The sequence below is a fragment of the Astatotilapia calliptera genome, chromosome 6 (assembly GCF_964374335.1).
Source record: "Astatotilapia calliptera chromosome 6, fAstCal68.1, whole genome shotgun sequence".
NCBI classification, from domain to species: domain Eukaryota; kingdom Metazoa; phylum Chordata; class Actinopteri; order Cichliformes; family Cichlidae; genus Astatotilapia; species Astatotilapia calliptera.
This window is the reverse complement of record NC_137427.1, coordinates 9,960,681-10,247,342: the sequence shown is the minus strand read 5'-3', so window position 1 is coordinate 10,247,342 and position 286,662 is coordinate 9,960,681. Positions and strand designations below refer to the sequence as shown.

Here is a 286,662-nt window from a genome sequence, read left to right as displayed (position 1 = left end):
CTGTATTCCGTTACAGTAACCTTTTAAAAGGGTGGTATTCAGAATACAGTTACTTTTTTAAAAAAAAAATGGATTACACGGTGGTCTTTTCCTGTTTCACATGTTAGGCTATGACATCTCTATTTTTGGTAATTCCACGCCAGGGAAACCCAAACAAAACACGCATTAAGAGGCTCTAATGTCTGCATCTCAATCTCGCGGCCCATGTCACCCCTACTTGCGGCCGCATAATCACGTGAATAAATATTTTTAAAAAGTTATTCACAAAAATGATTTAATATGAAGGCAATAGGCAGAGTGTTACAGGCATAGCCCTAAATAATGTAGCCTGATGGGCAGTGTAGTGCGTGCTGCAGGGAGAATGGACTGCCATACCCGTGCGTGTGTGAGCGCGAGGAAGGGAGAGAAAAACTGAAGTGGAAAGTCAGAGTTGTCACCGAGCAGAATCGGGAGATGGAAGCATGTAAATATAATAATAACCACTGCAGCCAAAAAGAGTGCCTGACGAGCCCAGTTGTAAGTAAGCTGTTAAGACTCGACTGTACACTGTGTTCTGTTTTCCTTCGAAGCAACCTTTCAACGCCTCTCTCTGTCTCGCTAGCAAAGTTGACCCAGACAAGTTAAGGGTAGCTAGTTTTCGGCTACAAGCCTGCCAGAAGTCTCTTTACGACGGCTCGGAGCCGCAAACCTGTTTTATATACACGTGAATAGTTTTCAGAGATCGCTGCAAAAAGTGCAGCCTTACCTAATGTCCACCCTGTTACTCATTTTATATTAAGATTTAAAAATCTAGTTGGTATTGGTATGGTGAGTAACCTTCAGTAATAGTAATAAATCACACAGCAATAGTACATTCATGTAGTTGTAAAAAGCATGATAATATATTAAGTAATCCAAAGTATTCAGAATACATTATACCCTTTGGCTCTGGTCCTGACAACCAGTAGCGGTTTTTAATACGGGCGGTTGCCCGGGGCGGCATCGTTACATACAGCATACATACCGCTACATACAGTCCAGTATATAGAGAGACGAGACGACGAGACTCCAGTTACAGCAGTGCAAGTAAACAAACAATAAATATAAGAAGAGTAAAAAAGTAAATATACACTTTACAACTAGGGATAAAGGGACCAATAACAATTTAAAATTTATAGTTTGATGATTTAAAGTCTCACACACAACCTGTCGAAAGGGCAGGCGGCCGGCTGCTTCCAGAGCACATTTCATTCATAATGTTGTCAGTCCAAGCCCATTATGTATTCATGATTTGAATCCTGGGTTGTGCGAAATCCCAGACATAAACCCTAGACAAAGTGAATCTGTGAACTAAGGTGTAGGTCTATTAGGTTATGTTGTGGTGATGCTCGGGTTGGGGAATGGGTGTTCGTACTGGAGTGCAAAATTAAAACCAAGATGGACAAGAAAAGTTCAAAGCCATCAAGTCCTCAGCTTAGAAAAAATAGAAAAGAAGAGGAGGAGAAACAAGCAAAAGATACAGGTAAGCAGATGTGTCATTGGATAATGGCAGGACATGTAGCCTGAAACTATCAGAATCAGAATACTTTATTAACCCCTAAGGAAATGATGTGGGTTACAGTTGCTCCAAGAAGAAATGGTAAAAAAAAAAAAGCAACAGTAACAGACTAAACTCCAAACATACATCTGTCATGACTTTAAAAAATAAAAACTGGATGTACAAGTTTTCATTTTTTTATATCACCAATAATATTTGGCTCAGTGCTAAGTGCCTTAGCAAGATGCACCTCAACCAAACACTTTTGGTAGCCATCAACAAGCTTCTAGTACAATTATTGTTGGATATTTGACCACTCTTCTTGGCAGAATTGGAGTTCATTTAAACTGGTTGGTTTCCTGGCACAGATCCATTTTCAACAGTGTTGAGAACTTTGGGAAGGCCATTCAAGGAGCTTTAGAATAGAATAGATTTTTATTGTCACTGCTACAAGAACAATGACACACAGTTTGGCATCTTTCCATTGTGTGAAATACACAATAACGTAACATTTACACAAGAAAGATATGTATAAGTTATACATACAAATGCATACATACGGATACACCCACCCATACATACATACACACACACACACACACACACACACACACACACACACACACACACACACACACACACACACACACACAAAAATATATTATATATATAACATCCATGAGTCTTGTCAGTGCAGTTAACCTTCAATCAGGTTGGAGGTAGGGCATGTTTGACAGCCTGTGGGTAGAAGCTTCTGTTGAGTCTATTTTTTGCCTTTATGTTTATTGCCTGCTTTATCCATTCCTGCACCAGTTTCGATGTGTGTTTGGGATCAGTGTCCAGTTGAAACACCCAACTGTGTCCAAGTTTGAACTGTGTAGCTATTGATCTGAGTGAAACTGAAGAATTTGGAGGTTTTCCTCTTTCTTCATTATTATCAACTGTTCCCAATTGAACAGTCTTGACTATTAGAAGAACTAAATTATATACGGTAAGGGCCACAATTCTGATTTTAAAAAAAATCCTCATATTGTATTGCAAATTAAGAAAAATCTGACAATTTCAAAGATTTGGAAACATTTAAAAACTCACTCTTCACTGGCGTTCAACAGCTTCTAGACTGCAATGAAGTGCTCTCCTGGATAACCGCAGGAAATTATTTGGAAATTCACAAAATAATTACTTCTCATAGGAAACGGTAAGTACAAACCCCACAAACAATTTTTCATTCATTAAATTTGAATTTAATTGCATAATTGCTGTATGTCAGGTAAAAATAACAAGGTGGGGTTTACTAGGAGTGTTCTTAAAGTCTGACTTTCATCTTTTAACACACTGTCACCAAATACAAGGAGCATTCAATAAACACAAATTACAAAGTTTATTTAGTTCACTGCTTTCATTTTATTTCTCATTGATACATATTTTGATATTGAGAAAAAATGTTCACTTGCATTAAATACTATTATTGTTTCATGATACAGACAAAGATAAGTCTTAGTATAGTGTTTATGAAAATACTGTACATGGCACTGGCCCATGTGGTAAGAAAGCATTCAAATACCTCTCTGCATAAGAACAGTGACATTACCCATAAGCATTTAGCCAAAGAAGTTATCTGAAACAATCTGTGCTCCTTGATATGGCTTTGGCAGTTCATCTTCTGTAAAACATAAAGTCTTTGGGTGTGCTTTATTCAGTTGTAACTCTTCTAGAAAATGCATGGCAGAGTGCCTCTTCAGTAGTTTTTTTTTTCAATACCTATTGCTTTGCTTTACTAATTGTGGCCCTTTTAAGTCAGGAGTGTACCTCCACCCTACATATTCCACATGTACAAGGACTGATCCCCCAAGCTCAGTTACTGTGTATACTGTTTAAGACATCACCTGTGGTGTACACACAATGGTTGGCAATACTGCAGTGTAGGTGCAATGTGTGCAGGGCTTTTTACTAACTTGATTTCCATGGAGTCCAGAAAACATGAGTATGGTGGCGGGGTGCGGTTTGTGGCGCAGCGGCAGGGGAGGGGTGGGGCAGAGGGTTCCGGGGCAGTGCCAGGGGAGCCTGACTGGCACTGTTGCCAGTCATCAGCTAATCGTGACCTCCCTTATTTACATAGTAGGACGTTGGGACCGGCAGTGTGAAGCAGAGAGAGAAATCAGAGGGACGCAGACGGAGGAAAGGGCACTGTAAAGTGTGACCACTAAATCACTAATTGTGAGAATAAACAGGGTTTGCACAGTTGAAACTGAGAGACTGGAGTTGTGTGGTGTGTTTCCCGTGACCACTGTGTTACAGTTTGTTCAACTTGCATTGAGTGTTTGTGTCTATTGTTTGTGTAATTGTGATTAGCAGAAGTTTCCACTTGCTGGTAAGAAAAGATGTGAAGACAGGTCTGTCTGTCCAAAGGATTGTACAACCGGCTTTGTTCAAGTCAAATGGAACCTTGATGTTACCGCAGGCTCAAGAGGAAGTGTTAACGATGCACCCACAAGGCTGTGAAGAATGTATCCTAAAGACACCACAGGCTACACCAGCCCAGCCAGTTTCAGAGGACTCAGGTGATGTGAGCTTTGTGTCGCTGGGTTGTGTTTTCGGTCAGCTATCTGCACAGTGGCACATCCGTGGCCTTAGGGGCCTTCTATTTGACCTGCATCCCTTTACCCGCCTCTGTATCGTCCTGCAAAGAGTTTAGGTTGAGTGACCCTCATCATTGTGGTCATCAGGTCTGTATCTTAGCAACATTTATCATCTCCTTTCACAGAGGCTGAGGCTTTAGGCCTGGCCTCTGAGTTTCCAGCCACAGCGTTGCCGAAGGCTCTTGGTCAAACAGGGTGGTGTGTTCGTATGACTACATAGTAGTTCAAGCAAAGTTGAAACAGAGAGTTCAATGTGAGACAGGTGGATTCCCTCATCTGCACAGCCCCTGACATTCTCCAGTTTCTACAAGTCCCTGTTAGCTTTGAGGGGACTGATTGCAGCCATGAAAACAACCTTTGCTGGTCGTCATAAACTAGCACCTGTATTGCCTGGTTGCCAAAAGTGCTCGTAGTGTTATGCTGTGCTGTCCTGCCATGGGATTTGGAGGTAATGGTTTTGTGTGCATGCTGGTTGTGGTGTCAGCTGTGAGAACGTCAGACCTTTCAGCACACAGGTAGTGTTGCAGCTGGCTGCCAGATTATGCAGGCGGTGCTTTACACAAAACCTCCATTTCACTTTAAGGCCTTGTTTTCAAGATGTATCTTTTTCAGACTTGTGCTCAGAGATCAGTAGGTGAACTACTCGTTGGTAATAGACCAGACTGCCTGGGAAAACCTGTCACTGGATTGTGGAGGTGACCTACTATTCATTTAAATGGGCAGTCCAGGACCTGCAGAATGCATGTCTTCCCTTTAGGAGTTCTCCCACCTCATGTGCTTTATTGCAGGATGTGTTTCTCACAGAAATTTTTTACAGGAGCCTTTTGGACGAACTTGTCCACTTTTACCAGATTTGACTGCTAAAAGTGACTTAATTGAAAAACACATGCTAGATTCTGTAGCACATGGCTCACATATGGTTGAGAATGATGTTGTTTTTTCACTGTAGCCAAGTGGCTTTCCTTACATTTGCAAGTAGGCGTAGTGCTTGGGAGAGGCAGCTAACCTTTGGTAGCATCTTGGATCAAAACCATGAGCATATGCTTATGTGTAGAAGAACTCTACAATCACACTAGTACTCAGCTGCCATTTTGTGCTACATTTGCTTCGTTTCCTAACTGTGTTTGTTACAGAGTCCTCATATACATGGAAAATGGGTGGAGAGAGAGCCTTGATACATAAGAGAACAGTTAGTTACTTTGTAACCTAGGTTCTCTGACTCTGTAGCCAATCAGTGATGTCTCTTAAAGAGTATCCCCATGGAGATCAGACCCCTTACATGTAAATTATGTGGGACTGGGAGACCCTGTAAGTCTCTCTACTTAGAGAGAATTGAGGAAATTGGATCAGCCCTCCATCTTCTCTAAGTACCACCTGGAAGAAAAAAAATAATGTTGTAGCAATATAATATGGTTTTCAAGATCGACTATACCTTTTACCTGTTCTCAGTCAAGTTCATGCAAATCCTCATATGTCCAGGTCACTCCAGCAGCAAAATGTCAGTCTGTTAGCTTTCACACATCTGCTGACATGCATTGCAAAGCAATTACAGATCACATGTCACCTACATGTCAGAATTTCAAACAGATTACTGTATATATAACATACAGTATATATGTCGATTTCTCTCATCCTTATCTTCAAAATTCAAGACTTACATTCTCTTGTATCATTTAAAAGCCTGTCGACCCATGCACTTCCAACAGCTTGCAGGTAAAAAGCACCACAGTTTCTCCTTTTGCTACCCCTTTCCTTTTCCTACCCTCCTACCCTCTATATCCACTCCAAGGAATATCCTTGTGTATTCATAGACGACATAGGACACGCTCACAGCGGGGATGACTTTGAGCATGTTGGGAGAAATTCCTCGATAAAGTCCAGTGATGCCCTCCTGGCTCAAAATGGTTTGAAGCAATGTCAGCATGGAGACTTTAGGGGCTCCCTTCACTGAAGCTGTTGGGAAAGTAAAGAGATGAGCCACATCAAGATCATTTTAACACAAGGGGCACAATATGGTCTTCATCTGATGGAGCTGAACATGTCAATCCTACATATTTCTGAACTTGTTATAAACACTAAGCAAACTCTGTTGAAAGAAAACTGAGCTAAAGACTCTGGAAAAAAGTTAAGAAATATACCTTGGACTAAGATGTTCTTTGTTTCCTTTTTTTGGTCTACTGTTTAAAAGCCCTCTGGTGGCTCGACATCTTGCTAACAGGCAGTTTATGATTCTGTTTTAAATTTATGTTTTACATTTATGCCATAAGTACACTGTAACCTGATTTGTATCTCCCTGGAAATCTAATGACATAGATGCATAGATGCAACCTGCGACTATTGTGATTGGCCTTTTCAGTACTGTTAATTTTTCCTGTGGATTTCCAAACAAATGGAAATAATTTGTTTCCCTATGACCAGAACAAATAGAAGGGACACAGGACACAGGAAAAAGGACCCAACACTTTATTTCTTTCTATTATGGCCGGGGCAACATATAACTAACTAACCCATAAAAACCCCCACGAAAGCATGAATTCTGCTAAAGAATTCGGCCACTTACGTAGGTTGCATCGTAGGCTTTACATAGATTTACAGCAGAAGGCTAAATTAGCCGTAAGACAGTTATTCGACTAGTGCACAACCCCTCAGAACCGTAATTGTCAATAACCAAAGCATATGACAATATTTCTTCGAGACGGCATCAGCTTATATTGTAGTACTTGTCCATTTCAGCTGTATTAGCACAATAAAAACAGTTGCCCTCATTACTTTATGCGATTATGTGCAGTTGATGCTTTGAATGATGCTTTACCATATGTATCGCCTGGAGAGTCACATCAAATCTTATAAATATAAAATTCATATATGAAGGAATTTCTTTGCACACCAGCATGTGTTGAAATTCCTCTCACTTGTCACTTATTTGTAACTGTGAGTACAAGCACGCGTATCCTCACCTTGCGCTTGCATTCGGGTACGGATCAGCGCCAAAGGGTAACTTGCCAGTTGTCCACAAGTGCTGGACACGGCACCACATCCAACCAGCACCGTGACCCCTGGGTCCACTAAACCTCTGTTCCTGTTCAGCCAAGAAAACTTCAGAGTCTGTTGAATAAAAGACATGAAAAGAAGATCAAGACTAAGGAAAACACAGCGGGAGCTGTAGGTTTTCATGTCTCTCTGACCTCGTAGACAGCCAGATCGATGCCAGCATAAGGGATAATACCCAGCAAGTTAGGTATATAGCCCTTGTAGAAGGCTGCGACGCCTTCTCTCTGTAGGATCTGTTTGGCACAGTCTGCTATTCCTGAGTATTGACCTGTTTTTCTCAGTGTGAGACGGGTCTTTAACACCTGAGGGGAAGAAGAGAGAAGGAAAAGAAACAGAAGCAGACAAAAGGAGAGAACTTGTTCATTTTCATTAAGTCTATAAAATGTGTTTTCTCAATAATATAAAAATATTCTTTATGTCTGTTACCTCCATTGGATAGATGGCTGTCTGAGCTGTTGCTCCAGCCAAAGAACCGGCAACGAATCTCTCATGTACTTTTAAAGTCCTAGATTCATTACTGCCACGCATCATTTTCTTGATCTGTGCAGAAATACATAATTTTTAAGTTAATAATATGAAATGGTTGTACAATCAGAGAAGAAAGACAAATTATTTTGGCAATTATTGTTAATGTATCGTTAAAAAGTAAACTGAACAATAAGAATAACATGACTGTCAGCTTTTAGATCTGTTCCATGCAAGCTTTGCTTTTAAGATGTCACCAAGCACAAAATGTCCAAGAAATTCAAGCCTTGAGTTGTGAAATTTAAAAAAAAGATGACTGGTAGCTATCAGCAGCTTTCCTCAATATTGGATGCTAGAACAACTAAAACACTTGTAGAAAATCTACCTGGTAAAAAAGCAAAAAACAAAAACTGAAGGCCTGGTAATGGAAACAGCAAGGAAAGAGAGTAATAGAATCGAGAAATAGCACAAAGTGAGCCTCAGATTGGGTCAGTGGTGAGCACTCCAGGATTTGGAGGGTTTGTGGTTCTCAGAATTTCTAGTAGATCAGTAGGTAACGGAAGCTGAATGCCTGTTAGTCTAATACTGGAGTCCCATTGTTTTAGATCAGGTGCAACATTTACAGACCAGTAAAGCCACTGCATAACACCCCGTAAAAACACTTCCTTTCTTTTGAGGCAAAGAAAAAAAATCTTTGCCTTCATAAACAAAAGCAATAATTTTAAATTTAAAATGCAAGAGAATTTCACAAAATCAAATGTTTATTTATTCATATAATTAATGATTAAGGACAGTATAAACAGTATATTTACATCGCAGTTATGAAACAAAATTAGACGTAAAGTTTACACGCAAAACTGGTGCACGAGCGAGGGGAAAGCGTTTATTGTGTATAATAATACACAATGAGGAAGTCAACATTTTGGGTGACATCCTTAATGAGGAAACAACACTGTCATGTTTTAGAATTTAATGAGCATTTTCAGGAAAGCACCTCTCATTAGTTAAATCTTTTTTTTTTATTTGTACCACAGAAGGTTAAAAACATTGTGACTTTCTGCAGTCTTGTTGCCATGCAACCAGAATACAGTGAAGGAAATAATAGCCTGAGAAGTCCTGCATCTGTTTCTCACTTCCGCGATATCTCGACCAAACTAGCTGCTGCTGGTTTGGATTCATATTCGATACAGAGAGAATAAATAAGAGAATATGTTTATTTTTCACAATGATCTAAATAGATCATTTAGAACGATTTAAATATTTGGACAAAGGAAAATAATAATAATAATAAGAGAATGATGAATCACGGTAAAGCCTTGAAAGAGTTAGGAGTGTAAGGTGAAAAATTGAATGTGTGTTCATAGTTTTCTCCACCTGTTCGTAAGCTGCAAACTTGATAGCAGTCTCCGGGGCAATTTTTAGGACATTGATTCCATTTCCCCTCCACAGAGACCAGATTCCTCCCTCTTTCACCATCGTCTGAAAATTGCTTAGCACATTCCCTTTAAAATCAGAGGAGCCGTGTACCTGGCAGAGTAAAGCAAGAAAGTCAATATTAAAGCATCAGAGCTCAAAAAAGACTTTTTATACATAAACAGTAACACATGGATGAATTCAGAGTGATCAGAGAGATAAGGCAGTAAGTGCACCAGTCTGACCTGTCGGAAGACTTTGAGCCTGTCTAAAGGGGCCGTTCCAGTCCGGGATACAGATCCGGCTATGGCTCCAGCCATCAGCTGCCGCCAGACAAACCCAGACTTCTTTTCCTCTTCTGAAAATTCATCTGGGACTGTCAGCTGCTCACCGATGTCCACCATCTACTGAAGCCATGCAGGTCAGAAGATGTATAAAAAAAAAAGTAACAAGGAGTGGGGAATAAAAAAATATTTTGAATTCTTAACAGTGGTGTCAAACACACTGCATACTGTATGATAAATTTTGTTTCCGACTTTACCAATGAGCGTTTCCAATGGCACGCCACTTCCTCCATGTTAGTGATAGGGTTAAACAGGAAGTGGTCCCGCCACTCATTCCAGTTAATGGTCATTGTACCATCCTTATCTATACTGTGGAAACACATATAAATAAATATTAAAAAATAGATAAAAAGGTCATAAAATTCATATAAAGAAAAACACCAGAGACTGTACAACAAAGATGGACACAGCCACAGTGACATCACCCTCTGGTTAGAATGTCTGCAGGGTTCAGACACCTTACGTCTGAAACCACAGTAAGTTCATGTAAATCGATAAAAGTTCATCTTATTATTAACTACTACTACTACTATTAGTAGTTCAGCGGCTGCACTTCCTCTATGTCCTGAGGAAGAATAACCTGGACCAGAACCTGCTGCTGGCATTCTACCGCTCCTCAGTGAAGAGTGTGCTCTAGTACTGCCTGGGCGTTTGGTATGCAGGGGTCACAGCTGAGAACAGGAAGGCTGCGCAGAGGGTAATTAACACTGCCCAAAAAATCATTGGCTGCCCTCTGCCACCCCTTGAGGCCATCGCCAGCTCCTCCTGTCTCAGGAAAACCAGGCCCATCACAGGTGACCCCTTGCACCCAACCCAGAGGGCAGCTGTTTGACCTGCTGCCCTCTGGCCAGCGCCTCAGGTCAATCAGGTCTCACACCTCCAGACTCACAAGCAGCTTCCTCCCCTGGGCAATTCAGACTGTCAACAAACACTATACACCCTGCCCACCAATCCTGCCTCCCTAGTCTGAGCCATGGTCGGAGTAACCTTCATCACTATGGACTCTTTTCAGACCAAGTCTTTTCTTTGCACTACTACTGAGCACTTTGCAACTATTTTGTTGTCCAATGTTTCAATCGTTCTCTTATTTTTGTATATTTTTCTCTTGTTTTCTATTTATTCCTGCTGTCTACTATTTATATTTTATCCCAGCAGGACAGTTGGTGTAGAGCACCTACAATTTTGTTGTAAATGTACAATTACAATAAAGGGCTATTCTAATCCATTCTAAAGACTCAGTTTCATTAGTGTGGAGATCTCTTCATATTCATGTTTTCAACTCTCTGAATGTTCTTCAGATCATGTTTTCAATATCCCCTTAAAATAATCCACTGATTCAATCAGTTTAGTTTTTTTAAAATATGAGGCTAAAATCAAGGTTTTATGGATAAAAGACAGCTTTTGTAAATACTACAAATCTCCCTCCTCTCCATCACTGGGCCAGAGTGAGGATTGACTCCAGCAAAAATTGACATTATATCTTCCACAAAACTAAATCTCTAGGTTAGAGAGTAACTAACAAACCTGTAACAATGGGTCACTGTGACTGAGGTGATTGAACAGCTTCTAAAGATTCTCCCCAGTTTGGTTATAGAGCATAGTCAGTGGCTTAATATTGAAAGTGTCACGCTGCTCAACCTATTAGAAATGGTGGCAGGTAGTATTTTTGATGATAGACAGGGATCGTAGGAATTATTAATGCAATATGGATTACTGATTGATAACATACCTTAACAAAATCCTGTTGGCATCCTCCAAGCTAATATTCACACCAATGTTGCGAAGACAGACCTGAATCTCTGTTGCATCTATGCGACCTGCAGATATCCACAAGTCACAGGGGTTGAGTGAGAGACGAGTGAGATAATTACAAAAACTATCATGTTGTGATCTGATACAGACCATCGTTGTTATTGTCCAGGCTGCGAAACATGTCTTTAAGCTGCTTTTCATGGCTACGAAGATACTGAGTGAACTCTTCTAAGTCCAGGACTCCATCACGGTTGGTGTCTCCGGCCTCCACGATCTGACAGCAAGGACGTGATGTAAAACAACATTTGGTCAAGAACAAAAAACAGGTCTTTAAACAAGTGTAATTACACAGTGCTGCTTGGTCCTTAAAAGTATACTTTTACTTTTACTTGAAAGTATCCGGACCAAAAATGGACTTTAGCCTGTCTACACATTACTACAAAGACAGTGTGTTTGTAGTTCTCCACAACAGCATAAGGTTGCTTCAGCTTATCAGAGCACACAGAGCTGAGGTGACCTTGACAGCAAAGAAATATCTCCTCACAAAAGTCCAGCAGCCTCTGGGCTTTACATAAACTTTGCAATCTGTTGGGAAAATATGGCTGATAGGTGTTGTGCAGTCAAGGAAATATGTGTTAAATGAAATGCTTTTCTCCCAAGAAGGATCGGTTCATCTGTTTTAAAAAGTCAAAAAGGCTGTTTTATAAACTAAAACTATTAATTGAACTTTACACATCCAGCTAATAGTTAATTTAAGCTGTGAACAGAATTATTTTTAAGGTATTCACCATACTCGAAGATTTAATGGGCCACTTCAATGTTTATTTCTATTAGTGTAGCTTGCATGATTCACAGTTTACATTTTTTTTTCCATTAGAAGCACATGTAAAGGGTCCAAAAGACGTACACTGAGAATCCCAGCTGCACAAAAACAGCCAAGCAATGACGCGATCAAGACCATTCGGATTTTCCAATATTTCCAGTGTTTGTTAACTTCACTGTCTACTAATATCTCTCGAAACTGTGTCCAAAATTTAGTTTAATAAACAGTTTCTAATGAATGAACTGCAGATAAACAACGCACTGATTTTCCCTTAAATCTGTTAGTGGATATTACCTCCTTAGTGATGCCGGCAACTTTTTCATCTTTAGCCTGTGGCGATGACACCATGTGGATTGTAATCAATCAACGGTTTCATGTAAATGTAAAGGAGTTTTTATCTGAATTTTAATTGATTATAAACAATCATTTATCTGCTGAGTATTTACGTTTGTCAGAACTGACACAGTTTCATATCTTATCAAGTTAAAAAATGATAGACAAATTTGTTGTTTGCAATCTAGAAGTTTTGAAATTTTAGAAAACATAAAAAGAAAAAAGAATGTTTGGACTTTTTCACATACTGTATGACATTTATCTGTGTGCAGCTCCTCAGTCTATAACAAGCCATTTCATTCTGATTGGCTGCCCCTCATGAAGAGAAAACAATAGTCTCTTATGTGTTCACTGTAAGAGCTGTATGACTTACAGTGAACACATTTATGTATGCTGACTTTACCATGACGTTATCATTTGAAATTTTGGCCATGTGTGTTATGAATGTCCACAAAAGGTTTGGATGACTAGTATGCCACTCTGCAACCCTTACTCTCCTTACAGTTACAGCTACACCCCATTTTTCCAAAACTTTGGTGTCCATCTCTGTTTTATGTAGTGGCTCAAATAACAATAAGAATCCCTGTCTAGTTACCTAAAAAGTAACTCTGTCGCAGAAATATTCTTGGAAAAACAGGGGCCAAAACACACTGAAAGTAGAGAGTGAATTACACAGAAGCAGTGATAAATGTTACAGGAGAAAAAGAAACTGGACAATTATCCATGTGTAGAGAGATCAAGCATATGACAGAGCAAAAGGTTACTAATCTCAGCTTACAAAGTCCTGCTCCTTCGACCAAAATAGCATCCCGCTGCCCTTTACATGTGTGCAAAGACAGACACTCACACATTAAATCTTACCCTAACATAAGCCTCAAACTCTGAAATAAACCATATTATGCTTGCAGCCCTCTTAATTCACAAAGAGGAGCAAGGCTCAGCTTACAGTTTTCACACAGTCCAGGCGAGAGAAGAAGCAGAACTAGAAGAACTGATGAGTTCTCTTGGTGACCCAGACACTTTTTACCAAAACAAACACTCAAAGAGAGAAGAGAGACACCGTGTGTGCTTTCTCAATACAAATCCATGCTGTTTATGTTCTCTGCTGCTGCTGCTGCTGCTGCTGCATAAATAGTAAGGATGCAGATAAGATGGAACTAGAAGGTAAAGGGAGAAGGGCAGAGATTTTGCCTTTCCTGGTTGTTTAATGTAAAGAGAAGAGGAAAGATGAACGGGTGCTATTCTTAATGAATAGAAAGTGTGCAGGAAGGTGAAATTTAGACACAGTTTCTCCTTCCCACAAAAACCCATGCATAAGCAGGTTAAACCACTGAGTTAAACAATGACCTTCCAACAGTAGAGCAACAAGTAATGGCAAAAAAGCACTGAAAAGCTGAATTACTGAGGTTTTATCTGAAACCAGCATCTGGTTTAAAAATCTTTCTTTACAACTAAACTGACTTGATGTGACCTTTAATGTGAAGTGGCTGCTGGTACTACAGAGTGCCCTCTACTTATGTTTGCCATTTACAGAGACCAGCCCTCATGAGTCCTCTAATGCACCTTGACTTCAATATACAAAAATGGCAAATGGCAAAGCCCAAAAGTAGAAGCCTGCTGGAGGATTTTGGTGGATATATTCTCTCTCGAGTGTGATCTGTTGTAGAGACAGTAGGCCACCTGGGGACCAAAGTTATCATCTAAAACTAAAATTAGATGTGGAAAAACCAAAGAAATAACAAAAGCATAATTGCAGGCTTACAAAACTATCTAAAATAAAAGAAATACAAAGCTGAAATGTCTTCACTTTCATTCTTATCTACTTGTTTAAAATCTTCGCTATAACCACCCTGAATAAATGTATTGCACGCTCAGTCATAAAGGTAAGGAAAGTTGAGTTCCCAGAACGTTGATCCTGTTTACCTGGACATTGCATTTCTCAACGTCCGGGTAAACAGAATCAACTTTCTGGGAACTCAACTTTCCTTTTTCCAGGATTCAGCTGGGTGGAAATGTGTAATGAGACTGGGAAGACAATAGGACTCTCCCACTCTGCTAGGAACCATTTTGAGCTTAAATTATGCTTCAGCGGGAAATCTGCTTCATAATTTATGATGTAACTGGAAACTCCTTTTAACCCTACGGTGTAACATTCCACGTAATCTGATGTGCACCTCCCAAGAAATGTAGCTACATTTAGGGTCAACGCAGCTCGCAAAGACTGAATGACGTGGAAGGTTGAAGTGTAGAGTCGTTTATCAAAATGGCCCACTATTTGTGTGCATGTTAGGTAACAAGATTTTTAAAGAGCATAGAGCAGATAAGGAATGATTTATTGACTGTTTAATGGTAAAACTGTGTCAGATGGTAAATGACTGGTTCTTATATAGTGCTTTTCTGTTTTATCTGAGCACTCAAAGCACTTTAGACAACTTGCACATTCACACAAGCACTTTTTTCTAAGCGCTTACTATCTAACATTCACAGAAATTCATACTCCCATGGATGCATCGAAGAGCAACATGGGGTTAACGTCTTGCTCAAGGATATTTGGCTTGCAGACTGGAGCAGACTGGGATCAAACCGCAAACCTTCCAGTTAGTAGGTGACCTGCTCTACCACCTGAGCTACAGCCACCCAGACGGCTAGCTCCTAAAGACCAAAACAGTCTGATCACTGACATTGGGAGGTGTCTAATGTGAACTGGCAAATATCTGTAGAAAATGAACCCATTTGTAATGCACAGTATCACTGTATGCTGCTGTATTACCTTCTCTACTGAGCCTTTGGAAAGCCCCTGGTCTGCCAGCCCTCTCCGCAGTTCAAGGATGTCAATGTGTCCATCTTTGTTGATGTCCAGCTGTTCAAAGAGTTCAGCCCAGCGCTGCTCCCGCTCCTCGTCTGGACTAGAGGATTCACTCTCCTGGCAGTGCACCCAGGGGAACCAAGTCCGCTGGGGTCCCATGACTGGTCACCAGTCAGAGTTAGCTGATAAGATACAGGGGCACCAGTTCAGTATCCACAGCCTGACACAGAACAGTATGTCTGTTTATCTGTGAATACCTCAAACTTTCATTTGTACAACAAACTATTCAGTTATCAAAATTAAGTTTTGTTAATGAGAGCATTGCAACCCATTAGGGTCAGTAAACTGAAGCTTATGGGCTGCAAAGAAAGAGACCAAAAACAATCGAGAAAATTATTAAAACTGACTGCAAACAGTTGTTATCTGGTTGGCGGGTTTTGCAGAGGCAGCAAATGTAATATTAAGCAGAAACAGGGGCACAGCGCAGGACCCTGGACCCCAATCATAACCAGTTTCTGTGGGCCCCCTTTCTTTCTTGATCTGTATCTTTCAGTGTAGCTAATAATTAACTGTTCATATTCTGCATTTGATTAAAAAAAACAAAAAACAAAACTATGATATGTCCAATAGTCTGCCCACCTTAAAATCTCCCCATGTTTGGATCCTCATCTCATAACATACTGTAGCCTGTATAAGCCTCTTAACCTTCTTACAGCCTAACACTGTTTTCAGCCTGTTTAGTGCTAAGGTACATTAGAGGTCTACCCAGATCACTGAGACACACTAGAAGTTGTAACAATGTGAGTATCCTGATAATTGTGAAAGTTTAAATAAGTCTCCCAGCTTCCGCTAAGGAGCTCTTTTGGAAGAAAGCGAAAATACCTTGTGTGGGGCCAGTGACTGTAATAAAGGGGGGCCTCATGTCCTTGCAGTGATTGGTCTGTTGAATAGACGTGGTAGTGGTGGAGCTTCTGTGATTAGTCACACCAGAGGGCGTTTCCACATAGTGAGAAATAACTACAATTACAGTCCTTTGGTTGTGTAGGCTGAATAACAGAATAATGAAATCCATTCAATTTAATGATATATGTGATAAAATAATATATAACAGCCACTTTCTGTTGGTATTTATTTCACGTTTAAAGCAGAAGTTAAATATATCATATAAGGAAGTCTACTGTTTTTGCAGATATATATCGGGTGGTTTTGGAACATATGACAATCTTTGTGGGTGTACAAAGAGGTGCTGGTGTACAGCAAACAGCAAAAGCTGAATAAACGCACCCATAAAAGTGTCTACATAATTTTCTTTTTTAAATAAGAAGCAGTGTCACTGTGGTATTTTAAAAATGCTGTTTCATCAGCCTGAAAATCTCACTGTCTAATTGCTGAGAGTCACTGGTCCAGCATATCACGAAGACACTTGGCATTAGTGTGGCTAAGCTTTCAGTTGAAACTATTCTGGATAGAAATGATTGTTTGGAATAACTCTGAGTTGCCGTGATGTGACCTCAGTTTGTGTTACATTTTGCAGATCATTTGGAGAGGGGCCTGGGGCTGCTTCACTCACTCTGACTGTTTCTGAAATGAAAGGCCATGTGTTTCATACTGTTGGTTGTAAGTTGTACTGGGTCATTTTGGTAGATGTCACATCTGAAACTGGCTCACTGTCTTTAACAATTGCTAAACCATCCTAAGCCTGTTATCTGTGCTCTGCTAACCTTTGTTAACAGCTGACTCCCCTCACTTTGCCTTCCCTCCTTTGTTGATTCATGCCATTAGCTGTCACTTAGATACAATAAATTAGTGGTGTAAAAGCAAGGCCAAGGAGGTCAGCTTCATTTGTATAAGGTGAATGTAGCACCTCTACACCTCTAGTAGAGCCTCCACTATTTTTGAGAAATCAAAATTCAGTCACCAAGCTGATGCATTCAGGCAATTTAACTATGACTAATTTACTTACGGATGAAACACAGCAAAGGAAAAACAAACATTTCATTCCAAGCTAGAAAAGGCTCCTCCTGCCACCGAAGAGCTTTAACCCAAAACTAGATGCCCCTGAGCAGAGATAACATGAGGAGGAAGCTTCAGATGTAAACTCACTATTTTGCAGTTTTAAACCTCAAATTTATTTATTTTTTTTGTGTGTGTGTGTGTGTGCATTGTATCTGTTGATAACAGGCAGCCGTCACAGTTTTGTTTACAAAGCCTTGATGATAGGTAGAGATTACATCTGGCAGGGTTAAACTGGGTGTACTGTAGCTGTTACATAGTGTTCCTGTTATAAAACACCATTTGAAATGAATAGAGTTGAACGCTATTATTCATAGTGGATGTGTAGTCGATTCAGTCGAGTCGAGTGTGTATTGTAGTTGAGTTTGCAGCACAGGACGTAGTGTGAGTTGTGTAAGGCGCTGTTACTGTGCCCACCCTGTTAATCTGATAGGCTACGATTAGCCTATTTTGAAAAATGAATGCAAGCAGCAGGGCATGTGGGCATCGAGTGGAACGTTTACTAAATTTGTAACCTAATACTGATGTGTTCGAACACTCTCCAGTAACTGAGTTACTGGTTATTACCGGTAAACTGGGAATGCCATGAAATACCCCGGCTCACATGTTCATCCACATACACAACAGCATTTTATCCTTTAAATACATGACAACACCTTTCACTTGATCCTCACAGCGTTACGCACGCTGTTACGGTCTAATTATAACATCTACGAGACCATTTTGAGGCGCACTCACAGTGTGTTTATCTGCAGACCGACTCGCCGCCCATGCTCGGGCGGATGCGGAGGATCAGGACGCAGGAGAAACCGGCAGGTCCGCTCAATCCTAAAACAGCACTGGAAACCACACAAGCGGGCTCCCCTTGGCTTCAGCGGGTCTCCGTGTTCTGCGGCGCTTGGCGCTGCGTCTTGCAGATTTCTCGGACACTCTTGTTGAGGAAGCAGGAAGCGACCGAAACACGCAGTCGTCCTCCTGCTGCTGCTGCTGAAGCCTTCTGGTGGAGAAGTGTCCGATCCGTGTGTGTCCGCAGTGTACTCAGAGTGTGAAGCCGGCAATTTATTTTGCGTCAATAAAAAGAATTATTAATTGTTTACGACAAGGACTTCTCACATGACATCAGCTAGAGCCCCTGGGCCAGATTCTAAATAAATACTAAGATCATCAGTCCATGGTTCCCTAATGCTTATAACAGGCTAATACATTTAGGTCCATAAGTATTTGGACAGTGACAGTGTTCTTAGTTTTGCCTCTGTTCACCACCACAGTGGCCTTTCAAACAGCCATGCTGTAATTAAAGTACAAATTCCTTATATTTAAAGTTATGTTAATTTGTCCCTTTACTATTGAGCAATATGATTAAAAATGGCGGCACTTCCTAAACAGTTAATGCAGTACTTTTGTGAAATCCCTTGACTTAAAGCTGAAAGCCTGCACAGAATTGTATATCACTGAAAAACATTCTGCTAAATGAGCCTTCAATGTACTTTGCGAACGGTTTTTAAAGGCTGGACACTTTCGTGCATGCTGGATTTTAACTATACTAGTTTGACTTTTTAAAAATACTTTGAGTATTCACGTGCATAACCACTCTCTGTTTATTTTAACACAGTATATTACCTAAAATTATTCAAGGTATTTCAACAATTCCGCTGTTGGGCACAAGGTGTCCCCTTCTTCGTTATTTTCAGTGTGTTTGGAGGTTTCAAGTTTCCAAATCACACGTGACTGGCTTCCACACTAGTTATGTCACAAAATTCCTGCTTCTTCCCTGCAGCTCTTGAAGATGAGCACGGAGATTTTATAACCTATCACAGCTGGCAAAAGCATAAGGTCGAAGGAAAAAAAGGAATCACTAACATGTAGAGAGGATATTCATGCATGTTCAAGTCATTAATTTAAACAGTGAAGATAACCGAATGCACTGATATGTATTCATAAATGATATTTCTCTCCAGGTGAGACAGGAACATCAATGAACAAGAACACAGCTGGGGATCTTTCTGAGTATCTCAGATAATTTGGGATTTTCCTCACAGCGTCTAATGAAACACCAGTATTTAAAAATTAGTTGACTCATGTGTGCAAATGTTTAACCAACCAGTGTCATCTTTTCATTCAGGAGGAGCACGACATAATCTGCAGGCCTCCCATACGTCACATTATTCAAACAATGGAAGTTATGATTCAACAGAAGCATTTTTGTCTCTATGTGTCTCTGATTTGATTTTTACAAATTTACAGTAATATGGAGTCGATCAGAATTTGGCACAAAGTTTTAGCTCTCTTTTTAACATTATTTGCAGTGACATACAGATGAGCACTGTCTGCAGAGAGCCACATAAGAGGGTTATAAAACAGCCAACTAACAAATTAGAAATGGAGAAGAAAAGCTGAACCTTATTTAATGATTTTGCCAGATGTTCCTCTAATTTTGTCCACCAGCTTGTCCATCATCATCTCCGGCCTGCAGATCTCAGACATTCTCCAGCGATGAGTGGTTGTGCCTGTCCACCTGCTCCTCCCTCATCACTTTATTCTTCTGTGATATAACTCTGCAGCCCACTCTGTGTTTCGTTTATGACACACTTTTAAGATGACAGGTGTACCCTGACCACTCATGTACACTCACACATGTGATTTTCCTACTATTATATTATATATTGACTGTGTTTGTATCTCTTGTTGACAGGACTACATGGCCTTTGAGCACGTATACAGCCTCTCATTCAACGGTTTTAATCTCTATTCACTTCCCATCTCCACACCTGCTGTTCTAATCGAAGCAGATTGACAGATCAGATAGCACACGGGCGGACTGCTGTATATAAGAGCAGCACGCTTTAGTCCAGGAGACTGGCTCAGAATAATTCTTCAAATACAGCTCGGTTAATTTTCCCTTTGCAGATCATTTAATACTAGCAGCTTCAATGTGTAGGGGGCTCTCCTACCTGCCTTCCTCATGTCTGGAGAAGTACGTGTTTATTTTTGATATTATGTTTTACATTAATAAATGAAACCCTGAGTTTGTTTTACATCTTCTTTTGTCTGTGTTTCAGGGCAAAAGAGATGCGGGTGAAGCTAAGCCACCTGGCTGAGACCCACCACAAGAACAAGTAAGTTCACTGAAACCCGTATTTTGAATAAGGAGTAAATCAGAGGAGCTGAAGCTACATTTCTGACTCCCTGTGCCCCTTTTATCAGGACTCAGGACGGAAGAATTCTGCAAGACTTGGAAACGCTGCTGAACAGCAAAAGTAAGATTCACTTTATTTTGCTTCTGAAGTCAGTCACCACTTTAATATTCAAACATGAAAAACAGCTCAATGTTACTGGAGGGTGAGGAGATGTGACCTTTTTCTGGTTAATTCTAGCACATCTTTACTGAGAAAGGTTAATCAGTCGTTTGCACAGGCAGCAAAGTGCTTTTATTTTGTACATAAGAACGCACACTGATATTTCAGCTAAAAATCTGAAGACATTAGGCATTATTATCACTAACATATAGTGTTCTTCCTTTTTAAAAATGTGACATGGTAATGTTTATTCAGGGTGCATCCTAACTGAACTGCTTTTTACTTTTTACTGAGTTAATTCTTATAATTAATTAATTGTAAAGTAAAAGTACCTTTACTTTTATACATCTATATCTCCTGTATTCTTAATACTCTAGATAGATAGTGAAAACCATCATATTACTGTTGGCTAATTTATTTTTTAGTGTTGCTAATGCTAACTTACTATTTAAAACAGTATGTATCAAAGGAAAGGCAGTCAGCTGTGTTTGACAACTGCATATTTTGTACTATTTAAGCCTCAATAAGGAGAATTAAGGTGAAATAACTGTTACGGATTCAAATATTGGGGATGGATACAAGAGGAAAAACCACAATAACCACACTGGTCCGGCCGGGTTGAGTCAAACGATGATTTTAATGATCACACGCGTGGGAGATGGACAAATGGTGGAGCATTGATCAAACTCTTATAGCCTCTAGTGGCCCCCACCTAATCATAAAAGCCTAAACATTCACATGCTTTCTCTCACACGGCGCCTAAGCTATGACCTTGGCTCCCTGTTTATCTGCTCCTGCTGAGATGGGGCAGAAAACTCCAGCATGTTCCGTTCTCTTCTAATCAGACAAATAAGGCGATGACTTTCTGCGAACAGTATTTCTTATAACTCAGCAGTATAATGCATCATAAAACAATATCATTCATTCACAATAAATCAGCAGTCTAATGTAATGCAAATCAGTTTAACAAATGCAATAGTTATCACCTTCTTCTAATTCAGGAGAATAATGCAAACTAAAACTACATAATAATTCACAATCTTTAATTAGGGGTATAACATGGCATAAAATAATATTATAATCTCACATAACTCAATGTTAATTCCAGTGGAACAGTTTATCATAGGAACTGTGTAAAAATGGCTTTTAGAACAGTATTTTTGAATTTTTGTAACCAAGTAAAAACATGAAAAGCTCAGATGTTTAGCTGAAATTTGTGTCAAACCTGAACCGTTCTTCTAGCTCTTCTTTTCTTCTTCCTCTCAGGTGGTTTGCAGGCCTTTCGGGCGTTCCTGCGCTCCGAGTTCAGTGAGGAGAACCTTCAGTTCTGGCTGGCTTGCGAGGATTACAGGGTTTCCCCTTCAAACCTGCAGAAGAACAAGGCCTGCAGCATCTACAGCCAGTTTATCAACCCTGACGCTCCACAGGAGGTTGGTAGAGAGGAGCACACATCACTAAACATCAAATGATGAAGAACAAAACTTATTTAAATAACTTTTCCCTCGTTAGGTAAACCTGGATGCTGAGACCCGGGAGGCTCTGCTGAGTGTGATGGACTCTCCATGTCCCAACACATTCAACAAAGCACAGCAGAGGATCTACAGTCTGATGGCCAAGGACTCCTTCCCTCGTTTCCTGCGCTCACATCACTGCATGGAGGCCGTTAAGGCTTTTTAAACATGCTCAGATTAGTACTAGACCTGCTTTAGAAATAAGTGCTGGTGAATCTGTACTGCTTCAATTGTTGATTGTATTTTAGCAATTAATCTAACATATGTGATCATGTTAACCATAAGGTAGTGCTGTCCTTATATGCACAGTATACTATCAGTAAGCTTTAAGTCTGACGTTGTAACCTCATAATTATCAAACTTAAATGTAGATGTTGCACCTCTGCATGGCTACAAATTAAATCCAGCAAAAGGATTTAAATAAATACCTCATAACAGAGAACTCTTGTACCTTCTCTGCGGTCTTCCTCAGCATCCTTTGTCCATCCCTCCTCTGCACACGTCTAAACCATTTCAGCCTTGCCTGTCTAACTTTGTCTCCAATCACTACAACGCATGTGCTTACGTTAGAAAAGCACCAGTAAACTTGCAACCATGTCCGATCATGCAGCTATTGTCAGCATGGCTGGAGTCTGACTGAGCCGAGGCATTTAAAAATGATTTTGCTGCTTTTATTTAACCTGTTTATATTTTCACTGTGATTTGGAAAAGGGTGTGGGGACCTGCCAATCATATTTAGTTGTCAGCGTGAGCAGGGCAGATTCTGTTATCCTTGTAAAATTCTTATACTCCTTACAAAGCATGGACCAAGTACCATCAAAGGAAAGAAAACAAGTGACACCCAAAAAATTTTCATATTTAAAAATAAATTATATATATATATATATATATATATATATATATATATATATATATATATATATATAGTTTCATAGTTATTGACAGTGCAGTGTGTAAACATTCTCACAACAGATTAGAGAGAGACAGTGAACTGATCATCTTTAGTTTTAAAAAGCAAGCTGACAAAACACTTTATCAACACAAAAGATTAAATAAATCAAGCCCATTTATACATTTTACAATACAATTTTTCTGTACAGTGATAACTACAGAATAATCTGACAGAGTACCAAAAATCTGTCTCCTTTGTCGATTTTATCTTTGCAGGAAAAGATAAAATCCTGTGACAGCCTGATGTAACCTGTCCAGTGAGTGTAATCGCTAAATGTTTTGGATTAACTTCTTAAAAACATGGAAGTCAGCTTGCAGTCAAAAAAACAAAACAAAGCAGGACATGTAACATTTGATATTAATTGCAACCCATTCAAACTTCATTTTAATCAATTTGTAATATAAAACCAGAAGACTCAGGTCTCGAGCGAGCTGGTTTTATTTGGAGCTGGTTCCAGGACGGGCTGCTCCAGGGTTTCCTTTAGCCTCGGGAGTTTTAATCACACTCAGCGGCTTGTGGAGGGAGGAGCTGGCCTTCTGGGTCACCTCCTGCTCAATCTTGTTCCTGATGGCAACCTCTAGACCCTTCAGCAGAGTTGGAGACAAGTTAAAGCGGGTCAAGCTCAGACCTGTACTCACTGTTAAATTCCTCTGATTTCCTGTCACTTGTCCTACTCACCTTCTTCAGCTTCTGCTGCTGAACCACTTGAGCCTTCTTCGGTGCTATGATCCTCCCTTTGTAACAGAAAGTGTCACAAACATCAACTTTCCTTTTTCAGATACTCTGAAGGTTTGTCCATCAGATGGAGCTCAAGCGCTTTTTGGTATACCCTGCAAAAACTACAGTCTGTATATGAAAGATGGATGTAGCCACCATGACATCACAGCGGTTAATGAATTTAGTGAATTTTGAGCTGAATGTTTGTTATCACCATCTTTTGAAATCATTTGTGACATGTGTTCACTCACGTGTCATTCAAAAGGCCGGCAAGCTTACAGCATACTGTGTTTTATCTTCATTTGTGACTCTAATTGAGGTCATATTTTAAAATGTTCATTATGTATTAGTTAAGACTTTAATAAAGACACGTCAGAAAACAGCTTAAGCATTCCTCAGAAAGTTCACTTTAAGTTGCTCCCCATGGCTTACAGTTTTCCTTGATATCAAATTTAAGTCTGTAAGTTTACACTTCTCTCGCTCCCAAGTGCTGACATTTTGTCACATTTTCATAAAAAAACAGGAAACTTGGGAGACTTTTTTTTAACAATATTAATTCTGATTAGATCACATCCAAACTTGTCCCGCCTTTCTGCACAAGTTCATCAGTTCTGAGTTTCTGTGACAACTAAATACTCCTTAAGACACACATATTTCCGAGTTATGCCTTCCTGCAGCCGTTTCTTTTATATATATGTATATAAATATATATGTGTGTGCGTGCGTATATCTATCTATCGATATCTATCTATCGATATCTATCTATCGATATCTATCTATCGATATCTATCTATCGAGATAGATATGTTAATGTGATGTGCACTACTCTCTTTTTTCACTGTTCTATAACATTTTAGCCACTGTTCTATATATCAGTACTTGCACTGTGTACTTTGCACCTGTGGCATTTTAACTATGCTGTTTATTTATTGTAGACTGTACTATTTCTATTCTTTATTCTGCTGCTGTAACACAATCATTTCCCTTGTGGCATCAATACCGTATCCATCTGTCACTAGCTTGCTTACAAAGGCATGAAGCTAATTTGATGTTTCTGTTTTACTCTCGACCCCCTTATTTTTTTTATTTGTACTTATTTATTTTTTGTGTGCTTTCGAAAGGCTTTAGTGGGTTACTGGTTTCATTGCTGTTTAAATATCCGTGCTGGACAGACTGTCCACATGTTTGAGGTAAATAATCTGAAACGTGCTCAGCTGTTTACAGGCGGGGCACATGGTGGAGCTGCTGACCGACTAAAAATACTTCACACGTTATTGTTAATATTTTTAATCATCGGGCTTCATAAGGGAAAGAAATCAGAGCCATACCTCCTTTCTTCGGGCCTTTCTGTTTGCTCTGTTGTTGTTTTTTGGATCCTGGACGCTGAGCTTTAAACTTCTGCGAACCCTGAGCCATTTTTGCTTCCTCCGTTTTTTTCTTCTTTGCATAAAAAGGTGCTTTATAGCCTTCTTTTTGTCATTAGCGCCACCTGCTGGTTAATCAGCTTACAGCTGTTTAGTACAGCCTTGGAAATGAAGTTCAGCGCTGCATTAGAATCACACGAACACTTTCATAAACTTAAGTCTAAACCTACTTTGTCCCTTTTAAACTTAATTTACTTGATATTCAAGTATCTTCTTGCAAATAAGATAAGTATAACTTTGTTTATCCCGAGGGAAATTCTTTTGTCATATGATATGCTCAAAGCAGCAGGAGAGACAGAGGAACAGATGAATAAGATATACAATAAGAATAGCAGTATACAGTATTATACAGTAGGATAGTGCAAAATATAGTATCAAATAACTCTAACAAAGTAACAATATAACTATATCCTGGAGAATAAATAACTTAACTATCAGTGCAGGCGATTCTAGAAGGTGACATAGTGTTGTGCAATTGAATAAAGGGAGTAGCAGCGTATGATGGGGAGATGAAACAAATATTCAATAAGGTACTGTTGGGTGATATTGCACGGTCTGAAAAGGAACAGAATAACATTGGTATTAGTCTTAGGAAAATCACCTACAGAGTGAGGAAGAGCTGTACAGTCTTATTGCCACCGGTACAAAGGATTTACTGTGGCAATCAGTTCTGCATTTCGGGGCGATGAGTCTTTTGCTGCATTTTGCAAATGACTGCACAGTCTGTGCTGTCCGGCTCGCAGTGACAAAGCTGTAGAGCAACTTAAACCTTGATTCAGGTGGATTTCTATGTAATAATGTGATATTTTCATTGTAACCTTTAACAACGCTTTAATTCAGCTTTTAGAAAATATGTGGCCATTTGTGCTTACCTTAATTTAAGCAATTCCATGACCAACCATTTCTTCTTTTTAAATCACTCCTTAGTGGTTTTGTGTCATTAGCATTGTTATCCTTTTTAAAGGTCCAGTACTTTAGGGACAGGTGGAACCAGTCTTATTTCACACCTCTGACATCTGCTATCGCTATTCCAAGTTCAAAAGAGTCCTTGAAGCCATAAACGGTAGTGGATGAATAAACCTAGCACAAAAACTAAGGATATTTGTGTTTTGTTGATGATTTCTTTGTTGAGGCAGAAGGGACCAACACAACCACAGTGACTGACTTGTGACAAATGCTGGTTGAACAGCGTGTGGCTCATCCACTTATTCCATTTCAAGGTTGTGGTGGAGATGGAGCTTATCCCAGGTGACACTGTGAGGGGAAAAAAAGGTAGCACATACTGGACAGGTTGCCAGGCCCTCACAGCTAACACAAAGAAAAGAGAGCCATAGTCTGTTCAGTCCACATCTACAGACTGTTTAGAATCACCAGTTAACTTAAACACTTGAAGGAAGCGTTTAAGTTAACTTGAGTTTGAACATAGACGTCTTGCTGTGAGGTGGAATTGTTAACTCCTGTCCCTCTAGGACTGCCATCCCAGCAATTTTATCCCATGTCCCCCAGTCTGCCAAATTTCACAGAACAATCTGCAGAACAATCCTGCAGCCACTGGTTACACATTTGACCTGCATGGGAGGCCTGCTAACAAAAAGGCTTCAGTTTCCCAGTGAACATATGACAAAGACCAAGTATTTGGGAATGAAATGCTCTGGAGAGAGAAATCAAACCCACACATGTTCAAAACAGGAACCTTGTTGTGAGGTGATAGTAGCCCGCTCATCGGCACCTCTGAGGCCAAAGACTTGGTTACTTTTTATGTCATCTGTCATGTATTCACAATTTTGCTCAATAAATGACAAAAAGGCAAATTCTACTTGTGCATTTTTGCTGTGGTTTTACTTCTTTCCTTTATTGATGTGAAAGAGAAATCTCTTAATTTATGACTGCACTTTACAGCATTATATTCATATACGTAAATATATAAAAAAAAATAAAACCCAGTTCAGAACACTTTCCACATGTTACAAAATCAAACCCAGACCAGGTGATTATCAAGAACAACAACAACAACAACAACATACTTGCACTTAAAGAGGCCATCTGAACAACACTCCTTCCATGGTAAATGCAGACTGCACCAATCGCTTTATAATGCATACACATCTGCTATGATTAATCGAATCAACTTGGAAAGTACGAGACAGGCGGCGCTGGATTTTGGCACCTCATTATTATCCATGTTTTGGCCTTTTTGGAAGGAGAGGACTGCGTTATCTCTTTTTAAAATACGACATTATATTGCTGCTGCTTAAAAAGCATTAATCCATAATACAGAAATACAGTACTGTGCAAAAGTCACCCCTCATTTCTTTATATCTTGCTAAGAAATTGGAAATAACTGCACCAATTTATGAAAACATGGTAACAAATATGTAAGTATATAAGACAAAAAACACTTTCTGCTGTAGACACTTCTACGGACCGGCCTTTTCTTCTTTTGTCCACTTTCCTCAAATTTTTTAAGAACTCAGAGCACTCCATGCTGAGATATGCCAAATTTTTGGCTAATAGCTATTCGGGAATCACATTGCTGGGGCAAATATACCATTTTACTATTTTATGTAGCAGCCAATGTCCCAAGAAGAACTTTGAAAGACCTTTAGAAAGCCTACAGAACTATTACTCAAGACCACTTAAAATAAAATAAAAAAAATAACAAGAAAATGTGACTTATTAGAAGTGAAATATAAAGAAATGAGGGAGAACTCGAGACATCTGCAAGGTATTGTAATTCAACTGCAACCTAAAATAACAGACGAGCCTGAATCTAGGCTACTTTGGCAAACTAAAAGCACCGCCACAAATTAATTGTCACTTAGCGTTCAAGATACAAACGAGTGAAAATTGTAATCCATATTTCTTTTCATCAACCTTGTCAATCTGCTCTGCTGCAGGCTGGCGCATTAAGTGCTTGTGTTCATGCATTTCAGTGTTCGAGTCCGTGCAGGCAGACGGAGAGGTAGTGCGTATGGTTGAGGAGGCCTCCCCAGTGTGGTGGTCTAATGGCCTAGTCACTAGGAATCACAATGAAATCATGAAATAAACCAACAAACCACAGCAGAACAGTTATAATCATGACCTACAGACAAACAAAAATCTTGTACCTCTTAAACAGAAATGACAGGCGGCGCATCTAACGGGCCATAAAATTGCTACATATGTCAGGAAAATTGTCTAAAATCCCCCCCTCCCCCAAAAAAGCATGAAGTCTTTAACTTTACAAAACGAAAGAAATTTTTTAACACTTGCGTGTGACCTACCAGCATCTTTGTGAGTTGAGGTTTGATGGGTGAGAGAGGTGATGATTGATGAGGAAGAAAGTGAAGAAATGAGCTTACATTACAGCATATCTTAAGATATAGACAATAGACACTGTCGTAATTATTGATGTTAAGCTTTTTGTTTTGTTTTTTAAAATGATGTTTTCTCAGAACCTCCCTGTGGTCCTGTAGAGTAGAGAAGTTGTGTAGTAGACAGTCAATGTGTGAGGTGGTGGTGCCTGTGGCCAGACCTCTGACATCTCTCTAATCGAGTCAGTAAATGCATTTACATGCACATTACCATGCTGGTCTAGAGCACTGCTTTTCAACCTTGATGTTAGTCATAACCCTGCGTAATTACAGTATCGCGTTTCCGCTCATTTATGCATCAGCTGAGCCATCTCCGCAGTTTCCGGCCATTTACACTGATACTGACTGACGCACATAGGAGTACAATCACGTTTCATGTGTGTTTATATGCACACATTTCACCATTATGAGTGTGCAGGTAAATCCACTCACTCACAAAAGAGTGGTGACACTGTGTGTAGGAGTGGGATAGCATTTTCTGACACAGAGCACAAAAATCAAAACGCTGTCTGTGTTTTTAGGGCGTCTTTAACAAGGTTTTGTTCTTTCTGCACGAGGCAAAAATGTTTGAATAGGCATAAAACACGCCGCCAACAGGCAAGTCTGAGATTTCAACATGCCATCGGGCTTTGTATTTTCAAATGAAACAAAAACGTTACCATTCAATTGCTATGGCCGAGTTTCAGGTAATATACAAGGAAAACCACAAAACAAAAAACCAGACTGCGACGCAGTGCAAGCTGTGAATTTTGAAAATCATATTTTCCTTCAGGAATTTCTGCTACTTTTCACAATCTGAAGTATGTGCAAAGGACTCCTCTGCACATCTGCAGAGGAGCCATTAGGCCTGTGATTGAACAAAGACGTAGGCTAGATCTAATAAAGCCTGAAAACAGAGTGAAGAGATGGTTCAGAGGTCTGGTTTCCTCTGAGAGCACTTGAATTACAATATGCTGAAAGGTTATTAAAGGATTTTTTGTCTAATAACCACAAAAAAATATTACTGCCTACCTCAGCCTTTAAGCACTCTGGCAACACGATATGAACTCTGTTGAAGGACGGAGCGAGGGGACTACTGCCTTACATCAGTAAGCTACAATCAGGCTGCACCTGTAAGGCAGCAAACAGTGTGGACCTGGTGACTTTGGGTAAATGATTAGGTGTCAGCACGCAGATAAGAGACGTCTGGGATGTTTCTACGAAGCCTCTCGCAACGACAAATGCACCGTAAGCTTGCAGGCCAGGTGGCAAAAATTCAGTGCATTCAAATCACGATACAAGACCTCAAACACAGGCTTGCATCAATCAGTCTGCCTAACGATGCTGGATTTATCAGTTAGTAAGTTGGCAACTAACTTGAAGGACGGTCCAAATATTGGGTGTAAAATTTCAACTAGTATTTTGTGTGAAAATGCTTTATTTTCTGTTATAAATGCACACATATTGTTACAATGCTGGATGCTCATAAAGGGATTTCTTAAAGGTCTTCCATGGACAGGAGCTAAAATGGCTTGTTTCAGATGGCATATGAACTGGAGGATAAATAAAATAAACAAGAACTATTTTTAACTGTGAATCATTCAAATCTACTCTACTAGAGCCCAAGAATAAAAATATGGAAAAAAGCATAATAGGTTCCCTTTAAACAACTGCTATATTGTTAGGATATTCATTCTTTTCCTGTACAAATAGTTTCAGCACTAGACGAGTTTGGCATTTCCTACTATTATGAAATTCATTTTTCCTTTATAGTCCTGTTCTTTCATCAGGATAGAGAAAAGAAACTCAGGGGCCAGAAATGTCAAACAATAACTTCTGAGAAAAAAAACAAAACCTTTGTGTACTTCTTGATATCGACCTGCTTTCAGTCGCTCGCGGCACAGATTTCGGTGAGTCGCGAGCATGTCTGGGAGTTTATGAGGAGGGATTAGTCCAAGCGGTCGAAACACATTCGAAGGTGAGCGCAAAGGCAAGAAGTGGCTGAGTGTCTGACGTCCGGCCCCAAACGAAAACAACATTTATACGACTTAAATGTTACATTCTCATTGGTGGTGGCGTAAAAGTACATAACGCAGAAGATGCCCTCCATCATAAAGGAGTAGTTCATGCCCCCACAAAAAGAGACAGTCAGCTCCTACTCACCCCCACATTAAATTTGTGAGTCTCTCAGGTTTGTATGGCCCAACTAGTTAGTCTGAAATCTAAGACTTCACCTTTAGACCAAGTTTTGTGTCTCTGACACTTTGAAACGCCATCACGATGTCAATACTGGAGGGCTTTAAAACTGCATTGATTTGTTTTCCACACTTTAGTGGCAAAACAAACTAACAACACACAAAATAACAGAGATATTAAAAGAGTATTTTGGTATTTATTTGGCAGTTAAGAGCAGCTTGACATAAAGGCAGAGATGTGGGTGTATGACACGCAACAAAGGACTGAACACTGGAGATTTCACTCACATGGTTTGGAATATAATCATTAGGCTGCTTAACCCAATGTTAAAACAAGCCATCAAGGCGGATGTGTTAGCAAAGCGGTTTGTTATGATGACACTGTGGTCACAGAGCAACCTAACCATTAGCTTGGAGTCAAATCAAAGCAACTATCTCTTTCTTCTACTTGTCAGCTGTGTCCGTCTGCTGCGTCACGCAGAGCAGGAAGTGTGAGAGTAAAAATCCTTTTTTGTGCAGCTTTTCGTGTGTTGAGGCTGATGTAGTTAAACGCACCATCTGGAGAGAGATTCGTTTCTAAGCAGGAAAGCTGACATCGAAAAATTATTTTAAAGTCTTGACTGATGTGCACACAAGCCAACAACTAAACCTTAATTTTGAGGCAAACTACTCCTTTAACTCCTATTTTTTTTTAATGATTCTTCCTTACAGAGAAGGGTAACAGGCAGCCCAAAGTGCTGACCAGCCTCCAAACTCCCCGGGTCTAAATCTGATCGAGCGGCCGCGGGATGCATCAGAAAGAGACCGATCTGGACCCGTTTCTGCAGGTGGTTTTAATGCTGTGGCTGATCAGTTTATACAAGTCTATTACGAGAGTACATGTGTGGTATGATACAGTATAACTGGGAAGAGCAAAACGCAAATAAGGAGTGAGGTATAAAAGTAGCCATGTGACGTTAAAGGCTTCAGCTGACTAGCGTGACCGATCGTTCAATTATTTTGACACACAAAATTCTTCCATATTAAGACTATGAGCTAAAAATGTGAATTTGTCTATTACAAAAAAGTTCCTACACTGAGCAAAAGAAATGAAATGTTAATATAACATTTTTAGATGCGAAATGTATTTTTTACATAACCGCTTATTTGGATGAAAAAGCGGCGCGTTTCACGAGCGGGGGTTAGTTTCTACATATGTACACACTACCAGCAAGGATATATATATTTACAAGTAGGTAGCAGCATTTTAGAAACCACGACTTGTTTCAAATTAAAGAACCAGTCGTGCTATTTAGGCTTTCGTTTTATTCTTTAAGTTGTTACAATGTGACTTTCGTAAGGTCGCATTTAGGTTTGTTTGCCAAATTGAATTTCTGGGTTCGAGTCCAGCTGAGCTTCTTTTTTTTTTTTTGTTGGTACAGAAGCCATTTGGAAAGAGAGGCTGAAAGAGACAATGACAGATGCAATGGAAAGCTTTGGAGGTGAAAGGTAAAGACAGAACAGGGATTTAAAAGAAAGGGGAGACCGCACGTGTGTGGCTACTCGACTCCCTGCAGTGAGACTCTATGTAGCTGTGTATGTGGAAAAGTGACAAACAGGATTTTTTTTTTCCTGTGTGCACCACTGAATGCAACAGTGACTGTGTATTGAACAAAATTCAATTAGAAATACAACTGTGCGGCGTCTGTGATGATGAGAAAGTGTCTCTTAGTGTGACGTAAACGTGCAGTGGTGCGCACGGACCAGCAGGAGGAGCCGAGTGGCTCTAGAGGGCAGTGAGGCGGCCGGTGAGCGCCGCCTGGAGCTCAGAGGGGAGGAAGACTCCCAGCTCTGTGATGATGCCCCCTGTGATGAGCTGGTGAGGGGTCACGTCGAAGGCCGGGTTCCACACTTCGATACCTGCAGGAAGCGGCCGGGAATGAGGTGTTAGTCACACAACACAATTCACAGGTTATTATAATGCAAGTGCACTAACGTGTAAGCTAGCTGTACTGAACACAATATTGAGAATTAAAACCCAGTTGAACGGTCTGACACTGAGCCCAACGTGCTCCTTGTCAGTTGTTTAAACATTGATTTAAACAACAAGATGAAGATTGATTTAAAAAATAAAAATCTATCATCAATATGAATAATCATGTGTCGCAATCTGTTGCTGTGATGAAAAAAGTCTCGTCATATTGAAGATGTGAAGATTCCTGAGTCAAAAAGAGGCTTGAATAACTTTAAGACTATGTCTGAAATAATGTGCCTTAATGTGAGTTTTCGAACACTGTCTGCACACTTAGGATTAAATTATCATTAAATACTGCCAAGCAAAACAGACGCCCAAAAAGCTTAAAGTTTGACATCTTTTCCACTCGAAAAGACCCGAATCAGTCTTACTTATGTACAAAAACTACAAGTAGGTCATAATAAAACATACTCTTATTTACAGTTGCTGTTACTGCATTTTTGTCCCGGTCAGAAGCAGAATCATTTTAAAAATGTACGTTTGTGTTAGGTTTTCCGTCTTTTCCTGTTAATACAAACTGAAAGTGGGTAAGCGATGACTGAGTGGACGCTGAGTGGACTGCCCTCTTGTTTTTAAACTAAACATCATGGTTTTAAGTGAAACGTGTTCATATTTCTCAGTACACTGGATTAAAATGGAGGCTGTGCTCTATATTTACCTGTCGCCGGGGTAAATCATAGTATCGGAGCTCCACTGATGATAGCTTTCTTTCCCTAATCGCGCTACAATCAGGGTGAACATACTCAGAGTTGATTTAACTAAGTCTGATGAGCCTTTCTGGATATTCAGAGTCTCCCACAGTTAGACTCAGAGTTTGTTGACCCTGCTTTCTGTCTCGGGTTTATTATTCCTTCAAACAGCAGCAGGACTACACCCCACACTGCTCGTTACGCATTTCTTTACTGTGGTAAAGGAATGTTTAACGACTGCAACAGTGTGGTTCTAGTACACCAAAACCTTAACTAAAGGTTAATTCATAATTATTAAAGTCTGTGGGGAAAGTTAAAGAGTGGAAAAAACGAATGTGCAAGCACACATCCTCGTCCCCGGGGGCCTGTGTACTCATTAATTCAGCACAATTACTGTGATGTCACTGGGTACCTAGAGATTAAATGACTCAACTAAACTCTCACAAACTCAACTAAAATACATTTTCAAGGTTTGATCCGACAGACTCAGGCTCAGGTCCAAAGGGCTGCAAGTCAGACTCAAACCTGGGCTTCAGCCGTAAGGTATATGGGCACTTGAGCTCAGTAGGGCTGCTCTGAGCACTCCAAAGTGCATAGCATTAATATATTTACTGATAATCCAGGCTTTAGTTTGCCCTCACACATTTCCACTGTGTTTCTGTCCAAGCACAGGCCATTTCCACACATGAACTTTGGCCAGCTTTGCACAGTTGTTCTTTCTGTAATGCAGCGCAGAGCAGTAAACAGTCTGCTTCAGATGCATGCGGTTCAGCTGAAAGGAGCTCCCCATGTAGAGGCAGCTAGACACATGACACCCACTCACTAGCACTGAATACGCCGGACTGTTAGCTCCATAATTTGTTCAGCAGCACATGACATCACACAGACTTTGTACTGGAGAGCTGAGAGGTTAAAAACCAGTTAAAGTCCCACCTGAATGCGTCTGACATTTGCGGTGTCACGTACACCTCTGTGGGCGGTGGTGCATGTGTGAAAATGACTCTGTTCTCTTATCTCTATCATGCCACTGACTACTAAAGACGCATAAATGGCCTGCAAGAAAGTTCAAGAAAGAAAACCCGGCGAGAAAATAAAAAGGACGATGACAGAAGAACTTTGTGTGCACATTAGTGGCCACAGGGCGCCTCTGTGCAGGACATATGAGCTAACAGCCTCCTTCACTCTGGCACTTACGTTTCATGTGATGCCAATTTAACTCTGAGTGTGTTCGGTGCTTAAGCCTCTGGGCTGACTTTGGAACTGGGCCAAGCTCATCTCCTCTCCAACCTTGATGCTTTGCTGTCGATACTCTACCGAGCTCGCGCTTATTTAAGTGCTCTCTCTGCACAGACATCCCTCACGCCTTACCTGGGGCAGCGATGGGAACCCCGTTTATAGAAGTGAGTTCCTCGGGGGGGCGCACTTCGATGATGATGTCCCTCCCGCTCTCCAGACTCAGGTCACACGACGTGCTGGGTGCCGCCACATAGAAAGGTATCCCATGGTGCTTAGCGGCGATGGCCAGCTGGTACGTGCCGACCTTGTTGGCTGTGTCACCGTTAGCAACCACCCTGTCTGCACCCACCACCACAGCTGAGGGAGAAAACAGCAGAAAGGAAGTCTTAAGAAAAAAAAAACGTGAGGTTTTAGTGAAGTGAAGGAGACGTGATGGGACACAAACACACACCTGTGATGTCCATCTCCCTCATGGTGAGAGCTGCCATGCTGTCTGTTATAAGCGTGGCAGGGATTCCCTCCGCTACAGCCTCGTACGCCGTCAGTCTGGACCCCTGGTTGTACGGCCTCGTCTCTGTGCAGTACACGCGCTTCAGCCTGCCCAGCGCGTGGAGGCTTCTCACCACGCCTACACACAGACTCATATCAGTTACAGTGCTCTAAATATTTCAACAACCACCTTCTTTTCTCATTCAGAGCCAGCGCTCCAGTCTCACCCAGCGCCGTCCCGTATCCAGCTGTGGCCAGCGAGCCGGTGTTGCAGTGTGTGAGGATGGTCACCGAGTCCCTGGGGACGCCAGAAAGGATGTGCTGAGCGCCATAGTTACCGATCTTCCTGTTGTCATTGACGTCACGCTCCAGCATGTCTTCGATCCAGGCAATTACACTGCAGGAGGGGGGCCACAAGAGGTGGGAATTGAGAAGAGGATATATGTCTGCCACTGTGGGCTCAATGTGTCCATCATATCTGCAGGAGCAATACGGCTTTGTGTTTCTGTTTGTCATGACTTTGCTTTCTCCGCTTTTCTCATACACAATCTTTTTCTTCATGCTGTTCCTTCTCTTTTTCTGCCATAGCTGTGCCACATCTCCCTCATTTTCTCTCACTTTCTTACATTATTCTTGCTGCACAGTCTCGATTCTTACCTTGCAGACACGCATTATCAAGTAAACACTTGCACAAGTGTTTTTGGAGACTGGCCCACAATTCAAACCACACCAAGTTTAAAGTAACATAAATCTTCCATGGTTACCTGCTTGGTCTTTCACTCCACCACTACAGTGTTTCTCTTTAGCCCAACTTATTCTCAGATGAATGGACGGGTTCTTATATAGAGCTTTTCTACTATACACCTTATACAAATATGCCTCATTCACCCAGTCACACAATCACTTTTCTATGCTTAAGTGCTTTGTATCTAACATTCACACTCAGAGAGTAACTTGGGGTTAGTACCTTGCCTAAGGATATGTGGCATGCAGGGATCAAACTACTATCCTCTCCATTAGTGGGTGACCTGCTCTACCTGACCAGGTCTCTGAGCTACAGTCACCCCATGCAATGTGACTCACTGCTTTGTAATGGAAATCTAACTTATTTATTTACACGTGGGAAGGGAGCTAGTCACCTTTTCAGTTTCCACAGTCTTTAAAGGGACACTTTGTTTGGACAGGGCTCGAATGACTCGTAAGTCAGTGTTCCAAGTGGCTTAACGAACAAACCTCTGAAAATGTTCAGCTAAAAAGTGCAAAAGGAGTGAAAAAGCAGCCAACGTCCAAAGAGACCTTTTGACTCCTTGAAAGCAAATTATAACGAGCGTGCTGCACAATACCAGCTTAAAGGTCAATTAAAATACCTGTTAAAAAAGTGCTTATTTTCAACAAATTCCTTTGAGTGGATGCTAACGACTGACATGGCGTTACTTTGATCCCTGACCTAAAAACGGTGACGAAGACGAGGGCCCCCTTATGTTCAGCCCACTGACACGAAAGTCAGGAAAACATTCAATCACTGATAAGCATAGAGGCCAGTGACTGATGAACTGAAACACTTGCTTCTTAACTGGAACAGTTACCATGAAATGCATGTATTGGTGCAACCGCAGTAAATATTGATTCATGCTTTGGCACCAGCATTTTCTTCTTTTAACTCTACGTAGCTTTCTGCACAAAATTAAGTGAATCGCTGCCTTGAGGCCGGGGTTACTGTAAAGTAGATCACTCCCTTCTGTCAAAAACAAGCTGCATCATCTGCCCCTGACAGACATTATCCACCTAGACTGAACGTTTTCCGTCACCAAGAAACACCAATGTCTTTCACACGTGTTCTTTTCCACTTGTCTGAAAATAAAAACGAATCAAATTGCTATTCAATCACTATTTAACAAGTGAACCCTGTAAAAATTACCACTTGATAATTTGGTTTTAACACTAATAAGCTGCAAAAATGTATACTATTGATGCTTTCCAATTTTCACTTCACAACTGATCCGATAGCTTCTGCAACTTCTTCAGCAAGACACCTGCAGCTGGTGTTAAATGAGGAAGTGTTACAGCAGCAACTAACTCGGGAGACACCATTCAGGAGGAAAACTGAAGAGCCGAGATGATTTCATGTAACAGAACAAGTTCATACAGAGCAAACAACTGAAAAGCTGACAGTAGAGCCTGACCGATATATCGGTGTGGCTGACACTAGCTTTACTTTTTCATTTATTTTTTGTATTCTCATTTAACCCTTCTGAGGTAAAAGAGAAAACTATTTGCTAGGGCTGTGCGATATGACCTAAATCTCATATCCCGATATAAAACATCTATCGTCCGATAACGATATAAATCACAAAAAATTTAATATTTTCTGTAAATTCTGTGAATCTCAGGTAGGTGAAGTGTTTCCAGCTGGGCGTCATGTAGCTGGAGTCGAGTGTTTTAACCGATGCATGAAACTATACATTTTTAGACATAAGTTGTAACGGCCGCCGTTTTCTTTGTGAGTATTTATTACACGGCGTGCTGTGGGGAAAGCCTGTTCTAACGTTTGAGTCTAAAGTTTATTTTTTAGCACCTGACGACTCTTTTTTTTTTTTTTTTGCTTCTCATCCGTCAATACTCGGCATACTTTTTCACGTGATTCCGTTTATTTTGAAAATTCTCAACAGGATCTTGAGCTTTATTGTGAAAGTTTTATGTGGAAAATAAACAAGCGGACATGCGATGGTGTTACCGTCGTTGTTGCTAATGACAACCCATAAAAACAGGCGCTTGTCCGTCTGTAGTGTGGTTATATTAAATATAAGAGAAAGAGAGAACTTTAAGAAATTAATATAGCTACTACAGTGACCATCAAAACAATAAAAAAAATATTGCCGTGAACAGTTTATTTTGCGACACCACGAAACAAACGATAGCGTAAAATGAAACGATAGACGTTTTTCTATCGTCATCCGACATATATCGTTATATCGAACAGCCCTACTATTTGCGGATATGCTCGTATCGACGTTTATGATGGCCAATAAATGAAAATGGAAAAAGTAAAGAACAGACAAAAAAAACGCCATTCAATCATGTTATGAGCATATTAATGCTGCATAGTTTATCTACCAGAGGAAACTCTTTGATCCGAGCAGTCGGGCTGAGTGTAAACGAGTAATTCATGATTTGCTGAATTAAATAATAATCTTTTTTTTTGCTGAAAAAAAAAGATTATTGCTGAACAGCACCGATATATTAAGACTCACAAATAAGTACACATAAAAAAAAGTGAAGTGTGTTTGTTACGCATGTCTGAATTAAGAAAATCTCACCTGATGTCAGATATCGCCAAATATTAATATCAGTCAATATCAGTTGGCAATTTTGCCTCTGCATTCAACAGCATAAAGTCTGTGAATCCTTTAGATAAATGAACGTTTTTAAAATGCAAATGTTTTTTTGTTCCTGATGAAACTTTTACAAAGCCAGCTATTCACAGTTTGAACCATTCTTTAGCAGATGTGCAAATCACAGAGTGAAGGCATGTGTCCACATAGCTCTGCATTTCCAGCAAGTTACCCACTACTTTATGCAAAACAAGGAAATCTGCAAATCTTTGAATCATTGTTAGGACCCAAAGACCACGTGGCTTATTTCCCACCTCAAATGTTGGAAAGAAGGTAACTGGATGTCTTTAGGAGTTTTTTTGTCTTTGTTTTGTTGAAGACGTTTTAGAACTGAAGAAACGTCTTGGATAAGAGGCGTAACTTTCAGAGAGTCCCAGGTCATAAACCCCTAGTGGGGTCTGTCCTGTTTGGAGGCGTTTCTAGGAGCCGTTAACCCAATCTTGGTCACACGAGTCATTGCATGAGCCAAGGTGGTTTGGGTAATTACCATCACCGTGGCCGACGACTAAAACCTCTGAGATATTGCCCCACCCCGCCATTGTGCGAGCTATTGAGGTCACATATGGCGAGGTGTGGGTGCGAGTTCAAAATACCTGGGATTTCAGGAATCCACTGTATGTCATGAAAGCCTACACAGACACATCCATCAATCCATTTTCTGCAACTTTTCCCAGACCCGAAGACAGCACTCCACCTTTTTTAGGGTTTGGCGGTGCCAATTCTCATTCTTTGCTTGTCACTCTCAGCTGGAAAATGCCCCAGTGTAAGCTGGAGGTCATCATTTAATGAAAGCAGAAGACCCACAAGAATGAAAATTTTCTCCATAAAAGTTAAATGGCACCTCTAGCAGTGTCCAACTCGAACCAAGACCGACTTACTGCGAACAACATGAACCAAGCTCTCACTGTGTGCCTAACAGCAGGCCACAAACCCCAAACCGGTCTGGTGGAAACTACTGAAAATCTGTAAAACTAGTCAATGTCCATCTCAAATAAAGATAACTTCAACAACTGCATGGAGTATTTGTGATACCAAATGATTTCAAAACATACATTTGTCCATTATGAGAACGTTTTCAGTTAAGCTGCCATGTTGATTTGGGTTTGAAATCATAAACCAGACCACACAAAGCGTTTCTCCGATCAGGTGAACTCTTTATAAGCCTGTAGAAGATCTAGAACATCTGTCAGTCATCGACTATCTAACTGATTGTCCATCACGTGGCCAATGCCGGGGAACGGAGTAATCTCTCGCATGACATAACACCAGTCCAAGGGAAGTACCAGAACTCACGATACGATCATGGTATGTTGCAGACAAGAATAATATTAACACAATCCATTGATTCTGTAATACAATCCAAGCAAGATGTCCAAGATACAATTAAAACAAATATCCTTAAAAAGGGAAAAGGCTGGAATGTCTTTTTTTCCATAGCATTTTTGTGCTTCTGTGTGTGGCTAACAGGGACATGGTTAACTTGTTATTCCACCTCCATAATGCAAACACCGTGATCCAAAAAAATCCAGAAGTGAGCTACCAGTGCTGGTAAGACAGAAACCCTGGGAGTTTATTTTTCACTTAAAGCATGAAGACAAAGGCCGGCGTGAGAGCCGTTTGCGTAAACAATGAAGAATGATCTATCCAGCTGTAATTAGGGACTAAAAGTGGATTTACATCAGCTGAACAGATACTGAGAAGATTCACCTGATTATTTACATTTTTTTTTGGTTCAACCAGTTTTTTTAGTCCGTTTTTGAGTGTAAAAAAGCTCCCCTGCGTGTCCTCCACTTGTCTTTTACTCGCAAATGCACACACCGTGAAACAAAAAGTTCAGGAGATGAGACGAGCGAGAGTCTCTGCAAACGTGTTTACATTAAGTTCTAATTTAAAAATCAAACACGCAAAGTCAACAGACAAACACCGCCCGACGTTTCACTGTAGCTGCTCCTCACATTCATTTTAAATAGCACAGAAGGTATGTGCATCTCATATGTCAGCCACATGTGGAGACTCTGACATCAAAGGGAATAATAATAACAGTGCTGCTTTAATGCATTAGCGAAGAAAACATGCTTTAAAAAATAAAATTAATTTAAAATCACTCTAACCACCAGCAACCCACGAGATCACTGCCCATTGGTCCAACACCTCAAAGAGAGAGGGAACTCCTTAAGAGCCCCTGCAAACCTTCAAAGAAACAATGCAGTACCGGTATATACTGCTATACAGACATCATCCCCCACTCCTGTTGTGCACTTCATCCTGCTCATCTTTACTGGCACACTGCTGCGTTTTCTGACCCCAAACCACCATCAGTAGACCAGGAAGTAATGTGAAACTATCATCAAAAATGTGGATCAGCAGCATGCATGTGAATCGCTGATCATAACAGCAGAAATGTATCAATTACTCCACAGAGAGGTTTTTTTAAGGTAGATTAGAAGTTGAGAAACCAGCCAAAGATTTTGGTTGGGATTGATCAGTGTAAGGTGGCCTACAGGTCCCGGAGTAACAGACGTGCAGGACCCGAAGAAGAATACTGTCTGTTATCCGATTAATTAAATGTGACTCCACTCAAACATATCAAACATAACCAATAAACCGCAAATTGCTGTCTACCTTTCTCTGAGCTGCTCAGAGTTCTTCTCCATACTCTCATTCTCTGCAAACTCCATCAGCTCGCGGGCGGCGCGGCCCATGTTGACGGCGGTGGGCCTCGCTGAGGTCAGGTGACACAGAGACTCCCTGATGAAGGTCACAGGGTCGTCACCTCCGGCGCCTGCCCGCAGCTCCACGGCCAAGCTGAGACAGCCAACGATGGCGATGGCCGGAGCCCCGCGCACCTGGAGGAGAAAAGGAAGAGGACAGTAGTCATCATCATCACCATCAGTTTTAAAGAGGACGATCAATGTTTTTCCAGCACAAAGCTGGAAGTGGGTGAACACAGAGCCAAAAGTTGTCACGACAGCTTTGATTAAAATGATCTCATCTCCGTTACTGGAGACATTTCTCTCACTACCATTAGACTTTATTAACATGACATCACCCCTCTGCTTATGGCACATTCCTTCACTCTGACACACACACACACACACAACACACACACACACACACACACACACACACACACACACACACACACACACACACACACACACACAAAGGATCAAACAAACAGCTAGTGAGTGTGTGTGCAACTCGAAAGACAAAAGGTCTAGTGTCTTCTTGGCTCTTATAATAACAACAATAATAATGATAATAATAAACACCTTAAAATGCTCCAGCTGTTACAGAACTTGAGCGTCTTACATGTATGTGAACACTCAGGTATTTCAGGATTTCAGGTGTGGAGACAAACTGGAGCTGGAGGTGTCACCGAGTGCAGCACAAAACCAAAAAACGCGAACAAAAAAAAAAACCCTGGCAAAGGTCATTAATAATTCATCAATAATCTCTCCCAAAGAAAGGAGGAGGAGGAAGAGAGGGGGGAAGGCATATTTCATGGCTGGGTGGCTCAGTGAGCGCAGACACCCAGTTTTATCGCGCTTACACATGATGTGAAAACTATAAATAACGGATGGTTTAAAGGTAGGTGAGACGATGCTGCAGGTAGGTCCAAAAACAAAAATACAGGCCGACGGCTGCGAGCACATGTATGTGTGCCTGCATGCATGCAGCGGTGAGAGCACAAAAGACCCGACACATACAAAACACAACACAAAAAACCCCACACATGCATGACGGGACTGAATGCACATGCGGCAGGCGTGCAGGGCAGGCTGGGGGAGCGGGTGAAAGGAGAAGGTTTGGAGAAAGGGGAGAAGAAGAACCCCGTACCTTCATGGACTTGATGGCCTCGTAAGCGTCCTGCACCGAGCGGATGTCATCGTAAACGGTCTGGTGTGGCAGCAGCAGCTGGTTGAGGATCTGCAGAGACCCGGTCCGGTAGCGGATCGCTTCTAGCGTCATGACCAAGCAACGAGGCAGGATAGCGGGAAGGGGGTGAGAGGGAATAACGCGGATGGACCGGTTGCCGGCGGGTGCGCGCACACGCACTCACTCACACTTACACACACACACACACACACACACACACACATATATACACACACTCACACACACACTCGTTCTCCCTCTCTGAGCTGATCCACGCTGAAGTGACCGCGGCCTGGCTGTCGGCAGTCCCGTCGCAAAGAGGAGGAAAGTGTAGCGGGAGGATGAGGAGGTGCGAGTGGGACGGAGGAAGGAGAGGAGAAGGTGGTGTGCTGTCTGCTGTATGGGAGGATGAAAGGGAGAGGAGTGAGAGAAGGGCTGGAAACCTTCACACACACACTGACAGACGAGCAGGAAGGCAGACACGGAACCACGTGTTCATCCGAGCAGGAAGCCCTAGCCTCGGTGTCCACGCCCACTAAAGTCTCGCGGGGTTGTCCAATTTCTTTAAGGCTCCCCTCTTATGCCTCTGTGCGCCATCCCTTCCCCCAACATTTTCCTCTTATTTTTTTCTTTCCCCCCATCTTTTGTCTCGGGAAATTTCACACTCACGCACGTTATTAGCATAACACCAAAGAACCACGAGCTTCCCCCAACAACAGCAGACTCCTTCTGCAAAGACAAGTCTATTTTTGTCCCAAGATTTTATTGTTTCTGTCTTCTGGCGACACCTCCTCCCACCAAGCACCGCATGCTCTGTGTGCAGTAATCACTGCAAAAACCAATCCAATATGTTACCGGAGTAGATTTCAATGGGGGATCCTCTCAACGGGACTGTGGGGGCGATGCCTGTTAAACACAGTGCAGATATATATATAATCAAGATTATTATAAATGGAAAAACAAAAACCGGTTAACTGAAATAAAAATATAAACTGGACTTTTGCTTAAAAGGGAAAACCAACAAAAGTGACTTGTGAAGTTTGATTAAAATAAGCACTGCAAAAAATGTATAGGAAATGTCTTGAGTCCAACATTCTCAAGTACTGAGTCACAGTATTCGTTTTTATTGTACCTGTTTCAACTTCTAAATATAACCGTAAAATCTAAAAAAATTGCCAAAATACAAAGTACAGTTTACTTAATATAGCTAAGTTAGTGCACAGTACTTAGAATAACCTCATTTTTCTTTTTGCAACGGATTCATGTAGTATATATGCCAGTGCCGTACCGTGCACTCACAATTAACAAGTTGCTCTAACTTAGCTGCCTTAAGTAAATTGTACAACTAAATTACGATGAAAGCAAAAGCTGGGCTGACACGGAAAGTAATAAAATCTCAACTGAAACTAAACTTTTTTTAATGTAATAAAAGTAAAGATGTGAAAATTTCATAAAATCCAAAAGTAATAAAATTACAAAACTGTTTTATTTTTCCATTTTAAGTATTTTACAATACATTTTTGTTTCTGCTGGTTTACAGAGCAGGTTTATTCATTTATTTATTTATAATGTTTATTTTCAGCTTACTTTGTGTTTCAGTTCTTAACTATTACTATAATTTGGGAGGTATTTGGGAGGCGATTTAAGATTAAGTTTAAAAAGTTTATCACTATTATTATATTGTAGCAGTATATTATTATTATTATTATTTTATTTATTATTATAAACCTAAAAGATGTTTTACATGGTTTTTTTTTCAAGTTTTTGTCTGAAGTCTAGTTTTTGTTTTCAATCCAGTTACTATTTTTCCCCACACCTAGTGTTTTGTTTTAGTTAAAATTAAAATCATGTTACCAACCACAGCACAGACTCATAAATGATTTGCATTAACGAGTAAAGAGCACAGTAGACCTCAGTGCTTCATATACAAGTCTGTGACTCTCACATTATCTGAAATGAGAGTCACACAAGCGGATAACAGAGGAAAAACAAGAAGCATTTGAACCTGTTCTACCCTTTGGCATTGAGTAAAAGCCACTAAAGACTCTGCTGTTTGCAGAGAGATAAAGTGTGCTTGCTAAGGAGTGAAAGCATAAGTGAAATATTCCACTACGTGTTGAATCGTCAACGGGTGCCTGATTTTTGTGTTTTTCTTTACATAAATACATTTGCATCCTCTTCTGATGCAGAGAAAATTCAAATTAATTAAACCAAGTCTTCCATGTGGAAGGGCAAACTGACCCCTGCTTAATTTATTCTCAATACTCAAATGTGGTTTCAAACATGTGTTTCTTAATTGTTCTTTCGTTTTTGTTCAGCTGGTTTCTGGGATGTTTTTCTTCTCATTCTTTCAGTGTAGTTGTCATCATTTGACATTTCTTAGGTTTAGTTTTTATACAAACCCTCAGAGTTAAGTAGACATCCTTACCAAACACATGCATCAACACTCCCTCGGGCTGGGTGTTCTTGACAAAACAAAAACTGCATTTATATTTTATTTTAGTTAGCTTTATTACATTTCATGTGTTTTAGTGTTATACTTACCTATAGTAGACTTAATAATGACACAAACTCACTGCGGTTTCACCACTTTATTCGTGTCAACACCAACCTCATACATAAGATAATAAAGCCTCAAGAATCAGGCCGTCATACATTCCCATTTTAAACTGCATCAATCATCAAGACATTCACTTAAAAAAAAAGAGACAGAGCATATTATGCCATATTTACCAAATATAAATATTACATTTATAATGATTGCCCTTACGTGACTTAGCAAATTTTTTAAAAGATGTCAGCTTCAACAATAAATGGATACATTTACCCAACTCATCGGGAAGAAAGTAGTAAAAACAAAAAAATAACAAAACTTAGACCAAACTTTTTTAAATGAAATCAATAACAGGATAAAGACAGACAGCCAAACAATCGTATGAAAAGAGAGTGAGCAGGAGTGTGTGTGTTGTGGTGTGTTGTATATGCAGAAACGGAGTGTGAGTCACCAGCAGGACAAACTAACAATATGTCCCTCCACCCGGGTCCTGACCATCCACCTACCACACTGAATGCTGATGAGCTCGTTGCTACGACAACAGGTCAGCCTCAGAGGCCGCAAGGTTATTTGGGGAGTGGGGTGATGTGGCAGGAGTGCGTTTGTGTGTTTGGGGTGACGTGGGGTTACAGCTCTGGATTTAAAAGAAAAGGAAAAAAGTGGGTGTGGTCTAGGCGGGGATGGGGGTGGCGGTGTGCAGTTGCACTTTTTGTGCAGGCTCAAACATGCAGCTGCTACACGGTCACACTCAGATGTTTTTCTTTTAATCGGAACGACATCTTTGTGTTGTTGTTGTTTTAGTCCAACTCACTATTTTCCATTAGAGCTGGTCTTTCTGTGAACCCCACTCCTGGGACAGATGTTCTGTTTTCAAATAATTCATTCAGCTTTGCGTTTCATCCACAGGAAAAACAAAACAGAACACGGGAACATTAAAATTAAATACTAGTCCCTTTGTTTTAAAGTTATAAGCAGTAATTGGGGGCTTCTTTCCTTTCTGTGTGTGTTGCTAACATGAGGCCATTACTTCCGGCGACCCAGAAACTGATCTCCAAATATTGGTCATTCAGTTTCATGATTAACTTATACAAGGAAGTATAGAGGTCCACCATAAGGACTTTAAGAATTTTGTTTTTTTATGTAACCCTCTGCTGATTGTCAAAGAAAATGGTTCTGCTGAAACAAACAGGCACATGTTTACTCCAGTTTTACATGCATAGCCCCTCTAACAGATTTACAGCTGAGTGTAAGGTCCGGACAGAGAGGTGGTTCAGACTTTCAGCTGTGTTCACCCCTTGGCTCTGCCCTGCGTACAGTATGAAAACCATTAGCAGAACCTTCAAATTTGCTCAAGTTGAGTAATCCGCTGATTCACTATTTAAATCTTTCTTAATGCCCAAAGCTTTACAAATAAATTTGTACTTAAACTACACTGCTGCATAAATGCATCATTGACATTAATCCAGACCTGCTTGGCTCGAGCTCGAGTTTTAGGAGCGTTCAAGATTATAGTCTGTGCCGTACAAAGATTTAAATAAGACACAAACGATCACCTAGAAGGAAAGGGAGCACGTTTAAAGATTTGAAGCCATGTTTAATACTCCAATCTGATGTTCTAATGCTACGATCTATCTACAAAATAATATGAGATGATCAAAATCAGCATAACATTTACAAAGAGTCAAAAGATGTCCTCTGTTGATTAAAAAAAAAAAGAAAAAGTGGGGCAACGGGTGTTACATAAGGGTCACCACACAGTGGAAGGCCAACTTTAACCGGGATTATTTGCTAATGGAGTGAAGCAGTGAGTGGATTAGCGTGAACACATGATTATCTGACGTGTCACATGACCAAAAAACTATTAACTGGAGTTACCAGACATCGTTAATATTGAGGATTCAAACACAAAACGCACAATAAGGCTCACTTAAAGTAGTCTGCTACATCCCGGCTGGATGCAATCAACGTGCAACAGGAGCTATTGTCAGATTAGCACACCAAACATCTGCCCACATGGCAGCCCACATTTGTCGGATTTTTTTTTTTTTGTACATCTTGTGGTGTTGTGGCAAATCATTCTGATCATTGCAATCTGCCCACCTCAACTTTGTCAGCGTGTCAAAGTTTAAGTGGTTTTATCTGTATTTTGTCCGCTTGACTTTATTCTCCAAAAAGAAGGGAAGGCAGAGAGGAAGATGATGATGACATAGGTGTCTGTGGGAGAACTGAGACAGAAATGAGCAATTACCCAGCCATACTGACACTTATAGGGCCGCCTTCCTGTGGTTAGATTTTTCAGTATCCACTGTGCTGCCACTGGAGAGCTCAATGGGACAAATTCTGTTTTTGCATCCACCACAATCTGTGGGGGAAAAAAGCACTCTGACGCAGCAGCTCTAAACTGTTTTAAACTAAGTGACAGCACAGCGGGCTTCATATTGTTTAAGAGTTTAAATAGATTATGAGTAGGGCAGCCTATTAATCAAGAATAATCTTGAAAGGAATGGGTGCGAGGAAAATAAGATGACGAAGACGACAAAGAAGAAACAGCTGATGAAGACGCAGCAATCTCTTAGCGAGGCTAAGCTTCTACCACATTCATGGCAGGCTGTTAAAACCCCTCTTCCCAGCCCCCAGAGGCGACTCTACGTCTGATGTAGTCGCCTCTTTGGTGACATAAACACTAATCCCTTATCATGGGATGTAGGCTGCTGCACCCCGAAGCCCCATTTTTTTTGTTGTTTTTTTTTTTTCTTTTATTCCCGTATCACAGCACTCCAAACGGAGCAGATTACTGTAATCTGTGAACACTGGAGCAGACAGATTAGATTAAGCTCATTACACACATAAAATACAGGGAAAAAGGTAAAAAAAACCCCTCTAGTTCACTGGTTAAACACACCTAAGAGTGCGTGGACAAACACACACACGCACCTTCACACACACATATTTTTGGTCATCTGTAGACACCAAAAGCCGGTGCCGAATGTAAAACGTCAAGTCTTCTGGCAGATTACTTCATCAAGAATTGTCACAGGAACGTTGGGAAAAAAACAAAAAAAACCCAAAACAAAATAGAATACCAGCAAAGTCTGTAAAGCCATTCTTTAGAAGCAGTTTCCTGTAGTGTTTGTCTTGTTTAAGTGCAAATGCATCTCCCTCTTTACACATTTGGATGTGTTTTTAATTGCCGTCTGCTTGGCGGCTGCAGCCGTTTGTTAGGTTATTGTGGCAGGTAACTAACCACATATGACACAAGCTAAAGGAACAACTGACTGAATTAGCAGTTTAGCTCATGCAGTTGTTTTGCAGCACTGAATCATGCTAAAGGTACTTATTGTACCCACTGTAGCGTTTGGTATATGAGTGTGTATGAGAGAAAGAGAGAGAGAGAGAGAAAACAGTACTCCAGCCAAGGCTCCACTCCTTATTCTGCTCTCATCCAGTGCGTTTCCTCTTCAGCGATTCCAGCTGGAGCAGAGAGAAGGTGTAAACACACTGAACAAACTGCTTTTATATACACATGACAATTACACAACAGCAAGCCTTACCTCATTCTCAACCATCTTCAACCTGCCCAGTGCATCCTTGGCAGCGTCCTATATAAGGAGAATAAAAAAAAATTTTCACACTAAAACACACACACACACACACACACACACACACACACACACACACACACACACACACACACACACACACACACACACACACACACACACACACCTGTCCATACCCTGACCCTGCACTCACCCGGTTTCCTTGGCTGGAGTATTTTTTCACAGACTCAGAAAGTCCTTGAACGAAGCGTTGCAGCACGTTTTCATATTCTGCACATGTGGTGAAGGAAAAAGTGAGTTACATGATTCGTTATCATCATCATCTTAAACAGAATGAATTTTTTGCGAGAAAACAGAAAGAAGTGATGGGGAAACGGTTCATCCCGACCTGGGATTTAGGCTCAGTTTTTGCCATCATACTGATTTTTAGATTTTTTTTCAAATCCCATATTGAGAAATAGTTATGCTGCATTTGTTATTTATGCATTCTTTGTTGTTTTTTTTTTAACATTGTATAGTATTTTGTTCATAAGCTTTTCTGTGAGCAGTGAGTCTGTTCTTCAGCTACAACTGCAAGCCAGTAAGGAAGCACTGCCACCTATGTACTCTTGAGATGGACAGTTATACGGAGACGTCTCGTTACTCAAAGCTAATTCTCTTTTCATCTTCAGCCAGTGAGTCCTGTGTTTGCTTTCCTCAGTAGATTTAGAACAAATAAACCAGTAACCATAAAACAGCTCGTTTCTGCCTGTGCTTTGGGTAAAGTTGCACGCAAGGGCCACTCATGGCCCCTCGATGCAGCAGCCTCCACCACAGGATCTGTGGAGTGGCAGCACAATCACACACATCAAGAGACTGACACAGCAGCAGCAAGGACAGCAAAGCCCACAACTAACCAACTAACCGACCAACCAACCACTCTGAGGGACACTGCCAAATGCAGGTAGAGTTTCTCTGAGATGCAGAGACAGTGACAGCAGCAGGAAACCTTAAATAATCCTTAATAATAAAACAACTTTTACTTTCTCCGCAGAGGGGATCCTCAATTTATGACTTGAGTGCCAATTTGATGCATCTATCAGACTGAATTACTGCAAAAATTAAAGCTGCCACAAAACCTGCCTGACAAAAAAGAAGATGCAGAGATGTTGTTGCATCCATAACCCGATGTTCATCAATGTAATAATTTAAAAGTTAGATTTGGAGTTTTGCAAGATCAATTCTGAAGTGCACAGGGTGCTGCTCAGATTCAGCCAAATGCTGCAAAACTGATCCGACTTCACTTCACAGTGCAAACGAATAATGAAACGCAAGGCAAAAAAAATAATGGGACAGTCTAACCTAAAGGAGCTTTTCAGTTATTAAATAGTTTGTGAATGCAAAGACTCACAAAAAAGCAGCAACTGAATCTGAATCTAATATCTAATATTGTGGTATACAGAGCAGAAATGACAAAAACTGTTCCATTTAGCTGAAACAATTCTAGGCTGTAGTGGTGATCCCAGTGATGGACTTGTGATGGAGCTGTGTGCTGCTATCAGCCAGTACTTTGAGGACCTGGACTGCTCTACATAGATGCTGTTGACGAAAGACTTTCCTGTCTCGGTCAAGTTGTTCCAAAACGGAGTCAGGCTAAGATTTTAGGGAGGGGTAAAAGCACATGTTCAAAAGTAAGAGATGTGTGTGTTACCTGTGAGCATGGCAGGAGAGGCTCGTTCCAGCTGTGCTTTCTGCCACTGCAGTCGGTGTGTGACCTCTTGGTGCTGATGGATGAGGTCAGACGGGGTTTCCCGCTTGTTCTTTCTGTACTCTGTAATCTGAGAGACAAGCGTAATGAGTGACGAGACCTTGGCGCCTTCGGGCCATTGTAAGCATCAGTGAAGTGCACGTTGTGGGTCGACTCGGGCCGCATGAACACGCAGTACTACCTTCCTCTCCAGCCGCTCCTTGTCGTAGTTGAGGAGGCTGAAGCTGTGGAGTTTGTACTGTGGAGGGGAGCTGCTGGAGTGACCGCTCCTGCTGCTCGCCTCGTGTTTCGGTTTAGACCGAGGAGATGCAGGCTGATCAGAGCTGCTTCTGCCGTTTCCTCCATGTCTCGGTTTGGACTGAGGAGATGGAGCCTAAACAAGCAGACCAGAGCATTTCTTAGATTTCTTGGGCAACTGACTCATTTTCACCCAGGTTTATGAAAATCAGGTTATTTGACTTGTGCATTGCTAGTTTTTGTAATGCCTACCTTTATTTACCCGTAATCTGACTAGCAGGCTGGTTTACACACAACAAGTTTGCAGTCCAAACACATCTAAAAGGTACTGGCCGCACTTAATGTGAGTGAAAAGCCTGCAGTCTGCTACGATGTGAGCAATGCTTTTTGCTTCTTCTGGCTACTGACAGTGGGAAAGACTAAAAGCTGGTACAGCTACTGGACTGACGATTTGCTTTCCAGCACGCTCAGAGTGTTTAAATTCAAATCTTTGTCACTATTCTGTTTCAACTTTGTTTGTAATTGTTCGTGAAATAGATTGCAGTTTAAACCATGGGTAAGAATATATGTGTAGATGCAAAACATCAATAAATAAGCATCATTTATTTAAAACTGCTTTTCACAGATAAGTGGTAGCAAGGCAGTGTACTCAAATAAAATAGAATAAACATTAATTGTCCTAAAAAAAAAATAAAAAAACGATACAGAATGAATTAAAATCAGTAAAGAAGCCTGGCTGACTAAAAAAAAGTCAGTAAGCATCAGTAAGACACCCAAACACGAAGAAGGAAAAAAGATGCCTAAAGCCGAGAGTTTGAGTGAGTTTTAAAGCAAGGCTGTTTGTCATTTCTATTTAAATGCAGCATATACTTTACAAAAAGCACACGAATGTATTAACACTCAAGTCAGGCCTCATTGAATCATCGCAGCAGAAGATGACACAATGAGCTAATGTAATTACAACAGCGCCAGTCGCACCTCAAACAACCTGGTTGAAAAAAATTACGCAAGTAAAACAACTAATAACAAAAAGCAATAATTTGAGGAAAGTACATGCTTCTTGTTTGTTTTCCTTCTTTTGTGGAGCCATGTTTAATAAACTACTTCCATCACAGCCATTTTTTCCCTATTTTGTGCTTTTCAAATATATTTCTTGCATTTCCACTCCATGTATCTGCTGCATTTATGTGATCATGCATCCTGGCTTCTGTAATTCTACCCAGGCAGCTCTATGACTTGAACTGCATAGAACGGTCTATATTTTGAAAGAATCCAATTTTCTGTTTTTTTTTTCCATGTGAGAAAGTAAAACTGTGATTCTTTTGAAACTGTCTGAAATTCACGTGTGAAAACTGTTTCTCAGAAAGCAGCGAAACACGACAATTGTTCAGATAAAGATATCGCTGTAGTCTCCATTTTTCCTGAAAGGCTATAACGGTGTTTCCACTCATTGACTAAACATTATGCAGCAGTATGGATTCAAGAGTTTGCCAGTTTCTCCTGTGCCAAAGAACCACTAGCACTTGAGTTCATAAAGTAATTGCGTGAAGAATAAAGAGAACTCGCGAAGACGCTAAAATCTTGTACACTCTAAGACTTAAAATCGCTGCGTGAAGTGGGATGTTACTGGTAGATCACCAGTTTTAAAATAGATGTGGTTTCAGACACTATTTGATCAGCCACCAAACACTTTGTTTATACTGGCTGACTTCACACTTCTGCTCTGACAGATATGAACATCCAGTTTGTGAGGCAGCACTTTGGCTCAGTGTTTTGCACAGTTTGCATCACACATAGAAGTCTTGTGTACGTCCCTGCTTGAGCTGGACGTGTTTCAGTCCAAAGACAAAGGCGGGTCAGTTTAATTGATAACACTACTCACCCGTTCCTTTTGTTTCTCTGTCGGCGTGGAGACTGGTTCGAGAGTCAGCCACTTCTCCTTCACTGGATGCAACTCGACGCCTGACAGAGGCTCTCTGATCTTCACCCTCACCTCCAGCTTTCCGCCTGTAGTTTTACGTCCATCCATCACCTACAAAAAACAAACGCGCGCAGTTAAACCGCCTCTGAACATGTGTGGGTGCGCGCACGCGTAATCAACACTCACCTCTAAGATCTCTCTGATTTCACAGTGATTTTCTAGACCTTCTAGCTTCAGCTGAGCAGTTCCCAGTACTTTGTCATTCTTAAACAGGCCTCTGTAAACACAGCAGAGAATACAATTTACAGAAGCTACAACGAGGGGAAAAAAAACAAACAAAACACACCGATATGGAAGCATATTCTCTTTTTTTCTACTGAAGCTGCTGCGTTTTACCCCTTGTGGATGATTTCAAACTTGATTCCCTTGGATTGTATGACTCGTTTAAAGGCCCTGTGGCCGCGGTTGATGTTGAGTCTGAAAGTCTCTTTAAACTCTGGACTGCTGGTGTTCTTTACTGTGTTGGTTTTGTCCCTCTGAGCCTCCTCCTACACACACACAGAATTCATTAACGCACATATGTAAATACACGGACTGAAACGTCCACAGCGAGTGAATGTGAAAGATTCTCACCGCGCTGGGAAAAGGAAACTCAAATTTTACACTGGCATCCAGATCATTAGCAGAGACACCTGTGGAGAGAGAGAAGCTAGGTGTCAGTGCACAGCGATCTGACAGATTACTGCCTGGTAATTTCAAAGATGGGGATGACTTCAATACCAGAGGGAGCTGGGAGGTTGATGCCTCGGGTGACGTACAGTATCAGGTCATTGAGTGTCAGGTTGGGGTTGATCCTGCGGAGCAAAACAACAACAACAAACAAACAAACATAAAAAACACCATTCAGAAACAGCTTCAAAAGTCAGCATCAGTCAGCATCACGGAGAGGCAAACAATTAACTGATGAATGAGTCACCGCCACAGTCGCTTAGCTGTTAGCTCCGTATGACACTGGAGCAGAGGCAGAGTGAGTCACAATGAGTCACTCTGAGTCATCCATCAATCCAGTCAGGAAAAGCACTACCTTTAATGTTCAATCATTTGCTTTCAAAATTAAACAGCTCATGTACGAGTAGAAAATTAAATATAAAGGACAATCCTCATAGAGTCAAAACATCTTGATTATAACGTTTTAAAAAATACACAATAAAAGTGACAGTTTGATGAACCGCGGCTTAATTGACTGACTGACAGATTTTCCTTTTTCTGCAGGCACTGACATAATGCCACAAGATGAGTAACAAAAAGTTATACAGATGATTAGTAGTCTTTATCATAGGCGTCCTCTGGATGGATGAATTACATTAATTAACATCATGTTGGCCATTATACTGCAGGCTGATTTGTATTAGGTTTTTAAGGCAGATGTATTTGTCATTTGTCAAATACATCTGCCTTAAAAATTAATTAAAAACATGGCTTAAATCAACCATTTAAAAAAAATAACCAAAACACAAATTATATAATCTAACGAATCTAATCCGACTACAGAGCTGGTTAGTTTTTTCTTTTCTAATTTTGATAACGCTGTTGAAGTGACTTGATCTCCAGTCAGGATGTTACTAAGATATAAACTGATCTGAAAATTTGATAGTTAAGTAAAATAAGGATAATGTTGACAGAGCGCAGCAGAACTATGACTAGAAGAAAAATCAGGTAACGTTTGGCCGGAGGAGACCACGAAAGATTTACAGAAATCCTTCTGGACCAAAGTGATGGACCAACAGACAAACTGAGCGACTTGCGATGGTGTTTATTATGAATGAATCTGTATTCTGAATGTTTGCTACTGACTTGATAGAGTTGAAGGTTCTCTCCTCGGTGCGGCACTTGGGGACTGGATGACCCTTTGTGTAGGCGCTCTTTAGAATCTCTATGTACTTCATGGTCTCCTCAAGTAACTTCTCAGACCTGGGTGAGAGACAGAGTCATGATTTTTAGATCTGTGTGACAAAAAACATTTTTCTTTTAGTTTGATTTTGTCATTTTTATGCATTTTCGTGTCTACACGTCTACACACATCTTGGTCTCGCCTGGTACTGAAATACAACAAGTTTAATAACTGCTAGAGATGGCACGATACCACTTTTTTATGTCCGATACCGATACCGATATCATAAATTTGGATATCTGCCGATACCGATATGAATCCGATATAGTGTTTTTTAATCAACAAAACTGTTTTTTAAAATATCTTGCTGCATTTTGCAAGTCTGCAAGTTCATACTCAAGTTTAAAACAACTACACTAAAGCTATTCTGTTATACCTGTATACAAAAAAAATATTTCATAGTTCAGCAATACTGATCAATCTAATAAACTTAGACTTACACCATCCTCCCTATTCTGGTATTTTAAAGAGTACTTAGCGTAAATATTAAGCAACCTAACTAATAGGGTTCCAACTCCCAGCAACAACAAAAATAAATAAATAAAAAATAGGGAACCACCCCTCACGCTCCACCTCATGATGCTTAATCGACGTAATCAACCTTAATTTGATGCAGTGTGAAAAAAATGCACAGAAATCAATTATTTTTCAAGAAATATTAAATAGATTCAACATCTTTCTTCAACAAAATTGCAGACTGCACAGATGGTACCTTCCCAAAGTAAAAAGTACTATAGCTTACTAGGGTATATATATTAGACTTAATAGTCACTATGTACAGTAATTGACTTCTATTCATTTTACATCAAATTAAAACTTTGGGTGTCAGATAATTATTTATTAAAAGCTAGACATTTTAAATGAGAATAAGAAAGAAAAGTATGTCTTTGTGCCCCCTTTTCCCAGTTAATGCCCTATCGGCCCCCCTGGCTAAACTTTGCTAGATCCGCCCCTGCACAGTTACCAGCCGTCAGCTACGTAGAAAAAGATCCTGGTGTAGAAAGTAATATTAAATAAATTCTAACAACAGCTTATCAAGCTTAAACGTGCTGCTGTTGTTCAGCCGCTGGTTTGCTCTTTCTGGCGCAAAGTGGACCAAAAACAAACGACTCGCGACAGAAAAGCCGATCAGCTGATTTAAGCAGTTTCATGATTGAAGTAGCAGCCGGAGAGCGAGAGGCAGTCGCTTGTTAAGCTTAACGGAATGCTTTACAAACATTCAGCGATGGACTTACACACTTGCTTTACTTCTCTCGGGGATAACTTTGTCGGAGATGAAACGCCAGGTTGCTAGCGAAGCTCCACATGCAATCCAGACCACTGACAGGTCCTGCATGCCACAGCTGCTCTATCACGTGATGCATACGTTCTGAGGTGAGTTACGGCGTGTTGCAAGTTCCCTTTCAGTCGATTCACTCGGTACAACACATAAGTATGGGATATCACGCCCTCGCGTGTCCTGGCTGAAGAAACCTTTATTCACGCCTTTACGGCAGATGACGTGTGATGACACGCGCAAGGCCCCGCCCGCACATATAGCCGCTGCCATCACCGTCATCCCTCAGTTCTTACGCTCTTCACCTCGCTGAGAACACCTCTGCTGAGTTGGGCTAGCTAGCTACTGCTAGTTAGCTCCGTTGTCTGCCAACTTGAACCTAGCTTAACTGCCCCTGTTGGTGTTAGCCTCCACCGCCCAGCTGGTGCGTAGGCTGCCCGCGGAGCGCTATTTTCAAGTTTTTCTTGTGCAGCGTTTCGCTTTGCGTTTTGGGAATGGACTCCAAACCGAAGCGAGCAAAGCAGAAATCTTCTGTTCGCCCCTGTCCTCAGGGATGTGGTTTCTCTTTGCACGACAGCGACCAGCACGATGCCTGCCCTGTCTGCCTGGGGATCGTCCACGCTAGGAGAGCGTTGACGGAGCCCGAAGCTTGTGCATTTTGTCGCCAGCTCCGACGCTCGACCCTGGAAAGACGGGTGACGTTTGTGGAAAGAGTGCTGGGACGCTCGGCTGTCGCACGGCATGACCCTCTTCTTTCCGAGTCTGGAGCCCCGGCTTCGTCCGAGTCCGAAGACGAAAATTTTCAGGTCGATGTCCCCGCGATTAGCTGGGCTGACCACATGGAATACGTTGACGGGTTAGCCGATGACGGACCGGAACCATGCAGGAGCGCTGACGGGCTTCAGCCTGGGTTGAAGCCCGCCAGCGCTCCCCAGGAAGACGATGACGTGCTGGACATCGGCCTGGACATCCATGGTTTGTCGGAGGATGAGCAGGAGAGCTCATTGTCGACCCAATATGCCGCCGCTGCTGCGCCGGTCGGCCACGATGACACCTCTCTTTTCTCCCTGTTTCGCCGTGCCGCTGAGAAGCTGCAGGTGGACTGGCCCTCTCCTCCACCAGCTCGGAAGCCGTCGCGGTTTGCGGGTTTTTTCCTTCCACCGGAGCCCGCAACGGCCAAAAACTGCCTCCCCATGTTCCCAGACTTTCTCTGCGAGCTAACAGCGTCATGGGACAAACCTCTGTCTACCCGCGTCACTGTGCCCGGCTATGGACAGTACATGGAATTGGACGGCGCCGAGGGAGCTGGTTTAGCTAACCCACCCCCTATGGAGCCGTCTCTGGCTGCTTATCTGGCCCCGTCCCATAACCATGGTGTCGGTGGCCCCGCAACTCTGCCGTCCAAGCACTGCAGATTCTCGGCCTCGCAGCTGGAGAAGATTTATCGGGCTCAGGCCGGCACCGCTCGAGCCATGAGCTCCGTCACCATGCTCCAGACGTACCAAGCAATGTGCCTGGCGGAGCTTGGATCGCTGGTTCCGGAGGACAGCCCGCTGTCACCTCTTCTTAACGAGGTTAGAGTCACCACGGATTACATCCTCCGTGCGTCTCGCTGTGCAGCGCTCTCCCTGGGCAGAGGGATGGCTTCGACAGTGGTGGCGCAGAGGCACCTGTGGCTGACCCTCTCCGACGTCCCTGATAGAGACAGAGCTGTGTATCTGGACGCACCAGTGTCTGCGGCTGGGTTATTCGGACATTCACTTGAAGCCATTCAGGCTAGATTCGATCTGAGGAAGAAGCAGACGGAAGCTCTGCGCGACATCATCCCCAGACGCCAGCCCCAGCCCACTGCTAGCTCTCACAGGCCCGCCGCTCCTCTGACAGCTGGCAAGAGACCGGCGCCCACTGCTGGAGTGGGAGGGCCGCCGGCGAGAGCACGTACTCCGGCCCGAGCTCCACGCCAGTCGGCCTGGGGCAAAGGCCCTCCCCCGGGCCCCCGACGGGACCCGACGCCCAGGAGGAAGAAGCCTCAGCCCTCCTAGCTGTGATTGCGAGTGGGGAAGGGATCCGGCAGCAGGGAGACGCTGCTCTTACCCCTCTGTTGCCGCACAAGAGGTGCCGCTTAAGTTCTGTTCAGGTTGTCAGCCCCAGAAGGCGCTGCACTTCCCTATCGCGGTCTCCCAAGCACATAACCCCTGCACACGGTTCAGATGTGTTGAATGTTCAAGCGACCACATCGAGTGTTCCCGCTGTTTTTCATTGTTATGCCCCGGAAAAGGTGCACCCAACAAAATGTATAAATGTACATGTTCCCATGTTGCAATCAATAAAGAGTGTTGTTTACTCTCAAACAATCTCAAATGCTCAACCTGCAGGCGAAATGAGCCAGGTCAGGCAGGGGATGCAGTCCCCTGCAGACACACTGGGGGGCGACGGCGCCCCGCCGTCAGTGCTGCAGGCCAGTCGGCTGGCTGCTCACTTCCCTCAGTGGCGCGCTTGCGCCCCCTCTCCGTGGGTGCTGCAAACCGTTGCCATGGGTTACCGGTTGCAGTTCCGGGTCAAGCCGCCTCGTTTCCAAAGAGTCGTGAACACGATTGTCAACCCCGAGGCAGCCTTGGTACTCAGAGAGGAAATACAGGCGCTATTACAGAAGAGAGCAATACGGGTGGTCCCCGCTTCGGAGACGGACAAAGGTTGGTACAGCCGTTATTTTGTCATTCCGAAGAAAGGGGGAGGGCTTCGTCCCATCCTCGACCTGCGAGTCTTGAACACGTACCTGCGAACGTACAGGTTCAAGATGCTAACGCTCAGACAGCTCCTGAGTGCAGTCGGCCCGGGAGATTGGTTTGCGACAATCGATCTAACAGATGCTTATTTTCATGTCGCTATACACCCGAAACACAGGCAGTTTCTGAGGTTTGCATTCGAGGGCGTAGCCTACGAATACCTAGTGCTGCCGTTCGGGCTGTCGCTCGCTCCCCGCACCTTTACGAAATGTGCCGAGGCAGCGCTAGCGCCCCTCAGGAAGAGGGGCATCCGCATCTTGGCCTACCTGGACGACTGGGCTCTCGTGGCTTGCTCCAGAGAACAGGCGGAGACGCAGCTGTCGCGGGTTCTGTCACACATTCAGACACTGGGGTTCTCTGTGAACTTTCAGAAGAGCTCGCTAATCCCAGGTCAACAGATCGCTTTTCTCGGTCTGGAAATATGCTCTCTTTCCAGCCGCGCACGGTTGTCAGAGCACAGAGTGGCCGCGTTTCATCGCTGCCTCGCTCAATTTCAGCGGGGACGCAGACTGCGTTTCCAGACGATATTGCGCTTGTTGGGCATGATGGCATCTATGATCGCCGTAGTGCCGCTTGGGCTGTTGAAAATGAGAGCGTTTCAACGCTGGACTCTCTCTCACCGTTTGTGTGCTTCACGTCACCTCCGGAGGAGGCTGCCGGTAACTGCGTCTTGCATGCTAGCTCTCCGTCCTTGGAGGGAGCCCGGGCTACTGCACCAGGGCTCTCGGATTGGGAGGGTGTTGTTTCGCAAGGTGGTGTCCACAGATGCTTCCCTAAGTGGGTGGGGAGCGCTGTGCGAGGGTGCGTCGGTGAGAGGGATCTGGTCCGCGGCTCAGCGCCAGCTGCACATCAACCACTTAGAGCTGTTAGCAGTGTTCTTAGCTCTAAAGCGTTTCCGTCCAGTCCTGCAGGGCCAGCATGTCTTAGTCAGGACGGACAATTCAACAGTGGTGTCTTATATAAACAGGCAGGGAGGAACACGCTCTCTTCCCCTGTTGCAGCTGTCTCGCTCTCTGCTGTTATGGTGCAGTGTTCATTTTCTGACTCTAAGAGCCACCCATGTCCCGGGCCACCTGAACCTGGGGCCGGACCTTCTCTCCAGGGAGGGTCCTCTGGTGAGAGAATGGAGGTTACACCCTTCAATGGTGGCTCAGATTTGGGATCTATTTGGCGAGGCGCAAATGGATCTTTTTGCTTCCAGGGTGAATGCTCACTGCCCCCTGTACTTCTCCATAATCGACCACGATGCACCCTTGGGCTTGGACGCGCTAGCGCACCAATGGCCAGACGTGCTCCTGTATGCATTTCCCCCAGTGGAAATGATATCTCCAATTCTGGAGAGGGTGCGTCGGCATTCCCTCTCTCTGATCCTGGTGGCCCCTTGGTGGCCCGCGAAGTCGTGGTATGCAGAAATAATCAGCCTGCTTGCAGCAAGTCCTTGGCAGCTTCCTCTCCGCAGGGATCTCCTCTCTCAGGCGGGGGGGGAAGTGTTTCATCCGCGCCCGGATCTGTGGCACCTTCATGCTTACCTGCTGAGAGGTTAAACTTGGTTGCTAAGGGTCTGCCGCCTAGTGTGGTAGCGACGATTCAGAGCGCCAGGGCCTCGTCTACTAGAGGCTTGTACGCTTACAAATGGCGAGCCTTCGAGCGATGGTGCCAGGACCGCCACACTCTCCCATTTCAGTGCTCTATTGTGGATGTTTTGACATTCCTGCAGGAGCTGTTGGATAAAGGCCTTTCGTTTTCGACGATCAAGGTTTATTTAGCGGCTATATCTGCTTGTCATATCGGTTTTGACGGGGTGACACCAGGTGCGCATCCCCTCGCCGTGCGTTTTCTGAAAGGGGTTCGCCGGCTGAGGCCCGTGCTTAAGTCCAGTGTCCCGGCTTGGGACTTGTCTTTGGTGCTGGAGGCCCTTTGTGGCCCTCCGTTTGAACCCGTTGAGTCGGTAGATATGAAACTTCTTTCGTATAAGACCGCATTACTTCTCGCTTTGGCCTCGGCGAAGCGAGTGGGGGACCTTCATGCGCTGTCTGTGCATCCTGCCTGCACACAGTTTTCTCCTGATGGCCGCAAGGTCGTATTGCGTCCGAATGCCGCCTATCTTCCCAAGGTCATGCCTGCGTCTTATAGTTCAATGGAGTTTGAGTTGCTGAGCTTTTGCTCCCCTCCTTTTGAATCTGAGGAGCAGAGGAGGGTGCATTCTCTTTGTCCGGTGCGTGCGCTACGCACCTACATTGAGCGCACTCGGGATGTGCGTTTGTGTGACCAGTTGTTTGTCTGCTTCGCTAATCCAAATAGAGGTAGAGCTCTGTCCAGACAGAGGCTGTCCCACTGGATTGTAGAGGCTATCTCGCTGGCATACAGCACCGGAGGTTTTGCGTTGCCCCACGGGGTGGGAGCTCATTCCACCAGGGGGATGGCGACCTCATGGGCTCTTTTTAGAGGGGTGCCTGTGGCTGATATTTGTGCAGCGGCTAATTGGGCGTCGCCGCACACTTTTGTGCGGTTTTATCGGTTGGACGTTACAGCCCCTTCGGTGGCTCATGCTGTCCTTTCTGCTGGGTCTACCACTCACTAAGGATGTGGTGGTCCCGTTCCGGTTCGGTGGCTGCTCTGCGGGGCGTGTATATAGGTCCCGTGCTTATGTGTTGTACCGAGTGAATCGACTGAAAGGGAACGATTAGTTATGTCTATAACTTCTGTTCCCTGAAGGAGAGGAACGAGGTACAACACAGGGTGGCCCCACTGAGCAGTTGGCTCGGTGAAGAGCGGCTATCGAACTGAGGGATGACGGTGATGGCAGCGGCTATATGTGCGGGCGGGGCCTTGCGCGTGTCATCACACGTCATCTGCCGTAAAGGCGTGAATAAAGGTTTCTTCAGCCAGGACACGCGAGGGCGTGATATCCCATACTTATGTGTTGTACCTCGTTCCTCTCCTTCAGGGAACAGAAGTTATAGACATAACTAATCGTTTTGCGAGGTGCTTTCGTGATATTTAATGGATCGGATTACATTTTTTATTTTTCTCCGATATCCGATCCAGTAATTTAGGTCAGTATCGGACCGATACCGATACGTAATATCGGATCGGTCCATCTCTAATAACTGCACAGCTGAACAGCTCTATTTCCTGAGACAAACACATATATCACTGCATTTGAAAATCCGCGATTACAAAACACTCTGTGCATCATCTGTAAAAATAAATCCTAATTTTCTAGGACAGGACAAGATTTTTCAAACCATGCCAGAAAAATGAGGAAGCAGGACAAACCCTCTGAAGATAAGAAAAAGTTTTAAAGTACAATTCTCAAAGGTTAAATGTCAAAATATTTGAAGAAAACTACAAATATTATAAAGAGGTACATCATATATAAAGATAGCTAAAATCACTGTGTGCATGCTGACAATATAATTAAGAATTACAGAAGTTCTCAGTTAGATTTATTACAGACATTCATTAAAATGAAAAAAAAAACTACATTAATCTGAGTCATAAAACCCTTTCTCTGTATTTCAGATTTTATTGAAATTTTGTGAAAAGGTGAATTTATACTTAATGTGATCACAACCAGATCTGTTCTAGAAGTTGGTGTTGATGCCTTTGATGTAAACAGTGATCTTTTCAATGTTAAGCTCCAACATGACTGCAAAAAAAAAAATCCCACGGTTATAAAACTAAAACAAAAAAAAGTTTCTTACTTTAAAGCCTCGGCCACGTTTCCCGTGTTTGTGAATTGCTGGGAGAGGCCCAGACATTTCTGTTCATGGAGAGAGAACAAAAGAGGGCGTGTTGTGTGTGTGAGAGAGAGAACATACCGTAGGCGAGGACAACAAAATAAAGAACAACTGTTATTTGTCTGTTTAAGAATCACAATCACAATATGTATGAACATTTCGTAACTAATAACCGTAACTAACACATGACATTAACATCAGTATGTAAGGTGGACGTCAAGAAGGTGCTTTTTCAGATAAAATGTAGCATAAAGATGAGGGAAAGGTGCATCTTAACCTCGTACTGCTTTTTCAAGTGATCCATGAGGTTATGGTACTGCTCACTCGTGGTACGAGAAGAAGGAGAGGTACGGGAACGAGCCAGGGTGTAGTCTTCTTCACTTACTGGAAGACTGGGAATCTGTTGTAAAGGAGAAATAGAAACAAACAAATAATAATAAAGACAATTAGAAAGTTACCAGGACCCATTCAAATACAAATGTAACTGATTTAATACAAATATTCTGTTATGAGTTACAACACAGCTTTGAAAACCGCATGTCCAACTTGGATCGAACTCTAATCAGCTGTTACTTCGTTTCCTCTCTGTCTGTTTTTACACTTGTGTGACAAACAAACAGAAGCACAAGCATAATATTCTTGGTTAACACATGAGGGGACACACTGAGAAATAAATAAGTTATAGTGAGTTATATGCAGAGAAGTCAAATAAAAGTGAGGCAAAAATAAATCAAAATCTTATGGGACAACTGGCACAGATATGAAATATGAATAGTGTAATGATGCTGAAAATATGCGTGCGCGCACACACACACAGAGGCGTGCGCGCACACACACACACACACACACACACACACACACACACACACACACACACACAGGCGTGCGCGCACACACAGGCGTGCGCACACACACACACACACACACACACACACACAGGAGGTGAGACCAGGTGTTTTGATTTCACCCCGTGTTTCCTTCCTATCATCTTCTATTTCCGTCACATTGTGTTAACACACCTCACACATTCAGCTCCTGCTGCCGTGACAACCTGTATAGCAGCAAACACACACACACACACACACACACACACACACACACACACACAACTCGTTTAATATAAATTATTTTAGCATGATACAACCAGTCTGTGTATTATTTCAGGTTTTTAGTAAATTTTTCCTGTTTACTTGTAGCTGAGGTATGCACAGTGACGCGCCCAGTGGACATGCCAAACTAAAAAGGGAAGAGCACCTGCAAGCTAACCAACCAGCAAACAAAGAAGCGCACACAAAGCCAACTTTAACAGAGGTGTGAGACAGAGTTTCTTCATCAAGTGTTAAGACAGGCCTGCGTTTCCATTCACTGTGAGATAATTGGTGTTTTTAAAGAATATAAATGTGCAGTATTTTCTTTCCCAGCAGAGACATGGAACCACAAGCTGGGTATGGAGGCAAAATGTTGGCGAGTTGAAAAGACGCATGTAACTACAGGCAAAAACTGACTTTTCAAGCTATGTGATTAGTGTGTGCTTAGTCAAGTTCACGCCAGAAGGTTATGCTGTAGGGCAGCGGTCCCCAACCCCCGGGCCTCGGACTGGTACCGGTCCATGAGTCATTTGGTACCAGGCCGCGAGAGTTGAGGCTCAGGTGTGAAATGTATAGTTTTCAGGGTTTTTATCGGTTTTCAGCGTTATTTTGTTATTGTTTTTATCGTTAACTCGATTTTCCTGGGTCTTTTCACGTGTGTTATGAATAAATCTTATTTTTTCGGTACCGGTACTAGTTTTATTTTGTTGTATTTATCCGCGACACCTTAAAGGCCGGTCCATGAAAATATTGTCGGGCATAAACCGGTCCGTGGCGCAAAAACGGTTGGGGACCGCTGCTGTAGGGTACAGGTAAACCACATGAACAAAAAAATGTTTTAAATTAAAAAAGAATAAATTAAAAAACATTTTCCCCCAATGCTGCCACTATATTGTCACATCCCAGCCAGTAAAATGAGCTATGAGAGCCTTTTCCAAATACGTGTAAATATGCCATTTATTGTGAGTGCCCATCATATTCAAGCTTATGAAACAGGTTGTTATGAGTCATCTGCTTGTTGTAAAACTAATCAGAATGGCTGTGCAGCTTTTTGTGTTGACTAGTTGAGAGTTTCTGTGAGGTTTGATGAGGCTATGTGGTATATGCAGGTTACATGACCATCAAAGCCTGACAAACTACAGATGTCTCACAGTCAACATGACTCTTATTTCCCAGTGTGGCTCTAGTGAAACTAAATTTGACACCCTTGATCAAGATTATCCTGAGTATTACCGATCCACCTCCTATTCAGGGTCGTGGGGGTGCTAGAACCTATCCTAGCTACCGTAGGGCAAGCAGTGATTACTAATATATTGAAAATGTATTTATAACCTTGGTGATGTCAACTGGCAGGCCAGACTTTGCAGCAGTGATCATGGCGTCCAGTCCTTTGGCATGTCTGAGGTGCTGTGCTGCTCCTGTCATGTCCTACAAACGCAGCAACAGATGCATCAATGAAAAATACAACAAAGGTTTGGAATTCCAATAACATCAAAGGCAGCTGTGCTAAAAACATCTGCATAACTGTAAAGATGGCACTGTATGCATCTAAAACAAAAACAAAGAAAAGCTGGGAAGTCAAAAGATTACCTTCATATTTTTGGAGCGCAGTGCCGCACGCATGAAAGCTTGTCGCCTTAGCAACAGGAAATCCAATTGCTGCTGGGCTACAAGGATAATTAAGACAAAAATAAGCGAAACTTACTGTATACCACGTTCACACCGTTAGAAAAAGTTTATTTCAGCTTATCTGTGACTCACTTCTTGACCACACATTGTTTATGTCACATATTGGGTTGAACAGTGTGTGGTGCTGAATCAGATACAGGTCTGATTCTCTTCGCAGTCTGAACAGTAAAAATTGATTCATCACTTGCTTGAAATAAGTGTCATTTTTACATCCTGAACTTTTTGGATGAAATTTGTTTTACTGAAGCCATTTGCATCACGATCCACTCCTGGCTCCAGCTGCATACACCTCTGTAAAGACTTAGCAGCCACTGCAGTACAAAAAACCAAAAGTGAAGTGTTGTCTCGCTTTACCCTCGTCTTCTTTGTCCAGTCGCAAGTTTGCTGACTTCTACTGCACACAGACAAAAGTGTAAACACTGACTCAGGTGTCCTCCATGTTTACTGCTTGGCAACAGCAAAATTAGTGCCCTCGTCTTCTTTTGCACATGCAGGTAAGTTCAGGACTGAGACCAGGTCACAATGAAATCTAATATTGCTCAGTCACTTTTTTCATATAGCGCCTTTTGTGAGAGCGAGAACGGTGAGCATAAATGGGCCATAAGGTTTGCAGTATGACAACACTTCAGTGTTGTGTAACACTCAAACATCGCGCATGACACATGCACATGCCCCTCTTACACACACCCACATTTGAAACTCACCTTTAGCTCCCAGTTTCGGAGTTGAGGAGCCTGCAGGAGCCTGAGGAGCTGGAGACTTTGCTTTCTGGACAGGTGGACGCACCACAGCCTGCAGAGGTTAGGATCAATAGCAAATGAAATGAACACAAGAACAGATTTCAAGGTCACAAAATACAGCTTAATACATCTGTGAGTTTGTGTGTGAATAAACTGATTTACCTTAAAGCGTTTGTGTAAATTATTACGGCTATTAATAAACTTGTTAACAAGCCCAAAAATGATGCAATAGGCAGAAGGTGCAGTTGAGAAAACAATGACTGAATAATCTGCCATAGAAGTTGCAGAAGCTATTATGGGAGACAATAAAGCTTTTTTTTTTGGCTTGGTGCAAAAACAATCAGATTTCTTGGCTGCAAAAAACACAATTTGGCCATTTGGCAGTCCCTGAATTTGTTTTTTCCCCCCATTCTTCTTTTTACCTTGGCAGCTTCTTCGTGCCCATCCTCTTCCTCATCTTCTGCGTCTGCATCCTGGTTTGCTATTTTCATTGCTGTTTCCAGGACACCCATGAAGTTCTGCTGACCACCCTCTGTGCCCTGAAGCGGTGGACAACCTGGAGCAAATAACAAAAATCACGCACACACACACACACACACACACACACACACACGAAGAAGCCTTACACATCAACTCAAGACATCAAAATCTCAAGACACACATGAACTCAAAACTTACCTGGTGGCACGGGTAGATCAGATAAGTTAACAGGTCGGCCAGCTTTGTGAGCTTTGATGGCGTCCTGATATTGCTGTTAAGAGTGAACATTAAGTAATTAATATTACTCAATATTAGGTATTTTAGTACCATGGTAGCATTTACTGGATATTGTTTTATAGTGACATTATGCAGGAAAACTCTGTCATTCAATAAGGCCCCTTTGTTTTAGTTATTTTTCTCTTTGACCCAAGAATTGATGTGTGAGAATCACAGGCTGGTACAAGGTTGAAATACCACAGAGATCACTCCCTCAGCTACATTAGTTTCTTAATCTTTTAGACGCCTGTTGAAGGCCAAATGGTTTGTTTCAGATTTCACTAATGAAAGAACTCTTCGTTTTGTGCCTTGAAAATATGTCGCTGAGATAATCACAATTGTAGCTGAACTAATAAACTACACAAAGGATGCTTCTTCACCCAAGGGCAGGAAGACGCTCCCTTATCTTGGTCTGTACTGGTTTAAACTGATAAATCTGCTGTCTCATGAATTTTACCCTCTATATAAACTGTTGTACTTGTGAATAAAGTTGAGTCACTTTGGGAAGACAATCTAAAGCAGTCTCTGTTTTCTTGTTCTCCCAAGCTGCTCCCGAGCTCGTACTAACACGCTGAATGGCATGCTTGAATATTGCTTGAGAATATATTTGACTGTGTTACAGACTAAGGGACATTCTCTGCTGATAGGTGAAGGTACATTCTCTGCTGATAGACGTCCACGCCTCGAAGGAAGTCGATCCACGGATTAGGCCCTGGAAACCGTTTCCTTCACTCAAGTTTTGCAAGACATAGACATATATATATATATATATATATATATATATATATATATATATATATATATATATATATATATATATATATATATATATATATATATATATATATATATATATATATATATATATTGAAATCTAACATATGAAAGCACACAAAACCATTTCCATTCCAATCCAAGCACAAAATCGAGGAATTAGTTTTTAAAAAAAAGAAGCTGTAACAGCTAAAAATGTTTTAATATCTTGTTTCTTTTAGTTTCACTGAGCATAGAGTTTATTTGGAAAAAACAAGCAAACACATGTGCCACAATATTTGTGTTGTGTACCTTCATAATGCGCTGATGCATCCGGGCCTTGCGATCGTCCCCTTTGCTCTTAGCTCCCTCTGCTGCTGACTTGTATATATCCAACCTCTGCTGCAGGGCTTCAGCCAAACTTTTGGGAGCAGGCAGATCTTCAGAAGGCACAAACACACAGTAACGTACATTATTATTTTAACATGACTTTTTTTTATTTAAAATCACTTCATCACACTTTTTGGTTAAAGTGAAGGACTGGGACTCCTGGAATCTTACCCGCAGTGGCCACCTGGGAGGGCGCAGGAGCAGCAGGAGCAGCAGGGGGGTCAGGTTTAGAAGAAGACTGAGGAGGCGCACTTTGCTCTGTTATTACGTCTCCTGCAGACGGTGGAGAAGTGGACACAGGTTATGATTGTAACTAATTATGAAGTACACATTAAACCCCGTTTGAACATGATTATCAAATCCAAGACCGTTTTTTGGTACAATATAGAGGCCGTGGCCGAGAAGTTTCTGGACCAAAAAATATACGATTGAACTTTATCCAAAGACTTGATGATGTAACTCTTGCTCTCAAGTATTACAGTGAAACAGATTTTTTTAATATACAGTCCTTAATCATCAGAGTTGTTTTTATAGTTTTTGTTGTGAATTAGTCTCTGAAACTCTTTTACATCTCCATTACTTGGAAAGCACTTTGCAGCTGAATAAATATAAAAATGTTTTAAATGATGCTTGTGTGATTGGCGCTAATGTTCTTACAGTTTCTCAATTTTTACTGTGCCTCAACAAGACCAGCCAGAGAACAAGCAACATCTGAGTGAGACTCTGGCACATGTGCAGAAACAAATATGTGACATGAACATACATAACATAACTCAATTAAGTACAGATGACGTGTGTTAGAGTGGAGCTTATAAACTGGACGTTTTTTAAGCAAAATTATTTTATTTAAATGGGCATTAATTTAATTTTATTAAAGGAAACTGTTAGCACTATAGTGAGTGCATGAATGAGCATTTAAAACTAACATTCTCCTTTAACCACTGACCAGGTGGAGGAGGCAGTGAGCTCAGGTCTACTGGTTCGCCCCGGTCCAGTGCCTCCAGTATCACATCGAAGTTCTGCATAAATCAAGAGCAGCGTTGTTAAAACAAACTATGAAAAATCCTCACACTACAACCACACACACACTCTTACTCCAAAGCCCTGGCTGACATCAGCTGTGTTACCTTGGCAGTGAGGTAGTGCTGTTTGGCCTGGTCAATGTTGCCGCTCTGTTTGGCGTGTATGGCAGCCATCTTATAATCCCTCTGTCTGGTCAACACTGCCTGTTTCGCCTCTGCGTGAAGAAGACATAGTCATGTGAGGGCGAGCATTACAGTAACATTTAGTTAGCAGACACGCTACTTGTCAGAGCAGCATAAATTATAATGTATGTTGTCAGTTAAGCGTCCATCGATCTCTTTAACCGCTTATCAAAATAAGGGTCATGGAAGAGCTAAAACCTATCCCAGCTGCTACAGGACTGAGAGGTAGAGTGGTGCACTCACAGGGCTAACTCGAAGAGATAGACAACACACTGTCATCCACACCTACAGCCAGTTTAGAGTCACTCATTAACTAAGCATGTACTGTATGTCTGACGGTGTTAGCAAGGAGACAAAAGCATTCATGCAAACTGCGCGCAGAAAAGCCACTGACCAGGGGATCTGAACCAAGAACCGTTTTGCTGTGAGATCACATTGTGAGGCATTTATTAAAAAGGTGTCGTCGATAACAGAAGCTAGAGAAAATGTACTGTCTGATCAGAAGTGAAAAAAATCCCACATGTATTTTAATCTTAATAAAGGAAAGAAAGCTTCTCTCAAACTGAAACAGAAGTAAAGATCTGCAGAAGGAAAGAAAAACAACGCAAATTAATCTTTTATGCAATGTTGTTTAGTGCAGTTATTTAAATGACCAAATATTATTCAATTCTTTTGAGTACGATGCTAATCTGATTAACTTGCACTATGACCGTGTATTTACTTTTATACTCTTCTAATAAACAGTATAATTCACATAATGTGTTTACCTGAGTGATGAGCATTAGGCTGGCTGGGTGTGAGGGGAGAGATGGCAGGTGTTTCCGGAGTCATGGCAGCAGCTTGCTTTTGGGGAGGGATCAAACGCGTTGGCTTAGTGTTCAGAGGTGTCGGGTCAGCTTCCCTCAGAGGTTTCTGATTGGTGGGAGGGGGAGGGACCAGCACAGGCTTGGGCACCTCTCGTTCTTTAACCACTTCAGGCTGGGCTGGGGAATCCGACTTTCCGCCGAGAGCAACAGGTGGAGGCATCTCTTCTTCATTGACTGGTTTTCCTTTCTTGGCAGATGTTAGCATGGACTGTAGAGTCTAAGGTGGAAGAAAAAAACCCATAAACATAAAGCTTGATCTGAGCAGTAAATGAAAACTTGAAGACTCTAAATAAAGACAAAAGTATGTACACAAGACTTCACATCCTATAAGATGCGTTTCTGCCTATTTGCTTTACCTTCAGCCCGCGTTCATATCTTCGAACTTTGCTAGTCTCGCCTGCAGCCTTGGCGTTGGAAATGGCAGTCTGATACATTTCAATACGCTCGAGGAGCCGTGACTCCAACCCAGTTGCACCACTGGGAGCAGCAGGAGGTGAGGGGTGTGAGGCGACACTAGTTTTAGGAGCTGTTGGTGTAGCGGCAGGTGGAGTTGGAGCAGGAGTATGCTCCTCATCATCCTCCAAAACATCATTCAGTTCTGCCTATGTGCAGAAAGGAAAATGTCAGTTAACTGTTTAGTCCCTGAAACGCTTACGTTTGTGTCTGTTTGTGTCCATTACCAACAGATCTTCATCATCCAAATCATCGTCCCCCATGTCGTCATCATCTATATCTTTCATACACAGAGCTGCCATTCGCTCAATTTCAGCCATGGGAACAGGAGCTGAACAGAAGAGGCAAACATATGAACATAATGTCAACTGCTCTTTGTGATATAAGGAAAAGGTCAGTTTAAACATTAGCACATGAATGAGAAAGAAAGAAGGCTTAATGTGCCAGAAGTGTGTCATCCTCACCTCTCCCATCACCTTTCTTCCCTTGTGCTCTTCCTTCCTTCCTTCCTCCCACCAGATTGAGCAACTCTGCCTCCAGCTCATCATCATTTCCCTCATCATCCATGCCGCCATCCGGAGACAGGTCAAGGAGCAGCCCCATCTGTGACACAGACAGACAGATAGGAGAAACGGCTTCAGAGTCCTGCCTGCTTGCCACACGTAAAGTTTACAGTTATCAGACAGGGAGGGTAATTACCTGTTTGGCTCGGGCCGCCCCTTGACCCCGAGGAGGTGGGTTGCGACTGCGACTCATTGACTTTTAATACCTAAAAGTGAACGCACAAACAGGATGACAGTAAATTACCCCAAAAGGGAAACCAATAGATATAGAATAAAGTTAAAACAAGTACAACTCTGACTCCTTGGAGTAAAATATACATAAATAATGATTACTTAGTACACCTGAGTCGGTACACTTCACTATCAGCCTCAAGGGCAATGTGGCGTAATAAATCAAACAACTTCTATGATCTAATATGCAGTTAGCTTCTATATTTATGCCAGCTAATAGCTAGACCCACAGCTTCACACGGGCTGTTTACCTGCTTAGATTAACGGAGTTAAACGTTAGCGTTACAGCCACACGGGTCGACGGTTAAAATCGGATCCAAATGAGGAACAGCAGACCAGATCTACCGTGACAGATATATTTCTGCCTTCTTTTCGAGTTCCCAAAACAAGATTCGCAGACAGTGGAATTTACTTCCTATATTGCGTCTCCAATAGCAACGAGCATTGCACTTTACGGCTAGACCAGAGCCGTTGAATGGAGAGTCACGTCTCACGTGATTCATGCAGGGCAAATCGATCCCGGAAGTGCTTAGGGAGTGTGATTGCAGAGCGAAAAAGTGTTTTTGTGTTTGTTGTTGTTGTTTTTTGTAATTAGGCATCAAGAAATGCATCATTATGTAATAGTGTGTATACCTCGATGAGGTACATCCATTAACATCTTTGTATATTTATTTATAACTCAAATATTCTAGGATTCATTTGAACTGGAAGCCTTATTTGCTTACTCAACATATTTTAAAACTGTTGAATTGTTGTTCATGTGTTGTTTAACAGCATGCTAATCAGAAAGAGTCTAAACCAAATATATTACTATATGTTGATGGAACAAAATAAATATTTAAAAGTTAATTATTTCCTACCTGCCACGTTTTCTTCATTGTCCTTTCAGAATTTATCATAAATTTATGTTATTTAAGAAAAGGTTATGAAGGATGACATTATAACAATTCACTGCACTAGCATGAGCGTTAGTCTGCTTTCTTTGTAAATACATAGCACACTTGATAATAATAATAATAATATACTGCTATTTGTTCTTTTGCATGACATAGGCAGAAACCTTTCTGTTGTGTATGTAAAAACAATCTGCTACTAAATTAGAACATCAATACTGGGAAGGTTACATTAAAACAAGTTACTGTGTATCATGTATCCCTGTATACATCCTTGTGCTGCTCACTCAGAGATCAGATTATAAATTACATCTACAGTCATCCCAGTGGCATCCTACTATCTTTCTTATTGCTGCTTACAAGTATTTCTTTTTTCAAGCTAATGTTTAAAAGTGAATATGTGATTATTTATGTATGTATTTTGGTAATAACTCTTAATTCTTATCATTGTAGTTTTTATGGCTATATTTGGATAGCTTTATCTAACTTGTTATCTTTATGTACGTCAGAGCTGATTCACTGATGGAGGAGTTTTGTGGAACAAGAGCAGAGTAACACCAGCAGCAAACTGTCTACCACAGATAGAGATGAGTCACTTTAACCTGAGAAATTAGATAGGGAGAAAACATAGCATCAAAGAACCACTGATATTATTGTAATGGTCCTCTAACCTCAAAGTGCCTATCAACAGCCAAAATGGGAAGCATATGAGCCAATCAGAGAAGAGCTTTCGGACAGTTTGAGCTGCGTGTTGGTATACATGTACTCAATATTGTTTCTCTTGCATCCATGAGGGGAATTAGCATGATGTTTGCTCAACACTTTGTGGGAGGAGCTAGATGTTAACCACGTTGATGCTCTGGCTAAAACCGTAAATGAAGCCGTAAATGATATTTCAAATTATTATTTGCATCAGGACATCTTGTTATTTTTAATTAGAAAGTATTATTAAAGTTAATGAAATGTTACAACTGAAAAAAAATAGGAAATATTTCAAATCAAATATGTTCTCAGATTGTTGTTACTCTGTCCATCTCTTTTTGCTCAATAGAACCAGACATGCAACATCCCCGACAAACATCCTGATGAGAGTGGGGTGGATTTTACTCAAGGACAGCTGGATCAGCTCAGCTCAGCTGAAGATAAACCACACGTCTGTGACCAGCGTTGGAAGCTTCAGTCATTTATGCAATTTTAATATTCATCTGTATAGCCTGAGTGAAGAAAAACGCGACTCTTGTGATGAGTGTGAAAAGAGTTTTACCCAGTCAACAAATCTGAAGACACGGCATACCCACACAAGAGAGAAACCATGCATCTGTCAGTGTGGGAGGCTTTCAGTGACCCATTAAATTTATGACATAATAAGAATTCCTATCAACGTTGTCCCCGAAGCTACATCAGCATTTCCACAAGGACCACAATCTGAAAATTTCAGAAGCATATATGAAGTCTATGAAGCAATAAAAAGCACTTTGTAAGAATGCTCAGTAGTTCTGATTCACTTTTTCTAATGATAGCATTAAACTCAGGTGGAGTTATGGATTTAAAAAAGAAAAATAACTACTACTCTGTGGGATGCTGGGATGCCACCTGGATAGATTTTTACTATCTTTGAGTTTTTGGTGCTGAGGAGTGAGAGCAGGGGTGAGGCATGCCCCTCACAAAATGGTATGGTCACATCAGTGGAGCTGTGGGCAGAAACTACGGGAGGATAAGCAGGTTCTGATCTTATTTTACTCTTATTTTACTCTCATAAGTACATCACTGACAATATAGTAATATTAAATGAATATTAAATTAAGCAGTACTTCCAAAAAAAAGGGAAAAAAAGTTTACTCCCTACTTTACTTGTACAGTTTCATCACCTGTGAGCCCAACATCAAAAGAGTTTTTTGCTCCTTCATCTAGAGATATTAAACTTTTATGTCAAATCTACTGAGTAGTTCTTAGTAGTATATATTATTAAATGTTATCTTCAAGCACAAACTAGTAACTGTTTTGTTCATCTATGTTTTTGCCACCATCTATTGGTCAATTAGATTTCCTGCAAACCAATTCATATTTTAGAGAAAATCACATATAAGCATTGGTTTAATGTTCAGATGATCAGATTTATTTTGAAATTAGTAGCCAAATCAGGTGGGTGATTTAGAATTTTCAGTCAGGTGCATATTTTTGGATATTGGAAAAAATTTGGAATACCCGGAGAAAAATCCAAAAGAACATAGAGAGAATATTCAAACTCCTCACGGGAAGAAAGAGGATATTAAGAGTGCAGCAGATTGATAAGCAAAAGAGCAGGAAAGGTGAAGAAGAGGTGAGCTTCCAAAATACAAGACAGACGTGAGAGTTAAAAAACAGTAAAAGGGACCATTATGGCACAATGGAAGTAGAAGGCCAGTACTGGTCTTTGTCTCAGAGCTTCTACTTTAAACTGACTTTAAAAACTGAACTAAACATTTTTACTTTTTTTCTTAAGGTTTTACTTCTGTTGCTTAAAAAAATAATTGTGAGACTTTAAGCTTTAGGAAGAAAGTGTTTGACATTTAGTATTCAGTTTACTATAAAATGTATAAATTAAATTTTAAAAGGTGCTATTATTGTGCTGTTATCTGTTAGATTGAAAGTCCAGTGTTTTAAGATTCTGGGAACACCACCGCTAACAAAAGCCCTTTACTTCAGGCCTTATTTGAATCCAGATGGATAAGTTATATTAAAAAAATACTTCAATGCAACTTTTGTGAAATGGGGAAAGTGCCACGAAACGTTTTTGTACCAGGCTGGAAACATCTGCGTGTCTTTGAGAACTGAGTTGCTTTTGAAATCAGCTTCAAGTGTTGACGAAACACGTCCATCACTGACGTAAAACGTAAGCACACGGTCCGTGCATCTGGTGGGTGGATGTATGTCCCCGTGGGAAGAAAAAGTCAGCTGAAAAAAGTCGTCACTTTGTCACAGGAGTTATTTAATCCCCATATTTTTATTACTTAATGTAAGCAGACACATTTAATCGGTGCTCCGATTATCTGTACGTTTTCTCATTGAGTAAGCAAAGTTTACGTTTGTTAGCTAGCTAATACATTTGTTTCGAGAAAAATGTCTTTAACAGTTAGCTGACTCTTTTGCATAACCTTAAGTTAGCTGGCTTATCAGCTGATATATCTTTGATATTTTCACGTCTTTATCTTTCTCGTAGGAGGAGATGGCGAAAGGCAAAATGAAGATCAAGAGCAGTGGTAACAGGAGATGCTACTGACACAGATATTTGCTAATTTAGCCGCCGAATATAAATAATTATAAGATTAATTATGGTTTAAAATAAGTTGATTTTGAAAAAAGTTACGAATTTGATTTCAGTCCATTTAAAGGAGTGTGTTGTGTTGTGCTGTGTCCTGTGACTCCTGTCTTGTGCCAGAGAGTGATTACCAGTATTTAAACTGTTGTAAATGACTTGTTGGCCTATAATCTACCAAACATATCTCAACATATCTCTGATGAATGATAAAAAAAAGTCATTTTTGTCCAGAAAGAACATTTCTGCCACAAAGTAGCAATCAGCTTTTGGCAAAGTGACTTTTATATTTATATTTTATATATATACTTTATTTATTATTATTTATAGACAAAACTCTCATTGACATTAATTTTTTTTTCAAGAGATTCTGGCTAAGAGGGAAGCAGGAAATATAACATCATCTATAATGATATTTTATGTGGAGTAAAAGGACTGGATCGATTATTACTGATTAGGTACAATAATGCAGAGTCACAAAACAACAAGCCATTTCTTTGGATAACTATTTTGTAACTCCTGTTACAGAAGGCTAACACAAGATAAATAGTAATAAAGGAAAAACATTTTGGAATAATCCTACTAATAATACATAAATATATATAAGGTATTATATAGTAATTTTACTTGTCTGGCCTACTTGAGATTAAACTTGCTGTACGTGACTTAAGAACTAAAAAGGGTTTGACTCTCCTCTTTGACATAGCCCCAACTAAATGTTAATGGTGAGTATATGTAGTGATTCTTCTCCACAGTATTTGATTAATTGAACGGATTGCTTTGTTTTAAGAAGACTTAGCTCCACCCCAGGCTCGGTCACTCAGGTCTAGAAAGAGGGAATGTCCAAGTGATGACATTTCTCTAACCGATGATGTTCAGGCTCCACATCAACAGGTACTTTAGGTGATTGAAACAGAACCTACATTCACATATCATTAAGACAAGCTGCTTGATTCTCTTTGTCTTTTCTTTAACTTCAGGATGCTGAAGAGTATAACTCAGCAGTAGTTTCCACACCACCACGGTGTCCTCAGTCTCTTGCTCAGGAATGTGCTAAGACTACAAATCAGCAGGAAGCAGATCAAGCCTGTGCCACAAAACAGGAAGAAGATGCAGGCTGCTTTACAAATGTGGAACTTCAAGAGCAAGATGCTAACAATCCCAAAAATGATTCTCAGCTGGAAGACCTTCAAGTACTTTCTGAAAATTTCACCAACAAGAGTGGAACAAATGAGGAGGAAATGGATTTAGATGAATGTAACAGATCATTGTATGACACACGCACAGATCAGCTCAAGGTCTTCTTGCCTATCACCAAAGAACATGTCCAGTCCTGCCCGGTTGCTTTGAATGGAAAGGAGAACTCTGATGTGGAGAGCAATCAACACACTGGCCCAGAAGAACCTACCAACGTGTGCTTGGGTGATGTCACAAAGGGGTCGGTAGCAGGATTGCCAGCCAAGAAAAAGCGAAGGATGGGCATGTGTGGCCTGACAGAGAAGGAGCGGAGTCATTTTTTAATGACACAAAAGCGTGAAAACGGGCAAAACAGAGAGGGTAAAGTGGAGAAACCTATTTGCGAGAACACAGCTGAACCTGTGACTGTGGAAGAAAACACATCTTCACTCCCGTTACCATCCTCACCTCCATCCATCCCAGCAGACGGGCAGAACGGGGAGCCGAGAGAGGAAGAGATAAAGCTTCAGCCTAGTCACTGTAAAGGAGATGAAAGGTAAGTGTAATATTACATTTATTACATTTATTACATTTTTCAGAGTTTTACACTGTTTTAGCAACCAGCAGTGTTGGAAAGGAACATTAACACAACTACTGTTACATTAGTTATATTTTACCTAAAAGAGGTTTCACGTAACAGTTTTGCTCATTTAAAATTTAAACACCATGAACTTCAGTTAATGATTAGTTTTAAATACCTTAATTATCAAAATGGAGTTCAGTTTAGACAGTTTTATTTTCCAGAATTGAAAATCACAGGACAAAGAGAAAAATTAAGATTGCAAAGTGCTGTTTTCATTGCGAGTCAAGATGTTAAATAACCGTTTCAGAAGAGGTTTATAAAAATTCAAATGACTTTTTAAAACTGACTTGTATATGTAAAATACAAGAGATACTAATTTGTCATTTCTTTCTTTGAGAACACACAGAGCAGAAAGTGAAGCCTGTGCTGCTGTCAGTCCTTCAGATGGCTCCACCGCTGGTTTCGATTCCGGCTGCTCAGAGGGAAAAGGTAGTGAGCGTGAAGATGGCATAGTTACTGATTCAGAGCAAGCCGGTGACTTAGATCACATTGCAGAAAAAGAAGCAGGGGAGGATTTGGGCAGCCAAAAACTCCAAGAACTCAAAGTTTGTACCAATGAAATTATGGCTGAAGTACCTAAAAATCAAGAGGAAGCTGGCTTAGCAGAAGCAAACTGCAGCTCTGCCATGTCTTTCTGCACAAGTCAAGATGAGAAGACTGTCCACCTGCAGGCTCTCCTTCTGCAGGTGGACAGTGTTACTGGAACAAGAGATGAGAAGGAGGAAGAGATCAGCGGGAATGTGTTCAGTGGTGATGGAGCTGATAAAAATGTCTCCTGTTCACACACCCAAATGGGAGGATTAAACTGTGGCTCTGTGGAAATCTGTGAGAGCGCAGCTACACCCAGTGTCTCAGAGAGGAAAGACAGTGTAAGTAGTGGCGCTAAAACCTAAAACGGAGGGAAGGAACAGACTGTTATGCAACAGAGTATTATTTTGAGAATAATGTCAAAATGTGGCGATTACAGTTGTTGTTTCAAGTCAAACAACTTCCACAGCTCGTATAAGCTCTACAAAATGCCCTGTGTAGATGAGCTAGGGAAACAGCTTGATCAGCTGCCATTGTTTCCCCTCTGTACTGCATGAGGGCGTAGCCATCCATATCGATATACTGTCCATTGCCAGCTATTTAATTTTGCAAGTATGATTTCACTAACTCATCAGCACAAACCATTTTTTAGAGGTTGTAGCAGCCGTGGCACGTCTATGACCTGAAACAACAATTTTAATCTCCACATTTCAACTTTATTCTTCTTCTATTTTAAGGACTAAAGGACTAAATCTTTCTTCTTATTTTGCCCTTTTGTTCCCCTTAATGATTCATTAATGTAGTTTATAATGTCATCACAGTCTTTCACACTTATGCACCACCAGTAAACGCACTGGGCATTAGTGCTGAAACTCTTAATCAGTTATTGATTAAACTGTCTGTAAAATTATAAGTCATTTATGTTAAAAATATCAAGAACAAATGTTTCAATCTTGTGTGTTTCTAGTATATTTATCTGTGTTGATTTACAGTCAGTTTTCCTTATGTTCTCTTTACTTGTGATGTTAATTTGACAAATTAATTATTTTAATATTTAAAAAACTAAACTATGAAATTAATTAACTGAAAATAAGCCCAACATAAAATAGCTACTTAATTAATATCATGTGGAAAGAGCATTTATTGTTTTTGTTTCTTTGTGTTTATAAATACAGTGTGATCCTGATGAACCTGCTGCTGGTCCGTCAGCTGTTCACGCTGATCGCTCGCAGACACTCTCACTCACTGCTGACTCGTTTGGATCTGGGTGCTTAGATTATGTGTCGGACTCCCAGCTGAACACCATCGTTCTGATGTAAGAAATAAGCGAGGAAATACCAGTATATCCGCTGATACACAAAAGACTGCACACACGAGCAGTCGGATGCTTCAGATGTACAAGTCTCTGTATGTGTATCTTTCAACTCTACTGTGCTAATTTTACTCAATATTCAAGAAACTGTTTTAAAAAAATAGTCTCAAATATAAAAAAAAGACATTTTTAAGAGACAATGCTGTCTTAAAGTTAAAAATGTACTTTGGTCATCTTATGAAATTAACAGACAAGCTTTAACACCTCTATTTTTAAATTATTCCAATGTTTGTGTTTCTGTAGTGAGGATGAGGCGATGCAGAAAGAGGAAGACCCTGATTCCTCAGACTGTGATGAAGATGGTACAGACCTAATCTGCGGACTTATCAGAGAACTCTCCTCTCTAAAGTTAGTACATGCCATTCTTCTTTCAGCTACCAGCGTCTTAGCGTCTCTTCCTATAGGTAACCTTTTGACTTTCACTACCATTAGTCAGTTTAATTGTTTTTATACTCGCCTCCCTGCTGTGATTGGTTGGGGGTAAAGCATGTGTGGTCAACTCTGCCAGCTGTAGATCTCGTCTGGTCAAAGATGAGCAAGCGAAAGTATGTAGATGTGAGAGAGACCGACATTTAAGTGGCAAATTTGCTTGAATAATCCTGCAGCACCTTTAAAGTCCATGACATTTATCTGTTATTACACACCTCTCCCATTCTTTAAACCAGTCACTTAAAAGGCAGTTCTTGCTCTAATTTCTAACTCCAAAATTTCACTAGAGCAACTTTGTAGGTTGCACATGTCCAAAAAAAATGAATGTTTTATCTCCCTTTCTCTTCCAAGCAAGGCAGTTTTCTTCTGATTGGGTGCCCCACACAAAAAAAAAGCCACAGTTGTGTGCCTGAGATGACCAAAGTAGGGCCATCTACTCTCACTGACATTACACAGAGCCAAGATCAGAAAAACAGTAAACCCTGTTGTGCATCGTCGACATGCACAGCGGGTTGAGGATGGTAAAACAGAATCGCTGACAAAATTAAATATAATAGTGGCTTCTCTCAGCTTCCCAGTAGATGCACCTATGGTACAAATTTGAAGATCGTTGGTGATTTGCAGAGAAGTTGACCTCTGACCTTAAGGTCAAAGTCATTTGGATTTGAACTTGTCTGAGATTTTTACTAGATGCTTCTCTGGGATTTATCTTAAAGTTCTACATCGCCTCATTCTTGAGTTCACAAGCTTAGGTGTCCATGACGCTTGTAGCCCACCCGGCAGGTTGACGGATACAGAGTTAAATTGTCATGAATGAAAAATAATGTCCTCCATCTTTCTTCTAGTCGGAGAGTCATGGCTGCTCATCGAGAGCTGGAGAGTCTGCGCCGTAGCAGTAAAAGTTCAAGGAGCTCAACTCGTTAAGAGAGTTGTTTCAGGTTTCTTCAGTCCTTATTTTACTGCTGCCCCAGTGGTTCACTGGTAAAGAACATGTTTTAAAGTGTTTACTGTTCTGGAGTTAACTGCAGCTCAGTTTTGTTTTGCTTTTTTAGTTTAATGACTCATTCCACTTCTTCCCAAATAAAGATGGATGTTTATTACATGCGTCTTGTCATTGGTGATTTAGTCACATTAATTTGAACATGACTCATTTAAAATGTCAAAAAATAAATAAATAAATAAATTCAAAATTGAAAAATGACAACATAGAATGCAAATAAACTTAACCAATTTAGTTATTTATAACTTTTTAGCACACAAGAATATCCACAGAGAAATTTTCAGACTTTTTCCACAAAGGCAGAAGAGTTACAACGGCGTTAACATTTTTAGAAAAGCCACAATTACAGTTTTCAAAATAAAATAATCTATCCTCAAGAACAGAGGCCTACTTGCACACAGAAACAAGAACAAGTCACTCATTTTTAAAAAATTTAAAATGCTGACATGGTCACATAATGCTTTACCTGTTTTAGTAGAGTTATTAATGATGACTGCATCTCTTATAATGTTTGACAGTGTTATAATCCTTCAATGCATGGACAGGAAATATGAAACGATATCAGCTGGCCACGTTTTAAAAGTATGTAAAAGAAACATACAGTGATTTTTTGAAACATGTCTCCTCCCAAACATAAAATCTGGCAGTCGTTCTTGAAAGTGCCTCTCAAATCCAAACACCAAACAGCTGAGGTATTTTAGGCTGGCAGGACCAGCTGCAAAGAAACTCTAATCAGCTACACAGCAAACGAACCAAAGCATGCAAATGAAAAGCACACAAAAGCAAAACCACACTAGTGCTAAAATAAATACACAAATAGAAAAAATAAAGTCACACTAAACGAAACGAGGGTCCTGCCTTCTGTGTAGTGTCTTATTGTCCCTTGCCACCTGCTGGTTCAGCGTCTGGACTTGGCGTACACGGAGCTGTATGCGCTGTCCACTTTGGGGCAGAAGCGCTTGGTGTGAGCCTTGGCCCCCGTGGCTCCACACAGAGGACACACGTACTGGCGCAGATAGGGACACAAAACATCTCCTTCTTGGTTCTTCAGCCAATGGGATCCGTAGACCAGCTCAGACTCTCCGTTGTGTTTACAAAAGCTGCAGAACATGCGCTCAGGAGTGGGTAAGACTGCCTCAGGTGTTTTGAAACGACTCGTCTTCTTTCGATCTTTTGGCCCCCGGGAGCCCGGCGGGTTTTGCATCACTTTCACATCAATTGCGTTTGGTGCATACGCCACACCATCCACTGGATCCGTGCGAGCAGGGGAACGCATTAGTGCACATTCGCGGGAGCAGGGATCCGGCGCGCTCTCTGCTCCGAGGCCACCTTGGCGAGCTGCGTTATTGCGCACAGATACCATAGCTTGACTCATGTCGTCACACTCCGTGTGATGAGCTTTGGACACAGGCTGGGAGGACTCGGAGACGGTGCTGCGACCCAGGATATCTCGAATTGTATCACACAGTCCCATGTAGTCTCGCCAGGGCTGGAAACTTTTGCTGTCGGACTCCATGACGCGTGGCAGGTGATGAAGGAATCCCCAAACCATTCCGTTCATTCTAGCTCCAGTCCGGCGATGTTTTCGGCCCCTTCGGGAAGATGACCCAGTTTTTTTTACTTGAAACAAACACCAGCAGACAAAACAGCTCGCGTTGCGCACAGAATTTACGAGTAGTAATTGAGCACAAGGTGTGACCTCACCAACAGCGCAGCAGCCAGTCACGTGAGCACGTGCCCAACGCGTGCGGCCAATTAAAGTGAATTTCCTCCAAATGTTTGCGCAGCCCTTGTCGAGGGTTAATGGGTACATAGATTTCATTTTCTGTACGTAAACATATTCAACATGCTTCAATGTCAAATTATATATGTCAGTATACAAACTTTTTTATTATTGGAATAAACATTAAAATAAATAAATTCTATTTTATTTCGATAATGACTGAAAAGTCGAAGCGCCAGAAATACATAAATCATTCTATATATGTAGACACCTTCTCAGTGCCCATCTTAGTCCAGTTGAACTACTATTCAGAAATTTTGGATTATACCCCCCCCCCCCCCAAAAAAAGTTATGAATTTGCTGAGCTTCACTTGATTCAAATAAGTTAAACCAGTGATAAAGGCCAATGGCATCTTAAAGAACCTCATGGTATCACCCTTTAGTTATGCAGCTATAGTCTCAGACTGCTGTGAGACCTCCCATGATGAACTTTCCACCACTCCTTTTCACTCCCATTGTTAATATGCCACTATTGCATGCTAACTTATGTACTCTCTCCTGTTTGAATTTGGTCCCCTTTTGTCGTGCAAAGTCTCTATGCTCCTTTTAACAGCAGATGGCTGCCTGACCTGGTCCAGATCCTGGGTCGTCATCCTGTTAAAAGGGAGATCTTCCACTCTGCTGTTGCAAAGTGTTGTTCACAGCAGGGAATTACAGTTCACTAAATTCTTGAGGTTCTCTCTAAAATATAGTGCAAGTCTACTGACAACTTTAGATCACAGCAAACAGCATTGCATCCACATGAAAAAAAAAAGAAACAAAAAACAGTGGAGATAAATAAAATTCAATATTTATTGTCAATTCTAAAAAGGGGAAATTGAGTTTCTGTTGAATAAAATTGCATTAAAATGACCAATCTAAATGTGGAGCATGGGGCGTGTGCCCAATCCTGTCTGCTCCAGCGTCCCATGTTTCCAAGTGCTGATCAACATCTCTGGATCTACACAATACAGAAACAAAATTTAAAATAAGCAGCACTTTCATAAAGTCAAGAGGAAAAGAGTTTGCAGTAAATACAGAAGTTGTATCTGTTTTCATGTCACAACCCCCCACCACCCAAAAAATACTTTGTTAAATAATTATTGCATGAAAGGAGTGCAGGAGAGAACTGAAGAGTCATATCAATCCACCTGCAGTTGTATGGTAGATTGAGGGAAGAGTAGAGCTCAGGAGTGCTGGGAGTTTGGACTCTGCCTCTTCCCTGATGTAATCCAGCAACGGCAGCGGTCCCCGACTCAGAGGTTGATGGAGTAAGGGGAAGACAGCCAGATATGTTTGTGGGTCCCAAACCTGACAGACCTGGAGTCAAACATGTGTGTGACTTCAAAGCATTTGACGTAAATTATTTAAACCTATTAAAACGACTTCACTCACTGAGAGCAGTGCTCTCTCTTCTGTTGTTGTTTGGCGCTCCTTTGTTAAACAGAGGTGAGTCACACAGATATTGCTGCTTGAGAAGAGAGGCTCTCTGTTGCTCAAAATCACAGCGCTGCAGACAAGACATTAAAACAAAGCAGAAAAACAAGTTGCATAAGAGAACCACTCGAAAATGTACAATCCTCCAGTGTGATGGTGTCCTGATAAACTATTTTTTTTATTTTTTTTGACAAACCTTATTAGGGAACTATCAGAACTGACAGCAAATGACATTTATATAACCCTTTATAAATGAGTCTGCCTTATTTTCTTCAAACCTCACGGCTCAGTCGAATGGCAGCATCAGTGAACGACTGACGTTCCCTTTCAAAAGTCCTCCTCATATGATGGAACTCTGCCCAGCGCACCTGAAGACGTTCCCACTCTTCCAAAAAGTAGCTATCAGTAAGTTCGGAGGGGATGGGTGAAGCAAGGGTATCCTTCACAAAGAAATGAGGGGAAAAAAGTCTGAGACTAGCAAAAGTTTACAAGACAAAGAATGTTAACTCATATTAGAGGGCAATACCTGCAGCATTTGCTGCTGCAATCTGACAAGATGTTGACTCTCTTTCAGTTCAGCTTCCAGCTGAGCCAGAAGCTTTTCTTGGTCGGTACCAGCAGTAGTCTGACCTGCATGAACACTGTAATTCTTAAAAGTTTTCCAGTCAACACTCGATACAGTCTTCTTTGACCCAACAATATTTCACAGATTGTTTTAAAGTGTGTTTGAAAGAGGTTTACCTTCAAACATGATGCCCGGTAGTAGCCTCTGCACTTTCCTCCAACTCTGAACAACCCCGCCTGTCACATGTTCTCCAAGTGCTTCCTCAGCTTGATCCAACCTTTTATCTCCATCCTGGGCCATATCCATCGACTCTGACAGGGTCTTACATCAAAGTTTAGATCGATTTATTGGGATTGGGAAGAAGACTCTAATGTTAAAAATATTCAAAAGCTTTGAAAGTGTATTTATTATCTTGACATTATTTTAGTAGCTATTCCAGATCTTTAAACTTTACATGGTCTTCATCAGCAAATGTAATTTGTGGTTTAAGGCAGCAGATTTATGAATATATGATCAGTCACTATAAGGTTCATTAGTGTATCATTCCAAATGTTTGCAGCAGCAGGGATTGAAACTCTAAAAGGATCTTGTGGTGGGATTAAGTTTTCATTTGACTGTTTTTGGATCAGTTCATTCAACATAACTTATTCAGCATCTCTGGTGTTAGTTAAGCCTTTGCCCACCTGCTCCATGTCGACTCTGAGTGCATGAAGTAAAGTGGTGAGGCTGTGACGCAGCTTCATCGCCTCCCTGAGCTCTGCTTCTCTTCGCTCCAGCATCAGACGCAGTGCTGCCTCTTCTCGTCTACGAGTTGGAGAGAGCAAGTCAAGATTAGGAAGAGCAATTTGATGAGAGTCCAAGATCAGAAAATGCATGAAAATAACCAGCTAACGTACTTCGCAGTAGATCTGAATGATTTAATTGGCTGTTCTTTTTTGCCCCGGCTTCCAGGTGGAAAGTTTAGCACCTCTATGGCTGGATAGAAAAATATAACGGGTTGAAAGCTACAGGATGTGAGAAATATTTAAGAGGTAAGCAAACTGCTGGGGTTAATCTCACCTGGTCCTTTCTCTCCATGTCTGTCAGTCATCTGTGACAGTCGCTCCTTCAGTCTGTTGGTCTGCAGTTCTCGCCGTCGCAGCTCCGCTTCCTGCTGGTTACATTGGAGCTGCAGATGGCCGCACTGACAAGTGGAAAGATATAGTTTAGGAATTGGAAATGAATATGAAGGCATTCATTTAGAAAACCCTCACACATGCTTTCATCTTACTTTGACCCGCTCACATCTCAGCATGTCCTGAAGCCTGGCCACATGCTCATCCATCTCTTTTAGCTGCTCCTAGAGGGAAAGAGTTCACCTTGTCTCCTTAATCTGAAACACAAATCTGTGCTCTTAAATTTATTGTAACACACCCTCAGTGAGTCTCCTTGTTCCTCCCTATCAGCCCACCAGGAGGCGCTTTGGGGGTGCGCATTTAGAGGGTTGAGACTGGGATCCCTAAACAGATGAGAGTCTGCAGGAGAAACACAAAAAAGCAAGTAGGTGGAGATAAGGTGAAATATGAATACAAATATGTCTTCTTTTTTTAAAAAAAATCTGTGGTCTGGTAGCTTAGATAATGTTCTTTCAAGTGAAAGGATGTCATTACCTGAGTACTCCTGTCTGTCGTCTTTTCTTTGCACAAACCTGGAAGCCATCTGGCTGCAGTATACGTATAATAGCAAAAGGTAGATGTTTTTACAATTCTAATTGATGTGCACAACATCTAGGAAACGTGGCTATATATAACTTTACAAAGGCTCTCACCTGAGCAGCAAAACCTCCTCAGGTGAGTCCAGCCTGTGTTCACAGGTGATGGCACTTTTGTTAATTATCACTGACAATGATGAATGAGGAGACTGCAGCTTTAGACCATTATTCAATCAAACTACTTATTATAAAAGAAATTCCACTACTACTTCTCAAATTGTTGCTGTGGAGATTGAACAGCACAAGATTCCTGGGGGTGCATGTGACCGACAACCTCCTCCAGTGTCAAAGCTCACCAGCACCTGCACTTCCTACAGAGGCTAAAAAAGACTCATCCCAACCCATCGGGCTTCACCACTTTCTACAGAGTCACCGCAGAGAGTGTTGCATTCGTCTGCAACATGAGAGTAGCAGTGTCTCAGAAAGAACGGCACTGACAAGATTATCGGGGTCTCACTGCCACCATCTGGGGATCTGGCAAAGGAACGCTGCCCTTCATGGGCAAAAAGGATCGTGACGGTCATCACTCACCCGGTCACTGGCCGTTTTCCCTCCTGCCTTCAGGCAAAAGGTATCGCAGTATAATGTGAATTTACCCAACTGCCATCAGACTGGTAAATTCATAATGTACATCATAAATGGATGTAGTACAATAACCTAAGCACGACTTAGCTTTTTCAGGTTTCTTATATAAATGTAATGTTTTTTGACAGCTGCACTAGAGCATTTTTACATGGTCCCCTTTTTGTTTTTCTGTGTTCATAATTTCGTTCAGCAATGCATCTGTAACGTATCGACTGAATGCCAATAAAGAAATCCAGATGGGTTTTTTTCCCGTTTAATGTCAAATTAAAAGCAGTACCTCGAACAAGAGCAGCAGCGATAATTTGAGACGTCTTTGCAGTGTCACACTGCTGTAAGTCACAGTGTTCGTCATCTGTCCCGTGACTTTGAGCTTGGTGCTGTATTTTGTTTTCAAATGCATGAATAGAACAAATGCAGCACATTATCAACATTTATTTTTTATTTTTTTATGAAGACACTGCCGTTATCAGTATATTTTTCTTGATTTATAGAGGTGACACATGACATACTGATGCTGGTGAGATCCTGGAGATTTATGACATGTGGGCAGACACTTACTAGTGCACAAAAGTTTGTGTTAATGTAGAAACATGCCACTTGCATACAAGACAGATGGTCACTGGAACTGAGTCAGTGCATGCCTACCCTAAATATTCATTTAAAAATCATAAATGATTTCATATTCAGCTGTTCAGATGGCTTTAATATCAGATTAAAAAAGTGAAACCACGTTTCAAAATGACATCAAACTTTTGAGCATCACACTTGATGCAGTTCTGTTCCTCAGATGCACTTTACACAATATATGATCTGGAAAATGTTGATGTTTGCATATCCTTCAGTCTTTTCACTTTGACTATAAAACACCTGAGACTGAACCTTCTGACCTGCTAATGTGCGAGTCGTAAAATAAGTCAAAAAAGTGACACTTCATAATAATCATTTTCTTATGCTATCTGTGCAAAGGATTAACATTTCCTTAAAAAAAAAAAAAAAAAAGCATAGCATACAGATTTTCAGTGTTCAAAAAAAAAAAAAAAAAATTTAATTTAGTTTCTTTTGAAGGCTTCCCACAAAAGCAACATTTATAAAGATACAGACTAACAGCAGTGAAGGTTTTGGTTGATAGTAAAATGATTCCAGTGTGGAAAACAACTATTGCAACAAGTCATTGCAGTAGATTCATTAAATACAAACATTATCAGAAATATGTTTCTAATGTGATATACATTCAATTTCTGCCACTATCCAAATTGTGTAAGGCCATAATGTGTTTTTAAATTAAAGACAGGTACAGATACAGGCAGGTAAAAGCACGTCTAATGGGCTCTTACATACATACAGAAAACAGCGGGACAAAATGTTAATGAACAATCACATGCCCTAAAGCGAGAGGTTAAAAGTGTCGTAAATCAGATTATTAGAAACACCTTTTACATAATCACAAATACATGAGCAGTTTCTTTTGGCCACATATAGAGTTAGTCCTGTGTCTGTAGTGTTAATGTCTGTGCTTTGTAATGACACACTTGGCATGGATAACAACATGTTCCTATTGCTGAGCAGCACCTGCTTTAAATTAATGATTGATTGTACTTCCACGTGTTACGCAGAATACAAGAGGAAGTTACACTTGCACTGGCCGTTAAACATGGGCTGAATTTCACTGACTGGAAAGAGACACTGTTCAGTCAGTAAATGGAGAGTGGACATGTTAAGTACTAGGTAAACCCAGAGCGGCTTAATCATTAGTCAAGTTAGTGTCAGGAACAACTTTTTTTTTTAAACATGTAGAGTTTAGACCTGCTTTTATGTAACAGATTGGAGTTATGAAGCCATTAGTTTGGCAAACAAGTGGAATAACTGCCCCCCATAATCCCTCCTCCCCTCTCCCAAAACCCCGACCCCTGTGTGCATCATCCCAAGAGGTGTTGCAGGTAGATCTACAGCGGCAACAACTAGAAGTGAAGAAAGCCTTCAAAGAACAGATCCAGAAATCCTCCGCGTCTCCTTCCGCTACACACAAAAAAAAAAACAGAAACATGGAAAAAAAGAGTTAAGCTGCAGGCCAAAATGACAAAAATCAGTAAATCAATAAAACACATCTGATGACATCTAATGCATGCTAAAACTCTGAGTTTGTGTTATGAAGGTGGTTCACTCGGTACCAAGGTACATCACCATGGTAACTTATGCTGCAGAATAAACCTGCTCCAGATGAGTGCATGTTTGAAATTTGAGATAAAAAAGGTATGAAATCACTGCCTACAGACCAACCAGTTCTACAGAGAACAGCTTCAGCATTCCTAGAATATCACTCAGACCTCCGTGTGTAGACAGTAGGAGGACCAAAAGTTGTTTTTTTTTTAAAATCATCATCTAAAGTCTTTTGTCTTTCTCTAATGAACATCAATAATAAATCCATACATACAATAAATATTCTTAGAACCATCTTTATTTCTCCCCCCCCCCCACTTGTTGGCTGCAAACAATTTGAAAAACTTTTCATTGTTCTAAAAGCCTTAATGCTCGCTCCTAAACCAGAGCACTGGTTTGTATGTTTTATTCTTTACTCTGGCTGCAGCTGAAAGGATGAACTAAAACAACAACTATTATAATCTGTAAGATTCTCTTACCAAGTCTTAATACCACATTATGTGTAATGTTATATTGTTGCTTTATTTACACAGTCATCTTTTGTTTTATTGCCAACTTTCCTTTTTGACTTCAAATAGGCCAATCTTTATTAACAAAGTAGGTCTATTCTGGTCTTACTTACAAAAGTGCTTAAACAAATTACTAAACAAGTGGACACGCACTCAGCTGCTCTCAGTTTGTATTATGTGTGTAACCTTCATATTTTTCTAATATCACGGTTTTATCCTTGCAAAAGCAGCCACTCTGCTGCTAAACAGACTTATTTGTGTTTGTTATCTTTTGTGTCAACACGCTCCATGTGACCTCTCAGCCTGACTGATGATGTTAGGGTAAATGAAGCCAGATAACAGAAAGATCACAGAGGAGAGCAATGACAACACCACTGTTGGTTTTTCTCGGAAACATTAAGGTCAGGAAAATTCCTAATTGTTTATATAGTCAACTCACATTCAGCTGTCAAACACATGCATATCTGACCAGGCCAGACAGCATTAGGGTTTTTGCTGTTTAGTGGAATACGTTTTAGCCCAAGCCAAAAGAAAAACACGAGTACTTGGATATAATATTTTGTTCTTACCAGTGTTTTGCTTAAAGCACATTTTTGTTTTTCAAAATGTTAGAAATAACACAAAAACACAAGTTTTTGTCAATTGCTTCCTTTTGTGTAACACAAAAGCACACACACTGTTGTAACACACAATAAAGCAAGCTTTAAGAAACAAATGAAGCAACACTTCAAGTACTGCATGCTATGTTTATCTCTTACCTGTTTTTTCTACTTTTTAATTTTAACTATTTTTAATAAAATATTCAAATATTATTTACTTATTCTTACTTAAAATATTATTTGACTATTGTACCTTTTACTTTTTTCTCTTTTTTCGACATTTTTAAAAGCAGATTTTATTTGTCTTTTATTAGTTTTATTATGTCTACGTGATTCTCTTATTTTGTAATTATGGGCAGTGTTGGGGAGTAACGGAATACATGTACCGCCGTTACGTATTTAAAATACAAAATATGAGTAACTGTATTCCGTTACAGTTACCATTTAAAAAGGTGGTATTCAGAATACAGTTACTTTGTTGAAATAAATGGATTACACTGCGGTACTTTCCTGTTTCATTTTGTCGCGGGTCAGGACTGTTTGGGTTTTGTTTGACAGCTACGTGCTGTTGTTCCAGGCGGCAGCGTTACGGTTGCCATGGTTACAGGGCGACGCTCTCTCTCTCTCTCTCTCTCTGCGACTGTGTGTTTCCTGGGTGAGAGAGCGCCTTTTCGTTGTTGTTGTTGTTGTTGTGCTAAGCTAATAGGCAGAATGCTACAAGCATAGCTCTAAAGAATGTAGCATCATGGGCAGTGTCTGTGAGCGCGAGGAGGGAGAAAAAGGGGAGTGGAAAGGTACGAGTTGTCATCGAGGAAAAACGGGAGCTGGAAGCATGTAAATATAATAATAACCACTTCAGCCAAGAAGAGTGCCTGACGAGCCCAGTTGTAAGTAAGCTATTAAGACTCGACTGTACACCGTGTTCATGTTTTCCTCCGAAAACAATAAGTTCCGTTGGAGCAGCCTTTCGACACCTCTCTCTGTGTCTCGCAAGAAAAGTTGACCCACACAACAAAGTAAAGCTATTTTTCGGCTACGAGCTGACACGGACCCCGCCGTATTAGTCTGAGGTCCCTTTACTACAGTTCGGAGTCGCGGACCTTCAGTAATAGTAATAAATCACACAGCAATAGTACATTCACGTTGTTGTAAAAAGCATGATAATATATTAAGTAATCCAAAGTATTCAGAATACGTTACTGTCATTGAGTAACGTAACGGAATACGTTACAGAATACATTTTGGGGCATGTATTCTGTATTCTGTAATGGAATACATTTTAAAAGTAACCTTCCCAACACTGATTATGGGTTTGTTTTTTTGTATTTTGTGTTTTCAGTTTTGTCACTGCTGGTTCTGCACATTTTTGAAGACTACATAGTCCATTTGCCTCCATTGAAAAGCACTTAACTTTGGTTTTAAATTTCATATTAAAATTAGTGACTTAATTAATTCACATATTTAACAGGGAACTACTCCACCTATGTTTTAAAGTTTTTAGGTTTAAAGTTAGAATTAGGTTTAGGTTTAAGAAGCTTGGAAGTGCAATAATATTACTGAATGCTTAATCATGCTTTGTGTAGATACCAAAAATAATTAAAAATAATGACAGTGTAACAGCATTGAGTGTGGGAGTAATGTTCTGGGTGGTTTGTACTGTAGCCTTACTGGAACAGGTAAATAAAATAGGGGCATCATTACAAGTATTATCAACACTTGGCCTTTTCCTGTGGTGAAAAGTAAAAGTATTTCATGTGCTCTTAGTAGCACATGCAGCTTGGCAATCTGATGTAATTTCCTGGAAAACTCCACCCAACCTTAACAGACAAGTGAAAACTCCAGTATAGCTGTACTGGGTTTATATTCTTAGTGCTGGAGAAACTGTGGGAAAAGCAATGCCGACATTGTCATTTGTGTAAAACATTAATAAGTTTGAGAAAATATGGTGGCAAATGATAACATTTCAGTAAAACAATGGTTCTATGGATGTTTTTTGGATGTTTGTAATAAAAATAAATGGGTCAGCACAATGGTGCAGCAGCTGGCGCCATCAATTCACAGCGAAAATATTTGGGGTTTTAATCCGTTGACCTGCTGGGGCTCTCCTGTATAGAGTCTACATGTTCTCTCTGTGCCTGCATTGGCTGGCTCCAGGCATGAACATCTTTGCATTAGTGCTGTGATAAACTGGTGACCTGTCCACAGCTACAATAGGCCCCACTCATGACCCTAAACAGAATAAATTTGTTAAGAAGACTGATGGATAGTATACACTTAAATGGATGTACTCACGTGTCGATAAAGAAATAAAACTGAACTTAATGTGTTTTTTTGTCCCATTTTTATTCTCTTTCCATTTGCTTCTGTAGGGTCAGATAATGTGTAAATATACTGTTAATTTCCACTGTTATGCTGATGACACACAACTATATGCAAATACAAAAATCTTTTGAAGGGCGAGGACGAGTAAAAAAAAGCCACCCCGGCCTGTTTATAGTCTGTTTATATTCTAGCCTATTTGCCCCAAAGGCTGGGTGGAGCAACCCTAGTGTTTGTAGTAGTGCTCAACAGCATGATTTGAGATCCCTTCCCAGACGCCTTAACGCCCACTCACATCCTGGGCCATCTGATCTCAGGAATTCGCATGATAAGGTGGGGCCAGGTTTCACAATGAACTCACCCGAAACTCTGGCTGATTGGGACCCACACCCAGTTTCACACCTTGGCTCAGGCGATTAGAGGATCATCAGGGGGTCCTTTTGTCCCTCTCTGTGGGGGATACTCCCACTAGGTTTATATCTGGGACTCTCCACCATTTGACCTTAGAACTGAAGAAGCTTCTCGGATGAGAGGTGAAACGTCTTCAAGCAACTTAAAGAAGTCCAGACGCTTTTCTTTGCAAGCTCCTTTGACTACGATGACCTGGATGACTGAGAACCTTCACAGTCAACAGCATGATCAATTCACTTTTACCAACAATAGAAAAATTTGGACTGTGAAGCATATTTAGGGGCACGTGCGTATAATACGACCAGCCCAACTAGCCTCTTTTATCTCGACTAAAAGCCTGAAAACAATTACAATTGTAATTACAATCATAATTACAATGAAAACCCTCACAGCCTTAATCAACCCGCCTGATCTCCAGCCTTTCTTTTATTTAGAATAAATTAAAACTAGTCCAAATACATGCACACCATCAGGATGACTGACTACTTGCAGAAATCCCATACAGGCACAGGATAAACAGTGAGATGCCACTGTTTACTGTGGCATCTTTAAATTCATCAGATTTCTTGTAAACTTTGCTGCAGGCTGAAGGCAGCTAACCTCAGTAACTCCTAGCATGAAAAGCTAGAGTCCTTCATGTTTGTAATTAAAGCTTTAATTAAGTTAGTTTAAGCTTTAGTTAATATTTTTGTGTGTGTATGTAAACTAAAACTGTAAAATTAAAGCTGTTTTTGATAACATGGAAAAGAACAAACAGGGCTGTGGGAGAAAAAAAAAAAAAAAAAAAAAAGGTTTTCAATCACGTGCCCAAAGTTGCGACATTGGATGCCGCTAAGACTGGTCTCTATGAAGTTAGATATTTGATGTCACAAAACTTTGGTTCAGTGATTCCAAATCTGAGGTCCTTTTGTTCATTTCCACAAACCTGACCTGTAGCTTGGAAAACAATCATGGAAACCGGTTCTCCTACATTGAGGACTCTGCTACCAATCTGGATGTGATGTTTGACTCAGAGCTTTGTTTAGACAGTCATGCCTTCTCCAACTAAGAGATATTACCAAAGTTAAAACTGTTTTAATCCCAAGCAGACCCTGAAAGTCATCCATACTTTCAACTCATCACATTTGGGCTTGTAAGTCACTCTGTGTGAGTCTCAGCCAAAAATCTCCAAATTCAAAGAGACAGAGTCACATCGCTCCCATCCACGTGACACCAAACTCACTGTCTGTAATTGTAGATTTGATTTTATATTTTCCCCAGTTACCTTTATAGTGTCTGTGGGCTAAATTAAGTTCACTGACCGGAAAGGTGCTCTAGCCTGTGAGCTTCAGGTCAAGCAGCGTAAAACAAGCTTTGCATGAAGGCGACACATAGAAACACATTTATGCATTTTTGGAGTCACCAACTGAATCCATGCAAATTCCGGTGGCAATGTAATGCATGCAATTTGCGCTGCTGTGACTTTACCACACAGCTTCCTTGTGATGTTGTTGTAAAGGCTCTGAACCTTCCTCCAAAACAGATGTGTTAGCAAGATAGCTCGACATGTATAAAATGCATTCCTTGAGCAGAGGAGCGATGCACCGCTTGACAATTTTAAACTACAACTAATTTTATTTACTTTTTTTTTTTTTTTTTTTTTAAATCAAATATCAGGAATGTACTTTAAGGTAACACTACATTATTTGATACCATCTACTTCAACTGTGTGTGACCCATATATGCATTAACCCCCTAAAAATGTCCATTATAAATGCCCCCCAAAATGCAGGGTTTTAACTGGGTCATAATGGATATTTTTCAGAATCAGAATCAAATTCTGATTCTGAAAAATGTCCATTATGACCCAGTTAAAACCCTGCATTTTTTTTCCGCCCTAGTTTAATTAAATATACAGTTTTATACCCCCACCAAATGAAACCTCCATGAAGGAGCAAGCAAGCCTACCTCAGAACAGGGAGCAGGACTTGGGGGGTCTGAAGGGATTATCACTGGAGGGGACGCCCATCAGGAGAGGATCCTTGGAGGCGTTTTGCATACAGAAGTTTTTCAGATCTGCGGCAGCCTGGGACACCTGCAGAGCCAGACACACGAGTGAGTGTGTGTGTGTATTGGGTGGGGGATCATGAAAACAAAAACAGAGTATTTGTGATTCCTGCTACAACCCTTTGTACCTCCCACTCTCTCATTTACATGACTAACTGGCTCATTTTTTTTGCATAACATTTGCAAGGAACAGTTCCATACACGAACGGGTGTGTCTGCTGTGTATCTCTGACAGATTATGCTCACAGTCTCCTTAAAATAATCAACCCAGGGAGGTTTAACTTTCAGAAATTCCATAAACGGGTCACTTCTCCTGACACTTTAGAGCGACTTTCTAAAACAAACTAATAAGCAGAAGAAACTTGTTCGCTTGTAGCTGCGATTTAAACTACCAGAAAGCAATCTGTGAGTCTTAAGTGTAACTTAGTGTGGACAACTTTGTTGAATCTACGGACACAGCGTCACTTCTACGGTCGGTCTCCGCCATTCAGCAGCAAGAACAGCTCAATCTTCCGTGTTTGTGTGTGAGTGTAGCAGGGGTTCGTTCGTACCTTGATCCTCCGGATACTGGCCTCGAACCGGAGCTGCTTCACGGCTCTCTGGGCGATAACTAAGTTGTTGTTGGCATTGTTGTTAGACATGGCGACGGCTATCGGTAAAGACACGTTGAAGGCTGTTTCTTATAAACTGCCACCACCGAGCGAGAGGCAATTTATCCCTAACGGCTCCAAACTAAACCCGAGAGGGGAAACATCGTCCACTGGTCAGTGCCCCGCCCCCGCTGCGCCAATGAGGTACTGGATTGGACTCTAGACCCGTCAATCAAAAAGTAAACTCGGAGACACGCCCCTGAAAACATTAACCATTATTATTAGTTTCCTAGAGAGCAGATCTCGAGGGTATCCTGTGACCTTCAGCCACAACATTTATCACATCACTTAACGTCCACCACTGTGATAGCCATATCTACAATAAAATACGTGAAAATAAAATAAGTGAGGGTAAATGACTCACTGAACACAAATCTAGTGTTTTGTTGGAGACATCCAGTGTAGCAACAGCAGGGCGTAATTCAGGGATTTTTACTTTGGTGCCTACACAATAGCATGAAAGACGGACATAACTTCCAGATCTGAAAAGCCAAGCCAAGGTGAAAGTGTGCTAACCTTTGCCTTCTTTTTAATACCACCAGGGGGCGACTCATGTGGTTTCAGAAAGACTTGTATAGAAAACATGGGAAAATGGTCCAGGGCTCACTTAATCTGTGACCTCAGTAAACACTTTCCCAATGAGTTTATGAGCTTAATTGATACTTTCCAGTCATACTGAACTTAAAATTAAGTCTGTTTGAATTGCAAATGATGGTCACTCAAAAAGTCTGACAGGATTATACAAGATCGGCTCCCTGGGTGTGTATTTTCACAGTACTCACCCACACATCACTCATCATATCCACTTTCAAATCACTAAGTTGGAAGTGGCAAAAATGCTCACCTCGAGTGTTTGCAATAGGACCATACTATAGGATGGTCCTGTTGTGTAGGATAGGATAGAATAGGATCATACTAACAACTGGGTGACATCAAACTGGCTAGTAAGACTAGTTCAGCACTGTTAAAACAGTAAGCACAGTTCTAGTGTTAGTACTGTATCGGTATGAAGGTGATATCTCATGAACATTGTCACTGCATGAAAACTTGGTCTAGCTATTATCTGATAACTGTTTTGCATTGTAATCGAGGGCTAAAAATTGAGCCAACACGGAAATACCAAAAATTGTAGTTCCTGGAGTAACTTCAGGATGGCTTGAAAAACAAATCAGTCCCCACAGACTTCCACGGTAAAAATGGCCAAACAAAAAGTATGTTTAGAGCCCTGTGTAAAAATGGTGTTGGGCTTTATTTTGGGTGTAGTGGGTGAGTCTTTTATAACTTATCTGTCTGGATTTTGCTAAGATTTGCTTTGACTTCAAAATTAACCGGAAAAACCAACATAACTTTAATTATGCAAGAGGATCCTTGCCTACAGGCTGTCAATCACTGCCTGTAGTTTAGAACCCATTGACATCACCAAATGCTTCAGGCTTTCTTCGGTAAATGTAAACCATGGTCTACTAGGTTTCAGATCAGGTGACTGACGTGTCTATTGAAGAATATCCTATTTCGTTGCCTTGAGAAATTCTTGCAGTATTTTGCTTAATCTGAGCAGAAAGTACAGTGGTGTACACGTCACCAGGAGTCACATAATCACTAAACACTAGTAACTTGTTTCTATTCTTAACCATACATGCTAAGGCCATGACATTACCTGGTGATGTGGTATACTCTGGATCATACTCCTCCTTTATTTGACTACTCGTGAACTCTTTGTTATCTTGCTCATAGGTATATATGTTTTTAAGTCAAGATGTTAATGAGGTACTTTTGTAAAAATCTCTTGAATTCAAGCTGGAATCTGCACTTCACTCACATCTAGAAAATTCACTCTTGTAGTGTACAGAGGATCACTGAAACAGTCATTGACCAAAACCTTACGGACCTGAATTTCATCATGTAGTACAAATGACAGCCTCATGGTGACGCCAGAGGAAAAGTTATCAGTTAACCAAAGTCATTCAAATCCTCCATTGAGACACATACTACATTTAATGACAGATTATCAAGCAGTTGTTTTTCATCATATTTTTCACCTTTTATGCTGTGAAACTTTATAACTGGTTTGGTTATTAGACCCAGAGAGGAGCCCAGTGTTTTTTTGAAACAGATGGTCTTAGTCCCAGTAATAAAGAAAAATAGTTGTGAACATAGTAATAATAATAGTTCAATAATTCAAACAATTTTTTATACAAATAAGAAAACAAAAACAAATACAAAAGAAAGTACATGCATCTTGATTTTTATTATTGATTAAATTGTACAATATCACAGCATTAATATTTATTATTTAAATATGAATATTTAATGAATTTGAAAAAAGGATTTAAAAAAATGAATATGCCCTCATAGAATGTCCTTGCGATATACTTGGATATTATGAGTTCATGCAGGTGACTTATTCCCTAATAGAAAAAGAAGAAATGGTGGTTATTGATTTGAGACCGATCATTAAACATTAGTATTGAATCTAAATTTGTATTCATACTCACAAGTGATCGGTCCAATGGTGATGGGATTCATAGAAGCTGAGTTGGAAACAGAGCGGCGTGTCCTACTTGTGCATGACTACAAGGAGAGAGGCGATGAGAATAAAGATATAGGATTAAAACCAGAGAAACCATTTTGGATTATGGAGTACTGCTAAAGTGAAATGTGGAACTCACTGCTACACAGCTGGAGGTCCCCTTTTTGCACAGGCTGAGGCTGCAGTGAAGATATATGTCTCTGTATTGACCCTGGAGCAGGAAGAGCAGAGCAGAGAAACGAGCTCGGAGGGACGAGCCGCTTTCAACTATTGACACCTTTAGGCGGTTAGTGGGACACCTGTGAGACAGGAGGGAGGAGATCAGCAGGGTCCACACAATTCACTGTATCTCACAAAGCATTGGTGAGGTTGGAGAGATGCACATACTTGTTCTGGATGAGAGGATATTGTGTGGGATCATCAGGGTTTGGTGAGTGAGTGGCGTAGCAGTCCTCCAGAACAGCTGCCAAAACTGGGTCTGTGTCCTCCACAGAGACGCCCACGTACAGAGGTGAACCCACTGGGAGGAAGACTTGGCCTGGTGGATAAGACTCAGTGTAGTCGGAGTTGAGGAATAGAGACATGAAGGCTCGAGCTTTCGGACTTGAGCCTGAAATGCCTCCAGACAACCTGAAAAAAAGGAAAGAAAATTATATAATGCAATGATCTCTCAGACACTACTTGCTGCTATTCTGTCTTTTTCCTGGTTTGTGTAAGTGGAGGCCTTCAGTTTGTTTGCTTTGTTTTCACTTTATGTCTTTATGCCCACTGTGCTCCGGAGTGGACATCTCTAAATCAGAAGTCTGATGGTTCAATCCCCAGCTCTTCCAGACCATATGTTGGAGATGTGTGTATGTGAGCATGTGCCGATAAAAAGTGCTTCAAGTGCATAGACTCAAGTACTTGAACAAATTAATTTGGCTTGTAGTGTAAAAGTGCTTTGTGTGCTTAGTAATAGTGAAAAAGAATTGTTTAAATAACAGACCATACAGCTGATCTAAATTTTACAATAGAAGTTTATTCAAGTAAATGTGTTCTTGTTGTGTTAACTGACAAATCTCCCTTCTCTGACTGGAAAGTAAGCTTTGTTTATTTATTGTTTTATTAGCTTGTTGAGAATTATGAACTCTGAAAAGTTCTAGATATTTATGTTTTTCTTTAATGAAATCCTCTAATTCAAGTTGGCAGTAATGATCCCCGGTTATGTCAATCATAAGTCATTAAAATAAATTAATTGAATCGGTGAGTAACTTTGCCAAAACAGTGTCGGGCTCTAGTTTTCTCCCAATCAGACCAGGAGTGACATGTTTAGCCGCATATTCTCCTTAAATTGCTGTCTGTCTGAGTGGTGTCCAAAAAACCGATGTGGGCTTTACAAATAATTGGGAAACTTTTTGGTCTTGTTAGGAGAGATGTAATCCATCCCACTTTAGATGGAGCAGCTCTCATTTCTAGAAATCTGGCCAAATGTATTACCGGTAAACACCCCAAAATGTCACTATCTAGAGTTGAGACCAGAAGTTGCAGTCTTCCCACATAGCAAACAGGTCTGGCCGGGATCCAGCATCAGGTGTTATGGCAGGGAGTATGTTAACAAGATGTGGGCCAGGTCTGGCAATGATGCACTCTTTATGTTCCTATTTTACTATTTTCGTTAGAAGACCCAAATTCCATGTTGCAATACTATACTGCTATGGTAGCCAACGTTTTAAATGGAGGTTTGACAGGTTTGTGAGTTTACACTTTATCCAAAACCTAGTAACAGTTTACTCATCTTTGCCAGTGCGTGGCTGTAGCTCAGGCGGTAGAGCAGGTCACCTATTGATCGGAAGGTTAGTAATTCGATCCCTGGCTTCTCCAGTCTGCATGTCAAGAGTGTGAATGTGTATGAATGTAGTTAGAAAGCACTCAATTAAGAGGAAGTGTGTGGTTGGGTGAATGTGGCATGTTGTATAGAGCACTTTGAGTAATCTGGGAGAGTTGAAAAATGCTATATAATAATCAGTCCATTCGCTGTCTGAACAGAGTTTTGTCATGTTACTTTTGCACTATTATGCATGTTGTTATTACATGGCTTAATTAAGGTACACATTTGGCTGACATCTGGGGCCAAAGCTGAAACTGTTCTAGGCCAGCAGTGTGTCTGCAACTGGCCCGTGGCTGCACACAACTTACATATAGCCCACATACCGCAAAGAATGACAGCCCTTTGGTGGCCCAGACCAGGTTTGTCAGAGGTAATCCACACATGGGCCAGCAAAGGGCCGTCATTCTTTGCAGTATGTGGGCCATGTGTAAGCACATTGTGTGGGCTAGATCCGAACCATACCCATTTTGCTATGCAGCTTCTCTCCTCCCATTATCTTCCCCAAACCCCAGACATAAAAAACACAAAGAAGAGAAACAAGTGAAATGTGGAATATTAAACATTGAGTCTCTCTAATTTTAGCATATAATTTCATAATTGATCAACAAATCGATTTACTCTGCCTTACAGAAACCTGGTTGCAGCAGGATGATTATGTTAGCTTAAATGCATCAACTCCCCGAGTCATACTAACTATCAGAAACCTCAAAGCACAGGCCGAGGGGGCGGTGTGGCAGCAATTTTTCACACCAGCCTATTAATTAACCAAAGACCAAGACAGACCTTTAATTCATTTGAAAGCCTGATGCTTAACCTTGTCCACCCCAGCTGTAAAACTCAGAAACCAGTCTTACTTGTTATCATCTATTGTCCACCTGGGCCTCACACAGAGTTTTTATCTGATTTAGTTCTCAGCTCAGATAAAACCATTATTGTGAGTGATTTTAACATCCATTTAGATGCTAAAAATGACAGCCTCAACACAGCATTTAATCTGTTATTAGACTCAATTGACTTCTCTCAAAAAATGAAAAAGAACCCACCCACCACTTTAATCACACTCTAGATCTTGTTTTAACATATGGCATAGAAACTGAACATTTATCAGTGTATCCTGAAAACCCTCTCCTGTCTGATCATTTCCTGATAACATTTACATTTACAATAATTGATTACACAGCATCAGGGATTAGATGTCTCTCTTGTCTGAAAGTGCTGTAACTGAATTTAAGAATATAATCCACCCACTGTTATCATCTTCAACGCCCTGTGCCAACACAGAGCAGAGCGGCTACCTGAATGCTATGTCAACAGAGGTCGATTATCTTGTTAATAATTTTACCTCCTCACTACGTACGACTCTGGATACTGTAGCTCCTGTAAAAAACAGAGTTTCTAGCCTAAAGCAGATGAGTCGTAGCCAGGCTGACAAAAAGTCAGAGCACTGTTGAGCCAACCATGCCTTTAACTACTAATGATTTCATTAACTTCTTCACAAATAAAATTATAACCATTAGAGAAAAGATTGCTCATAATCATCTCACAGATGTAACGTTATGTACAGCTACTTTCAGTACCATTGATATTTTTTTAGTCTTTTCCTCCAACGTGTCTTGTAGACCCCATTCCTGCAAGACTGCTCAAAGAAGTCCTGCCATTAATAGAATAAGGAATGGCTTATTTGAAGAGTTTCAGCCAGGTTTTAGAGATCATCACAGCACAGAAACAGCTTTAGTGAAGGTTACAAATGATCTTCTTATGGCTTCTGACAGTGGACTCATCTCTGTGCTTGTCCTGCTAGACCTCAGTGCAGCGTTTGATACTGTCAACCATACTATTCTATTAGAGTGATTAGAACATGCTGTAGGTATTACAGGTACTGCGCTGCAGTGGTTTGTATCATATCTATCTAATAGACTCCAGTTTTTTCATGTAAATGGAGTCTTCCTCACACAATGAGGTTAATTATGGAGTTCCACAAGGTTCAGTGCTAGGACCAATTCTGTTTACATTATACATGCTTCCCTTAGGCAGTATGAGCAGAAGGCATTGCATACATTTTCACTGCTATGCAGATAACACACAAATTAGTTCAACTGCAGGAATGTCTTAAAGACATAAATCCCAGATGACCTCCAATTTTCTGCTTCTAAATTCAGGTAAAACTGAGGTTATTGTACTCAGCCCTGAAAATCTGAGAAATATAGTATATAACCAGATTGTTATTCTGGATGGCATTACCTTAGCCTCCAATAACACTGTGAGGAACCTTGGAGTGATTTTTCACCAGGACATATTCTTCAGTGCACATATTAAAAAAATACGTAGGATTGTTTTCTTCTATTTCAAAATCCTGCTCCTCACATACAAGGTCTTAAATAATGAGGCCCCATCATATCTTAATGACCTTATCGAGAAGACTAACTTCTTATTTACAGGCATTCAAATTAAAGACTAAAAAGTCCAGGGTTTCAAGAGTTCTTGTACCTTTGTTTAAACACAATTTAAAAAATTGCATTACTAAAATCCTATCAACAATTAAAATGTTCTGACCCAAAGAGGTCAGTATTGTAGTGAAGCAATATCAATAAAAATTTTATTCACATTGACAGTTGAAAAAGAAAAGGCACAGCTGCTTGAGAAAGTTAGTGTGGGACTAAAAAAATTCTAATAGATAAACAGATAAATTCTGCAATGCGTAATTACAAAGCATATCTTTAAACTATAACTAGGCAGCCATGTTTTAACTGGAGTGGTCATGTCAAATTGCAAACAGCTTACAGCAATGCATGTTTACTCTACCATGAACGTTTAAAAGAAACACACAATGTAATCAAGATCTTACCACAGTTTGGTAACAGAATAATTGAAAAAGTGGGGTGATAACTACACAATTATGCACATAAAAGCCTTGCATTGTAGAGCTACATATACTAAGTGATGCTGCAGTTAAATTAGAAGAACTTACTTGTGTGGCACGATAGCTACATTCAGACTGGTATCTGTGTCCAGGGGATAAGCACAGGAGAAGGGAAGACTCAAAGGAAGAATGAAAGACAAATTATCCAGTGGGTAGATGAATAAAGTGTTGGAGTAGATGACATGTGTGCTGTTGATCTGAAAGACAAATGATGACATTTTCAGTCAGTTCATAAATCATGTCACCTAGAGAAAGTCTAATCACCAGAGACATGTCCACACGGTTTGAGACTGTGAATTCTTAGTCTCTGACTGCTGTTGCTCACTTTTTTCTCCTTGGATAAAAAAAAACAAACAAACATTTTCTGGCCAACAACACAGTCTTAAGTACAGCAATCATGAACAGATTCAAAAAGGCATAGCAGTTCACTGACTTGATGCACTATGTTTGTACACAGAACAGATTGTGTATGAGGTCTACATAAAAGAGTTGATCTGAAGACAAAATGGAAGAGCATGTGCTACAGCTGACACAATTATGAGATCATCGGGTAAATATCACTCTGCAATGATCAGAACCTACTCGGCTTAAAGATAATCACTATTTGTTCCAAATTATGACAGCAGTGTGTTTTGTTGGGCTAGTTAAACGACAGAAAGAAACAAAAGTCTTCACCTCCAGGAGATTCCCACAGGCACCTTCCCGAGCCTCCACTTCATACCAAATAATATCATCATGGACTCTGACCCAGGAACAGTTGCTGGAAGCCAGGTTGCCCGAGAATGAGTTCAAACCGGAGGATGACATGTTGCCCATATGCAGACCTACTTGGATTTCACCATGGCCACAAATTAATTGTGAAGGCTGGAGTGGAGGCTGCCGGACTAAAGAAAAAGACATGAGGTCACTAATAAAAAATAAAAGTAGATGAAACAGAAAATACCAAATGAAGCCAAGATGAGTACCTGCACAAACCATCATCATAGTATAACATTGTAAGTGTATTATTTCAACAATATTTGAGAACTTTAACTTACTTTCACATATAGCATTGGCATCATGACGGTGAAGACAATCGTGGATTCCAAGTCCGTTGTGTCTGCAGTCAGTTATTGATGATTCATTTCCAAAACAACCTACATCATCCAACCAGATGAGTCCCCTGCCCTCTCCATAATATGCGTGTGGTGGTGATCCGAGGACCCTGCCACAGCCCAGCTGTCTGCACACCACGTTGGCATCATTCCGGTCCCAGGAATCATGACACACTGTGCCCCAATGTCCATCAATGAAGACCTCCACTCTGCCAGAGCAGCGGTTCTCACCGTTGACCAGCCTCACTGATACAGCAGCTAATGGAAAACCAAGAGAAGGAACACTGTCTATGGGAGTACTTCAGAAAGGTGAAAGGTGGACTTATTAGAACAATATGAAAACAACATAATCAGCTTCGTCCTCTGTCTTGCAATGGTTGACAGGTGACAACTTTTTATTTAGAAGTTATTTATAATTTGTTGCTAATGTCGAGGAGGGAAATTATTTTACTGCTATTGGTAAATAATTGTCATTGCATTAATAATATAATTTGCAGCATGGATATTGCATTCAGGGGTAGAACAGTGTGTGTCTTTCAGAAAGGCTAAAAGTCACAGGCTGACAGGAAACAGGCTTGCAGAGAGTTTGCACAAGCAGGAAGTTATTTTAAGCAACAGTATGATCATTGCTTTAACAATGTAACAGATAGCTTTAAGAAGGCTTTAAGATGCTTATGCACACAGTTATTATGTTTAGTAGAGGTTCTTGATTAAAACATTTATTTAGTAGAAGACATACACATAGTCTCAGTGAGCTTCTGGTCTGGTAAAAGGTCAGAAGTGCAACAGGTGAATTGAGAAAGAGCATGTGAGGTCGTGACACACACACACTCAGTTAGAGAATCATTTATAGGTGAAAGTTTAATCATGTTTTGCTGATGTTGCAACAAGAGTTTGTCGCAGAACTGCTGCGAGCATCCGGCAGTGACAGGAAGCACCTGTTGTGAAGATAGGAGACAATTGTTCTTTTAAACTGTGTCAAAAGTCGTTGTGGTTTTGATTTGATCTATGTATAAAATGTGTCTGTGACGTATGAAGGGGCGTCAGTAAACAAACCCTGATGCTATAAAATATCTGTTCATGCTTTGATTGAGTCAAGGACTACTGGCTGTCTGCGTACAGAGTGTCCTCCCACGCGTGTATTCATTAAAATCATCGTTTGACTTCACCCGGCCGGATCGGTGTGGTTATTCTTCGATCACCTCTTGTACCCTTCCTCAATATTGAATCTTAACATTTGGGGGCTTCGTCCGGTTATTGGGGAAGGAGAGTTGGAGGTTTGGACGGAGAAATCCGGGGTCTTGGGTGGTCTGACGGGCAGACGTGAATTCCAGTGGTCTAAGTGAGTGGGCATAAGACGGCTTATCCAAAAGGTAAGGCACTACCTGTTGAATTATTTCCAAAGTGTGCCAAATTGGACATGATAAAATTTAAGTCTACTCACTGAAGTTACTGGTGGATGTCTGTTTTGATTTTGATGAAAATCTCATGAGTTGATGCAGTTAGAGTTCTGCTAAGAAGAAATGAAAGTAGTTAAGAGTCTGATAAGAAAAGTTTAAATAATGGGTTGAAGTCCCAAAGAAATTGAGTTAGAGTCTCAAGTAGTTGGTAGGGAATTGGTTATTGTGTTGGTTAGAGTCCAAATTTGGTCATAAGAGTGGACCTGAGCGGTCAAATTGGCCACTAGGTTGCACCTGCCTCAGTTATACACTTGTTTCGGGTGTTGATTGTTGTTTAAAAGTATTATAAATTATTCTAGAACGGCAGTTCGAGTCTGCTAGGAAGCGCAGTTCTCGGAGGTAATGCTCCCTCCTGGCCGAGGACGCTTGGCCCTGACCTATCGGCGAATAGGGTTAGTACGGTTGGCAACCGGGGAGAACTTGGGAACCTCCAAAATAGCTAGGAGTTAGTATCCTTACCGTTTGCAACGGTATCTGCGCTTTTTTGGACAGGAGAAGTTGGACTTCGGGCGTGTAACTTTAACTTAACACTTCGAGGTAAGCCTTGGCTGTGAAATGCCAAAAATAGAGCTTCAGGTAAAGTTTGGGTTGGTTGACGCTTTTAAATTGAGTTAGGGATTTTAGAAATGAGGCCAGAAACAGTTAAAGTCTTGATACTGGTTAATTGGTCGCAAAAAACTCGGGGAGTTTATCCGCTGGGCGGTTATTTTAAATTTGTCGAAATTGGTTAGGCGCTAAAGCTGACAGATCTGACAGTAGTTGTAAATATAAGACGTTGTTGTAATATAGAATAATAAAATTTGGTGTGAGAGATCTCTGTGTGTCGAGTCAGTAATGCACTGACTGCCTGCTGCTATTTTTGGAGGTGTGTGTGTGAGTGAAAATGCAAATGAGTAAGCAGTGAACTGTTTAAGCCACAGTTGGTTTTACAAATACTGCTGCAAACATTGTTGAGTGTGTGTTTGAAATGCCATTTATGTTTATTAGAGGACTATAAATAAAGTTTTGAGTTGCCGTAGTGGATGTAGAGTAATTGACGGAGTTTGGATGTAGATATATAAATATATTGAGTGCACTGTATATACTTAAGACTAACACATCACTTTCAGTAGTAACTGTTCTCCAGCATTAGTTGCTGGTGGGTTTTATTTTTTCAATTTCTTGTGTGTGCGGTGAGAATTAATGGAGGTTTCAATTTTTTGTTTGTTTGTTTTTTACTTGCTTTTTTGATTATGACAAGCATGTCTAAAATACTCTTAGGAAATTGTGTTTTGAGTTATATTCTTCAACTCTAGTCACAGTTTAAGTGTGAATGCGGTGACTAGAAGGTTTTGAATGATGAATGAAGGTGTGAGAGGTATTTCTTGGGTGATGTAAAGTAGGACGTTTTAAAGTTTGAAAGTGTTTTTAATTTGAGAGAGACATGAGTGATGTTATAAGAGTTTAGTTTATTTAAAAGGTGTGTGTGAGAGGATTATGAAATCATTGTGTGAATGATGCTACATTTTAGGTCAAAAGTTAGTAGAATTACAGAGGGTTTGTAGATTGTAAATACAAAATAAGTTTGATTAGCCTGGAGACACAGCAAAGCAGCTTGAGCTGCTCTGAGCAGCTGCGGGCGGTGTGTGTGTAACAGGAAATGGTGTGGGTGACAGGAAGTTTGCATGCCCATATAAGGTGATGTGTGAACAGGGGAAGTCTGAGAGAGAAGTGTGTGTGTAGGCAAAATGCAGAGTGTGTGCATGAAATAAGGGAGTATTGTTTTTTACATCAAGGTTTAGTAGAACTAAAGTAGAACGTCACAAACAAACAAAAGAAAATAAAATGAAGAGAGAAAATAATGTGGTTCCCTGACCGGGAGAGAAAATAACTGACAATTACATTAATGAATAGAAAACACACATACACAAAGTGCCATATGTGAAATTATTCTAGGAAGGAGTCAGAATTGAGATAGCTTATTATAGAGATAGTTTAACATAAGATGCAATGAAGGAAGCAGCTTACATTCCTTTAATTCCCAGAGCCAGTGTGTTCCCTCCCCTGCCCACTTGGGCCCCGTATCAGGCGAGTATGGAAGGCTGGATAGCCCATGACGGGTAAGATCCCACCTCGAAACCCTGGGACAACCTAAGGCAGGCACAGTCACGAATACTCTCGGACCTGACGGGTAAGACCGCTGGGCTAGGGTGGAGGTGGAAAGTGGCAAGTGGAGCCCTACCTTCTGGCTGAGGACAAGGAATGCTGCTATTTAAGGTAGGAAATCAGAATTTGGGTTAGTAAAGTTGGGGAGGAGAAAATTGACTGTTTAAAGGCAAAATTATGAAGGAGTCTGACACACTGTAAAAGCACCATATGCAAATTCACACACACAAACAGGAAATGCATTAAACTTATAAAGACAAGACAAGCTCATGGAGTTTAATGCATAGACACTGATTAAACCTGGCTAAGAACACAAACATAGGCAATGAAGAACAGCTTGCTATTTTGTATGAATGATACAAGGGTGTGAATGCTTAATAAAATACATTTGAGTTTGTAATTGAGGAATAGAATAAGCCATATGACAAAGGGAGTTATGAAAACAAAAAAAGGGATTAAAGTAGTTTTAAAAAAAAGAGTGACTTAGGAGTGCTCTCGTACTGAGTGATCAACACTAGTGATCACTGTTGGAAGAAATAAAATGATTTTATGAGTTGGGAATGTTTAAACATATGTTTCTGTTGTTACAGCTTCTTGAGAGATGATTCAGTATGCAAATTAGCTGGAGTGTGTGGTGACGAAAGAACTTCCTGAGTGTGTGTGTGACTGTGACTTTCAGGAAGAGGAAGCATAGCAGAGACGAGAAGTGCAGATTGGGGTAGGAAATTTATAGTTTAGTGATTATATGATGTCGTAAGGGGGTGATTTTTGTGTGCAAATTGAGTGGTTTTAATGAGACTTTTGGTGTATTGAGGAGGTGAAATTATGTGGTGGCAAGATTTGTGTGTTTAAGGTTGTTGTGGTGATGGGTTGATTCTGTCAGGTAGGTTGTTGTTGTTATTTTTGTTTTTAATAGAGGGAGTTTTAGGAAACATGGACATGTCTAAAATTGGGCCCATTATTTTGTAACAGTGCACTTAAAGACAACCTGTCAGGTGATTTTGTTTTGTTTTTATGAGCTAACAATCAGCTCTATTTTTCATTTCTGTTTTAAGCAGGCCTGCAACAGTGAATAACGGCGCTGAAAACTCTTGGGAGGAGCAAATATAAGGGGGCTTCCCAGATTACAATTGGCTGAGGAGAAAGCTACCTGTGGGGACTGATCAAGGTCGTAAGTCCCTGTAAAAAGGATTTTATGCGAGTCAATCCAGTCCAAAAGCATAAAGAAATATTTTCCTATGGAAAATAAAAAATGACGGAGCTCATTTTGCTGAGGGTGGAGTATCTGATCCTGCGGGAAGCTCCACTATCAGCAAATACATGGTGTGACTGGATGTGAGTGAATGTGTGACTGCATGTGAGTGAATGTGTGACTGAATGTGAGTGAGGATGAATTAATGTGGACAAACAATTTGTTTTTACCAGAGAAAATTTCTGTTTTGTTTTGTTGACTAGGGTTAGATTATGGGATTATAGTATATTGTTGGGAGAAGGCCAAATGCTAAAGGGGAAATATTTTTGATGTGACTCAGTCACCATTAATTGAAGAAACACATGACTGATAACTGTTCTGTTTTAAGTTTATTTTTATGACACAGATTGGATCATGAGTGGGGAAACTGAGCATTTTTAAGTTTTGTATAGTATCTTGACACATGAAATGTATCAAGATAAAGGGGGGTTTAGGGTTTAATAATTTAATTGTTTAATAATTTAGGATCATTTTAGGACCTTTTGGGTTTTTGATCATTTGGATATGGTAAAACTGAAACTGTTATTTTTAAGTTAAGGTTAAAGGATTAAAAGTGAACTTGTCACGGTTTGCGAGGCAAGCCGTGTGGAGTTGTAGAAAAGGACCCAAAAGGCGGCAGCTCTGGTGCAGGTGAATATTTATTTACAACGGTGGGCACAAAACAGCACTGGTGGAAAAACAAGAAACCGGAAACCTAAACTGGGTAAGCTAATAAAACAAACCAGAAACGAGGATGCAGGGAGGTCCGGGGAAATACACCCAGAGAACATAGGGAGATTACACACAGGTGGGAAACACAGGTGACACTGATAAACATAACGAGACAGGGCAGGAGTGAACACAACATTACGCATACTGACGAGAGACTGTCAAAGTAAAACAGGAAGTACACAGAGGTTCAGACAGGAGGAGAGAAAGCACGGGGAGAACACAGACATAACAGGCTGGGGGGAAACATGGAATAAACACAAAGAGAGACGAGAGCTCATAAATACACAGAGGGGCACAAGGGGGTAAGAGCCACAAAGGGAAAAAACACTTAGGGAACACCACAATAGGACACCTCAGAAAACCTGGCCTAAATAAGGAGCGAAAATACAAGGAACCAAGAATACTGGGCCAACATGGCCCAGGACCATGACAGAACTGAATCCTGTTTAGAAGATACAATGCCGGTTTTTCAAAGCTGTGAATAAATCTTAGAGGGAAAATTAGTGAGGGTTGAAGGAGTAGAACAGGTTTGATTTTTTGATTTTTAGAAGAAGTGGTTATAATGTAGGCTTACACATACAGATATTACATAGGTTTATCTTTAGGATAAAGGGGGAGCTTCTATGTAGAAATGATTTTTATACATATTGCATTTTGTGCTTTTAAAGGAGTTGTGGCTCAAATTTGTCTCTGGAGGGTCACGAGCCTTTGGCTAGCGCTATGATTAGCCAATCTACTGTGAGGATAATATGAGTTCATGAAGGATTGCACACGCTTACAGACACAGAGTTAAGAAACACACATGACAGTATTGATTCCAGGCAAAAGGCCTTAAATTCATTTAGCTTTTAACTGAACTTAAAGAAGGACCAAAGAGGAAGGAAAGCATATATTTTGGTTAAGTCTGATAAACTAGAATTAGGAGGTATTGTTACATTAAAGGGAGCAAAATGAAATAAAAAGGCTATACCGAAACAGGTGATAACATAGGAAATGTGAGGTTAAAATGAAGTTAACACATAGGAGTTGTTTCAAGGCAGCATTTACCTATGATAAAATGTATACAGGAGTAATTGCTTATATGCTTAAACTTAATTGATTAAAGTGGTTGTTTTCTTTTAGAGTAGAGGAACTTGCAGCAGCGACAATTTGTGCACAGGATGTTGATGATCAGATAAGGGAAAATAGAGCGAGCAACCGGACGTGAAAGCAGGGCTCAAAGAGTTTTAAAGGGATGAGTAACGTTGAAGAGTATACATAAATACAAGTCAATAAGTTAAGAAGATAATTAGGATCAGGCTTTTGATTAAAGAGTCTCAGATAGGATAAGTTAGGGAGATGCAAGAAAAGGTGTTTTGTTTCCTTTGCAGAAGACCACAGGAGGGGCGAGGATCCTGGAGATCTCGAGGTTCGAGACCACCAGAGAAGGGTCTGCGTGAGGACACAATGTATTGTGACCTCTGGTTTTCCAGAGGTCAAAAGGGGGAGTGTCGAGGAGGGAAATTATTTTACTGCTATTGGTAAATAATTGTCATTGCATTAATAATATAATTTGCAGCATGGATATTGCATTCAGGGGTAGAACAGTGTGTGTCTTTCAGAAAGGCTAAAAGTCACAGGCTGACAGGAAACAGGCTTGCAGAGAGTTTGCACAAGCAGGAAGTTATTTTAAGCAACAGTATGATCATTGCTTTAACAATGTAACAGATAGCTTTAAGAAGGCTTTAAGATGCTTATGCACACAGTTATTATGTTTAGTAGAGGTTCTTGATTAAAACATTTATTTAGTAGAAGACATACACATAGTCTCAGTGAGCTTCTGGTCTGGTAAAAGGTCAGAAGTGCAACAGGTGAATTGAGAAAGAGCATGTGAGGTCGTGACACACACACACTCAGTTAGAGAATCATTTATAGGTGAAAGTTTAATCATGTTTTGCTGATGTTGCAACAAGAGTTTGTCGCAGAACTGCTGCGAGCATCCGGCAGTGACAGGAAGCACCTGTTGTGAAGATAGGAGACAATTGTTCTTTTAAACTGTGTCAAAAGTCGTTGTGGTTTTGATTTGATCTATGTATAAAATGTGTCTGTGACGTATGAAGGGGCGTCAGTAAACAAACCCTGATGCTATAAAATATCTGTTCATGCTTTGATTGAGTCAAGGACTACTGGCTGTCTGCGTACAGAGTGTCCTCCCACGCGTGTATTCATTAAAATCATCGTTTGACTTCACCCGGCCGGATCGGTGTGGTTATTCTTCGATCACCTCTTGTACCCTTCCTCAATATTGAATCTTAACACTAATTAAATAGTTCTTGGGGCAGTGTCTGTGGATTCATGGAAATATTGTCATAGTAAGTTTATCTTTAATTTAAAATGTTCTCTTAATTCATGACTATGAGAAAAAATCGCTGTGTGGATAAAGTATGTAACTACAAATCATCTTAGTTAAATCTTATCTCAAAGGCAGGCAGTAATAAAGTTGGATTTTTCTTTAGCTCCACGTGTTCATATTTACCTTCACAGACGACACCAGCATCCTCAGAGTGACCACAGTCATGAGATCCAAACCCTCCATGGCGGCACTCAGAGATCTTTGATTCGGTGCCTATGCATGTGACATCGTCCAACCAGATGGGTCCGCTGCCCTGTCCAAATTGTGCATTTGTTGGTGCTGAGATGACCCTGCCACAGCCCAGCTGTTTACACACCACCTGAGCATCCACCAGGCCCCAGTTATCGTCACACACCGTCCCCCACTGTCCACTGTGGAAGATCTCCACCCTGCCAGAGCAGGAGCTGTTTCTATTAACCAGGCGAACCTCGCCCTCGACTCCAGTGCTGTTGATTCCTGGTTGGACTGAAAGAAAAGTGTCTGTGAACTCAAAAGACAAACTTGGTCTGCACTTCCATCAGCATTAATGAGTATTAGCTCTCGTTAGTACATCTCAATATTATTGTTTTCTTACTGGGAATCAAACTCAATTCAGGCTCTGAGCACAGACTCATCTTTTACTTTGCATTTGACTCCATGTGCTGCACAACAACTTTATATTTAAAAGTTGAATTAAAAACAACAAATGAGAATATTTTTCTCATCAGTTAGATGTCAGCAGTAAGAAGGGGAGCATTCCTGAAATATGAATAAAATTTACCGTCACAGATGATGCTGGCATCGTCATAATGACGACAGTTGTGGACTCCAAGCCCGTTGTGTCTGCAGTCAGTTATTGATGATTCATTTCCAAAACATGCTACATCATCCAACCAGATGGGTCCGCTGCCCTGTCCAAAAGCTGCATTTTGTAGTGCTGAATAAGCGCTTCCACAGCCCAGCTGTCTGCACACCACATTGGCATCATTCAGGTCCCAGGAATCATCACACACTGTGCCCCACTGTCCATCATTGAAGACCTCCACTCTGCCAGAGCAGCGGTTCTCACCATTGATCAGCCTCACTGACGAAGGAGCTAATAGAAAACCAAAAGAAGGAACACTGTAAATTTTATTGGAGTATTTTTCAATAGTAGTATCTGTACTTCTACTTAAGTACAGAATTTCTGTACTCTTGCTACCTCTGGTGGTGCTGTAAAAGATGACACCACTACAACATGTCAGTTCATGACATTTCTTGCTTCTTAGATATTCCAGGATCACCTGTAAGTGATATTATTGCAAAGTGGAAACTCTTAGGAACCACAGCAGCTCAGTCACAAAGAATCATTCTATGTAAAGTTACAGAGCAGTGTCTCTGTGAGGCACATAGTATGTTAAAATGTCCAACACTCAGCTGACTCAATAACTGCAGTGCTCCAGACCTCCTCTGGCATTAACAGCTGTGCAAAAACTGTGCAACAGGAGCTTCTTGGCATGGGTTTCTATGGCTGAGCAGCTCCTGTAGATCTGGGCACCTGCCCAGTATTTTTGCCTGTATAGTGGGGGCTACTAGTTATGGGGTTCTTCCCCTTTCTTACTCATTTGCTTCTCCTTTGTTGAATGTTTTCAACAAAGGTTTAAGTAATGCATGGACAAATAACCAATAAAAACTGAATTTTATTCAAAAACATAAAAACTGACCTTAATGCTAGACAAATTTTTAATTGTAAAGACATTATTAAAGACATCTGAACTATGTTTCTAAGAAATCATAACTTAAAGACAAAAGATTTAATTACTGTGGATAAAGTACTTAATGTGGATTGACAATTTTTCTACAGTTATGCAACTATAAATCCTCTCAGCACTGTTTTATCTCAAAGGCAGGATGTAACAAAGTTGGATTTCACTCTTTATAGCTCCACTTGTTCATATTTACCTTCACAGACGACACCAGCATCCTCAGAGTGGGCACAGTTATGAGATCCAAACCCTCTGTGTTGACACTCAGAGAGCTTTGATTCGTCGCCTGAGCATGCGACATCATCCAACCAGATGGGTCCGCTGCCCTGTCCAAAAGTTGCATTTTGTAGTGCTGAACGAGCGCTTCCACAGCCCAGCTGTCTGCACACCACTTTAGCATCATTCAGGTCCCAGGAATCATCACACACTGTGCCCCACTGTCCATCATTGAAGACCTCCACTCTGCCAGAGCAGTGGTTCTCACCATTGACCAGCCTCACTGATGAAGCAGCTAATAGAAAACCAAAAGAAGGAACACGGTCGAATTTTACTGAAATATTTTTCAATAGTAGTATCTGTACTTCTACTTAAGTACAGATTTTCTGTACTCTTGCTACCTCTGGTGGTGCTGTAAAAGATGACACCACTACAACATGTCAGTTCATGAAATTTCTTGCTTCTTAGATATTCCAGGATCACCTGTAAGCAGTGTTGGTGAAGTTACTTGAAAAAAGTAATCAGTAACTAATTACTGATTACTTCCCCAAAAAAGTAATCCCGTTACTTTACTGATTACTCATTTTCAAAAGTAATTAATTACTTAGTTACTTAGTTACTTAGTTACTTTTTATAATCACAATTTACAACCTGAATAGGTAATAAAGTGATAGATCTTTCAGCCCAATTCTACTTTTTCTGCATAATCCATCATACAAAATGTAATCAAATGGAAAAGTCTCTTTTTAAAACTTTTTTTATTAGTTTTAATCTTTTAACTTTATGCATCAAGCAACAATTAATTATATGCAACATTCTGTGACTTGAAGAAATTTGTTTAACATTTAAACCTATTTTCTGCACATTCCAGCACATAAAATAAAATATTTTTTGTGTTTACACTCACTCTTTCAAATAGATGCAAGTAAAACACAGCAGAACATAAATAAAGTAAAAGACTCAGCGGTCCTGTTGTTCTATTTTCACCTGTAAAGCAGGAGTAGGGCAGGCGAAGTTTTGCCCTGGTGTAGGTGTACCGCAGCGGTCAGTGGAAGAATCCGCGAGTTTCTCTGTGAATTTCCCATTACCTCGTTGCGCACTCGGAGCTTGTTTAGGGTTTTTTTCGCTGTAAAAAGAAGTTTTCTTCCCACGCACAATGGACACTAATGTTTTTGTCACTTTTTATGGAATCAAACTCAAAGTAAGGTCAGTACTTCCACGCTTTAAACGCTACATGCTCATACTCTCTCCCGCACTCGATATATTATCCATTGTTGATCTGCACACAGCTGTTGTCACGAACATCGCACTCGCTTACATCACTGTCATGAGACATTCTCCCAAAAAAAATCACGGTTTAGTAACGCAGTAACGCAGCGTTCCTACTGGAAAGTAACGGTAATCTAATTACCGTTTTTGCAATAGTAATCCCTTACTTTACTCGTTACTTGAAAAAAGTAATCAGATCTGCCCATCTCTGCCTGTAAGGGATATTATTGCAAAGTGGAAACTCTTAGGAACCACAGCACCTCAGTCACAAAGAATCATTCTATGTAAAGTTACAGAGCAGTGTCTCTGTGAGGCACATAGTATGTTAAAATGTCCAACACTCAGCTGACTCAATAACTGCAGTGCTCCAGACCTCCTCTGGCATTAACAGCTGTTCAAAAACTGTGCAACAGGAGCTTCTTGGCATGGGTTTCTATGGCTGAGCAGCTCAGGTACATGTGATATGCACCTGCTCAGTATTTTTGCCTGTATAGTGGGGGCTACTAGTTATGGGGTTCTTCCCCTTTCTTACTCACTTGCTTCTCTTTTGTTGAATGTTTTCAACAAAGGTTTTAAGTAATGCATGGACAAATAACTAATAAAAACATAATTTTATTCAAAAATATAAAAACTGACCTTAATGCTAGACAAATTTGTTTTTTGTAAAGAGATTATTAAAGACATCTGAACTATGTTTCTAAGAAATCATAACTTAAAGACAAAAGATTTAATTACTGTGGATAAAGTACTTAATGTGGATTGACAATTTTTCTACAGTTATGCAACTATAAATCCTCTCAGCACTGTTTTATCTCAAAGGCAGGATGTAACAAAGTTGGATTTCACTCTTTATAGCTCCACTTGTTCATATTTACCTTCACAGACGACACCAGCATCCTCAGAGTGGGCACAGTTATGAGATCCAAACCCTCTGTGTTGACACTCAGAGAGCTTTGATTCGTTGCCTGAGCATGCGACATCATCCAACCAGATGGGTCCGCTGCCCTGTCCAAATTGTGCGTTTGTTAGTGCTGAGAAGACCCTGCCACAGCCCAGCTGTCTACACACCACCTGAGCATCCACCAGGCCCCAGGCATCGTCACACACCGTCCCCCACTGTCCACTGTGAAAGATCTCAACCCTGCCAGAGCAGGAGCTGTTTCCATTAACCAGGCGGACCTCCCCCTCGACTGCTGTGTTGGCCTCTGTTTACAACAACAACAACAACAACAACAACAACAATAATAATAATAATAATAATAATAATAATGATAATAATAATGATGATGATGATGCACTCAGAAACCAGTGAGCCAGCTGAATCGGTTACAGATTCATCATATTTAAAGTGTAACATTACTTGCACAGTATGTATAGTACAATGCAGGTGGATCCACAAGTTTGTAGAGATAGTAGTTTCCATATCAAAGTTAAATGAGTAAAATTAACATGTTCATATTTGTGATTTGCACATCTGTCCTCACATCTGTCCTGACTTCGTTATAATTTGTCTGGAGCAAATATTTCATTAGTGTCTTAATTAGATCCCATCCGTATTTGAAAAAGGAAAAGACAGTGAATCACACAGTGAGTTTATGTCTAACTAGAAATTATTTACCTGAAGGGCTTCCTGTGAAAATATGCACAAGTATGAGTAAAAATAGTCCAGCAGGTGCTCCCATAATTGATCACATCCACCACTCAAACTAGATGAAAAAGACCAATGAGATGTTTTAAAACTTATTACCCGTATGTCATCTTATTCTGCATAAAATCTATAACTTCTGATGTGTCTGTACTTACCCTGGAGACACTCTGAGAATCCAGCTCTTAAGCTCACAGCAAGGATGGGAATTTATAGGCCTGTTTCTGTGTGCAAAGGACAAATTGAAGTGATTGATGGTGAAATATATAAGTGGGTAAGATAGAGAACTTATTCATATGACATCAAAGGAGTTACTTATTAATCTAAGAAGAAAAAGAAGGTCACATTCAAACTGAACTGACACATCCACAAAGCTTGAGTCAATAATTTATATGGTACAACAATTAGAGTCAGCCAGAGTCATAACTTGATGTTTGCACATTCCAGCAATGAAAATACCAAATGAGGTCAAGATGAGTATCTCCACAAACCATTACCATAACTTAACATTTTAAGTGCATTATTTCAATTTTTCAGTCTGTAGGAACTTTAACTTCGTCCACATACAACACGGGCATCTTCATGGTGACCACAGTTGTGGTTCATTTCCAAAACATCTTACATTGTCCAACCAGATGGGTCCGCTGCCCTGTCCAAAAGCTGCATTTTGTGGTGCTGAACGAGCACTTCCACAGCTCAGTTGTCTGCACACCACGTTGGCATCATTCAGATCCCACAAATCATCTCACACTGTGCCCCACTGTCCACTGTGGAAGGTCTTCACGCTGCCAGAGTAGATGCTGCTACCATTAACCAGACGGACCACCCCCCTCGACTTCTGTGCTGTTGTCCACTCAAGTTGTGGTAGGTGGAATAGGTGTGGTTTGGGGAACTCTAGCATCTGTTATATTGACCTTTGTTGACGATAATAATAATCATGCACTCAGAAGCCTTTAACCCAACTGAATCAGTAACAGGTTAATCATATTTAAAGTCCAACATTACCTTCACAGTATGCAAGTTGGTATGTGGGTGGTCCCACAAGTTTGTAGACATAGTAGTTTGCATATGTTTGACATGAATGGTCTGTGACCGATAGTAGCAGCAGCTGCCACTCCAAACATTGCACACAGTGCGATTTACAATTTCACCTGACCATGTGGGATGAGGTTGTGTTATCCACAAAGGCGCATCGGTTCCACACCTGTTTGATTCCACACACCACTCTGGAATACTGTAACAGTTGTAACCCCCTATCTCTGTTATGGATTCCGCCGTGTGTACGCGGACTAGTGTGCTCCCAAGTAACTTGTGGTAGAGCTAGCACTTTTAATTTTGATATTTAAAATAAATGAGTACTTGTGGAAAGTTAAAAGCTGTTGCTCATTTGCTATCCACCTGCACACCTCCACGGCTGACTTCATCTCCACCTCATGTTACTATACGAGCACTGGTTTGGTCCAGAAACAGGCGATACCAGCCTTCCCAGTTTTTTACCTCGATCACAGTGTATATCCAAAATATCTTCGGCAGTCATCATTCAATGTGATGTAGTTCTGACAGGGTCCACACATTGGGAATTGATGCAGTCCATGCCTGAAGGACAAACTGTGTTTCCACAGGGAATCAGCACAGATTGGGAAGAGACGGACAGTCTGGTGTTGGAGGAAAGCTCCAGACATTTATATGATCCCGGTGTGTTGTAACAGATCTGAAATGATGTGCATGGTGAGTTTGAGAAGGAACACTCCTCATTGTTCACACAGCCCTTCTCTGCGAACCAGTGGTAACCTCGGTTACAGCAAGAAGAGTCACTGCAGATTTTTGGGTCATAGCTGGTGAGGCCTTCACCTACAAAGCCATCTTTACAGACACAAGCGAGTGCACGGCCTTGTTCACATGACTGCGAGCCGGTGGTTTCAGGATGACAAGAAGTACAGCTGGTAACACAAGTTCCTGCAGAAAGAAAAGCCATATACTGATGCATCCATTTAAATAGAGGTTAAATGTTTTATGGGCCAGGATATTTTCCTCCTGCATTCATTCTTTCATTCATTACAGAGCGACACAAATCTGACAACATTCTTATAAATCAAATTATATATCAGTCTATAAAATTATTAACATTATTCTCATATTTGTAAGTGCAAGACACTTACAGACATTAGAATAGAGAAACATGTCGGTCAAAGATGCAGCGAGGAGACTTTTTGGGTTAAAAACGTTCTATTTTTTAAAAATCTGATCTGACGATGACTGCATTTTAAAAAACGTTTTAAAAATCCTAAAACTTTGTTAGTGTCTGTACTGAATCTTTAATTTCGAATGAGTGTGAGCCTGAGAATATATATATATGACCTCTTTCTGTGTTTCTTTGTTGGAAGACATAAATTGCTCATTTATAACACTTATTATTATTATGTTATTATTATCAGTCTTGGCGTCTGAGTTGAAACGCGATATTTGCACGTTGTATATATTGTTTAACCTGATAATCTTACCTCAGGTTCCTCTTATCAAATTCTCATCTGATAATATTTCAAATGATGCCAAGTGAACTTTAACACTGATCATCATGCATGTATTTCTCAGTTTATCTGCATTTATGTGACTGGCTTTAAAAACTTGATTTTCATCGTCATACTGGCTTCTTGGAAAGCAGGACTTGTGCATCAAACTTGGCTGACCCAATCTGATTTATTGCATTTTTTGATACTTTCTTGTCACTTCTTATTGGAATAAATAGTATTACATAGTATCTCTTAAGTCGGTTGCAGTTTCTGCTTTGCTATATTTAAGTTAATGACAGCCTCCTTATTTTTTCTGAGAAATGCTTGCCAGAGAAGAGTCCAAAATCAACAGAAAGCTTTTTAAAAAGCCATATATTTATGTACACAAGGGCCTAAGTTGGAGGGAGGAGTCGGATTGAATACCCAAGGCCTCAGTAGCAGGAGGCCTGTTGCAATCCTAGAATGAAAATTTGGTTTTGTTTAACATTTTCTTACTCAAAATAATCAGCTTCTGGGAATGTTAATAAATTATATATAGGTGACTGCTAATATGCACTTTGAGTCATGTTTTTTAGTATAAGCACTGAGAATGAGGAAAAAGTTAACTGAGGAAAGTTAGCTGTTAACAAATGTATTTTAAAATAAAGGTGAGAGGAGCACAGTTGACTGAATGGTTTATGCAGGCAGCCGTTCTTACAGTCAGTAAGCCAATTCCCAGATGTGACCGCATGTCAAAATGAGCCATCACAGCTAAAAGGCATGAAAAGCAACCATCCTTCATTTCCAAACAGCCAGATGGTGAATAAGCATGAGCGTCCCATCTCCAAATGGTGTGAAACAAAGTGAGTTGATACAATAACAATCATTTGTACTGATAGCAGCTTGAACAGAAAGCAACACGTGTGAGAGATATGGCTATGACATGGTTATGGATCAAGAAAGACAGAAGAGCTCTCAAAGAGGGGTTCCAGAGTCATGTGCTACAACCCTGTTTACATCTCTCAGGATGTATTTAACACTCTGACTGGTATTAGATGTGAAATAACCACAGTCAAACACAATTAGCTTCATTATAGGCTTTGTGCGTATTTTTATCTTCATCATGAATAGACTCATCTTCACCTGCTTTTTTCTTTTCACAACGGCACAGTGGTTAGCACTGTTGCCTCATAGCAAGAAGGTCCTAGTTCGACTCCACCACCTGGCTGGGACCTTTTCTGTGTGGAGCATGTTCTCCTGTGTTCGTGTGGGTTCTCTCTCTGGGTACTCTGGTTCCTCCCACAGTCCGAATACATACAGTTTGTGGGGTTATGTTAATTTGTAAATCCAAATTGTTGCCTCGAGGCAAGTGTTTAAAGTCCCTGTCAGTACTTGAATGTGGGTATTTAGATCCTCATCATTAATAGATTCGTCTTTACATGATTTTTATTGACTGACGGCTCTGTTCACTAAAGCAATGTGGCTGTCATATAATTTTGTTACAACATTTCTGAATTGGTGGATACATAGAAATAGCAAAAAGAAGGACAAATACAAATATAGAAATCTCTCATGTGAAATCTCCTTGAGTTTTTTCCTCTCACTGTACTGATCTTTATTTGTTAATGAATAATCAGGTCCTCAGATGACAGGAGGCTCAACAAGTCAACAAGGACAGGTTAAATAATAAATAAGGCTGTAAAAAATCAGAAACTTGTTTTAGTGATAAAAATCTAATTGCAGAATCTTTTTGTCCTGTTTTCTCATGTTTATCCTGTTGTTCTTAAAATGGACAGGATACATTATGGAATGAAGCAAAGAAAAGACTTTTGAGAACAGGAAGTGCTCTCTTTAAAAAATGTACTCTTCACATCCCACGGCTGCTCACTCAAATATGTGAACGCTTGCTACCAAACAAATTTCCTGTAGATGAACAGTTAAGACAACCTTGAATTTTGAACCTTGACGTGTGTGTGATCATTTGATTCAGAAAGAGTCATAAATAATCATTTAGGAAATGAATATAATTACCACATTTGTCTTGGCCCTATGCCTATCAGTGACCATGTAATCTACTTTCCCTTTCATCATGGGAAGCCAAGTAGACGCACCCTTATGGAAAACACTGTCCTCAGCTGGAGAAAGGTAAAAAAAATAAAATAAAAAAAATTATACAGCATAATCAGGGACCATATAATGACCAAAAATGTGCCTGAGAGCAGCACCACTTTGAGATTATTGACCTGGATTTCACAACTTATCTTTGTGCCTGTGCGTGTGTGTATGATTGTGTGTGTATAATCACTTCACCCCACCAATCATTCTGCTGAGTCAAGTGATCACTGTTATCTCACTGCTATCTCTCCTCTCTTCCTCAAAGCCTTTGTGGGAAAACTCTGTTTCAGCCTCTCACTAAAGACTCAGGTGGGTTCTTTTGCCCCCGAATCCTCTTCTTTCTACTGGAATTAGAGTTTGTTTTTAGGTTTTATTATTAAGTATATTTGTCTCAAATTTGTTTTTAAAACTTTAAGTAAACAGTTTTTAGATTTAAATGTTTTATATAAATGTGATTTGACTAAATAAGAAGACGCTTCCTACGTATTCTTTACATCTTAGAAACCACGTGGTAATCCACCATAGGAACGCCAAGCAAAACAACACTATTGTACAAAAACACAGAGAAAAGATGAAAAATGTTTAAAAACAACATATAACAGATGGGCTGAAGAAGATGATTTTAAATAAAGGACATTTGTGGTGTTTTAGTCACAAAATCTTGAAGAATCATATTTTTTTATGTTTTATATTTATTTGCACCAGAGTACCAAAAGAATTCATTAATTTTGGCAGTTTTATTTGCACAAACATTATTCTTGAATGTTTGACACTTCATGAAATGTCATGAAGTGGAGCTAAAGAGAAAAATCTCAAGTAACATTTTGCAACTAATTTGGTTAATTTCTATAAGGTCATTAACATTGCTGGGTAATTGTATTTCAAATCAACCAAGTCCTCTGCTTGACCAGCAGGGCTTGGTTGTCCAAAGATTGCAAAGTCCCATATTTGAACACACATAAATCCAAAAATCCAATGTGAAATTCCCAGTCACAAAAATGAAAAAATTCTATTCCATGTTGACTCATCAAATTGTTTAGACTATTTTTTGTTAAACCATCTCAGATTCATCTACACTTTTTGTTATCCATATTTACGTTTTTAGTGGAAGAAACGAGGGAAAAATAAGAATTTGCATATTAATGATTAAGGAACTGACCTCCCAGACCATTGTTCCTTCAGCCGTTATGCAGCGTACTGTTTATAAGATTGGGGAAACCTGCACTCAGCTGAGACCGAAGAAGTCACTTGGATTAGTGACGAAACGTTTCTCCCACTGAAAACTTCACGTCCAGATGAGCAGAATCAAACTTTGGTGATTTACTTGTAGTCATTCTATTTCCTCTGTACTAATACTTAGGTTTATCCCAGCTGTGACCAGTTTCCAGCCCTCCTGATTATCAGGGGCGGATCTACTGGGGTGGCATGTGCCACAAGTGGTTGATTGTTACACTCTGGAAATGGAATGAAGGTGAGTGTTATTAACCTTCTGGGGCCGACGGACGCAACACTATCAAGAAAGAGAGAGAGAGAGAGAGAGAGAGGAAGAGAGAGAGAGACAGAAAGGGGTACACAGACACTTTGCGCAAGCACCGTCTCCACCTCACTGAAGCCAGTAAACACGTCACTGGATTTGGCCCGGTGGCAAATTCATAAAAGGAGACATAAGCCTGCTTTGTTATAATATTTACCTCCACAGATGACTCTGGCATCTTTACAGTTAACACAATTGTGGACCCCAAACCAAGTATGTTTGCATTTGGTAGTGCTATTAGCGCTGCCACAGCCCAACTGTCTGCACACCACATTGGCATCATTAAGATCTCAGGAATCATCACCAACAGAAAAACAAAATATTAATTGGGGTAAGTAAAATAAGAATAATGTTATTGGTAGACAAGGCTTGCTATGATGACTGCTAACATATAGGATGATGTGGAAGAATGGGGGAAGGTGTTGTTGCTTTGGGTCTTTGGGCAAGAGTTTCGTGTTTCTATTCTTAGTTTATTCTTTTGGATATTTCAGTCTGTAGTTCTTGTTACTTTTGTACTCTGGCTCTGTTTGCATTTTGAGCATTGGTTTATATCTCAGCATAACATCTCCAGTGTCCTTTTGTATCTTGTTAACACTTTGTCTCTCTCCGTGTTTGTTACTTCCTGTTTTATTTTCGCCCTCTGTTGTCTCCTGTGCAATCTATAAGAGATAAGAGACAGAGAAGCTGATACAGACTCTGGCTACGTCTACACTAATTTCAAATGATAAATTTGAAAACGACATTCTCGTCTAAAAACGCTCCGCGTCCACACTGTCGTTTTCAGTCATTTCCTAACAGTTGTTCATCTACACTGAAACGACTCAAAGCGCTTGTTTCTGTATTGCGCATGCGTGAAACGAAAACGATTCGACCTGCTAATTTCTGCCTGCTGTTTATTTACTTACCGGCTCTTTGAAACGTTGCTGTAAAATGTTGAGGAAAAGCACCAAGTTTTTTAAATGGACTGACAATGAGGTGGAGTTCTTGCTGCAAGTAACACAAAAGTACAAAGTAGCAAAAGTGAGTGAGAATTAAAGAATTTTCTAAATGCTCCGGATTCGCAGTCCACACTGCGATTCGAAAACGATGTTTTCAAATGTATCTGCTTTGGAGAGCATTTTCAAAGAGCTCAGTTTTCCTTGACCAAAAATGCCGTCTCAGTGTGGACGGAAGGCCAAAACGGAGAGAAAAAGATGCGTTCTCAAATGAAAACGTATTATGTGGACATGGCCTCTGGGTAGTAGGGAATTAGTTGCCAGATGACTTGGAAAGTACAGCTTAAGTGATGAGGGAAATTCCCAAGAAGGTGTTGTGTCCTCTGGACTGTGGAATTGGTGGTGGAATGAGGAAGTAAAGGAAAGTGTTCAAAACAAAACAAAGAGATCAGTGAAGAAAAAGAGGGGTAGTGAAGGACATGAAGAAAGTAGACTAGAGCAGCGGTCCCCAACCTTTTTTGCGCCACGGACCGGTTTATGCCCGACAATATTTTCATGGACCGGCCTTTAAGGTGTCGCGGATAAATACAACAAAATAAAACTAGTACCGGTACCGAAAAAAAGAAAATTTATTCATAACACACGTGAAAAGACCAAGGAAAACCGAGTAAACGATAAAAACGATAACAAAATAATGCTGAAAACCGATAAAAACCCTGAAAACTATACATTTCACACCTGAGCCTCAACTCTCGCGGCCCGGTACCAAACGACTCACGGACCGGTACCGGTCCAAGGCCCGGGGGTTGGGGACCGCTGGACTAGAGCACTGGGCGGCTTGGCGTACAGAAAAGAGAGAGGTAGCAAAGAGACAGCAAAGAGAAAAGACTTTTATTGACTTGTCTGAGAGAGAGGGTAGTTGCTGAGATAGTTTAGATATCTGCAGAGAAGATATAGAGTTGATGTATTTGACCAAAGATGTTGATTATGGAGCTTCCAGGTGCTGGACAACATAGATGATTCATGGATGTGGTGAAAGAGGAGATGCAGAGGGTTGGTGTGACAGAGGAGGGATAGGGTGAGATGGAGGTGATCCACTGTGGAGAGCATGCTAGGGAGCAGCCAGAAGAGGAAGAATGAAAACAGATAACCTATCTAACCAATTCAGGTTAAACTATTGCACTGATAAGATACCATATCTTGGTATTGTATCTTGATAGGATAAAATCTTGGTATCTTATCAAGATATGTTTGTTTTAGATTTGCTCTCACGTGATTTTTACTGTAAGATATGAGGAATAGGCTTTGATATAATCTGACCTCCTTTCTGTTTTATGCAGGTAGTGTCATACAACATTCAAGTCTTACAATTAGAGTCATTACAGAAGATGTCGTTAGGCCCCCGTTTTTTTAACAAATAAAAATGTAAAAAAAAATCTTTTGAATTTGAAGAAAAAACATACAAACTTGTCATATCTAAGATGGATTACATCTTACATCGCACTCAGAATAAGATCTCTGAGCGAAAATTGATTACATCTTGGAGAAGCTCACTGCAGTCGTTAGTTCTCAGAATCTGCTCTTTGAGCACAAGAAGGACAACATCACGGAGCGTAAGTTTGATAAGATTATGGAGAAGCTCACGGCTCTCCAACGGGAGATTGAGAGACCAGTGTCGGACTGTTAGAACAGCTTTGAAATTCACACGAGTTGTTCGCACTAAAGTAAAAACCACCATCACTTCATGCGGCTACCACTTCGGCGCCAGCTGTGATCTCAAGGCAGGAGCTGAACAAAAACACCCTGATAACAGACTGTGCTTAGACTGTTCTTCCTATCCTACGCAAGGCCACCTGGGTTGGCTGGAAGACTGTTTACTTAGCCTAGCAGGGCGGAGGACACTGTCTCAGCTGAACTCTGGACACACACACACACACACACACACACACACTGATACACACTCATCCCCCCTCCCTTTCCAAACTCCTTCGATGCTTGTCCCCTCCCGGGGAAGATGGCGGTCGACTGGACCAGCGCAGACATGCTGCAGGACCGGATGCGCTGTCTACACCGGCTCTCTCTTACCCTTTACCCACCCTGTTGCTTGTCTTGTGTTTCTATGGTGTACTGATAGTCATGTGCTTTTTGTGCTGAGGTGTTTTTTTCTGTTATCAAACTGTTCTCCCATTAGGAGCTCAGTCTGAGTGGAGTTTTTTTTTTCTCCTCCTCTCACCTCATGTTATGTATTTTCGTTGTTTTTTTCCTATCAGCCTACCTCTCTGACATGTCTTCCCAATGTGTTGTTTGTGTAAGTTTGGTCAGAAGGTTCCTTTGTAAGTGTGCATGCGCCATTAGCGTGCTGCCTGCTGTAACCCTAATTTCCTTCGGGATTAATAAAGTATTCTGATTCTGATTCTTAGATCAAAATATTACATAGACAAGACATCATATTATCCTAAACTAAGTGCACATGATAAGACCCAATGGGAAATAGTGATGTTATTTGATCTGGTCATATTCTATAATATTTGCCTCAAAGGCATGAATTCATCTGTAAAGAAAAACTAACATTTTTTCTGCCTATAGTCTGTTTTAAGATTAAAAGAACAAAAGCCTAGTGTTTGAAGTTAGTGAAAGAAAAAACAAGAGGCTCAACAGCACGATCAATTCATTTCACTTTTACTAACAATAAAAGCATTTAGACTGTCAAACACATGTATAAAAATTATAATACAACCAGCCCAAGTAGCCTCTTTTTCTCAACTAAAAGCCTGTAAACAAAAAACACTAGTGATGACAATGCTGTCTTATGCAGCAGTAGCCTCTCCTCTCGGACACACACGGCAATCAGCTTGTTACTATAAATACAATGAAAACCTTCACAGCCTTTATAAAACCATCTGATCAACTAGCATAACTGAAGAATTTTTTCAACTACTCCCGTCTGTGTGCCGCCAAACTAACTGACTGCTAAATGTAGATTTGATTTTAAATTTTCCTCAGTTACTTTTATAGTCTTCTGTAAGCTAAATTGAGTTCACTGACTGAAAAGGTGCTCTAGCCTGTGAGCTTCAGGTCAAGCAGCGTAAAACAGACTTTACAGGAAGGCGACACATAAAAACGCATTTATGCATTTTTGGAGTCACCAACTGAATACATGCAAATTCTGGCAGCAATGCAATGCATGCAGTTTGTGCTGATGTCACGGTGACATGCACAAAAAGCATTCCTTCAGCGGAGAATCTATGCACTGCTTGACAATTTTAAATTATAACTCAGGTCACATAAAAGGTGCTCAGTGTTAAGTTACTATGGCGATCTTACCAGGTACAAAGGAAGGCCACCTTTGTCACACTGAAATCTCGAGTTGAGGCTCAGCACAGCTCAGTAACCTGTTACATACATATATACATTATATATAATATTTATTTATATATATATAAATTATAATTTGAGTTAAAAAAAAAAGCACTGGATTGGACTCTAGACCAGTCAATCAAAAAGTAAACTCAGAGACACGCCCCTGAAAACATTAGCCATTACATGACCTTCAGCCACAGCATTCATCACATCACTTAACGTCCACCAGTGTGATAGCTTTATTTACAATAAAATAAATGAAATGTGAGGGTAAATAGCTTACTAAACACAAATCCAGTGTTTTGTTGGAGGCATCAAATGTAATAACAGGAGAGCGTAATTTTTACTTTGGTGCCTACAGAGTAGCATGAAAGACAGATATATCATCCTGGTCTAAACAGCATTATTTACCATTATTTAGCACTAATTAGGTGGTGCAGTTTGGTCGGTAACCTTTTGGAAAACTGTACAATTCTTGTAATTTTGTTTTTAACCTCCTAGGACCTGGCGTCCACATATGTGGACATCACATTTTTGGATGTCTAGACCAAAATACCTAATTTTGCTCTACAAGGGACTGATATCCACTTACGAGGACATTATACTGCCACTGTTCTATCAAAATTTAAAACGAATGTCCTCATATGTTGATCTCATTTTTCTCAGAAACAAAAATTAGGTTATAAAAAAAAAAATCAGGTAATTCTTTGTTTTTATATTCATTAGGTCCCAATCAGCCCAAATGGCAAAGAAAAATTAAAAATGCATGCCGTGAAAGAGTTCAGGTCTTAGGAGGTTAAATAATAAAGTCGAGATGTTATTGAAGGGCTGACCTTCAGCTTTAATTCAAAGGGTTTAACAAAACTATTAACTGCTTAGGAAGCCATTTTATACATAGTTCTGTATTTCAGAGGTTCAAAATTAACTAGATAAAATAACATAATTTTACATTTGAATACTTGGATGAGGATTCTTTGCTCTCAATAACTGCCTGAAGTTTAGAATCCATGAACATCACCAATCCCCCTCTGCGATTCGCTACCTTATCGTGGTGGAGGGTTTTGTGTGTTCCAGGGATCCCAGGGGCTGTGTTGTCTGAGGGCTTCTGCCCCCTGGTAGGGTCTCCCATGGCAAATTGGTCCTGGGTGAGGGACCAGACAAAGAGCGGTTCAGAAGACCATTATGAGAAGAGAACAGTTCACCCTGCCTGGGATAGGGTTACCAGGGCCCTTCCCTGGAGCCAGGCTCAGGGAGGGTGCCCGAGGGCGAGCGTATGGTGGCCAGGCCTTAGTCCATTGAGCCCAGCCGGGCACAGCCCAAAAAAAGGACATAGGCCCATCGTCCTGCAGGCCCACCACCCGCAGGAGGTATCACAGGGGTCGGGTGCATCGTGTGTCGGGCAGCAGCCAGGAGCGGAGGCCCTGGCAGACCGATCCCCGGCTACCAAGACAGCAACTGGGACGTGTGAACATCACCAAATGCTGTGGTTCCTCCTCTGAGATGCTTTAACAGGCTTTTATTGAGCCCATGTTCAGTTGTTACTTGTTTGTGGGTCTTTCTACCTTCAGTAACTGTAAACTATGGTCTACTAGGGTTCAGATCAGTGACTGATGTGTCTATTGAAGAATATCCCATTTCGTTGCCTTGAGAAATTCTTGCAGGATTTTGTTTAATCTGAGCAGAAAGTACAGTCGTGTACTCATCACCAGGAGTCACATCATCAGTAAACACAAAGTTAACTTGTTTCTATTCTTAACCATACATGCCAAGGCCATGACATTACCTGGTGATGTGGTATACTCTGGATCATACTCCTTCTTTATTTGACCACTCGTGAACTCTTCATTATCTTGCTCATAGGTATATATGTCTTTAAGTCAAATGATGGCCTGACTAAGCTGTTAATGCTGTACTTTTGTAAAAACCTCTTGAATTCAAGCTGGAATCTGCACTTCGCTCATATCTAGAAAATTCAGTGTTGCAGTGTACAGAGGAAAGATCACAGAAACAGTCATTGTCCAAAAGCTTACAGACCTGATTTTCATCATGTAATACAAATGACAACCTCATGGTGACGCCAGAGGAAAAGTCATCTGTTAACCAAAGTCATTCAAATCCTCCTTCTTTGACTGTTGATACCCATCCCAAATTTAATGGCAGTTTATCAAAATATGGAAAGTCAGTAAACCAACCCAGAGAGGAATCCAGTGTTTTTTTGAGAAAGATTATATTAGTTCCAGTAATAAAGAAAATGTTTTGTGAATATAATAATAAGGTTGGATATAATGTACTTAGCATATAACATATGAAATAACATATTAAATTCTACAATGTAACATCAGTTTGATTAAATTATATAGAATGAATTTGAAAAAAGGATTTAATTACATCATAGAAAGTCTTTCTGATATTACAGGATGTTACAAGCTCACCGAGCTGATTTATCCCGCAAAACAAAAAGAAGAAATGGTGGCATTTATTACTTCTAGGCTGGACTACTGTAATTCATTATCAGGATGTCCTAAAAATTCCCTGAAAACCCTTCAGCTGATCAAAAATACTGCAGCAAGAGTACTGACACAGACTAGAAAGCGATCAGATTTCTCCGATATTTGTTTCTCTTCACTGGCTTCCTGTTAAATCCAGAATCAGATTTAAAATCCTCTTCCTTACACACAAGGTCTAGAATAATCGGGCCCCATCTTATCATAATGATTTTATAGTACTGAATCACCCCATTAAAGCACTTCACTCTCAGACTACAGGCTTTATTGTGGTTCCTAGAGTATTTAAAAGTAGAATGGCAGGCAGAGCTTCTTCTTCTGTGGAACAAACTTCCAGTTCGGACTCGAGAGAAAGAAACTGGTGGAGGTTTCTTCCTGTTAAAAGTGTGTTTTTCCTTCCCACTGTCACCAAAGCACTTGGCCATAGAGGTCATATGTTTGTTGGTGTTTTCTCTGCTTTCTTTGTATTATTGTAGGGTCTAGACCTTACAACATAAAGCACCTTGAGGAAACAGTTGTTCTGATTCGGCACTTTATAAATAAAATTGCATTGAATTGAATTAATACCTTCTCTGCAATTTTCATACGGTGCAATGAAATGTAAAGGGTATGATTAGAGTGTGTGAACTGTGATACTTGGTGGCTTTGCAGTTTATCACCCAGTTGGTTTCACATTCTAGCATCAAGGTATAGTTTTTACAAATAGGATGCATACCTTATTTGGACAGTTTGCAGTTATACAATGAAAAAAAGCCCAAATGGAACATAATATCAAAAAAATATGTGTAAAATATTTGTGAATATTATATTTAAATCATCTCTCTTCTGAAAACAGAGTTCTGGCAGTTAATTTCACACTACAGAATGTTATTGGATGTTCCAGATCACTCAGCTGGCTTGTCCACTAAAAAAAAAGAAGAAGAAGAAAAAGTTGATATGGCAGTTATTAGTTTAATATAAATCACTATGTCAAGACATGAGCTCTGAATCCAGGTTTTAATTCATACTCACAAGTGATCGGTCCAATGGTGACGGGATTCATAAAAGCTGAGTTGGAAACAGAGCGATGTGCCCTACTTGTGCACGACTGCAAAGGGCAAAAGAATGAGAAAAGAGATATAGGATTTAAACCAGAGAAACCATTTTGGATTATGGAGTACTGCTAAAATGAAATGTGGAACTCACTGGTACACAGTTGTAGTTCCTCTGGTTACACAGGCTGAGGCTGCAGTGAAGATATATGTCTCTGTATTCACCCTGGAGCAGGAAGAGCAGAGCAGAGAAACGAGCTCGGAGGGACGAGCCGCTCTCAACTATTGACACCTTTAGGCGGTCAGTGGGACACCTGTGAGACAGGAGGGAGGAGATCAGCAGGGTCCACACACTTCACTGTATCTCACAAAGCATTGGTGAGGTTGGAGAGATGCACATACTTGTTCTGGATGAGAGGATATTGTGTGGGATCATCAGGGTTTGGTGAGTGAGTGGCGTAGCAGTCCTCCAGAACAGCTGCCAAAACTGGGTCTGTGTCCTCCACAGAGACGCCCACGTACAGAGGTGAACCCACTGGGAGGAAGACTTGGCCTGGTGGATAAGACTCAGTGTAGTTGGAGTTGCGGAACAGAGACATGGAGGCTCGAGCTTTTGGACCCGAACCTGAAATTCCTCCAGTGAACCTGACAAAGGGAAAGAAAATTATATAATGCAATGATCTCTCAGACACTACTTGCTGCTATTCTGTCTTTTTCCTGGTTTGTGTAAGAAGACAGCTTTGGATTTGTTTTCTTCAAAAGTCTGATGGTTCGAGCCCCAGCTCCTCCAGACCATATGCTGGAAATGTCTTTGGAGATGGTGCTAAACATGCATCCATTGGTATGTGAGCATGTGCAGATAAAAAGTGCTTCAAGTGCATATAATCAAGTAGTTGAACAAGTGAAATAGCACTGCCTAAATAACAGATTATATAGCTGATTTAAATTTTACACTAGAGTTTTAATCCAGTAAACATGTTTTGTTATGTTAATTGACAAATCTCCCTTTCTGACTGGAAAGAAGACTTTGTTTATTTTATTTTATAAACTTTATTTTATAAAGTCCAAGATATATATGTATTTTGAGCAAAAAGCAACAAAGTCTCTTGAGGAAATTGTGCGACTAAAAAGACATTTGCACTGGTAAAACGCTGCCTCCTGGTGGTAAATGTTTGTTAAATTCTGCATTGATTAATTACAAAACATATCTTTAAACTACAACTAGGCAGCAAACTGTTAACTGGATTGAGTAAACAACTTAATGTGGAGCTTTCTAAACAAACTGTAACGCTGTTTGGAAAGTAGCCTCACAGCTAAAAGCACTTAAGTTTATGCATGAAGGATCTGAAAATGACTTTCAGTGGTCATGTTAAATTACAAACAGCTCACAGTAATGCATGCTTACTCTCTCATAAATGGTTAAAAGAAACACACACAGTAAACAAGATTCATCTTAATTATTGCAGTTTGGTAACAGAATAATTGAAAAGAGTGGGGTAATAACTATACTATTACACACATGAGAGCCCTGAATTTTAGAGCTACATATACTAAGTGATGCTGCAGTTAAATTCAATGAACTTACAGGTCTGGCCTGATAGCTACATTCAGGCTGGCGTCTGTGTCCAGGGGATAAGCACAGGAGAAGGGAAGACCCACAGGAAGAGCGAAGGACAAATTAGTCAGAGGGTAGATGAATAAACTGTTGAAGTAGATGACATGTGTGCTGTTGGTCTGAAAGACAGATGATGACATTTTCAGTCAGTTAAGAAATCATGTCACCTAGAGAAAGTCTAATCACCAGAGACATGTCCACAGGGGTTAATACAGTGAATCCTTCTGAAGTCTCTGACTGCTGTTGCTCACTTTTTTCTCCTTGAATAACAAAAAGGCCATTTTATGCCAAAACACAGTCTACAGCCATCTTATCACAAATTAATTGCGCAGTAGTGTTTTTTAATGGGACAGTTAAACAATAGGAAAAAGAAATAAGTCTTTACCCTCAGCACATTTCCACAGGCACCTGCCCGAGCCTCCATTTCATACCAAACATAATCATCACGGACTCTGACCCAGGAACAGTTGCTGGAAGCCAGGTTGCCTGAGAAGGGGTTCAAACCGGAGGATGACATGCTGCCCATATGCAGACCAACTTGGATTTTATCACGGCCACAAATTAACTGTGAAGTCTGGAGTGGAGGCTGCTGGACTAAAGAAAAAGACATGAGGTCACTAATAAAAAATGAAAGCAGATGAAATAGGAAATACCAAATGAGGCCAGCATGAGTACTTCAATGTCATAATATAAGATAAGATAAAAGATTTCATTATTTCAATTTTTCAGTATGTGAGAACTTTAACTTACATTCACATACGACGCTGGCATCTTCATGGTGACCACAGTTGTGGACTCCAAGCCCGTTGTGTCTGCAGTCAGTTATTGATGATTCATTTCCAAAACAGTATACATCGTCCAACCAGATGGGTCCGCTGCCCTGTCCAAAAGCTGCACTTTGTAGTGCTGAACGAGCGCTTCCACAGCCCAGCTGTCTGCACACCACTTTAGCATCATTCAGGTCCCAAGAATCATCACACACTGTGCCCCACTGTCCATTATTGAAGACCTCCACTCTGCCAGAGCAGCGGTTCTGACCGTTGACCAGCCTCACTGACGAAAGAGCTAATAGAAAACCAAAAGAAGGAACACTGTCAAATTTTACTGGAATATTTTTCAATAGTAGTATCTGTACTTCTACTTAACTACAGAATTTCTATACTTTTGCTACCTCTGGTGGTGCTGTAAAAGATGACACCACTACAACATGTCAGTACATGAAACCTCTTGCTTCTTAGATATTCCAGGATCACCTATAAGTGATATTATTGCAAAGTGGAAACTCTTAGGAACCACAGCAGCTCAGTCACAAAGAATCATCCTATGCAAAGTTACTGAGCAGTGTCTCTGTGTGCTGAGGCACATAGTATGTTAAAATGTCCAACACTCAGCTGACTCAATAACTGCAGTGCTCCATACCTCCTCTGGCATTAACAGCTGTTCAAAAACTGCGCAACAGGAGCTTCTTGGCATGGGCTTCTGCTCTGTCTCAAAGCCAGACAGTTACAAAGTTTGATTCCACTCTTCATAGCTCCACATGTTCATATTTACCTTCACAGACGACACCAGCATCCTCATAGTGACCACAGTCATGAGATCCAAATCCCCTGTGTTGACACTCAGAGAGCTTTGATTCATTGCCTGTGCATGTGACTTCATCCAACCAGATGGGTCCGTTGCCCTGTCCAAATTGTGCATTTGTTGGTGCTGAGAAGACCCTGCCACAGCCCAGCTGTTTACACACCACCTGAGCATCCACCAGGCCCCAGGCATCGTCACACACCGTCCCCCACTGTCCACTGTGGAAGATCTCCACCCTCCCAGAGCAGGAGCTGTTTCCATTAACCAGGCGGACCTCCCCCTCGACTGCTGTGCTGTTGCCCACTGGTGTTGTGGTAGAGATGTTAGCGGTCACATGTGTGGTGGTGAAGTTCTGTGGCCTTGGTGTTGTTGGAAAAACAGTGCTGTTGATTCCTGGTTGGACTGAAAGAAAAGTGTCTTTGAACTAAAAGGACAAACTCAGTTTGCACTTCCTTCTACATTAATGAGGAAAAGCTCTCATTAGAACATCTCAACATAATTGTTTTCTCACAAAATCCTTATTTACTTTGCATTTGACTCCATGTGCTGCACAACAACTTTATATTTAAATGGTGATTTAGAAACAACAAATGAGAATAGTTTTCTCATCAGTTTGATGTCAGCAGTAAGAAATGGAGGGTACCTGAAAAATGCATAAAATTTACCTTCACAGATGATGCTGGCATCTTCATTATGACGACAGTCGTGGACTCCAAGCCCGTTGTGTCTGCAGTCAGTTATTGATGATTCATTTCCAAAACATGCTACATCGTCCAACCAGATGGGTCCGCTGCCCTGTCCAAAAGCTGCACTTTGTAGCGCTGAACGAGCGCTTCCACAGCCCAGCTGTCTGCACACCACTTTAGCATCATTCAGGTCCCACAAATCATCACACACTGTGCCCCACTGTCCATCATTGAAGATCTCCACTCTGCCAGAGCAGCGGTTCTGACCATTGACCAGCCTCACTGTTGAAGCAGCTAATAGAAAACCAAAAGAAGGAACACTGTCTATGGGAGTACTTCAGAGGAAATGTAGATTTATTAGAATAATATAACAATATAATAATATATATAATATATAATAATATAACATAATCATCTTTCTACTATTTATTTAACTTCAGCTGACAACACGTTATTTTAAACTTATTTTTAATTTGTTGGTAATTTGATAGTTCTTGGGGGCAGGTTCTGGATTCATGGAAATATCTTCATAGTAAGTTTATCTTTATTGAAAAATTTCTCATAATTCAAGACTAAAAGAAAAAATTGTTGTGTGGATAAAAACCTGTAGTAGTATGTAACTATAAATCATCTTAGTTCAGTGTTATCCCAAATGCACACACGAACAAAGTTGGATTTCACTCTCTTTAACCCCACATGTTCATATTTACCTTCACAGACGACACCAGCATCCTCATAGTGACCACAGTCATGAGATCCAAACCCTCTGTGTTGACACTCAGAGAGCTTTGATTCGTTGCCTGAGCATGTGACATCATCCAACCAGATGGGTCCGTTGCCCTGTCCAAATCGCGCGTTTGTTGGTGCTGAGAAGACCCTGCCACAGCCGAGCTGTTTACACACCACCTGAGCATCCACCAGGCCCCAGGCATCGTCACACACCGTCCCCCACTGTCCACTGTGGAAGATCTCCACCCTGCCAGAGCAGGAGCTGTTTCCATTAACCAGGCGGACCTCCCCCTCGACTGCTGTGCTGTTGCCCACTGGTGTTGTGGTAGAGATGTTAGCGGTCACATGTGTGGTGGTGAAGTTCTGTGGCCTTGGTGTTGTTGGAAAAACAGTGCTGTTGATTCCTGGTTGGACTGAAAGAAAAGTGTCTTTGAACTAAAAGGACAAACTCAGTTTGCACTTCCTTCTACATTAATGAGGATAAGCTCTCATTAGAACATCTCAACATAATTGTTTTCTCACAAAATCCTTATTTACTTTGCATTTGACTCCATGTGCTGCACAACAACTTTATATTTAAATGGTGATTTAGAAACAACAAATGAGAATAGTTTTCACATCAGTTAGATGTCAGCAGTAGGAAGTGGAGGATGGTGAAGATGACAACATTTGTTTTGAATTTATTTATAATTTGTTGCTAATTACATAGTTTTTAGTGGCATTATCTGTGGATCCATGGAAATATTGCCATAGTAAGTGTATCTTTAGTTAAAAAATGGTAAATTAAAGCAACAAATGAGAATAGTTTTCTCATCAGTTTGATGTCAGCAGTAAGAAATGGAGGGTACCTGAAAAATGCATAAAATTTACCTTCACAGATGATGCTGGCATCTTCATTATGACGACAGTCGTGGACTCCAAGCCCGTTGTGTCTGCAGTCAGTTATTGATGATTCATTTCCAAAACATGCTACATCATCCAACCAGATGGGTCCGCTGCCCTGTCCAAAAGCTGCACTTTGTAGCGCTGAACGAGCGCTTCCACAGCCCAGCTGTCTGCACACCACTTTAGCATCATTCAGGTCCCAGGAATCATCACACACTGTGCCCCACTGTCCATCATTGAAGACCTCCACTCTGCCAGAGCAGCGGTTCTGACCGTTGACCAGCCTCACTGACGAAAGAGCTAATAGAAAACCAAAAGAAGGAACACTGTAAATTTTAATGAAAGGTGGATCTATTAGAGCAATATAAAAAACAACACAATAATCTTTCTACTCTTTCTTGCATTGACTGACAGGTGACAACATTTTATTTTGAATTTAATTCTATTTAGTTTTTACTGAATTGGGTTCTTGGAGTGATTTTGTGTAGAGTTATCGAAAAATTGTCATGTTATGTTCATCTTTATAAAAAAGGTTACTCATAATTCGCCTGAAAGAAAAAATACTTACCATGAAAAGCCTTATAGGTAAAAACCTGTAGTAGTATATAACTTTAAGCCATCTTAGATCAATCTGGCCCCAAATGCAGTCGGTACAAAGCCGAACTTCACTGCACATGTTCATATTTACCTGCACAGATGACACCGGCATCCTCATAGTGACCACAGTTATGAGATCCAAACCCGTTGTGGTGACACTCGGAGAGCGTTGATTCCATGCCTGAGCATGTGACATCATCCAACCAGATGGGTCCGTTGCCCTGTCCAAATTGTGCATTTGTTGGTGCTGAGATGACCCTGCCACAGCCCAGCTGTCTACACACCACATGAGCATTCACCAGGCCCCAGTTATCGTCACACACCGTCCCCCACTGTCCACTGTGGAAGATCTCCACCCTGCCAGAGCAGGAGCTGTTTCCATTAACCAGGCGGACCTCCCTCTCGACTGCTGTGCTGTTGCCCACTGGTGTTGTGGTAGAGATGTTAGCAGTCACATGTGTGGTGGTGAAGTTCTGTGGCCTTGGTGTTGTGGTAGGTAAAACAGGTGTAATTGTGTTCACTTCTGTTTAAAATAATAATAATAATCATGCACTCAGAAACCATTGAACCAACTGAATCATCAACAGGTTAATCATATTTAAAGCATAGGTTTACCTGCACAGTATGCAAGGTTGCATGTATATGGCTTCACAAGTTTGTAGACATAGTAGTTTGCATGGCAAAGTTTAACATGGATGGTGTGTGACTGAAAATGGCAGCAGCTGCCACTCCAATCATTGCACACAGTGCGATTCACAATTTCACCTGACCATGTGGGATGAGGTTGTGTTATCCACAAAGGCGCATGAGTTCCACACCTGTTTGATTCGACACACCTCTCTGGAATACGAGCACTGGTTTGATTCAAAAACAGGCGATACCAGCCTTGCCAGTTTATATATTGATCACAGTGTAGGACCTCAGTATTTGTGTTATTTGTTGAACGCCAGTCATCATTCAATGTTGCATAGTTCTGACAAGGGTCCACACATTGGGAATTGATGCAGTCCGTGCCTGAAGGACAAACTGTGTTCCCACAGTAGAACCGGACAGATTGGGAAGAGGCAGCTGCTCTGTTCTTGGAGGAAGGCTCCGGACATTCGTATGAGCCTGGCGTGTTGTGGCAAATCTGAGGTGGTGTGCATGGTGAGTTTGGGAGGGAACACTCATCAGTGTCCACACAGCCCTTCTCTGAGGACCAGTGGTAACCTCGGTCACAGCAAGAAGAGTCACTGCAGAGTTTTGGGTCATAGCAGGTGAGGCCATCACCTACAAAGCCATCTTTACAGATACATGAGAGGGCGTGGCCGGTGAAGGTGTCACCTCTTTCCTGTGACTCCAAGCAGGTGGCTTTGCCATGACATGAATCACAGCTGGTCACAGGAGTCCCTGCAGACAAAATAGTCACAGCATTTCATCTGTCACAGCACTTAAATACAAGTAAGACTTTTTGATTCATAATCATTTTGAAACATCTTTTGAAATCTCACCACAGTGTAAAATAGCTGAATTTAAAAAGAAGAAAGATTTGAGTAATTTGTTGTAATTTAGATAATTCATCAAAATAACTCTTTGGAGGCATTTCACGTCACTGTTGAATACTCTTACTGAATATGAGGTAAATATTTGTCTACTTTCAAACTGATATTTAAATAACATACCTTACCTAAAAAATTTCTAAAGGAGAAATGTGAAAATGTAAAATTAGCAAATTCATTATAGTTTGTCTGGAGCAATTATTTAATTAGTGTCTTAATTAGAGGCACAATAATTGACAAAGGAAAAAGTACCATTATAATAATTACATCAGTCCATTTAGAAAATGAATTTATGTCTAACTAGAGATGATTTACCTGAAGAAGTTCCTGTGAAAATATGCACAAGTATGAGTAAGAACAGTCCAGAAGGCATTCCCATTATTGATCACATCCACGACTCAAACTGCGTGAAAAAGACAAAGGAGATGTTTTAAAACTGCATTTTTACATTATGCCATCTTATTCTGTATTAAATCTATAACTTCTGATGTGTCTGTACTTACCCTGGAGAGACTCTGAGAATCCAGCGCTTAAGCTCACAGAGAGTCTGAGGATGAGAATTTATTGGCCTGTTTCTGTGTGCAAAGGACAAATAGAAGTGATTGATGGGGAAATATTTAAGTAGGTAAGACAAAGAACTTATTCATATGGCATCAAAGGAGTTACTCATTAATCTAAAGAACGAAAAAGAATCACGTCCACAATGAAAGGGCACATCCACAAAGCCCAAGTCAGTCATTTTTATGGTACAACAAATTGATGTTTGCACAATCCAGTATTTTCTCACACTTTGCTCATTTATAACCATCTCAGAAGATAAAGAGTACACTAAGTTTTGTGCAATGAAGCTATCTGCCCGACATTCAGAAATGTTGTTTGATCCAATATTCTTATCTCAAGATCCTGTTGGCATCTAGACTTTCAACTATTCAATATTTCCAGTGACATCAGGTGAACCCTGCTAATAATCATGCATGAATCAAAATGCCCCAGCACATGTAAGTACTTTTACAGTTAGACCCAAAAGGTTTTGGATAAAGACTTGCTGTTGTTGTAAGTTTGACCAAACATTGATGTTGTGAAAGGCTTTCATCTTTAATATGAGGGGCTTTACAACATTTTGCTTTATTGGTTTAGAACTTACAGCTGCTTGTGCATGTGTTTCTTTGCCTTCAGGTTTGTATTGAAAAGTTGCTCTGTTGGATTGAAATCGGCAGCTCAACAGTCTGACTGACGTGGCCATTGATTATTCCTTTCCTTTGTTCTGAGAAATTTGGGGGTTGCTTTTGCAGTTTCTTATCATTATCTGAACAGAGCCATGCATATAATCCATCTATTATTCTTAAAGACATCTCTTCACTGTAAACTGACAGTCACACACCTACCTCCTCAAACGTGTTCTTGACATGGTTAGATGTTATGAAGTTATTTTTCTTAACCAAGGAAAGAATTCTGTGATCATCCTTTTTCATCTTCTGAGCTCCTTCAGGCGTTTTAATGTTGCTAAGCTGACCAGAATGTACCAGATTGTTGATATATATATATATATATATATATAATGAATAATAGTAATGGGTTGCAGCCACAGCTGCCCTGGGGCAGACTGACAGAAGCGAGGCTGCCATATCGCACCATCGGCCCCTCTGGCCAACACCAGTAGGCAGTAGGTGAAATGTCTTGCCCAAGGACGCAACAACCAAGACAGAGAGCCCGGGGATTGAACCGGCGACCTTCCAGTTACAGATACGCTTCCCAACCCCCTGAGCCAAAAAATTCCCCACTCGCCCCTGCGGGCGGTCAATCCTTCAAGCTCGGGTCCTCTACCAGAGGCCTGGGAGCTTGAGGGTCCTGCGCAGTATCTTTGCTGTTCCTAGGACTGCGCTCTTCTGGACAGAGATCTCCGATGTTGTTCCCGGGATCTGCTGGAGCCACTCGCCTAGTTTGGGAGTCACCGCACCTAGTGCTCCGATTACCACGGGGACCACCGTTACCTTCACCCTCCACATCCTCTCGAGCTCTTCTCTGAGCCCTTGGTATTTCTCCAGCTTCTCGTGTTCCTTCTTCCTGATGTTGCTGTCATTCGGAACTGCTACATCGATCACTACGGCCGTCTTCTTCTGGTTGTCTACCACCACTGTGTCCGGTTGGTTAGCCGCCACCATTTTGTCCGTCTGTATCTGGAAGTCCCACAGGATCTTAGCTCGGTCATTCTCCATCACCCATCACCCATCATCATCATCCATCACCCATCTCCATCAAAATGGTAGATGCCCCCAAGCATCTACCATTTTGACCTTGGGACTTCCAGGTTATACTCGGCACAGATACTATGCCGGCCACTTGGTTATGGCGTTCCATGTATGCCTTACCTGCTAGCATCTTGCACCCTACTGTCATGTGCTGGATTGTCTCTGGGGCATCTTTACACAGCCTGCACCTGGGGTCTTGCCTGGTGTGATAGACCCCAGCCTCAATGGATCTTGTGCTTAGTGCTTGTTCCTGTGCTGCCATGATTAGTGCTTCCGTGCTGTCTTTCAGTCCAGCTTTGTCCAGCCACTGGTAGGATTTCTGGATATCAGCCACCCCCTCTATCTGTCGGTGGTACATACCGTGCAGGGGCCTGTCCTTCCATGATGGTTCCTCGCCTTCCTCCACTTTCTTGGGTTTCTGCTGCCTGAGGTATTCACTGAGCACGCTGTCAGTTGGGGCCATCTTTGTGATGTATTCGTGGATGTTCCTTGTCTCATCCTGGACTGTGGTGCTAACACTCACCAGTCTCCGGCCTCCTTCCTTCCGCTTAGCGTACAGCCTCAGGGTGCTGGACTTGGGGTGAAACCCTCCATGCATGGTAAGGAGCTTTCTTGTCTTGATGTCAGTGGCTTCTATCTCCTCCTTTGGCCAGCCTATTACCCCAGCAGGGTACCTGATCACGGGCAGGGCGTAGGTGTTGATAGCCCGGATCTTGTTCTTACCGTTCAGCTGACTCCTCAGGACTCGCCTGACCCTCTGCAGGTACTTGGTGGTTGCAGCTTTCCTAGCGGCCTCTTCATGGTTCCCATTTGCCTGCGGGATCCCCAGGTACTTGTAACTGTCCTCTAGGTCTGCAATGTTGCCTTCTGGTAGTTTGATCCCCTCTGTTCTGACTACCTTTCCTCTCTTTGTTATCATCCGACTACACTTCTCCAGCCCGAACGACATTCCGATGTCATTTTTGTATATCCTGGTGGTGTGGATCAGTGAATTGATGTCTCGTTCACTCTTGGCATACAGCTTGATGTCATCCATGTACAGGAGGTGGCTGACAACTGCTCCATTCCGTAGTCGGTATCCGTAGCCAATCTTGTCAATTATCTCACTATGCAGAACAGCAGTGGGGACAGAGCATCTCCTTGGTAGATCCTGCACTTGATGGTGACTTGTGCTATGGGCTTGAGGTTGGCCTCCAGTGTTGTCTGCCACATCCCCATTGAGTTCCTGATGAAGGCTCTCAGGGTCCTGTTGATCTTATATAGTTCTAGGCATTCCAGGATCCAGGTGTGGGGCATTGAGTCATAGGCCTTCTTGTAATCAATCCAGGCAGTGCACAGGTTGGTCAGTCTGGTCCTGCAGTCTCGGCTGACTGCTTGGTCTGCCAGTAGCTGGTGTTTTGCGCCTCTGGTATTCTTTCTATGCCCCGCTCATGTATTGACCCATGTGCCTGTTCATCTTAGCCGCTATGATGCCTGACAGGAGCTTCCACGTGGTGCTGAGGCAGGTTATTGGTCGGTAGTTGGAGGGGACCGGTCCCTTCTGGGGGTCCTTGAGGATCAGGACTGACTTCGGTTAGCCATTCCGGGTGTCTCTCGTCAACTAGCAGCTGGTTCATTTGTGCTGCCAGGCGCTCGTGGAGTGCAGTCAGCTTCTTCAGCCAGTAGGCGTGAAACATGTCAGGGCCTGGTGCTGTCCAACTCTTCATATTGGAGACCCTTTCTTGGATATCTGCCACTGTGATGGTTACTGGACCCTGTTCAGGGAGGTTGCTATGGTCTGCCCTCAGATCCACTAGCCACTGAGCATGGGTTGGGTCCTTCTCCCATATGCTCTTCCAGTATTGTTCCGTCTCCAGCCTTGGTGGTGCTGTTCTCATATTGTTCCCCTGCCAGTGAGAGTACACCTTGGCTGGTTCCGTGGAGAACGGCTGGCCAAGGCTGTGAGTCGTTGCTTGGCAGTTTCCAAGGCCTCAGGTATGGACAGCTTCCTGTACTTCTTAGGCACCTTCCTCATCGCGCCTTTCTGCAACTCCGATAGTTGGCTAACCTCCCTCCGTGCTACCTTGGTCTTAGCCTCTAGCCTCCTTCTCCATGGAGGGTACTGCCCCTTGTGGCTGTTCAACTTGTAGCCAAGCATCTCACTGATCACTGCTGCCGTATTGTAGATCAGCTTGTTAGTGTCGGTAATCGTGGCTGTAGGTATCATCCGTAGTGCTGCATTAACATCATCTAGCAGACCTTCTGAGGATCGTTCTCCTATCGCACTTGGGGCTTGGTACCCAATCTCGGGTGGGGGTGATGATATCTCCCCCCTGACCTGGCGTCCTGGCTCCCCCTTGCCATAGCATTTATGTTGTACCTCGTCAATCTCTAGCTGTGAGAGCAGTCCCTTCTTCCAAATGTTGGAACACTGAGCTACTAGTTGTTTCGCCGTCATTGTGGATGTTGGGTATCGAAGAATCCATAGGTCCCTCATCCTATTCATGTAGCCCCTTCTCCCAGGGTTACTTGCGTAGTAGCATTCCAACAACGCCCTGTTTTCGTCTCTTGCCCACCGATGCCTTCTTGTTCCAGTAGCCCACTTCTCGTCAGGGTGCCCTGTTCCTCAACACCTGATGCGGACCTTGTTGATCCGGGCGATGTCCGAGCTGGCATGCCTTCATATTTATCTGTCTCGCTCATGTCTACGGTAGGCTTGCTTAGCAAAAGGGGTCTAGCCTTGTGTGTATATATATACATATATATATATATATATATATATATATATATACACACATATATGTAGATATATGATGAACTCCTTGAATTAAAGCTAAAAGTCTGCGCTTCAATCACATCTTTGTGTTTATCATTAAAATCATCTCTACAGATGCGAAAATACCACAAAAAAAAGGTGCCATTTTCAAAAAGCAGATAGACCACACTGTATATCACGTTTGTTCTTTTGTGTGTTGTTCTCTATATTTATCTGACTGGCTTTAAAAAATTGGTTTCAATAAATCAAATTGTCTTCTTTGAAAACAGGAGTGGCTCACTTTAACCTCTATTTGACTGATCGTTCTCATTTTCTAGTTCAATTTATTTTACTTTTATTATGCTGGCATGTCACTTCTTATCATTACTTAGTGGAATAAACACCATTACACAATATTTATTCAGAGAATTCCTTGTTCCCCTTTTTGATTAATGATTGACTTCTTCTTTGTTCGATTACAAGAAAAGTTTGATAGTAATATTTTTACAGCACTTTGTGACTGTAAGTACCAAAGAGCACCAACGATGTTCCAAATAGAAACTAAACTTTCAGCCCTTCAGGAAGGAACGTTATTAAGAAAGCACATATTTGTGTTCCTCTCAGGATGTATTTAACATTGACTGTGGAGACCAAAGCAAAACATAAAGCACTATACATCACAAAACATAGATGTGAGAGTAACACTGCAATAATCATCTTGAGCTTTATCATTAATAGATTCCTTTTACATGACTTGTTTTACTGTAACATTTTATTTAATAACTGAACCTGTTTAAGCTAAAAGGTCAGGCCATATACATTTTCTTCTTTAATTTTCTCTTTCACACCATGTGCCTGTAACACACCACTCCAGTCTTTCTTTTTAAAACTGCAAAACTGGCACAAATGTTGACACTGATTATTTCAGTAATATATTCAGTGACAATCTGTTTTTAATGCCAGTCCAGCCAGTCTTTCAGAGTTACTAAAACACAGATAATCAGCTATTCTTAATTTTTATGCAGGTCTTGACAGGTTTGACATAAGAGGTCTTTAAGAGCACAGAAACTTAATGTCTTGGAGACATGGGACTTTCTCGTTTCTCTGTTTAGTGCCTCTTCTCATCCTGCAGATCAGTCTCATTAAGTCACGTTAGAGGATGTCTTAAATTCTAAAATACATATGCCTCCTTTGCAGAAATGTTTTTACCTCTGATGCATGAAGTTGGTTTTCCATGCTGCTGAAATATACATATAAAAAAATCACCTAATGTGGACTCTACATGCTTGTATCACCTCCGATATCATTAGATAGAGTAGCAGTTGGCTGGCAATATCAAGCAATATCAGTGTTGCCATACGAAATTTCTTTAAAATTCATAGAATGAGCCTCTTACACTAAGGCAACTGGGATCGGTTCTGTTCTCATTCTGCGTTCTCTTGTGTCTGGTTTCCTGTGTTAGTATCTCTCTTTGAAGTCAGTCTTGTCTCCGTGTTAATTTGTCTGTTCCCTAGTCATGTCTCTGTGTAGCCTATCATGCCTGGGAAGTTCTGTCCCTCGCACTCCCACCTTGTTCTGTGTAATTCTAATTTTGTCTCTGTCTTGTTTATTCACCTGTTCTGCAGTCGGGTCGTGTTTCCCTCACTCCCTCTGTTCCCTGTGTTTAGTCAGTCTGTGTCTCAGTGTTTGTTTCGCTTCATGTTTTACTTTGATAGTCACTTGTGTTGTGTGCAGAGATGGGCAGTAATGCGGTAGCTTTACTGTAATCTAATTACTTTTTTCAAGTAATGAATAATGTAAGGGATTATTATTGCAAAAAAGTAATTAGACTGCTGTTACTTTCCTGTAAGTATGCTGCGTTACCGCGTTACTAAACCGTCGTGATTTTGTTTGTGAGAGTGTCTCATGACAATGACGTAAGCGTGTGCGTCGTCCATGGCAGCAACAGATGTGTGTAGATCAACAATGGATAATATGGATTGCAGCAGAGAGTACGACCATGCAGCGTTTAAACCGTGGAAATACTTACATTACTTTAAGTTTAATTCTGTAAAAAGTGACAAAAACATTAGAGTCTGCTGTACTCTGCTTGGGAAGAAAACGTCTTTCTACAGTGAAAAATTAAACTTCAAATCTGAGCAAGAACCTAGCAAGCCACCATGGGAATGTGAAGTTCACAGAGAAACCCCCGTATCCCCACTGACAAATGTAGAATTGGGCTGAAAGGTCTATTGCATTATTAAGTACTCGGGTTTATCATGTTTTTGAATTACTTTTGAAAATAAGCAATCAGTAAAGTAACTGGATTACTTTTTTGGAGAAGTAATCAGTCATTAGTAACTAGTTACTTGACCAACACTGGTTGTGTGCAGCATGTTCTGTTTTGTTTCCCTGTCTCATTAGTTAGATAACGTCCTGAGAGAGACAATCACATCTGCAAACTTGATTATATTTCTGCCCTGGTAGAGGCTCTGACATTTAATTGTATAGTAACAAATAAAAGTGGTAAAAGGACACAACTTTGAGAGGATCTGATGGAAGATAAAAGCACATCTGATAAGATATTGTTGACTCTCACTTTCTGAGGTCTATCAGTTTAAAAGTCAGTAAGCCAAGAAATCAAGCCAGAATTAAGATTAAGTGTACTGGTGAGATGTCTTGCTAAAATATGGGGCTGAATACAATTAAAAGCAGATGAAAAATGTGCAAAAAGCACAACGTCCACAGGTGGAAACACAGCTGACACTAATCTGACTGACAAGACAGGGGAAGCAAAACTGAACATAATGCACATTAAACAGAAGACTATCAAAGTAAAACAGGAAGTACAAACACTGGCAGACTAAGAAAATCGTAAACACAAAAACTGGGTTGAGAAGTATTTGATACATGAAGCTAAAATTTCACAGCTCTCATTGTTTATGTTTAAACTTTTGCATAAAAAAAGATGAAAATATTCTAAAAATGTGCTAATTTGAAATAGGTTGTCCGTATACTCTTTTGAAACTTTTGATTCACACCCACATCAAGTTTCAAGATTCTTTGTCTTTGTTGTCCAACAACAGAAAATTTGTTTTGCCAGAATTCAAATTTTAGTGCAGAGTTGACCTTTGTAGCCTAAAGTGTGGGCAACATCCGGCCAGTTGGTTCTCTGTGATCTGACAGGCTGGTACGAATCACAACTGTCATCCTTGTTGTGGGGCCACAGAAAAAGTGAGCTGCTTTTGATCTTCATCATTAATAGATCTATCTTTACATGATTTTTGTTGACTGCTCTGGTCACTGAAGCAAAATAGGTGTCATAATAAAAATATTTTTTTCCAGTGTTTCAGCATTGTGGTTTTAAAACACATTTGACTTTTGCAAGAACAGCTATATTTATAGGCTCCTCTTGGTCATGTGAATCTTTTATCTGTTTATTTATTCATTTCTATTTGTATTATTTCAGTTATTACATTATATGTGGTATAGTTTAAAAAAACATACAAACAAACACAATAATTAGAAAATACACAGATGCATAAATTAACAATTCTTTTATAGAGTGAGAGAAAGAGAATTAGTGTGAGAATGTGTCTTTGTCACCAATGTACTTGAGAATGAAGGTGGGAAGCTGCAGCAAGACCAGGGAGACCAAAGGATGAGAGTCCCAGAGGACCAGAGGTAAGGAGCAGTCGAGCCTGCTAGAGGCCGGCTACCCTGGTACGAATTGAGAATAGGGTCCATGAACTATTAAGACAGCCCAGAATTCTGAATTTTGGCATGTATGACTCATCTTTTTCCAGAAAGGTTCATAAGATAAGATTATCATTTGTGTTGTTGGAGTGTTAACCTTCCGAATGTAGGTTAACATTCTGAATTTCACAACTTATCTTTGCGTGTGTGTTTTTCCAGGGGTGTGGCTGGTGTTCCATTTCTGATAGTAATTACCTCACTTCTTTCCTATCAATAATCACCACACCTGCCCAAATAATTCCGCCAACTCAAGTTGTCACTGTTATGTCAATATCTCTGATAGAAGCTGTTTGTGACTCTGGAGGTGTGACTGACCTGAGGCACCGACCAGAAGGCAGTGGATTCTCAGTTGTGGTATCACAGACAGCGGTGGCAGACCGTGGTGTTGCGGGAAAGTAGGACCCAAATGCAGGACTGATGCAGATGAACAGTGAGTTTTATTAACAGTGAAACAACTACTATGTACATTCCCAGGCACTGTGGTCCCAGTGGTGATTCCTCCCCAGAATCCTCACACAGCACATACAGCACTTTAAAATAACATAGTTGACCAAAGTGCTTTCTAATAATAAAAAACCAGAGATAACAGTTAAAAAAATACATTAAACAGACAAAGAAATATATATAAAGAAAAGAAAAGAAAAAAAATCAGTATATCTTAAATATTAAGACATGAGTAAAATAAACAATAAAATATACAATGAATAAAATTAACAAAATAAATAGATTAAGAGCGACCAGTTACTGACTACAAGCTGACTCTGTGTCATGGCTACTGGACGGACTCACGCGCAGACAGTTCTTTCTTTGAGAACAAAAGGAGATTATTTATTTACAACAGGGATCACCTCAGTGCTATATATATATATATATATATATATATATATATATATATATATATATATATTTAAATATATATATATATATTTATTTATTCCAGGGAGGGAAGGGGGGGGGGAATCCATACAGCTCCTCCGCACACACGCACTCCTCTTCAGCCGCACTCGCTCCAAAACTCCACACACGCTGCCACACCCGGGCAGGTCCCGTGATTTGGTCCAGAAGATGGATATCTACACACAGAATTTCAACGTTAGTTCCACAGCAAAATACACACAGGGGATTCCTTTGATAATGCCGAGAGCACGAACTCAAGAGGCTCAACGTTCCAGCGGTGAGCTGCTCTGTGCCACTGCCTTAAATAGCAACTGGGGAAATCAGCCAGATCAGCAGCAGGTGGAGACAATCACACAGGTGCGTGGGCCAAGAGCGAGAGCCCGTAACGAGCTCCACCCAGGCAGAGAGGAGGAGGAGAGACAAAGAAAACAAAAACAAAAAAGAACAACAACAACAAAACGTGTAGCCAGCGTGAGCCAGCCAGAGAGACACAGGGACCGTGACACTCTGGTACTATTCCTAAAAAGCCTTGGGAAAAAAGGTGTGTTTTTAAAATGATTTGAACATTTCAAGTGTTGGGGCCAGCCTAATATGGAGGGTCAGCTTATTCCATATTTGTGGGCCACAACAGCGAACGCTCAGTCCCCCCGGTGTTTCAGTCTCGACATGAGGACAGCAAGGAGTGACTGGTCAGTTGATCTGAGAGACCTTCGTGGTATCGGTGTAGAAGGTCTGACAGATAAGGAGCCAGGCCATTTAAAACTTTAAAAGCAAACAATAAGATTTTAAAATTAATTCTAAAATGGACAGGCAACCAGTGTAAAGAGCAAAGAACTGGGGTAATGTGCTCACGTTTGCGTGTCTCTGTCAGCAGGCGAGCAGCAGCGTTCTGGACCATTTGCAGGCATGTTAGTGAGGCCGGATCAATACCAACATAAAGTCCATTACAATAATCACGGCGAGTGGTCACAAATGCATGTAAAACTCTCTCCAAGTCACAAAAAGAAAAAAAGGTTTGACTTTAGAGAGCTGCCTCAGCCGAAAAAAAGCTCACCGCTGTATTTACCTGTTTATCCATTTTAAGAGCTGTGTCGATTTTTATTCCAAGGTTGGTGACAATTGGTTTGACACAGGATGTGAGAGGACCCAAGTCAGATGGTGGGACACCAGGGCCACTCGGCCCAAATATAATGACCCCAGTCTTCTTTTCATTAAAATTTTAAAAATTCAGAGCCAGCCATGCTCTGATATCCTTAAGACATTCTTAAATAGGCCTGAGGGGGTTAGGGTCATAGTGTTTCAGGGGTAGATAAATTTGACAGTCGTCTGCATAAAAATGAAATGAGACTCTATATTTTTTTTAATAATATGGCCAAGGGGAAGTAAATAAATGCTAAAAAAAAGAAGAAAAAAAAGAAGAAGGGGCCCGAGGATGGATCCTTGAGGTACACCACATGGGAGGGGGGCGGCGAATGAATAAAATTTCCCAAGTGAGACAAAGAAACTTCTGTCAGACAGGTATGACTTGAACCACTCCAAGGCAGTGCCTCTAATTCCGACATGATGTTCTAGGTGGGAAATTAAAATGTTGTGATCAACTGTATCAAAAGCTGCTGTGAGATCCAAAAGCACAAATAAGACAGAATTCCCAGAGTCAGCAGTTAGTAAGATATCATTAAAAACTCTCAAAGTGCAGACTCTTTGCTGTGAAGTGCTTTAAAATCTGCTTGAAATACCTCAAAAATGTTTTGACTCGTTTAAAAAACAGTCCAAACGGTGAAAAAATTACAATTACTTCTTAATTGTTGTTCTTACTACTTGAGCTATTCCTGTTAAAAGTAGTTTTAAAACCTACTGCATCATAGAGTGCACTTTTTTTTTTTTTTTTTTACACAATGCTTGCATTTTGGTTTAGTTTTTGTCAAAGAGATAATAACACAGTGTAACATGTCATGTGTTGCTTTTTCATCTGAGGTTTTATTTAAATTATTTCAAAATCTGGTGAAGACTAGATGACTTTTTAACTTGTGTCCTGATGTGTAAAACTAGAACAGAAAGATGGCGTACTTTTTTTTTTTAAACGACTGCATTCTGGGGAGAGTTATGAACAGACTATGAAAAGATGTGGCAGCAAACTGGAAGGAAAACTAGCAAAAATAAAACTAATAGAAATGGAAAAGAACCCTGAACCAGCTTTTCAGTTGCAGCACGGTTGCATGGTGATCCCAAGGATCATGCCCATGACAAGTGATGATAACTAATGATCATTAAATAGAAGAATAAATGATAAATGAAAAGAAAATTCTTCATGTACATAGAAACACAAATAACTTGTAATGATTTATTCAGGAAAAATCTTTGTATAAATGTGATGATTTGGGTTAAAAATATAATTCACTCATCTTCAACATTTTTTTAACGACTGAACTAGAGATCCTGTCCCAGCTGTCATTGGCTGGGAGGCTGTGTGCACCAGGTCTCTCGCAACACTGGAATAATTTATTTATAAAGAGAAAAGTTTTGTCTTTTTCCCACCTAGAAGCATTTCTTTGTCAACATAAAATAAGAGACTACTGCCTTACAGTACATTTTACACATATGAATAAATAAAACGATAGATGGCACTTGTGTTAGCCTGACTTTGCTCAGTTCATTAATCAGTAACTTCTTATTTTTAAGAACATATTTGGTCCCACTCTGGACTTTCAACCTTAAAACACCACACAGACATCTATTAGCAAAATTATACCACATATATCCACTATTACTTACACAGTCCAGATATTAATAGATTATATTATTTACATTTACAGACATTATATTAAACTTATGCTCCAAAGTTGTTGTGCAGTGGACAGTGTTTGTAAACTTAACAGATTTCCTTATTTCTTCACTTGGTCAGTGGCAGTCGCTGCAAACTGCAGAGAAATTACTCGCTGGAGGTAGTTTATAGATTTTTTTGAGGTCTTAAGAGCCTTATAATTCCAGATTAGGGGCATCTCTCCTCTCCAGGCTGTAACTGGATAGTTTTTGTGTTAGTCATCAAGAAGGTTCCTTGACTCCATCTGCAGTGCCTCGTCTACGCTGTGATTGTGCCTGAAGCCCTCCAGATCAGCTGCCAGGAGAACCTTCAGAATAGAGGGCTGAAGGAGGGAGGAAGACACAGGCAGGGGAAAGCAAAAGATGATGAGTATGAACTCATTCTGTAAGGATTAAAGGTTTTTAAGGACTGAAGGGTGTACCTGCAATCCGGCAAAAATCAGATGCACTTCTCGGAGTTTGAACTGCCTCAGCAGGTCCCTGAGCTCACTGATCACTGTGTAATCGATGACGCTGACATGAGAGCAGTCCAGCACCACAGACCGTGGTGGAGACACTGGGGAAAGACGAGCAAGTAAACAGCAGGAAACACTGAAATGTGCCCACGCAGACTATCAAGCATTTCATTACCCTGCAGAGCCCGAGTGTGTATGATGTGGCTGAGATACTCGGTAGCAGGAAAACTGAGGCCACTGCTCAACTCCATCACCAACACGCCGTGATCAGTCACCTGCAATGCAGATATGCAATATTACAGCATTAGTCTTGTTTGATACCACATATTTCAAATGTGTCCTCATCAAAGTTATGAAAAATGTTTAGTTTTAGTTTTTACTACTTTTATTTTTTGCTTATTCATTATTAAGTATTGGCAGGGCAAGATTTAAGAAGTTCATACAAAGTCTCAAAGTTCTGTTGACATTCCAGTTCCAGTTCCTCATTTTGTTTTTCTTAAGCCTCTCAGAGGTGGACTCGCTAGTGTCTTTTGTCCTGCTGCAGAACCCAAGTGCGCTTCAGCAGAGGTCATGAACAGACGGTCGGACATTCTGCATTTTGTATTTACACTTTTTCCCACCACTGGCTCTAAAATAAACTGAAATGGTGAATACCCCACTACGAAACAACACAGTGTCTCCTGCATCTGGGTTCTAGTTTGGTCCTGATATAAGATGCAGTCTGAGAGAGTTTAGCTGCTGGAAGCTGGGCCAGTCATCACACACTGGTGTGACAGGAAGAAGCAGCAAAACATCACAATTTAACTCTATGATGACTTTTCTCTGGGTGGATAAGGATGGATCCAGCTTTGATTCACATACCTACAAAAAGCAAATGTTTAACCCAGGCAAATACTAACAAAAAAAAATCTTAGCTTTTAAGCTTTTAAGACATTTTCACGGTCAAATCATCCTTAATCATTATCCTCTTTTGCGTCCTTCATCTCTCCCTCCCCTCTTTCTCTTTTCATGTATTTTTTTACATTTTTAGTACTTTACGGATTAGTATTTTATGACTTTTAAGACCATTTCATGACTTAATATTTGTGACCTTCTTAATTGTTTTTTTCTCCTGTTTTATGCTTGTGAACCACTTTAACCCTTTACCCGTGATATTGAGCCAAACAAACTCACTTCACATGACTAGTTTCATACACTGCTTGCACACAGACATAAAAAGATAACGCACCTCTATCTGGGGTCTGGCCATACTGTAGAGCAGCAGGGCTCCAGACACAGCTATACCTCCTACGATGCCGTACTGCACCGCCCAGAAACTCATCAGGAACGTCACAAAAAAGGGGAGAAGGTCCAGCTCTATGGGGGATAAATCATCATCATTAACGTTTAAGTGCCATCGATACTAGACGTTACACATGTTACATATTATGTTCTTGCCTAAAAATGGGGTACTGAGACGGTGACTGAGTCTGGCTCCAGACTCCAGAATTCTCCCTCCCATATAAAGTTTACAACAGTTGACAAATTGAATTCAGTTCAATCATTTTTTCCCACATCCTTTTTATATATTTTGGCTACTCTGTATAGTCGAATACAAAGAACTTTGGGTAAACTCTGTTTTAAATTTAAATATCTTACATAAATAAAAGTGACTTGACTAATTACAATAGCAAGATGAAACTCACTTCGTATCCTCCACATCTTAGCCACCACACGGTAATCCACCATGGGAGCCACCGCACAGATGATGACAGCAGCTAGAGAAGCTTTGGGGATGTAATAAAAGGCCGGCATGAGGAAGGCCAAGGAGAGCAACACTATTACACCTGCAACAATAAAGAGAAAGAAAATCATGAAACATTTAAAAACAGTATAAACAACATAAAATATGATATTTATTTGCACCAAAATAGCAAAAAAATATGTGAATGTTATTTTGGTTTTGACTTCAAGGTGCAAATTTTTTAAATAAGAAGGATGCTATGACAGACTGAAAGATAAACTTTTGAATTCTTGTACAAACATTGTTCTTGCAGTGTCTCCAACCTGCACGATAAGCCTTTTAATTTCACCAATAACGAAAAAAGAAACTAAAGAAATGTGAAGTGAGGATAATTTGCTGTATGACAACATAAATGGCCACAAGGGGGCAGAAGAGGAAAACGTAAAAGCTGAAAGTGTCACAACTTACTGGTGACAACCCCTCCAGCTGGAGTGCAAACTCCAGTCTGGGAGTTCACAGCTGTCCTGGATGTGAAAGAAAACATGTCAGTATAAACATAACTGTTATTATAACTATGAAAATAACACACACAGACACACAAACCTCCCAAAGCTGCCTGTGACAGGGTAGGCTGACACAAAGGAGCCCATGATGTTGGTCACTCCGATTGCCAGCAGCTCCTGGTTGGCATCGATCCTGTAGTCGTTCTGACTGGCTGAGGAGAAACATTAAGTTAAAATCAGCCACCAGTGTGATGAGGAAAAACATTCTTTAGCTGCCTTTATTATCTAATATCTAATCTTCTTTCTTTAGCACCTTTGTGGTTCAGCTACCCAATTTCGCTGTGCAAGAAACCGCACAATGACAATAAAAAGCTCTAAGTCTAAGTCTCTCTAATAACTATTTAATGAGTAGAAAAATGCTTTTGAAACATGTTTTGTTTTTAAAAATGTATAAAGTATTGATCTTTATTAATTTCATCTTCATGATGAAGCCTTAAATTGACAGCCAGGTTGCACTTACAAGCTAAATACATGATAAATATTAAGATTGCTATTGGAGTTTTATATGTTTACAGTGTTAGTTTAACATGTTAAATTATGGGACTGTCAGCTATTAGTTTTGGAGATACTTATTTTTATTATTATTCTGGTAAGAAATGTGAATATCTGTACCATATTTTATGTCTATCGTTTAATTCTGTCTGAAGACATCTCATTGAAAAAGTGGAAACGTCAAGGAATTACCAGCATCATTATGATTATCCTCTGAAACCAGTGACTAACATTACTTACCAAATGCTTTCGCAATAGCAATGCTCTCCAACAGGCCCATGAAGGGGATCACCGCTAGCCCTCCTCCAAAGTCCTTTAAAACACACAGAGAGGAAAACGAGACAGTCAGCAGCTCTTTCTGAGAGCAGAGGGATTCTGGAAGTGAAACTTTCAGCTCAATCATTTATCAAAAAGATCCAGTGTCTTCATCGGGTTACTGGCGGTTTCCTCCTTACTTTCACAATCTCTCCAAAGGAAACGACGGTGCCGTTAGCTGTAGTGTCAGAGGTGGGTGGAGGCCTGAATGGTGGCAGTCCGCGGGTAGTTTTTCCAGTGATCGTGAAGACATGATTACCATACACCTCCCAGGAAAATGCTATGAGGGATGCAGCGATGACCACTGCAGCGTTACGCACTGATGATATAAAGAAATACAATAAAAATGTAATGAACAGAATTTTTTTTTTGTAAAAGAGAGACACGTGTACTCAAACACAAAGGTACTCACTGGTAGCTACAGCCCACACTACTTTCCTGGCATACATGGAGCAGGTGGAGTCACTGTCAGAGGTTAGACTCGACTTCATGAACATCAACGTGACCAGCAGAGCGAGACAAATCAGACCAAGAACCACATCACCGATCCTGGCCTCGGGAATCTTGTGGAAGGTGTAGTAAACCTCCAGGAAAAACTGCTGAGGGACACCCTGGATTCCCAGAATATTCTAGAAAAAAAGGAAGAGCGGGTAAAACCACTGACATTATGAACGGAAAATGAGAGGGCAAGAGCAGTTCTCTCTTTGGAGTTTAAGCACTCAGAGCAATCAAAATGCATTTTTGAGTATAACCTAAACATTCGCGTGTGCGATTGTGGCTCAAGAGTTGGGAGGTCGCCTTGTAATCGGAAGGTTGCCAGTTCGAGCCCTGGCTCGGACAGTCTTGGTCGTTGTGTCTTTGGGCAAGACACTTCACCTGTTGCCTACTGGTGGCGCCAGTGTCTGGCAGCCTTGCCTCTGTCAGTGCGCCCCAGGGTGGCTGTGGCTACAATGTAACTTGCCATCACCAGTGTGTGAATGGGTGGATGACTGGATGTGTAAAGCGCTTTGGGGTCCTTAGGGACTAATAAAGCGCTATACAAATACAGGCCATTTACCATTTATTGTTAATCAGTTCACCAACAATGATGCAAATCCACCAGTAAAAGCTCAACACAGATTATAGTGCTCACCGGTCACATCTTTGACCTGTCTGCATGAGGTCAATGGGAAATTGATAGGTGTGATTTTTGTGGGAAACCACACCACAACTTTTTTCCTTTTTTTTTTTTTGAAGGCAACTATTAATTTTATTGTATATTATGTATGCGTGTGCAAGCAAAGAGATTTCAACTTGCATTAATTAATAAAGAAACACTGATGCAGAATATAGAGTTTTAAGACAGACTTTTCAAATATTTATTTACTAAAGTCAGAGGTAAAGCCATGTGCTTAGTTTGTAGAGAGCAGACTGCTGTGTTTAAGTGTTTTATTAAGAGACTAAACCGCAGAGAAGTACAAGAACCTGACTGAAGCAGAGCGGGAATGTACATCAGAGCCTGTGCTGGTAAAAAAAAAAAAAAAAAAAAAAAGCAATAAGGAGTTTTGTAGGCAGAAGGAGAACATGCAAACTCCACACAGAAAGGACCCAGCAGGTGGATTCAAACACACAACCTTTTAGCTTAAAGGCAACAGTACTAACCACTGGTCGACCCAATGCTCAAATCATTATTGTGGTGCTTTCTGGTGACTTTTCTATTTTCTTAGATGCCAATAAGCTAGTTTTGATCATTCTAGAGATTATTTTTTAATTCTGTGTGCTTCTCAGCGTATTTTTCAGCACTTCTTCTGTCATGATTCTGGGTCTTTTACCCAGCGTTTTGTGTTTTTTGGTCTTTTCAAGTTCTGTTTATTTTTCATTATCTTTAGTTTGCTGGTTTTGGTTTAGACTTTCACCTTTGTGTACTCCCTTAGCATTTCAGTCTTGAGCATTTAGTTCAAATTACTGTTTCCTACCTTTTCCTTCTATGCCAGTTCCCCTACGTTTAGGCTAGTTCTGTCTGCAGTTTAGTTATTGTGCCTCTCTTCCCGTTTTATTTTGCTACCATTTTGTCTCCTTTACATTGTGTTTAGTCTTACTTTCTCCCCCTGCCTCATTGTGTCGATTATTTACACCTGTGTTTATTTGCCCCAGCTGTTCCACGTTCCCCTAATCTGCCTTGGTGCAGTTATACCCCCAGTTTGGCCCTTGCTCTTTGTTGTGTCATCTGTTATGCCTTCCTGTTTTCTCCGGTCTCATTTCCATCCTGGCGTGTTTATTTATATAATATTTTCCTTTCTGCTTTGTTTTAATAAAGACTCACTTTTTATCTTTTCATTCTTTTAAAGACTTTTTTCCTACTGAGGCATACAGTTCGATGTGTTGTATATGCTGAGATAACTCTATGTATGTGTGTTAGTTTTTGCTGTGTGTGCATGTTTTCACTCTTACTTTGACTTGGCCAAATCCAATGGTTACTGCAGCAGCACATGTGAAGCCTTTTATTACAGGAAAAGAGATGAAGTCCAGAAGGAAACCTGCAGAAGAGAAGCAAAGCAGTGGATGATTTACAGAACCAAGACATTATTAAACCTTCCAGATTTCAAATATTACAGTAACTCTTTAAGGAAAAAATATAAATTCTCATTTGATAAGGAGCTTATGTTCGTAGGCTGCCCATTCATTGACATTTTACCGTAAAATGACACAAGACTAGTAAGTCATTTAAAAATAACCCGCAGCACAATTAAGTTTGGATTGGGTCCTGTCCAAGGAGAGCATGAGACAAGGTTTCATGTTCTCCTTGTGCCTGTGGAGTTTGTTCCAGGTACTCTAGCTTCCTCCCACAGTCCAAAGACATGCTTGGTCGGGTGATGGCAATTCTAACCTAGATGTTAATGTGAGCATGAATGGCTATCTCTGTGTGCCATCCCTGTCCAGGGTGTATCCTGCGTCACACCATATGAAAGCAGTGAGGGGGCTCCAGCTCCCTACGACCCTGAACTAGATATGTGGCTAATAAAATGGATGACCACATGACTATTTAAGAGCCACAGATTTTATAGTAGACTGTCTACCTCTAAAATTTAAGTTCCTACATGATAGTTACTTGATTTTTGTGATGTTGTTTTTACTTTTGGACTTCACCTTAAATTTTACATATTGAAGGATGTGATAAACTACCAGTGCTCTCAGACTCACACAACAATGTGTGTTACTGTGAAAAAATATTTTGTTTTGCTGTCAGTGGTTCACAAGTTTTTCAGGAAAAGCCCAAAACTGAAATCACAAGCTTTCCACATGACCTCGGGAGCACTCATTTCACCTAATCTCAGTAACGCCATCACAGCTTGGATGAGTCCACAGAGGAGGCTGAGCAGCACGGCTCGGTGAGGCTGCCCTCCCACCACAGAGGAGCACAAGAGGGACATGATGGCCGTGGGGCCCAGGGTCACATCCTTGGAGGTTCCCAGAAAGGTGTAAATGAACCCCCCCATGAAGGCCGAGTAGAGTCCGAACTGTGGACAGAAAATAAAATAAAGTCTGAACTAATTATGCAGCTAATTATTTTTTCATCTTAAAGCTCATGTCTCAGGAAAAGAGGAAAGCCAAATTAGTTATCCAGAGGGAGGTGAACCCTAATGGAAAGCCTAAGACTCGCCTGCACAGGAAGGCCGGCCACTTCAGCATAAGCCAGCGCTTGTGGTACAGTCGTCAATCCAACAGTGAGACCAGCAAGGACGTCCATCTTTAGCCATTTCAGGTTGTACTTTGGCAGCCATGAGAGGATGGGCAACCAGGCCTTCAGGGTGCTGTAGGAACAGCAGCACCGGGCTGACTGTCTTCTCATCAGACGCCGCTGCATCACACTTAGAGGTAAAGACCGGCGGGAGAGGAATTCAGCAAAGAGACATCTGTAGCAGAAAAAAGTAAAATGAACAAAACAACAGCCACACACAAAGCATGAGTTCTCCCCTCAGCTTTAAATATCATCAGCTTTGCTGGGTGCTGCCCAAGTTTCTGTTTTTTCCTTTTATTTCCTACCTCCTGCTGAGATATGCAGCATTCAGGAAAACGCCACAAAGATGCTGCTCATGCAAGCAGCTGTCAACCTGTTTGTTTGCATTTCTTCAAGCCGAGGACTTATCTTCAGGTGCATGCTGTGATCTGCGTGCCACACAAAAAAAGAACCATTCACAAGCTCACTGTGTGTCATTTACAATTATATGGCGATCATATGACAGCTGGGTGCTTTGCATACCGGTATCTGAACAGTCAGGACTTTTTTTTTTCATGAAGTCACCTTTACCTTCAAACTATAAACTCCCTCATCAGAAAAGTCCAACAGATAGGTCCACAGTCTTACGTGAACTTGACCTCAGACTGATACTTTATCTCCCACTGTGTCTGATTATGAGTCTATGTTACCCAGACTATAACAACCTTGTAATTATCAAAAAAGAATGATAATACACTAAAAACAGTGATGTGTTTGAGTGCAAGAGAGAAGAATGCACAGAAGAGACTGAATTCGTATACTACAGAAATGAAACAAAACAGAATAAAATAGAAATTTGACAATATAATATAAAATAACTCCGCAGTGTTTAACCGAACTGAACCAAAATAGACTAAAATAGACAAGAACAGACCAAAATAAAGTAGAAAAGAGTAAATAAAATAGAATAGAGTTGAATAAAACATAAATTCTTACACAGCGTGATGCTTTCTCTTGGCTGGGCTGTGATTTTTCACGTCCTTCTCTACTGTTCCTTTTGCTAAACCCACTTCTCCAAAAACATTTCGCTGACTAGGCGCGAGATAAGTCGTTTCCTGTTTAAAAAAAATAAAATAAAATAAGTCGTTTCCTGTTTTTTTTCTCCTCACGTGACTTGTGTCATGTGACTCCCAGTGGGCGGGGTTTGAGTTGTTTGAGGAAGCATATTTCACGTCGTTCCAACAATGCTTTTAAGTGCTAACTTTAGCGAGTTTTGTTTTCATATTTAAAGTTTATTTTTCTGTGGAGAAATAGAGGAAGAGGCCAGCATGCTCCCTCGGGTTGTTTTTATTATTTTTTTAGCATCATGTTGCATCGGAGAGTCCAAAACAAGAAATGTGCTTCTAATAATTGGTGAGTTCACGTTTTTGTGCTCCTGGAGAAACTATAAATCATTTCTGTTATCTGGCTGGAAATTTAAAATGCTGAAATACACCCTCCTGTTGCCATTACAATTATCTGCAAAAATCTCGAGCCACCCTTTAATTCGTTATATAACAGAGATTCAATAGTTCCCGAAGTTTTTCATTGGACATTGACTGCTTGTTCACTCATTTTCAATCCACTTAAAAGTGCCAGGCTTAAAAAAAATATCTACAGCATTAATGATTAATGAAAGCTACATGGGGAAAAGGCTTAAGTACACCAAATTACACAAGAATTGAACTGAAAATCAGCAGTAACAGTCTCAAATCCAAATTTGAGATTGTTGGTTCAAATCATTGTTAGTATTTACAGAGAAGATCAGGAGAGAGGTACAACAGCGAGTGTCTACAGCTATCTGTAACAGTGCAGGCTCTGTCATGGTTTGGAGCTGCAGTTGGGGATCATAAAAACTGATGGACACTGAGATGGATGCAGAAAGCGTCTTACTAAAAACAGCTTTAATTTTTCAGGATGATCAAATGATCTCAAATGCACCGACAATGCAGTGAAAGCATGCCTGGATAGAAAAACACATACTGGAGTACCATCAGTCATGGATCGGCCTCCCCAGAGACTTTATCATTATAGTGAAAGGGAACAGTGCAAAAGAACAGCTTTGAATGTCCTTCAAGCCTGGAGAATGATTCCTGAAGACTGCTCAAAAAAAATTACAAGAAAGCTTGCCCAAGACAGTTCAGGCTGTGTTGAAGAAATAAGATAGTCATACCAAATACTGACGTTTTGGATTCAAAGGAGCTTGCAAAGAAAAGTGTCTGGACTTCTTTCAGTTACTTGAAGACGTTTCACCTCTCATCCGAGAAGCTTCTTCAGTTCTAAGGTCAAATGGTGGAGAGTCCCAGATAATAGTCCCAGACATTTGACCTTAGAACTGAGGAAGCTTCTCGGATGAGAGGTGAAACGTCTTCAAGTAACTGAAAGAAGTCCAGACACTTTTCTTTGCAAGCTCCTTTGACTACAATGACCTGGATGACTGAGAACCTTCACAGACATATTGCTGACTTTTTGGATTGTATAAACTCTGTATATACAAATAAGTAGAGGCATGAGATTTGCACAGTACTGAAAGTGCATGATGGAGGTTATAACTGTTTTAGGCAGTTGCTTTTATTTTGTTTATTAGTAGAACCTCTCTCCATAACATAAAATAATTAAGTTGACTAAATACAAACTAAATATGAGGCAGAAGTCGGTTTGTATGTTACAGTCTTGAGCCGTTTTAACCTTCATGCAAGTAGATTTTATTATCGTACAAATATTCTATAAAGAAATATGTTTAAAGTAAAACTAATCTAAAATGATCTGTCAGAAAATGCCAAACAATTGGAAAAAAAATGAAAACTATACTCGGGGAAAAAGAAAAATGTCAGTGTCTCTTTACATGAAGCCTGATCCACCAAGAAACACTTTTCCTACTTAAATCCTCTGCACTGAACCCCAACCTTAAACCCATCCTGTACTTCTGAGAAGAACTGGAATTGTGACTCAAAGCCAGGTTTCATTACTCTACTGACTTTGCAAAGCAGTATGTAGATGACAAAGATTTTAGAGATTATTAAAAGTGAGTTATGGGCATTTTGTTTGAGCCCCCGCATCAGTTTCTGTCTTTTTCTCCTCACAGCTGATGATGCAGGTTTCGAGACAGAGGTTTATAACAACTCTGTGGTCCACACGCCTCACCTGCGCTCTCTGGCTCAGCACAGCGTGGTGTTCAAGAACGCCTTCACATCTGTCAGCAGCTGCTCACCCAGCCGCTCCGCCATCCTCACCGGCCTGCCACAGGTGAGACACACACACCTGTAAATGCCACTCATTAAAGCGAGGTGAATTATTGAGGTGTGTTTCTCTTGTGGTTTCCAGCATCAGAATGGCATTTATGGACTTCATCAAGGAGTTCATCACTTTAATTCTTTTGATGAAGTACAAAGTCTGCCGCTGCTTCTCAAACAAACCAACGTACACACAGGTAGATAACAAAATGTCTATAAAAAAATCGTTCTTATTTTTTACTTTTTGAACTCACTGATTGTTTCTTCACAGGTATAATTGGAAAGAAGCACGTTGGCCCTGGATCTGTTTACCCCTTTGACTTTGCCTACACAGAGGAAAACAGCTCTGTCCTCCAGGTGGGGAGGAACATCACTCGCATTAAACTCCTGGTCCGCAAGTTTTTCCAGACTCACAAAGAGGAAGCCTTTCAACAAAAGAACGGGAAAAAAGCAGAAAAAAGTAACCGGGAGAATATAAAGAATGAAGACAGGCCATTTTTCCTTTATGTTGCCTTCCATGATACTCATCGATGTGGACACTCGCAGCCCCAATACGGAGCCTTCTGTGAGAAGTTTGGGAATGGTGAAAAGGGGATGGGTAGAATCGGTGACTGGACACCACAGTATTACACGCCAGACCAAGTAAAGGTCAGAGAAATCCCAGTTTCTGCTTTAATACCTGTTTTATGTCATTATTTAACTGTTTTAAAAAGAAAAAGGCTATAAAAATGAAAGCAGGCTAGTCCATTTTGCTGAAATTTCATTGCAGCAGCTGACATTGTTGTATGCATGCTCCTACTGAGATGGTAGATGGTATCATTAGGAATTTCCTGATCTCCAGATCTGGACCCGGACATCACTGAGCTCCTAGGTAGTCTGAGGTTCAACCTGGCAGCATCAGATAGCCTGAAACATAACATACCAGAGTTGTTCTATTGGATTTAGGGGCCCAGTCGGTGGTATCAGTTACTTCATCCTCCAGGAAGTGCATGCATACTCTCGCCACATGAAGCCAGGCTTTGTCGTGCAACTGGAGGAACCCAGGAACCACTGTGCCATTGTACTGTGTGTGCCGTTGCCTAGCCTGCATGGATATGCTTCCCCAGACCATCACAGAACCATCACCAAACTGGTCATGCTGAACAACATTACAGGCAGCATTATTCTCCAACTTGTCCAAACCCATTCTTGTCTGTCACATGTGCTCAGGATGAGCCTGCTCTCATTAATGAAAAGTACAGGGTGACAGTGGTGGACTTACAAATTTTGGCATTTTATAGTAAATGACAGTCAGGCTCTATGGTGCCGGGCAGTGAGCACAGGACCAACTAGAGTACACTAAGCCCTCAGTGCACCGTCATGAAGTTTGAGACATTCACACCAGTGGCCTGCTGTAGGGCTCCAGATCAATATCCCAGAGGTTGGCTTGATGCTATACTCTGGTTAAAGTGTTTCTTTAATTATTACAAAACTGTTTATTGTAGTAGTGTGTTTTTGTTTCTGGGATTGTGCCTAAAATGTGGCTGTGCAGATTTCTGCAAAACTGCTCATTCAAACGAAATGAGTGAGTCAAATCATTTGTTACAGGAAACTAAAGACAATAAATAAATGAAATTAAACAAAACATATACTCAGGTTTTTCTGAGAACGGTTTAAACCAGCGGTCCCCAGAGTTGAGGCCGCGAGAGTTGAGGCTCAGGTGTGAAATGTATAGTTTTCAGGGTTTTTATCGGTCTTCAGCGTTATTTTGTTATCGTTTTTATCGTTTACTCTGTTTTCTGGGTCTTTTCACGTGTGTTATGAATAAAATTTCTTTTTTTCGGTACCGGTACTAGTTTTATTTTGTTGTATTTATCCATGACACCTTAAAGGCCGTTCCGTGAAAATATTGTCGGGCATAAACCGGTCCGTGGCGCAAAAAAGGTTGGAGACTGCTGGTTTAAACCATCTGACTGATTAAGTTGTATAAAAGTTAGGACTGTTTTGGCCAGATGTCATATTTTTCACACCAAGTCAAAAGTCTGTTTAAATGTCAGAATTAGCTGTAGTTACAGTTACGTGCTTTGGGAGTGCATTAATGTTAATAAATGTGGGTTCATTCATGACGTACTCGCCTAACAATAAATTCTAAACGGAGTACTCATCGATGATGGTTTTATCACGGACTTCATATTTGACCAAACACCAGATAAAGCATTTAAGATTTGGTCTTGAGCTCATTGCTGCTTTGCATTACAGCCTGCACAGGCTGCAGTTGAAATTAACAGAAATTTTCAAATGCCCAAATTTTCCACAGCTTTTTCTTATTTCCCAGTTTGTCTTAGTCTTTACTCTTTTTTTTTTTTTTTAAACTTTTCACATTACATTATGGTTGAATTAAAGCTACAGAACTTTAACACATGATAATGCAGAATTTCCTCATCTTCTGCACTTCAGGTTCCTCCTTTTGTGCCGGATACACCTGCATCACGAGCTGACTTGGCTGCACTGTACACCACAGTGAGCCGGCTGGATCAGGGTGCGTAACGGTTTTATAACATAGAAAAAGAAGGTTGTAAAACACTAAACTACGATGCTGTGCATATCCCCTGCAGGTATCGGTTTAGTTCTTCAGGAGCTCAGAGAAGCTGGTTATGAGAACGACACTCTGATAATCTACAGCTCAGACAACGGGATCCCCTTCCCGAATGGCAGAACCAACCTGTATCACTCTGGAACGGCAGAGCCGATGCTGGTGTCCTCTCCGGAGCACAGGGAGCGATGGGGAGACACCAGCGAGGCCTACGTCAGCCTGCTGGGTAAGAAAATTGAAGATACAAGGAACGATGCAAATGGACCTTTTCTCAGTATTTTAGGCCTTAAAATTAAGCAGCTATCCATTATGAGCACAGAGTGAGCTGCAGGTTAAAGTTAAATACTGATGCCACTCATTCCTAAACCTTTCTGGATTGTGAATAACAAACAATAAAAAAGTTCTAATAATTACGATCCAGTAAAGAGTGACAGAGCAGAAGAGTCGGTGTGTTGATCTGAAGCAGACACTAGATGGAGACTTAACAACAGAGCATGAAATATTGATAGAAGGAAAAATAATAGAGTAATAGACTGTACAAGTAGGGGTAGAAGTATTTTCTCAACCTATCAACAAATACTAACAAAAATACAGAGATATGTGGCTTTCTTTTTCTTTCTTTTGACGGTGTTGTATAAATATGAGGGTATCCCTTAGTTTAAAATGTACTATTTAAAGCTAAGGGGTCTTATATTTTGGTCTGTGTGCCTTTTTAAGAATTCCTTTAATTATTAGTAACTTAAGTTGAACATTTGTCAGTTTTTTGTTTGTTTTTACTATCTTTTCTTTTCCTTTTTATTTTTACAGACATCACTCCCACCATCCTCGACTGGTTCTCTGTTCCTTACCCATCCTACAGCCTACCTGGCACCCCTGCCTCCCAGGTCCACCTCACTGGCCGCTCGTTACTCCCTGCTTTGGTAACTGAGCCCACCAGCTGGCACACTGTCTACTCCAGCCAGTCCCTGCATGAGGTCAGGACATCACCACCACTTTAGCTTGATGAATCATTTTTATTTCTAACTCTAAATTTTTATTTTGGACTCTACTGTGGTAGCCTTGCTTGAGTCTCAGTTTAAAATATTCCCTTATCTAAACTAATGATGAGCTATTTTCGCTCCTCTTACTTGAAGCCAACCTTTTTCTGATTGGCTGCCCCTTACAAGCTAAAAGTTTGAACAGCAGTGGGCTGCTGTGGTTACAGCTAGAGTTGTAAGCCTGACACAACCATATAAGAATATCTGCTTTGACTAGACTCACACTGAGCCAAGAGTAGGGAACAAAAGTCTAAAACCAAGTGCTTAGAGCAGTGTGCAGCTTTTGGCTCAGAAGGATTAATTGCACGTACACTGACATCTTTATTTTAAATTCGCTGTTGCAAAAGTATTAATAAGACAGAAAATCAAGAAAAACATGACAGCAACACTTTAATGAGAGAATAAAATGTCTTTAACTAAAACTTTTGCTGTGATTTCAGGTCACCATGTACTACCCGATTCGCTCTATTCACCAGGGGCCGTACCACCTTCTGCACAACCTGCACTACCGTATGCCCTTCCCTATCGATCAAGATCTGTACGTGTCGCCCACCTTTCAGGACCTGCTGAACCGCACCACGCTGAGTCAGCCGACACACTGGTTTAAAAGCCTGGAGCAGTACTACTACAGAGCTCGCTGGGAGCTGTACGACACCAGGTCTGTAACAGCTGCTGTCGCTCGCTTTGTTAGAGCTGATCCAGAGAAGCAAACACAACCTTATTCCTGATAAGTATCAGTCCCTGCAAAGGACGGGAGTTAAAAGGTCCTCATGGAAAAGTGGATCACAATACTTGACCTTGATCAGTGGATGACAGGGGCATCCACCGATTCCAGTGAGATAAACCTAAAACAGCTGATTTAGCGATAACAACTCTGTCTCAGAAAACAAAGAGCAGAGGTCAAAAACAGAACAAGAATCACGTGTTGAGCAAATTTTATTTGCCATGATTGTTCAGATTTTTTTTTGGTGATCTATCAGTATTTAAAACTTTTTTCTTTTTCTTTTTTTTTCTTCAAACACTGTTGCATTTGATGGTAAAGATTCCTGGCATGAATCTCCTGCCCCCCACCCACATATTCAACAACACAGAAAGAAACATGCATGTTAGGTTAATTGGTGATTCTCAATCTGCTGTGGATGTGAGAAGGATAAAGTGCTTGGAGTACAGAAGAAACATGTACTGGTCAAATGCAACTCGTCTTTCGAAGCACTTTGATCGGTCACTAAAAAAAATGCGACACATAAATAGCAGGCTGTTTCCATTTAAAGCTTTTTATTTCACGGTTTGTGTGTCCGTCATTTTTCACTGCAGCAGTAACAAGTGAAAAACTGAGGAGGATGTTGATAACGAGCTGTGCCGTCTTTCACACTAAAAATCAGCAGCACTGTCTTTGCTGTGACTTTTACACTGAGGTTAATCAGTTGTGAGTAAAAAACGTAGATGGTTCACTAGTTGAGTCCACCACATCTGCAGACACATCGTTCACATCTTATATCAGACCGTTAACAGACTGTTCCCTCAGTTTCTTAGAGTGTAAAGCTTTTTTAAAGATGACATTCATAACAACGGATGAAGGTGACTGTTAGCTGAAGAGTGAACGAGCACAAACGTAATCAAGTTTCTTTTTTCTCCAATAATGAACACTATTGATAGTCTAAAACTAAAACTACACCACAGATTGGCGTTGAAAACCATGTTTAGCTTAATTTAAAACTGATTTTCAACAACCTGATTGAATGCACAGTATAAAAACATTTAATGAATGACTTATAACACACTATAATGAAGGCATACACTTGTATAAGAACATTTTAACGGATTATTACTTGTCATAATTTATTTCACCATTCATTTCTTACTCCTCTTTCCTGCTGTGCTAATGACTGTTGACCTGAAGGTTTTAATTAATTAATAATATACCAACAAACGCCTTATTTAAACATAGGTATGTAGTGCACTTTAAAAAAGTATTTGATGGTAATATTAAGCTTTTAAGAGGTAAAAGTTGGTTTCATTCATAGGCTATGTTTAGTACTTTTAAATGTAATGTGTGGGGAAAAAACACTGGTCAGATATTATGTTAGCCAATAAAATGCTTATTATTTTCACTAGAAATGGAGGCAAAGCAACCATTCTCTTACTGGGTTTAGGGTTGTGGAGAAGCTGTAGCCTATCACATGTGTCATGGGGTGAGATTCATGTTAAACCCTGAACGGTTCAACAGTTTAACGCCAACATATTTCCCTGAAAAATTAATAATTTTTAATAAAACTAACAGAAGCTATAGTTGCTATAGTCTATAGTCATTTTAGTAAATAGAACTCATTATTTTTGCATTAGATGGAGGGATTTGCAGTGAGTAATTGTGGCTTATGAGCTCAGTCTTTCTAAAATGTTTAAATATTAATAATTGCATCGCTAACGCAGGACAGACCCACTGGAAACAAAGAACCTGGTGTTAGACCCGTCCTACAGCGGCGTGCTGGAGAGCCTGAAGCAGGATCTGCAGAAGTGGCAGTGGAAGACTGGCGACCCCTGGGTCTGTGGACCAGACTATGTCCTGGAGGACAAACTGGAGCCGCACTGCAGACCACTTTACAATGGACTATGAGGGACCCTAATGGTACCTTCAGTCATCTTGACTGATAAAGCTCTATGGATGAGGACATTTACTTTGTAAAATACAATATGTTTATTTTAATTTCTAATTTTGTATGTGAGTGATGCTTTTAATGCTTAAAATAAACAATTTTAGTTGCTTTAATTTGTACCGTCCGCTTTATTTTACTGCATAATTTAATCGCTCATCATTTTTCTCCGTCTCTGTACATTTAAGGTTCATTTTCACCATTTTCATCCAGACTCTCACGATAACCCTGAGTTATAGAAAGGCAACATATTTAGACACCATTTAACTGTTTTTGTTATTGTTGATAGATTGATCTGGTAACTGAAGACGTGGTGGAGTTCATAGAATAGAATAGAATTCAACTTTATTGTCATTGCACAGGTACAGGGCAACGAAATGCAGTTTGCATCCATCCAGAAGTGCTTTAGTGATATAGATATATTACAATATATATTAGCAATAATATAGATATGTGAGTATATTACAGAAATGGGTCTATTATGGTATGTTATAATGTACACGGTATGAAGTATGTTGTGAATATTCTATAACTATAAGTATGTACAGGCTGTAGTGAGTACAAGCTATGTACAGGATATGAATATAAATATGAAAAACTATACAGAATATGAAATAAATAACTTTACAGAATCTGAGATATACAGCTATACAGAAATGGGAACTATGCAAGTTGTAAACAGTTGTAGGATTAAAAATTATCGAATGTACAGAATGATTATTTACACAGAGCTATACAGTAGTGCAGTTAAGATAAGTGAGGGTGTAGATAGTTTCTACAGAGGCTATATAAAGTGCTAGTGGTTGTGAGTGGTGGTTCAGTCCATGTTATTATTGTGTTTGAGGGTACAGTTGTCCATTGTGGGTGTGTGTATGTTCAGTCCATGAGTTTAACGTAGGTCAGATGTCAGGAGGCAGAGTTCAGGAGTCTGACAGCTGTGGGGAAGAAGCTGTTCCGGTACCTGGTGGTCTTAGTCCGGAGGCTCCTGTGGCGCCTCCCAGAGGGCAGGAGGGTGAAGAGTCCATGTGATGGGTGACTGGGGTCTTTGATGATTTTCCCAGCCCTTTTCAGACACCGCTTCCTGTAGATGTCTTTTATGGCAGGAAGTGGTGCTCCGGCGATGCGCTGGGCAGTTTTCACGACCCTCTGCAACGCCTTCCGGTCCGAGGCAGAGCAGTTCCCGTACCAGACTGTTATACAGTTGGTCAGGATGCTCTCGATGGTGCAGCGATAGAAGTTCACCAGGATGTCTGAGGACAGGTGGTTCTTCCTCAGAGGCGCTGGTGAGCCTTCTTGACCAGCTTGGAGCAGTTGGTCGTCCAGGTGAGATCCTCGGAGATGTGGACTCCCAGGAACTTGAAGCTGCTCACACGCTCCACAGCCGTCCCCTTAATGTGGATGGGTGGATGTGGGTCAGCATTCCTCCTGTAGTCCACGATGAGCTCCTTGGTCTTCTCGGTGTTAAGCAGCAGGTTGTTTCTGTCGCACCATTCAGCCAGACGATCCACCTCCTCCCTGTAGGCGGCCTCATCGTTGTCACTGATGAGGCCAATCACCGTGGTGTCATCTGCAAACTTAATGATGGTGTTGGAACCATCAGCAGGTCTGCAGTCGTGGGTGAAGAGGGAGTAGAGGAAAGGGCTCATCACACAGCCTTGTGGTACACCGGTGTTCATCGTGATGGTAGATGAGCAGCGGTTATCCAGCCGGACATGTTGGGGGCGGTTGGTCAGGAAGTCTAGTAACCATTTGCAGATGAGGGAACTGATGCCCAGGTCTGTCAGTTTCCTGATGAGTTGTGAGGGGTGGATTGTATTGAATGCTGAACTGAAGTCTATAAACAGCATTCTGGCGTAGGTGTTGTTGTTGTCCAGGTGTGAGAGGACAGAGTGCATTGCGATGGAGACTGCATCCTCTGTGCTCCTGTTCCGGCGGTATGCGAATTGGTGGGGGTCCAGGGTGGGGGGGAGACAGGATTTGAAGTGTGCTAGGACCAGTCGCTCTAAGCACTTAGTGATGATGGGGGTGAGTGCTACTGGGCGGTAATCATTGAGGCAAGATGGGTTGGAGTTTTTGGGTATCGGGACGATGGAGGTGGATTTGAAGCAGGCCGGTACCACAGCGTGGGCCAAGGACAGATTGAATATGTCTGTGAGCACTCCTGCAAGCTCCCCAGAACACGCTCTGAGAACACGCCCGGGGATGCCATCAGGGCCTGCAGCCTTGTGGACATTGATCCTGCTCAGCACCGCTCCTACATCGGTGGGGGAGAGAGTCATAGGTTGGTGGTCTGGCGTCATGTCTGCTTTGGTTGTGGTTGTGGGGTTCCCTCGCTCAAAACGAGCATAAAAGTTGTTGAGCTCGTTGAGGAAGGAGACATCAGAGGATGCGGGGGAGGGTTTGGTGGTCCTGTAGTCTGTGATGGTCTGGAGTCCTTGCCACATGCGTCGGGGGTTGGAGTTGGAGAAGTGTTCTTCTACCTTCTTTTTGTAATGGTGTTTGGCTTTTTTGATGCCCTTCTTTAGATTAGCCCTGGCTGTACTGTAGGCGTGTGCATCTCCTGACCTAAAGGCAGTGTTGCGGGCCTTCAGGAGGAGACGAACATCCCGGTTCATCCAAGGCTTCTGGTTGGGGTACATGGTGATCCGTTTCTGGGTGGTGACACTGTCTGTGGTTTTGGAGATGTAATCCAGTACAGATGAGGCGTACTGGTCCAGGTCTGTGTGGGTGAACATATTCCAGTCTGTGTTTTTAAATCTGTCCTGGAGCACTGCGTCTGTCCCCTCTGGCCACACTTTAATTGTCCTCACAGCAGGTTTCACACGTTGGATGAGTGGTGAATACCGAGGTGTGAGGAACAGGGAGAGATGGTCCGATTGTCCAATGTGGGGGAGGGGTGTTGCTTTGTAGGCTCCAGCCAGGTTGGAATACACATGGTCTAAAGTCTTGTCTCCTCTGGTGTAGCAGGAGACATGTTGGTGGAATCTGGGGAGGACTGTCTTTAAGTTGGTGTGGTTGAAGTCGCCAGCAACAATAAAAGCAGCCTCGGGGTGTTTATTCTGGTGTTTGGCTGCAGAAAGTTCTTTCATGGCCAACCTAGCATTAGCGTCGGGGGGTATATACACGGCAGTGAGTATGATCGAAGTGAATTCTCTGGGGAGATAATAAGGTCTGCATTTGACCATTAAAAATGACGCATGACTGGTGATGTCAGCGGATCAATCTCGAAATGGGTTCTGTTGAAATAGGACCGTTTTTCCTCTGAGCTCCACTTTGAAGTCAGACTGGTTCGTTAAATCCTTGGGTGAACGAGTTTTAACAGCTTCCTACATCGATCGGCTCATCTTGTCATTCCTGATCCATCTGCCTTTACTTCAATTCAAGATTTTGAAGCCCTTTGCTCTGATTTTGCTTGATCGAGCTGATTTCTGTGAATGAAGTAATGAATCGTAACTTTTCACTGATGTGAAAACTCAACCAAGAAATTCTGAAAATTGGTCAGTCTGATTATTTTACATTGAGATTTAATAAATACGTGCAGTTAGGACACACACACACGGTCTCATAAGCTATTACTGGGTGATTTATTGAAGGAAAAATTGGAACCCTTTACCCCTCAAGTGAGGTTATTCAGTAATTCTGTTATGCTGTGGGCGGCATTTTGCTGGCATGGTTTCACTCCACTTATTCCCTTAGATGACTGCTTCTTCCAAGATGACAAAGCTCCTCATCCAAATGAGAATGATGTGAATCATATGCTGAGACCTTCACACTTACCAATTTTCAAATTCAAATTCAAATTTTATTTGTCACGTACACAGTCATACACAGTACGATATGTAGTGAAATGCTTGGACAACTGCTCGTGACCTAAAGAAAACAAAAAAGGAAAAGGCTATGAATAAGATAGGAAATAAATATGAAAAATTAAAAAGGGTAAATTTAACTAAGAAGGAATAAAATATAAATTAAGGTTAAAAATGAAATAACTGTACAACACAAATTAGAATGAAGGGTAAATTTAACTGGGAGAATAAGATAAAATATATAAATTAAAGTTGAAAATAAAATAACTGTACAACAAAATACACAATATAGAACTATATAAGAATGTATGAAGAAATATAAATAAATATATACACAATAACAGCAGCTGTACAAGTATTAACCGGAAATGAAGAATATAGTGACCAGTGTTGTGCAAAAAAACAATGTGTGCAAAAACAATGTCCAGAAAGTCCAGTGTGTGTGTAAGAACCATATGTGTGGGTCAGTACTGTGTGGTGGTGTGATTGAGAGACCGTATCGCCTGCCAATTTTGATTCTAACTGAACATTTGAGGGATTTTCAACCAACTTCTTAATCAGCATCTCAACAACCATCAACAAAACGACAAATCCGGAAATATCTTTTGGAAAGGGGAAAAAAGAAAACCACCTGTCGCTCAAGTAGAGTTCTTTTAGGAATGAATCAGTGAAATACAAGGTGTCTTCCTTTAATTTGTCGGTATCCGGTGTCTATTGTGTTTTGACTTCAGTGTCTGTCATGGTCGACTGATGTTAATCAATTTCGCTCTGACCTCTTCAAGGGTCAGAGATTTGCTGACGTCCTATGACCCTCTATCACTTACCACATACACAAACACATTCCAGTGGCGCCAATAAGCCATCAAGAGCAGATCAATTCGGATGTTTTTTTCTCCTTTTGAAGATGGATCATCATCCGCCCACCTCATGGCTCTGATTTGACGAACGACCTGGGTCACGATAACGTCGCCCAGTCAGCCTATATAAGCAGCAGAAAGTTTCCTGAACACCAAGCAAAACAAACGCACCGCTGACGAGAAAAGTCCTGCGTAAAACGTGCCAAGACGGTTCCAGACATGGAGAAATCAGCCAGGTTTGCTGTGGTGTGCGTTGGAGTGTCTCTGCTCATCTCCTGCTATTCAGTTGAAGCCTGGTACAAGCAGACCACCGGTCCCAGTTACTACTCGGTTGGTCGCGCCTCAGGTTTGCTGTCCGGTATCAGGAGGTCACCGTACGTCCGGAGATCCGAATCCGAGGAGACGCTGATGGAGAGCGGAGAGACAGTCGGTAACAACGTAATCCCGGAGAGTTCCAGGCAGATCTCCATCCTCAAAAGCATGGTGAGTGCCAAAAAAGAACATACTACAAACGCTATTCTTGTTAGGAAGCGCTTTAAAACATGACCATTCAGAGTAAAACGAAGAAGGTATGCGCGTAAAGTTTGCTTTCCATTCAGCTCGCACACTGGCGATTAATTAGTGCTGAAAGTTTGACATCTTAAAAATAAAATAAATTAAAAAAAAATCAGGATGAGATTGAATTAATACTCCTGATTTATTTGTTGTTGTTTTTTTATATCATAAAGACAAAAACAAACAAAGAAAACAGAAAAAAATCAAATGATTGGGCGCTGAAGGTCAGCTTTAATAAAACTGCTATCGCATATTTAACTAAATCTAAACTGATTACATCCCTAACTCCAGGATTAATTATTTTAGTCTGCATGATTTTATGTAATCTGTGTAAATCAGTGAAATGTAGGTTTTCAGGCTGGTTAAACAGGACTCGTCTTTTGCCTTTAAATTCTCTCATCTGTCATTTTCGCCTCATTCAGGCCATCTGCGTGAAGGACATCTCCCCAAACCTGAAGAGCTGCGAGCTGATGCGGGACGGGACGGGCACCTTCCAGTGCAAGGCGGACGTCTTCCTCACTCTGGACTCCCTGGACTGCCTGTCCGCGTGAGTCCCGACTGGACTCGTCCTCCGCAGAATCCCGGGAGCACTGCTGTGGAAACCGGAAAAAAGAAAAGTAACGAGGATGCATGAGTGTGAGGGTTAGGTGGCGACTCCCGGGAAAGACCCACAAATTGTCAAAGACGGACCGCTGCAGACTCTGAATGTTCTCTTATTTAAACCCCTCAACATTGTTCAGTTTTGCTTTTGTTGCGTAGACATGAGTGTAAAAGAAAAAACAAGAAAAACATCGGTGTGAGAGATGTTCGCTCAAGCCGTTTTCTTCCCAAATTATTTCTCATCTTTAGTGTTTGAACCCTGACATTTACCTGTGTTGCCAAACTGTATTAAATATACGAGAAGTCGACTGCAGAGCAGATTTACTGTAAAGTACTTTTATTTATTTTATCTATTAAAATGAACAAACACTGGTAACCTGCTGTGTGGTCTAACTGTGTCTTTAAATCTTCAACTGCACAGGGGACACATAAGTGGTCCAGTACGGGATTATTTGAATCTTATCCATTTGCATGAGTTCCGTTGAGTTTGCAGCATAACATTTATTCTCTACTCCAGATTCAGTACAACCCATAAAGTAAGTCTCAGGACGTAACACTTAATGAACTGTAAACATAAAAAATAATTCAGAAAGAAGAAACAAAGAATGAAAAACACATTTCATACATGCGTATGAAGCATTTATATTACAGCACAGTAAAACAACTTCATCAGGCACTTGGGGGTGTTTTTCCTCACTGTTTTTCTTTTTTAGTATCCATAATCACACTGCATCAGTCATTACCATATCTTGTTTATTACTGGAGTCAGTAGCACAGGGGAGCCCTGGAAACAAACTCCAGCTCAGCTAATTGCAAACAAATCACATATAGGTGGTTTCATCCTGGCTGAAAAACACAAAAACGGGGTTTGTGTGTAATACTGGAACAATAATTGTCATTGGTGATGGGAAGGAAATTAACAAGTCAGACGTTTCACTTTTTAAATCCTAATAAGTTTCCCCATATCAGTGTGACTGGTAGGAATCAGAAGACAGAGGGGCTGTGCACGGATGCGGGTGTTTTTAGCTCAGGATGTCAAGTCAACACACTCTGGTGTGTTTTTAAAGTGATTAAGACCTCATTAAAAAAAAAAAAAAAAAAAAAAAAAAAAAACAGGCATGACGCACAGCAGAGACAAAGTGATGGATGAGCAGGAAACACATGATGGAATACTGCGCCACCAAAGTTACTGAACAAACCCTCACCCACGCTCCATGCTGGCCCCACGTTCACAGAGGAGGACACAAATAAATGCCACATGTATCTATATCCAGTCTTCAAACATAAAAATCAGTGTCACTTTTCATAGTTTGACTTCATATAAATCTACAGTATAAAACATTAATGCCTTTTACTTTCAATTAAAGGTTTCAAAAGTCAACATTTCGGGGACCAACACGAGCAAAGCATGAACCGAGTGGTCCTCCACTTCAATCTGCTTTGAAACAGTTTTTAGAAGCCACATGTGATCATGAAATCGAAGAGGAGCAGCAGAGCTCCTGGGGTTCTCCTCACATTAGGGAGATCAGGAATCATGTTTGCGTGACATGATCTCCATATTTCAGTATTTAAAATGTGACAAAGTCCTCACGCAGTCACAGGAGCGACACGGCCTCCAGGTTCTCTTTGATTATTGTCTCCATAACCACCTGGAAGACAATCTGGATGTTGGAGGTGTCGGTGGCCGTAGTGAAGTGGTGGTAGATGAGTTTGCTGGGCGTTTTGTTTAGTGAGATGAAGGTGACGGCGATGAAGCGGGCGGCCGAATCCACGTCACAGTCTGCACCTGACGAAGATGAAGGGGGAGAGATCAGATGTGTTTGCAAAAACTCCCAGAGTTGCTTAGTTAATGTTGAAAAGAATGAAATTCTGAATTCTGTATTTGCATTTAGGAGGAGATGTGACACCAGTGGCAACCGGCCCACTGAGGCAGTGGAAGTTTCTACTTTTCTATTACAAAAACAGCTTTACTATTCAAGTTTTCACTGACAAGAAAGTGGACATAAGACAAAACAATTGCAAATTATGTAATAAAAAGGCAAAAAAGTTTGAGGTGCAGATATTTAAGCACATTTTCTGCCACTTGATTTGAATTAAAACTGATGCGGTGTGTAAGCATCATTTTACTGCCTTAGCTGCTTGTGGGTTATTTACAGTTTGGTCCATAAATTTGTTGGACAAAGACATCGTATTTGTAGTTTTGCACCTCCACCTCCACAGTGAATTTTAAATCAAATAATAAAGTGCAAACTTTCAGCTTTAGTTTTGTTACAACCATGTTTATACTCAGTCCCTCACAGTCAGAGGTTCATAATTAAATGGACAAACTAACACGATTTGAAATATAAGGACTAGTTTTTCCATTTTAAGACAAAAAAAAAATAAATGTCTGAACGAGGTCACGACCCATGGACATCACCAGATGCTGCATTTCCTACCTTGAGATGCTCTGTTAGACCTTTGATGCAGCCACCTTCAGTTTCTTTTGTGAGGCTTTCTTAAATAGATGGACAGGTTCTTATATAGCACTTTTTTTACTCTACTTGAGTTTTATAAAACGTGTTATTCACCCGTTCATATCAGTACTTTTTTCTAAGTGTTTTCTATCTAGCATTTACATTCCAGTGAACATATTTTGGCATCCAGGTTGGAGCAGCGAGTGACTGAAGGTTAAGTGGATCGAACCACCAACCTGATTAGTAAATGACTTGGTAAGATGTGTGAAAGTTAATTTTCTTAACCATGGAAATAATCCTGTCATCGTGCACTTTACTATCATTCAAATGTTTTTGGTGTTGCTGAGCTGCCCAGTGCATTCATTCATATTAAAAATGATCAGGTTGTAGATTTGGTGAATCCCAAAGTTTTTTTTAGGTTTATCTCCATTTTTTAGCCAAATTATAAATTTGCACAAGATGTTATATAATACTTTTCCTTATTTTCTGTCATTACTGTTCCACTGTAATGCCAGTGGTCATGATTTGAAATGGTGAATGTTTATTTTAATCTCATTTTAATCACGACCAGCATTTTTAAATCATTAAATTTAGGCATACATGAGTAATCCCTGTGAGGCAGAATGTTCAGACTGCTTTGAACACTCGGTTTTAAACGGTTTGCTTTTCAGTTTTTTTGTTCTCTGTGATGTGACAGAGCGGATATCCGAGCAGCTCCACCTGCTTGATGTTCAAACCTTTTGTTTGCGAGGCGCAGCACTTCTGAGGAAAAGCGGTTTAAAGGGAGAGGAGTTAAACAGAGGAGTTTATTTCAGCCAGAGGACGAATTCAGAGGTCAAACCAAGGTGCCGTTTATGATAAATAATGATTATTTTGAACTGTGAATCTTCTGTAGTAGGGTCTAAAAATAAAAGAAGTCGTGAGATGATTTATGAGAGAGGAAAGGAATAAAAAGCAAGTTGTAGTAACATTTTATACTAGATAAGAATAAATACTGGGATGAAGTAGAAAGATCTTTTTTAATAACTGTACCGTTTGGATATTTTCTTAATTCAAGAGAAAACTACGTGGTCACAGGCTTTAAAGTTGTGGCCACATTGATTGACAGGTGTACCCACACAGGGCAGCTGGAGCAGACAGCTGTCCACCAAGCCTCCTCCCAACCATATCTGACTAACCTAACTGGACCTCTCATCTGTGTTTGTGCTGTTGGTACTTTTTCAAGCAATAAATGGCATTATCTGACAAATAACAGCTTGAAGTTTGTGCTTCAGTTTTAATAAGTGAAATTCTAGTGTTTCATTAGTCTGTTACTAAGCACTAATTAGCAGATTTGTGTGTCTGTGCACTGCAGCTTGCTTCAAAATTGGACTTAATAACAGCACTTGAATAAATGCACTTAGTCCATTTCCACGACTGATACTAACCAAGCAGAGAAGCTAAACTAGAAAATAATGAATCAACAGTCCAGCCATCCAACTTCTGTCAGCTCCAAGCAAACAAAAACACAGCCTACACACATAAAAATGCCGGGAGCTGCTGTATTACTCATCATCACATCTGAGGTCAGTGTGAAATAGACTCTTGCTCTGCAGGCTGACCCCAATCCCAAGTGTTTTAGCATTTTTATTGACATTTGCATGCGAGCAGAGGGGACACGGCCCCTGTTGAGCCCACTGAGACACGAGAAGTGAAATGTTGAGCAGATGCAGAAATCCCCCCAAAATATCACAGTTTGCAGCAGGCTAAGAGCTCATCATTCATTGTACGCGTTTAAATCCCCTAGGTGACGCTGGACTAAATTTATGCTTTTATGACAGCAAATATCTATATTTGTAAAACGTGTAAGCTTCATTTAACTCTTGATAATTTAAAAAGTTTTGACATAGTATTGATGATTTTTAAACACTAAAACCTGGCAGCTCAGTGTTGGCCAAACAGATAAATACCAACATTAATTTTTTATTATAAACACATATGATAGCGAGCATCTAAAGACAAATTCAGGCTGTGATGCATCTGCTGTTTTTCATGATGGTATTCAATGTTTGGGTAGTTACCATAAATTGTGCAGTACTTTCTATGCAGCTCTAAATGCACTGTGCTTTCAGACAGCACTGCAAGATGGTGAACTTACTGTCTACTGAGTGATTCTGGACACAGCCATGGACTTTTGCATGCTATTATGCTGACCGTGGTAATAACATTCCTAATGAATATCAATCCTACCTTTAAATTGCGGTAAATACAACCGCAGATGTCGCCCAGAGTGCAAGATCTTGTCTTGAAAAAGGTCTATCTTGTTCATGAATAAAATCTGCAAAGAGAGAAAAACAATGAGCTGAGAGAAGGAGTTCATAACAAGAGGAAAATCAGTGTGAAAGAACAACTGTGAAAGATCACGTTTGCAACTAAAACTCTGCAGTAACTGTGGAAAAACATGAAATCCACTCGAATAAATCACAAATATTCACATTAAATGCAAAAATCAATAGCTGTGTTGACACAAACATCGTGTGTTGATGGTGGATCAATGGCTTCGCTCACATCAATGTTCAGTAATCTGTCGCGCACTTTCCTGCAGTCGAGTTCCACAACCTCAGCGACTCCTTTCGTAAATCTGTCTCTTTGTTTACTTCCTCAACCTGACTACAACTAAACTACACCGCTACTTTTGGCTTTGTAGTGTACCAATTAAAACTCAGACCAGGTTTTCCCTTTCTGGCCTGTCTGATCACAAAAAAAAAAAACAAGGACTAGTTTTTTCCAATAATAACAACAGAGGGGAAAGGTTGTGCACATTTTCAATGAACAAGAAATTGAGCGACACCTAGGTGTGCAATTATCACTGACCAGCCAAAGTGAAAAGTTAATTGAGGTGGAGGTTACAAATTTCCCTCCCACATATAAAAAAAAAAGGGTATCATTAAACACTTTTGTTTAATGAGCCTGTTGGCCATGTTAACATGCAGGTCCACACACACAACCCTGCACATAAACACGTCACACAAAGATACTTAATTGCCTATTTGGCTCTAATGAAGCCTTAAATACGTTTTTTTTATAGCGTAAAAATGAATAACCTACTAGGAGAGGATTTGGTGCAATACAGAAACAATCACATGAAGAGATTTTCTATAATACACACACAACTTAAAACTTTAAGTTAAATAAAGCAAAAAAAGGCCTTTGTTTTCTCAGAGATTGGAGTTTCCTTTTTCCAAAGGTTAATCAAAAGTGTTAAAAAGAGGTCGCAGCCTTTGCATCACTGTATTCTAAGTGGACCGCAAACTCAAGTTAGGTGGAATAAACTAAACAAGTTCATTACACGGTTGTTTTACTGTGATCGTCAACCAGAAATGGGAATGGAAAAACAGAGAGCCAAAGATCATCCTAATTACAACTCGCCGTTTAATTGCAAGTGACAGCGCGCTGAGAGACAAAAGGCAGAGACAGCGATCCGTGTGTGGAAACAACATTTACCAGACACATTAGCTTTATGCTCGTCTCGTGGTGTCATAGGGAACAATCGGAGAGCGACAAAGATTTAACTAATTTCTCCTCGATTCATCGGCGAGCTCCGCCCGCCTGAGCCGAGCTGTCAAACTGAACCGAGGTTCCCACCTTTTCTGGACGGGTCCTTTTTGTTTTTTGACTTTAAAACAAAGGCAAAGTCTCTCTCCCGTCTCACAGAAAGACATGTTTAACATTTTCCTTTCCATCGCTTTACGCTGTAACCTTGTAAAAATATAATAAAGTGGTTTCCAACATAAGTCTTGGAGCAACATGGTGTTACAGGAGGGTTAACAAGATAGGAAGGAGTATATTACATTAGACACTCAAGGACATCTTTTTCTGTTTGTATTTATTTGTCAGGGACTTTGTACAAGAACATCACTCTCCCAAGAGAAGAGATGCATTTTATCAGATTTAGCCACTAGCTAATTTCCATCTGCAGTCCCCGAGCAAGTCAAACAGGAATAAAATGCACAAAAAACAAACAAGACCTATAAAAATGTAACAGATTCCCGGCCTAACAAACTGAAACACGGCAGCTGATATAGAATCACAAAACAAACCCAAGTCTGATAAAAATAACAACCATCAAGAACCATCAAACTTATATAGCATTAATCTTTAAAAGGAACTTAAACATTAAACAACTATTAAGAGATTCATGTTCACAGGACGTTTACTACTTTCTTTTGTGGCGCATTGAGAGAAAGCGCAACTTCTCGAAGGAGCTTTAGACTCCCCTCGAGCTGCTCTGAGCTCTGTCCTTAAATGTTTTAGGACAAAAAACAGTCTTTAAAATGAGATGCATACCTGAATATAGAGGTAAATTCCCAGAACTTGAAATGTTATATTGACTACGAGTGTTATAAAGACGAAACTGCAACAGTTTGCTATGTAGGACTTGATTTTTAAAGGATTGGTTATAATGTTGCAACACGAGCAGCAGTTTCCTTCAAATTCCTTTCAAACTTGCAGAAAAGTAGCTTTGTTATATTTTCATAACTTGCACGTCTTCTTTTGTGTTTTGAAAAGCCAAGTGAAGGAGATAAAATAATAAATATTTGACTTCAACGTTTTCTATTTTATGATGATGAAAAAAAAAAAGTTTGGAAATGGTCTCTGCTGGTATTTTGTTACAAAGTGTGTTGTTATCAACTTCATCAATATTCAGCTGAAGATTTGACTTAGTTGAAACCTTTTTTGTAACATGAGACAGCTTCCTAGCCACTTGCTCAGCACTGCTTCCACTCCCACGGGAATCACAGTATCACATCTGCATTCATTCATCAGATTTTACTTATTAAACTCTTTATTGTATTACAATTAAATTTTGATCTATTGAGCACTTCACTTTAAAAAGAAAAAAAATCATCTGAGCCCCTTCTTTTGTGTATTTCTTTCCCTCTTTGATCCATTTTATCTTGTGTTAATATATCAGTTTCATTGAGGAAAGTTGTTTTTCATGTAATTTGCCAGCTTCTAGGCTAAATAAAGTATTTCATCTTACTTTATGTGGATAGTAGCTTACGCTCTCTAGCACCTGAGCCACAGCTGCCTGATAAAATGAGACTGAAATGTAACACCAATAGCGGTCAGACTGAAATATCTCAGCAGATATTGCCATTACGTTTTCCTGATGGATTCGATCATTTTTTGTGATCCCTTCAACTTTTCCCCTTAAGCCAAAAACTGTTGGGAGCTACTGTCAGTCCTCGTTGAGAGAACTGAATTTGTTTTGTACAAATTACCAGTCTGATAAGATGATAATGAATAAAACTAGCCCACTTAAGCACAGAATCATCACTTATGCAGTTTCACAACATATTTCTGATTTTAAAAAGTGAACAATTATAAAGCCAGTCTATGAATAAAACACGTCTCCTTCCTATGATGACGCTCTGTGGACTCACATCTACCCTCCTGAGGTCAAAGATGAGTTTCTCACCATGGATGTGCTGCGGAAGAAGATATTATTGCAGATGGAGGAGAAGAGCTTCATGCTCTCTTGAAGACGATTCTGCAGAGAGAAGATATTACAACCATCAAACAGCTGCAGAGAGAACAGCAGACACACTTTCACTTTAAACTCTGTCTTTAATAGTAGTCTGACCTAAAAAATAAATCAATAAATGAATAAATTTAAAAAAGACTTCTACGTTCGGTCACTTAACAAAACAAACATTTGTGAATGAGTGATTCTGTGCATGCTGTACCACAGAAGGCTCTTCCACCAGGGTCATGTCGTATCCGCTGAGCGATACCACGAATAGCACCGCCCTGACGTCCTCGAAACAGCCAATCCACTTCCTCCGCTCTGTTCTTTGACCTCCAACATCGTACATCCTACACACAGACGAAAGGAGGGAACGAGACAGTTTAAACATCTAAAGAGAGATGCACAGCAGTCCGGAGCGCTACTGGGTTGGTAGTTACTTGCTGATGAATATAATAAACACACGTCATTCTGTGAGATCCCAGAAAGTCACTATCAGTAATGAGGAACCACCTTCACCTCACTGTTTTTGAGAAAAATAAAAGGAATTTAGAATATTCATACCTTAACCCTGTGATGTCTCACAACATGCCATAATATCTGCATTGAAAAGTCTTTGTTTCAGTAGAACACATTTTTCACAAAATCTATCATGACATAGAAGATAATGACAAACTATAGGTGTGTGCTTCTGATTCGGAAGATCAACACACTTAATCAGGAGTGCTCAAGGGGCTAAACACACATTACAAACAGTGATTATTCACCCAAACATTGTATTACCTTTACTGTAAGCAACATATTATTATTATAGTTAGCATAAATTTATAATCCAGATCTCTTGTCTGTCATTTTACCAAAACGATAGAAATCCTGCTCATTTTCATTCAAGTATTTACAGACCACATGTCTGTGTTTGCGATTAAGTGTATGATCTGAGATTGTGCCGTCAGCGTGTTCATGACCTCCCATATGGATGATGAAGCCTGCTGAAGTGCCTCAGGATGCCTCTCATCAATGACAGATTGTATTGGTTTTGGATAAGGTCATATTTTTGAAAAATGCTATTTACACTTACACACACACAAACAAGGAGCCTCGTGCCGCACGTCTCTGCAGACCCCCCCTTACTTTTTCAGTTTTTCCAGAGACAATCACACCGTGGCACACAAAACGCGTAAAGGTCAATGTTCTCCAGAAAGATGATAGAAAGAAAAACACAACAGGAATAAGAGCCGAGGAACACAGAGAGCACCACAGATCAGTTTCTGCCACTTCACCCATTTTTCAAAGCCAGATGTGCCACCTTCCTTTGAGCATCTGTTGAGTTAGTGCAGCTCTTTATTAAGAGGGGAAATGAACATGTGGAGACACAGACACACAGGGGAAACAAACAGGAAAGACTGCAACATAAAGATGAGATTTATGCTGGAAATTTTCAGTGGAATTGTTTCCAGACACAGGAGCTGTCATTGAAGCTAAAGTTCATTATACAAACCTACTAATAAGCCACGTGCATAATGACACCTGTATTACAAATAAATGTAATAACGTAGGATTTCTGATGTGCACACATACTGAGTTTAACTGTTAGTTTCCGAATTATATTGAATGTAGTTAGCATCCAGTGGATTGCGTTCCAGCAGAGTGACGTTTTTAGCTAATTACTACTACTAGCATGTTGATGGTTTGCCAGTTAAATGTAATATTTGCTCATTAGCGCTAAAATTAAAACACAGCAGAGGTTTATGGTAGTCATGATTTGGCAGGTACTTGTTCTTGAACAGAAGTATAAACCAAATTACGGATGAGGACAAAATTGCTAGCGCCCCTAAAAAGAGAGCAAAGGATTTTCAGCATAGCATTTCTAAACATGCTAGTTTTCTTCAGGAAACAAAAATATATTCTATTTGCACTTAACAGATTTTTAACCCCCTAAAAAAAACCTGACATTTTTAATTAGCCCTAGCACAAACCACTGCTGCGTGATGATGCGTTTCACTTTTAGTGCTTAAAGCTTGTGAAATCAAGTTAAAACTGAGCGTAATCTTCCAATTTACACACAGCGCAAAAACCTCAGCAAGGGTTTGAACTTTCACTTTTTTCCAAAGTTTGAGAAAAAACATTGTTGATGCTCACAAAGCAGAGTTATCACAGCGTTTCCAAGGGTCAATAACCAGACCAAGAGGTATCATCAAGTACTTCAAGAGAGCCACACAGTATAGAACAAGCCTGGCAGAGGTAGGAAGCAAAAGATTAAGAAATGAGTGAGACGTGTGCCTAGACCGCAGAACAACTGCAGAGATACTAGTGAATAATTTAACCAAGACAGGAACTGTAGTCTCAAAGAAGACAATCACTGGAACCCTGCACAGGAATGGACTGTGCAATGAAATCTCATTTAAAATCTGTTGGCTGAACTGAGGACCAAGATCCATGCCAGAAGACCATAAAATGTAGAGGAGCTTGAGGGATCTGACAAAGAAGAATGTGCTGGGATTATTCAGGAGATGTGTGTTAGACCTACAACAAATGACTGTCGGCTGTTATCCAGGAAAAAGAATACACTATAGCCTCAGCAGGGCTAATAACTTTGGAAAAATCTAAAATAATGCAAGCATCCGAAATAAAACTCAGATATTTGGAAAGGCGGTGAAAAATCCCTTCATCTGTCTGGAAAATTAAATGACATTTCCATAAGCTAATAAATCTGTCAAGATACACAAAAGCCCAGCTTAACCAAAACAACATCACTGACATATTCTGAGTAAAACGCTCAGGCTTCAAACTGCTCAAAATTATTTTTTTCCTCTAGTCAGGGCTCTGGATGATGTCACTGAGAGCCTCTATCATTTATTATGTTGCTGTAACAGTTACTCCACCGAGATCTGTAAGCGCTTTACTTAAAATGATATTTACAGTGCTAAAATACAATTATAGTTGTCATCCATGAACTTACTGTTTATAAAAAAAATGATAAAATAAAGCCCATAATCCATCTTATATTAAGAATGTAACTTACAGTTATTTACTTGCTAACTAAATACTAAATAAAATGTGTTTTTGATGCATTTCTATTTCTGCATGTTTGTTTTCTTGTTTTTTTATGGCAGGTGGTCTCTAAAAGTTTGCACATTGAAATGTGCCTATTAGAGCCTCTCAGTAGATCAGTGGTTCTCAGTAAGTTTTATCAATTTTACGTGACATACCACCTTCAGCACCAGTGCTCAATAAAAAGCTGGAGGGTGCAATTTGAGTTAAATGGACCAGGGAAATATTCATCTGTCAGCCACAGCATTAAAACCCATCTGCTTAACACTGTGTGTGTCCTCCTTGCGCCAGTAAAAACAGCTCTGACCCATCAGGACACAGACACCTGTGCTGATAAAAACCAGTACACTGGCAGCGAAACCTTTGGGTACCATGAGGTACATTGTTTGGCTGTTGCAGTGGCAGCAACAGTGTTTAGGTGTGTGGTACATCCACGTGAATATCAGGACAGCTGCCATTATTTTTTAATGCCGTGGCTCATCGGTGTATGCTGTAGCATTTAGTTTGATGGAAAGCTCCTTGCGTGGCTCTACTGCGTTTGTAATATTCTCAAAATGAAAAGTGATGAAACTCCCAGCATCCAAACGCCGACCTCGCCTGCATAAAGAAACACATTTCTTTCTATAAGACATCTCTGTTTATGTCATCCTTCCCTCCTCTCACCCCTCCCCTGCTTCTGCCCCTTGATGTTCACCCTCATCTGCAGTGTTGTAATTGTAATTACCAGAGCAGTTGATGTTAATGATCCAGGAAAAGACTCAGAACCTTATTACACAGAGAGGTCAAAGTTCAAACAGGACCTCTGTATGCTAACTAGGCTGTGTCTGGGCGTAAAATTGCGAGACTGTACGTACACACACACACACACACACACACACACACACACACACACTTCATCAAAAGTGTCTGAATAAGGATTCAACAGAAGTGCAGTGCTGTTAGTTTATTATATGTTTTTGAGGTATGTAATACAAGTTGCATGTTTTACATGTAAAAGATGGCTTCTCCTTCTGAACTGCCTCAGTGCTTCATGGCATTTGTTTCATATCCATGATCTGAATCTCTTCTTCTACCCCAAACATGCTCTATTAGACTGGCATCCGGTTGCACTGTGGTTATAAACGTAAGAAAAAATATTCAGGTGGGCTGTAGTGTTAAAATGATGCTCAGTTGGTACTAAAGGACCCAAAATGCGCCAAGTAAATGTACAAGACACCGTTAGACCATCACCTCTTGCCTGGGCTGTTCACAAGTGTTATCATGTTAGGTGTGGTCTGCTACTGCTGTAGCCCACCTGCTTCAAAGGGTGACATACTGTTTGAACTTTGGCTTTTCTGCATTGCTTGGTTTTAACAAGTGGCTACTGTTACTCTCCTTTCAGGTTGTGGCAGTTTACCCACTCACCTTGGACATGGGTAAACTTTGACATGTGATTTTTCTCCAAGAGAAAATCACTGGATATTTTTTCCCCACTGTCTCTGTAAACCATAGAGATGATTGTTTGGGAAAATCCCAGCAGATCAGCAGTTTCTGAAATACCCCACCAGTCTGTGTGGCACCAACCACCATGCCACATTTAAAGTCACTTAAATCACCTTTCTTCCAGATTCTGATGCTCAGTTTGAACTTTGGCTGCATCTACATGCTTAAATGAGCCGAGCAGATATTTGTATTAATGGAAATTAAAGCAGGTGTAATAAAAGGGGGTTGACTGTTATTCATCAAATCTGTACACTAATAAAAATTCTAAAACAATATATAGTTTTAAAAGTTGTTCTACATAGTAGATTAACTATTCTGTCTTTATACTAACATAAGCTAGTTGCTGTTTGGCCCCACACGCACACACACGGTCTCAATCCTCTCATTAAAGTCTTAGCAATGTTAGCGTGCAAATTTCATAAAACGGTAAACTGTTCTTTTGAATTATTTGTTTTGAATCCAAGAACACCAAAAGCTCACACTTGGAACATTTTCAACTTAATAAAGTGTAATCCTGTGTGCCTCAGGTGTCTCCTGTTACATATTTCAACTAATTAAAGAAACTCATCTAGCGCTCTGCAGCTTTTTCAGAAATCAAGACCGTCAAATGTGATTTGAAATAACTAAACAAAAGTGGGTCAATAAGGTCAACTACAGCTGTGGGAAGTGTGGGTGGAGGAAGGCAGGCAGACTTATTTTCGTACAGACTTCCGGCACACCACTGTAGTGTGAGATCAGTAAAAGATATTGAATTATTTAAAAAATGAACATTTGGTCATGTTCATTATTCAGAGCCTCTATAATATAGAAAACAAAGTTTGATGTTACACACTGGTTAATGTATTAATATTTTACTACACGTTTACTTCTACATGGACGATTCCCCACAATGTTTTTGGTTTTCAGTAAATCTCCTGTAACAAAGATAATGTGAAGCAGAAATTAAACACAGCTGTACAAAAAGATCTAATGACAGATTTGGAGGATTTTATACTTCTGATTTAGTGCCTGAAGAATTTAATTTTGAACGAGAACATAAGACGAGAATAAAACTCCTGAAAGGGTTCGTCCTCGATTATAAAACTAGATTAAAAGACACTTTTTTTATTTACCAGCAGACACACAGAATATGTACTAAACCAGAAATAAGCTCTTATTGGTCTATTAATTTGTAGAACACTGCTATCAGTGGTTTCACAAAATTCTCATAAAATGCATTTAAGTTTCTCAGAAAAAGTGATTTTGTTTGGAAAGCAAATTTGGAAACATCAATATATTTAATTTTTTTTCTTTTGAAAGGTTTATACTCTATGCACGTTGGATTGGAGATCTACCTGTAGATTGATTTCAGATTTCCCCATGTTCAGCTGGCCTGCTGATTCATTTAAAATACTAAATTCTTTGGTATGTCCCAAAAACTGAAGCTTTTTGTTAAACCTGTAAGAAATTATGGTATTTTTATTTGACAATACTTTATGGTTGATTCGATTTTTCACTTTTAAATGGGTTGAATATACTTTCTACAGTTTTTAAAAATGTTGGATTTGTATGCCACCACCATAGATGCAAATGTTAATCTAAATGCCGTTAAAAGATTACTTTTCCCAAATAAGTAAAGTGCCTCATTGCACACCATTCCAAGCAAATGTTATTATACTGTTGTATTTTACAATTAATTTTAATTTTCTTTCATTCTGACTTTTTCCTTTTAGTTCAGTTTAGTTTCCAGAGTGAGTTTTCTTATTTCACTTTACTTCTTATTGTTTGAAATTGTTTTAGTTTAGTCTTAATTAGTGTCAGTCTTTGTTTGGGAGGTATATCAGAGGCATGATAGGTATTACAATAAAAACGGAGCACTCACTCTTGTAGACATCCAGAGTCCCATTAATGCCTCATCAAACCAAACAGATACTAAAACTAAAGATATTTCCTCAATATTTTTTTATTGTACTGTAGCTCCTTTTCACAAAGGTCAGTTCGTTAGTTTTGCTTTTTCATGTCTATTTTTAGTTTTCCATTTAGTTTTATTTAAGTACAATAACCCCAAATCCACATTTTCACCTTCGTGCTTTATAAACTCCAGGATTTATCCAGCTGCTTCTGTCACATAATCAATAAACCAGTAACCCAGTCCCAATGAGAGCATCGAAAATGTCTTACAGGTGCTTCGGATCGTGAGCAGTCATGCTGGTATATCCGGTCTTAGATTCCTGTCCAAAGAAGTCAGTTTAGGGAAAGCTGTTATTGTTGTAGTTCAGAGGTCCATCTCTCTATCCATCCATCCCTTCTCGTCTGCTATTCCAGGGGTCAAAAAAACCAAAGCAACCGAAAGCTATTTTTATGTAATTCTTGAAAGAAAATACTACCTGGAGCTCCAAAGCATATGAGTCTAAAGTGGGCTTTTTAAAAAAAATGGTATTTATTACATGTTTGTGGTGTGCAACTTAATTTTTTTAATATCTGCTGCTATAAAACAATGTCTAAACTTTAGGATAATAAATGTCTCATCCTGATACAACCTATTCCATATATAAATCATCCTGTTAAAGAAAACAAAATCCACCAGTGGATCAAGTATACCTGCAAGCCAGTAGTGTTGGTAATGAAATCACATTAAATTCTTGAACACTTAAATTCTTGTTCCAATCTATGTGAACTATAAAGATGAGCCATTTGTACATCCATGTGAGGTTCTGCAAAAGTAACAGGACTTTTATAGCCAGTAAAGATGAACAAAGAAGCACATGTGGCTCTGAAGACAGAGGTCCCTGGTCTGATCTAATCTTTCTATTTTTTAAGGCCAATGCATGTTGTTCTCTTTCACTTGCTGTGAGAGGTCATTCAACTATATGTTGTGTTCACACAGAAAATGTTTATACTAGGAATCTTTTTTTCTACACAACAGATGAATAAATAATAAAGTAATAGCCTAAAAACCCTGTAATTCCTAAATCTTTCCTCCAATCTGGATCGAAATAGCACTCAAATAAACCTAAAAGTCTGTGCTTTACCTCATATTACTCATATACTTTAAACTGTTTTTGTAAACTCATAGAAGCTTCATTTTTAAACTTTAATTTGTGACTTAAAATCTGATGATTTAGTACCTTATAAAATGCACTAAATGAGTCAGAATGAAAACAGACACAGGCCTAATAGCACTTACAGTGAGACCTAAAGTGATTCTTAAATAATAGAGGGAAGGAGTACAGGGCGCAGATGTGGCCACTGATGAGAAACCTTATGAACGAACAAGCGAGACAATCATTGAAGAGAGGGAGACGGTTTCGCATTGTGTTAGCTCTGAGTGCGGCCCGAATGGCGACAAAACGACACCAAAAACTCGCCTCTGTAATAACACCACACTTTCTGAAATATCAGCAGGTTACTAACACAAATGCTGGGAAGTAATATTTTAAATGTGAAATCAAAAGTCTTTGTTTAACAGTAGGTTAAAAAACAAACAAAAAAAAAAACTGCACACTTCCTATGTCTGAAAGCAAAAACTCACCCTTTCTCCCCTACCATCTACTTCTCCAAATCCCTGTAATACCCATTTTATGGCCAAGTATGAAATAATTACATTAACTTATGCTAAGCTCTTCATCAACCCTCTGGGTTTAATCTTTTCAAGTCACAGAAGGAAATCCACACACACTAATGGTGCAGAGTGTCAATTAACTAAAGCCAATTATTTATCTTCTCCAGAATTCAGATTAGAAAGAGGCTGCGTGAGATGCTGGGCTCCTTCCTGCAGCACCACCTGGGACTCCGCTCCCCCAGCTCTGATCTGACACCGTCACTTGGTGGTGACGTCAGCTTCTTAGTGTTTCACAAAAAAAACAAAAAAAAACAAAAAAAAAATAAAAAGGCCCAGACAGATTTTTTTTTTTTTTTTTTAAAAAGCAGAAACTGAGCAACTAAATGACGCAATTAATAAGACTGTGAGGGAAAGGTAGCATTTATCACCACAGAACAAAAGATTCGGGCACGATCAAAGGATCTCAATGCAGTGAAATGTTTCCTGAGTTAAAAAACAAACAAAAAAACAAAAACAAACCACAACTTACTTTTGTCAAATCAAGTCAAACATGTCACGTCTGCAGCATCCAGAGACATAGTAGAAGCATTTAAATGTCACGCCAATATCCCAGATGGCAGCCGTGTGCTGACAAACTGACTTTCTCTACAATGTTTATATGCTAAACAGAGATCGTATGAAGCGCTGAGGGTAATGTGTTTTATTATTATAATTCCATATGAGATGTAACGTCGAACTGAGATGAAGGACAGGTTGATATTGTGGTGGGAAAAAGGGGGAGGGAGCGCTCCTTTGGTGGATATTACTGACAAAGAGGTGGAAAATAATCTGATTTTCTGGAATATGATGACAGACACAAACCCACACACACAGAAAGAATGCGAACTGTGTTGCCCGTACCATAAAAGTCACACCGGTAAATGGAACCGCAAAACCAACTATTAAATTTTATGGTCTGTAGAGGTCAGTTGCTAAAGTTCAATAAGAACTTACTGCTCTGGAGTAAATCATTTCATCCCAACTCTGACATTTTTTTCCCACCAAGTCAGGATTATGTTTCATTCATTTCTACAAGAAAATGACTTTGATGGTAAATTTTACATAAGAAAAAACTGTGTTAGCTTTGCTATCTCCATAACGGCCTGGACATGACAACAGACACAACATCAATTTAACATTCATTGCCTGATTTGAGATTTACATGATTTTTAGCTACACAAACAGCAGGATTTAATATACAGACCAGAATCATACTAGATATTACCTCTAAAAGTAAAGTAAAATTAGCGGCTATTGGGGATATTATTTAAAGACAGATTAATTTTCAGGAAAAACACCTACAGCAGTCACCAACCTTTTTTGCATCACGGACCGGTTTATGTCCGTCAATTTTTTCAAGGACTGGCCTTTAAGGTGTCGCGGATAAATACAACAAAATAAAATGATACGACAAAACCTGTGGTATTTTGTAAATATAATAAGAAATGTGAATTAACTGTGTAATTTTATTAATAGCGTCCTCCTGAAATGCGCCAACAACATTGAGAGTAACATCCTCCTCTCTGCCCCTTAATGCTCTCTGGTCACTATGGTAACAGGTAAATATTTCTTTCAAAATAAGACACAACTACAACACAGGAAAAGACCCAGAGTCAACCGAGTTAACGATAAAAAACCCTGAAAACCATTAATTTCACGCCCCAAGCCTCAACTCTCGTGGCCTGTTACCAAAAGACTTACATGGCCTGGGGGCTGCAGACTGCTGACCTATGTCACCCAACTTGAAATCTCCAGTAGAGTGAAAAATAAAGTCACTACATAGGTATAAAAACTGCAGTTCCTGGAGCAACCACTAGAGGCTGTTTAATTCAGAAGTAAAACACAGAAGTAGTTGTTTACGGCCTGACATAAAAATATCTTTTTTGGTCTTTGCAAATAATTTTCTCTTTCAATTACATTTATGCAGGGGACGCATTCTTATTTAACAGACTGGCTTTCAGTAATATTAAGATTTTAAGGTATGCAAGGGTTAAGGGCGGGGCCACTTTAGGGACAAATGTTAGACTGATGACAAAATTAACATGACATGGGACCGACCACCTGGTGAATGCACTTCAGGCCTGCATTCCACCTCTCTGATTAAAAATGTTATTTAACCTCCTAGGACCTGGCGTCCACATATGTGGACATCACATTTTGGGTTATTTAGACCAGAATACTCAATTTTGCTTTACGAGGACATTATACTGCTACTGTTCTATCAAACTTTTAAACGAATATCGTCATATGTGGCTCTTATTTTTCTTAAAAACAAAAATAAGGTTAAAAAAAAAAATCTGGTAATTATTTGTTGTTCATTGGGCCCCAATATGCCCCAATATCAAAGAGAAATTAAAAATGCATACTGTGGAAGAGTGCGGGTCTTAGGAGGTTAAAAAAAACAAAAACAAAAACACTAAATCTTGATGGCTAAAAGGCTGAAATCACTTCAAAAAACACTGTCTGCAACCCAATGAATGACATTCTAGGTGACTACATCCATCTTTTATTTGCAGTGAATATAATTACACCTTATAGGCAGGTCAGTCAGTTTCTTATGTACCTGTAACTTTAGACTGTACTTTAACTACAACCTGAAAATCCTTCAAATGTCATACATTATCATCCATCACTGAATAACATCTGATCTGTCCCAGATTAACGCACCCAAACACAGACAGTAAGAGACTGTATGTGCATGTGTGTGTGTGTTTTACATATAAACATTTTATATTTTTATCTCTTCTCAAAAATAAAACATAAAAAGCTGAACATTTCATTTTAACAGCAGGAAATGAAAACTGTCAAAGACGATCAATACAACTCGCAGCGAATGCTCTGGCAGATTTAATTGACATATAATTTTCTAATTCTATGCTGCATTTCATTCCATCGGCCCTAACTCTTCTCACTCCCAAACGTACTGCTGTACGTTTACTGATTCAGGTGTTTAGATTTCAGCCAACAATTCAACTTGTTTTGCCAGTAAAAGCACTTAAAAGTGACGGTTCATATCAATCACATACAGTTCAGCTCACATTTTTACTCAACTTTAAACTCCTGGCAGCACTTCAGATGAATTATAAAGTACTTTGATGCTTTCACTTGAACTGAAACCTAAACTTCCTCCAAAAGTATTTGTGTTTTGTCTGCCACCTGTACGAGACTTTCAGCATTTTACTGCTTAACTTAAAATACCCAAACACAGGTGCATTTGCTCAAGAAAGTTTTGCTCTGTTTTTTCTTTACATTACTTAAAAAAAAATCTAAGCTGAAAACAACAGCTAGGGAAGTAAGGATTAGCAAAAAAATGGCGTCACTTCCAAGCCAACCTCGGGAATTCCTTTATCCACACCTCATCATCTTTAAATAATTAGCAATTAAACCCAGTCAACACCCAAAGTCTCTTGTGCTACCTGTATAAGGACAGTCTGGGTTATAGCCTGATGTAACACCTTTGCTCATAAAGGTTTCACCAGGAGAACAGCTACAGACTACAAGTCTTATTTAAGTTACAACAAAACATCAACCAAAAACAGTAACAAATAATCCCAACAAGAAGTGATCACTTGTCCCCACAAAACAAGTGGTCTGATATGACTACAAGTTTCCACAGCCATAAAATTCAGCAAGATAAATGCAAGTGTCCATCTGCAAATAAAGAGTCACACCCACACCCACAGTGTGGCAAAGGAACACAAAGTTACTTTTTTTCAGTTAACCACATTTACAAGTTATTCAACAAAAGTGGGCCGCAACTCTAAAAGTCACACTACAAAAGAACTGCATCATTATTCAAAAGTCACCAATAAACAGTAATGTAGATGAACACAGCCATGTTCACACAAGGCTATAACCAAACACTTTTCAAAATAGCATAACCAACCACGCCCATCTGCAGTACTGTTCCAGGAATGTGGCAGATTCCCACCCAGAATAACCAACAAGCACGATGACCTAAATCAGCAAAGAAAAAAAATACTAAAAAAGATATGCTTCAATATAAGGACAGCACAGCCATCTAGCCCAAAGGATCCCGGACAAACCCCCATTTATGTAGCACAGACGGACACAAGAATTTTTGGAAATATTGGTTTTACTTTAAATTTCTTATAATTAGTGCTGTCAGCGTTAATCTCGTTAAAATGACGTTAACACCATAACCGCATTAATGCCTCAAATCTCTGTTAGTGAGTTAATGTGTTCATGGGGCTGCACAGTGCTAACGTGTTAGCACGGCTAGCTTGTTAACACGTTAGCGCCGTCCAGCCACACCCGCATTAAGTCGCTTATAGAGATTTGCTGCGTTAATGCGGTTATGGCGTTAACGTCATTTTTACGAGATTAACGGGGACAGCACTACTTATAATCTAAGAAACAAAAACAGCCATGACAGCATGATGAGTGCAACCAAAAACTGGTGCTACCCAATTTATTTACACACCAAAGGTTCTTGGACTTCAACTGGAAGGACAGTTGGGGCTGCAGAGCGTGTAACAGTCATACGACAAATGTAAAAGAGTATTTATCAAAAAATCTGATAATAAATATTTAAAAAAATGTGTCACTAATCAAATGAAGCACCGTTTAAGTAAGGCGTTGAATATTTAATAAAACTGCATCGATATGAAATAAAAATGACTATTTTTTCCTTTAGTGACATTTATTCTGCATTAGTCACACTGCAGAGAAAATCAAGTTCATTAGTACCTATTGCCCTGTCGTGACCGTCAGTGGCTTCAGGAAATGAGTTCAGCCATAGGAAGATGATAAAGAAGGTGGTATTATGTGACAACGGCCCATTGATCAGAGATGAATATGGTCATCTGACAGCAGTCTCCTGAGCTCAGATACCTGCCCTCTGCTGCTCCACTGATAAGACCGAGCCACTGATGCTTCTGCGTATGTGTGTGTGTGTTTGTAGATGAGCATAAAGCCAACTGATAGGTGTCGTATTGACGTATTGAATGAAGCCGCCCATCTCCATCTTATATCTCAGGACTATCATATGGCTGTAGACTGAGATAAGACAGTCGCAGCTAAAGAAGTGAAGTAAGTCGGTACGACAGGCGCTCCCTGCAGAAGTCAAGAGCAGACCTGACAACAGCAGCTCTGAGTGACTCGGTTCTTGTATGCAGAATCATCCTTCACCTTAATAAAAAAGAAAAGTGACTACCTGAAAATAAGGTGGTTGACTTTGAACTGGGTCTCTATCACGCCTGTCGTCCTCAGTCGTACTCGAAGGACGTCTGTCTCTGTGGGCACGTACTCAGGAGACATGATGCGGCTCATGTTCTCAAAGAAACTGGGAAAGGAGGAGGAAGGAGAAGAAGACAGAGGGAAGGGTGCAAAAAGGTTAAAGAGCCAGGAGAAACAAGGGGAAGAAGAAAGAGAGCGGCAGGGAAATTAATAACTTGAAAACAAACTTGAGATCAAAAGAAAAACCAGGTATCACTTACGGGAGTGGAGGCTAACACATTGTGTGTTTGGTGTGGCTGAGTGCGTGTGTTGGGTGTGCAGCGATAAGGCTGAAGCCCCAGGGGCCGCAGCGGTTGATCACGATGAATATTCACACTGTGGTTTACCATAATAACACACTGAGGCACAGCTTCTAAACACAGATTAGCTATTTACACAGCTAGTGTAATCAACTGTATCGTGTGTGTGTGTGTGTGTGTGCCTTCAGTAAAATGTGATCTTTTTACACACACATTCACACGATGGCATCTCCACCTATGTGAACTGACTGTGACATTCTCTACCCGTCATCCTGAATTCGTTTCTTGGACAGTGACACACATCCTGCTGCTAAAAAAAAATAAATAAAAAAATAAAAAATGTTACACAGGGCAAACAACATGCAAGAGCCTGTTTGGTACTTCTGTTGTTGTGAGGACCACTTTGAGCTTTAGTCGTTATTTTACAAAGCCAGCAATTTAAAAAAAAAAATAAAAATCTGTTTGCAATTCCTCAAAATACTGTATATAATGCAGATTTTTGCACTGCAAGTGATCTGCAAAGCATCTTTTTGCAGACGATGACTCGACTCAGCTGCTCGCCAGCTGTTTGCGTTCTGGTTTTATTCAAATGCAAAAGCGAAGTTGCTGAGAAACTATATTATTTTCCGGTTAATTCGCCATCCTGCAGAAATTTCGTCACCATTTGTGGAGGGATTTCTGTTTTAAATTTCTGACATTCTGGCTGGACTCTCCGTACAAGCAGTTAACAGATGGCAAGAGATTTGCAACTGTTGCCAGTTTATCACAGTTAACAGTTGGAAACACCTGAAACGTCTAACAAGCCTTTTTATTGGAAATCAGTGAAAGGGCTTTGATTGAATCGACAGACCAGCAGTATTTTTACATGGTTTGACTTAACAATAGTAATCATAACAACAGTAATGGCATCAGTCAAATTCAATTATAAGATGTGTTGTGTGTGGTATTATTGCAATTGAATCCATTTGTGGTTGCGTCAGGAAGGGCACCTGGTGCCGAGCTGCCCACTGTAGCAACCTGTGTTTTCATTTTTAAATATCATGTTTATCGTCAGTGCACACTCTTTGTGTTCGTCTTTAGTTTGTCCTCATTTTCAAGTTTCTGCATATCCAGTTTTCAACAGCAAACTTGGTGAATCCAATCACAACAAATGACAGCAGACAACAAATATCTTAATTTGTGTTTAAGAAAACACAAATTAAGATCAAAGAGTAATGCATTGTGTCAATAAGAGTCCTCATAAGTACTATAGAAGCACAGTGTGTGTGTGCATGTGTGTTTGCAAGAAGGTGATGCATGGTGGTTCTCAGTAGGAACCAAGAGTCCTGTCGGTGTAGATAACCCCAAAGCGAGGCCTCTCACAGGGGCGGAGGATGAGACCGGACGGCCTCCTGGTGGGTCAGCGCTCTGTCTTATTTCTGTTTCACACACTCTACTTTCTTATTTTCAGGCTTCAGCCTCAATTCTTTGCTTTCACTATGGTGTCATCACTTTTGTGTCTAATCACAATTTTTTCCCTATACTGATAATTTTAAAAATGCCTTTCCTCCTTCATACACGCATCCAAAACTAAAATAATATCTGGTTTATGTATGTATTTAATGGCTTTTATTTTAAGATATACAACAGTTGTGGAAGTATATGTGATTCCAAACTGTGGTCTATCTTCCTGCACTGTTTACTTTCTTCCTTTCTCCAGACATTAACTCCCAGTGACAGTAAGCAGATGGCTCAGCATCAGCTGCTAAGTCCAGCTAATTAGTCCCCTGCATCTCTTCAGCACAGCGTGAGTCTGTTCTCGAGGAGTACTCACTACAGCGCCGAGTCATTGAGCTCGTACTCGTATCCCCGGGCGGCCGCGGCCCTCACTCCCTGGTCGGCCCACAGGCAGGACAGAGCATGGCTCAGGAAAGGAAAGAGCACCTGGTCTTCGTCAAAACAACGCCCACACGACAGCACGGAATGGGCGTGAACCTGCCAGAAGACAACAGGGAGACAGAAATTCAGATTAATGATCAGGGAGGAGCGATTGGTCAGATAGAAGGAAGCCTAAATGATAGAAAAGTTTATGAGTCTGTCTCCACATCCAGACTTGTTAATCACACAAACACATACACAAAGAGATGCTCACACACACATTCTGATGACATCTAATAGAGGAAATACTTTGGTCATCATTGCCCAGCAGGATGTGCTGTGTAGGTGGAAAACACATGCACTCTGATAACTTTGACAGTAAAGTTCAAATTAAATTAAACCTCACAAGCAAACCACCCACCAGTGGCCTAACTTTATGCTCTCCTTCAATGAAAGCTGTGTAGCTATAGTGCTAAGATGCTGCCCTCTAATGGTGATCCAGGTGACGTGCAGAGACACAAGAAGCACAAAACTCTAAGAGGGCAGGAGCAGGATGACAACGACAGAAAATAAAAAGACCAAAATTGAAGGTGAGAGAAGTCGAACATGAGTACCTTGTTTCTGTTGTTAGCCAGGTTGATGCGGAGGGTGCCCATGCCATGGAGGACAAATTTCATGGAGGTCAGGAGGTTATCGAGCACTGCCGGCTGCCAAAGAGCACAGAGCAGAGGTCAAGTTCAACCACAGGATAAAAGGCACTATCGAGCTGTTTGAAGCTTCTTCTCTGATCTTGTATTGTAACTGACTTTCACCAATCAGAGCTCCTGATCACATCTTCATTTGCAAAAAGCAGCTGCTACCCACCAGGGAAAACCACCCAGTTTTCCTCATGTTACAACCCTGGCAAACACTGCCCCTGAGTGGTTAACCCCTGATAGTATACTTTGCCAGTTCAGGTTTGTGGACCTCTGAGACCTGACTCATGTCCTTCCTGACTTGGTACTTGGAACTTAGTTGAGTCCAGTCAGTGTATCTGAGTGTGGCTGGGATCCCCATCTGTTGGACATTTAGATGATTCTCCTCTGATTCTACTGAATGTTATAAACTTGTTTTGGTTGTATCCTCTTGATTAAGTGATTGTGCTGTCTGCTATATAAATAAATCTACTACTACTAGCCCACCAAAGCATGTCCAGTCCTCTAACATAGAAAGAATGTGATGCATAAGATCCTGAATACACCTGAACAACTCAAATTAAACTAATTTCAAAAATCTGTATTCATGCTTACACACCTGGAGATTTGAACTAACTCAGGTTGTGTGTGTGTGTGTGTGTGTGTGTGTGTGTGTGTGTGTGTGTGTATGAGTTTTTGTCTCTGTCTATCTGCTACCAACTAAAGATAAGCTTCACATTCCATCACAATTCTACCACAGTCTGGTTGCTCTCCTCTTTGTGTGTGTGTGTGTGTGTGTGTGTGTGTGTGTGTGTGTGTGTGTGTGTGTGTGTGTGTGTGTGTGTGTGTGTGTGTGAGAGAGAGGTGACAAGGCTTCACCTAACCAGAAGAGCTGAGCAAACAGCCCTGCATTGACTTGCATCACAAATAAGTTGCTTTGTGTTTCGTCTCCTTCTGACTCACAATAAAAGTCACTCAGAGATATACAACTTAATATCACAATAACTTTGTCACTTTGAGTCTTAAAAACCAAATAATGTGTTCAGTTTTTCCTGCTTTATGACCGTGAACTTCACTAAAAATCAGAATGCTTCCGGTAAAGGGACGAGATTTGAGATGTGCAACAAATAATATAGGAAAAAAAAAAAAAAAAGATATCCGCCTGGAGCTGCTCAGATTTGTTAGGTCACTTAGTGAAAATGGAGGAAAACATGCTAGTCCTTATTTATTTCTTTTACAGAAACTGTTCTAACGGTTGATGCTCAAACCTCCACATAATGACATCAGCATGTATGCAAACAATCTCTGTGAGACTGCACTACACACTCAAGTTTCACATCTTTTTTTTCTAGTCTTCAGTCTGCATGATATCACTGAGAGTGCTTATTATGTATGGTCATCTCAGGGACAACACTCTGGCTTTAAGCACAACAGCCCAATCCACTTGTGTTAAAACTTGTTTTTTATGAGGAAGCCAATCAGAAGGAAACTTGTTTCAGACAGATGAACGACTTCACATATTTACATTTTTCTTTCTGTTGTATTTTTCGACCAGCGGCAGTGCTGCGAAGCAGTGTTTTAATACACAGACCTTTGCGTGCATGCTGTGCACAAACGTAATATAGGAAACAGTTTCCCAACGCCCTGCTGATCAACAGCTGTTGGCTGCAGATATGTCAGCATGTCAGAGATGTCGGAGAAGACCGAGAGTGGCAGCTGATTTGAATTATACACAGCTTATATTATTCAGAAAAGAAATGTTTATGAAGAAGAAATTTCAATTAAAACAACATCACATGTTTATATGTTAATATATACTTCATCTGCAGTCACTTCTGATTTCAAACCTGTATGGCACAATAGACAGCATGCTGTTGTTTGTCCAAAGCTCAAAAGGTTTAACAGAGTTTATATAAACTTGATTATATTTCCAATAATTACTATAATTTTAATATTTATGAGTCTTTCGAGATTCATTGGCTCATGGGGGTCATTCGAAGTGGAAATTCACGCCTGCACTGGGCAGAGTAGTGTACAAATAGTGTCTATATGTGCCCTCTATATGGATACATGTGCACTTTAAGAGACTGAGGTTTTACAGACACGAGACCACTAACTATGTGATATTAAGTGGTTACCTATTTTGGAGGTGTGACAACTGTGATAACAATGTAGGCTCAAGTCACACAAGCCTAGAGACGGGTCAGTCACAGCAACCACTATTCCCCCTGCCAGCTGGTAAAAACCACTATGGGATTGCTTTGGTCGCTGGCATATTGCTGTAGTGGAAGTGAAAGACTCGTCTGCAAACACTGTCCAGCTTCTTTCCGAGCTCTAGTGAAACTGTGAAAAGCGTGAACGCAAACGAGAAATGGAGACAGTTCGACTTCAAAGTGAAAGTTGTGCCTCTGCCCTGCAGCCAAAATATTTCAAATATTCCAAAGAGCACAACTCTTCTCCATTTCCAAGCTTGGCTAGTAGTTACAAAGTATTTGCACATAAAAAACTACAGGCAGCTGTGGCAATCTGCTAGTAACCAAAGCAATCACCTTTGATGCAACCATTTCACCCAGCAGGAGCCAGCAGCCTCCAGAAACCACTGCCAACCAGTCAGGAAATACATGTTTTTCTGTAGCAACGAGCGCTTGCATCACTTCCAATATGATAGACAACTCTTGAGCAACTCCACATGATGTCACACGAGAAACCTCAGTTATCCGTTATTGCCAAACAACTTTTCTGTGGCCTGTGTATTCAACCCTGTGTCAGAGCAAAATCTGAAATATTCACAAAAAAAGAAATCCATTTGTTTACGTTTACGGACATTAAACTGCAGGACGTATGTTATTCAGACCCTTCAGTGGAGATGTGTAACCCTGGCAACCAAGAAAACTGAGCTTTAAAAGAAGTGGCAGCTGTTTTATTTTAAGCCAAACCATGACCTTTTTCTATGGCCCGTATGGTACAAGGGCGCTTGCAAAGCTTCAAGCGATAAAATCTTCAAATGACAACAACAGCACATCTTCTGTTTCTATCCAGATACAGATAACAGCTGCACACAAGCAAACAACAAGAAGACAACCAGCCTTCATCTGCGATATTCCATAACCGGAGTCGAGGGGTTGTTTTGACCAGGCAGTTACAGTGACGTGTAATACGGCATGGTTACACAAGAAATCTTAAAACTCACCAAGCTTCTTTGTTAAATCTGTAAAAGGAAGAAAAAGAACTGGTTGTCCCATTGGTACAACATCCTTGTGTCCCTATTGGAAAGATGACAAAGGAGCCGGATTATCTTTAGTTTAGACTGAAAACTGGACGTGCGGGTAAATATCGAGGTTACTAATGCTTATTAAAAGGCAAAGATTCACACTTTGCATTCACTTGCCAAGTGAAAGGTCACCGGTTCAATTCCAACTAGAGACACACCAAATAGCATTCCTAACCCAGTCGGTACCAGTTGTGGCAACCACTTGTGACAAGGGAGCAGCCAAAAGTGCCCATTAAAAGTTTTTTTTAATAATAAATAAAAGTAATGTTTGTCACCAGACATGTGGATCAAGAAATCACTTAAATATAACCTGTCTGATAAAGTGAAGTAGGCTAAAATATCTTAAAAAGAAAAACATCATGTATCTAAAGAAACTCAAGAAGTCAGTCTGGGATCTAAAGAACTGCAGGCTTGACTTTCCTCAGTTAAAGTCAGGATAAATGTTTCGACAATAAGAAAGTGACAGGGCAAAAATGGCATCAATGGGAGAGCTCGAAAAAGGACAAAGTCTCATCTCACAGAAAACATCCTGATGGTTCACAAAACCTTTTGTGGACATATTCTGTGGACTAATGAATATTTCCCCAAAAAGCTGAAATTTTTGGAAAATTTGGATCCTATTGTATCTGACATAAAACTAACAGCATTTCATAAAAAGAAAATCACACCAACAGCCAAATATGGTGGCAGTAGTGTGATGGTCCGGGGCCCACTTATAGCCCATTTACGCTAGTATCTATATGTACGACAAATTAGCAAAACATAAGAAATCAGCAAAGACGCCAATAATTTTTCACAGCAGTGTAGGTAGATTTAAGCACAACAAACATTGAGCAAAGTGTTGCATGACAATCAGTAAAATAACTGGGATAATTAAAACACAACAAAGGACATAGTTTAAAAAAAAAAAAAATTAAAACATAAATATAAATGATTAAAGATAACAACCAGAACTGTTGATAAAAGGACGATGTTAATGATTGAAGCTAACATGAAGAGGCTAAAAGAAAAGCTGAGGGGAAGGGAGATTCAGAGGACTGATCGGCAGTAGAAGTCAATGTGTGACGAGGGGTATAAAGCTGTAAGCTATTAGGAAAGGTAGGCAGCGTCAGAATAGGAGAAATGCTTAAATATGTAACAAGTATGTGAGAAAACAAGAAATCAGGACGGGGCAAATAATTTTCACAGCACTGCGTGTCTTCCTTTAGACAATAGATGTCTTTATTGGCATTTTCAAATTTTTCACAGGTATATTTATTGTCGCGAAGCTGGAGATCATCTTCAATGTTTACCACTTTCAGCATTTTGCAACATACACAAAGTAGCAATGAGGACTTTGTGTTTGCTCCGGGCTGAAACTGAGCTGAAGCAGAGTTCTCAGGTTCTCGGAGATGGAGTAGCTCAAAGGTAAAATGTAGCACTAATATGAAACTTCAGGGAAATAGTTCACAAATCTCAGTTACACTAGTTTACTTTCCCATGAGAACAAACAGGTTATTGTTTCAGCATTGTGGGCTTCATCAAAGTAACGGATCAAGGCCACAAAAACAAATGGAAGTGACAAGTCTGGCAGATAATTGGCTTTAAAAAGCTCTCAGACATATTGCTTATACTTGTATTTGATGATTTTCACCAGATTTTTTACCAGGGTCACTGGTTAAAAGACAGACAAAGTTTCATTTTGTTTTAAATTATTTAGATTTAAAAACAGCAAAAACAGATTGAATCTGTTCATCGATAACATGCCTTTACTCTCGCATCTGACCTCACAAGTGACTCCAGCAAGGATTGGGTTTAACCAGGTAGCGTAAGTGAAAGCATGTGTGTGGGTGTGTAGACGCTTTCAGAATAAAAACAGTTGCACAACACATGTGGTCATAAAGATACAAGAAATACAGTTATGTTTGTGCGAATTATGCTTTTATGTTTTGTGGACTTTCACAAAAAAATTTGAAAAATGTTTATTCAGATCTGAGTTTGAAATACTTCTCGATTCAGTCAGCAGCACCTACACACTCTCTCTCTGCACCAGCCTAACAAACCAAATCAAACACCTGTGACTGATCTGCACCGACTGACACTCACTTTGAAGAAGCTGGAGCTAAATGAATGAACTGAAATAAGCAGATGCCGAGAAAAAGAGCCGCTAGCAAGTAAACATGAATGCAAATAATGCAGGACTCCAAAAATCAGTGCTCTTAGTTTGAAAAGCAAGAAAAATGCAACACAATCGATATATTTTTAGAAGTTCAGGAGTACACACACATGCAGCTTAGTGAGGAAGGTGAACTCTCATATTTCAAGTTGAATTAAAGTGATCAAAGCTTCATAAAGACAATGGAAGCATTTACTATAGAGGCGTCACAGTTCATGCTTCTATCTTTACAGCTCGTCTCAGGGTAGTGATTCAGTTGTGCTTCCTCACTTCCCCCTCTCCACCTTTGTTGTCTTTATCAATTGTTTCCCAGTTCGTCCTCCCTGACTCAGCTTATTCTAGTTTAGCACTTACAGAGGAGAAGAAGAGTAGCAGGATGCTCACTGTGGCATCCTTTAAGTGAACTTGTGCAATGTGACAGCATTTAGTTCCACCCAAAGTTGCACAATTTTTTCACCGAGACTCTTGTATTGATGATGGGAGTCAGTCCACTGTGTAAAGTCTTTTCCAACCCAAAGATTCTCAGTGGGGTCTGGGCTCTGTGGTGACCAATCCATGTGTGAAAACAACCTCTCGTGCTCCATGAAGTCACTATTTTGGTTGCTTTATGCTTGAGCACAGGTAGCGCTAAGGCACCCACGGACCGCCCGTCTATCTGCGGAGAGTATTTGTTGTTGACAGAGGCAGTGTAGAAATTATGTGATACTGTATTATGTGGGCTACTCGTGCCTGTGCTGCTGTTGGTCCATCAGCAAGCTGAAGTGAAACCAGGTGTTTAAAAAACAAAAGTATTCGCCGCTTCTGCTTTTCATGCTGTGTTGTTTATCTTTGATGATTCTTTTTTCACACTTCTCCCATTTAGTTCCATATCTTGCTCCACTCGTCAACCAATCAGCATTCGATGAGCACATAGATTATCCAAGACTAATAACATGCAGTTGGGATTTTGGAAGAAAAGCTAAGGAGGGATTTTGTAGGTGAAAACCCATCAATGTTCACAGGCCAAACAGACCATAAATGACATTTTTCAAAAGGGTAAAAGTAGCTTTTCACAAATGTTGAGTGTTCTCTGCTCAGACTGCTGCCCCATGACATACATGGATGGATGGATGGATGGAGGGACAGATGTTAACCCAATAAAGAATTTTGAGTCACTTCCACAGTTCTTTGCTTGATGCCAATTATTTAACCCTTCTGAAAGAGAGAAGCTCTTTTTTCATCTTCCTACATATTGTCTTTAGTTTAGGAAATGAGAAGCCACTCACTGCACCAGTTTGGGTTAAATAACCTGTCACCAACTTAAACATACCAGTGACTAAAGTTTTTATACAGTTTAAGGCTCATCCCCATTTGCTTGGTTAAATCCAGGCGGTGGCTTCCTCCTAAAAGCAAATTTCACCATTTTGCAGGCATCTGCAGATTTGCCTCTGGTAACTTGTTTTCATGCATTATCTGCATCTCTCTTTGATCATGCCAATATACAGAGATGCTTCACCAGCAATGGTGATGAACACCTTTGGAGACATCTGTGCTTTGTGTGCAGATATCACTATATCTCATTGTCTTTTCAAGTGATAACTGTTAACCATTTCAGAGCATTTGACCAATCAGTACAGAGCACATACCCTGCAGCCTACAGGAGTCACTGTATGGTAATCTGAACTCATTATCAGCTTTACCTCACCTCTCAAGGAGTAAAGTGACACCTTGTTTTTACCAGTGTGTGTGTCTGTGTGTCCTTTTGAAAGGAAGTCCACCAGATAGAAATCCACAGAGCCTGTTACACCTTTTGAACCTCTGTTTCCAGCTAGATTCAGCAGTTCAAAGTATTACGGAAACTTTGTGTTGCACTGTGCGTCAGCAAAGACATTATGAGTCCCATTACAACAACATAATCGCTAAATCCGTCCAGTTACACTGAACTATTGTCCTGGTCCAGCTCGGCGTTTGGATCAGCTCACTGAGCACAGAAAATTAACAGCCATTAGCACATGTCTCGTGTCAGAGCAAACCACGACAAAGAATGTGACTTAACTGGCAGCGGCCTGATATTTAATCATTAACTACCAACTTTTCTTTTAACAATGAGTAACTAAGTATAAGAGTGTAGCATGAGTCTGCTTGCAGGCTTTGTAGTCACATTTGAGGAAAAAGCTCAAAGATTTATTGCATTTCTCCAGCAACTTGTCCTTGACAAAGGTTCTTAGTGAAACACCTGAGTCAACAGACGAGATTACAGGCTCAAAAATACGAATTCAGTTGATAAAAACTACTACATCAACAGTGCACCCACACACACACACACACACACACAGAAAAACAGAGCTGTGTGCACTGGAAGGGAACAAAAGGAAAAAATGTCTGCCCGTCGGCATGTCCAAAGTAAAAACCACACCACGGCCTTGGGCTGCAAATAAAAGAGGGATGAAACAAAGAGGAGCCCACGTCCTACCTTTCCTCCACTTATTACTTCTAAACAGGCTGTCCTGTCATGGTCCTAACACAACCCAAACCTAAGAGCCACGCAGAGAAATGTAGGAATGTTTTCTTAATGCCTTTCTGGCTTTTGCTTCAGATGATATTTCATCAGAGAAAAAACAAAGTGGAGCAGGGATAATCTGTTCAGGTCAAGGCAGGGTTGAGGTGTTTACTACTGTACTGATGGAAGCACGGACTCTTATTCCAAATAGAGGGCAATGTGTCAGAGATAAACACAAACACATGTGAAACAATAGGTGAAAGAGCGATGAGCTCATCTGTGTATTTTTGTGCATGTGTGTGAGAGAGAAGAGGGCGTGTTTTTGTTTGCTGTGGGAGGCTGGGACGACAGGGGAAGGGAGGGGGGCGGAAGAGCAGGATTGTGGGTTGGTGTCATTTTTCCACTTTAAAATAAGGGCGTCACCTGAGAACAAAACCAAACCCAACTGACACCGGCAGTGACAAAAGAGAGGTGCAACTGGAACTCAAAATGTGTTGAAGCATGTATGCAAAGTAACGCTGAAATCAAATATGTATTTATGAAACAAAAAATGATGTATGGAGGATTGTACCTGCCAAAAATAAAATAAAAATTGAATGAAGCATAGTATATGGATTAGCCTCATTAATGTATACCTACATTAAACCAACTGTACTGTTGGTATTCTGTCTGTGTGAACATACAAAGCCCTGTCAGGCAGACAGTACCTCTGCAGACTCACAGTCAGTTTCTTGACTCTCTTCTCCTTTCTGTGTTTTGATAAAAGTAAAATTTAAAAAACCCAAAAAACTGCATTTCCTCAAGTGGCCACTTGAGGTAAATTCCCAAAACAAAGACTCCCACATTAAAAATCCCCAACTTTACAGCATTACAAAGCAAGTTTACAAGCTAGCATGAAGACACATTTCTCTATAGCTAAGACACGGTCACTTCTGAGCCCAAAAACCCCCCCAAAAACCCTAGCCATGTCCATCTTTTATATACAGTCTGTGGCCATAAAGCATTAGTGGACAGTAGCTGATCCTGGCCAATTAACTGCTCCCGAAGTTATTGCAAATCAAGGGGACGCCCCTCCCCTCTCCAACACACACACACACACACACACACACACACACACACACACACACACACACACACACACACACACACACACTTCTATCCAGACATCCGGTTAACTTATTTTAAATGAATACTATAGTCAGCACTGGTTCAAGAAAAACTCCAGCCTCCTAACTTTCTTTTCAGCTTCGTGGTCTGTTTCACAATCTAAAAAGAGGTTTGACTGTCAGACTTTTCCACTGACAGGACTGTTATTGCTGGGAGACAGAACAGGTAACTGAAGCATGATGAAGACCCTTCCTGTCATCACATCATTAAACACAGCAAGGAGAAGCAAGAGAATGAGAAGGGCAAAGTACAGCAAAGTAAAAATCAGGAAAAACAATAAGAGAAGAGGTCAAAGAGGATAAGCCCTCATTAAAAACAAGCTAATGGGAGAAAAAACTGTGTGTGTGTGTTGAACCGTTTCCATTCTCCCCTCCCCATCCCAACCTCTAGTACAACAGAGGAATTTGGCTTTCAGTCACTCTCACACAAACAGAAGGAAGAGCAGATGTGAGCCAAATCACTGCATACCAACTTGTGCCTGATCCTGGGTATCATGAGATATCTCCCCCCCTGCAGGAAAACCAGGCTTTGCTTTCATTTTCCATCTCATCTCTATCTCTTCTCTAATCATTAAAAAAAAAAACAAACTGAAATGCATTCCTGTGTCTGCAGCATAATCTCAGCTCTTTGTCGAAGTCATGTTATTACCTGAAAGGAAACTAGACTCCAAATCAGGGATGAAAAACTCATTTTACATTGAGGGCCACATACAGACCACTTTCATCTTAAGTGAGCTGGACGAATGAAACTCCCCCTTTTGTCATTGCAAAGATGTTTAACTACATACTTAATTCCTGAGATATTTTAATATAGAATAAGGAAGAGCAATGGCTTTTTTAATTAATTAAATAATATGAAAGTACATCTCATTTTTTCTAGATGATAAATGCATAAAATTACAGAAACGTTTTTGGTAGCTCACTGCCCACAGTGGCCTGTGTGTATAAGCAAAGTTTTTTATGATTGATGAAATTTTTTTAACCAAGATTTCTATAGTAGAAAGTGAAAAAAGGGAACTTTTCTGCCATTTAATCATTTCTCTTTTACTTAACGTCTGTGCTGTGGTATGAATCACTGGAGAGGTCTTTATCAGCAGGAAAAGCTGTAAAACTTACATTTTATGCCCTCTATCATGTTTGCAAAACTGTCCAGCGGGCCGGATTTGAGTTTTTGCCGTTCCAGGTTCTGGTCCTCGGGCCTTATAGATGACACCCATGCTCTAACCCCACACGTGATACTGATCTTTTGAAGTCATGCATTTGTTTAGATTCTCTACAAGAGCTTAGTGGAAGCACTATATGCTAATAAACTGATAAAAACACAGGCAGGGTGAGCGTGAGAGTGTTTCTCACCTTGAAGGTGCACAGCTCTTGCTTGGTGAAGCCATTACTGTGGATGATTTTCATCTGTTTCACCAAAGTGCTTTTGCCGCTCTCTGCTGCACCTGTAGGAGAACGTGAGATGGTTAAAAAAGTGTTTTAAAACTTGTTTTACTGTGTGTTCAACTGTGATCGGGCTTTATTTGTAAAAGTTATCTATAAAATCAAAGTGTGGTGTCAAAGTAGGATTTGTGCTTCAAAAATTAAAGTTTACATGGAATATCTGAGTTATTTTAAACTAAAATCATCAACAGCTGGGTTCATTTAAAGCTGTCAGTCTCACCAAGAATGAGTATTTTAACCACGTTCATCTCCCGCTTGGCAGATTCGTAAAGTTCTCTGTCTATCTTGGCGCTGTGTATCCTCGCCTTCTTCTGCTCTTCTGTAACTTCGGTACCGAGGCACAGTCCCATCCTGAGCGCGCATCTCCTCCACGAGCCCGGCCAGAGAGAAAACAAAAGCAGGGCAATCCAACCTGGGATCAGTCCGACTTTCTTTCTACAAGCTGCATATTCCGAGTTCGGGCTCTGACTCTACTCCAAAACTAAACCGGCAGAGCGAAAAGAGGAGTTACCTCGGCAAAGAAAAAAGTCCAGGCCATTGCCAAAACAACCTTCTTCAAACTTCCAAGAGTTATTTCAAACTTTCGAGACAAAACTGATTTTACGCACAGCCACAAGCGCTTTCCCCCCAGTTAGCGTCAGGTTTCAGCGCCTGTCCTGGGCGTTAAAAAACAAAAAGAGAGAAACCGCAAATCTGCTCGGCCGCTTTCCGCCGCAGCAGTTCAAACTCTGTCCTGCCGCCTTGGCAAAGACCCCAACTCATCCAAAAAAAGAAAAACACTACCTCCGCCCCCTGCTGCCCGCAACCCAGATGGAAATCCTTTGGACTTCCTGCGAAGCGACGTGCTGAAGTGCTGCTGTTACTCTGTGTATTTCACCTGTTCATGAAAAATAAAATAGGCGTGACGTAATTAAAAAACTCCACTTACTACATTATAGACCTAATTTCTCTTTACTTTTCAGCTGTTAACACTTACTTTAATTGTAGCCTACAAAAACACAATCGACTTGCGTAACGTCGCGATGACGCACAGGTAGGACGTTTCAGGTATATTCAGTTATCATGTTAGGTTGTGCAAAGGCATGCTGGGATTTACAGTTTATGAGCTCGTCAAAATCCGCCTCCTAAAAGAGAGAAACAGATACGTGGTTTAACAGGTTGTGCAACAAAACAAAAGGGTGTTTGTAACCATAAAAACACTTCTACTGTGAAATGCGAACTATTTCATATCAGTGTTTGGAGCATTTAGAAATAACGAGTGGTTTCTAAATGAAAAAGCCTTTGTATGAATTTAAAATTATTATTTTCCATTAAAAAAAACTTAGCTGTTCAATATGAAGACATTTTAATTGAATACTTTGCCTTTATATTAGTTCAAATTTCATTTGATCAGACGATCTCATTGAGACAACTTGTACCTAGGCTGATCAAATATCCCTCTTTGTGAGAGACTGTGCAACATTGAGTCTTTTTCTATCTGTCCCACATTTTGAGTCAATGTTGCACATTTTCGACTGATTCTGCAGGACACGCACATTCCTCACGCCTGGCTTTTACTCACTGCATATGAAAGAAAGGCTTTTTATTCAAGTCAGAAGAAGGTCAGCCTGTCTAATGGCGTACTCATCATCAGGGAAAGTTAAAGGGACCAAAAAGTCAAAACCTCTGCAGAGCTGAATAAAACATATTGTTATTGCTGAATATAATGAAAGCTCACACAAATGAAAAAGTAATGACATATGCTGAGAGTTTTTTTTCTCCTTTTCTTGCTTGAGTCACTTTTAAATTTTGCATAGGAGGAAAATGCAGTGTGTAGTGACACGGTATATGGGTCATATTTGGATAAAAAAAAACTGCTAAAATGAGCAGATATTGTTAAAATAAAAAAGGTATGCCAATTTATGGATACCTCCAAACTGAAAGCTAAAAAGAAGCCTGCTACCAGGCAGAAGAGCAGAGGAAATAACTGTGAAATAAAATTCACACATTCTGAATTTTTATTTCATATCTCTTAGGAGTGTCGACGTGTCCCATCTTGTCTCACACAAACACAGTGCTTGCCCCACATTTAGTTTGTTGGGATATAGTCACCCTACTTATACCTGAAAAGAAAAACAGTATAAACAATACATTATTACAAAGATCACAGGATTCCATAATAGTTTTAAACTCTCTAAAGGAATGATGGAGTCCTGTTTCACAACAGTAAATGTATATTTACTGGTTTACTGGAAGGCTTAAGTGACAGCTTTCATGATAAACAGCAGATCTTTATAAATTGGACTATGGCATGGAGGGGTTGGGTGCTGGAGTCTTGTTTAGGCTGCATGACCATACAGAATATCTTCATAGTTGAGGAGAGACATGACGGCTGACTTAACAATACCTTAAAAGGTTGGAGAAGACAGACATCCTTTTATTCAATCCAAGAAGTTTAATTTTTAACTTTCTCAGCCAGATGTTGGATATAAATCTCAAATGAAAGTCTGCTGTTGTAGCTCTTGAGCTAAATTCCTGCTTTAGCCAGGGCCGCTATAGACAAAAGATTGCTATGTGTGTCTGCAGTGATTCATATTTGGCATGGGAAGCCACAGCGAGAGCCAGTGCAGAACACTGATTCAGGCAGATACAGCCATGAAAGGAGGAAATGGAAGTGTGGGTTGCAAAGTGGCTCGCAGATACACCGTAACCATGTTCAAGAAACAAGCTAAATAGCACACCCTAATTCAGATTTGCCAGTGAGATGTGTAGAAAGGTGTCAGCTGAGCCACTGACTGATGTGGGCTGGCACCGACTTCACGGCCTGACTGAACTAATACAAAGCTCCATGTTTTTGTTGGACTCAGCAGGAATAAGGCTGATGCCATTTAAAGTTTTAATTGCAGGATGGTCAGTGTGGAGAAAACCATAATTATACTTATACAATAATTCTTTTCTGCATTTAAATCAAGTCTGTGATTAAAGGGTGCTAGTTGGAAAGTATCAAAAGCCGAATGAAGGTAAGTCAGAGCCTGAAGTGAGCCTAGTGACTGAAAGACACTAAAATATTGATTAGTCTGATTTCTTTTATGTGTTTCCTTTATTGTAAGTATTATTTTATGTTATTTGTATCACTCTTAAAGCATAAAAACAATTTCCTCCAGAATGTCTAATTTGTGAGATGTTTTCTGGATGAAAAGCCACTGGCATTATTTCCACAAACCAAGTGTATCTCCTCTTGGTTGAGTGCCTCAATAACTCAACATGTGGAATAAAGTCCATGTGTTTTCAAACCTTCAGCATCCGTACAGAGCTCTGAAAGTTAGATCAAACAGAGCTTCTATGTGTGATGTCCAGAGTGATGCCCAAACTCCTCGGGAACACTGAGGATTGCTGATTAAAGATTTACTGTTTTTTATGTGAAGGTTTGCAGTCTTTGGTCAGATCTGAGGGTGGCTGGATGGTAACCATGTGAGTTATTTGTTTCTGAGTGGCTGTGGCCTCATTTCACCGCCTCAGTGAACCGTGACTATGTGCTGACCACGCTCTGTCATCAGGCAGCACACATTATGTGGCAGCGGTAATACAGACATCAAATGCACAAGTAGGGCTGCTTTCTTTCATCTGTGCAACATGGCTAAAATTAGAAACATCCTCTTTCAGGGTGAACTTGGAAAAGTAGTTCATGTATTTGTTGCTTTGAGGCAGGACTATCATAATTCACTATCGTTAGACTGTCCCAAAAGCTCCCTGAAAAGCCTTTAGTTAATCCAAAACACCACAGAGCTCATATGTCTCTTCACTCAACTTTAAATCCAGAATTGGATTTAAAATCCTTCATCATAGATACAAAGGCGTGAATGTTCAGGCCCCATCATATCTTAATGTGTTCATAGTATGATTAACGATAAAGACAGACGGCCACCTACAGGAGCTTTTATAACATCCCATTCTAAATCAGTCCTGTGTTTACAGCTGTGACAGTTTCCACTCTTCTGGGAAGGCTTTCCACATAATTTCAGATTATGTCTGTGGAAAGCTTTGCATATTCATCCAGAAGAGGATGTGTAAGGTCAGACATCTCTCTTCTAGTTCATCCCAGAGGTGTGTGATAGAGCTGAGGTCAGGGCTCTATGCAGGCCAATCAAGTTCCACCAAGCTCATTCAGCCCTGCTTTTATGATCCCTGCTTTGTGCAGTGGGGCATAGTCATGCTGCAACAGAAAAAGGGGTTTCCACAACGTATTCCCACAAAGTTAAAAGCATATAATTATCACAAAAAAATTAAGCTCATGCAATAAGATTTCCTTTCATTGGATCTAACAGGCCCAGACCGAACCTGAGAAAACTATGATTAAGAGGTGTGACTTAATACTTTTATCCATATAGTGCATTACCAACTTCACTCTCAGAGTGCAAGGGTACTTCGACCCATCCCATGTGGCCAATCCCTTAGACTGCAGTCTTCTCTGAGTCAAAGCTCATTTAAAATGGGCTGAGGTGAAGTGAAAAACTGTTCTGTGATCCGACGAATCAAAACTAGAAATTCCTTTTGAGAAACATGGATGCTGCCTTCAGCTTGTTATCAGCACTTGGTTCCAAAGCTGACAGAGTGCATTAATGTCTATAGAATTGGCAGCTTTTACTTCTGGAAAGACATCAGTGCTGAAAGGGATACACAAGTTTTAGAGCAACATATGCCCTCATCCGGTCGCCTTTTTTAAGGAAGGTCGTTCACATTTCAGCAACAACGCTAAAATACATTCATGACAACAGCAAGGCCTCCCAGTAGAAGAGTCCAGTCGCTGCCTACAGTCCAGATCTTTCACCAAATCAAGATTTTGGAGAATCATGGGAAGAAATGTGTGAAAATATTTTTTCTTAAAATTGTGTTTCTCAGTTTAAACATTTAACGTTTTCTATTGTGATTTTATGAAATTTGCAAATCACTGCATTGTTTGTTTGTTTTTTCCATAGAATTACGTCTTTTTCAGTATCTGCATTGTGTAAAGCATCTTGAAACGAGTGGTTAAGGACCGTTTTTTTTTGTGTGTTTCTTTGTTTTTTAAATCAGCAGGCACTATTTAATAAAACTTAATAAAATGAAATTAAAAACCACGCTTTTGCCACATTGTTATTTATTAAATAAAGCAAATATTTTAACTGAGACAATGATTGAAAGATTGTGAATAATTGTAACAATTCACCTTTAATGCTCCCCATACAAAGACAGGAAAAGCAACGGACTTTATGTTCACATGACTTCTTGGATTGTCTCCTGAAGTAGGGAAACAAAAAAAATCCCATCTTCTCCAACACATTCCTTAATAAACAGAAACAGGAGTAGCTGCAGATATGCTGTAGTTTGTGGAATCAGACAATGAGACAATTAACAGCCCTTACATTAGTTATAGCTTTTGAGGCACTATTCTAGTATAGACCAAACACACCTTCAGTGACCTCATTCAATGCACACTCACACACACACACACACACACACACACACACACACACACACACACACACACACACACACACACACAGACACACGCACGCGCAGACACACACACACACACTTGGTGCAAATTCAGGTAGTTAAAACTATTCGACCACTCACAGATCGTTTAAAAGATATATTTTTAGGACTGATTTTTTTTTAAAAAGTGAGATCTACAAATTAAATGGATGAAAATTACTTAAAAACAAAGTACATTCAACCGTGCTGATGATAATTTTAAGAATGATCGTTAAAACTAAGCTGGTTAAAAATCTAAAAACATAACCGACAATGACATCAACACTGTGTCAATAAGTTAAGGATACTTACAAAATTAACATACCATTTCTACACCTATACGGGGACATGTAGTGTGTGACTTCATGGACAAAAACAGTGCACAACAGAAAATAAACGTTTTCTGTGGAGGAAGAGTAAAGGGATGCTGCAGATTAAGGTCTTAGTGGGTTTTTGGACTTTTTGGATCTATCCTAAACCCTTTAGGCTGGAGCAGTCCATACTGATAAGCACGCTGATTCACCAAAATATTCAAAGCAGGATTTTGCACTCAGTGGACTAGCAGAGAAACCGAATAGCCAGGCCCAGCTGAGGACTGTATGGACTCTGTCCGGGTCCATGCTCTTAAACCTGAGAGTCCGTGGACGAGTAAAACAGACTCTGGGGCCGTGCTTGCCGTTTTATTAGTGAGCAGTCTGAGCTGGAGCTTCACCCTGCTGCTTCTGCTCTCTTTTCTTCATTGCTTCAATCACTGCCATCTCCTTGGCCTCTTTCTTCTGGTTCCTGGCTTCAAACTGCAGCCTGTTAACAAGAAAAGACCGATTAGTAAACAAAGGATGAAGATACAGATTTATAAATACAGAAAATGAAGACCCAGAGAAGCGACGAGTCCCCGACCTGTTTTCAATGATCCTTTGGACGATGTCATCAGTAGTGAGATTGTTCCCACTATCAATAGCCCTGAATACCCCCCTCTTCTTTGGTTCCTGAGGGGGCAAAAACATAACTGATCAGAATAAAGCAACTAGCAGATATTTTGCTCCATACTGCCACTTCAGGCCAGATGGGTTAATGGTTTAAATCCAAAGTGAAGCACCTATCATTCATCGAATCTAACGATTGTGGCGGACTCATGATTTGATTCAGGACCATGAAAAGTCTTGAATAGATAAACTTTGAAGAAGTGAATCAGATCAGGATATTTTTCCAAAGTTGTCCTTCCTTAACATGTAGTACACAGCAGGAAATAGCCAGCTTTAGATTGATTTATGAGAAAAGTGTTTGGTTTAGATGAGGCAGCTGCCTGTGCAGGGTGTGCACTGCACATGACACTCACAAGCCTGGAATCTACTGCACAAATTGCTGTGGTATTTGCTCATAGCTGCAAAGGTTAAAGTCCATTCAATGTCTGACCTGGCTGCGTCTGATATTTGCATTTCCACATGCACCTTTTGTTTGGTGACCTCTGTAAAAGTCCAGGGCTGTAGTACACGTGTGAAAACAGATCAAGACAAAGTGATTTTTATGCTCATCTTAGCTTTGAGCACATAACTCCTAATGGATGGATCAAATCCTTTTCTCCTGCTTAAATGGATTTGGGCAGCAGCAGTCTAAGCAGAAATGCTAAGACCTTCCTCTCCCTGGCTGCTTCCTCCAGCTTTCCAGGGAGAACAAAGGTGTTCCCAATTCAGCTGAGAGACATAATCTCTCCATCATGTTCTGGGTGTGGCCTTTCCCAAAACGTCTCACCTAAGAGGTATCCAGCACTTACTGGTCAGATGTCTGAACCATGACAGCTCTTTTTAGTGTTGAGGGGTAGCAGCTCTACTGAGTCCCTCCTGAGTGACTCAGCTCCTCAGCCTGTCTCGAAGGGAGAGCTGAGACGCCCTCTCAGAGGAATTTGTGCTGCTCATCTCTGCGATATACTCACTGCCCACATTGGTCAAGGATTATCTCTGACCAACCTCAAACTATTTCTTTCTCTGTTTTATTGTTTTTTTGTCCGTTGCCACGAGTGCTTGTCCAGAAAATGTGAGAAAGGAAAAAAGAATAATCGTAAGGGATGGAGGCTTTGTGGAGACTCTGGATTTAACTAAAGTACTTCCCATCAGGCTGCCTGCCTGCTATCGCCAAACCACTTTAAAAAAGGACTTAACTGGATCGTCAGTGAATCCTTGTGCATCTGTGACACAATATCTTCACAGTGTTTATTAACAGTGTACTCACAGCGTAGGGATCCACCCCATCCTTGTCTGGAAGTACCTCAGTCTTCCCATGACACACTAGGTCCACCTGCACATTCAAACACACTCGATTAAACCATGACAAAATACAGAAACATCCTTTTATCTCCTTATTTTTTTGTATATAAACAGCTCCTATATAAATCAGATTTATCTGAAACTCAGTGATCACATACAAGGCTATCAAACCGATTTCTATACACATTTTTGAAATGATAATGGTTAACCACTTCAGCATGTTTAACACATCTCATACCACCAGGGGGCGCCACACATTTACAACTCACCTTAAAATGATCCAGCAGGTCTTTGCCTACTGCATAGGGAGCACCAATCACCACCTCTGACACATACTGCAGACACACAGAGACCAGTGAGAGGAAAAGTTATTAAATGATTAACCTTATAATGGCAGTATCACATCTGTGCATTTCTGCTTACACATCACAGTTTAACCAAAAACCTTTTACAGGAGACCTCAAAGGTCAGTATGCTTCTACAGCTCAGTGAACAACCTCTGGTAAAAACTGATGACAGAGCGGAGCGACTTAATGCTTTTATAGACTGTGTAACACTCTCGTAGGTAACACCAACACATGATGCAGAAGGGGCACAGAGACTTATTGTTCCTGACTGATAGCTGATCAGGAGGAATGAATGGCGCTTAGCCAAGTTCAGTGTGTGATTATGCGGGGCACAAAAAACATCTCGCTGTTATGAACATTTCTCTTATGCGAACTCACCCGGCAGGCGAGGACGCTCAGGGTCCTCTCGTGGATGTTCATGATCGGATAGTTCTTCCCCTTGTAGCGATTCACTTCCTGAAGAACAGGACGAGATCAGTGATTACCTCGATGCTCTTCCTTTTCAAATATTTATCTCAGATACGGATGTGACAGTAGCAAAACTGCTTTCTTATTTCTTATGCTTCCTCTAAATGTGACAATGAAAAGAGCTGACTGCTGTTCCCGAGTTTGATCAACAAAAATCAACAAAACAAAACAAAAAAAGAAAAAAAATAGAGGTCAAAAGTTCTAATAGAGATAATAAGATGTGAAATTTACACAGCAAAACACGATTCAATTTATTTATAGGAGCACAATTTCTTCAAAATTGGATGAAATGTTGGGAAGAGTGGCCATCTGAAAATGAGCAGATGGATCAAAATGCACTTTAGTCAATCCTGGTCTTAAATAAGAACCCTTATTAATATAACTGACTCAGCCAGCAGTTACAAGGCTCATTTTCACGTTCAATTCTCCCCAAAAGTTTGACTAGAGTCATTAAGGACTTTAGTTTCCATTACTTCTATTTAATTGTGAGCTTCTGTTAATTTAACTTGTTCCAAATGTTTCTCCTGAAAGCTGCTGACGCAGCAGGGGGGAATAGATTTTTCAATCTTGAGATGTACCTGGTCGAAGTGTAGACCTACGATGACATACGGCCGCTCCGCCTGTTTATATACCATCTCTAAGAAGTCAACATGGCCGATGTCTGCAGAGATGCTGTCGTCAAGGAAACAGCTACAACAACATGTTCACCACAGAAATCTCTTTGTTCATAACTCAGCTCTGTTTTTTTTTTTTCATGTGATAAGGATACGGAAGAGGTCAAACGCTCCAGCCACATAGATGATGGTGTCTCCGGGCTGAGGCTCCTTTCCTGAGGCAAACTGGATAATTTTCTGGGACGTCTGCAGGAACTGAGAAACTCCTGTCCAGGGACTGTGGCCTTTAGGACCCTTAAAGGTGACATATAAACAGCACTGAACGCCTCTGACACATTCCTATCGTCGGGATGATGAGCAAAGACTAGCAAATATCACAAACCCTTGAAACTAAAAGTAAATGACATTTACCTTTCCAAAGTTGTCCGTATGCTGCTGATAATCTGGGTTATCCTGCAGAGAGGAAAAGATTAGGCTGACAATAAAATAAACAACAGCTATCCACACGCCAAAGAGAACCACGTAAACTCACTATGTTGCTGTGGTGGGCTTTGGTCATGAGAAGCATACGACCCACCAGGTCAGTGGTGGAGACGCCCTGAGTGCGCTTACATTCCCGGTAACGGCCTGCTCGCTTGACCTCTTCATATGTGTCCTTGCCGTCTACCGTCAGCGTGATGTCATCTGGGAAACATAAACATCACATCCTGAAGCCTGCCCACATCATGTACTCTGGTTGAGTGATATAATGGATTGGATTTATATAGCGCTTTTCAAGGCACCCAAAGCGCTTTACAATGCCACTATTCATTCACTCTCGCATTCACACACTGGTGGAGGCAGCTACGGTTGTAGCCACAGCTGCCCTGGGGCAGACTGACAGAAGCAAGGCTGCCATATCGCGCCATCGGCCCCTCTGGCCAACACCAGTAGGCGGTAGGTGAAGTGTCTTGCCCAAGGACACAACGACCGGGACAGAGAGTACGGGGATCGAACCGGCTACAGATGCGCTTCCCAACCCCCCTAAATGTTAAAATTTACAACTGTCCATCGTAAGTCCATTAGCAATCAGCTAACGATATATGTGGACGTGTGAAAGTCCAGCAGTTCTCATATTTGTTTGAGATAAAAATGGACAAAACCAGCAAGACAACCTAAAGATTAAGCAGGGAGCACATTAAGGACACCCTGCAGCCTCTACATCAGCAAACTGGTGGAGATGGCACATAAAAGATGGTGTAGCTCTGATTTCACGAGTGCCTTAACCCTGCACTGCACAACCCAGTCACTCGGGAGGATTCTTTCACAGCGACAATGTGTAACAACAAACGTTTTAGGCTGTGAGATTCAAACGGACTCACCTCCATGAACGCAGAAGTCACAGTTATATTTGTCCAACGTCTCCAGGGTGGTGACGTATGGTGCTCCTTCCACTATCTCATCCACCCACTTGATTGCACGCACCATCTTGTAGCGCTCTTCCTGAGTGAAGACTGGAGGGCCCTTGTGCTTGGAGATCTCAGCTTTAAATTGGGTTTTAGGTAAAGAAATGGTTATTAATGAAAAATGTAGCCATAAATGTAGTTACATTTATATTTTATTTCAACCAACACATTTCCAGTAAGGAAATCTTAAACATCCACATTAAACAGCTGATTATAATCAAAGGTCTGCCTCTGATGTTCACAGCTAAAGCAGGAAAAATCTGACAAAGGTTAGCTCCGTGTTTAATCATTGAGCAACATCTTTATTTACTTCTACCATAAAACTTTATTGATTATAATTTAGAGATAAAGTGTTACTGGATGTGACTGAACAGACTAAAGTCTTTCCATAGAAAATCAGCCCCGCCTGACGCCCTCAGAATCAGCTATTAAGCAAAGCACTGAAATACAAATATCATTCGAGTTATACAGTCTTTAAAACTGCCTTATTTTTCCAGCATTTAGATCCCTTATAAATTATTATAATAACATCAAATGAGATTTGAGAAATTCAAACCATGACACAGCTGAGTGAATGACAATTTTTCCATTGAATGACCGACCGTTTAGTCAGGAATTAATATTTAATCACTGTATCAGGGTTAAGAAAGGGTCTGTACTTGTGGTCTTACCATCTGTGTGGACGCCCACTATGAGGTAATCTCCCATGGCTTTGGCCTGCCGCAGCTGGTTTGAGTGACCGTAGTGCACCATGTCATAACTGTGGAGATGGAAAGAGGCGACACGTCATCACAGTGGAAAACAATGGATACATTAAGGGCTCAAACAAATGAATAAAAACACAAGTGTGGCCTTGGTAACCAGCACCCTGCAGCTTTAGGCTTTTCGTCTGATGCCCTGCAGGCTCACAGCATCACTGTCTTTTAAAACAACCTTTCACGACCTTGTCGTGTCTTTTTTTTATTTTGGTGACCTTGCACAGCAGGGGCCAGACAGTGTCTTTAAATCACATGGCCTATATCCATCTAAAAACAAACTGACGGACAGTCGTGGTGAGCAAAAATGCTAAAGGTTACTGGGAGAAAGGTTAGACGGACACAAAGTCTACGATATTCCAGTGTTTATTTGCTTTCTACTATTTGGCAACTTGTGCAGTTAATGTTCTGTAGACTTGCCTTTTAAATAGGAAGGAAATGTGAGCACTCTTTCTCTCTTGCACCATAGTCAAAGTCTCTGCTGATAGTGAAAGGCATAACCTGATTGTGAAACAAAGAGTCGATAACTATGTTTGTAAAGCAAACATGGCAACACCTTAAAGGCCGGTCCGCGAAAATATTGTTGGACATAAACCGGTACATGGCGCAAAAAAGGTTGGGGGTCCGCTGCCCTGCAGATCAAACCAGGTCACTCTTTCATCCTCTGCTGAAAATTTTTTAGAACTCCAATATTCCCCAAAACGCCACTTATGACCTTGAACTGGCCCACAAAAAAAAAGATTTCATCTTTCCAAAGTGGTCCATTTGCCCCCATCTCACCCTATCCCAGCATCCTCCTCAGTCACATCAACCCTAGCATGTCTTCCTTCACTACATCCATCTATGATCTTCCTCCCCCTTTTATTAATAAACTAAAATGGCAAAAAAGGGCCATTAAAGCTTTAAAATAAAGTCCTACGTGCTGCAGGTATCACTGCTGGGGGAAAAAAAGAAGAGGTGGGTGGTTGCTGTCAACTTTTTTACGAAGTTTACAAGAAATTTGACAGATTTATCCATTTGACAGTTTCTGGCAAACTGAACAAAGTGTCTTCACACAGAGATCTTTCATTTCAGCTGCTTATTAATTCAGTTTTGCCCTAAATGTGGCAAACAAACTCCGGGTGAATGGAAGCGCTTTCAACAGAGCACTTTGCTTCACCTTTAACTCTTTGCACCTTAGAAGCATACTTTGAGTAACCCTTGAAGCTCTTTTGTATGTCATATTTTTGACCTGCTTATGGAACAAACTGACTGTGAATGTGGAATCAGAGGGTGTCTATGGAGCTACCATCTGAAAAACCCGAGAAACTATTCTAATGATCACCAAACCACAGTTTTACTGATATATACTGAGGTGTCAAAACTCGTCATTAAGGTACAGACTGAGATTAAAAGTTAAAAACTAAGACTAAAGGTACTAAAAGTACACAGTTTATGAAGAACTTCTGTTGCCATTTTATCATTTTAACATGAAAATACCGACTGTAAGGAAAAGCTACTCAGCATGCTTCTTCAACTTCCATTGAAACTAACATTTTTACTTAATGACAACTGAATCTGAGCCTCCCCCCAGCTGTCATCAGGTGAGAGGACAGGGTAAACCCTGGTCGGGCCGCCCGTCCGTCACGAGGCCAACGCACATGGCCAACATTTGAATCCCGAGCTCCTATACGCTCATATTTCACCTGTCATTGCATAATTTCTGTGTCTCAGGACATCCACAGGCCCTGCACACCACTCCAACACGCCTCTTCTGCAATACAGCGAACAAAGTGTACACTAGATATTTATAACCACCACATGACTGACTGCCTGAGTGAATCCAGGAGAGAATTTACACATCACAAATGAGGACTCAGCTCTCTGTCCAGCCGCAGCAAGGGTCCAGGCATTTTCCCCACAGCATGCGCTTGTGGCAGAAGAGTTTAAAATCACAACAATGACAGATATACGCTTGTTTGTTTTAGAAGTAAGTCCCGTCTGTTGCCGTCAGCAAGACAGGCAGCGTAAAGAACTACGTGTCCCTGAGTAAATATACGTTCAAAGCAGCACTCGGCGTTACTCAGTTGATCGAATCAGAAAATAAACAAACAGTTCTGTCAGACCTGCAGGTGCTCGTGACGGGATTCCTAATGGGATAAAGGTGCACGTGTAAAAGAAGGATGACTAATGCTCACTGGGACAGCAGTGAAAAAAAAGAAAAAAAAAAAGAGATATTTTAACATCCGCGCAGGCAACACAACTCACAGGTGTTGTGTCTGAGGTTCCTCTGACCTTTAAATAATCAGTTTCACTTCTGTCCAGGCAGAGTTTATTAAATGGGCGTAGGTTTACATACATTTTCTGTAAGGAAAGTGTGCACCAGTATGTTTCGATCATGAATGTGGCACCTGTTTACTCTAATGGTAAAGCCAGTTATTTTATTTATAGCCCTGGACTTTATGACTCTGTGACTGGCAGAAAACTGGACACAAATGAAGCTGTGATGACAAACTGTTGGAAAGGCAGCGAAGAAACTTTTTCTAAGACAGATTCAGATCTGCTGCAAGAAGGACAGATGCAGGAAACCTTTCACGCCTCGTGCAGCATCTCTGTACAATGCAACACATCTGTGGAGCAGAGAATCGTCTGTTTGCTACTTTTAACATTTTAATTCAAGCTTCCTCTGTCACTATACTTTACACTGTTACACTGAGCCGCTTTAAAAATAATGTGACACTTTCTATGCAGGTTAATGTTTTTATTTTGCTTTGCTGGAGTTTTTATCTTATTAAGATATTTATTTTATCATTGTATTTTATACTATTGATCTATATATAATTGCACTCATTTAAAATATTTTGTTTGTTTAGGTTTGTTGTAAATTACTTTTGTAAATTAAGTCATTACATATTTAAGAAAAGCTAAGATATACTTATTTATTAGTATTTATCATCCACAGTGAAAGGACTTGAGGTGGTTCTTTCCAGACACATCCAGGGTACTCTGGGCATATCGTGCCTAAGGAAAGCTCCAGCTCAGTCTCGGGACACACTGGAGAGATTATGTCGCTCAGGTGACTCAGTAGTGCATCGGGTTGTCCCCAGATGAGCTGGAGGAGGTGGACAGGGAGAGAGAGGTCTGAACATCTCTGCTTAGACTGCTGCTTCCCCCATGACCCAAAACCAGACATTGGAAGGAAGGATAGACAGACAGATGGGATGGATGCTTTATCGATCCCAAAAGCTGAGAAGTCACTAGTGCTAGTGCAGTTATTACCAAAGTGTGGGCAGTGAATATACTACAGGTGGGCCAAATAAGCAGGTTTAACATCATCATAAATTGCTTGCGTTTAAATATTAACAATCAAACAAAACCACCGTCGTCATCTGGAAGATATCCTGTCATTACCTTTTAGTAACTATCACAAGTCAACACCAGTATAGTATGTTCACCACAGATGTCATTCAAGGAAGAAGATTTTCGGGTTTCAAGCCGGGCGAAACATTTTTAACTTTCGTACAGGCTCTCAGTGCTTTTAATTATTCATTAATCGGCTTTTTTACTGGGGTACAACAAATGTATGTGTTTAAACTGCGTGTGTTGTTCTTGTAAACTTTACCTATACTTCCATATATAAACAAGTACTTTTTCTCTGAACTTAAACGCAGCTCGAGCTCCAAACTTACCAAGGAATGTGTGTCATGAGGAAGACAGACACCGAAAAATGCCGCCCGAGCAGAGGAGAGCAACAGGACGGAAACGACATTAAATTAAACACAATATTGCTAATTATTATTTTTTTAAAGGTTAGATATTTTAAGTATCGAGGCTACTTTTCATTTTACAGCACAGTCCACATCTCCATAATGATTAATAGCTATTCTGCATGTGTGTGATCACCGGAGAAGAAAAACGGTGGGCTCAGAGGTCTAACGTGATGATCCGCTCAGGAACAACGCCCAGCTTTCTGAACGGAGCTCCCCACAACTCAAGCTTATCAGTGAAACACGGGGTCCTTAATAAACGCTTAATAACATTATTGACAACACAGCATTCACCTCTGTTGAACTTCTAGCGCAGTTTAAACACTGCGCATTTCATCATGTAGCGTTGGCTATACGTAATACGCTATTTAAGCTGGTTATCGTAGTAACAGATAAGCCCCGGTGCTCAGTTACCAACTGCCAAGCGGCTAGTTAGCAATAGCATGCTAAACCTCCTGTTCCCCTGCTGTTGATTGCATAACAATAGCGTATCAGACCAATAAACTATGGAGAAGAGTTTAATAAGTCGACACTAATAATAAGAACTGGAAGCGGGTACACACACTCACCAGCCATCACACCACAACCGGACCACCCGCTTCCTTTTCTCTGGGCTGCACGCCGAGGATCCCGGTTTCGTGCAGTCGGCTTCTTCACGAGGCTCGCTAGTAGCGTGGTGACCGTTTCTGATCATCTCTGTGGGCTCAGGGGAAACAGCGCAGCGCCAAACAAGTAAAAACGAGAGGAGACCTAAGTTTAGGAGTATCTGGATCGTTAAAGAACACTTCAAATGAAATCCTCCTGTGCGCCTCCTGTTTTCTAACTCAGACTTACACTGAACCGGGTGCCCCGGGCAACGCCTCTAGCACCACGTCACATCGAACCGCTGACGTGCAGATTGCGCCAGATCACATGTTCAGCGTAACTTTGTGCCCTCGGCAGTAACAAGTACCGCTGTGTGAGAAGCCAAGGGCGCCCACGCTAGATAAGTGATAATACACATTTAATCAACATGTAAACATTCACTGTGTACGTTACTGCTTTTTATAGCTTTAAGATTTACAGTGTAATGTCTTGATGCGTGTTCAATCATCCAGGTAAGTAAATCTCCAAAAGTTGATTCTGTTCATCTGGACGTAGCGTTTTTAGTGGGAGAAACGTTTCGTCACTCATCCAAGTGACTTCTTCTGACTGCAAGTTTCCCCAACCTTATAAACACAACATTTGCATAATGACTGAAACCAGCCCACTGAAGGAACAATGGGCTGGGAGGTCAGTTCCTTCATTATAATTATGCAAATTCTCATGACCATTGATCAACAACCTCTGGCAGGCACGTGCAGAGGGGGGGGGGGGGGCTAGAGGGGCTTGAGCACCCGCCCCTTTCCTGATGGGTGCCCAAAGTGCCCTTTTGTTGAGGCAACTTTTTAAAAAAAAAAAATTATTATTATTATTTTTATGTGTGTGTGCGTGCGTGCGGAGTCCTGTCTGTGCCCCTCAACAATAATATTTAACTATTAATCACAGTTTTGCTAAATAAAAGGATCTGGCTTGCATCAGTCACATGATCACATTTAACCAATGATCGCCCTTGACGGCAGAACGCGCTGGTTACGAGCCGGGAACGAGCTCACAAAGCGCACGCGCATTTTTAGCGGTCCGGAGCTGTAGGAGAAACACAAGTTAACTCAGAGACACAGACTGATGCGACAAAACCAGTAAGTAGGTGTACAGCGTACACTGTAGTGTATAGCACCCAGGAGTATTAGCTTATTACGTACACGTTGGTAAGCTGTCTTGTGGCAGCTGACGAACTGAAACAAACGAGCGTGCGTGTGTGCAACAGCACGACAAACATTACCTGTCCTTTTATTAGCTGCACAAGTAGTGCTGGTCATAGCTGCTGGCTACCTGGCAGTCATGGGTCTGTAGCTCTGTCACCGTTTTAGGGAACATATTTAGTTTTAAAGTATTTAGAAACATATTTAGTTTTAAAGTAAGTTTCCGGGCTTTTCCTGCCTTTCTGGAGGGATTATATTTCACTAAAAAACGATCTAATATGCATGTCCACATAATAATTATTATAATTATAATATATTAAAAAACACAAGCTGTATTTTAAAGAACATACATTAAGAAGCAGATTATATCAGATTTATATTTTAAATAAGACAAAATTTGGATTTTACAGCAGTAAAATTATTGTATCTCTACAGTTTAAAAATGTAATAAGCTTTGCCCCTGCACAGAGTGGATAGTGAAACAAATGGAATCATCATAAATACATTATTTCATATTTATTACTTCCCCCTCCTCATTTCTTTATTATTGTAGCTCTAGTAATAAATATGTAAGGATTCTGGATCAGCACCATGATGCCCATAGTATATACAGTATTCTGAAGAAGGTCTAAAATGTCACTGTGTGTGCATGTGTGTGTTTTATTTAGACGGATTTAAAAAAAATATATTACTCATGATATAATATTGTCCAGACATGCCTGGTAAGGACATGAGGAGGAAACAGTAGGAGCTGTGTGAGGCTACTAAAGGCAGTGCTATAACATTTTTCTGTCATCATTTTATTATAGATTAAGTGGAAGAGTTGTTAGGTGTGGATAATTAGATTATAGTTTATTGCAATAGCAAGTTGTGCCTTGTTCCCACATAGCAAGTAGAGAGTGATATATGAAATGATGGGATGGAAGGAAGAAGAGAAGCAAAGAGTGATTCACAGGCAGAGCCTAAATTATTTCTCACAGTTTTTTGTTGCCTTATGGTTCCAAGCGCTGTCACCAATCTTTGCATTTTGTTATTATCTCATGACACTTGTTTAATCTGCTACCATCTCTCCTATGGACTTTTTAATGTCTACAGTCTCAGATCAACACAGCCCTGCCCTTCCCATATTAGATTCTTGATGAATGTGTGTTGTTGTTATTCAGCCTGGTTCAATGTGCCCCTTTTTAACTTTGAGCACCCGCCCCTTTAAACCTGTCTGCACGGCCCTGACCTCTGGCGAAGCGGATGGCACAACACAGAAGAGCCACCTCGTCAGGCCAGGACGCAGTCTATTTACACCTACAGGCCAGTGGACACTTTCAATGATGAGGATGTAAACATCCTGGACAGGGAGGAAAGCTGGTTTGAGGGCAGACTCAAGGAGTCCATTTACGTGAAAAGGGAAAGACCATCTCTGTATCGAGGAGGGGGACTAAGGGTACATCTTTCGCCATCTTACAATTGCAGCCATTCCCCAACTCTCTGTGAATGGTACTCATGGCCATTGATCAGTGGAAATGGTCTCAGTGGAAGTGGGATTGTATTAAGAAGCCATTTTAAGGAAGTGAAACATGGAGAAAAAGCTGGTTTTCAGTGGCAACAGGTCTGATGAAGTGATGAGTCCAAATACGATTGTTTTTATTTAACCAATCAGCAGTATGTTCAGAGGAGCTCAGGAGAGAGGTACAGTTTTCCTATCCAGGAGCACTTTTGCTGACAGTGTGTTTGACAGCGATGAATGGATTGGCCTCCTGCACCTCAATGTTATTGAAGCAGTATTTTGGGGGAAGAAAAATTTTGCCCAAAATCGCCATGAAACATATTTTACTGGGATAAAGATATTAGTCATACACCACTTCACATCAGCATTTGCTTAGAGAGTTCAGGCTGTGCTGAAGAATAAAAGTAATCCTACTAAATATTGACTTTCAAGCTCATTAGAGTTGTACAAACTGTTTTTGGATTAGATACAGCATTTTCATTTCTGTTTGCACCCATTTCCTATTTTGTATAGAATTATACACAACCTACAAAGGCAATAGGATAAGTTAGAGCACCAAATCAGATATGGTTTCTTTATTTTTATCAAACAAATGGTAGCAGAAAGAAAATTCATTGCATCATGATTTATTTTCTCACAAATACATCTTTGCGTGTGAGAGAAAAGAAATACAGCAAAAACCAACGAGGCTTCACATTCAGGTTTAGCACTGGTTTGAGTTTTAGGAATGCCGACACTAGCTTATCAAAGACAGCCTGCACTTTTTTAAATAATGTGTAACACTATACCAGACATGATGAGACTGTTGACACTAAAGGTTCTTCCTGAGATAAAATAACAGATACAATGACTCTGGCTGCTGTTTCCAATCACTTAAGCAAACAGTAATTTAACTCAAAACTCAGCTTACCTTCCTATGCTGTAAACAAAAATCATTTTTTTTATTAATAAAAAAAAAATATATCACACTAAAGTTTAAACGTAAACAAATGTAATACAGTAGCGGCTGTACTAACCAGCCTGCATACCTGAGGAAGGATTACAGCAGAGTCAAGGGCAGCACACAATAATTAAGTACGGCCAACATAAACCTTCAAAATAAACATCAACACAAAGATGCCATGTTTTTAAAAAAAGGGAAGTCTTGAACATATGAAAAACAAACACTACAAAAATATATTCTACTATAATCAGTACATGTGTAAAAGATAGAAAAGCATAATTCAAAATGGACTTTTGCTTAAGCTGCTGTTGTTATCTGCCACTCATGTTCTTCTGATGATACAGTATTTATGAAGTACTCTACCCTCAGATATCCATGTTTTAATACATCATGGTCATACTACACCAGCAGAGCGTAAATTAGACACTGTAGAGCCCAACCGATGCAGGAATACGAGCTACACCAATATTTGGTGATATTATTTCCCCTTTCAGACACATAAAACAAAGACTTTTATAACATTTGTCATTTTTTATGAAGACTTACTAGGATAATATTTAAAAATAATTCTGTTTTGTTCCAGTAAGCCATGAATTACTTGTTTACCCCCCACCTTTACTCAGATCAGCTGGCTGTGTTTGTGGGAAATGCAGATACTGATATTGGTGATATCAATCAGGCTCTAAGAAGCACCCGTTACCAGTCTGGTTAAAACACCTGAAATGGTGTCAAAAGTGATCCATTCACAAAAAAAAACAAACCAAACCCCTACAGGACCTCATTTTCTGACACGTTTTAAGACCTTTCTTGTCAGTTTTTGTAAAAGAAAAAAAAAGAAAAGAAAAAAACATCCTAGCCACACTGAGCTAAAATTTGGCTCCGTCTAACCCAGCTGGCTTAGCTGCCATGAACACAAAAACATAACAAACTGCAGCTGCTTAACAAAACCCTGCTCTGAACCCAGGTATCACTCTAAAGTGTACGCTGTACAACACGACAGTTCAGTGCAGTGTGCCATTTTCCTAATGGCAAGGAAACAATCCTACAAAACAACACCCCAGAAGCTTCAAGTCCAACTTTCCATCATCACAGGACTGAAACTTGAATCTCTTGATGGGATAAACTGCTGGCAGTGACCAAAAAGTTCACAATGTCCTGTCAGTCACGCAACTTTTTTCTTCTTCTGCCTTCCTTTGCCGTACCCTCGTCCGAACCAGCCGCCCTGCACAGATGTGGGTTTCTGCTCCTCGGGGTCATCTGAGCAGTCATTTTGATCATTGGGAGGCGCTACGACCTCACGAGAGTGGCTTTGCACCTCTTCAAGCTGCAGAGGTGTAGCCAGAGTGAAGATGGGATCGTCTGCCCTGATAAAAAAAACAATGAGGAGAACTCAGGGCAGTGAACAATTCGGCTAAATTGTTTTCTTTGTAATTTTCCATCTGTCTCTGAATGACAGATTTTATATCAATAAGCCAATATTATTTACATCATCTGTGTTTGATGGGCGTTATCATCCTACCTGTTATATGCAGGAATCTGAAGGTTCAGCTCCTCCATGAGGAGTCTCATGACATTGTCACACTTGCCGTGAATTTTCAGCATAGCCAGATCATCTTTTGGTGTCCACTAAAACAAAACGCCAGTGCATAATGAACCACTGAGCATTCAGAACTTTACCCGCATCTCATCTATTTATCTGCATGTTTTTCACCTATACTGAAAAAAATTAAATGTACCTGAAGGTTGACAATGTAGAGTTTGGGCCTTTTGCTTGCTGGTCTGTTCATGCACCACAGAGAAGTGTATTTCTTCAGCACCTGAAAGAGCAAGAGGCAGTACAAAGGGAAACCACTCGTCAAAATAGAGGTTCCTTTAAAAAGTTAATAAAGCCATATAGCTGGAATTTAACTGTCCTACTACTTGATTTCTGCTTCTTTCACACAGTGTTACGTCCCTCTGCAAAAACTCTTTAATTTAACCATTTTGCCTCTGTCTCCTTTTTCTGACCCGGACACATTTTGTTACTTCCCCCTCATCACCTAGACCACTTTCAGGGGAACGTAACACACAGTAAAATGAATAAATGGGTTTTTCCCTCTTCACAAATGGAAATACATCAAAAAATATTTGGTTTTTTTTTTTATATTGTACATATATTTAGACTATATTATAAGGTTTAAGGTAAACTTTAACTTATATACTGGTCTACTGCATGAAAACCAGAACCAGGAGGAGTTAGCTGTCCATGTAAACAGTACAATTAAAGTACTGTGTTGTTAAAAATGAAGTCAATATTGCCATTATTACAACTCAAATGTAGTTATAAATTAACTCGCAGTAGTAACTGATAAGTTCTTCATACTTTTTCTCTGCATTTACCTGAAATACAACTGCTAATGAGAGCTGTTGGATAAAGTAAAAAAAAAAAAAAAAAAAAAATCCCTGCAAGTGAAATAAAAGAAAACTGAGTTGGCAGGACAAGAGGAACCCTTTGTCTAAGGAGCTTGGAAAGAAAAGCGTCTGGACTTCTTTAAGTTGCTGGAAGACATTTCACCTCTAATCCGAGAAGCTTCTTCAGTTCTAGGGTCAAATGGTGGAGAGTCCCAGATTTAAGTTGTGTGGGAGTGTGGGAACCCTTCTTTGCATCATAATATGATTTTAAAAAAACTACTAACTGAATAATAACAGAGGCTGTGACCTTTTGAATGCTCCAGGATCATTAATAACCAGGAGACACTAAAGGTGCACATGACTGAGTTACTGGGGAAATCTACACCGCAGCTCTGCTCTAGTCTGCATGCCAAGTATCGTTTGGCAAGAGGCATCCATCAGAGTATGAATGTGTGTGAATGTTAGACAGAAAGCACTTACAGAGAAAAAGCTTAGACAAAAGTGCTTGTGCGAATGGGTGTGAATGGCTAAATGAGACAAGTTGTGTAAAGCACTTTGAGTACTGTGCTAGAGTAGAAAAGCGCTATATACGAACCATTTTACCATTACCGCAAACCCCCGTGAAACCCTACAGTGTAACCTGACGATGCAGCTCTCTAGAAATGTAACAATGCAGCTCGCAACTACTGTGATCTGTTCACTACCATCAATCCCTCTTTTCTCACCACAGTTTTTGTATGTGGTCTAGCAAAAACTAACCACAACAAAAAGTGGAGACCCAGTAGGGAAAATAGACCCAGCATTTCATTTGTTTCTATTGGCTGGCACAGCATACGTAGGTTACGTCGCAGGCTCTTCAAAGATTCCCTGCAGAAGTCCAAATCAGGCCTTAGGGTTTATCGTCACTTTACTGTGGGCTCAAATCTTGTTTGGACTGCTCAGTTTTACGCAAACTCGATGTCTGTTCTTGAGGGCACATGCTGTTTAACTGGTATAAAACTGTACAGTGTATGCAACCTAACCCAGATTACATTTACAGACTCCGACAGCTTTATAAATCCTACCTTCAGACTGGAGCCTAAACAGAGTATAACATCCGCCATCTTGGCAGCTTCTGTTGCTCCCCTCCAGTTGAGAGGCTGCTCGAGGGTCCCACGTTCCCCGAAGTGCACTATGGTGTCTCTCAGTTCGGCGCCACAGTGGCTGCACTTCCGTCCCGTCCCATGGCGGTGTAGCGACGTCCGCTCGGTCACATCAAATAAACGCACGTACTCCCTGACCGGGGAGCAGGACGTGCACACCTACCGACAGAAGGGAAACCCAGCGTTTCAGAGCAGTTTAAACTCTCTGAATAAAGAGTTTGAGGCCAGTAAGAAATGTATTGTAATGTTTATCAATTCATGTTTTACATTTAATCCTGCTGCACACACATCTAATGTTAGGGCTTCTTCTACTCTTTCAACTTTTAGTGTTCACTCATCCATGCATGCTTTACACTGCTGATGCAATTCACTTCTACATTTCAAATTTCTTTATTCAATTACTCAATTCAGAGACCTTTACTAATCCCAAGCCTGGAAATTTTAAAGGATAAGAGCAGTCAGAGACTGCATAACTTTGCCTGAGGCTGAAAATTCCCTCCACACCATGAATGAATCAAATCCCTGCATCCAGGAAAGATATCTGGATCGGGATTAGTTTGTCATATCTTTCTCAATAACATCACAATGACATCTCACAGCAATTTTGGCCCCTCTCACATTGGTCTGCAATCCTTTTAAAAAACATATTTACTTAATGTCTGGATCACCTCTAACAGTTAATCACTTAGCCTGAGCTCTTGTAATATTCTCATGCAAATCCCTGCCATTTGCATAAAAATATTTGGTCAGGACTGCACAGACACTAAATGACGAGGCAGCCAGTGATGGGAGCACACAAATGACATTAAACGGGCCTTTGTGGAGAGTCGAGCAGCAATTTAAGCAGCGTGTGTGATGGCTCTTGAAAGGCAAGATTAACCTCCAGCGCTTTTAAGACGTGATGCACCTGAGAAATATTTTTTGATGCGAAACAAACACGTCTGGATCTGTAGGGGATTAGGCTTAGATGCTGTTTTTAGAAACATCACAGCAAATTCTTTCCAGGCTTTCTACAAAGTCTAAGAACTGAGGATCCGTGGTTCTTACCTCAATAAACATGTTTCCATGGAGTTCAGAGAGGGCGTGTCTGGGCAGACCGCTACGCAGGTGGAGTCCATCGCAGTTCTGAGACACAACGTGCTTAACCTTTACACAGAGCAAACAAAGACAGAACATGAAGCACTGCCTTTAAATGTGATGCGAGCAGAGATGCTACAAGGAGGAGACGCAGCACCTGGGTAAACTGAGGTAATATTCTGTAACGCTAAAGATGGACGCTGTCCTGTCCTTATCAATGCCAGACCAGGAAACACAAATAGCCAATTATGTTTCAGGTGTGTGTGTCACATCTGCTTGTTATCATAGTAAAATTCTGGTAAATGTAGCTATTGTTTTTCTTGGCTAACCTTATTAAAATCCTTCTAGAATAAGTTGTCATTTTTGGAACATCCTGGAAGTTATTTTGAAGCTTCTGTCGGAATGACTGGAATAAGTCAGAATAACTGGAAAAAGTAAATAACGTTTTTAACTTGAAGCTTTTTTTTTTTTTTTAAATGATTGGATTTAACGGATGAGTCTTTAGATGCTGTTTTTATGTCGCAGTAACCATTGAAACTGAAGTTACAAATCTCTAATCACTCATTTAAATGGAAATTCAAATATGTTTTTGGACTTTGGTGTGACATACCAGCTTTTCCTTATGAAGCATCTTAATGCACATGTGCGTGAGCGTCGGCTCCGCTTTACTCAGGTCTGACGAGCTGTTTGTAAAGAAACGCAGAGATAAATCAAACAACACACTAGGGGAGAGTAATACATATATTTCATACCACAGTAAAGACTCTGTATCTCACCTAATGGCCCGACCCTTCTGTAGCTGCGTCCATACCCCGTTAGGGCCCCTGTAGTCAGGGATAGAAGCTGCCTGAAATTACAGACGACGTCAGTTTTGTGAAAGTTTAAAAAAGAAAAGTAAGGCGAAAATGAAGAGGAAGAGTTTAAGATACCGTGCTGATACCGGCTCCGGTGTAAACCACCAGGTGACTGGCTTGTTTGACTGCCACAGCGAGCTGCCTGACTTTATTTTTCAGCTCATCAACACCATCAAATACCTGAAAAAGACATCAGAGCTGTACTGAAGACCATTAGAGCTTCAAAAATAATCAGAAATTCAATTCAATTCAATTCAATTTTATTTATATAGCGCCAAATCACAACAAAAGTCGCCTCAAGGCGCTTCATAGATACAGAGAAAAACCCAACAATCATATGACCCCCTATGAGCAAGCACTTTGGCGACAGTGGGAAGGAAAAACTCCCTTTTAACAGGAAGAAACCTCCGGCAGAACCAGGCTCAGGGAGGGGCGGCCATCTGCTGCGACCGGTTGGGGTGAGAGAAGGAAGACAGGATAAAGACATGCTGTGGAAGAGAGACAGAGGTTAATAACAGATATGATTCAATGCAGAGAGGTCTATTAATACATAGTGAGTGAGAAAGGTGACTGGAAAGGAAAAACTCAATGCATCATGGGAATCCCCCGGCAGCCTACATCTATTGCAGCATAACAAAGGGAGGATTCAGGGTCACCTGGTCCAGCCCTAACTATATGCTTTAGAAAAAAGGAAAGTTTTAAGCCTAATCTTAAAAGTAGAGATAGTGTCTGTCTCCCGAATCCAAACTGGAAGCTGGTTCCACAGAAGAGGGGCCTGAAAACTGAAGGCTCTGCCTCCCATTCTACTTTTAAATACTCTAGGAACAACAAGTAGGCCTGCAGAGCGAGAGCGGAGCGCTCTAATAGGGTGATATGGTACTACAAGGTCATTAAGATAAGATGGGGCCTGATTATTTAAGACCTTGTATGTGAGGAGCAGGATTTTGAATTCAATTCTGGATTTAACAGGAAGCCAATGAAGGGAAGCCAAAACAGGAGAAATATGCTCTCTCTTTCTAGTCCCTGTCAGGACTCTTGCTGCAGCATTTTGGATTAGCTGAAGGCTTTTCAGTGAGTTTTTTGGACATCCTGATAATAATGAATTACAGTAGTCCAGCCTGGAAGTAATAAATGCATGAACTAGTTTTTCCGCGTCACTCTGAGACAGGATATTTCTAATTTTAGAGATGTTGCGCAAATGGAAGAAAGCAGTCTTACATATTTGTTTAATATGTGCGTTGAAGGACATGTCCTGGTCAAAAATGACTCCAAGGTTCCTCACCGCGTTACTGGAGGCCAAGGTAATGCCATCCAGAGTAAGAATCTGATTAGATGCCATATTTCTAAGATTTTCAGGGCCGAGTACAATAACCTCAGTTTTATCTGAATTAAGAAGCAGAAAGTTAGCGGCCATCCAGGTCTTTATGTCTTTAAGACATTCCTGCAGTTTAACTAATTGGTGTGTGTTATCTGGCTTCATGGACAGATAGAGCTGGGTGTCATCTGCATAGCAGTGAAAATGTATGCTATGTCTTCTAATGATACTGCCTAAGGGAAGCATGTATAATGTAAACAGAATTGGTCCTAGCACTGAACCCTGTGGAACTCCATAATTAACCTCAGTGTGTGAAGAGGACTCTCCATTTACATGCACAAACTGGAGTCTATTAGATAGATATGATACAAACCACTGCAGCGCAGTACTTGTAATACCTACAGCATGTTCTAATCGCTCTAATAGGATATTATGATCAACAGTATCGAACGCTGCACTGAGGTCTAGCAGGACAAGCACAGAGATGAGTCCACTGTCAGAGGCCATAAGAAGATCATTTGTAACCTTCACTAAAGCTGTTTCTGTGCTGTGCTGAGCTCTGAAACCTGACTGAAACTCTTCAAATAAACCATTCCTCTGCAGATGATCTGTTAGCTGTTTGACAACTACTCTTTCAAGGATTTTTGATATGAAAGGAAGGTTGGAGATTGGCCTATAATTAGCTAAGACTGCTGGGTCTAGAGATGGCTTTTTGAGTAAAGGTTTAACTACAGCCAGCTTGAAGGCCTGTGGTACATAGCCGATTATTAGAGATAGGTTGATCATATTTAAGATCGAAGAATTAATTAATGGCAGGACTTCTTTGAGCAGTTTTGTAGGAATGGGGTCTAAAAGACACGTTGATGGTTTGGAGGAAGTAATTATTGAAGTTAACTCAGAAAGATCAATTGGAGAAAAAGAGTCTAACTTAATATCAATGGTACTAAGAGTAGCTGTAGATAATATTACAGCTGTAGATAACAGTCTATTTCTACAGCTGTAGCTGTAGAAATAGACTGTTTGCCTGGAGAGTGGGTCAGGGAGTGACGGTGACGATGGTTTGCATCTGATTTTTTTAAACCATGACAAAATAATGTAAAATGATCACTGAAGGGAGGAAGTCCAAGCAAAAGAAGCAGTTTTATTTTTTAAAATCATGCAGTAAACTACTGTACGTTTCACTCTGAAGCCTCGCTGCCCTCTCACAGCAGAGAGAGCTAGACGCCGTCACAACAGCAGGAGGACTCTTTCACCCAACCATGATCTTTAATGAAACTTTTTTTAATCACCACAAATACTTCTAAGAGAGGAAGTTTTCTACCTTCTACCTTGCTTTAGCCTACTAGGAATAACCCTTGAAGCTCTTTTCTGAACGAAGTGGTTTTTACCATATTTCAGACCTGCTTATAGAACAAAATGACTGGGTTTTCATCAGAAATGGGTGAGGGTGGACTCTACCTATGCAGCTGACCTTCATAAACTATTCTAGTGGTTGTCAAACTCAAACCAGAGTATATTGGTACTGCGGTGTCAATACATGTCATTAAGGGTACAGAGGATCTTGTCAAATGTCGTCTTTAGGGGGGAAAGAGTTAAACCACGTTTGGTGCAGCTCCTCAGTTCATACTTTGGCTACGTCTAGGATTACAAACCAACAAAAATAGCTGCTAACATTTTTTCTGGGCTCTTTGAGAGATACTGCTTCTGGGTGTATGTGTGCGTGTGTTAACTCTTATTGAGTTAACACACGCACACATGGGTAGATGTTGAGCCCTCATACTGCTCCTCCATGAGCAATCCATGAGGACCCGAGTGGTAGCTCAGGAGGCCAATGGTTCAATCTCTGGCTCCTCCAGTCTGCATTTTGACTTATCCATGGGTACTGAAGCTCGAATTGAGCCTGCTGCATCCATCAGAGTGTGAGTATATGTGTGAAAAGTGTAAAAAGGTGCTTAGGTGTAAGAAATTAATGTGTGTGATTGGGCAAATGAAGCTTTTAGTGCCCACTTAGAGCAGAACAGCACTATATGAGTACCAGTGCATTTACCAGAATGGTTTTAGTCCTTTTGTATTTACTACAGTTTGTGCACAAAGAGCGACTACCATTCAACCTCTCTGAGTCTTCACACAATCAACCCAGAAACCTGCTGCCTCCACGTCTGTTCTGAAGTTGTCCCACTAGCTGACAAACCAACCTTAGCAGGCCAGCCTCTCTGGGCCGGAGTCTCACCTCTTCCTGCTTCCTCTTGAGCACATTTCTGCGGACTTGTCTCTTGCAGAGCTCCTCCACAGTGTCTCTGTGCAGCAGCAGAGCAGCGGCCTCCTCCTCTGACCGCTGAGACTCCGGTTTTTTCAGGACCCGCCCGACCTACGGGAGGAGGACAGAGGGACCGGGTAAGCCTCACAATGGACACAGCAAACATGAGCTAGTCTAGCCTGCTAGCTGTAAATGTGCATGTTTTCCCCCTCTCACCAGTCTGAAGACCTCCCTCTCGCTCTCCCGCTGTAGTATTTTAGCCTTACTCAAAGCTTTCCTTTGAGTCCGAGAAGAAACACCGGCGTCCTGCTCTTCCGCCATCCTGTTTTCAATCAGCTGACGAGAAGACGTTTATTCAAAACAAAGCTCATAGCACCAGATACAGCCGGAAGCGGAAGTTAAAAAAGAAACCGGGCGGGAGCCGGGAACACCGCCCCCTGCCGGTGGGAGTCTGTACTTTCCCTCAATTTCACACCTCACATCAACAACTCAGTGTAAATAAGTTTATTATTATCAAACACGAACAAATAAATAACATTTAAAACAAATCAAAAATCCACAACAATACAAAATTTGCAAAAGGTTTTAGCTACAAATATTTAAGGCAACACGAAGAGTAACACTTCAAGTATCAGCCATTGATATGAAGACGAACAAAATACTACTCATATCACAAAAGCAGGGTTTAATATGTGTGAATACAAGAGGTGGCGAATCACAAAGGGGATGAACGAACAGGTGTGTTTCAGCTGGGTGTCCTAATGGACCTCTTTTCCACCCACACAGAGAGCTTCCAGAGAACCGGCCCACCTCTCAACTGGTTTTAGTGGCGATTATGCTGAGTTGCGAGAAGTTAAGAAATACTGTGGGAAGAAAAATGATGACAGAGAGAATCTGACGACTGCCTGCTGGTTGTTGTGATAGTCCTTCTCATGGTCACTGACCTGAGGGCCTAAAACACCGTGCCTGGGATCTCTGAAGCGTAGTGCTGGCCTCAGCTTTTGTCACTTGGGACTAGTCTGCACTACACTGGGCACCAGCATTGTCTTTGTGGAAAAGGGGAAATACTGTTTTTTCCACAAAAGACAAAGATTTATAACAGCAGCAGGAAAAACACAAGCAATGCTTATTTCCCATTAAATGTAACACTGAGCCATATAGCACAGCACATACAAGGGTGCTTTTCCAAAGTGTCTGCTCTGAAAAAGCTTATCTACCACATGTTTACTTCCTAACATCATCAAGTGGATCTATTATAATTTTTCTCGTTTTCTGTCATAAATACTTTGGCACAGACAAAAGTTAAGGCTTCACACTGCTCTAACTGTTTTATCTACGCTTGGCTTTAAAAGAATGGTAATATCCCTAATATGGTCTTCTCACAGAAGCCCCACCCACTTTCTGCTTGAAACCTGTTTTATGAGGGGCAGCCAATCAGGAGAAAGTTGACTAAAACAGCTCATTTTAGCTAGTGAACGAGAGCGAGGTGCTACGCCAAGATGTAGTATCAGATAATAAGGAAAACCTTTAACTGTTAATCATGCAAAGCCATGCTGGTAGAGTCAAACAACAAAAAAAGGAACTGGAAATAAGCAGAACAAAACTCCAAGCTATGTTTCAAATCTGAGAGTAAGATTGAAGTATATTTTATTCTGTTTCATAGATGTTTATAAAGCTTATGCAGGAAAAGAGCTGCCAATGTCAGCAAACGTGAAACAAGCTGCTGTGTATCTATTAGATCGCCAACTTTAAGGCATGTGACAGCAGTCACACTTTAAGAATATGTTTCAGGATCTGTGGTCCTGAAATTTCAGTCAAAGTGGTCACAAAGTTAACAAAAGAGGAGCTAAAGTATCTTATTTCAGACAATGGATAGACTGAGGAGCTGCACCAAGCCTCAGCAAAAGACAAATAAGGATATCTGCTACCTGTGAATCATGCAAAGCCACTCTAGTGGAGTTCATGAATAAAAATATTAGGCTGGAAATAAGCACAATTGGTCACCTTTAAACAAAGCGATTGCCTATCTGAAGACTACAATGCACAACCTACTAAAGAGTATTTGTTCCCAACACAAATCTAATATTTGACCCCAAATTTATGAACTGCTGTCTTCCTCTAGTACCCAAAGGAACAGAGAGATGATCAATACTGTTCACTGTAGCTGTCAGAACGTCTGCTGCGAGTCTATAAATCTTTCAGGTGCTGTGAACAACCCTTTAAAGTTGCTGCCAAACGATTTTTTCTGTCAACTCAACATTTTCGCACAAATATCTTCAACATGAATAATCTGAAGATGGCAAAAAAAATTAAATAAATAAATAAATTAAAAAATGCCGGAAGCAGACGTGACATAGCCGCTCCTCTGTAGACACCATGGTGTCAAAAATGTTCTCAAAGCCCCCGAGATGAAATACAATGATATGCATTAGTCATCCATTTGAATCAAATTTGGTTTTTGGATTTGGAAACTCTCAAATGATTAGTAATACTCTATTCATGTAATCACTAGAGGGCTCGTTAGGAGTTCTCACTGGGGCCAATTAGGAAGGTGTCATTGGGGTCTAGAGGAGGAAGCGCTCTTGGGGACCCTCTGAGGATTTGCTCTGAAATGTCCTCGTTTGGTTTCTGGCAGGGGCTCAGCAGAGAATCCAGACTTTTGTGCTGTCCTCGTCATAACCCCGCGGTGCCTTCCTGCAGCCTTTCTTTGGATCCTGAAACAAAGACAAGTTTTAGAGCTGACAAAGAAATGAAGAAGAAAGTTTTTTCTTTCTGTGGTGCAGGATTTTCAATTCATCACAAAATTAAAGGAACTGCTGCATTTTTACCTTGCAATAAAAAGCCACTCCAGTGGTTCTTATGTTACTTGTAATGACTGGGTTTGGTTTGTGAAGAAAACAGAAAAACAGCAACGATGCAGGAAAAACTCACATCATTCCTCTTTTCCTCTCCAGCGACTTCTGTGTTGCAGCTGACAGAAAGCTCTTTCCTCTGGGGCGGCCAGTCTGTGAACCCTAAACACACAAGCGCGCACGCACGCACACACACACACACACACACACACACGTAAAAATGCACAATATTTAGAACATAGTCTCTGCAGCAGCCACCAGTCATACTTGCCAACCTTGAGACCTCAGAATTAGGGAGACATTCAAAAGGGATGTTGGGTGGGGGAGTGGTATACATATACATATATATACAGAAAATTAGAATTTTACAATGTTTATTTATTGGATAAAATAAGTTAAATGTCACTGTTAATACTGTCCAGCCGGAAACAGCGGGGCTGTCCAAATTCAGAGGCTGCGTCCACCTGAGGACCCGGCCTTCGCGCACTACAGAAAGCCGGCTAGACCGGAAATGAGCGACTGTGAAATTGGACAGTCTAGCCTTCAGAATTACGTCACGAGCTCTCTCGGTGGAGTGAAACTCTGCTGTCTGCTCCTTGTTATCTAAAATATAACCGGACCCTGGCGTAAATTTTCGAAAAGTTTATTTTGCGACCCAGAATGAGTAATAAGAGTAATATTAAAACTAAGTAGCTGCAGTAGTAGAAGCCATTGTTGGAAACTGGAATTGACCGGCCCAATCTGGGGTTTTTCAATTTTGTTGTCCGGGTGGAAAATCGGGAGAATGGTGGCTCCGGGAGATTTTTGGGAGGGGCACTGAAATTCGGGATTCTCCCAGAAAAATCGGGAGGGTTGGCATGTATGCCACCAGTATCAAAAGCAAATTTATACAATGTTGATGGAATATTAGAATTTCTGCTTCTCAGCCTAGAAACTCAGATCACAAACTAGAGCTGATAGTTTCTCTTTGCCAGCATTAGAAGAACTTGTTTGATGGCACTCAACGGATTGATCAATAATTAGAACAATGTGAAAGTCCAAGGAACTCAGTGAAGATCTAAGAAGGAGAATTGTGGATTTACCAGAGTTAGGAAGGTCTCTTGGAGTCATTTCTAAAGAGATTCCAACATCACCAGTTCAAACAACTGTATCAAAGTTCACATTATTTTTATGTGTCACCACTAGGGCTGGGCCATATCATAACATTCATGGTAATACAGTTATAATGTTGGGCAACGATAAGAAAATGAAATATCATGATATAATATGGGTAAAATACGCATGCACAGTGCCTTCCCCCCCCCCATACGCACATGGCGGAAAAAGCATAGCGGCGACAGAGAATGAGAAGGGCGAAAGCAGATCGTTGAATGAAACGGATGAACCAGAATTGGTTTGTAAAAATGCAACTTCAGTGGTGTGGAACTGGTTTGGCTTTCTTCTGTCAGATACACACCAGAGCACATTTTTTGGTAGAGCATGCTAGCGGGCCGTCGTTATTACCGTGTTTTTCGGAAAATACGGCACACTTAAAATCAATCCTTTGATTTTCTGAAAAATTGACAGTGCCCCTTATAATCCTGTGTGCCTTATGTATGAATTCTGGTTGTGCTTACTGACTTCGAACTGATTTTATGTGGTACACGGTGCTCAGAAATTTGTCAAAAAATGTTTTAGTACGACTTTCGGAAGCTACAAAGCCGCACTGCTTGATGTCAGAGCATTACGGCTACCGTAGTCGGGAGCCTCGCGGAGTAATACGTACTGTGCTTCAACATAATATTACCGTATTGTGTGTGTATAACCTCTTTTTAAGTTTTGTGGATATTATACATGGTTATGCTGAGGATATGTTGGCCAATTTCCATTGGAAATGCCTTTTGGTTAAACTGTCAGCAAGGAATTTGCATTTGCACTGTTAAATTTTTATATAACTTTAATGCACATAAAAAACAGCTGCTTGTTTAAGTGAAAATACATTGATGGGTTTTTTTTGCACTAATAAAGTTGTGGAGTTGTAAAGTATTTTGTCTTGTGTCAATTATATCCTCAGTTATATCGTTATCGCACATTTTCAAATATTTTTGGCCATATTGCCCTGCCCTAGTCACCACTTTGCCAGGGTCTGAAAGAAGACCCAAACTGTCACGCTCAGATGAGAGGAAATTGGTTTGGATGTTCAGGAACAACACAGGGACCACCAAGGCTCAAAACTGCCATGAACTGGAAACTGCTGGAACATCAGCATCAGTATCCACCGTGAAATGAGTTGAAACTCAAAATGGACTGAAAGGGTGCAGAGAAAGAAGTCTTTGACCCAAAACTGACACCTCCAGCTTCACTGAAATATGCAGCTAACCACATGGACAAGCCGACTGCCTTCTGGGGAACAGTTTCCTGGTTAGATGAGGCAGAGGTTCAGTCCTGTGCCCAACATGACAAGAGGTATGTTTGGAGGAAAAAGGGGAGACTTTCAAATGTAAGAACACTAGCCCAGCTGTCAAGCATGGTGGTGGCATCATCATGCTCTGGGGCTCCATACAGTTGGGTCTAGAGTGGCCAAATATCCAGCCAGAACTGTGCCAGAAGCTCGTTAATGGCTACAAAAAGGATCTGGCCAAGGTCGAACTTGCTGCAAGAAATTTAACCAACTATTAGTGGGGGTGCATGGATATATTTGAGCTTGTATGTATACTTGACTCTGTGTGGGTTGCAGAAAACCCAAAATAAATTAAATCTTTGGACTTTTTAAAAGTCATTAAAGATGTGTGATGTATATGCTGTACGATGTACCACTCCACCCTGAAAAATGAAGTTAAAAATAAACAAAGACCAAAATTTCTGTGACATTCATGCCGACAGTGAGTGTATACAAACTTCTAACCACAACTGCATTTGTGTGATGTGTCTTTTGACCCAGCTGGTGTACTCTTACATCCTCATGAGCCCTAATTTTATAGTGAAAGTGAGGAAAAAACAAAAACAAAACAGTATGAGTCTTTCTTACTTTAACCTTTTGACTTGCTGTCACATGAACACACAGTCTTATGAATTAATGAGTCTTCAGGTGTGGTACACCGGAACATGGGTAGTATTGTATTGTAACAAGTTACAGCTAACTATATGCATATCCTGTGCATGTCAGGAGTTAAACATAAGGTTAATCACCTGTTATGAAGGACACTTTGGTTAAGTCAAAGGAATAGAGAACATAAAGTGAAATATGATTAGCTGCTCATCCCATCCACTCATATTTTCTCTTCCTGCTGGAGAGATGATCCAGTGTTCATTTTGTTAAAAGCTTTCTCTGACTGCACTAAAATGAATTCATGATTTTGTGCACACACACACACACACACACACACACACACACACACACACACACACACACACACACACACACACACACACACACACACACACACACACACACACACACGAAGTCTGTCAAACAATGTAACAACATCATATCATTCAGTTTTACTATTGCAATGTAGTATATTCAGAGTTCACCTTTTAGTTTAGAGGTTCAACCATAATAAAGGTTATGCCACAAAATGGAAAACATACTGTTCATTAACATTTAAATGACCTGCATCACTTCTCAGTCATGCTGACTGTTTCTTTGGTGTTTCTGTGAATTGTGGGAGTGCATTATCTCTTTTCCTCTTACAAAAGATTCTGTGTAGCCTCTGCAAAAGGAAGTAATACAGGTGGTAATAAAGGAAGCACTGAAGCACTTTTCCACAGTACTTAGAGAATGTGAATTTTCTTATTAAGACTGCCATTAAAATACTCCAGGGTCACTTTACAGTCACTTGACTGGAGAACCAGAAGAAAACCTGACTACTGACCACATGTGTAAACACAGCCTATGATCTCCTGAAAAGGTTACCTGTCGTCTGAGCTCTCTCTCCTTGGCGAGCTCTCTGTCCCAGCTGATCAGCTGCATTCGCTCTCTGGCTGACAGGTTGAAGAATATGTCGTAGACCTCATAAAGTGCAGCGCGCAGCTGGAGGAGCAAACAATTTCAGAGCAGACGATGGCTTCAATGAATGCGTGCAGTCACAGTAACTGTTGTGGTAACTGCTAATGGAGCGAGTAATTGTTGAGTTGACGGTGTGCAGGAGAGCAGAGAGGTTAACAGATGTGTTTACAACATTTATACCTGCAGTGTGACTCTCTCCTCCAGTAAGAGGTCCTGTTTGTTGCAGAGCTGAGTGCTCTGCTGCCGGAGGGCCTGCAGGAACTGCTGTGTGTCCTAAATGAGCAAAAGCACACACACAGCAAAGATTGCGCTATTATTTAGTTATATTTATCATGAATATTATGTTTACACAGAGACAAACTGAATGGTGAAATCTGTCAAATGGATATTTAAAATATTCATGGATTTACGATTAAATTAAAGTACAAAAAACAAAAACAAAAAACGCTGCCAGCACCTGCTGGTTTACATGTTATTTAGTAAAAATTTAAATTTCACCAAAATTAAGAACACAGTTGCTTCAGCTGCTGAAGATACCCCCAATTTTTTTTCCTTCTATTCAAATATCAAACATGGATGGTATAATAATCCCTCAGTCCATTTGAGGGTTGTTTTTACAAACAAATGTAAGACATTGAAGACTTCACTGCAACATTCACACTTTTCAAAGGCATCCAGTGGCTGTGACTGGACTTCTGGTGGTTGCGTTTTGTTATGGTATAAAAGACAAGATGTTGCCAGCAACACTGTGTTCATGTGTGTTGGTTAATCTTATGCTTAACCCACTACCAGTGTTTTAGCCTGTCCAGATGATCAGATTCATCTGTCACTATTAAAAAACAAACGAACGCAAAAACCTCATAAGTGATGGAAAATATTTGTTTAACGCGACCCCTGATTGAGGAAGTCTCTGTTTTAGACTGTATGCTGCACTGTCAAGGACTCCAGGAAGGATCGCAGCTGCATGGCTATAGCTAAAGGGTATCCTAATAAATTAAATTAGGCACAGCTGTACACATCTGCACACAAGCAGAGCTCATTTAATGACAATAAGAGCATGTGCTGCAAGAAACAGACGTGTCGCTGCTGTCTCCACTCACCCTGACGGTGCGCACCAGCTGTGTCACTCTCTCCGTCCTCAGCAACCTGCGAGTTAGAAAACCCTTCACAGCCGCTGCCAGCAGGGGGCGGTAGTGCTGCGAGCTGGAAGGCTGAGGAAGAGGAGAAAGAAGGGAAAATGAGTGATGAGAGAGGGGTGAATAATGAGAACCAGAGGGGAGGAGAGAGGAGAATGCTAATTCCATCAGTGACAACCAATTAATTTCCCACGCAGCTTCTCAAGGTCTTTTGGTTGGCATCTGTTTAGTGCATCAACGCAAGTGGACTCGTGGCTCATCATTATAATAGAGAATAATAAGCAGAATAATAAGCAGCTGATGTGCCATCACTCACTTGTTGATTCAAGAGCGGTTGCATTAAAAAGACATGTTTGTTGAACAAATGTACTTCTACTGAAGCTGAACTGCTGTGCGGGGAGACGTATAAAAGCACAATAACAGATAAAAAGGGATGCTGATGAGGATTAAGACATGTGGGGGGTGGAGTGTGTTTTACATGAGCGTGTCAGCCAACTGGTGATGACTAAAAATCCTTCAGATAAAAGGGTGAGCAGGGCAAGCTTTCTGCATCACCCACATGAGTGGACAAATATTATGGTAATACCTGAGAGAGGGTAGAAAAGGTCAACGTGTCCCCAAGACGTGAGCCTGACATGGAGCAGGGGAAGGACACGCTCTGAAGGATACGATAACGGACTGCCAGCGCCTGAGAGACAGAGAGACACATACGGAATAAGAGGAAAAGTTCATGTGTATGTGAGTGCACATTTGGGAGCAGGCAAGGTTGGAAAATATTGAATTGGAAAGGACAGCAAATGAGGCAGGAGAAAGAAATTAATTGAGGGTAGAGACGAAGAGACAGAAGGGGGAGAGATGGGGCACAGAGGTAAGAGGGATGAGATGAGCAGCAGAGCAGAGGGATGACCAGGATGATGAGACGAGAGAGATGGAGGAAATTAATACAGCCAGAGAGTAAAAACAATGTTGGTGGAGGTATAAAACAAAACAAAAAGTGGGATCAGAGGAGAGAGGAGGTAAAAAAAAAAAAAGGAGGGAGGAGAAGGCAAAGGGACCATTAGCGGTGGCACTCAGCGGGACGATCTGGCACTTAACCACAGACGCTCATGAATTAAACAAATTATCCTTTCCTTTTCTGTGTCAATTCCCTCGATCCCCTCCACCCACTACCAGAGAGTCCAGCAGACAGCTCGCTCTCATCACAGCGCAGATGATGGAAGGACGGAGGGGAGTCAAAAAGAAGTCTTTTTATGAAACAGCTTATGTTAATTATATTGTTGTTAAGGATACATAAATTAAACAGAGCCTGTGATTAACAGGGCAAGGACACGGGCCAAGAACAAACACAGACACAAGCTGAAGAAACAGGAACCGGTTGCCAGAGAACAGCAGGCGTCCTTGAAGTCTTGCATGTGCGCGCGCGCGCGCACACACACACACACACACACACACACACACACACACACACACACACACACACACACACACACACACACACACACACACACACACACACACACACACAGAAAGAGGCGACCGTGCCAGCTCGCCTCTTAGGGATGTAATGAAACATTTATGGTAGAAACCCTTTTTTTTTTTTTTTTTTTACTGGGGAGAGTCTGAAGGTCTCTTGTAATGAGCAAACGTCTGTAGTCAGCCCACGACCTGGGTCTCCAAAAGCTCACTCTAACAGGTAGGGTGACAGTGTGTGTGTGTGTGCGTTTGTGTGCACATGGTCACATGTGGAACAATGCCAAAGTCTTTTTCAAATGCCTGCTTCTAGTTTCAAAGAAACATTTAGGGTCAGTATTGTATTACCGCTCAGTAAATTGGCTAGAAACTCACAACGCCTGTTTTCCTCGTCTTTAAAAGATTAAAACTGGAGCTCAGTTTTTATTTCTCATAGGTGACTTTGGGTGAAGTCGGAAACCTTGGCGGAGTGAATTATGGTTGCTGTACTGGAATTACACAGTGCTAGATCTGTACAGCAATACGTGATGCAATCTAATGCAAGAAGCAGACCAATGGGAGGGAGGTAATATCACTGACTGCGTTTTTACCATATTTAGACTTAGAATAAATGATCACTTGTTCGGGGGTCTCAGGAATATATAATTTCAGATTATTTTTTCCATTTTCTTGATGTAACTTGACAAACAGCTTTAGATTGCATCAAATAAAACAATGACAGAATGACCCTGACAGTGCTCTATACCGCTTCTCTATCATTGTTGAAGAAATCTATTAACAGAAGCAAACTGTCTAAATTCCTTTTCTAATCTGTGGCCTATTTATTTAAACTCATGATTGAATACTCTGTGTAAAAAAAAAATAAGCTAAAAGAACTGCTAAAATATTAATAGATGCCACTCAGATATGAGTAAATGCTGTATTTCTTCTCAACTTTCTTTGTGCATGTGAATATTTTTAGCAACAGACTAAAGAAAAGTATAAAAATGTTTTTCAGCATATAAAATGCAATATTTCTGCGCATACAGCAGTTTCTGGATAACATTTCAAGTCTTCAATCTATTTCAATCTATTTTACATCAAGCTATCCAACTTACAACTCATATTGAACAAATTATTAATAATAATTAATAAATAAACAGGACAGGTGTAATAAGCCTACACCTGTATTTTTTTCCCATTTAATTCAATTCTTTGTTATCATTCTTTATTTTTTATTAGCATTTTTGGTTTGTTATTGTGTGACTTACTGTAAGTAATTATCATCGATATCATCTAGCACTTAATATTCTGAGATCTTTTGTGAATAAATAAATCTCAGTGAGATGTAGAGTGAAATTACCATAAAAAAATAAATAAAGTATAAACACTTTTTTTTTTAACTGCAAACACCTTGGGCGACATGTTTGATGTCAGCTCTGTATGCATGATATTTTAAAGCTGTTCTGATTAAATCCATTAGCTGCAGCAGTGGTCCCTAAACTTTTTCTAACCATAGCACTTCCTGAGATCTAAAAACATTACTTTTTTAGCACTATTGGTTAATTTGATATTTTTTTTCTGTACATCAAACACTCCTCACTAAGACGATAACGATGAGCTGGTATTACCAACTAAACATATGCAAATAATTATCATCGTTATTAAAGTGCCCGATTATTCTCATTGTCAGTTCTATAGATTTATTCTTGGACTCTGCTAAAATACTTTTGTATGAGTCACAATTCAAAATAATCCTTATTTGTTTTATACTGGGCCATGGGGTAGCCCCTCAGAGCATCCTCTCTCTCCACCAAGATGACTTAAGCCAACTTTCTTCTGATTGGCTGCCCCTCATTCTCAAAAGGTTTGAATAGGAGGTTACCCTATTAGGGATATCCACTCTTAGTGACATCATACAGAGCAGAAAAATGGGTGTTTACATCAGTCTAAAGTCTTTGGGTTATGTGTGCTTACACTGTACCATTAGTTAAAACTTTATCAGGAGATTTTGATCCAAATTGGCAACAAACCATCAGAAGTGCAGCAAGTATTAAACAAACGAGTTTGGGAAGAAAATACCTGAAATATACAGAGTAATTTGTACATAGCTGGACTCTCAAATAAACCTTCTGCCACTCTTTTTCTTTGCTTCACATTTGTCTATTTCCACACTTTTAAAAAAATGTTTCAGATCTATCATCTAAAGGAAATATATGAATCCAATAACAAAATAGCAGTAATATGTATAGTACAATACAATAAATAATAAAATAAGTCTCACCTGTAGTAGCTCCTCCTGCTGTCTCCTGTGCTCCTCTTGCAGCGCTCTGACCTGAGCAGCGTGTATCTCTTTCAGCTGCTCTCGCTTATCCCTCTGACTGCCGAGACCTTCACACCACTGCCCTGCAGCTACAGACAGGAAACACAACATGTGGTCACATATGAAATTCACTGTTGGCCCACTACATTTGCCTACAGGTCATTTGCACAACTGTTACTATACTTTATAAGATTTGAAAAATTAGCTTTCTAATGATGTAGAGTCTGGGGTTGAGTAAATATTTTCTCCTTTTCCCCTTTTTGTGGCACAAAGATTAAAGAAGAGCTGTTATCTTTTTTCTTTACCTTTATTTTCTGTCATATATTACACTTAAACCAAAATCTAAAGACATCATTATGGGCGAGGTGTCTGTCAGTGTCTGGGTGAGCTGTAACATTACCAGCACACCTAACCATTTATAGTGTTGAGGCACCCGAGGCACGATGGAAAGAAAGGTGTCACCACTCGATCAAAGAGTTTTTTTTACACAACACCTCATCATTTCCACGTGATGCACTATCCCCTCCTGTATTAAACATCAAGAGTCTCCAACTCAAGACAAAACAACACAAAGACGTCGGCTATTTTTGGTGCATGTATAAACTGTCAGGCCTCAAACTGTTCTAAACACTGTGTTTCAGGCAGTTTGTTCTACTCTTGGCTCTGTATGATGTCACTGAGAATAAATATCTAATAACTAACATGGTTATTTAAACAACACTTCCTCTTCTCGTCTTACCTCTGGGTGTGCTGGAGTTGGGTCTGACAGAGTCCACTCCCCCACTGGTATTGGCACTCCCTTCCAGTGTCTCCTCCATCGTGTGCATTAGCAGTCTCCGTTTGACCTTGGACACCCCTCCCTGACCGTCACTGCCACTCTGTGGGGTCAGATGCTTTTCTTGCTCAGGATGACCTTGTGACCCTGATCTTTCAGTGAACCACAGGCCAGACGGTGTGTCCACATCATATGACTGATTTAGAGATGGTGAGTGGGTGGAGTTGTGACCTTCTAGGGCCAATTCTTTCCTTCTTTCAACAAGGTGTTTACTGTTATCTGAAGGCACTGAGATGTAACTCCGAAAAGGAGGATCAGATGGAACATTTCGGAAAACATCGGGAATGCGCATCTGCTGAGCCACAGAAAGGATGCATTTACCAGGTGGCTGCTGCTTTCCGCAATCTCCAGGCTGTGCAGAACTCCCGGTTAGTGCTTCTCTGCTCACTTTTTTCCAACTTTCTCTCTCTGCAGATAAGGTTTTGATCAATTTACGCTCGCTAAAATCACAGAGCTCATCCCCGTTCTCCTTAACTGTGAGGGGAACATCATCTGTGTCACTGACAGTCGCTTCCGGAACTAAGTCTCCATGCATGTTTCTGTAATTGTTATATAACTGTCTGCTCGACCACTTCCTGTACTCTGCATCACTGCTATTATCACCATGAGCTCTCTGCTTGTCCTCCCAATAATCACTTTTTATTTGCTCATTTGTCATACCCTTAAAATTTAACTCACTTTGCAGGCTGCTCTCAGCTTGGCTGTGACTGTCTTCTTTCAAGTTTTCTTTCACCGTTGACTCAAGATCTGTGATCAGAACCTTAAGACTGGACAGGTCTGACTCCAACTGATCCATGTGCTGTGAACTCTCAGTTAAAATGCTTGTTACTTCCCCTTCAACTGTGAGATTCACTCCGGGAGGACCCACTATAGGACTGTTTTGATGACCTGGATTAACTTCTTCAGAATTGTGATGGTCTTTCAAACCAGTACCAACCTCAAGTTTCCCCTTTGAGGTCTCCTCCACATCAACCTTTTGTCCACTTTTTCTTTTGTAGTGAACAGGGCTCCTGCAGAAGCTAGGGGCTGGGACTGTGCGATATTTCCCTGCTCCTTTAAAAAAAGCTGGAGGATCTTTAACAAGGGAAGTTTCTAATGGCTGTTGCTGGATGAAGGCACTGAATTGTTTTGGCTTTATTAAGACCTCCTGTGAACTGTTCAGCCTATTACTTATGATGATTGTTTCTTCATCAACACTAGTCATTTCCTTATTATCTCCATCTCCTGTTAAATGTGTCATATTTTTCCCAGAGAGTTCACTTTCAATCATCCGCTCATTCTCATAGGATTTCTTTAACGAAGTTTCCACTGACGAGATAAAAGTACTTCTCTTGTCTTTAGTCTTCTTCCCCTCTGCAGTCACAGTGTCCTTGTAAGGGATCTCATCATTCTCCTTATCAGAGCTGCTCTGCTCCTCTGCCTTTGCTCTTGGCTGTTCTTGGGTTCTCTCTTGGATTTTAGTGTTTTTGGCTTGGTTCCTAAGCATCCGCTGGCGCCGTCGATACTCCTGAGATTTCTTCAGCAAGGCCTGGAGGCTCAGACGATAAGGCTCCTCAGACAGCTTTGAGTCTGCTTCATCTACCTGGTTGTCCTCTAGTTCAGTCTCTCTGGGACTACGCTGAACACACAGTTCTGTTGTAAGACGGTGACGAGTGCTTTGTGTGTGTGTTGGATTATCTGAAAAGCTGCTTTTTTCCAAAAAAGCAACTGAGTCCTCATTTTTGTCTAAATGTGCATCTTTGTCAGGGTCATGCACTGAACTAAAGGGATCGTTATCATCACGCATCACACTGTCCAGTTGACCATTTTTAGATTTTTCTGTTGGTAAAGGATTACACAAGAGTGAATCCTCCTCAAATGACGTGCAACAAATTTCTCTCAACTCTGTTAAGTTATCACAAAAAGATGACTCCCGCCCACTCCTCTCTAATTCCTCTCCATCTATGGGAGGGTGGCTGATAATATCTGGCATCTTGGCGATTGTATTTGAGGTGTTGTGAAGAAAAAAGCCCACTGTGTTATAAAATCCTTCTGAGTAGTCGGAGACATTGCTCTCGTTTTCTGCATTAATCCTTTCAGGGATAGCAGTACAGTTTTCTACATTCTCGTTGGTGACATAACCTGAGGAGAGCGACTGGCAGCTTGCACTATGTAAAAAATTTGGCTGTGATCCTTGTTGGCTGTTAACTTGGTCAGTAAGGCATCCTTCCTGGTAATTTTCCTGAGGTGTCACGTTAGAGGCGAAAAAGGAACTATATGTCGTCGATGTCAGTGGAGGAAGACAAACACCAACTTTTCCTTTCGCTGCAGCTGGGAGCGAAACATTATCACTGCTTCCCGCAAAAAAATCATCCGGACACACCAGTCCACCAGTGGTTTTACGGAAATATGAAGATTGTGTGATAATTTCTGACTCTTGAAGCAACTCCTCGAGTGTTGGTGTCTTCCTCAGCTGGAAAAACATGAGCAGAAACAAAAATAATGCAATGAGATTTTAAAAAATGTGCTTTTCCCTGTTCAATACAACAATGCCAAACGCTGATTATGCCAAAAAACATAATTACAGCTATTTTAGTTGGTAATTTTAATTTTCAACACTTATGCATATAATGAACTTTCAATACATCTTTTTACAGGGGATTACCCTGGAACTTTAAAAATAATTTCAACATACAAACAAATAAATAAATTATTAAAAAGCGGGGTGTACAACGTGGAGTACAGTGTGTTGTCTGGTAGAGCTAGGCCCAGAGTAGTGGGTGTTTTGGACCATAAAGTCCATCTGCCAAGGGCCATGTACATATATACCACAGCTTCCACTGCAAAATGTCCATACTGGCAGATGGAAGCTTAAAAACGGCCCAGGTGGCAGCAGACTTCCTTGGAAGACCAGCAAAGTATCAACAGGAAGAGAGATGGACAGGCAAAGCCTAATATTCAACTCGGTCATGCACTACTAAAAGCAAACCAGGTAGGAGTCCCTCAGTGACAGACGGGCAATGCAGCAGACAGACCTTGCTACCAAAAGGTTCTCAAATGTTTTCTGTGTTCTTGACTCAAGCTGAACTTTGAGTGATTTGGGTTTTTAAGGAGGGGCTTAAAAAGATTTAAATGAAAGGTGTGCAACTGATTTAAAACACAAAACAAATAAGAGATTTGTCTTGTGTTTGAATATAAAAATGATAGTTTTTGCACAACTTCCAAGAGCCAAAGCCAAAACTTACATTAATTCCAATTAATTGCCCACCCTGTGAGCCAGTATAGTGACATTTCATGATGGCTGAAGCAACTGTTTTACTGCATCAATGGTCCATTGGGTAAATGCATAACCTTATTTGTATCGGCGCAGGCTATCAGCCAAAGAATACTTGATTAATTGCAATATTTGAGTCCATCTGTATTGGACAAATTTATATAAAGTGACCACCCTCTTGGGAGGTGGATAGTCCAGATTCAAGCAGAATTTGTTTTTTAATTATTTCATGTAATTACTCACGTTAAATGGCACAGCTGGCCATACAGCACCTGAAAGCGCTATAGATTTACTTCTGTCATATTAAACTGTATTGTTGCATTTGAGTCCACAAATCATATGTGCAAACTGTGATGGTGATGTACTATTATACATTAGACGTCTCTCTCCCTATAAAAGAAAACTAAAGATTACAATATTCCTTCCGTATTTTGTGCCCGGACTCTGTCATTCTCAACTGAAGCTGCTCTCACACAAGGAGCCAACAGCATAGGTTACAAACAAAACAAAGCTTAAATTACCTGAACGCTGTGCAGAATCGTCTGGATGTAGGCCATCCGGGGATCATCTCTGAACTGAACTGTGTGGGCAGCAGCTTCGTCTCTGAGTCGACGCATCTCCTCTCTCTGTTTCTCTGAGAGCTGTGTCATCACAAAACAGACATGAGTTATCTGGAATTAATACTGTTTCATTTCAAACAAGTCTGCTTCTGTTTTATCATTATTATTAATGGATGCCTATAATTTACATTAAAGGGAGATAGGCAGCATGTCTCAGTGACTGAATTAATATGCGTCATTTTCCTTCAAACTAAGAGTGCATCTATCTATAAAAAAAATAAGTTCAGCCTTTTGCTAAAATGATCAACCATGATGACAGCCGTAAACTTATCCAGCACCAGAGGAGGGAGGATGGATCGTCCATAGAAGCGGATGACAGAGGATGCAGATGAGGGTCTGTGGTTTTCCTCCTCTTTCTCTTCTCTTCTCCTGAGCTGAGGAAGAAGATGCTGCACAAACTCTTCGTATTCCTCCATTACTCTTCATCGGAACACAGTAGAGAGTAACTTTGGGCAGTTTAACGGCTAAAAAATTACTACCAAGTTATTGTTTGCTAACGCTAGTTTGCTAGCTAGCTTAGCTAACATAACGCTAGCTTTGGCTGCTTTTTGTTACCGTTTAAAAGTAGACGCATAAACTTAAAAAAAAAAGAGAAGACACTGGGTTAAACTCAGCAAAGGTAGACGCTACAGCTATACTGTTGGTCCTCTTATAAGCAACACAAAAGACAGTCTGGTCAGGTCCACTGGGGGGAATCAATGTTTACATTTTTACCGCCTCTCCTCCGGGGCAACAACCGGGTAAAGAACGACAGTGACGGTTACAGAGCGCCGAAAACCCGGAGTGGATTCACACCAAGGTTCAACAAACACCCCCTTTACAACACAAAAGCATTTCACGGGAAAGGAAGAAAACCGCTACAACGTTACGTCGGACAAAGTATAAGAAGTGGATTTAATACTTAAAAAATAATGAGAAGAAATTACTTTTCACTGAACTCAGACTAACGTGATACTGCCCCCTACAGGCCTGACTGACCAAAGAAAAACATGCAGAAAAGTATGGAGATACTTTGGTGTCAGACGGAAGAGAATTAAGGGAATACAACGCTCGCATTTATTTATTTATTTACTGGTTAAATATTTTTACGATTAAAATTAGAATCCAAAGAATTTAAAAATCTAAATTTGCTTGTTGTTGTTCTTCCAGGGCCCTGTCCCAAAAAGCAAGTTTATGTTTTCCTTATCTGGCTTTACTTAAGCCAACAGCACCTATAAGGCTAAGTTGTAACATGAAGGTGGTTATCAACCCCGCAATTCACCCATATCAATCCAGGTGTTCACCTGGGGGGGGGGGGGGGGGGAGCAGTGTCAGCAGCATGTGACCAAACAGACACAGGTACTGGTTTACTGGCAGCAGAGCAGCAGACTGAAAGCAAAACACCTGCAGCAGCAGTATCGCATTAACAAGTGTGTAAGGATGGACTATAATTAAAGCTGTGTGTTCTGTTAAACTAACCGAGTGTTATTTTGTGTGTGTAATAGTTTTCCTGTATATCAGTGGTGCTCAATGGTTTAAGAACAAGTAAAGAATAAATATTTGTTATGGTTCTAGTGTAAAATAATCTTAAAGTAATCAAGTACACAGCTTGGGTGTATGAAGGTTAACAGGTTCTCTATTTTAGATACTAAAGTTTACATTTTTTGTACAGTGATCCATTTACAGAGGCTCAAAAGTAATGGGACAGTTGAATGTTGCGCAGTTTCATGACCAGGTGTGGGCTGTTCCTTCATTATTCCATTCCCGACCATGACCCATTTACACAGACAGACAGTGTGAAAAATGAAACTTTTTGCTTCCTTTTTTTGCTTCATTTGCTGTACAGCAAATAGTTACACATGTCATAAATGCTTTTATATATTTATGCATTTCCATATATGGACTATTTTTTGTATAAACTTTAATTTAATTGATTATACTGTATTTTTTCAGTACTACAAAAGGCTTTGCCTAGGAAGCTTGCTTGATCTCATTAAACCCTGTACATAACTGTCTTCACTAATCAATGCAGTTATTGCAACAGAATAATGCAACAATATTCAACATAATTGATGACATTGTACGCACTGTTTTTATATAATAAATGCACTATATTTGCTTAAAAATGCTAATAATACTAAAGATTCATGAATGACTAACACGTAGACAGTTCCATTTTAAAACATGTTTATTGGTCATATACAAAATAAAGTAAGCTGTTTATCAACAAACGTACACTATATACATCAATAAATTAAACAATGCATCGGACCGATGATGAAACAGTTAATTTCGTGATTACCCATACCTTGTCATCGTCACTATCTACAAATTGCCAAAAAAAAAAAAAAAAAAAAAAAAGGAGCGAGAGAGAAAAAAAAGACAATAATTTAAATTGGAAGATAAATACTAACAAAGACTGTCACATTTTAAGTAGTTTCCCATAGAAAGTACTGCCATCGAATAATTTATTACATCCCTTACAGAAATATTACAAAACACAGAATTTCCTATTACAAGGGCTTTTCTGATTAGGTTACACCATATTCACACAAACTCACTACTTTTCAAAGGCTTTAAACGGACCATTATTTATACTGCGTTTCCATGTGTAAGATTTAGAAACACACACAAAAAAAAAAAAAAAAAAAAAATCCCATGGTGAACCTGGCTGAATGCTCGCATCAAGAGTCAAATTTGACGGGGACACTGCTACAATAAAAAATAAATAAATACTAATTTAAATGTGCTGATACCTGAACTCTGTACGATTTTTTTTTATTTGTACATTTGATGCAGGCTGGGTATGAACCTGGGATGCAAAAAACAAACATCACTATTGATGCAAACACCAAACAAAATGATCAAAGGAATCCTTGGTTCATTTACTCCTATCGATCAGGATCAGCGGTGGGTGAAAGGGCTTTTAGAGTCCAGTGGCGTGACTCACTACACAGGAAAATCACTGGATGCCTGCATACCGATTGGCCAAGCAGCAAGATAAGGAGTTAATGATTTGCATCTTCTGGAAGAAGTGTGGGTTTTGAAGAAGGGCTTGGTAGGCTGCTGAGTTAACTAAAGCAGGAGAGAATAAGTAGAGTGGTAAATGGTTAAGAGCTTTATCAGACGCATCTCCACCACTCCTTTTCTGTCTCTGTAAAATATTTATAGATGTAGTCTGAGTGGTTGTTTTAGGGTTTGTGATGAAAAGCTTCATTATGACGAGGGTTCGACCCCTGCAGGGGTGGCAGAAAATAAGGTCAGCATGTCTTGACAATCACAGGAGGTCTGAGGTGTCAGCTGACCGTGTCTGCTGAGTGATAGTCTGGATTAAACTTGTGTAATGTTTAACCTTTTGTTTGTTTAGAGATGTGGCACATGGTTTCTCACTGGAAATGCCACAAGAAGTTTAAATGTGGAAGACAAAAATAAGAACTCTACAGGTCAGCAGGAGGCCTTGCATGACGGCTGCATCATTCTCGGTTAGAAACGGATTAAAAAAATTAAATAAATAAAAACACAAGAATGCACCAATTGTGAAATTTTAAGCAGATAACAATGTTTAACCTCACTGGTGACTCAGCTAGGGTTAAGATTAGGTTTCTGAAACACATTTTGCTTCTGAAATAATTGCACAGTCAAATGAAATCATTTTAACAAACTTGAAACAACAACCTGTTGCGGTAAGGTGAAGCGGTTTGAGGACTTTATGGACTTATCAAAGGAACAAGTCGCTGCAGTTCTACAAGCCTGAGAGGAGTTGGATGTTCTTTGTGGAATTTAATTAAATCTTGCTTTGTTTTTTTTGTAGTGACTGTATTACTGCATCGCTACTACACTCTGTAGTCCTCTCACTCTCTTTTTTGTTTGTCTCTCATTGTAGTTACTGTCCTTTATATTTTTATTAACAACACAAAATTTAAAACAAATGTTGACGTGGATTCTCTACAAATACAAATATCTGAATATCAGATGTAAAAGACTTCAACCTTTTTCATATGACATAAGAGATAAACTGCTTACAAGTCCGTTACTCATCTAAAGTGGGGGTTTGAGTTACTAAAACACACAGTATACTTTTGTTTATCAAATGGCCAAAAATAACAGGCCAATACTGTTATCGACCGAGGAACAGTTTTATGGCCAGGTGAGGCCAGTTCTTTCGTAATGAAGCCTCATTGAGGTCTGAAGTGGTTTTGTTGCATTTGCATTTGGTTGCTGTTCTCTTGAAATCTAAATATGAGGGTCAACAGACGTGTCAATCTAAGCAAAGGAAGCCATCATTAGTTTCAGAAAACAAAATATTGTATTCTAAGTGTCGTCCAGACACATGCACCTGACTGGATGTGAGAGACCCATTCTGAGCTAGAAATGGACACCAAACTGATGGAGCACAACAAACAAACATCAGTTGCTGCAGTTTTTGAATGCCTTCTTATTTGCTGAATAAACTGATGGGAGTTGAAGCCAATATCTGCCAATAAAAATGGTGCATCCCTGTAAAAAAAAAAAAATAAAAAAAAAATCCTAAATAAATAAATTTGAAGACTTTGTGTTTTCACAGTTAACTGCTAAGTGAAAGTGGGTAAGCCACACCACATATGCCAGATTTAAACAGAGGCAAGCTGACATTTTAATTTATCAGGTATATTTAAAAAAAAGAAGAAGAAGAAGAAGAAGAAGAAGAAGCAGCTAAACACCGCACATTAGCTCTTTAACCTCGTCACATCACACTGTACAGTCAGGAAAACAGACAACTTGACAAACGACTACGATAGCGTCAGTGCTCCTGTGAGGCAGGAGTTTGGATTTTGCCAGTTTGCATAATTAGATGTGTCTATTTAACAGCAGCCACATGTTGACACATTAATGTTTACACAGAATGCTTCTCTCTTTTTTTCGTTTTTCTTTTTAGAAACCAGAGGAGCATAAAAACACAGAGAAGCAGCACACGTAATTGTACAATTTGACATAACTTACAGTCTCAACACAAGTTGAGTTTCCTCTTGTTTTATATGATGTCTCACACAAACACACACACAAGCCCATTCAGCTATCTTAGTGAGGACCTTCATTGACATAATGGTCTCCTTAGCCCCTTACCCTAACCATTAAAAATAAATGCCTAACCCTAAAAAAACCAAACAAAAAAACCAAACAAAAAACAACAACAAGGTTCTATTAGTGTAAGAAATAAGGTTTATAATTAATTTTTTAGTCAAAATATTAAAATAATTATATAAAAAAATATTATATTGATATCGGATGGTTTAGACAGGTTCCCCTTCCACTGAGACTGCATGTATATTATAGAGTGTGTAAATAAAGTGTTACTTATAAAACTAACAGAAAATTGTGTGGATATTGATAAATACTAAAAAGTGAATGACCTCACAATTGATTTAACAGCACAAAATAAAGCACAAAAACTAAAAGACTCAGTGTTCTGTGGAGGCTAAATCCACTCCACACAGGGTTAGTGGGACCTGTCTACCTTTTTGATTTTAATATCATGTTTTTAGCTGATATTTTAATAGATACCACTCTTTCTGTTAGCTCAAAAGCTGAATATCTCCACAATAGCTTAATACATGGATCAATTAGTCAGAAGGGCTCGACTACAGTACAACGCCAAAGATGACCGTCGGAGGAAGGAGAAGAGGAGCAGAAAAGCTTAACAGGAACTTTAAAGGAGAGTCTGGATGATCCAGCAGCCCCAAACTTTCTCTACACCTAACCATAACCTAGTTGTAACCCTGACACTAAAACCACATTTTGAGCCTCAAAAAGGCCTTCAAATTTGGTGTGTGTCCTCACAAGTGACTGTTGGTTCTCACAAGTATAGTAGAATGCAGATTTCGGTCCTCACAAAGATAGCTAGACAGAAACACACACACGCATGCACGCACAGCTGGCCAGTGAAAAACATCAGTGAGACAGGCAGGAAGCAGCAGACTGATGGAGAGGGACAGAATACATTTTTAAAACTCAGATAACGGCATTCAGGACGTACAAAACAGGGCGTTTTCTTTAATATGGAGAAAACACGTTAATACACTGTATGAGATACTGAAATTTGCTTGTTGCTCAATACCATTAGGTGTGATAAGTGATTTTCATTTGACATCTGAAGCTCTCTGGTTTCACGCCTGACTGAACGTGTGAACGTTTATCCGTTCAAAGACTACGGAGAAAAAATATTTTCAATCACAAACCCATTTATCCTCCTGCGCCTTTTTCACTGTTCACCAGTTTGACTTCTATTTCTGTACAGATGAAGACACTCCTTACTTATCATAGTAACTGCACAGCAGTAGGCGAGCTAACCCATTTTTCTTCACAGTGGAGAAGTAGCGGTTCAGGTAAAAGGCTGCATGTATGTTTTCATCTGTGTAAATTGCTTCTCTTTCAGCTTTAAAATCAGGTTAAAAAATATTTGAGGCAATTGTACTCAAAGGTAAACCTCACTCTTTGACAGACAAACCATTAAATAGCAGAATAGTTTTTTTTTTCACTTCATAAAACACCATATAACAATTGTTATTTCACTTCCCTGACACTTCAAGAACAGTTAAAAAAACAAACAAAAAACAAATACAACTGGAACGATGTTAAATACACATAACCGTGTAAAATACAGAAGCAAAAAAAACAAAAACAACATTTTTTTTAAATCACACACTATAAAAATAAGTTATTGAAGGAGTGGGTGTGATGTAGCCACAAAGGCCTTCAGCAGAGTTTCACATATTTGCTACTTTGCCTGATGACCTGAATACACAACACAACGCAGTGTGTGAGGTTAACCATAAAACTTCCTCATCTCGTTGGTCACTTTATCTGCAACAGGCTGCACAGACCAAAAATAAAGACATGGAGGCCTGCTCAGAAATACGTCACAAACGTGAACTCTGCCAAAGTGCAGTTTAGCAAATGATCTAACACGTCTGCAGGGCTGGAGCTGAACGATGAGGGCCGGGGAGGACAAAGACTACGATTTGAGAAAGAGTGCAGTTACTCACTGTGTCATCACCCGCTTCAGCCTGAAATCAAACACGTATCAAAGTCATATCCATGAAATAGGGAACGTTATATTACCTCGTCACATACCTACACAGCACACCACACACTAGTTCACGGCTACACACACGTGCCTAGTAGCTAGAGAAAAAACAAAGCTATTCAGTAGTTAAGCCACTTTTGGTACAATTGCAAAATAGAGAGATACTGTATATCAAACAGATTTTGTTATACCTTTTTTTTGTTTTGTTTTTTTATACATGTCATTACAAACGATGCAAAGATAATTGTCTTTATAAAAATCCAGACTCCACCATACATAGACAAAGATTCTTTAAGTATAGAACACCACGTAAGACTACTTTTTATGGTAAAGCCCGCGTGAAATATGTGAAATTCAGAGAAATGTTTGTCACCCATGCCCGCTGACTGCACTGTCAGAAATCACAGTTGCAGTTTGCAGTTGTAAGTTTTGCGGGTAAAAACAAGAAAAGAAAAGTGCAACCCAAATTGCTCTGATATGAGGCAAAGGTTTTCCTGCAGGTGTTGTAACCTACAGCAGACTTTGTTTATAACAGACAAATGTATTTTATGCAAAAAAACCCCAAAACAAGACCAAAAAAAAGAAAAGAAAAAAAAAAAGCAAGAATAAAATTCAGGCTCTTTTTTTTTTTGTTGCTAATCTCCCTTTTTCTTTTCACTTAAAGAGGACCTATTGTGCTTTTCCTTTCTTTCTACATATGTATACATTATCATGGACAAATAACAAATAGAAAAAAAAACAACCTGTGAGTGAAACGCACAGACGAGAAGGCTCAGCTTTAGACTGTTTTTCTACTTCTGGCCCAGTATGATGTCAGTGAGAGCAGATTCCCCTGGTAATTTCAGGGACATAGTTTGGACTGTGAGTACAGACAAAGATCTTCTATTTAGGATTAGCAGCCAATCAGAATACAGCCTAAATGAAAAGGGAATGGAGCTATAACTGAACTGAAGGGCTGCATAAAAGGACCAGTATCAGATAAACAAGCATTATTTCAACTCTGAATCATGCAAAGCCACTCTATGAAACCATGTTTTGAATGTTCTCAACTCATTGTCAATCCTTCTGCTTACCAGAAGGTTGCCTTAAAAGGGTGAAAAGCTAAAGCAGCTCATGTCAGACACAGAAATGACCTGAAGGGCTGCATCAAGGACTAGTGTTGAATAAATAGGGATCATTTTGCACTGAGACTTATGCAAAGCTTCTCTAGAGTCCAAGAATAAAAATATAGAGATGCAAACGAGCAGAATAGGTCCACTTTAAACAAATGACTTGCCAAGGTACATAACTGTTAATAATCATCATCGTCCTTACGTGCTATTACACAGCTTAAATAACAGTGTACGGGAAGAGTTCAATGCTGTCACTAGCTGACTCCTGATTGGTCAGTTTATGCTATAAAGCACAAGCATACGCAACACATCTACACTGAATCTCCACCATCCTTCCACAAGTTATCATATTATTTGTTCATCAGTTATCCTTTTGACTTCTTCTCTATGCATATCACTAGGAGGAAAAGGCACTTGCCCTTCCAAATGTCTTGAATAATCAACTTTGAAGCAAAACTCAAAGAGGCTTTTATCTTCATATGACCATTTCCCTGAAAATTCCCACACTAAAATAAGGTCAGCGAATTAAATAACGTCATCTCCTTTTCCTATAATATGTTTTGGTAAATATTAATTGCCTCCTTTTCCCCTCCTCCTTTCATAAAATTCAGGAAGTACTGCATGTAATAATGGAAGCCAGTTGGAGTTGAAAAATCGAAGGACAGAGAAAAGAGTAGGTAAGAGAACGCGAGAGTGTGACTTGAAAGTAAAAAGACCATAAGAAAAACAAAGTAAAAATACAGCTACCCAAATATAGCAATACCAAAACGAACACGCGCCACAGAATTTCACAGAATTCCTGATATATAACAATTCACACACAGAGAATACACCTTGGACCTCATGTGAATGACAACACAGTACAAAACAGTAGAAATACAGTTACCACCATTGTATAATATATATATCTTCTATAGTACTTTTCTGAAAAAAGTTCTTGGCTAGGTGGAACAAGATGGGGCCTCTCTGCAGCCACTCAAATCAGCAGGTCACATTAAATTCAATGATTTCCATAGAACTAATCAAGAATAAATGCTCTGATTCTCATGTGTGTTTAGGATTGTTTGATGATGTACCAAATTTCAATTTTATACATTTTATTTCGATCAGGCACCTCTTCAAATCTGTGTGCAAATTCGTGACATGGTTATTATGTACTTAAAAAGAGATTCACCAGCACTGAGCACCGAAAACCAAATAAAAACTGTTGGAATTTTCTCATTTTGAGTATTTACAAATGTCAGATTATTTTCTTGATCAGGAATAAGACAGTTTTCATATTATTTGGGATTTCCGGGTCTTCAGTGCCCATAGGAACCCTGTGTATTTGTCCTGCATTGGTACAAGAGTTCTCCTCCGCTTCCATCCTTTCCTTCATCTGCACTGATCAGAAGTGATAACGTGACAGGAGCGTGCCGTGACGATGCAAGCGAGGCCGCCCGGCTGTTTGTCTGTCAGTGCAGATGGAGGAGGAGTCCGGCAGAGGGGAAGATTGACTCAGATGCAGCTAAGCTCCATCCTGATGCACCTTCATCTCCCTTCCCTTCCCTCAAGACCGTGCGTCTGTTTTTGACTTCACTATTGTAATCACGCTCGTCGCCGTCGCCACCTTCCCTGGGATGAGCGGACCGATGACCGATGACGCCACCCCTCCCCCTCCCCCTCCAGCCCTGACCCCGACCCCGACAGTGGGGCTTCGTGCCACAGTCCTGGCGAAGGTCTGTAACGCCTCGTACTTAGACCTCAGAGCGTCCAGCTCAACGCGCATCGAAGCATTCTCATTGGCCAGTTTGTCCACCTCCTGCTGCAGCTGAGCCTTCTGCTTCTCCAACTCCTCCTTCTGGGTGACACGCTTCACCCGGCAGCTGGCGGCGTAGCCACGATTCTTCAGGGTGCGCCGCCGCTGTTTCAGTTGCAGGATCTCTTCTTTGGTGAGCCCTCGGAGGTGCTGGTTCAGCTCCCGCACCGACATGGTCACCAGCTCCTCGTCTGTGAGGCTGGTGCCATTCTCGCCCGGCTCACGCTTCACCTGCAGGACACAGGAAAAAGAGAGAAGTGAGAGAGAGAAAGCAGCAATGAGTTGACTGTAAAAAGCCCCGCCTGACACCTTTAAGACCTCATATTATCTGTTACTGCCAGGAAATGTTTATGTGGCCTGAACATTCAGACCTGTATCAGACTCTCCAGTGGCCACGTGTCACCCTGCCAACCCAGAAAACCGAGATTTAGAAGAAGTGGCAGCTGTTGTGCTTTAAGCCAAACCATGACCTTTCTCTAAACTTAATTACCATTAAAGGTGGCTTGGTTAACAACATATTGAAAATAATTCACGTGTTAAATCTGTGACATGATTTAACCATCCACATTTCAAACAGTGGTTTGTGGTTTACCGATTTCTAAATCCTGAAGAACCCAAGCTTAACCCCAACAAACTCTGGCCCTTGGAGTTTTTTATTAAATTGTTATCCTAAGTGTTGACAATCAGGGAACAAAGAAAATAATCATCCTACCATGCACTGTTTTGCTTTCTCCAAACTACTGGGTTAGGGTTACCACATATGATGACTCAGGCCTCAGTTAAGAGGCGAAGTCATTCCCTCCACCACCAAACCCTCAAGCCTGCAAATGTAGACTTTGTCATGCTTTAAAACGGGAAAATATTTCTAGTACAAAAACACAAATGAGTACATGTAGCACTGGAAAGATTTAATAAACAAAAAAACAAAAACCCCTTCATTACTGCATGAATTCAGAGTTAAACTTTGATTTAATCATCACAGTTTGGATTCCTCCATCAGCTGATGCAAAGGTCAGCAGATGACTGTGGTGAATGGCAACAGACATAAATGGACCCAGATCACCCTCTGCACCACGTCCTGGACAAGCAGCAGAGAACTTCGTGTGTGTGTGTGAGAGAGACTATGTATTCCTATCTTTGTGGGGACCAAAAATGAGAAGTTCACTATACCAGCAGCCCTTATGGGGACCAGAATCCTGGTCCCCATAAGTTTGAAGGCATTTTTGAGACTCAAAATGTTTTTTAGTGAGAGCTAGTAAGGATTAGTAAGGGTTAGGGACTCATTTTTGATGGTTAGGGTTAGGGTGAGAGGCTAGGGAAAGCATTATGTCAATTCGATGTCCCCACCAGATATGAATACCACACGTGTGTGTTTCTTTTCAAGCTCCTTATTCAATTACATTTAGATGTTTAATTATTTTGTCACAGGTTGTGTTTAATGGTTTTAGTCATTTTATTTTGGATAAATTCAAAGAAGAGTTTTTAGAAGTAGTATAGGAGGTCCCTCTCCCATGTAACCAGCTCCCAGATCCCAGGACTGGATCAGGTGATCCTGAACCATCCCTTAGTTATGCCGTGAGAGTCAGGCTGCTGGGGGGACTTCCCAGCATTGAGCATGTTTTTCATGCCTCGTGTGTTTATCCCGCTACAACATGTGAATGATGTTTTTCTTCTCTACTCTGTAGTTTGTGTTTTGTTCTCCTTGTCTGTGATATCTCTGCGCTCTCTTTTTGTCTCTTCTTTTCCCTCCTCACCTTCCCATCTGCTTATTTAAATTCAAGTTCATTTACATAATCCTTTAAAATGACTGCCCAGAGGCATTTCAAAAAGCCCAGAGGTGTGCCTTCCTTCTAGCATCATTTTGGCTTCAGATGGGCATTTTTTAAATTCTGCGGTCCTCTGAGAAAGTTTTCTTTTCTCATTTGATCTTTGACCTCAAACTGTACTGAGTTTGGGGTAGGTAATCATTAAAGGAGAAGCATAAGAAGACAAAATTGTCCATTAGGCATAGGGGTATTGATTTTGATGCTTTCCTTTTTTCTCTGCTTCCCCTCACCCAATCTCAGCAGATAACGGCCCCTCCTTGAGCTTTGTTCTGCCACAGTCAACTTCCTGTTAAAAGTCGTTCTTCCTCTCTGCCATCACCACCTCATATGGGATTGTCTCTCTAATATCTTGGGGTTTTTCCCTTACAATATAAATGGCATTGTGAATAAATATGAAATGAGTATTTACTGGTGTATCAGCATCCCTTAGTTATGCCGTCATAGGTTCAGGCTGCTGGGGACTTCCCGTGACCTGAGCACTTCTTCCCACTGCCATGCATTTATATGCCACTGCTGCATATCATTATCTTTAATCTACTACTTTGTGTTTTTCCCGTATGTTGTTATGGGCTCTGTGTCCTTTTCTTTTTTCTCTTCTCTTTCCGCTCATTCTCCGACCTTTAAGGGCAGATGTCTACTCCTTTCTGGGCCTGGTTCTGCTAGAGGTCTCCCGTTAAAAGTTTTCTCTTCCCAAAGTTCCTGCTGTTAGTGGACCATCTGATTGTTTCATTTCTCTAGAATATTGTAGGGTTTTTAACTTACCCAACAGCTTACCCTGTATAACTAAAATAAAATTGAAGCATGCACCTGCTTACCTTCAAGGCTTTATTTCCTTTGTTAGTCGTCGTCATGCCACAAGAGCCTTGCTCTTCTGAATGAACCTGTGGAGATGCAGGAGAGCACAAAACATAAGCAGAGAAACATCACAGAAAAAAAACATTAAAATAAACTGTGTTTAAGGACACCCTCTCTTCTAACAGTCAATTTAAAAAAAAATTGCAAACCAATACCTACCAAGAGGAGTGGAGACATGGTAAATCTATATCTACTATGTTGTGGGAGCATGTTCCACTGTTGTATCGGGGTGAGATTGTATGAGTGAAAGTGACAGAAACTTTTCTTAGAATTTTCCTGACTTCCTGTTTCCTTGTGGTTACACTGACATTGCCCACTACCTTTGTGTTGTTGCGCTCTTATTGGCTGGCTTTCTGCCAATAGGAATGAAATGAGTGTGAGTGAAGAGGAAGTGGTAAAAACTGTGGGAAGGACTCCAGGGGAAAACCAACTGTTAGAACGTCCACACAAACACACACGCACACACACACACACACACACACACACACACATTCTCCGTACCAAAGATGAGCAGAAAACAGATATAGACCTACACCTACTGGGGATAAAAATGAAATCATTGATGCCTTTGCACCAAAGTGGAAACGAGACAAAAAAGAATGGAGATACAAATGTGTGAATCAGAAGTCAACAAAGACCGAGCGTGGAAACGCAAAGGATGAGATCAGCCCTTAGAGCGCACGGCTCCATGATGAGCATCTCCGCAAGCTCTCAATGAGAATCTTTGTTTGGTGACCTGTGTGTTTGTGTGTGTTCATAAAGGGCGGCTATTGTAGCTGGTGCTGAGCGATCATCATGAGACCAGTCATGACGACGCAGCAGATTCCGGATCTCACTCCCTCCCTTCTCTCCTGCAACACAAATTTCTGCTCTCCTCTCTTGACTTTTTGTTCTTCCCTTCTTCCCTTTAAGGGGAGGACAATACAAGATATGGTTGTCAATCACGAGTCATTAGCCAATGAGCATGCAGCATCCCTCAGATTCAGAGTCAAATCAAGCCCGAAGTCATCATATCCATTTTAAAAACAGAGACAGCAATGGCAATAATTCTCAGATTAAAGCCTCACAAGGGGACCTTACAAAGCAATGGACGATGTAAAAATTTACATCAGTCTTAAAGCCCCCAAATCACACATACACACACGCACACACACACACACACACACACACACAAAAAAAAAAAAATCAAACAAACCTCAAAGTGTCACAATCCAGAAAGGTTTCTTTATTAACGTTGAGCATTATTGTCACGGGATATATCACAGATGAATGCTGCCTTTCATTTACCTCAGAAGTCGTTGTTGTAGAAGTTGGAATTTTAGGTCTATGATGTAGGAGAGCAGCCGAAAGAAGAAGACAACGTAGAATAACAGAAACAAGAACTGGTACCCTGGATGACTCAGAAAGAATCCAAGATAAAAGATTAGCTTTGTAACAAAGGAGACCTTTCATATTTTGACCAGCCACCTATCCCATCATATGGTGTTATAAGTTGAAAGTTTACCCTAAGATGTACTTTTTGAAGAAGTTTTCTCCAGTGAATTATCAGAAAACAGATCAAAGATCCAGGGTCTATGATATATCCCCTGCTATTGATGCTTAAAGTTATAGAAAAAAATGTTTTCATTTAGACTAGAATCATTTGGAGTGGTTATAAAATGGATTTGGTTGCAGTTTTCAACAACGCTTAAATGTGTTTTTCAGTCCTGTCTTATGTGGTTATTTCATGTACTCTTAGTTATGAGGGCTCAAATATGCTGGAAAACAAAACAGCTTTAGATCCACCCCTATGCACTCTGAGGGCCTGTAACTCAAACGTAACAGTTTCACAGTATGGTGGTTTGCATCATTTCATTATAATAAAGCTATTCTGAGGGGGTCAGGTGGAAACTTTTTTCACTGGACTAATTTCTACGAAGGCGTTATCACACCTTTCTTAGGTGTGATGACATTTAAATGATACCGGGCAACACGACTCTTTCCATTTTTTCTATCAAAAGACACCAAATGTGTTAGTGAGCCTCCCTCACAACGCATCACTGCCTGCCTGTCTGTTTGTGAGGGGGCTTCAGTGTTTGTGCATGCACTGCCACAAATCCTACAGATATAAATAGCTGCAGATCAAAGAAAAACATACAAATAATTATGCATGCACACACACACAAAAAAACATGTCAAATGCACAGCAAGTTAAAAAAAAAACAAAAAAACAGTTTAAAACTCAAGGAAGTGGTGAAGAGTGAAAAACAACAACAACAAAAAACGCGCAATAACATGCGAGGCTTAATCCGATGGAGAAATGGCACAGCTTCATTTAAAGCATTTGACTTCAGCACTTAAGGTTCTTCTTAATGAGTTACGATCAGTCAGTTAAACACAATCTTTTATTAAAGAGCTTCTTCTTGAGAGCTGAATGTGCCGCTGCACTCTTCTGTTTTTTTAGGATGCAGCCTCCCACAGCTGAGGTGCACGCTCGCACAAAAGATGAATCAAAGACATGAAGACTGAGGTTAGCTGCTGGGGGTTGGGTTGATGCAAACAGAGGGGGCATAAAGGGGGCTGTTTCCCTGACAGGCACTGGTTTATTTCCCTTGTGCCCAAACCCCCCCATCCTCCATCTACATAGAAACAAAAAGCATGCTGCCAAACACACACACACACACACACACACACACACACACACACACACACACACACACACACACACACTACCCTGCTGCTATGCCAGCGGGGCACAATAAAACACACATGCAAAATGGTTGACTGCGAGTACACAAGTGTTTTAAACAATGTCGTACTCGCATACTGCAGAGGTTTGATACCATATTTAACGTCGTAATTAAAAGCACTTTAAAAGGCACTTTAGATGTTTATATACGCAACATAAAAGGTTGGCATGGTGGTGCAGTGGTTAGCACCATCAAGTCACAGTAAGAAGGTTCCTTGTTTGAATCTTTAGGGCAGCTGGAGTGTTTCTGTGTGGAGTGTACTGGCATCCTCCCACAATTCAAAGCAGTTAGGTTAACTGGTGATCCTGTGTTGGCTATAAATTTGTGGCTCATAGACATTTATAAATCAGTTTTCCACTTTATAAATGCCAATTAATTTCCAAAAAGGTGCCAGGTCTATTCTTGAATCATTCTGCTCTATCACAACACCACCGAATGTAATCAGATTTATAAACCGTAACCAAACACTGAGGAATTACAAGCAGTGTCAAAAGACACAGTATAAACCCCCAGAACTTCATCACTTTACTTTTTTTAATGTTTTTTTTTTGTTTGTTTGTTTGTTTTAACATTCTGTTTACACCTGGAAAAAAAAGTGTGTAAAACTGCAAAACCACTAGAAAAAAACAGTGATAAAAATTTTGGGTGCAGCGCTCAGCATTAATTAATTGGCTCTTTGAGGGTGACTGCATACATAAGCATAATTTATCTGCAAACAGGTAAATCAGAGTCTGCGTTACCTTGTGTCACCTTTACAGAAGCAACACAAAACAAAAACCTGTATGTCCTAATCCATCATGGTTAGACAACAACAACAAATTTCAAAAAACTGACTAAGACCAGAGGATAAAACTGCAACAAACTGTGTCTTTTTGGGGCATCTGTAAGTCACCCAGGTTGAGGATCATCTGCTGAGCAAAGGCATCGCCATTCATCTTGGGTGGACACACAAACACAAAGGGCCAGAGGTGTCCTTCCCATCATGCTTGTTAGGTGATCGCTGCGGTGTGGTCAATGCCACAGCCACTGTTGCTACAACAGAGCTTTTTTTTTTTTTTTTTTGCTGTGGCAGGCTGTATTTTTATGGAGCAACTGAAAGAACGCTGACGACTCAAGAGCAGAGCTGCTTACGGTTACAGCAGAGAGACAACACACACAAACACGGAGGACGGGATGTGAGGACAGGGATGGCAGAAGAGCTGAGAAGTGGTGAAGATGAGTAGAATATGGTTGGAAGGCAAAAAAAAAAAAAAGATGAGAAAGTCAGGAGGGAGAAAAAAGATAGCAAGGTGAAGACAGAAAAGAAGAGGAGGAGGAAGAGGAGAGGGGCGCTGGTGGTGAAGGAGGACTGAAAGAATGCTGACGTCTCCAGAGCTGATTAGCGTTACACAGAGACATCACACCCACAGCCGAGAAAAATGCTGAGTATGGAGAGAGGACAGGGTGTGAGGAGACGAGGGGGGGTGCAAATGACAAGGGAGAAAGAAGAGAAGAAAAAGAGAAGCAAGTGAATAGGGAGGAGCAGGAGGAGGAGAAGGACAGAGGAGGAAGGGGGGGTGGGAAAGCATTTCGGTGAAAATGCATCCTCAACACATTTGTAAGAGCTTAGCTGTGGAGTACAGAGAGTGGGGGAGAGAGAGGAGGAGGACGAGTAGGGGGATAAAGCCCCCCCCAAAAACCCTGAACTCGGCAACGACCACAACTAAAACCTCCAATTAGAAAAGTTCTGAAGCTGATCCAATGCAATGAAACCACTGCTGACCACCTCCCTCTCCCCTCAACCTTCTTTAACACACAAAATAAAGAAAAGACTTCACATCTCTTCCTGTTGACAAATCACATCCCACAGAAGGGACAGGGGGATAGTCTTGCAAATAAGAGCTATTAATAATAAAACCAATACATCCACACTCAGACTTGGGGAAAAAAAATAAAATAAATTCAAGCATTTATTTTCCCCAAGGCTCATATTGCAACTCCCCGGGCAAACATTTCAGCGACAACTATCTGTCGGCTGACCGTCTTTCTCAACAAAAAAATTTCCACAACAAAAGTGGCGATGATAGAAGTTAACCGCCCTCTGGATGTCCTTGTGGGTTCAAGAATAATTTTATACTACCCTTTTTATTGATTACAGCAAAATGAAATTAAACATTCTTGATTGGGAGAAAAGTAACCTGACATATCCTCCTTCATTCAGGCCTTTTTCTTTTGTTCCCCAATCTGCATAAGAGACACGTTGATCCCTGTATGAGCCTTGATTCCTCCTTATCCGGTTGCCTGCTAGAGGCAAATATTTATCATTTTTCCAGTTGACTGTATTCATAACACTGTGTTTCCATTGGCTATGCATAGTGAAGTATTATAAGCATGCAAGCAACCTACGTATTCAACAGCACATCTGACGGCAATGATGCTATGCAAAGGTAGACTGTGGACTGGTTGAAAAGTTTACTTGAACAGAAAAGGAAGTGGCAGCAGAGTTCAAAACAAAGATAGAAGCATAGAAAATACTGTTGTTTTTAACACTCAGTTTCACTTCACTACAGAGAAGTTCTTTGTTTCTTTTAACTTCTCTCTGTTAAATAGAAGGAGCTAAGCTGAATAACCAACAACATCACAATAAAGAACGAGAATAACTTACAGGCAGGTCGTTTTTGACAGCGCCCCCTGGTGACAGCGCACAGTTATAACATTTAGAGAACGATCCGCGTATGACCAAAGCTCAACCAGGTTGCTGCCGTGATGCTAGGCAAAACTTCACTTCACATTCGATGTGAACTATTAGATTACTGGGTCCAACTTTCCTGGCTTTACTCATGACTGCATGATCTACTGGGAAGAGGCACGTTTTTGCTCTCCTTCGACACACATTTCCGACATCAGTCTTGCAGAGCTTCATAATTTTTTAATAATTTTATGCATTTTGTGGATTCATTGCGGAAACAGTTTCATAGTGTCAAAGTATTTGTTAGTAAGTTAAAGAGATTTTTATTGAGATAGTCATGCGCTGTCTCAGGCCTACCTTTTCAAGGGGGCTAGGGTCGCTTAACCACATGAACAGGCGTTTTACAATTTTCACATTCATTAGGCTATTAGGGTCCAGGCGATGTGTATTTTGTCAGGATAAGGTTTTTAGTGTACTTCCACATGTCTGTCCGATTTGCATGACTATGCAGACTCGTCTGCAGAGATTTGACTTGACATTGCACCAACTATGCATGTGTAGTTGGCTTCAAAGAACTATGAAATGAGTTACAAGTCAACCGTAGTGTCTCCAGCTGCCCACGCTGCAGCAGAATATAATCACTGCTTAAAGGTGACTGTGCTTTTGGCATCAGGACCCCTCTGCACTGGAACAACCTGCCTGAGGAGGTCAGCCTCCCAGTAGTCACCTTTAAATCACCTCAATGCATTTGCAATGATTTTCTTTTATGCCATGACATTACACGTAAGATCTTCTTACTTGCTGGTAATCAAGCTTCCTAATTTTAGTTTTGCCATTGACTTTTATTTTTTATCATTCTGTCTTGCACCCAGGATGAAAACCAGGGTAATAGTGCAGCAGGATGTGATCATGGGGCTAATAAAGATAGATTAAAAAGAACAAAGGACACAGCATGATGAGACATAGACTGCTTTCTCTCGCAGACAAACAGGATGATGAACTCTCTTTGTGCGGCTGGCTTCAGACAGAGCTCTAATTAATCTTGTTTGCGAGAACCTTTTGCCCCGGCCTCTACTGCCACACAGAGAGGAATTTCTTAGAAAGAGACTTGCTATTTAAGAGCCGGTGGCCTGCTGCAGACACACACAGTGGAAAATAAATGGCCAGATTAGGCGCTCCAAAAATGACCCGGGGGCTGCGACAAGTGGGTGTTTGCGCACATAAACAAGTGAGCATATATAGCCAATGATCAAGAATAGATTGTAAGAGTCACAAGTCATTTGTGATGCAGTGGCATTGCTGCGTTTATTGAATAATCCGACAATAACAACTGCTTTAACTGTGTCTTCTCCTTCAGGCATTTCTCTAAGCAATAGCGGGGGGGAAACACAAAGGATGGCAGCTGAGTGAAGCAGTAGACGCGCACAGTAGGTCGTAGAGAGGACATGACAGAAAGACATAAAGGAAGCAAAACGTAGGGAGAGTGAATTGAAACCTCAGACAGCTACAAAACTCAGCTCCTGGCAGCAGTCCACCTTGGGTTTGTTAAAAAACAGAGCGAGTAGCTCTCATTGATCCCGTGTGGGCCGAAGATGGTGAGGGAGTCGGTAAATAATTAACGATGAGCTCTGTGTGGAGTCTGATTGAGAATTAGGAATCAGATCAGAGATAATGGCAACCTGTGTGTAGAGAAAAGGGAGGAGCAGCGATACAGGACCTTGGGTCTGAGGAGCTGAGGAGTGACAAGGAGAGAAGTCACTAGTATGGGCTATGTGTGTTTGAGAGTGTGTGTGCGCGTGTGTGTTTTAGGAAAGGAAGCTATTAACTGGAGGTTATGCAGAGCGTGAAATAAGCATGATAACACAGACAGAATGAGGAGATGGAGAAAACACAGGAAAAGTCATGGAGAAGAGGAGTCTAGACCAAGGGTGTCAAACATGTGGCCTGGGGGCCATAACCGGTCTGCAAAATGGTTCAACTCAGCCCACCAGAGTCAGAAAAAAATTGTAGTTACTCCAACTTTTGAAAAAAAAAAAAAAAAAAAAGAAGCATTGTGACATGAGCGTATGACACCGTACATCGAAAGTAACGTCACAACTGCTGGCGTTCAAAAAAAATGTACGTTTCCTTCAGCTCTCTGGTTTTTTTAAGCTGGTGCTGGAGGCAGAGTTGTTAACACAACTAATTTCCATAGGTTAGTTTAAATTTTGCCCTTACTTTTCTGCTGTGGTTCACACCATTGCCTGTATGTAACCATTCTTGAATTCAAGATCATTTTCTGAATGCCAGGAGTAGTTCGTGCCCCACCCTCATCCACTTTCTCATCTCACATACCCCTCCTTAGCACACGTGGATCTGCCTCACCTGGGAGCTTGAGTTTCCACTGAGGTCCTCTTCAAAACACAGCCTAAACAACTATTCTTATTGAACCTGCAATTCTCTTACAAAACATGTTTTCAAATCTAATTGAGGATGTGGACCCTGCCAGTGAATGTGTGTTTGTATGTACTGTTTGTTGGCATATGCACACTTTTTACGCATTTCTCTTTTTAAAGCACTGTGTGTATTAAAAAGTGTTATACAAATTAAGTCATTATTAGTAATTAAAATCACTTTGACATTGATGTTCTAGCCCCTCATAAACATATATGGAATCACTTTCACAGTTTACTGAGAGTTAAAAAGGGGCAGCGTGCGTGTGTGTCTGTGTTTGTGAGACAAGTGCGTTATTAAAGGCGAGAAAAAGTCCTGGCGTCGACACGTTTTTCCCATTCCAGGTAGTAAGTCGGAGTGTGATGACAAATTTCCCAACACAAGCAAAAAAAAACCTGCACTGTCAGGCAATTGAGCTCTGGCGCCTTTTTTTCATAAGTGCTTTTTTTTTTTGAAGAGAGAAAGCATGTAGCGCAGGTTAAGTCATTTCTGTGTGTGTGTGTGTGTGTGTGTGTGTGTGTGTGTGTGTGTGTGTGTGTGTGTGTGTGTGTGTGTATGCGTGCATACAAACAGAGCTGCGAGGGAGACAGGGATAAGTTAAACGACACTATAAGTTTATTTCACCCAGACGCCGTGCATCCCAGGTCAGCAATACAAACTCGAGACAAAGAGAAAGTTCGAGTCCAAGAGCAAAGTAAGCACGGCGCGACTCTGTGGGGAGGCATTCATCATTATCAGTCACATTAATGGGAAAGTATCATCAGAAAACCTTTACCACAGGGAGGAGGAGACATGTTTGTGGTTTACAGAGGTGCACTCGGGGGCAGTGGTCTCTTTTGCACTGCGACATTCTCCGTGACTATTTTAAGGTTTTCCTTTAAGATGGTATGATGGGTATTACGATATATTTAAATGCGCACAGAGGGGCAGAGTATGTGGACATTTTACCGAAGCAGTGCTGCCTGCTTCCCTTCAATCTGATATTTATCCTCCTGCTAAACGCAGCAGTTTAAAACAACACATGACTAACAAAACTTCACTTGTAAAAACCATAAACAATTCTACTACTTTAAAGAAACACGATTAAATGCCAAGAATTGTGAAGTGAATAGTGCTGAAACAACTTCCTGATTTAAAAAGCCTGATCTTCCAGCTTTTCCCAGGCTAAAACTGGACCCATTATACTTTTTCTTTGTGTATATATGACATTATAAATACAAAATATTTGTACAGGCACTGAGTAACAGCCTCTTTGAGCCTGTGAGCCAAAAGCTCAGACTTCAGATTACTCTAAACAGTGAGTTTTAAGTAGATTTTTCTACTCTTTTATTTTGTATTTATCTGACAGTCACAGACAAAAAGCCCATTTCCAAAAAGGGCAATTAGTGGAACTAACTTTAATATCTGTTATGGACTGTCTAACAAACAAAGCATTTGAAGATGTCACCTTGGACTGTGGAAAAATCATTACCACAGCTCAGACAAGAAATTACAGATTACTGCAGTAACATTACTTGGTGGTGAAAATAATCATTAGGTGCAGTCAGCTGCTTCTACAAAAAGGTCAAACAGATTGAGAAGGAATTAATAACAATATATATATATATATATATATATATATATATATATATATATATATATATATATATATATAATATTTTTTTTCTTTTTTTCATGACTATAAGACGAAAAAAAGATGCAGAAAATACAATGAAACAAAGGTTCCATAGCTTCAGCAGGCCCTAAACGCTAATTCCTCATCAGCTACATTTGCTCACTCTGAAGGTGATTAGATCTAAAACATGCACTTGTTTTGTTTGAGAATAGGTCTGATGTTTACTTTGCAAGCCAGCCTTCAATATGAGGAGGGGAAATGAAAACTCAGTCGAGACACCGGAGGACCATTGTTGCTTGGAAATAATTTAATGCCACAGGTGATAGCAAAGCCGGTGCCACATTCAACGCACACGTATCTCTGTTCCCTCTCTTTGCTCCTTGGCATTGATCCACTCTGTTTGTGTGTGTTTTAAAGCTTCAGAAATTCATACCACAATCCTGGGATCGTCACACTGCAGTTAAAAAATGCGGCAAGTTGGCATAGAGATGATGCAACTGGTAGACAACCGCTGGTGCGGATACTTCTGTTACCAGGGCCTTGCATCTTCGCCGCTACAAGCCAATCACAATATCTCATGGCTGCATCACTGGTGAGGTATGGAATGAATGTGTGAGTGTTATTTTTTTTAACTGGCGGCATCTCTAAAAGCTCCAAAATAAGCCCAAAGGCCCACAAAGGAAAAACTTGATAACTTTACTCAAAGACTACAATATCACTTCACCGATCACTGAAATGCACGACACAATCGATTCAGGACCGAAATCTAGATCAACAACTTAAACTGAACTTCAACTTTTTTCCATTAAAAAAAATAAAATAAAAAAATCCCTTTGACATGCTGAAATGAGATTTGTCTCATTTTCATACACTTTCTGGTTCTCAGGGAGGTTATGAAATAAGCAGTCGAAGCACTTGTGGAGGGCGGGTACATTAAACGCACACACACAGACTCGGAGACAGAATAACACAAGGACAAGCTGCGCACTCACATCGAAGCAAAAAAGAAAACTGAAGAAAAAAAAAAAAAAACAGTGGAGCACAGCAATGATTATGCACCAGATCTGCTTACACCATATTTCATCATTACTGTGGAGAAAAAACACTCAACTATTGATCTGCCCCACTGCTTCCTTTTCTCTCTTCCTCTCTCTCACTGCAATTCAATCTTTTATTCCCGTGTTTACTTATCGCATTTTACTTCCCTCTCACTCTTTTAGAAATCTGCAAGCAAAACAAGACTTCTGAAATGGTTCCCAGTAGTAAACAAGACCATAAACATGCAAACACTACTTAGAAATTATGTTCACAAACACCGCGTTCTTCCTCGCAGACACACATACACACACATACAGAGGAGGTGGACACAATATCAGAAACACCTGTGCAATCTAATGCAATCCAGAGCTGTAGCCCTGCAATAAACGCTGCCTTTGTGCAGTCTCTTTTTTCAATGCAATCTCAGAGCAAGAATGGATACAAAAATCATGAAAAAAAACCTTAAGATAAAATTCTTTACTTTAGAACAAAAACATCATTAAACATCATGTCCTCAGACTTTGTTCACAGTTACTGGGTATGGATCTAAAATAACCTTTTGGTACTGACATCAATGTGTCCACATTCAGTTTAAGACCAAATTAATAGGTGCTGATGTATTTTAGAGGGAAAAACTAGATTTACAGTTCTAAGCCAATAAATAAAATATGTGTTCTAAGCATTAGTAACAAAACCGAGGCATGCTGTTGGCAACAGCCTCAGAACATTTGATCAGTTAGGAAAAAATATCAGTTCCACAAAAGTTTGATAACATCACTCTCACAGATGGAAAAAAAAAAAAAAAAAAGGACAGGCAGTGAAGATGAGGGATTATTTTTCGAAGCTAAGAAATGCTCAGAAAGGAAATTTAAAGGACATATATAAATATATATATGAAAATACACAGAGTCTCTCTAGAATTTTTTTCACTGGATCCACATACGATGTGTTGCTGATAGTGCTGGGCAATTCAAGCAGTCTTTTTCATCTGCCAAATTCCACTTTAACCTCTGTCTATAGATTGTGCTGACCATCTTGAATATACCCAACTCCTGTTGTAGCTCAGTAAATCATCCTTCCTTATAAACACAGCCAAAGGAGGCTCTACATCACACATGAGCAGAGCCTAACGGCCACCTCAATTCGATTCCCTACAACCTTAAAAGAAAACTAAACAACCACCCAAAAATCAATAAACACTGCGTGAAAGGAGGCACACGGGAACCCTGACTTCAACTGCTGCTGGTGCTCCTCGTTCTGCTCTGCAGCCTCTGTGAGTTAGAGCACAGCAGCACCCGTTCTCCACCTGCTGCAGGTTCAGTATGAGTGACCCTCAAGCTAACAGCGGATCTCCAGAGTAGAACAAGAGCTACTGTCCCCAGCTGCATTAGATCTTGTTCTGAACTGGACTGCAGAATGACCTTAGTAGTGACTGGGCTTTCAAAATAAAAGCATGGGGGTTGTGAACTAGTTGTCTCAGGCTTGTTTTGGGATTATTTAAAACATTCAGGCAATCTGTTATATCTACCCAAATTAATGGATTTTAACATTCATCAGCAATATGTGTGTGTGATATTTTCATTCAGATGTTCCATGTGAGGCCCTTTGTTTACTATGACTATCACTGCTCTGCATGATGCTTCAACACCTTGACCACCGTACACGTAGGGCATCAAACAGTGTATATGAACACACATATACTTCCTTCCTCGTCGAGGCTTCAAGACAGACAAGAAGAGATAGAACGCAATCAACCACCATGCACCAAATGTTGTAATGGCCAACTGATAGTAAAATCACTTCCCTTTGTTACATCTCCTTTCTACGCCTCAACAGTGCAGGCAGGAACTCACACACAGCTTTTAACCTTGGTGCTTGGCATACGCACAGACACACACACAGCCCTACAGCAGGAAGATCTTAGCTTCTTGTAGGTGTTTTATATCTCCTGCTTTCTTTGCAACCTCTCACATGTATATACACACACTCACATACACGCACGACAAGGCAAAGAAACTAGCTGTGGTAAGTAACAAGTGAAAACGCCATCTGTCAAGCGAGAGCGCATTTGCTTCGCCTCAGCATTTTCAGGGGAATGCCTTGAAGACAAAAAGGTCCTTGTTCTCAATCTCTCCACAAATCCCATCTCTCATTCTTCCTCCCTCTTCCTTCATCCCCCCCTTTTGCTCTGCGCGCCTCGCCGCTCTGCCACCATCAGCAAAGTTGCACACATAAGCATTGGTCAGCGTTCAATTACCGCGAACACCAGGGAAGGATGGGAAAGTACTTGACAGAGAAATGCACTTCAAGCACTGATTAAATACTGATACCAAGTATAAAAAGCTTAGCCCCTAGGTTGTGTGTGTGCGTGCGTACATGCAATGAGAAAAGGAAATGGGAAAAATCTGTGTGTGTGTGTGTGTGTGTGTGTGTGTGTGTGTGTGTGTGTGTGTGTGTGTGTGTGTGTGTGTGTGTGTGTGTGTGTGTGTGTGTATGTGAGAAAGAAAGACAGTGAAGAGGGAGGGTTGGTGGTGGTGCTCTTCTCTCCAATACTGATACAACTGTTTCATCATTATGACCCTCTATTACAGTACTTGCCAACTTGCTTACTACATACTTTTGATACACTCTGCAGAGTGCTGACTCCAACTAAAGCTGCTGATATGGAGTCATTAGGGGGGTGAAGTTTCTGTTTTTCTTGTGCCCACAGAGCTTCCCTATTACTCTTCAGTGTTTAAGAGTTGCAGCGCTCATAGGCAGAAGATAATGGCCCATCCGCAAGAGATCAATCAGAGGAAATTCTGTTGCACAGCATTATAGCTTCCTTTTTTAGCACACGTCTCAGTGTGGGTTCATTAACCGCCATGGGAATCAGTCCTTCCCCTCAGCCTTCATTTGTGTCTGTATTTTTAATGATATTTACACAGGAGGTTCTTGTTTTTAATCTGGCAAAATCAGACTGTATTTATTTATTTTATTAAAAAGTGAACTAAAGGTTGAGGGGTTAACTCTATAAGGTCTGAAGCCGCCTCCATTCGCTCGTTTTGTATCTGACCCTGGTATGCAGTGGACCCAAGCTCCGGTTACCTAGGTAACTCTCTAATGTCAATCAGCCGCATGTTCCGCTCTCATTGGTGGCTTCTTCGTTAAATACCGTTGAAGTTGAGAAAAGTTCGACGGTAGACCCGCCCATTTCACGTCGCTAACCGTTATTTCGCCCCTCTTCGCTCGTAAACGGTGAATGTCACTGACTTCACATGGCTTCTGGCCGTCAGTATCGTGGCCTAATTTATCAGAATGTGATTTTAATTAAAATTACTTTGGCTTTAAAACATCCGAAGTCTAGGCAATCAGAAAAAAACCCTAAACAAAGGCTTGGGGGATTCAAACATCATGGGGTTAAGCCACTAGATAACAAACATCGTGCTCCAGTGCACATAAATTAACTAGTGTTTGCTGAATACTACAAAAATGTACACATTTAGGACCATTTTAAAAACACCTATCCTTGACCCCGACTCCGTGACCAGGTCTAATTTCACCGCCGTGAACAGACCTCCTTCCTTCCCTCTACGCCAGACCTTTGTCCGCCCGCCCGCCTGCCGCCGGTGCCATGTTGCCATGGCTCCCTCGTGCCTCCGCTCTGCTCGCGCAAACGTTGAGAAATACGAACGTTGTGATGAATCAGCATCTCTGCCGCGAGCTCAAGCCGGTGAACCAGCAGCAGCAGCACCGCGGCCGGAAAACCGAGTAGACTCTATGAGAGTAAACCCGGTAGTACAAGTCCTTAAAACGCCAAAAAATACTCACTGTTGCTGAGTGATACGCGAAGCGAGCGGCTGTCTGTGTGAAGCGGCTGACACAAAGCAAATGTCAAAACAGTCACTCGGGCAGTTCGGCCACAATACTCTCTCTCTCTCTGTAGCTAGCCGCTGGGCGTCTGACAGCTATCGACGCTCCAGCATGACAGCCAGCCGTGTTTTGCCTTGTTTTTAAAAAAAAAAAAACAGAAAGAATTTTTTTTTTACATATTTTTATATTTCCACCTACAGCTAAACAACCAGAGAGCAAACGAGACGCTCATATATGAGAGCCCTAAATCCCAACATAGCTAACAAACAGCTGACTAACGGTCATATCACATCTGAACCAGCAGCTGGATATGTCCGGTCTGTGTGAGCGCCGCTGCCGCCGCTCCAAATGCGAGGCACAGCCAGAGAAAAAGCTGAGGTTATGTGCCGTTACCGAGGGGGGTTTCGGTGCTTTAAGTAAACACTATACATTTAGAAATTTAACAGGCACAAAACAAGGGAATCCCCGGGCACCGCCGCGTCTCCGCGCGGTCATCTAATTCCGACACTTCTTTTTCAGCCTGACAGCCACACTCATCCTGCCCCCTTTGTCTGTCTTATTATGAAATCACCGGTTGGTCGGTAGTGCGTGGCAGCTAGAGCGACCGACCGCGTTTCAGTAGCGCATGTACCAAAGACCTCGATGATGATGATGATGATGATGATTCAGCACTGCCAGACTAATGCCCTTTAAACAACAGCAGCAGCGGCGGCGACGGCGGCGGCAGCGCACACCGGGACAGGCGGCAGTGCGCCCGCACTGAGCGGCAGCGACGGCGGCCGTGCACACTCAGCAAAACACCTCTACATTCAGCACTTTCTGAAGACATTTCAGTTTTGATTTCGACAAAGCTGACTCACCAGAAGTCAAACCGGCGCCTTTCGCCCACCCGCAGCTTCGAAAGGTTGACGTCCGCCGACGGTTCGTCGACCCGGTGTGGAGAAGACAGACAGTTGGAGAAATGTTTTTCCGCTCACGCCTTCTCTCGCAGGTCTCCAGATATATCCACTCCTTCCCCGCTTGTTTTAGTCTATGGTCGGAGGCGCCAGACGTCAAATGATGTTTGGATCACGTGGCTTCATTCATGAAGGATCTACGCAACCCGCTTTTAAAGAGACACGAGACACTACTACTGTGTGCTTTAACAACAGGCAGCGTGGAAAGCGTGACACGACAGCTGTGCACATCTCTATACTTAGAGCTAACATTTGAACCTCTGATCCAACAATAGGACAAAGAGCGGCGACACAACCATCTAACACTAAAGCAGCGATGCTCTGAGAGGCAATGGAAATTTATCACCCGACAAGTGAAAGACAGTGCCCTCCACATTTATGACTCATTTATTTTTAATAATGTTGTGTATTTTTAGGAATTTTACCCCTTTGTGTTGAACATGCAGCTGAAATAGGGACTAGGGTATGAAAACGGGTAAACAAAGAGATTAAAATAAAGAATTCAATGCGAAATATTTACCCACTTAAAAAAATTATGAAATACCTTAATGTTACAAGCTAGTGCAGGATTGTCAAACATAAGGTCCCACGGCCAGAGTGGGTCGGCAAAGAATTCAATTCTGTACACTGGATGGCTTTGAAAAAAGTTATGTACACGTTTTCACCCACTGCTCCTACCGATAAAGACCTCCTCGTGGCCTTTTATACTACCCCAAAGTAATTAAATTATAGTTTTCTGTATTTCACACATTTACTTCGTACAATTTAAGCCCAAAGAGTCACAGATTTACTACAGCAGCATTTTTTCATCATGTAAGAATTCAGACATACCGTTTAAATTCTGCTTCATTTTCTTATATTGAGATATCTAATTGATTAAATTTGTAGTTAAATTTCTGTATACTGAGAGAAAGGTTGAGTTTCACTGGTCCGGTCCACATAAGATCAAAGTGTGTTGTATGTGGTTTTGACATCCCTGGGCAAGAGAGAAATACAAAAGAGAAAATTACAAAATACAGCCACTTTTTAGAAGAGGTTCTCTATTTTTTTCCCCAGTTTTAAAACGCACGAATGTGTAACAAAATGTACCAAATACACTCAAATTAGTTCACTATTCTGTAAGGTGCTAAAGAAGATAAAGAAGAAAGGGGGTAATTAACATGCTTATAGCTACACATTCACCAGCCATTTAATAAATTACACCCTGTACCAGCTTGTAATACCTTCGCCTTAATTCCTCATGTCACAAATTCAGCAAGATGCTGGAAAAATTGCTCTGGGATTTTGGTCCACGATAGCATGGTAGCATCACACAGCTGCTGCAGATTTGTTAGCTGCATTCACATCCATGATGTGAATCTCCCATTCCACCACATCCCAGAGGCACTTTATTGGATTGAGATCTGGTGACCGCAGAGGTCATTTGAGTACAGTGAACTCACTGCCTTTCTAAACCACCTATCTGCTCCATTCTGACGCTTAGTTTGAACTTTAGGAGTTTGTTTTGACCACAACTGCATGCCTAAATGACCAAATGACCTGACCAAATAACCAGTGAGTGTGTATCAGAGAACCACGCAATGTAAAATTCTCAAATTTATGCCTTGTATTAGCAAATTAATATTGCACATGACGATAGTATTTGACAAAATGATGGTGATGGTGATGATGATGCCTCTTGATGAGTCTCTTTGTCCCTAACTTGATGGTCTTGCAAGCAATGCTTGCTCTAAGGCAGTAGTTCAAACAGGTTGTGATGAGTCCTCATGGGGACATATCACAATCATTTACTTGTTCTTCTTTCTTTTTTCTTCTTCTTCTTAAAAAAAAAAGGATGTGTCAATGTGACACAGCATTATTATTAATGACTTAGCTTGTTAATTTCTAGAGAAACTGACTGCAGTGCTACACATATTGGGCTAGAAGAGCAAAGTATTTTTAAAATGTGTTTAATATCCAGTTCTAACTGTAGTGATTTGCAGTTTTTTGTTGCTTTTTTTAATGGTTTGCTGCCATGTCACCTTTAAAAGGCCACGACATGCAAAGCCATGAAACTGGAAAAACAAAACTTTTGTAATATAAACATTATTTCTTATTGAGTGTAACTTATACTCAATGAGGATTTATTTTTTGACAATTCAAGATTTCATTGATGCTTACTTTAGTGCAATCTTGGACACGCTGGCTCACCTTTTCCATCAACCAAGTCATAATAAATTGCACTGTTTAAAATATTAGCCTCTCTCACATGAGATTTTGTCTCTTTTCTGCTCCGCAGAAGAGCACCTGTCTGGCCAGTAGTCAGAGTCATGCAACACTTCCTTCCCTGTTTTGTAACACATAAAACAGCCATGAGCTACCAATCCTCGCTTACAGTACAAACAAAATTAAGGGCTGATGTACATTAGTATATCAATATCCATTAGCATTTCTGAGGAATTAACGACTTCACATGCAAGACAAGGAAGCACTCTGCCAATATTAGCAGCCTATTTCCAGATAATGCCACTCAGTTTATAGGGGATAGCTGGTATTACATATTCATTGACCGATTATTTCCACTTGGCCGTGCACAGGCCTTTGAGGAGTAAATCTTTACCAGGCTGCTGAAAGTGAACATAATAATGGGGGGTGGGGGGTGAGTTGTTATGAAAATGACTAATATATACATGAGGTCAGTGTAGAATTTGATTTAAGAGCTACCCATGCCAAGACTGCTGACGAAAATGTGAGCCCTTGTATAGGATATCAAGGAAAAACACAGTGTTAATGCTCATTATATGTCGAAGCAGCCCCACTCTTAGTAAAAAATATTAAAATTATGCTAATCCAAATCCAGCATTATTATATGTATATTTTGTGTGAAATAAGCTAGTCTGCATAATGAAAATTCATTATTTTTTAATTTAATTAAAAGCTTTACCTACTTGCTCCTCCACTGGTTTTGGAGCCACACAAAAACGGAACGCCTGAACCACAAAGCTAGTGGTGGAAAGTAACTGATTATACTAACTCATGCATTTAACCATGACTAAGTAGTTGTAAGAAGCAACCTACCTCTAACTGCTAACCCTATGCTTTCACAATATGTGATTTTGAAATGTATTATTGAGAATGAGAGAATGAGAGTCTTGACAGTGGGAGCACAAAAAACCTCCAACAGTTCAAAAAACACGCATGTTAGGTTAATTGACCGTAGGTGTGAATATGAGTGCGCATGGTTGTCTGTCTCTCTGTGCCAGCCCTGCAGCAGACTGACGAACTGTCCAGGGTGTACCCTGCCTCCTGCCCCGTGATCACTGGGGTACGCTCCAGAACCTCCAACAACCCTGAATTTTATAAGCAGAAGAAAATGGATTGGAGTGGGCTTTTTTTCAGCTTCTGAAGAGAGGAAAGATGAAAAAAACAACAACCCTGCAAGCCACAGGGTGAGAGTAAAATTGGAAGTAATTTTGATTATTTTCATTTTTATCTGTTTTTACCCTTCTTGTTCTATATGAAAGCTATTAATGAGAACAACACACATGAAAAACAAATAAGTGTACTTCTATATAATACTGCTAAAACCGTAGAGAGGGTGCTAAAAAGCTGGTTGATCAATGCTTTTGGTACATCATGTACACACCTGTGCACCTGTCTGATTCCTTGATAAGTATCAGGTAAATAAAGGTCAGCGTTTCCAGGAATCCTTTCGCTCTGTACTTTGCAAGTTGGCAATAGAGGGAAGCCCATACTGCAGATTCACTGGCTGTGTGATAACCGCCAGTGTTTCCTCTTTCTGGGGCCGTTTCACCATACAGCTGCACAAAGCTGATACTGTATCAGCTCTCAGATCACACACAAACACACACACTTGCACACACAGATTGCTGACACCACACTTGAGTACACAGAAAGCAAAAACAGAGGAACTTGAAAAACAAACACCTATTTACTCGCTTGTCTGTGTGAGTTTATCATTTTGGAGAGGATTAAATGAATGTTTGTTCCATCTATCCACTCCTCTTGGTTTCTGGCACTCCTCCTGGCCTTGACACAATATGCAAACAACCGTGTTACTGCAAAGGTCAGTGATTACACTGATTGAATGGGGATGACAGGTAGCATCTGGCCTACCTGTGGACAGAAATCCCATGCTGAGCGAGAGCGCGCACACTCATACACACACACTATGCACAAACTTTCCACTCAGGATTAACTACTACTGAACTGCCATCTTAGACCCTCAGCCAGTGTCAAGATGATTGACACAGAGCACATCCTCTTCACCTTGGGTGGAAGAGAGCCGCCGAAAGCCGCCCGACCAACGAAAGGTAACAGAAGTCTAATAATGAGAAGCAAATGGAAGTCTCTTCAGGAATGGCTAATCTTAACGGACAGCGGCGGGAGCAAGCGGAGAATAACCTTACGGAATAAAAGAGGGATTACCAAGACACTTCAGCGGCAGAGAAAAACCATTGCACGCACAAATAAACAGCCAGAGTCCGCTGAGAGCATGAGGGACGCAATTTAATCAAGGGACACTGGTGTGTGTATTAGTTTAAGGAAAATAAACTAATCCTACAACAGCTATAAATTGTTCAATTATAATGAGGACATGGCTCTTCACAAACCATCACCCTTCTTCCATCATTTTGCTTCGCCATTATGCACCTGTGTATTGGCTGAATACACCCACAGGCCTATCTCATTCCAACACAAAGTGCCATTTGTTAATCCAAAATGTAGCAGCCTGGAGCGCAGTGATGGGCCCAAAAATCGGAAAAGTACTTTACAGACCTGAAGTCTGCAGTAGCTACTGTCTCTTAATTTCCCCAAATGCACCTGAACTTCTGCCCTTTTCTATCAGCTAATTCAAAACTCGATATTTAGGGCCAGATTTACTAAGCAGGGCAAATTAGCACATGCAAGAACATTTTTCTAGGGGTTTCCAGCCTGAAACCATTACTTACATTTGGGTGGCAAAGAAAATAATGTCCTGTTCATTTTTTTTTCTTTGTGGAAAATCTCTGTAAGCCAAAGAGTTAATTTATTTTGGTCACTCACTGTTATATTTATGCATGCTTGACTCATGTCACAGTGGACCTTACAGACTGTGACAAGGAATGGGAGACGAGACTTAAAAACATGGGAATTCATTTACTTAAAAACTTATTAGACTTATAAGAACTTGCATTTATGAGCAAGACAGTGATGCAAAGAATGTATGGATGAGTAGCAGTGTCTGCAAAAAACAGAAGAAAGAAACTAAAAAGCAGCCGGTGGTAAGAGTCTGCAGGAAGGAGTAATCTTTTAAAACAGAGCTCACTGGGCCAGTGTAGAACTTATGAGGCTTTTTACCCTCCAGTTAGCTCCTGCAGGACAAAACACAACACAAAACTGAGGCATCTAATACCCACATGGCCCCGATGTGAATTTCACCAGTTCATCTTGACCATGTCTACATAACTAAATACATTGAGATGCTGCCATGTGATTGGCTGATTGGATATTTGTGTTAACAAGAAGGTGAACAGCTGAATAACCTGATAAAATAACTGATGAGTGTAGAATTTATTTATTGGTTAAAATTGTCTGTATGGGAGCATCATCCATCAAAAACAAATATTTTGTAAAGAAATTCTGCTTGAAAAATAGTCACTGGACGTAACTCCAGTTCTATGAGTATTAACTAGGCTTCATTTTTGGTTGTATGGGGGGGGAATCACTAGAAAAAGCACAAATGGGAGTTTGAGGTTATTTGGGAGGATCGTCTAAGAGTGATCCAATTTCTGAACACAGGTCAATTCATTTAACTAATAACCAACCCGGTTACTAACAGCAGTGTAAATTAGAACTTCACAAAATACACACACAGGCAGAAAAAATGAGTAATACACTAATAACGCGCACGAAAAGTGAATTCAGTTTAGGGCTTGCGCCACTCTCTGAATACAGGGAAATCTGACAAGTGATGCAGATTTTTGGGTGATAAACTGTTACAGAATATCTCATGACCTCCTAGAGCTAACCGCTTTCTGGTTAGACGCTTCGCTGGGAACCACTGAACTGATCAATCTAACAAGCTCCACATCAATAAACACTAAACATTTACACATTCATAAATCAGTAATAGTCTTTTAGAATGTTGAGATTCATTAAAAAAAATATTTCGAAAATAATAATTTATTCAACATTTTTGAATAAACTCATGTCTAAGTTTATAGCTTTGTGTATATCTGGTACATTTAATCCTTAAACTATTTCTCACTGAGAATTTATTTTTCTATTTTGGCAGTTTTGGTCCTCCGTAGATTTAAGTGGTACTTTTAGTAGCCTACCATCACCTGCTCCACCCCACTCATGTCTCTGATCTCATCGAGGACTAAGGACACACGAGGACTGAATCTGGAGAGAAAAACCACGTCCCCACCCCTTGGTCATAAGTCTCGCTAACAGAAGGTGTCTAAAATTGGAGTGCGTTTCCTCTTCAAACAACCAATCACAATGCATCTCGAGGCC

At 40.7% G+C, this 286,662-nt stretch overlaps 16 protein-coding genes and 1 pseudogene across 25 annotated transcripts; 4 read left to right on the top strand and 13 right to left on the bottom strand.

The window, feature by feature from the left end:
- Positions 1–5,750: 5,750 nt before the first annotated feature.
- On the bottom strand, positions 5,751–18,155 carry slc25a23a (solute carrier family 25 member 23a). The gene is made up of 11 exons (XM_026170175.2): positions 17,894–18,155; positions 15,107–15,324; positions 11,331–11,454; positions 11,158–11,245; positions 9,626–9,737; positions 9,330–9,488; positions 9,046–9,198; positions 7,633–7,746; positions 7,341–7,508; positions 7,113–7,260; positions 5,751–6,108 (listed from the first exon to the last, which is right to left on the bottom strand). Exons 2-11 carry the CDS (start codon positions 15,299–15,301, stop codon positions 5,897–5,899), a joined length of 1,473 nt encoding a protein of 490 aa, XP_026025960.1. The 5' UTR covers positions 15,302–15,324; positions 17,894–18,155; the 3' UTR covers positions 5,751–5,896.
- A 1,817-nt stretch (positions 18,156–19,972) lies between these two features.
- Positions 19,973–22,404, top strand: LOC113023802 (regulator of G-protein signaling 5). The gene is made up of 5 exons (XM_026170177.2): positions 19,973–20,129; positions 20,215–20,271; positions 20,360–20,412; positions 21,718–21,881; positions 21,961–22,404. The coding sequence occupies exons 1-5, from the start codon at positions 20,086–20,088 to the stop codon at positions 22,126–22,128; spliced, it is 486 nt and encodes a 161-aa protein (XP_026025962.1). The 5' UTR covers positions 19,973–20,085; the 3' UTR covers positions 22,129–22,404.
- A 547-nt stretch (positions 22,405–22,951) lies between these two features.
- c6h19orf53 (chromosome 6 C19orf53 homolog) lies at positions 22,952–25,114 on the bottom strand. Its single transcript, XM_026169256.2, has 3 exons — positions 24,960–25,114; positions 23,593–23,648; positions 22,952–23,498 (listed from the first exon to the last, which is right to left on the bottom strand). Exons 1-3 carry the CDS (start codon positions 25,045–25,047, stop codon positions 23,352–23,354), a joined length of 291 nt encoding a protein of 96 aa, XP_026025041.1. The 5' UTR covers positions 25,048–25,114; the 3' UTR covers positions 22,952–23,351.
- A 6,753-nt stretch (positions 25,115–31,867) lies between these two features.
- On the bottom strand, positions 31,868–42,795 carry mri1 (methylthioribose-1-phosphate isomerase 1). Its single transcript, XM_026170174.2, has 6 exons — positions 42,243–42,795; positions 41,025–41,248; positions 35,238–35,407; positions 34,973–35,149; positions 34,654–34,878; positions 31,868–32,481 (listed from the first exon to the last, which is right to left on the bottom strand). The coding sequence occupies exons 1-6, from the start codon at positions 42,372–42,374 to the stop codon at positions 32,348–32,350; spliced, it is 1,062 nt and encodes a 353-aa protein (XP_026025959.1). The 5' UTR covers positions 42,375–42,795; the 3' UTR covers positions 31,868–32,347.
- A 2,062-nt stretch (positions 42,796–44,857) lies between these two features.
- On the bottom strand, positions 44,858–71,266 carry cc2d1a (coiled-coil and C2 domain containing 1A). 2 transcript variants are annotated; one of them, XM_026170172.2, is made up of 28 exons: positions 71,042–71,266; positions 70,696–70,765; positions 70,461–70,599; positions 70,224–70,327; positions 69,900–70,145; positions 69,445–69,760; positions 68,600–68,709; positions 68,419–68,491; positions 67,644–67,745; positions 67,395–67,522; positions 66,252–66,324; positions 65,996–66,129; positions 65,538–65,625; positions 64,735–64,811; positions 64,477–64,572; positions 62,334–62,456; positions 62,021–62,079; positions 54,155–54,271; positions 53,081–53,154; positions 52,934–52,992; positions 52,697–52,848; positions 52,487–52,577; positions 52,262–52,411; positions 50,324–50,515; positions 50,086–50,212; positions 48,589–48,665; positions 48,387–48,434; positions 44,858–48,306 (listed from the first exon to the last, which is right to left on the bottom strand). In XM_026170172.2, the coding sequence occupies exons 2-28, from the start codon at positions 70,750–70,752 to the stop codon at positions 48,274–48,276; spliced, it is 3,045 nt and encodes a 1,014-aa protein (XP_026025957.2). In that variant the 5' UTR covers positions 70,753–70,765; positions 71,042–71,266; the 3' UTR covers positions 44,858–48,273. The 2 variants fall into 2 exon arrangements, with proteins under 2 accessions (XP_026025957.2, XP_080158854.1); XM_080302728.1 differs by having other exon boundaries at positions 50,324–50,517; positions 52,270–52,411.
- Positions 71,267–74,526: 3,260 nt separating this feature from the next.
- LOC113023797 (uncharacterized) lies at positions 74,527–80,309 on the top strand. Of its 5 annotated transcripts, none has more exons than XM_080302723.1 (8): positions 74,527–74,678; positions 74,883–74,922; positions 75,772–75,872; positions 75,959–76,710; positions 77,135–77,666; positions 78,501–78,640; positions 78,941–79,045; positions 79,972–80,309. In XM_080302723.1, exons 2-8 carry the CDS (start codon positions 74,889–74,891, stop codon positions 80,048–80,050), a joined length of 1,743 nt encoding a protein of 580 aa, XP_080158849.1. In that variant the 5' UTR covers positions 74,527–74,678; positions 74,883–74,888; the 3' UTR covers positions 80,051–80,309. The 5 variants fall into 5 exon arrangements, with proteins under 5 accessions (XP_080158849.1, XP_080158851.1, XP_026025955.2 ...); XM_080302725.1 differs by having other exon boundaries at positions 75,769–75,872; positions 77,144–77,666; XM_026170170.2 differs by having other exon boundaries at positions 75,769–75,872.
- A 34-nt stretch (positions 80,310–80,343) lies between these two features.
- On the bottom strand, positions 80,344–81,875 carry nanos3 (nanos homolog 3). The gene has a single exon (XM_080302727.1). It carries the CDS (start codon positions 81,685–81,687, stop codon positions 81,025–81,027), a length of 663 nt encoding a protein of 220 aa, XP_080158853.1. The 5' UTR covers positions 81,688–81,875; the 3' UTR covers positions 80,344–81,024.
- An 812-nt stretch (positions 81,876–82,687) lies between these two features.
- LOC113023795 (afadin- and alpha-actinin-binding protein) lies at positions 82,688–85,723 on the bottom strand. Of its 2 annotated transcripts, none has more exons than XM_026170161.2 (12): positions 85,540–85,723; positions 85,304–85,404; positions 85,161–85,229; positions 84,950–85,073; positions 84,787–84,865; positions 84,574–84,694; positions 84,067–84,211; positions 83,852–83,955; positions 83,604–83,765; positions 83,284–83,398; positions 83,040–83,199; positions 82,688–82,849 (listed from the first exon to the last, which is right to left on the bottom strand). In XM_026170161.2, exons 1-12 carry the CDS (start codon positions 85,586–85,588, stop codon positions 82,753–82,755), a joined length of 1,326 nt encoding a protein of 441 aa, XP_026025946.1. In that variant the 5' UTR covers positions 85,589–85,723; the 3' UTR covers positions 82,688–82,752. The 2 variants fall into 2 exon arrangements, with proteins under 2 accessions (XP_026025946.1, XP_080158852.1); XM_080302726.1 differs by having other exon boundaries at positions 83,040–83,208; positions 85,540–85,720.
- An 11,421-nt stretch (positions 85,724–97,144) lies between these two features.
- Positions 97,145–138,144, bottom strand: LOC113023794 (scavenger receptor cysteine-rich domain-containing protein DMBT1-like; annotated as a pseudogene). Its single transcript, XR_013909369.1, has 27 exons — positions 138,056–138,144; positions 136,818–137,591; positions 136,294–136,725; positions 135,591–135,905; positions 134,627–135,133; positions 133,971–134,330; positions 133,276–133,707; positions 132,475–132,789; positions 132,110–132,318; positions 131,695–131,843; positions 130,512–130,754; positions 130,264–130,423; positions 130,090–130,165; positions 117,703–117,992; positions 116,735–117,042; positions 116,300–116,325; positions 115,372–115,701; positions 113,208–113,522; positions 112,048–112,362; positions 111,411–111,752; positions 103,271–103,585; positions 102,909–103,117; positions 102,282–102,430; positions 97,834–98,076; positions 97,586–97,745; positions 97,412–97,487; positions 97,145–97,324 (listed from the first exon to the last, which is right to left on the bottom strand). The product of XR_013909369.1 is annotated as a scavenger receptor cysteine-rich domain-containing protein DMBT1-like (transcript).
- Positions 138,145–149,682: 11,538 nt separating this feature from the next.
- On the bottom strand, positions 149,683–158,557 carry slc26a11 (solute carrier family 26 member 11). The gene is made up of 15 exons (XM_026170157.2): positions 158,417–158,557; positions 157,747–157,869; positions 157,364–157,616; positions 157,028–157,220; positions 156,154–156,239; positions 154,136–154,352; positions 153,864–154,042; positions 153,649–153,721; positions 152,957–153,068; positions 152,822–152,877; positions 152,316–152,456; positions 151,859–151,986; positions 150,806–150,905; positions 150,598–150,731; positions 149,683–150,498 (listed from the first exon to the last, which is right to left on the bottom strand). Exons 3-15 carry the CDS (start codon positions 157,565–157,567, stop codon positions 150,391–150,393), a joined length of 1,731 nt encoding a protein of 576 aa, XP_026025942.2. The 5' UTR covers positions 157,568–157,616; positions 157,747–157,869; positions 158,417–158,557; the 3' UTR covers positions 149,683–150,390.
- A 56-nt stretch (positions 158,558–158,613) lies between these two features.
- sgsh (N-sulfoglucosamine sulfohydrolase (sulfamidase)) lies at positions 158,614–167,068 on the top strand. Its single transcript, XM_026170156.2, has 9 exons — positions 158,614–158,833; positions 160,545–160,705; positions 160,784–160,889; positions 160,964–161,340; positions 163,129–163,210; positions 163,287–163,490; positions 164,072–164,238; positions 164,742–164,959; positions 166,732–167,068. Exons 1-9 carry the CDS (start codon positions 158,749–158,751, stop codon positions 166,913–166,915), a joined length of 1,584 nt encoding a protein of 527 aa, XP_026025941.1. The 5' UTR covers positions 158,614–158,748; the 3' UTR covers positions 166,916–167,068.
- A 4,691-nt stretch (positions 167,069–171,759) lies between these two features.
- On the top strand, positions 171,760–173,146 carry npb (neuropeptide B). The gene is made up of 2 exons (XM_026169255.2): positions 171,760–172,098; positions 172,593–173,146. The coding sequence occupies exons 1-2, from the start codon at positions 171,835–171,837 to the stop codon at positions 172,719–172,721; spliced, it is 393 nt and encodes a 130-aa protein (XP_026025040.1). The 5' UTR covers positions 171,760–171,834; the 3' UTR covers positions 172,722–173,146.
- On the bottom strand, positions 173,091–208,155 carry gnav1 (guanine nucleotide binding protein (G protein) alpha v1). Its single transcript, XM_026170155.2, has 9 exons — positions 207,612–208,155; positions 207,302–207,393; positions 196,818–196,910; positions 196,160–196,320; positions 194,025–194,153; positions 180,956–181,085; positions 180,688–180,759; positions 177,456–177,543; positions 173,091–174,556 (listed from the first exon to the last, which is right to left on the bottom strand). The coding sequence occupies exons 1-9, from the start codon at positions 207,739–207,741 to the stop codon at positions 174,366–174,368; spliced, it is 1,086 nt and encodes a 361-aa protein (XP_026025940.1). The 5' UTR covers positions 207,742–208,155; the 3' UTR covers positions 173,091–174,365.
- A 4,404-nt stretch (positions 208,156–212,559) lies between these two features.
- Positions 212,560–223,397, bottom strand: pcyt2 (phosphate cytidylyltransferase 2, ethanolamine). Its single transcript, XM_026170154.2, has 12 exons — positions 223,090–223,397; positions 218,691–218,779; positions 217,936–218,097; positions 217,107–217,258; positions 216,986–217,027; positions 216,730–216,868; positions 216,539–216,621; positions 215,871–215,948; positions 215,415–215,480; positions 215,111–215,176; positions 213,782–213,870; positions 212,560–213,685 (listed from the first exon to the last, which is right to left on the bottom strand). Exons 1-12 carry the CDS (start codon positions 223,212–223,214, stop codon positions 213,568–213,570), a joined length of 1,209 nt encoding a protein of 402 aa, XP_026025939.1. The 5' UTR covers positions 223,215–223,397; the 3' UTR covers positions 212,560–213,567.
- Positions 223,398–226,362: 2,965 nt separating this feature from the next.
- On the bottom strand, positions 226,363–236,189 carry sirt7 (sirtuin 7). Its single transcript, XM_026170153.2, has 10 exons — positions 235,998–236,189; positions 235,755–235,892; positions 232,285–232,389; positions 232,132–232,202; positions 231,966–232,038; positions 231,326–231,424; positions 230,201–230,437; positions 228,482–228,562; positions 228,265–228,371; positions 226,363–228,109 (listed from the first exon to the last, which is right to left on the bottom strand). Exons 1-10 carry the CDS (start codon positions 236,100–236,102, stop codon positions 227,908–227,910), a joined length of 1,218 nt encoding a protein of 405 aa, XP_026025938.2. The 5' UTR covers positions 236,103–236,189; the 3' UTR covers positions 226,363–227,907.
- A 1,203-nt stretch (positions 236,190–237,392) lies between these two features.
- cp110 (centriolar coiled-coil protein 110) lies at positions 237,393–252,971 on the bottom strand. 2 transcript variants are annotated; one of them, XM_026170152.2, is made up of 10 exons: positions 252,516–252,971; positions 252,139–252,258; positions 248,269–250,816; positions 247,491–247,618; positions 244,344–244,445; positions 243,722–243,832; positions 242,802–242,894; positions 242,529–242,645; positions 238,713–238,795; positions 237,393–238,495 (listed from the first exon to the last, which is right to left on the bottom strand). In XM_026170152.2, exons 1-10 carry the CDS (start codon positions 252,651–252,653, stop codon positions 238,336–238,338), a joined length of 3,600 nt encoding a protein of 1,199 aa, XP_026025937.2. In that variant the 5' UTR covers positions 252,654–252,971; the 3' UTR covers positions 237,393–238,335. The 2 variants fall into 2 exon arrangements, with proteins under 2 accessions (XP_026025937.2, XP_080158489.1); XM_080302363.1 differs by lacking the exon at positions 244,344–244,445.
- Positions 252,972–261,799: 8,828 nt separating this feature from the next.
- On the bottom strand, positions 261,800–280,237 carry mafgb (MAF bZIP transcription factor Gb). 2 transcript variants are annotated; one of them, XM_026170149.2, is made up of 3 exons: positions 280,066–280,237; positions 264,831–264,896; positions 261,800–262,420 (listed from the first exon to the last, which is right to left on the bottom strand). In XM_026170149.2, exons 2-3 carry the CDS (start codon positions 264,864–264,866, stop codon positions 261,941–261,943), a joined length of 516 nt encoding a protein of 171 aa, XP_026025934.1. In that variant the 5' UTR covers positions 264,867–264,896; positions 280,066–280,237; the 3' UTR covers positions 261,800–261,940. The 2 variants fall into 2 exon arrangements, with proteins under 2 accessions (XP_026025934.1, XP_026025936.2); XM_026170151.2 differs by lacking the exon at positions 280,066–280,237 and adding an exon at positions 265,030–265,463.
- Positions 280,238–286,662: the final 6,425 nt, after the last annotated feature.

Excerpts from the sequence above, each read along its gene's own strand:
- slc25a23a (XM_026170175.2), bottom strand. The coding sequence starts at position 15,301 with ATGGGACCCCAGCGGACTTGGTTCCCCTGGGTGCACTGCCAGGAGAGT. Across the intron at positions 9,489-9,625 it reads GCCATTGGAAACGCTCATTG|ATGGTGGACATCGGTGAGCA; the intron begins GTAAAGTCGGAA and ends TGGCTTCAGTAG. Across the intron at positions 9,199-9,329 it reads GGCTCAAAGTCTTCCGACAG|GTACACGGCTCCTCTGATTT; the intron begins GTCAGACTGGTG and ends TTACTCTGCCAG.
- LOC113023802 (XM_026170177.2), top strand. The coding sequence starts at position 20,086 with ATGTGTAGGGGGCTCTCCTACCTGCCTTCCTCATGTCTGGAGAA. Across the intron at positions 20,130-20,214 it reads CCTTCCTCATGTCTGGAGAA|GGCAAAAGAGATGCGGGTGA; the intron begins GTACGTGTTTAT and ends TCTGTGTTTCAG. Across the intron at positions 20,413-21,717 it reads AACGCTGCTGAACAGCAAAA|GTGGTTTGCAGGCCTTTCGG; the intron begins GTAAGATTCACT and ends TCTTCCTCTCAG.
- c6h19orf53 (XM_026169256.2), bottom strand. The coding sequence starts at position 25,047 with ATGGCTCAGGGTTCGCAGAAGTTTAAAGCTCAGCGTCCAGGATCCAAA. Across the intron at positions 23,649-24,959 it reads GAAAGGCCCGAAGAAAGGAG|GGAGGATCATAGCACCGAAG; the intron begins GTATGGCTCTGA and ends TCTGTTACAAAG. Across the intron at positions 23,499-23,592 it reads AGCAGCAGAAGCTGAAGAAG|GGTCTAGAGGTTGCCATCAG; the intron begins GTGAGTAGGACA and ends ACTCTGCTGAAG.
- mri1 (XM_026170174.2), bottom strand. The coding sequence starts at position 42,374 with ATGACGCTAGAAGCGATCCGCTACCGGACCGGGTCTCTGCAGATCCTC. Across the intron at positions 35,408-41,024 it reads TCTGAGCAGCTCAGAGAAAG|TGTAATTGCCTGGATCGAAG; the intron begins GTAGACAGCAAT and ends CCCCTCCTGCAG. Across the intron at positions 35,150-35,237 it reads TGGATACGGGACGGCGCTGG|GCGTGGTGAGAAGCCTCCAC; the intron begins GTGAGACTGGAG and ends GTCTGTGTGTAG.
- cc2d1a (XM_026170172.2), bottom strand. The coding sequence starts at position 70,752 with ATGAGTCGCAGTCGCAACCCACCTCCTCGGGGTCAAGGGGCGGCCCGA. Across the intron at positions 70,600-70,695 it reads GGGCGGCCCGAGCCAAACAG|ATGGGGCTGCTCCTTGACCT; the intron begins GTAATTACCCTC and ends TCTGTGTCACAG. Across the intron at positions 52,993-53,080 it reads CAACCTCCCAGCTCCCTCTG|GTGTCTCTGCTAATGATCTG; the intron begins GTATTGAAGTCA and ends CTCTCTCCACAG.
- LOC113023797 (XM_026170170.2), top strand. The coding sequence starts at position 74,889 with ATGGCGAAAGGCAAAATGAAGATCAAGAGCAGTG. Across the intron at positions 76,711-77,134 it reads CACTGTAAAGGAGATGAAAG|AACACACAGAGCAGAAAGTG; the intron begins GTAAGTGTAATA and ends TCTTTCTTTGAG. Across the intron at positions 77,667-78,500 it reads TCTCAGAGAGGAAAGACAGT|TGTGATCCTGATGAACCTGC; the intron begins GTAAGTAGTGGC and ends TTATAAATACAG.
- nanos3 (XM_080302727.1), bottom strand. The coding sequence starts at position 81,687 with ATGAACGGAATGGTTTGGGGATTCCTTCATCACCTGCCACGCGTCATG.
- LOC113023795 (XM_080302726.1), bottom strand. The coding sequence starts at position 85,588 with ATGGCTTCCAGGTTTGTGCAAAGAAAAGACGACAGACAGGAGTACTCA. Across the intron at positions 85,405-85,539 it reads CGACAGACAGGAGTACTCAG|ACTCTCATCTGTTTAGGGAT; the intron begins GTAATGACATCC and ends TTTCTCCTGCAG. Across the intron at positions 85,074-85,160 it reads TGAGATGTGAGCGGGTCAAA|TGCGGCCATCTGCAGCTCCA; the intron begins GTAAGATGAAAG and ends TCCACTTGTCAG.
- slc26a11 (XM_026170157.2), bottom strand. The coding sequence starts at position 157,567 with ATGCAGCGGCGTCTGATGAGAAGACAGTCAGCCCGGTGCTGCTGTTCC. Across the intron at positions 154,353-156,153 it reads TTGGATTTGGCCAAGTCAAA|AATATTCTGGGAATCCAGGG; the intron begins GTAAGAGTGAAA and ends CTTTTTTTCTAG. Across the intron at positions 151,987-152,315 it reads TAAGATGTGGAGGATACGAA|AGCTGGACCTTCTCCCCTTT; the intron begins GTGAGTTTCATC and ends TATCCCCCATAG.
- sgsh (XM_026170156.2), top strand. The coding sequence starts at position 158,749 with ATGCTCCCTCGGGTTGTTTTTATTATTTTTTTAGCATCATGTTGCATC. Across the intron at positions 161,341-163,128 it reads ACACGCCAGACCAAGTAAAG|GTTCCTCCTTTTGTGCCGGA; the intron begins GTCAGAGAAATC and ends TCTGCACTTCAG. Across the intron at positions 164,239-164,741 it reads CCAGCCAGTCCCTGCATGAG|GTCACCATGTACTACCCGAT; the intron begins GTCAGGACATCA and ends CTGTGATTTCAG.
- npb (XM_026169255.2), top strand. The coding sequence starts at position 171,835 with ATGGAGAAATCAGCCAGGTTTGCTGTGGTGTGCGTTGGAGTGTCTCTG. Across the intron at positions 172,099-172,592 it reads TCTCCATCCTCAAAAGCATG|GCCATCTGCGTGAAGGACAT; the intron begins GTGAGTGCCAAA and ends CGCCTCATTCAG.
- gnav1 (XM_026170155.2), bottom strand. The coding sequence starts at position 207,741 with ATGGGACTGTGCCTCGGTACCGAAGTTACAGAAGAGCAGAAGAAGGCG. Across the intron at positions 196,911-207,301 it reads AAGAGCTGTGCACCTTCAAG|CCGGCAGTGCTCGATAACCT; the intron begins GTGAGAAACACT and ends GCTCTTTGGCAG. Across the intron at positions 177,544-180,687 it reads TCTTCCGCAGCACATCCATG|ATTTTATTCATGAACAAGAT; the intron begins GTGAGAAACTCA and ends CTCTCTTTGCAG.
- pcyt2 (XM_026170154.2), bottom strand. The coding sequence starts at position 223,214 with ATGATCAGAAACGGTCACCACGCTACTAGCGAGCCTCGTGAAGAAGCC. Across the intron at positions 218,098-218,690 it reads AGTGGGCGTCCACACAGATG|CTGAGATCTCCAAGCACAAG; the intron begins GTAAGACCACAA and ends CCCAATTTAAAG. Across the intron at positions 217,259-217,935 it reads TGACTTCTGCGTTCATGGAG|ATGACATCACGCTGACGGTA; the intron begins GTGAGTCCGTTT and ends TATGTTTCCCAG.
- sirt7 (XM_026170153.2), bottom strand. The coding sequence starts at position 236,102 with ATGGCGGAAGAGCAGGACGCCGGTGTTTCTTCTCGGACTCAAAGGAAA. Across the intron at positions 232,039-232,131 it reads CAGAAGGGTCGGGCCATTAG|CTCGTCAGACCTGAGTAAAG; the intron begins GTGAGATACAGA and ends CTTTACAAACAG. Across the intron at positions 228,563-230,200 it reads GTTTAGGCTCCAGTCTGAAG|GTGCTGAAGAAATACACTTC; the intron begins GTAGGATTTATA and ends TTGCTCTTTCAG.
- cp110 (XM_026170152.2), bottom strand. The coding sequence starts at position 252,653 with ATGGAGGAATACGAAGAGTTTGTGCAGCATCTTCTTCCTCAGCTCAGG. Across the intron at positions 247,619-248,268 it reads CAACTCCAGCACACCCAGAG|CTGCAGGGCAGTGGTGTGAA; the intron begins GTAAGACGAGAA and ends TCCTGTCTGTAG. Across the intron at positions 238,496-238,712 it reads GAGAGGAAAAGAGGAATGAT|GATCCAAAGAAAGGCTGCAG; the intron begins GTGAGTTTTTCC and ends TCTTTGTTTCAG.
- mafgb (XM_026170151.2), bottom strand. The coding sequence starts at position 265,362 with ATGTGTGTGTGTGTGTGTGTGTGTGTGTGTGTGCGTGTGTGTTTGTGT. Across the intron at positions 264,897-265,029 it reads CCATGTCTCCACTCCTCTTG|GTTCATTCAGAAGAGCAAGG; the intron begins GTAGGTATTGGT and ends GCATCTCCACAG. Across the intron at positions 262,421-264,830 it reads AAGGAAATAAAGCCTTGAAG|GTGAAGCGTGAGCCGGGCGA; the intron begins GTAAGCAGGTGC and ends TGTGTCCTGCAG.